The sequence below is a fragment of the Opisthocomus hoazin genome, chromosome 11, assembly GCF_030867145.1.
Source record: "Opisthocomus hoazin isolate bOpiHoa1 chromosome 11, bOpiHoa1.hap1, whole genome shotgun sequence".
Lineage (NCBI taxonomy): Eukaryota > Metazoa > Chordata > Aves > Opisthocomiformes > Opisthocomidae > Opisthocomus > Opisthocomus hoazin.
This window is the reverse complement of record NC_134424.1, coordinates 5,811,000-6,058,469: the sequence shown is the minus strand read 5'-3', so window position 1 is coordinate 6,058,469 and position 247,470 is coordinate 5,811,000. Positions and strand designations below refer to the sequence as shown.

At 45.2% G+C, this 247,470-nt stretch overlaps 3 protein-coding genes across 7 annotated transcripts; 2 read left to right on the top strand and 1 right to left on the bottom strand.

Annotated features, from left to right (window-relative positions):
• The first annotated feature begins 41,247 nt into the window (after window positions 1–41,247).
• Window positions 41,248–152,933, top strand: MITF (melanocyte inducing transcription factor). 5 transcript variants are annotated; one of them, XM_075432652.1, is made up of 10 exons: window positions 41,248–41,497; window positions 101,463–101,709; window positions 130,191–130,418; window positions 131,561–131,644; window positions 132,962–133,057; window positions 138,801–138,918; window positions 142,452–142,526; window positions 143,330–143,405; window positions 145,259–145,406; window positions 148,807–152,933. In XM_075432652.1, the coding sequence occupies exons 1-10, from the start codon at window positions 41,394–41,396 to the stop codon at window positions 149,206–149,208; spliced, it is 1,578 nt and encodes a 525-aa protein (XP_075288767.1). In that variant the 5' UTR covers window positions 41,248–41,393; the 3' UTR covers window positions 149,209–152,933. The 5 variants fall into 5 exon arrangements, with proteins under 5 accessions (XP_075288767.1, XP_075288768.1, XP_075288769.1 ...); XM_075432653.1 differs by having other exon boundaries at window positions 41,250–41,497; window positions 142,470–142,526; XM_075432657.1 differs by lacking the exon at window positions 41,248–41,497 and adding an exon at window positions 49,230–49,311.
• Window positions 152,934–159,692: 6,759 nt separating this feature from the next.
• Window positions 159,693–165,806, bottom strand: LOC104331381 (2-epi-5-epi-valiolone synthase). Its single transcript, XM_075432447.1, has 5 exons — window positions 165,556–165,806; window positions 163,055–163,688; window positions 161,359–161,592; window positions 160,438–160,690; window positions 159,693–159,793 (listed from the first exon to the last, which is right to left on the bottom strand). The coding sequence occupies exons 1-5, from the start codon at window positions 165,723–165,725 to the stop codon at window positions 159,693–159,695; spliced, it is 1,392 nt and encodes a 463-aa protein (XP_075288562.1). The 5' UTR covers window positions 165,726–165,806.
• Window positions 165,724–203,797, top strand: LOC104331382 (uncharacterized). The gene is made up of 11 exons (XM_075432446.1): window positions 165,724–165,736; window positions 173,452–173,611; window positions 175,280–175,359; window positions 176,381–176,613; window positions 184,222–184,458; window positions 185,841–185,918; window positions 187,141–187,357; window positions 191,960–192,168; window positions 192,697–192,769; window positions 197,312–197,429; window positions 203,602–203,797. The coding sequence occupies exons 1-11, from the start codon at window positions 165,724–165,726 to the stop codon at window positions 203,795–203,797; spliced, it is 1,614 nt and encodes a 537-aa protein (XP_075288561.1).
• Window positions 203,798–247,470: the final 43,673 nt, after the last annotated feature.

Below are 247,470 nucleotides of genomic sequence, written 5' to 3'. Positions count from 1 at the left end.
GCCCTGAAGCCCTGGTTTGCTGGAGGGTCACCACTCACAGCTGGGCAGGGCAAGCCCCAAGGACAGCCACTGCACACATACCCAGAACTAGTGGCTGTAACTGCAGCACTGCTGGGTCGCAGAGGAGAAAGGCTGCTTGCAAGACTCCGTGTAAGCTTCCATCCTACCATAAAATAAATGCTCTTGGACTTCACCTATTAGTTTCTCTTTCTACAGAACGTTTTATAGTGAGCCCAAGCCTGTTCTCCACCACTTTATTGTCCTGTGATTTTGTTTGCTCACTAAGGAAGGGCTGTCAAAGTTTCTGATGCATCAATAAAAGGACTACTTTACACTTATTATAGCTCTCCTGTATCACGGACAGACCTTGAGGCTACTTTGCTTCTATCTCCAGGCACATTTGACAGCCATAAACCAGAAGCACAGCCATTCTGCTAGCTGTCAGGCATATCTTGATGGCTACATGTAAGTTTGATGTGAGGGCTTTTTGTTTTGCCATTCCACCAGCCAGTCTGGGAAGGCACATGAAGATAGAAAATAGCATAACACTAGCGGCATTTAATCAGCTAAAAATACTACAAGAGGGTCAAAGGACACAATTCCAACAAACAGAATCCTGCTTGTTGGATCCTGTTTATTTGATCATAAGAGCTGAACCTGCTCCAAAGGGTTTTGTTATGCTAGTGTCAAGGAGAAATTATGACATTCAGCCCATGAGACTTACTCTGTCTCTTCAGTAATGCAACATAGATCAGTCTCTGACCCTGAAGCATCTGAAATGAACTTGTTGACCTTCCATTAGTGCTCTCAGCATCCAGAGTGCTCTTCATGGGTACACTGAAACATCTTCTGGTGAATGAGTCAACTGTGCAATTACACTCATGGAGAGTCTTGGCCTCCCCGTATATCAATGGACAGAGCCTACAAGCATGTCCATGAAACCTATCTGTAACTCAAAGGAGAATGTCATATAGCTCCATAAAGATAAAGCCATACATCAAATGTTCCGCCCCCCCAAAAAATCTAGTAAAAACAACCATGGCAAAGCTCATCATCTAAGCCCCGCTTTTGCAGCATGCTTACCTTACAATTCCAATCCTTCAAATATAATCCACACAACCTCAATGAAAAAACGCATTCATACAAATCTCACCACTGCCACAATACCTCCACATATTGCATCAGCAACACACACTCAAAAACCTCACTTCTGCAGTACAGTAGTAGTGAAAATGCTTCATAGCATTTAAAGAACAGGTTAGGAAAGCATTTTCTGCATAAGATTTTGGTATAGTTGAGCCTACCTCTTGCAAAGAGACCATCAGGGAGCAGAGAGCAACAGCAGATCCTTAAAGGACATGGAGCAGCGCAGCAGAGTAGGGACCTTACCAGCCAGGGCTGGGCAAGGCAGGCACAGACCTGGGGACCAGCTTCAGGTATAGTCCAGATCACACAACAAACTCACAAAGGAGGCAGATCCATGGCCAAGCATGAAATTCAGTCTCTGTGGCAGGGTCTGCTGCCAAGCATGGTTGAGCTAGGGACCAGCACTCCTCCTGCATGACTCAGAAAATGGAGAGGATGTCCCCAGCTGAGTTTAAATAGGCTCCTGGGCCTGTGGGAGGGGGTGGAGGCACCAGGTGAGGCTGGTCAGGGCCATTAAGGCTAATTAGTATCCTCAGGGCCCTGCTGGAGACCCTTTCAAATGAGTTCTGGACAATTTCATATAGGGATTTTAAAGCTTATTCCACAATCAGAATACTCTCTGCACTTTCTGCAAATATTCTTTTCCATTACACGATAGTGTAGGCATTTCACTTCCAGAAGGTTTAAAGAAGAGGTCAGAAAAAGATTCTGGCAGCGAGGATTTAGAGAATACAGAATGTGTCTGTGTATGAGAAAGGTGGGGGGCACTAGGCTGCATCAGGAAAAAACCTTAAAGCCAACCTTAAAGCCCGCTGAGATTTTTAACATCTGACTTCAGAATGGTGTAACTGCTTCACAGAGATGGGAAGCACTGCAGTGAGACTCCTTGGACTAGAGTATGCCTTGTTTTCTTCTCTTATTGCAATGGAGAATAGAGTTTAGAAACCAGAAGAAGCGTTCTGGGTTTGTTCAGGCCTGTGCAGGTTAGCAGGGAAGGCTGGATTCCATAGATTTTTATGTCTAGAAGAGGAGCAGCATTTACACCTGTTTATACTGTATAAACAAACAAACAAAATCTCTGATTAGAACACAATAAGAGAAGGCTTCCAGAAATTATCCAGAAGCATCTGTCTCATTAAAACTGAAGTTGCCTGGGCTCTTACACGTGCTTTTGAAAATCCCACCCTGCTCATTTAGAAAAGACTATTCACTACCAGGATAAAAATTAGTCCGGGAAGGCACTGAAAGTATAGAGCATCTCACAGCAGCAAGCCTTTAATTACCACATGGTAATCATCGCAGCGATTAAATTGTCATCAGGTCCTTGCTAGTTTCTCTCAAACCTCCTTTATCTGTACCAAACTAGCAGGGAACCGAGGTCAAAAGAATAAAAGTGAGGTAGCAACTCACTGCCCTTCATTTCAGGGGTACAGCTGTCTAAAAGGGTATTAAACCAGATTTATTTCTTAGGTGTACTTAATATGTTACAGCTTAGAAGATGACGATTTCATGGCAGAGGATTAGAACAGTTTGGGTCATGTTTAGTGAATGCCATCTTAGATCTACATTTTCTGCTTTCTTAGACCGTAAAAGGCTCCCAATTCCAGCGTTCTTCAAATTGCTGATTATATCTTGCTACCTGCATGCCATTTTACTACTTTTTTCCATTAATAATCGGACACTTTCCAGAGATGGAAATTGTTGTATCTTAATCTTAACTGCAAGTTGATTTGCATTCACTGAAGCACGTAGATAATCCACAAGAGCCTATGCTTAAAAACTGCTCCTAAAGCCAGTGTAGCCGATGCAGATGGCTGCACATCAAGGGTAACCTCTGTGTGGGCTTCATCCATTGCTGCAACAGCCCAGCTACAGAGCGTCTGCTCCCACAGGAACCCACAGGCCACAGGAGGCGAAAAGAGGCATAAAGAAATAAATAAACAAACACAACAAACTGGATACCCAGCCTGATGGCAGATTAAGTCAAGGAGGAGTATTAAGTTGTTTGGGTTCCCATTTAAAAATAAATAAATCAAATCTCCCAACCAATCTGCTTAATGTCCGATTGACATTAAGTAGATAAGTAGTGATTTAACCTTATGGCGTAGATTTCTTCCTATGATGCAGAGGTCATGTCATACTTGGAAGATGACAAATGAAGTTTTTAATTTCCTGTTCTGCCATAGGCCAGCGATCTTTTGCCAGAAGGTGAGGGTGCTCCTTCTTTTGCTATTTTGGATGCTCCTGGGGCATTCTGGTAGGGGCCAGCAGTGTAAAGACAACGCTGTCAACAGGCACAACGGTGCTGTAAATAATTCCATGCAGGCAAAATGTCACCTCATTTAAGGGAGTATGAAAAGCTTTAATGTGGGACATTCAGCCATTTCCTTTCCTGGGAGCCGTTCTTCACCGATCCTTGATTTGCACAGCCTCTCCAGCTCCACGAGTGCCAGCAGAACCCAACGCGCAAAACGATCAAGCGTCACAACAGCCACCCAGGGTTGCTGCATCGTATTTTATTGTGCTGATTTATCTCTCCATTTCTTCCAGGCTTATTGAGCTTAAATTGCCTTGCACAGCCGAGCTTCCCCGGCCGCTTACCAGATTCTGCAAGAGGTGATTTTTCACTTTGCGTTCAGATGTCGGCGCGCGGCCCCTGCACCTGCGCCCGCCTGGCCTTAACCCCTGGGGTCCCGGGGGATGCCCACTCCTGATTCCTTCGGGGACCAAGCATCTCTTCCGCCAGCCGCTTGCCCCACCATGCAGGATTAACACATGCAGGACCCTTTCCTCATTAGTTTTCCCCTCTCTCCTCTCCCCTCCCTCCTGAAATGAAGAAGTACTAAGCCCAAAGTGGAATGTTTGAAATTGTTATTATGGCCTTCGAGCATTTTGTTTCCTGGGGCACCATTTTCTAATTTTCTCATGGAATAGTTTTTTTCATTGCTGTTGACAGCTCCACAAAATCAAACCACCTCAAATATATCGTTCAGTAGCATTTTCCTTTGTTGACAGCTGATGGTCCACAACGATGATATAAAGAGATCAACACAACTCAGTCCAATCCATTAACTTATTTAAATCATCTTTGATACTGATGCTAGTTTGGCCAGGCACCCTCAAGACCTGCCAAGACAACTGCCAGGACAGCTGGGCCATCCAGACTGTCTTCTCAGCTGTGCTAAGATTTTTTTGGCAACTAATCACACTCTAGCTGGTTAGTATTTCCATACTTTCCACAATTTGACCCAAACTAGTCAGACCAAAGCCACTGATGTTCCTGCCTGTGGTGGGAACCCGCTGTCACTGAGCTACAGCATCTTCCATCCCCACCATCCTGCACCGGCTTTGCCACCGGCCGGGTGGCAGCGGAATGGATCTAATGGCACAGCTCCACTAAAGACATGGGAGTTGTGCTACCTCAGAGCAGAGGAGCGTCTTCCTTTTTCTCCCACATCTCCTTGGAAAGCATCCCTGCAGGAATCCCAGGTAGGGCCACAGTTGTGCTGCCATCTTTCCTCTCCTCCATGCAGCAGTTTCTCCAGCTGATTTAGGAGCCCTCCTGCCTTCACCTTCTCTCAAGCTTTGTTAAGATCATCTACACGCCCTTCGCTTCCCTGGCTCAACCACCACTTTCCATCTTAAAGCCTTTTAATTCCAGTGTTATTCCCTCACTTTCTCCTTCTGTAATTCATTTAGTGTAAAGCTGCAGTGAGATGGCTCCCTGCTCTCCCTTCTCACTTTGCTCTGCAGATAGTAAAGATGTTTTTACGACCTCACGTTTATTACCAGGGAGCATCTCCGCTTCATTGCCAAGTTACCTCCTGCAGCCTCCCTGGTCGCTCCGCTGCAGGCGTGCTTAGGCTGCTTGTGAACCGGCCGCAGAGGGGCCACAGCTCACAACACAGTGCTTCGGGGTAAGTCAGCAGCATTTGAGTCATCTCAAAAGTGGTGATTTAGGAGCTGATGAGAAGCACTTCTGTGCCCTGCACCGCACAGAGAAGCGGGATACTGGGGTGCGCTCTCATTTCTCATCCCAGGGAGCCCTGAAAATCCTACCTGTGCCATTTCCCTCAGAGCAGGGATTGCCCCTGCAGTTCCCAGCACTCCAAACATCCCAACAGCGTTGGCATCGCTGAGTTCCTAAACCTCGCGCAGCCTGTAAGTGACACCTGAACACTCCAGCCCACGCACGTGAGGATGCGGACACGTCAAATGACACAGCTCATGGTGCTGCGGGCTGCGGGGAGCCCTCGCAACAGAAACTCTGCTTAGCTGCTTTGCTTTAGGAAGCAGGGAAGGGAATCCTGGGGAAAGCCAAGGAAAAGCTGTTGTAAAAGGAGACATTTTAAGCCCAACAGAAACAGAAGTCTGACTTCTAAAAGAAAGACCCATTTAGGATCAGAACTGGCTAATCTGGGGAAGGGCAGGAGTGTAATTACGGCATCACACCGGTTTCTTACTGAAGACCTCCAAGCAGAGCTACCTCCATGGCATTTGTCAGGGCTTTTTCAGCAAGGACAATATTAGCCATCAAATCTTGGATGCTTTTGCTCAAAACATTTACTTTAAACCCTTAAAAATCTTTTGCATATCTCATCTCAGTTTTTGCTCTCTGAAACGCAATGGCCCAACTCCGCCAAGCTGGAGGGTGCGACGGGCAGCAGAGGCGTGGGAGCCGCGGTGGCAGCTGTGGGCGATGCCTGTCCTCTCCAGCCACCGGCACCAGCCAGTCCACCACACGCAAGCATCAGAGCATCTGCTGGTGGTCGAGGCAGTGAGTGCTTAAACAGCCCCAACCCCCACCTCCTGGTGGCATTTCTCTATCAATGACAGAAGGAGAGGGGGCCGAGCAATGCAAAATAATCCCATCTCCATGAATATTCATGCGAATTTTTAAGCATGCTTGGTGATGGTGTTTGCATATCCTTTGTGTTCGCTTCTGGTTGAACGCACCAGCGAATGAGTTTCTGATGGACACTGGAGAAAGAGTACCCTCTGACAGGAACTTCGGGTGTGTTGTTATTATTTATTGCGTGTGTGACCGTTGCACCTAGGACTAACAACCATGAGCCAAATGAGCTAGGTGCTACAGATAGAACCTCTGCCCTGAGGAGTTTGCGTGCTAACGGGAGAGAGGAGAAGCCACTGAGGCAGCCCAGGGGAGAGGAGACTCTGCGCTGGCAGTGGTGGTCAGAGGGACCACCATGCTCACACCACACTGACGGTTCGGTCCTTCTGAGCTTTGGCAGGCCAGGAGCGACTGGGCAGATGACCATGCAGCTCAGGAGGAAGCCCAAAGACGCAGGCTGGAGAAACAAAGCAGGCGATGATGGCTGCCCTCAGAGCCGACGGAACCTGCATTGGCTTTGGGATGCTCAATGAGCGGCGGTGGCTGGGGCTGTGTCGGCAGACCACTCGCGACAGAGATCGGGGGTGTGTGCAGCGCAGCACAGGTCTGCTCCTGCAACCTGTGCATCCCCTCAGAAGGGCTCAAAATTTGAATTTCAGATGTCAAATGTCTGCGGTGACTCGGTCACCAGAAAATTATGAAGCAAGAAACATTTGTGAAAATCATTTGGTAACATTTTTACAATCACTGTAACATTTGGGTAAGAAATCAACCTGTTCTCAGGCAATTTGCAGGTGGAAAGGGATGAATAAATAATTTCCTGTGAATTTTTTTTCCCAGGCTACTTCACAGCTGTTTAGCTGAAATTCCAAACCGCTTATTTTTGTTTAACACCCTGACAAATGAAATACGATTCAGACTTAATGCAGCTAGGAAACGTGTCCTGTGATGAACCTCTTTTACTGAAAATTATGTGATGTGTCTTCAGTTATGGAGTCTTTGGTGAATGAACAACTTTTGTTTCCCTGTAACTGCAAATGTCAGGAGGATAATTTTTCCTGGATGTTGCATTTCTTAGCAAACCAGGGATTAATTTCTTCTTCTGCAACAAAAACCCCCTTCTTTCTATAAAAATTCAATTACTTACAGTGTCTTGAAGGCAGTAAAGCAATAACAAAGAGCAGTGGACACCAACTGAGGCAAGTGTGGAAATTTCCACCACAGAGGCAGTTTCCCCCGGACGGCCGAGGACATGATTTGTGGCCGGCTGAGAAAAATACACTGAGAGGCATCACGAAAGCTCTTGACATGCATGCCTGAGGAGCTGAAATTGCTCCTTTCTCCCCCCTTTTCTCCCCACCCTCCCTCTCCACTGTACTTCATACGTGTTTAATTTCAAAGGTCCTCTGGGGTTTGGCCTCTGGCACCGTGACTAAAATGAAATGTTCTGGCTGGGAGCTGAGGAGGGGGAGACGGGAGGGACGGGGAACAAAGCCCGTGGCTGGGAGGAGAGGCTCCCAGGCAGTCAGCGCTCCGGCATGACCGACTGCAGACAGCTAATTAACAGTAGACGCAAATAATTAACATCTGTGAAGCCAGACAGCTTTGCCTGGGGACCTCTAAGAAGCAAACCCGCAGCCGAGCGAGCGGCGGGGGCCGTGGGTGCGTGAGAAATGCTCATCGCAAACGATCGAACTGACTTAGCGGGCAGAGCTGTTCCTACCAAGGCACTCGTGGTGGGCACCACCGGCAAATGCCAGTGAGATTTTTTTATCACTGATTTGTAGACAGCAGAGCCGTTATAAATGGCACAAACCAGTGCTATGCTCTTCACTTCTTTCTATTAGGTCACCTTACAGGTTTAGGAGGCAGAAATTCCCTCCAAACAGAGAGTGGGTTTTGCTCATGGCAAAGAGTAAGCGGAGGGGAAACCTGTGATTGCTCCCCAAAACCAGGCATGGGTTGTCAGTGGCCACCTCAGCGTCTTGGTGACCTCTCCCTTCCGCACACCCGACTGCCTCGGCAGATGGGCCCGCCAGCGCTTGCGGCTTTTATGGCGCAATGCTTCAGCGAGAAATTTAAATAAATTACAGCCTTGTAACACAGAGAATGTTTAGTTTCGATGTTAGATAATGTGAAGTTACATCCTTAAAGCTTTATTTATCAGAACGGGTACACACCCTGTCACGGGGAGGGCACCCAGCAGACAGGAAAGGTCAGAGATGTGGATTCAGCACTCCATTAAACTGTTCAGCCTCAAATCTGAGCATGAGGGGATGTTTTTCCCCTCCCTCGCCGGAAAGCAGAACAGGACCTCAGTGAAGCTGAATCCGCTGTCTGATCACCCCTGGTAGGACTAACAGCGACGTATCGTTGGAGCCCAACAAGCTTGTAGCAAGGACCTGTCCTCGGCTGGCAGAGCGGCCGCTGGGAAGCACGGCCAGGCACGGGCGTCTGTTCAGCACGGAGCCTCCTCGAGGAGTCACATCTGCAGCTCCACACCTTTGCCTTGCAAACTTGCACTTGCTCAGAAACAGAGACGGCTTCTCAGCGGAGACGTTTCAGCTATGGAAGGGAATGCTACCTTTAAAATTCCCTCAGGATCGACCGAAAACGCACAGTCTTCCTCCAGAAGTGTTTTACCTTCATATATTGACTTCTCTAACAGCCAGGGACAGCCACAGCTTGGGATGTGCAAACTGCAAAACGCGCAGCCTGGGCTGCTGAGCCTCGTCAGCGCCAGCGGGGCTGACAGATGAGGCTCCTAAATCATAACCACGCAGTAACACTGTCGAAGTACAAATTGCTCTTTGCACGCTCCGTGATCATATAATGCAGAAAAGTTCATTTTCATTAGTTTGCAAATAGCTTGTAAGACTAGACAAATAGATCTCTGCTTTTCTCTTGCATACTGAATTCTTGGAATGTTTGCATATTTAGGTAACGAGAATATTTCTTTATGCTGTAGCTTTGCTTGTGGTCATAAATCCATAATGCACTTCAGGGCTTTATTGTCCCCGAAAATGTGACGTGCTTCAGTTTTTCCAGGTTATGAGGATGCATCTGCAATTCATTAAGCAACCTGACCAACACATTTTCCACTTCATAGTCACTGTCTTTGTCTGACCATTTTGGTCTGATGACTCAAACATATTTAATAAATTATTAACGAGAATGACGTTGTTGAGAGAGGAGCTGTGTAATTAGTTGAAAGAGTGCTCAGAACTGGGGTTGTAGGGATCTGCCGAAGTCGGAGAGGGGAAGTTGTCAGGAAAACTCCATAGGAGGAAGGGAAAGAGCACAGAAAATTTAAACCCAGTATATTTTGAGATGAAAAATGAGTCTCAAATGGTTGCAGTTCATAAATATGTGGATTTTAGCTGTCAGATGCTTTAAGGACACAAACCTCCATCTCTCTCTGGCCCTGTGTGGGAAATACAAGTTCTGAGAGAGAACTGGGTCTTCCCTGGCCACTGAATTGCAGCTGGGAGCATGGCCAGCAACAGGCAGAGCGGACCTGTATTTTAAATTGTGATGGTTACCATATTCCTCCATTCTGACTAATTAGTTCATGGTTTTCTAGCGATGTCTAGAGGGCAGTCGCGGGCTCTTGACTCTCAGCTGGGCACTATGAAGATGCTCTGTAAACATGGGTGCGAAAGCTGGGGTATGGCAGACGGACTAGCCAGTGGGGCTGAAGGACACGTATCCCAGTTTGGGATTAACTGGTCCAGAAAGGACCTGCTGCCTCTGCACTGGCATCTTCAGTTTCAGAGTTATCTCAGTAGCACTGATTTTTCTCTACTGCATTTTTCATATGCTTTGCCTCATCCAGCTTTAAATGCCTGAGAGTAAATGGGTTTGCTCGGCCCATGCAGCTTTAATTTTGTCTAAAGCTAACCAGCAAGCTGTAAGTCTTAAAGTAATAAACATTATTAGTGTTCTGATAAATTATATCAGCATAGCAGAAAAAGCCGTCCATTCTAATTCATAGAAGGTCTCAGCTTCAATCATATCGTATTACTTTCAGAGTATTCCATCTTCATCTCAGATCATTCAGTGGCAGTTTAATCAATATATCAAAATTGTGCACAATTCCTTCTGCTTACCGAATAGCTTGCATCAGAAGTGGTTTCTGGGTTGTATTCTGGAATTGGGCAAATAATTAAATCAAAGACCTAGTGATAGAAATAATCCTGAAAGAACCTTATTATTTTGTTTATGATTTATCTACATTTCCTGGCCTCAGTTTGTACATGACACTGAACTTCATATAATCTTTCAAATCCTTCCCAGGCATTAATTCTGAGAGCACCACCGAGGTCCCGGTGAGCGTTACAGCTATTACCCAGAGCAGGTAACCAGAGCAGGGACAGGGCTTAGCATTGATCAGCTTGGTCGCTATTTTTAAGTTTCACTGTATTGAGACTGCGGAATCACATCAGAAAATTCAGATCTTAGCTCTTTTCTTGTGCAATATCTTAAATCAATGGCCTATTCTGAAAAAAAAAAATGGCCTTAAAAGCTTGTCTAAGTCCCAGCTCTAAGGTGCAAATGGCCCTGGACTCCAGAAGCATTTTTCCTTTTGTATTAAAGCAATATAATGCTGCCTTTTCTCCCAGCACTATTCAGGAATGTTTTCTCAAATCCTAATTTCTTGACATCAGAGACAAAACTCAAAAAATGAGTTCCTCTTGCTTCTTCACCTTTTCTCTCATCTATCTCTTTATTTTTATCTCCTGCTGCCACACTGCAGATTAGGAACCCTATTACATAAGCATCAAAATGAATGTAGTCAATCATGGGAAATAGTTATCTGTGATGAAGGGCTTTGCTTCATTTGTTCCTCCTCCAAATACAAACAGGGTATTGTCCTGGTACGATCTCCTTGTAGCTGTTTTGAGAAGTCATCATGGGCAGACTTCACCCAGTAATGAAGAAGACCCAGTTACAGGCTGCACTGAATGGTTTTCAGACGGCAGGTGCCTTCATGCGGTATCACCCAAAGGCTGTTACCACACATCTTCCCTCCAGATAAAAATGTGATGAGATACACGTGCAATCGCAGTCACTGGGAGCACTGAACCTCGTATGTATTGGATGTGTGGTAAAATAAGCCTGGTCCAATTTTCTTGGTGATTTTAAAAGCATTGCTCAGCACTGGATGCACCGAGCTTCCACGAGCACTCCGTCAGGCAGCCAGCAGAAAGGTCCATTCGCTTCCCAGAGCAACCCTCGCTGTGATAATGGCTCATTTAGACTATATATGCCTGTAAGAGCCATATTCTGATAGCGATTTAAGAGTGAAAAAAAGGCAAAGTAGCAGCTCATCAAGGAGGTGATATGTCACTATGAGTTATGCGGCACCTCCGTACCCGTCTCAGGAACACATCCTTCGTCAGGCTGTGAACCGCTTACAGAACTGTGATCCATCCTATGGTTTAAACCAGGGGTGAGCAAGCAACGCATATTAGTCTTTCACTAGGACTTCATGAAACTGTCACTGACTTAATGAAATTGTCATCTCTCCATTGACTTCAAAGAGAGCTGGGCTGGGGCCAGCTGTCAAGTTACCATCAAATGACAATAATCCCATTCTTCTTCTTATCAGATTTCCTCCTGTGTTTTTAAAGGTGATGCAGAACACAAGCACCTGAATTCTTCTGAGATCAGGTCACTCACTAGAAGTAATTTTCTTCTGCACTTTGCGCATTTTTCATTTCATCTTCAAGGAAGAGGCCAACAGAGACCAGGCTTTCTTTCTTTTTTTGTGATATGTTACATTTTTTACATATCAGATTATGCATCATAAGAAAGCTTAGCAATTACCCTAGCATGTGTTATACAGGTTGACCTCCAGCTGTGATGGCATGTGCTGTATTGTAATTGCTTTCTCCTCTGACACATTACATATAGCAAGATGTTAACCGTCTCAGATGGCACTGACATTGCTATAATGTGCATAAATTGTTGTATGAGAACGACAAGGCTCCTGGGGTGGGCGGGAGGGGGTGTGTCTGTTCATATATTTGGTGCTCTGCAAAAGGCATGTATTAGCCCATTGCCTTGGGTTCCTTCACCACTGACGATCCTCTCCCAGGAGGCATCGGTTGGTGCAGATGCGGCAGTGCTGGCGATGGGAGCCTGCGGCAGCTGCGTGGTTCAGAAGCTGGAGCTATGCTGGTGAAAGTGTTCTGTCAAAACTGGATGTTTACCAAAGACAAAAGAACTTCTCCCTTTGGCAGAAAATTAAGGCCTTTTAAAAAAAACCCCAGTCCCTCCTCCCCAATATTTACACCAAAAATCAAAGTATTTGATTCCAAAACACGGTGACGTAGCCTGATGCCGCCTGAGCACCTCGTGGCTGTGAACTGGGTTTGCTCACCAGGCTTCCTGCATCTGGATTTTCACATCAGCTCCATGTTTTAGATAAAACTGCTCTCACTTCTTGTTTCAAAATACCATTTCCCACTGACCTCTCCTGTCTCCAAGCAAAGCCTGTGGATTCCTTCCCCATGCTTACTCTTTCCTGACAGTGGGATCCCATTAATCCAGATATCCAAACGTTACATCCCACATCCTTAGGCCTCAAAAGGATGCTCTTAGCAGCATATTTTGCTCTGTGGTTTATGAAGTCTATTCTGGGGTCAGATTGCGAGCTGCTTGTGCGTGGCAGAGTGTGTTGGATGCAAGATCAAACCTGTCACAGGGGCTTGAGAAAGAAAGCGGCAGCAGCAGAGGCAGATGACCTGGCCGAGCATCTCACGGCTTTCAGTGGGACCGGGGTTGTCAGCATGTTGCATTTTTCTTGAGAAGCAGACTAAATGCATCCACACACGCGGCAAACCTCACCACGTAGCGCTCGCTGAGAGCGGAGGAGTTACCGATGGGAAGAAAATGCCATTTGGGGGTTACAAGATTATTTTTAACCTTGTCAGATGAAACCAAGAAAATAGAAAGGATTGTAAAGAACAGCTGTAAAGCTGAGATTCATAACCCAACAGATTACGTATGACCAATCCATTTTGGCTATGTATTATTCATCACTACGATACTATTCCAGCTTTCTGGCTTTTGGGCAAATCCTACACGTAAAATGCTAGCATAGAAGAGTATTTTTTTTTCCTGGGCTTTGCTGTGGGCTGACAAAACAGTATCATTTGGTGGGATCCTGCATAATAAGATAGCACAGATGAAAAATGAGCAAGCTTGTCATGGTGGAGTCAGTGCATTGCTTTTTATGTGAAAACCAATTGAGTAGTTAATTTTAAAGTAAATTGCCCTTGTTTCTCACGGTAAGACATTTTGACATTTGTGTTGACAATTTCCCAATTAAATGTGTATATTTTGGTGGCATTTGAGGGTAAACCAAGCCAGGTGTTTCAAGGGCCGTATAGATCTAATTTCTATTAAGGCGGATGGTCCATTCCCCTCCGGGCATCAGAGTGGATAAAATCCATTATTTTTTTTGTAGAGTAAGCCTCCATTACAAGCAGCAGCTCCTGATGTTGCCAGAGGCGATATGTAATGTACATCACAGGTACCATGTGAAAAGGTTATCTGCTTCGACTGTAATCTTCTTATTGCAGAAAAGCAGATCCTTGAGCATTTTGTGGGGATTTTTAAGCCTCTCCCTTGGCCGGAGGGAGGGAGGGAGCACACCGAGGAGCACAGGGATCTGGCTCCTCTCTGCTTTTAGGCAGCACAAGGGGTAATAATAAGTTTGAGGGAGGTGAATTGATTGATAATTCCCCAAACTGATAATCCTCAGAAAGGTGCAGTCTAAAGAGAACTGGCCATTTGCAAGCTGCAGAAATGCTCAGGTCTGCTTTGTTTCCACATGGGTCTCCAGCACAGACGGGTACTCCAGCAACTGCATAGCAAAGGCATAGGTGTAAGCTCTGTTATCTCTAATGCAGCGGTCCAAAAATCTCGTCTTGTGAAGCTGCCTAGCTTTATGAGCCCCTTTTAGTGGAAATGACCTCGCTTTTTTGTTTCATAAAATCAACTGAAATATGAAGTCCATTCACTCTAGCAGCCAGGAAATATCTGTCCAAGTTTTTATTCCTACTTAAGCCAACAGGATTTCTAGCAAATGCAGCACAAACACATACCAGCAACAATTTTGACTCATGTGGGACCTCTGGTTTATCCACTTTTCTGGGCTTCTGCATCCTATGTGGGAGTGAGAAAGGAAACTAAACACTGTTTCTCTTTTGGGGATGGGAAACTGAGGCACAAAGGTATCAAGCCCACGATCTTCTCTGTCTCCAGCCAAGCTAAGGCTTGAGCCCTTCAGAGTGCAAAGTTTGAACCCCGTGCACAGTCAGCCTCCCGCTCTCTCTGCCTCTCACAGAATAATTCAGAAAGTTGAAATAATCGGACACCAGAGTGTTTGTTACCGTTGCTAGCGGCCAGTTGCTATAGCAGATTTCAGCACTCTTCTGCTCTGCCAGGGGGGATCTTTTCGTGTGCCTGAGGGACGCATAAAGGATTTGACTTTCCAGACACAGTTTTGTGCTTAAAATATCTCCTTACACAGATTAAAGCACTTATTTCTGATTTAGCAAAGACCCCTTGAAATGCTGGACAGAACGCAACATGGTTTTCATTCAGCTTCGTCTGCCAAGTTTAATGAGGGAACAACTAGAGGTTCCCCTGATGGGAAATTGTGATAACCTAAAGCTTCAGTTTCCCTCTTGCACGGGCGGCTGGTGGATGTTCAGAGCCCGTCCTGGTCAGGTAGGCTATACACATGAAACCCATGACGATACTGGAGGAGAAAATTCTACAGGTGTAGAATTAGATGTTTCTTTTTTTGCTACATGAGGGGCAGCGGCTCCACTCATTAGGGCTCAACTTTCTCACTCCCTGTGTAACCTGGGAATAGAGGGTTCACGTGAAAGCCATGCGTGTGAGCCAGAGCAGCTCAGCCTGCCTGGAGCCATGCGGGCCGGCCCAGGGCTGGCCATGCTGCTGAGCACACAGCTTGGGGAAAGTAAATATACATTAATATAGCATATATATACAAAAATATGTATAAATGTGTAGAAGGATGACTATTTTTTACTTAAAATCCCTTTGAAAAATACTTCTGTAATCAAAAGACATTCCCAGCTGGCCTTTATGCCCTTACATCAATGCAGTCACACCCTGAACTCTGCCGGGAGCTCTTCCAGCTTCATTTCAGAGTATTGAAAACCACCCTCAAAAATTCACGTGAGGGAGGAATAAACGATTCATGGCTTTTTTTCAAGCTCAGCTTTTTCTTGCTCCTGTGAAATCTGACAGCCCTTTTTAAGGACTTTATCAACACTCCAGATTCCATTAGACTTTTTCGTGCAAAATATAAAGCCCCAGATCTTGCAATACTTAAAATGACTGGGCATGTTTTATACCCTGCGAAAGAAATGTAAAGAATATAAAACTTTAGGTTTAAGTAAGTAATTTAGTTGTCCACCCGGAATTTCTAGGTGCTTCTGGAATAAGGATGCTCGTTCTCTCTTGTGTGGCCTCTTTATTGACAGGATCCTGTTCTGGGAAAACGCAGAAAGAAATGGTGCTGAGGAAAACGCGTACACACCTTCAACGCTAACGTCAAGGAAGCCCTCACCGCGGTTCAAAGAAGGGTTGCTGCAATATGAAAGATACAGATCTTACCTTACCTTACCTTGTGCTACTGTAAAGTGGCATAAACCAGCCTGAGAAATTTATTTATCCACTGGGAAATTTTAAATGAGCTTTATTTATTTATTTATTATTATATTTATTAATTTATTTTTTAAATGAGCTTATTACTTAGAGAATAAGAGAAAGGAAAGACAGAAGGAGAAAAAAAGAGATGAGAATAAGTTATAGAAAAAAAGAATGGAGCACAGAAACATGTGTTGCTCTTTATAGGTGATTTTGTAGCTTTAAATGGTAGTTTCATTTTATAAAACTCCTGTTTGATTTATTTCACTGGGTCAAAACTTTTTTTTTTTTCCCAAGCAACCCCGTTCTATCAATAGTGCGTGAGGTAATACGAATTATTCTGTTAGGAGTATAAAGTGATGAAATAGCAAACATTGCATTACTAACCCCAATAATGCAGGCAAAACATCTTTCTATTGTGCAAGCAGACAGCCATATAACACTGAAATTCCCCTCAGGAATAGATCGCGCTCTTAGAACAAAAGCGTGGTGCAAGTCTTTGTTCTGATCCTAGAGGATTTTAGCAGTTGTCACACAATCTATGTAGATCAGCCGTTTGTCCTGATAAGCAGACTTTGCATTTCCGCGAAAGCTGCCTGATGTCTGAATAGCGTAATTAAAAAAAAATTAAAAAATTAAGCAGTGTTTTTGATCATTTTGAGAAATATAAATTTTGTTTCTCTCTTTTTGAGGGGAGAAGCAAGAAGAGATCTGAAGTGTCTTCACAATGCCCAGGATGCCCAGCCGAATACTGTGAATGTCTTTGACTGACTTCATCTAGACCTAGAGGAGCTGTAATACTCTGGGAAGCCTCTAAATATCTATACAGGTTTTGAAAGTGGGTTCTGTATCCCAAAGTCATGCTGCCTTTTCTGGAGTCAATACATGGACTCCTAATGCCCCAATCACCTTTTATTGAGATACATATCAGCATTCCCTATATTTGGAAGATTTAGCTGTGGTAACACTTGGCATATTTAATGATCACCATCTGGTTAAGACATTTTCTATGTTTCCAGGTAAAGAACAGTAGGGATGTTCTGATAATGGCAGTAATTGTTTTAGAGCATTAAGTGTGTATATAACGCTTATTCCATGCAAGCAGCCTACGTGTGACCACTGCCAGAATTACTTGAGCTCAGGACCCACCATGGTGATGCAAAATATTTTGAGTGGTTCTTCCCAAAGGTGTTTTTATAAAACTCAACAGACAGGATCCTGATACACACAACACTGAGCAAGCAGCATCACGACATTGTAATAATTCAAAGCCACGGCTTGCTGTGTATTTGAGAAGTGATCTGTGGTCATATTTCGTCAAATAAACTCCGATTTCCTTCAGTGGATTTCTTGTCACAAATGGGCTGTTCCCTGCAATGGTTGAATACAATAAATTCACTTAAATATATTTTAGTCCAGTCAGCAGCCCACCATTTGGGGTGAAGTAGCAGGAGCTAAAAGAGGAACTAAACCCGCAAGATTTGTACTTTGATTACATCTGTATCAGCTGCTCCTTGCCATCAGGTTGGGGACCTTGCCTTTTGTGCAAGTGCAGGGCTGGGGATTGCCATTGCTGCTGCCTTCCCCGCACGTCATTAGCATTCTCCTCCCTCGGCAGCACCAGAGGGGAGCTGTAATTAAAATTCAATGTGACAGAGCATGTCAAATGCAAAGGGTCCCTCTCACACAAAATCTTTGCTAAACTCCTGTTCATTTTGTGGTTGTATCAGTTACGTGTGCTGCTTTCTACAAACAAATGAACAGGAGCAGGTTGAGCTTTCCTGAATCCTATGGCAATTTTGTTTAGATTATTTTCTTGACCGTTAAACATCATAGGTTTGTTGGTTGCCTCTTGCTTATAAGAGCAAAGTGATAATCCATTCATTATTTCTCTGCAGAGCCTGGATGTACTCAGAGTAACAGAATATTGCCCCTGGAGTGAGGGTGGCTCCCAAGGCCAGCCCTTCGCAGCCACTGCTCCTTGGGAACGGGCAGGGAAGACAACCTGGAGGGACGGGCAAAGGAAACCGCTCCAGAGCAGAGCTTCCCAGGGTGGAAAATCTCTCCCAGTTTCACCCAGATGATCTAAGATACAAGAAGTATAGTGTAGTGCTTCAGCAAGGAGGCCTTGAGATGAATTCTGTGTTACGAGAAGGGCTTGCCAAAGCGGTCTGGGGAAGTTGATGGATGGGGAGCTTGGCTGAACAACAGAAAGCTGAGGACTAGTGGTGGTCCTGCACCACCACCTCAGAGTCAGGAGATGGCCCAGAGGAGACAGTGGAGGTCTGAGACTTGCCTTCTCCCACAGCACACCCTGGCAGGGCAGCGAGATGGGGACAGCCAGGGCGTGAGGAGCGGAGGAGGAGGAGGAGGATGGAGCAAGTGCCAATGGGGGTCTTCCCTGAGCAAAAGTGCAGGCTCAGGCTTTGTGTCTCATTAGGGAATTCTTTATATTAATATTGCAAGTCATTAACATGTGGTAGAGATCCTCATTGCATCCCAGGTCTCACAGTCTGCTTTGAAGCTATCGCTGATGAGACTGCTGATTGCTCTGACCGCAGTACAGAGGTCGTGGCAAAATCAGGGGGTACCCCTGCGGGCACATTGCCTTTAGGTGAAGGAAGCTTTAAAAACTCGAGTAAATGTCCACAAAATTGTGGGGCAGCAATAAAACTTCAACACCAGTAACAAATCTCGTGAGAGCAAAACCCCTAGTGGGGTGAGAAGGATGTTGGGGTGTAGCAGATCCACCCCCATCATCAGAGGGGTTCTCCATAGGCTTGTCATAGCAGAATAATACTGCTTGGGCAGGTGTGATAATCAAGGCCATGGCATCTCTGGAAAGCTGGAGACTAATGGAGTGATTATATACTTAATGAGGACAAGCTGTGCCTTCTTGTTGGCCAGTGATGAGGGCAGGCTATTTTAGCAGGCAGGAGGAGGACAGAGCCCTCACCAGGCTGCTTGGCAGTGTGGCTCTGGAAGTGCTTGGGAGAGGTGCTCTGCAGAGCAGAAGTTTCCCATAGCACAGACAGCACTAGACATCTCTGCATCCTGCTTTGTCTCAGGGAGAAGAGAAAAGATCCAGCTGGGATCCCCACCTCTAGTTCTAAGGAGACCCTGACCTGCAAGCTAAGCCCTGTGGCAGCTGTGTTGCTGCATGAGGAGTATTGGCATAACTGTAAAAAGGAGATTATGGATGAAGTGGGTATACTGCCAGGTTTTCAGCTTTTGAACTGAGTCATTGTATGAGCCTAAGAAGTTTCTCAGCAAGCAGAAGGTTTGTATCATACACGCATGAAGACAAATATAACACCTCTTCCTTCTGAGGTATGTGAACTCTTTGGTAGCTTGCACTGTTGAGCGCAGGGTTAATCCCGTGGGGTATTTCTTGACACTCTCCCCACTTGGGTCTGGATCTCACTGAAATCTGTGAGGATGAGTCCAGTGATTTAAATGGGCTTCAATTTATCTTTGGGCTGCTGCACTCTCTGAGCAGGAACTCTGCTTCTGTGCTATTTAGATAGTGCTCTCCTGCCTGGGGCATGAGAGGAAACATCAGCAGCCTCTGCAGCAGATGTCTGTTCTGTGTTTTTCTTCACGAGGCTCTTCCCCAGCATTCCTGTGGCACTTCCAAAGAGTGACCACATACTTTGTGTGCCACAACTGTTATCACCCACTTCATTTCATCTTCATGCCCCAAGATAATCGCTGGTGTCTCTGCACTGTGACTTATCCTATCCCTGTCAGGACTGGAATACTTACTTAATACCATCCCAAATTAATGGCAGGGAGGTTAAGGGTTTAGAAGTCTTGGCCTTGTTTTAATTACAGCTCCCATATTAGCACTTGGGTTTTGAGTGCACATGACATGCAGCTGCTGGAGAAAGTTCCATGCAGCCACTGCTGGAGCTCATCTTGTCTTAGAGCAAGTCTCCTTACTCCATGCAGTCATCAGCCTTGACCATTTCTTCTTGACCGGTCAGCAATAACCATTTCTTCTTTGCCATTCAGCTACTTATTTTTACCATGTTTGCGTATACGATGCATGGAAAAATGCCTGAGAAGCAGGTAGGGTTGCATGTTGGATGTTTGTTTCTCTAGTGATGAGCAGATAATATCCTCTAATATCCTTCTCTTTTGCATTTTACCAGAAGGCTGTAGAGCAGGGGAGAGCTTACATCTCGCCTTCCTTGATTCCAGGTGGCTGGGCTCAAAGCCTCCCCCTCCCTGCTGCTGACAGTGATCCAAGGAGCTGTCAGAGTGAGCAAGGTACGTGCACTGCCCTCTTGAAGGCTTCTTTGTCAAACAGAAGAAATCATGTTAACTCTCTCCCTACTGCTTTTCAGAATATGATCAAGCATTGTTCTACAGGCAATAAAACTTGGTGTCAAGCAGCACCAAAGTAATTTATTTTACACACCCAGGCTCACAAATAAGTCCATACACACCCTCATACTTGGAACAGAATAATATATACCAGCTGTATTTTAAAATCTAGCTGGCTTTAGACATTATTAAGATATAAGCCAAATTCAGGAAATTACCTTGCTAACAGTTCATTGGAGATTTCCATATATGGTGCTTATTACTGTTACTACAAATGAATTCATGGGAAATTTAATTAAGGTCTCAAAAAGAAACAAATGGGTTTCTATCTATTAAGTACACTGGCCAAGTTTACTTTCGGCATATTTCCTTGTCCCATAAAGGTTTTCAGTACATTACTTTTCTCTGAGTAATCTTGTTACTAAATTAAGCCTTAGGGTCAATGTCAGCTTGCTGTGTACCATATAAAATGTTGATAACTTCAGTGTGCTGCACCTGCAGCCAGGGACGCTTTAAACATTAAAGTCGCCGCTCTCACAGAATCACAGAATGTTCAGGGTTGGAAGGGACCTCTGTGGGTCACCCAGTCCAACCCCCTGCCGAAGCAGGGTCACCCAGAGCAGGCTGCACAGGACCTTGTCCAGGCGGGTCTTGAGTATCTCCAGAGAAGGAGACTCCACAACCTCCCTGGGCAGCCTGGGCCAGGGCTCTGTCACCCTCAGAGGGAAGAAGTTCTTCCTCATGTTCAGATGGAACTTCCTCTGCTTCAGTTTGTGCCCGTTGCCCCTTGTCCTGTCGCTGGGCACCACTGGAAAGAGTCTGGCCCCATCCTCCTGACACCCACCCTTCAGATATTTGTAAGCATATATTAGGTCCCCTCTCAGCCTTCTCTTCTTCAGGCTGAACAAGCCCAGCTCCCTCAGCCTCTCCTCGTAGGAGAGATGTTCCAGTCCCCTCACCATCCTTGTAGCCCTCCGCTGGACTCTCTCCAGCAGCTCCTCATCTTTCTTGAACTGGGGAGCCCAGAACTGGACAGAGTATCCAGATGGGGCCTCACTAGGGCAGTGTAGAGGGGAAGGAGAACCTCCCTCAACCTACTGGCCACACTCCTCTGAATGCACCCCAGGATCCCACTGGCTTTCTTGGTGGTCAGGGCACACGGCTGGCTCATGGTCAACCTGTCATCCACCAGGACACCCAGGTCCCTCTCCATAGAGCTGCTCTCCAGCAGGTCCGCCCCAAGCCTGTACTGATGTATGGGGTTGTTCCTCCTCAGGTGCAGGACCCTGCACTTGTCCTTGTTGAACCTCATCAGGTTCCTCCCAACTTTCCAGCCTGTCCAGGCCACGCTGAATGGCAGCACAAACTCAAATAACACTTGCATGGAGATCACATTTATTTTCCCTGTGTGTGGCTCTTTTATTTTGGAATGGATATGTCCAAAGGCATCCAGCCAGCATCTTTGCTGGCAGATTCAAAGACCTTCCCCACTGTGCTGGGCTGTCCCTGGCAGAGCTGATGCCCCTATTGCTGGAGCTGGTTTTGTCTCCCCAGACCCCAAAAACCAACAACCTGGTTAACACCTGGAGCTCAGTCCCTGCAGCCACACCTCCCTCTCTTTACCACCACCTGCCTGCTCCCAGAATAAGGACTGTGCTAATATGGAGTGAGCAATGACACGTATCAGTGGGAGACGGGGCGAATCATCTACCCTCAACCTGCTCAGCCACAAGGAATTATGCAGGACAGTGCGGGCGTATTTTGATGAAGTAGCAAATCCTCTCAGTTGCTTGTTTAGGAAAGGAGAGGGCATGGCTGTAAATCTGGAGTCACCATTTATCTGCAAAAGGAATGTTACAAGCCTGAGCAAAAGTGCCACATCTTCTGCTTTGTGCTCCCCGGTATTGTTCCGGGATTTGTAATCTGATCAGAGAGGGTGAGAGGTGAATTTGATTTAGTAACATAGACCAGAATAATACTAGGCATGGAAAATATTCTTTCTAAATCCTGTTACAGGCCAGCAACTACCTGTTCATCAATCAATGCTGACTGAATCCCCTGTGCTGAAAGGTGCTTTGCACAGGCAAAAAGGCTTGCTGGGCTTCAGCGAGGCCCTGCTTCGGTGCACGGATCAGATCACAGGTGGGTTTGCTGAACTGGAAGGGAATTCCGCAAATCTTCACCCCAAAAGAGAATTTTCATGCTCTGAGGATTTCTGTCATTGTTCTGCAAGTGCAGACTGGTCTGTTTTAGAGTCCGTGCTAGGGAGAGGGGCTTACAACAGACTGAACACCATTGACACTGCACCTGGCAGCTTTAAAGCCATCCAGAAAGCGATGCGGAAATCATCTGCTTGGTAAACTGTAACCTGCAACTGGCATATTTAATCACTGCTCTGTGGTGTGCTTTTGTTCCCTGGGAGCTTCAAACTGCATGCTAAATGCCTTGCCTACCTCTTAGAAAACTAGGTGACTTAGAAAGCTTATCCCTAAAATCCTGCTTCTCTCTTTGGGCTGTATTACTGCAAACATGGTGGATAGAATGGGCAGTGATGGCGAGAACCCTGTGCCTTGTCTGGCTGCTACAGGTTTGGCCAGACCTGCAGGGCTTCTCCCCAGCCTGCCAGAAGAAGTCGAAGGCAAAATAATCCAGCAGACCCGAGCTGCTGCCTTGGGAGCGGGGGACTTTGCCATTGCCTAAAGCTGCCCATAAGCCAGTCCCCTCCTCCTGGGGACTGGAAGATGCATGGAGTGGCAGCAACACCTCTGCCAGACTGTGTTACATCACCACTTGATGTCATACATGACAGTGGGTATATACCATCATGGTCAGACAGGGACTTGTCCAAATTAACTTCAAGCTGGGTAGTCTGGTAAATGGGACCAGCCTATGGTGGGACTTGGTTGCTGGAGTACTGAAGCTGGCTAATTTAGATGAACATCTATCAAACGGTCACTGCAGGTCCCTCTGATGATTGGAGACAGCCGTGCTGGGTTTGGAGTTATGCTGCAGAAACATGGGATTTGCTGATTGATCTTAAGGTAAGGCTTTTCATGAATTCAGCGACAGCCGGTAATTTGAAGTAGATGTTGTAATGCTTCGTCTCTTTGGTCTTTCTAAACAAGCTGTACATTTCTACCTCATTTATTATTTAGAGCTGAAATGTTGCTTTGCGTGGTGAGGAATTTATGCTCTCAGATATTGACTTGGTCAAAATCATAGGGTCATTCGGACTATTTTCACCTGAGCTTGCAAAAATAAGCCATTGTCAGCTGCATGGAGGCTGCAGCTGCCCCAGGACATGGTCCCAGCTGAGAGCAATGGAGCAGTCCAAGGGGCAGGGAGTCAGCCCAGGTGGTGTCATAAAGAAAATGAACCTCTCTTCTAGCATTTCTGAAAAAAACAAATCCCTGCTTTCACTGGGGGAAAAGGTGGTACTCTGCATTAGAAATGAGCACATAGCAGCATTTCTGATTGGAAATTGCAAAATGTCAGGCCAAAAGCAATTGGATTTTTTTTAGGATGGGTTCCTGAAAAATCCCCTCACTTCCTAAGTGTTTTTACATCTATATAAGAAAACCCTTTTTTTCACTCCCGAAACTGATCCTACACCTATTAGCAAATAAATGGTCTGCACACGTTTTCTTTCACTCATCCTAAAATCTTCCTGCGCCCAGCCAGGTCTCTAGCAGGAGGCTCGCAGGGATGTAGCTAGTGCCGGGGGGCCCTTGGACAGGTGACAAGTACAAAGATGGGTGGGAGGCATCGTGCTCTGGGCCCTTTTCCTTTCATAACTGGCCTGGGGTGATCTCCAGGCAGGGTGGGAAGCGCGGCAGGCGAGCAGGCAGCACCATCTGCTGCAGACGGTGCCGAACGGCAGCCGGAATATCGCCGTCCCGGCTGGGAGACGAGGAGATTGGACTCCCACACGCTCCCCAGGTCGTTATGGATTGGGCACGTGTGTCCACAGCTAACAACGGGGGAGCTGAGAAATGATTTTCACCTCTCATTTGGAAAGGAAGTATTGTTAATGCTTAGATGTGAATTATTTTCTTGCGACTCAAGGCAGCAAAAAATTGCATTGAAAGGCTCCATCTCGGCTCCTGCTGGGATTTGGAGTTAAACACGGACATCAGGGCTTGGACACTGACTACAGACCGAGCTACAAATCACACAAACATTAAGACAAGTTGCTGGGTGGAACAGCTCGTGTGCTCCTTAGCAAACAGCAATGGACTAAGCTGGTGCTCCGAGTGAAATACAAACTTGAAGATTAATCTGTCTTGCTAAAATAGGAAATGTCAAGTTTCCACAGAGCCTTTGTGGCATTTCAAGTGGAAAGTTGTAAAAGGAAATACATCTGCCCTAATTATAGAAGTTGGTCAAAAACTCTGATTTGATCTTCTAAGAGGAGGAAGTTCAGATGTGACCTCTGCATCGGAAAGCTATAGGACAGACCAGGCAGTTTTTGGATGGTGGCTGTAATGGCACTTAGTGAGGTCGTTAAATGAGAGGACTGACACTGCTGCGCTGAGCTGAGAGCCATTCCGAAACCTCCCTGCTGCTCTTTTCCACCCTGTAACTGGTAAACTGTTTTCCTGCAAAAGAATGGAAAATTGAGCAATGTGTTGAAGGCTTGATCCAAAGCATATTGGTTTCAAAGCCCATCCCAAAACTTCAGCATCAGAGGAATTTGGAGTATACTCATCCCAATAATGGCCACTTTGAACAACAGAAAATAAATTAATTTCTCAGTAAACATACAGGAGGTGCCAGACAGATACACCAATCACCTGAAAATTTGGGTACTGCGTCTTGGACTAATCTCAGCAACTGAAAATGCTGTGGCAATGGTGTTCTTGGTAGGACAGGGGCATTTTACCTCGGTGAGATCTGTAAACAAAAACAACCCAAAAATTGCTAGTAAGTGTATGCATTATCTCCTTAAAAATCTTTCCTCTGGGAAGAGTGGAGGTGTTTAACACCCAGGTCCCTCGGCAGCTGGACGAGCAGACGAAGTATTTTTGGTGAGCTCCCCTGGGCATGCAGAGATGGGCTGTCTCCAAGGCTGCCGATGCTCAGAGGGCCTTGGCCCCGCTCCATCTTGCACAATGCCCGAGACCAAAGCGCAGACGAGTGTAAGGAGACAGCCAAAGCAGCTGGCTTGTCGCAACTGTTTGTCGACAAGGCTTGCTCCGCACCCAGCAAGGGCAGCCCAGGGCTGTTTGGCCTTTCCAGGAACGTGTGCTTCCAGTAAGCTCCTCTCATGAGAGGAAGGCATGTTTAGAAAACCCAGAGCAATTTTATTTCCTCATTTCCACACATCCAAAAAAACCCCAAAAAACTTTGTCAGAAACTCTCAGCAGGATAAAGTACCTAGTGAGTAGAGCATATTGGGGAGGAGGGGCTTTGAGACAGCCCGTGTCATAAGGGCAAGGGCTTGCTGGACCGACGAAGCCCCAAAGCACCCCAAATCATAGAATCAGAGAATGGTTTGGGTTGGAAGGGACCTTATAGACCACCTAGTTCCAACCCTTGCCAATGCCCGGAGAGTGTTCAGGTGCATGCTGCAATATCCTGCCGCTAGCTGAGCCACAGAGTGCAGCAAACCTGCCGGGGGTTTGGAAAGCAGTCTCCAAAGCTGTCGAGATGAAAAGTTCCTAGATTGTTGTGAGCTGAAGGAGATGCATCATACATAAGTTGCTGTTGCAAGAGTAATTTTAAAAGCAAAATTCTGCCTTAACCCTGTATTTTACAAAGCCCTAGTGATGGTAAGTAGAGATTTCACTTAATTTAAGTCTCAGTCCTGCATGTTGCACTCCAGAGGCCTGGTGGCCCTGCTGGAAGTGGGACTCTGCCTTATCCTCCAAGTGGAAATTACGCAGGGCTTTTTGAGAAAACCCTGAGCTCATCCTCTACATATTTACTCTGGGGACAGGCTAAGTAAGGAGCTAAGATCCTGACCTACAGTTACATCAGCTTATTCAGCTTCAGCAGCCAGAGCACGTGGCTATTAGTAATCTAGTGAAAAATGTAACAACACTTGCTTAAAAATAAACAGCCCACTCAAAAAAGGAAGTTACAATAAATAAATTGCATGAGAGGTAGCAGTAAAAACTTTATGGCTGGAGTCATAATTGGCTGTAGATATGAAAGTCTCTAAAGCAGGAGGTATTGAATACTTTTCTCCCTAGATCTTGCCATTGAAATTTCCCCAACTGGAAGAAAGCAAGTGCTCCCTAGCCTGCATGCTGGGGAAGGAGACATCACTGTATTTAGCGTCACCCCGGTGCTTCTGCCCACACAACTTCCTTTCTTGAAGTCATGCAGTAGAGAGAAAATGTTTTCCTTCCACTTGCTCAGCAGCGCGTGGTGAGCTCATAAGCAGGAGACTTCAACTTTCAAATGTTGAACTCGACCGAGGTCCAATTTCCCTCTTTATTCATGTTTACTTCAGCAGCTTCCATGAACCAAGGTACACTCTGTTAAACTAATCTTCACCGGCTTTCACTCCTCCTTGTCTGGAAAAGTTGCTGCGAGCGGCTCTGGTCGGCCTGTGAGTAATTCCCCAGAATTACTACAATCCCAGATAATCGGGACTCGCCAGATGAGACCGAGACAGCCGAAAGGGGGGTGGGAGATGTTGCCGCTTACATTTTCTCTTTGGTAATTTTGCGCAACTAATTGCTTAGACTAATGGCTTAAAAAGTGCTCTAAAATAGAGTGGTAAAAGCAGACAAACTCTCACCCAGCTTTACATCACCAAAACCCCAGTCGAAGGAGAGGACCCAAACAAAACTGTCCATTGCCAGGGAAGAGAACGGCCCAGACTCCAGTACAACCACAGCAAGTGCCGGTCTACGGAAGCTCTGACCTGACAGAGCTCAGAGCAAATCCCGAGAGTTGCTCTTAACTGCAACATCCCACCCCATCTCGCAGAGATATTGCCCTCCCACACGTGTTGATATTGTTCTCCAGAAGGCGTGAGTTTTTTTATTGTGCTGGTGGAGTTAGATGAAGCTAATGAGTCAATGGTCTCACATTTATAAACAGATGGTTGAGATATCACTTTTGATTTCAGTCAGCTGCTGTGCTTCAGTGCATCTGTGTTTTGGACTAAATGCTTGGGCGTACACCTGTAGGGAAAAGAGGTTTTAAAATGGCTGCGGATGCAGACTGGGGAGTAATGGTGCCTTGCTGCAGGAAGCCTTCCACTGGCTTTAATGAGCTGGTGTTTTGGTAAGAGACAGCTTTCTACACGAGGTCCTTCAAGGAGGGTGGTGGAAGGGAGGTGTCTGGCAATGGGACAAGGGACTTCTTGAAAAAGAATAAAATTGTATCCTATCTGGCCCCACACCCAGACAGAGAGCTGCTGACACAGTGATGTCAATCAGACGAGCATTGGAGAGACATTTTGGAGAGAGACTTGTGTTTGGTCTCATTGCACATCTTCACCCTCTCTCAAGCTGCAGTGTTCTTACTCATGTTGAGTAGTCCTCTCTGAGGAAACAGTCCCACTGGTTACAGTAGAACTACTCATGGCAGACACTAATACTCAACATGAGTAAACAGCTATACGTGTGTGATGGGACGTACGAGGTTGTTCAGAGTCCTGTGGTTTGCAAGTCCAGGGATGCATGTATACTAGTGCAAAATTCCAGATAAATGTCCTCAAGGTTGTGTTGACATTTCTGCAGAGCTAAACACAAAGACATTTCAGTAATTCTAGTTGGAAAGCTTTCTTTTCCTCTGTTCTAAATTAATTTCCTTCCTGTTGTTGTCTGCGTTGTATTGGCTGAGCATAGAGAGTTAGGAGTAGAAGCAACATGTGCAAAAAAATAGTTTTTCTAGATTTCATGGTACCCAAATTCATGCTAGGGAGTACCCATCCTCGCAGCTCTGAGCACGGCAAGCAGCACCTTTGTAGTGCGGAGTTAGCTTCTTGCTGATCTGATGTCACGCATCTGATGTAAACTACACAACGATGCTTCGATGACATACAGCAAAGTTCATCTAATCATAGCCACTCTGCAAGCTAGGTGTTGAGTTAAAATGGGCCCTGAAGGTTCCTTGTGTAGTTGGTGAGAGGTTGGTGGCATCGCTGGTGGAAACTTCCATGACAGCACTGGGGAGCTAATCCTGGGATGGCCAAAGGTAAGGTCCTGTTGATAACGACAGTTGCACAGATACCTTGAAAGTAGCAGGAAAAATAAAATGCAGGGGCAAATCAGAGCAAGACTGTTTAGATAATCTAAAAAGACAACAAATATTAGGTGGGAGAAACAAAAGCCAAAGTAGCACTGAGCAAAAGAGATTCACCTGCAGTGCAGGAGGACTGGAAAAATTGTCAAGCATATTGGTATAATTAGTTTTGCCGCTTTGGGGATGATTCTTGCAAGTATATTTGTGGCTTCCTGTGTTGACTGTGTAGTCAAAGCCATCGCGAAATTGCTGTTTGACTTCCTGGGTCCATTCAGTAGAAAGTTCTTGTACTCCAGTGGGCTCCAGGGCAGACATGTTGGGCAGCCAAGCATGGCAACTCTCAACTGCAGTCATACCCCTACACTGCAGATTTTGGAATTCTCCAGCACCCAGTTCACAGGTATTTCAATAAATCTCACTCTGAGGTGTTCCAGAGAAGCTGGGAACAGCTGCAAGGAGAAACCTTTTTAAAAGAATGGAAAAGTCCCATTGCCTGTGCCTTCTCCAGAGGACTCCAGAGGCGGGAGGGTGCCTTGAGTGGCATTCGTAGACGCTGCCAGTCCCACGTAATTCATGTAGGAAGTCTTCTCACCGTTACAGTCTGCAGGGACGTTTCTTCCCCTTTAGTGACCTAATTTTGGTGAGTGAGTAACCATTTGGAAGGCCTTTCCTGCCTGACTTTCTGACTGTAGCTCGGAGCCAGAAGGAACAGGAGCCCAGGTTCAGAGCTGGCCCCACGACTCCCATCTCGGAGCCCCGTTGCTGCTGGTGTGCATAGACAAGGTGACACTTAATGGACAGAGAATGACAGTGTTGCTAAAAGAAATGGGTGCTTAGGACATAAAGCAGCCAAATGCAAGCTTCAGATCCCACTGTGAGTAACCGGATGTGGCTTCCTGGATTTTAGTAGAGTTTTGCCAAAAGAAAGCAACTTTTTTAAACAAGGCACATGATTTTCCTTTGAAAGAATGTTTACAGAATAGAGCTCATTGCCTCATCAGTCAGTGTATCCTTGATATTTTCATTTATGCGGTTTCTTATTCAACACGTGTTTGAGTCATGAGACTTCTACCCCTTTATCTGAATTTATCTACTGGGAGCATTTTGAAGAGTGAAATGTCAGTCAGGTGCATGCCAGACATGCAATAAACACAGTTTTTTTCTCTGCTCCCCAGCTCAGTTCTCTGGAATTTCCCTCTGCTGCTTTCTCATTTTTCATGTTCCGTTTCCAGCAGAGGACAACAGGTCCAGAGTTTTCTCTGACCAAGGAAACATACTCTGTGAGGTCCTAGGACCAGCTTCTTGCTTAGCGTCTTTGATCCATTCACAGCACACCAGGATGTCCTTTTGTCTCTCTGATGAGAGTCTTTGAAGACTCCTCATATTTCTACAGCTGGTCTGTTCTGGTTTGGTACTGGAGGGCTCTCCTCAAAGCCTTTGATGGGTCTAAAACCTGGCAGCAGCTGGCAGCGCTGCTGGACTGGGTGTTTTTCAGGTGGGTTTTTCCTTTGACTTTACTGAAATAGCAAAGGAAGGGAAAATGAAATAGGTCAGGACCACTGCTAGGGCTGCAAGCTGTGGGTGGGCAGAGAGCACGGCACCCCTGTCAAACCTCGTGCGTGGCGAGGTCTCTGCAGGTGCCCTCCCATACCTTGCAGCAAGCGCTCCCTGCCCTCCTCGGCTCTGGATGTCTCTTGCTTCTGATTTCTTGTGCTTCAACTGCCCAGAGATCTGAGGAAGTGGGCAGCACTGGAATGGGAACAGAATGTCATTATTTGCGGTGAATTATTTCTTAATGCCGAGTGTAGGAGAGACCGTAAATATAAGCACTGGCACAGTTTTAACATACTTCTCTCTTCACCACAATAATGCAATTTTCTAGAAAATCTTATAGAAATAAAGGCCAGAATTCGGATAAAAAGTAGCTGTTTGTTTTTCCCACGCTTATTTCTTCACTTCAAATAATATATCTAAGTATCATCAATAGCATGATGAGTGTGCAAGAACGATGACACAGAATAAGCATGAGAGTGACGTGATGCTGAGCAGGGGCAGCTTGATGTTTGGTGGCTTAAGGAAGACATGCGGCTTGAGATGTTTAGAAATCCCATCAAAATACCGTATCTGAAATACATGATCTCGCATGTATGCCCCAGTCAGCTACCCGTGGAACTTTTTCCTGGCATTGACATCATGGGCAAGCGTAGCTGCTGGCATTGATGCCTGTGTCACACGGACTGTATGAAAGCAGGGCAACATCTGGCAGTGAGCACTGCAGGCCCCCGATCAGAAAATTGACTGTAAAGAGGAAATGTGGTGGTTCTGTTGTCTCCTGAGTGCTTTAAAAAGTAAGACTGAGACTCAAGAACAAAACTATTTCTTAATGAGACCTACACGATCTTTCCAGTATTAACGCTCTGCAATGAGCTCAGACAGCATCTCCCCAGGGTGCTGGTGTGGGGTTTCAGATGTGTCCGCAGTCAGCAAAAGCATCAGCTTCCTGCTGAAACCCCCGGCAAGGCCCTCTCTGCTCGCAGCGGGAGCCGGTGGCCGTGGCAGCTCCAGTCCGTGCTCAGCCACACAACCGAAGCCGAGAGGGTACAGCAGACCCGGGAAGTTCAGCACGGGGTTGAGTCTTTTGATTTGCATTTGGGTCTGCTGCTAAATTTTACTGATAGTGCCTGAGCCAAACAGCAATCCTGTTCATTCACCGCTGGTGGAAAAGCGTCTCCAGTGCCAACTGGGGCTGCAACTTCACATTAATTACAAGGTGCTGTGATTGCATATTTACATTTGCTGATGATGCCGATGTCTTTCAGAAGAAGGTATAGAGATTTTTACATGACTTTCAGCTGGAGCACGATGTCACTAACACTCCCCCTCCCAGGCTGGTGGAGCAATTCTGATTGCTTGCAACGCTTTATTAATAGACTTGCTAACACCAAGGAAAGCTTTACGAACACTTGGGATACGGGGAAGTGCCAGTGACTGCACCTTGTGCTGCTTCTGCTAATAATATGTAGAAATTATAAATAATGTATTTTTATTTTCTATCTGAGACAACTCAGGGCCACCAACAGACCCTCTCCCTCGGCCTTTCAAAGCATCAAGCAGCAGTCCTGACACCTCTGATGCATGCGCTGGAGCAGGGACAGTGTGCTTCTTGCTTACCAGTTTGGCAGGAATCAAACCCAGTGCCCTGAGGGAGGAAGGGGTGGAAAAGGGGTGCACGGCCTTTGGCTGGTTTGCAGGCAGCGGCAAAAACTGCAAGTGTGCACCAGAACGGCCGTGGCAGCAGAGATCCAAGGGGCTTTCACGCCGCGAGTGGAAACAATTGCCCTTGTCCCTGAGGTGCTAACTGACCTTGTGTGCATTGCTCTGCAAGGGGTTATGAGACTCAGCCTCAACCACGTATCTCATTATATCTCAGGACATCATGGCAGCTTGAGGTACTCCCTTTCGCGCCTGCAGTGGATGAGGAACATGGCATCTGGTTAGTATCCCTTCTTCATGGGGAGGAGGATGATTTTCCATGAAGGGATAATCAGGCATTAAGATGTCTTCTGATCGTTTGTCATGAATGGGGCAGTATCAAGCTCTTTATAAGAGGCAAGACTTAGCTTCCTTGGCTTGGAGAGCATCTTCTTCAGGCCCTCCACACATCTTGAGCTCTGATCCTACAATACTTGTAGCCCCCAGTGCATCCCTGGTTCCAGTAAATCCAGCCACTGTTAGGGACAATACAGTGAGACAGGCTTTATCAGCTCCTGACAGATCAACCAACTTCAGAAATAGCTCTCGCCTGATAAGGATCAGGGATAACTGATGCAGGACCTCCTGCTGGTATGTATCTGAATGTCTCTGTGAGTTATAAGATGTAGCCTCCTGTTTGTCTTTATTGAAAATTTCAAAGACTTATGGAGGTTCTAGCATTGATCAGGGCTAATTAGCTAGATGCAGTCACGGGTGTGAGGCAAGTACTGGGTTCTTTGATACTCGTTTATCGTTTTGGACCAAAGAAGTGGTGGCTACTCTACGCTGCTTGGACATCCATATGCAAACAGAGGTCTGTAGCTTGACAGAAATGTTCTCCATACCTGTCAAGGACAGCCCAGGAGCATTGGGCAGGTAACTTAGGCAGCTCTAGACTAACACCTACCAAACAGACTTAGCTTGCTGCTGAGCAAGGCCTTCGTGTTGCAAATAACTTTGGGTTAAGGCCTGCTGTGCAATGACTTTTCATGGAAATCACTAGAGGGTATTTTCTCCATTCTCCCACAACAGTACAGAGTGTACTTTTTACTTCATTTTGCCACAGTAATGGCATTAACTTCTGGGAAAGCAGACAACATGAGCTCCAGGTCTGGCTTTCTTATTGACTAGCTCCTTGGAGAGAAGACAACTCACTTTAGCCGTATCCATGAAAGCTGCTGTGTCCAATAATTGAGGCCATCTGAAGCGGTTTGAATACCCTGTTCTCATGCACTACATCATCTAGCAGGGCGTAGAAGATTAAGCCATGTGTCTGTTCATGTATTCAAGTCACTTAGCTGTGTGCAATTTGGTTCAGCCTGTGCTTTTCTTTATCAAGTCTCCTAACGCAGACAGCAGTGTTGGTATGGGTGCTTCCCAACAGGCTGCCAAAATGAACCCTCCGAAACAAGCAGCAGCAGTTCAAGCTATGTTGTTGGGGTCCTTGGACTGTGCACGGCTGACCCATGGGCCAAGGCTGTGTGTTTTGTGTACATTGACGTTCCCCCAAGGTTTCAAAGCTAATGCTAGTAATCAGCCTTGTGGTCTTGCAGTCAAAGGGACTTTTGCCAAAGGAGCACCTTGGGAGATTGAGCAGTTACACCCTGCTCCCACATTCGGGTGTCCTGGGGTTAGCTGGGTGACCAGAGAACATCCAAGCGAGAGCCGATGTCAGCATTGTGCCCTGCCTCTCCACAGGCCAAAACTGATAGGAACAAGTTCTGGATGAACACAGAACAAACAGAAGCGTTGGGTAAGAGCTGATGGAAGGATGCAAAGAGAGGGGCAAAAATACAGAGGCATATTACTGGGCAAGTTGCCTCATTTTCTGCTTCTTATATGCACGTATGTGAAGTAAACATTCAAACTCATCCCTGGATTTACGCTGAGGGAAGGGATGTCCTTTCTTCATGGCTGATGAATTGGACACCTTTCTTCACAAGTAGGCAATGGGTCCAACACATCCACTTTAACCATGTTGGGCTGAGTTACCAGGCCTTTAATTTCCTTTTTTTAACAAAGCCTCCTGCCTTTAAGAAAAAAAAAATTCTCTGGCAAATGATCCTTTCAAGGTAGATGGAGGCAATGACACGGAATTGCATTGCCTGTTCAGATCAAATGGCAGCCTGCTGAAGGACAAGGGGGGGGGGGGGGGAAGTATTAAATCCCTGTGGGGTTTCTGAAGCAGACTCACATTATGAGTAAAGCATTTAATGATCACTCCAGAAGAGTTTGGGAAATCCTTTTTTTTTGTATGGGCAGTTTTGATCTCAACTATACATAGCTTTGGCCCTTGATGCTATCCATTATCTCTGTATAATACGGATTTAAAATACTTGCCACACTGTTTTGGTAGCTGAGGGCATCCTTTTTGCACATCCAAAAGTGTGAACAGTAACATAAAAATTCAGCAAATTGGCCCTTATCTTTTAATTCCTCTGCTTTAAAAAACCCACAAGTCTCAGCAGGCTTTATGTACTAAAGACTTTTTTTTTTCTTTGGATTTCTGATTCTCTCAATGCTTATTTTTTGTTTGAAGATAAACTCTTTAGGTGGTGACATAGAAATGAATTGTGGTAGAAATACTGCGGATGAGAAAAACCAAAGGGATTCTGACTTCAGGTGGGGAATATTTTAATATTTAATAGAATAATATTTAATATTTTATTCTGATTTCAGGGAGGTGATTATTTTAGGACATTTGGGGAGGGTTTATGTTTCACGCGGCATGTGTAAAGGCCTGCTGTAAAGCAGAAATAAGAGGGTTTTGGTATTTGAGCTCCTTGTGACTACTAATTACAAACGTTCATATTTCTAAGGTTAAGAAAAGCACCGTGTTCTCTTCAGATAGCACTTGGAATGAAATCTCTCTCAAAAGATAGAGGAAGCACAGGAAGCATTCATGGGACTGTATCAAAATAGAAAACTTGAGAAAGTTTTCACTGAAAAAAACTGTGATTTTCCATTCAAAACTGTTATTGGACAGTGGGAAAGAAAACAACTGCCTTCCCCCTAAATCGATGAGATTACGCACACTTTGAAAAATGGGCTGTGATTTTGGTCTCACCTGTTATAATAGGATTTTCAGGAAACAAATTTAGACCTAAGTGTTGTTGACGTGAAGACGACACAGTTTCTCAGGAAAGCTGAGAATAAGGTGCCCGAGACCAGCGCTGCTGGGCCAAGTCCTCTTCTCTCACTGCACTTTGCTCCTCGTTAAAAGCCGTTTTTCACACGTCTCTACAGGTTGTTCTGGTTTAAACAGAACAGGGGAAAATTGGCAGAGGTGTACAGTTCGCTTTTGATTTTAAAGCAGTCTAGTTCAACCAATGCCAGTACTTAGGGCAAACGTATTTAAACCAGTTAACTCTCTAATCAGTTTAACTAGCACTGATACTGTCCAAAATTACATGAAGTCAGCACAAGTGAGATTTTAACCTGGTTTATCTACATCTGCTTTGGCTTTTGTACAAGTTTAATTAACCGAATTCTCAATGCCGTGCGAGCCAAATGAGGTTGCCCTCACAAACTTTATCCCATGGACATTTACCAAGTTCCAAGCAGTTGTTCCCAGGCAGTCTATGGCTGTGTCCAAGTGCCAGTTGGTGATACCTGCTGGGGTCCAAACCTGGCTGCTTCTGCCGCTGTCTTATCCTCTCCCAGAGAGCCTGCAGAAGCCCAGCAGATGAGCTGCACGCCTTCCCACAGTGCTTTTTGAGAAGCAAGATCCAAACTATTTCCCACTGGGAGAACAACCCTCTGGTCCTCGGGAGGTGCTGATCACACATAGCCTGCTGCTGGCTCTTCTGACCTCGTTCTTGGCCTTGAATTTTTCTTTCTCAGGGTGGTAGTTCTTAGAGTTGTATTCGCTCAGGAGAACCTCAGCTTTCACTTAAAGAAAGGGCCAACTTCCTACCTCTTAGCTTGCAAGCGCACCACCATATTCAAGGGTGACTGGTCAAGAGCCTGGTTTAGAGCCTGTCAGACCCTCCTCTCCAGGCCACAGAGCGCAGGTGAGAGTCCTCAGGCATCTCTTCTCCATCCGGGAAATGCCTTCCCTGAATACCTCCTCAGACCAGGGAAGGTCGGCAATTTGTCGGCAGAGGCAGTTGTGACCCCCTGACGCCCTCCATTTGGACCTAGGACCAACTGCCTTGAGCACCAAGCTCAGTCTCTAACGTGGAAATCATGAAGGCTGTTCCTTTGATGGAGAACTGGAGGGAATGACTTAATCCCCGGTCTGGGCCTTTTTTTTTTCCTAAAGCCAAGTCAGAATGACATTGCTCTTGCAGCTTCTGTTTGCGCCACCGCTGCTGTTGCTAGCCAGTGTCATGAGTTAGTGTCTGGAAAGAGGAACATGTGAAAATCCAAACAACGACATTAAACAACAGAGATTGTCCAGTTCCCCCCTGAATTCTTCCGTTACCGATCCAAATACGGCAGAGATGAAGAAAGGGAGGACTAGGAATTAGTAATGATTCATTAGAGTAACACGATTTATTCAGGAGCCCCAGCTGCAGAATTAATCACCTTCAGTTCTGCTGATAAAACCACCCTGGGACTGCCAGGGTTTCAGACTTTCTTCCAAACTGATGACACAGTCTTAGAAACTATATTTTAAAATATGAATTCTGCTTATCTCTCCTGGGGTATTCATGTAACGAGGGGGCCATTTTCAAGCTGAGAACTCGAAACTTTTTCTAAGGGAAGCGGATGCAAAACTTGCTGTGAAATTATTAGATCTGGCAACGGCATCTCGTGTGGGGCAGGCTGTGGAGAGCAAGGCTGTCCTGCCGAGACGTGGGGTGCCTGCCCTCTTGTTCTCCCCCAGAAAATATTGTTTGGATTTGCTCTCAAAACATCTGGTCGCCGCTGGCTGTCTAGCAAAGCCCTGCACGCGAACTGGCCAAGCTCGGAGGTATTATCTCGCTGTATGTGGCTGCTGGGCTTCATGTGTGTCAGAGATACGCCATGTGCTGCTCTTGTGACAACCAGGCTAAACAATAATTCTTTGAAAAACCATAACTGGTATGTGCACAGAAGAGCAGCAGTTAAATTTCCATGGGTTTCATCCCTCTCGGATGTTTTCCATCCTAAATGGGAGCAGGGTTTCCCCGCCGTTACACTTCTGAGCTGCTGTGTGTAGAGACCTTATGCTGAGACATGCTTGTCTGGTTGATTTTCCCGAGTGCAGGGAGTGGGGAGAAGGAAACCCCTTGATCTGACAGAAGAAATGATGAAAACTGCAGCTTATGGAAGACAAAGCTCAGACAGCACTCGGGGTAGGCAGAAACTGTGATTAAATGCTGAGTAACTGTGTAAGGGTATCACCGGGAAGTGGAGGGAGATGAGGTCTGAAACAGGGGGAACGTGTCTTCCATGAGCAAAGAGAGGGGCTGGCGGCTGGGGAGGGAAGGAGAATGCCTGACAGATTCGGGGTCTGGAAAGAAAAGGTGCAACTGCATAAAAAGAAACTGGGACAAGGAATGAAGCGACATGGCAAAGAGCGTGGGCAGAGAGGGGCTCGCGGCGACTTCTGACCTGGGAGAGTGAAACAATTTTGATGAGACATTGGGGATGGGAGATTTTAACTGGCAATACGTGCAGCTGGTGGAGCAGAGAAACGGGACAGGGATGTTCCTGTAAGACTCTACATCATCTCTCCATGGGTACTGGAAGGTCTCACTTCAATGCCACTTTTCTTCCTGTATTCGATGCTGAAAGCTTTTAAACAAGTTTTCTGCCTTGTAGGGAGAGAAAGAGCGATAGTAACTTCTTGTCTTTTAGTCTGCAGGGGTAAATTGTGAACTTTCTTCAAAATTAAGTCACATGTCTGTTTATTTTTTTGAATAGCAGCATTGACTTCTTCCTTTCCCTTTCAAATGAATGTGCAAATAGTTGGTATGTGGGAATTGTTCCAAACTTGGAACTCCGCTGAGTCTGGTGCCAATTTTTTGCCTGCTTATAGAAATATCAATCTATGTTGCTGCTCCCTGCGGTCAGCTAGAGATCCCCAGACTGTGGTTTGAGCGACATTATTGATGGGAGAACCATTTTAAACAGTACTTGTAGGCCAGAAGAAGAAAAACATAAATTATGAAAATTATAAGTGAAGATACCACAATTGAGGGAATTGCAAAGAGTAATCATGGGGTGGGGGGGGAATAGCAGCTCTGCCCAATGTGCTTGCTGCACGTTAAATTGTGCACCTCCCAGTATCTTGAAAATCATTGCTGAAATCACAGGAAATGTTGGTTCAGAATGAGGAAGAGCTGTGTCTCCTGATAAACCCCTCTCCTCGGGAGCTGCACAGCCAAACAAAGTCCTTCAGTCTCCTAGACCTCTCTGCTTCTTTCTCAGATTTGTTGAGAATCCAGTCTGAAAAGGAGAATTCGTCTAATTAGCTGAACACATACTTTAACAGCTTGAGCAAGATCCGACCCATCAGGTGGGAAATAACTGAGTGATGCCGACCAGAGAGAGGATGTCTGCCCAAAGGAGCTCACGGCTTTTGGAGGGGGTTGTGTTAGTTTGGGTGAAGAAAAAAGGAGAAGTGTCATGTAGGCATTGTTGGTATCGCTAGAATCTGCGACTCTAGGAAGGAGTCAACAAGGCCTGAAAATTTCATTCCGTTTGAAAAAAGGGAGAACAATAAAAACCCAAATGTGGGCAAATGGAATATTATCTTCAAGAGAGCAAACGAACACTTAGGTGTCAATAGAGATGCAGTTGTTTGTTTTATTCTGGCTATAATTCGTACCTAACGATTCTCGAAAGCAAAGCCAATTTCAGGCAACAGAAAACCAAGCTGCGAATTTCTGGAGATCCCTGAATCTGGTTATGTGGCTGTACCTCCAGCAAAACCTGACATTACTTCCTAGGGAGCGTTTGGGAGTTGCTCATAGGTCATCACCCTCAGCGGAGTGACAACGCCACAAAAATCCTACCTGGTGAGAGCCTTGGTAGGGTTATGCCCACAACGCAAACACTGGATTAAAGTTCACGTTCTGCCACCAATTTGATGTTTGACAAATGACGTTTCTGTGTTTTGTTTTTCACTTTGCTAAATGGGACAATCGTTCTTGCTCTCCTCCCTAAAGCAGTTTGACACCTGTGACCGGAAAACATGAAACAGAGACATCCAGAAACGTAGCTATATAGAATAACTACACAGAAATCTAAACCCTATCTCAATGCAACAGTCACTTCATCTTTAATTTTACCTAATATGTATTTTGGGTTTAGTTTCTTTTTCTTTATGGCAATCTAACTGCAATTTTGGAATAATAGGATTCACCTTCAAGCATCGTGTTTGTTTTGGGGCATGCTTACGTATCAGCATCCTGCTTAGGCACAGTGGAAGTATTGTTCCTTCACCCTGAAAGACAAACTCTAAAAAAACATTATAAACACAAATGACGTGTATTATGAACAGAATAAAGCTTTGTATGACTTGGCAAAACAGTGTGACGGTCCCGACTGGCCCAGGTGAAATGAGAAATTGCCCCCCTCCGCACACCAAATACAAACTTTGCATTGCACAGAGGAGGGGTGAAAGACAGAAATCAAAGCTTCGTGGTCTGATGAAAAGTTGACCAGCTTGCTCTCTCCCTGCGAGCCATACACGCCAGCCCTGCCGAAGCTGCGGCACCTCAAGTGAAGCACCATTGCCTAGGACATCAATTTACCTAGTAGATCGTGGCTCTTTAGAACTAGCACTATAATTAAAACAGAGCTGAAAGCTCAGAAGCGGTACATTTCGAACAGCAGAAGACAACAACATCTCACTTTTACACCTGGAAAAATAGATCCATAGTCATTACAAAGAGACGAGTCCTGCTGCTTACTCCCTCGCATGGAATCGTGCAGCGTTTCCTTCACCCGTGCGAGCGCGGCTCATCAGAAACCCCCCCTAACCCGCAGCGGCTCGGGCTGTAGAAGTAGCTTAGCAGTGGGTTTCTTCTCAGTTGTTTTTCATTGTTTGTTTGTTGGTTGCTTTTTTTGCCCAAGGCACTGTTAGCAAGCCTACTCCTCTGCCGAGCTCTCCCAGCCATCTGCCAATGTGGGCTCAAAAGAACATTCTTCAGGGCCTTATCCAACTTGCTGTATCTGAATCATTGAAGTATTTACTCTTGCTATTAAGTCATTGCTTGGAGATTGGGAGCTGCACAATCACCTGGGACCTAAATTTCTAAACCGAGCTAAAATTCTTGCTTTTTTTTTTTTAATCAAATCTCTCGTTGCCTGAAACGAGCGGGGGTCCTGGTGGTCCGGCGGCTCGCAGTCGCCGGTGCAGCACCGAGCAGCTTCTGCAGCGGTGACTGAGGAGAAGGACGTGTGGAACGGTGTGATTTTAGCTGCGAGTGATATGATGGCACCAGGATTGTTAGGCATCAGTTATCAACAGCATCCTCAAACGTCCTGGGCCTTTGAGTTGTGCTGTGACTTCATTTAGTGAGGTCAAAGCTCTGGGGAAATGCCGTGAATGAAGACTCCTATGGCATTTCTGAAGTGGAAGGTCCCTGTCACTCCAGTGTCACAGCACGTAAGGAGACAGCACGGAGCTGAGGAAGGTTTCTCGCCCTCCGGACTGTGACAGGGAACATTCTGGTGGTCACAGCCCCTTGGGAGCAGGGGAACAGAGCCCCACTCCCAAAATCCAGCTCCCCGCCCCACCGAAAACCCAAACTGAAGGAAACAAGAAAGGGCAAACGGGATCATTTCACAAGTCCCGAACAGGACCTTCCACCTCAAGGGTCTTTGAACTCAAGCAGGGACCAGCCTGACATCACAGAATGGTAGGGGTTGGAAGGGACCTCTGTGGGTCATCCAGTCCAACCCCCCCTGCCGAAGCAGGGTCACCTACAGCAGGCTGCACAGGACCTTGTCCAGGCGGGTCTTGAATGTCTCCAGAGAAGGAGACTCCACAGCCTCTCTGGGCAGCCTGTTCCAGTGCTCCGTCACCCTCAGAGGGAAGAAGTTCTTCCTCATGTTCAGATGGAGCTTCCTCTGCTTCAGTTTGTGCCCATTGCCCCTTGTCCTGTCGCTGGGCACCACTGAAAAGAGCTTAGCCCCATCCTCCTGACACCCACCCTTGAGATATTTAGAGGCATTTATAAGGTGCCCTCTCAGCCTTCTCTTCTTCAGGCTGAACAAGCCCAGCTCCCTCAGCCTCTCCTCGTAGGAGAGATGCTCCAGTCCCCTCACCATCCTCGTAGCCCTCCGCTGGACTCTCTCCAGTAGCTCCTCATCTTTCTTGAACTGGGGAGCCCAGAACTGAACACAGCACTGCAGATGGGGCCTCACCAGGGCAGTGCAGAGGGGGAGGAGAACCTCCCTCGCCCTGCTGGCCACACTCCTCTGAAGGCACCCCAGGATCCCACTGGCCTTCTTGGCAGCCAGGCCACGCTGCCGCCTGCCCGCCGCGACGCGTGACATCAGCACCGCTGTCACGCACAGCCGCCCGCCGGTCCCCGCGGTGGGCAGGGGCCGGCCGAGGGAGCCCCGCAGCCGTCGGCTCCCGCTGAGCGCGGCGGCCGGGACGACGCCAACCTCCGCCGGCCGCGCGGCTGAGGGCACGCGTGACGTCACGCGCGGCCCGGCGGGCGGCCGGCTGTCGTCAGAGCCGCGTGACGTCAGCGCCGAGGGGCGGGGCGGCGGCCGAGGGCAGGGAGGGGGCGGCAGGTGGCGGGCACGGCTCGGCGCTCCCGGCTGACGGCGCCCGGCCCTGCCCTGCGCGGCCCGGCGGGAGTTGTAGTGCGCAGCGGGGCGGAGGCGGCCGGGCCGGCCCCGGGGCGGACTACAAGTCCCAGGCGGGGCGGGCGGCGGCGCTGCGCGGTGCGGGAGCGGGCGGCTCGGCTGGGCTCGGCGCGGCTCCGCTCGGTAACCTCCCGTCTCTCCCTCTCGGCAGCGGGCGACGATGCAGGCGGAGTCGGGGATCGTGCCGGACTTCGAGGTGGGCGAGGAGTTCCACGAGGAGCCCAAGACCTACTACGAGCTGAAGAGCCAGCCCCTCAAGAGCAGGTGGGGCCGAGCGCCGGGCGGCGGGGGGAGGACGCGGTGCCCCCGGGCCGGTCGGAGCCGCCGAGGTGCTCCCCCCCCCCCTCCGCCATCCCGGCGCTGCTGGCGAAGGGCGGGGGGGGCATCCCGCACGGCGGGGCGGCCATTGAGCGCTCCCTGCCGTAACAGCGGCGGGAGGGGCCGGGCCGGCGTTATGTAAAGGGCATTGCTGGCCGTGCGGGGCATGGCCACCGCGCCGGGGGAGCCCACGCCGCCGGGGGGGGGGGGGCGCCGGCGGGCACCGCCGCCCCTCACGGCCGTTCCCTCCCCCCCCCCTCGTCCCCCCAGGTGCGGCGGGCGGGGCAGCGCCAGGCTGCAAAGTTGCTGCAAGGTCTTGCGGCGGGTGGGGTTGTGTGGGGCCGGGTCGTTTGTTTTTTGACTTTGGGAGCGGGTTTGTTGCTTGGGGGCTGGAAACTTTCGCTTCGGTACGTCACTTTCTCCCTGGAGTGTTTTATTTTTCCCCGAGATACACCCCGTACTCTTATCTGGAGCGGCTGCGTCGCGGCGATACGGGCTGTCGGGGACGCGAGCGGGTGCGTTGCTCTCCCGTGCCGGGGTTGGGTACCCGCCGTCCGTCCCAACGCTGGGAGAAGGAGGTGAACGCTCCCCTGCACCGTGGGCATCTCCCCTGCCCGCGATGGCGGGTTGCTCCCTCCTCCGCCTCTTCATGCGAGGTGGTCCGGCGGTGACGAGCCCTCCATTTCGCTGCTCCTCTCCCCGAAGCGCTGCTCCGTCGAGCGTAGGGTTGTTCCCGCCAGTGTGTCGTGGCTGTCACCAAGCCTGTCGTTGGCCTCAGCGTCGTGGCTTTTAGTTTTGAGCAGTGCTCTTCGCACATCTGTGCGTGCACTTGAAATGTAAATGAGGAGGTAAACATTTTTAAAAAACTTGTGCCGGAATAAGCATAGGTTAAACTGCCTGTCAGAGAGACTTCAAAGTAAACAAATGATTTCTTGATTGTGCTCTGAGTGTCTAAGAAACATTGAAGCTCTTGTAGTAAAAGATGCTAAAAATGCTGTCCCTGCTGCAAGGACGGGCAGAGCTGGGGCCGCCTCCTGCAGCTTGTCTTCACGGCGGCCTGGTGTCACACCACACCTTTGGTATTAAGGAGAAATGGTGCGCGGAGTGGTGGTGATGTCAGGCTGTGAAAGTCTGCATGGGCCAGCCGACCTAGCCAAAGCTGCCAGAACTTCTCTGCCCTCCGACGCTGTGCAGGGAGGCTGCCATTATCCAGGTATTTAGCTGGGAGCCAGGCTAATGTGCGGGAAGAGGGCAGCGCAGAGAAAGTGGGTTCACCAGCAGTGGTGGGTTCCCACTGCGATGGAGGCAGCTGGGAGACCCACAGGGCTTCAGGTTCAGTGCCTGCGTCGCAAATGGAGCGCAGCAGTCGTGAGGAAGATCGTGACAGCAGCACCATCATCAAATCCTCCTGTTTGCACCAGCCGCGGGTCTGAACTGGTGTGCAGGAGTGGTCCTGGTGTGGTTGTCCGCTTTGTAGTCGGCAGTTTGTCTATGCCTGCAGACGGTGTGGGTATGGAGCTTAGGTAGCAGGTCTGCATCGGAGCTCAGGTAGCAGGCCTGCATTTGACCTTGCACAAATGTTTTATCTGCTTTAATTCCTGTGGTTTGGTGCTTTGGGACCCAAATGCATCCCTGAGTTGTTCACTTCTCGCAGGGGAAAGTGAATAAAGATACTCTGTAACAAAGCACTGGAGTCATTGGCCATCTTCTAGATGTTGTTACATCAAACTTCCCTAGACTGAATTGTCATGGTATGTCCTTACCTGATACTCCTGCAGAGCCAGCACTGCCCGCGCTGTGGGCTTAAAGGGGGACCCCCGTGTTGGCCATCCTGACATCCCAGCGGTGCCTCAGGCCAACATCTGTTCTGGTGTTTCTAGGAGGGCTTGTGGGGTAGGAGAAGTGACCAGCATGCCCCAGTCTGCCTCATGTCCCTCCACATGTACGCACGCGTCCAAGAAGATGGATGTTACTCCCCGAGGGTGGAACAACAACCCATGGGTTTTCTGGCAGGTAGTGAATGGACATGTTAACCTCAGCGTGGAGCCTGCCGAGCTCACCTACAGCTCTTACCTCGAGATAGGGTCTCGGCTGGCTTCCCAGTCTTGTGGGAGACGAAGAAGCAAAGGAGCCAGGGGCCCCTACCAGGTCCATGTAAACCTGTCCCTGGAGCCAGGCTGATAAAACTTGATGATAACAGGAGGCAAAAGTTGCTCACAAACCTGTTTGCTTCACGATGTGCAGATTGTAATCTAAGAGGACTTCTGTAGTCCTTCAGCTGTGCTCAGGCCTGAAACCAGACTGGCTGATGATTATCAAGGGTATCTGACATCACCCTGCTGCTTTCTCCTGTGGGTGTAAATGAGGAGTAATTGCACAGCAGTCAGTGGAATAGCACCGGGTCAGCATGGTGTGGCGATGGGACTGTGGCCATGGGAATTGCTTTCTTACCGTCTTGTCCGCAGCCTTGCTCTGGAAAGGTACCTGGGGAGCTGGCAAAGCAGAGGCAATGACTGATGTTAGGGGATGAGTCTAAATAGCAATCTATTCTCTTCCCTGGTGAGAACTGCTGATTTCCTAGCAACGTTCAGGACTTTCTCTGATCTTTTCTAACCAGAAGAGGTGAGAAGCGTCCTTGGCTTACTTGTAGCAGCTGAAATTGTGAGTACCTAGCAAAAGCCATCCAGCTCAGAAATACGTAAGAATGTCGGTGCTCTGAACCAAGAAGAAACTTCTTTTGTTGCCCAGTTTAACTCAGCCCTGCCGATACTGTTGTCTTTCACTCAGTAAAACTCTCCTGTTCGCTTCCTCCCAGATTGCTTGTTTTCCAGTATGTGACATCCAGTGAAAGATTTCTCCTCTTCAGTGTGCCCTCGCAGTTACTCCATATTTCATAATTCAAGTCTGCAATCCAAAGCCGCAAGGGGTCCAATAATAAAAGCTTTTTGCAGTAAATACTGTACTAACATAGGCCAAGCCACAATTGAATGCTAGAGGCCAAGGAAAAATGTGAGCCCAGCAGAAAGCTTTAATCACAGGAGCTGGAGAGAATACGTGGGGCTGAGACACATCAGTTCCAACCATATTTGCTAAATCCCTCGGACTTATGAGAAGTTAGCTCCTTGTGCTAAGTGCTAGATACTTTTAAGGGTTCTCTGGAATTCGCTGTGGTTGAATGTCTTTGAAAACTGAGAAGATGTTGCAGTCGCTTTGGTTTCTCCAGAGTCACTTTTCACTGTGGGAGGAAACTGAAGTGTATGACTAGCCAGTAAGACAGTGAGATTTATTTTTTTGTTTTCCTCACATTCATCCTTTTTTCCTCTCCTGCCGGATTCCTGAAGGACAGTAGTTTAAATTTACAAGTACATACACTTAAGTATGTATGTGTTTGTGTAATGAACAAGTAAATAAGGTTTCTTTTCTGGTAGGAGCAGTGCACAAAGAAATTGATGAAGTCTTATTTTCAGGCAACCACTTGAAGAAAATAGTTATTACCAAAAGTAAACATAGATCCTGACATGTCTGCATGTGGCTGTGAGGACACTGTAGGCTTAAGTTACATCTATCATACTACTAATGTGGATTCTGTAAATCACTTGACTTATTAAAACGATGTGTTTGATATCAAACTGGTATCTGGAAGTAAAGCCTTTACAGTCTGCCTGCGCAGGGTGATCTCAACTAACCCAGGTGCGCCAAATGCATAAAAAAATAAAAAATTTCTGTTTTCAGTTGCTTTTCTCTGGTTTTTGGTTCTCTGTAATGTGTGTCCATTTGAGCGGCATGCGTGACCTAGGAAGCGCCAGCAAATTATTGTCTTGTTGTAATTTACTGCCTTGCTCTTAATGAAGCCATGTACTTACAGGTAAATTACTGCTATTTGTGGTATTTTCTGTTGCCCTTTCCCAGCTTGCTTATTTTCAGACTGGTCAAAAAGCGCCCGAATGATCCAGTTACTGAAGTATTTTTAGTGGAAAAAATTATTAGGAAATGCTTTTAAGTTGCATGGCAGTTTTTTAGGAAGGTTATTCTTACTTTATGAGCAATAACATTGAGATGTAGAGTTTGTCATTACTGAAGCAGTGCTGTTTTTATAAAATTCTTATCATTCCTGGTGTCCAAATGCTTATTTTTTTTTTTAATGTAAACCTCCAATATTTTACTTATATCAGCTAGTACCTCATCTCTATCCAGTTAGCATCGTCTCTATAAAGCACTCCCACCCCCCAACACTCCCCCCGGTGCTGTGCTAGCGTTGAAGTCTTGATTTAGTGAAAACTTCCCTTTTAATACACAGTGTCGGTTGAGGAAATATTAATTTCACCAAAGAGGCACATGTTTTTGAAATGTTTACTTACTCTGGAGCCAAAGAGGACTTTTCTCTGGAGCTAAAGAGGACTTTTTCTAAAGTGGCTTAGTCTGCAGATGATCAAATTTAATTTTGTAAATGAACTTTGCAGCGTGATTAAATTTGAACTTGATTACATTAGGCTTCTCAACATTGAGTTTGTGCCTTATTGGAGGTAGTCTTTTCATATTACTGCTATTTATGGATCTTATTCAAGTGTTTTATATTCTGGTTGGGTTCTGCAATGCAGTTTGTTCAAGCTACTGCTTATATCTGTTCCAGTTGTGCAAGAAGTGGAAAATATCCTTTATTTAGAACAGGTCACATGGGCCTGCATCCAGGAACCGTGTCTCAATGTGTTTAAAAAAAAAAAAAAAAGTATCTTGGAGGAACAGATTTAAAAAGTTCCTGAAATACTTTTCCGTCTGTTACGGAGGAACATTACATATTTTAAACGAAAAGGTAATAATAGCTGAGTTTAAAGTGATACGTAGGCTAGCACTGACTGAAGTCAATGGTGAAAGTCTTAACTGACGTCAGTGGGAGCAGAGCTAAAAGTACGTCTCTGAAATCTCTCCAGTAACGTTCTTGTGAGTGAGTTGATCCCATGTTTATTCTGCACCTCAAATCCTTTTCACTGGGAAGGAAACCCTCGCCACATCTTTTTGTCCGTTTTTATTTTTGAGAACAGTCTTAAAAGGAAAGGCTGCAGTTGGAGTCTCCATTGTATAAACATGTGGAGACAATAAGCGGTATTTCTTTGTATTGCTTTGTGCTGGGAGCCGGTGCTGCTCCCTGTCTGTCGCAGAGCATTTTCCGTGGTGAGAGATCCTGGTTGACCTTTCCTCTTCGGCAAAATTCCCGCTCTGTTATTTGCAGTAGGCCTTTGCTATTTAGCGAGGAAACAGAAATAGCCTGTGAAATTCAGTTCAGCATTTGCTTTGATAGGAACTATCGAACGTCACCTTTCTGCTTCCCTCGCCTGCTTTCCTCGGGAGGGTTTTGTTTAGCTGCTGGCTTATCAGAGAGCGCGCAGATATTGGGGCTGCGCTGCCTGCTCTGACTGTGCACCTTTTAGCATGCATGTGTGTTTTCTCTTTATTTATCGGACTGCTGGCTGTGTTAGTGGTGTGTAAGTACATATGCACTCTGCACGAGATGAATCTGTACCTTTCTGGTGAGCTTCCCTAGCTGGCGACTATCGATTTGCAGAATCCAGGTGATAATTCGAATCGATATATTCTTCTGCCTTTTAAATGACTGAAGATAAAACGCAGCAGCCCTGCTGATGGTTCGCTGGGGTGCCCCTGGTACTGCTCATAGTGGAGGTAATTTCACAAGCCTCTGGACCAGAATTTTTGGGGCTGCTGTGAGCCTGCCAGTTGTCAGTAACAAGTCATTGCAGAGCGTATTCTGTGCTGTGTATGTTTTTGTTTGGCACTTAGGGTGATGCATTGGGGGCCCCTTCCAGTAGGGTGGTGGGCAGCGTAACTAATTCTGGCTGTACGGTTTGGTCACGATCTTGAACACTGGGAAACAAGAGCAGAAGAGACTTGAAGATGTGTTATTTTATAAACAAATTCAGCCTCTCACCATGTTCTCTGATTAGAAGTTCAATGGGAAGATATCTGTACAGCTGCTTGAAAATGAGGGTACAGGAGAAACCTGTTCTGACACTTACTATGCTGTCCTCCTGTTTCTAGGCCTGCTGTCTAAATCAACATGCTTTAAGACTTTGAAAATGAAATGGAAGAAGTAACTTTCTGTTTACTTTTCTGCTAAAAATTGAAATTGTGTGTTGGCTGTTAATAGTCTTCCGAGAATGATCTGCCGTTTCGGTGTTGGGAGCAAAATGAGAGTCCAACTTCCATTAAGCTGGTCAGGCTCTCGGCCATTATTGTCTGTCTTGTTCTATTTTGGATTCAAAAAGTTTTTGAAACACATTTGTTGTAACATTTTTGTTTGGTAAAATTCACTGTCTTCTAATACTGCGTTTTGCTGGAACAAAGACAACATGATTAAGCAGCATGGCACGGCAGATTTTGCTGGACAGTTAACTATTGCATCGCTATCATATTATACTAGAACTGTGATTATTTTATTTGTTTTTTTAATAATCCCAGCAGCTAAGCAGTAACAGGGCAACTGTTGGCTTGCATGTAGTTTTGCACTTCATTTCATGCAGGGGAAAAACAGCACAGGAAAAGGAATATTGTTGCGTATTCATAATATAACAATGCTACTGCTTTATCTCCAACAGCTGTAAAAAAAAGCTGATGCTGCTTTGAGTGTCAAGATTGAAATATTTAGGTTCCCTGGAATCAAAGACTGTAACATAGTCTGAAACAGATCAGCCCATCTCCGAGGTAGAAGTTAACATGCATTTTTCAGCATTAGACATGCCAAGGGTCTGCTTGCTGTGGATGGGCACGAGCAATTTTGGGGTGCCTTTTGAAAGGGCTCCGTCCCAGTATCTTTAACCAGATTTTCAGCTTGCGACTTGCATAAGCCCTCGTCGTCGTTGATATCTGTGGGCTTCACCTGAAAATAAGCATTTCAAAGAGAATGTAGGAGTGTCTGAGTGAAAGAGGATGGTGTGCGTATCGCTGGTCCAAGTACAAAAATTGTGAAAATCAGTAAGGAAGGCTTGCAATACAACTGCCTGCTTTAACCACTAGTAGTGCCTCTGGATCGAGCTCATTTTTTCTGGTAACATCTCTGCTGCAAGGGCTGCTGTAATGCTTGTGTTAGCAGCTTTTTGCCAAGCATGCAAGCCAGGGTCTGGTGGTTTATAGCTTTTTTTTTTTTTTTTCTCTCTTTGGTGGTAAGTGATTATGTAGAAACCCTCTATAGGCTCCCCCCACCCTGACCTGCTGCTCACAGCTGCTGCGTGGACTGGACTGGCAGGTTGATGGGAAAAAATGTGTTGATGTGGTATATAATTACTTCTTCCAGCATGAGACAACAGAGGTGCTTGCTGTGATGATTGTTACCTATACTGCTATGTAAAACAGAATGTAAGTTTAATGTAGGGTTTGGGCTAGTATTTTAATGTTGTAATTAACAGCCTCTAACAGTAAACAAGTTTTTTTGAAATCATTTCCCATGAAGATTATTCCTTTACGATGTAGGCAGGTGTACATTTGCAGATGTTGAGTTTATGCATTCCGTGTTACTTGGAGAAATGACCATCAAGAACAAACAAATACCTCTTTTTCAGACCCTTTTACTCTAGAAGACCACAGGTACGGTGTCAGGCAGCTGGAGATCAGTCCTGCAGTCGGTATTTCATAGGGACATTTCGGCTTTGGAAACAGTCGCATTGGAGACGATGCGGCAGTTCCCATCTCTTGGAAGAACTGGATTCATCCTTCTTAAATGCTCGCCAAAAACTGGTGATCTAGTTTCACAGGTACGTTGTGCCTCCGTTTGTGCTGCTCTTTTGATACAAAATGGTCATAAACCCACCTGAATCGGCTACTTAGGTTGGAGTGGCTGGGTGGAGGGTGCTGGGGGGGTCTGGTCTTCTTTGGGCATCTTGTGAGACTGCCTGTGAAGGGACCACTGACATTGCAGGGAGTAGGATGGAGGTTTGTGTCTTTTCCAACCTACAAAGGCAAACTTTGTTTGTCTGTGTGCAAGGATTACGTGCCTGGTTTAGCCTCCTGTTAAGTCAAATGATGTATTTATGATGAATTCTGCGAGAAAAGGAGTTTACATGGTGCAAATCAGTAGTTTGGGTATCTGGAAAGACGTCGATCGGCTTGGAGATACTTAGGTGCTGGAAGCTTGCCCAGTTTCATATGTTTAAAGAATCACACCAGTGACAGATACTGTGTTTTTAAAGCTTGCCTGTAACTCTGGGATGCTGAGACACCGCTTCTTGTTTTCGTGGTGTGTGACAGCACAAACTGCCGTATGAATGGTAGAAACTTTGTAGGACAGGGGTGTTGGGATCTGGAGACCAGAGAGAAGTAACAAGTGGGAACAACTGGAATGTCCCGAACGAAGGATGCTTCAGAGAATGGAGGCAGGAATGATGAATAATCATTACTAATCTTACTGCCAGCCATCCTGTCATAACATGTAAACACATACAGAAAATGGGAATTAGTGTGGTTCTTTCTGGAGGAGAAGCAGCCAGCTGCAAAACTTGGGATGGGGCTAAATCAGCTGGGAACTGTTTCAGGGGAGCAGACTTTGGAAGCTGTCAGATGGCAAGAGGTGGGGAATATGGGCAAGGAGAGGGTTGTGGTACCGGAACTTCATACTGGGAAATCGGAATAGTACGGTAGAGATGGAAAAGGATCGTTGAGATATCCGAGTGGGAGAGCCTGGCTGAGCATGTTTTGTGCACATTTACGGTTTCCTTTCAGGATTCTTTGGGTTTTATGTAAATAAAGGAGAGGGTTTGTATAAAATATGACTGACTTTGGAAGTGTCCCTGCATGATAATATGCAGCTGTAAAGCCTAACCAGGCATGCAGAGGTAGAGGGAACACACCAAACCCTTTTTATAATGTTTGTGGACTTCAGCCTGAATAAAGAACAGTTGCAACCTGAGCGAATGAAATCAGAATGATACTGAGATGTGTGCACATGCAGGAGAGGATGATCTTACAGAAAAGCAAAGAGGAAAAAACTGTTTCGGGCTGTTCGTTGGAGCTGGAAGGAGTTCAGGGGGTGTGGGGCCCTTGCCGTGTGTCCCCAGGGATGCCATTAACTGCTGTGTTTGGGTTTCTGCTCTGCCTAGTAAGTTTTATTTTGTTTGTAGCAAATATTTACAATTCTGCCCAAGCTCAGCCATACTAAAGGCACATCCCAGATGTCAGTCTGTCTAGTGGCATAGTTCAGAAGAGTTGCTGGGATCATTTATTTATTTATTGCTGTTGTAACACGAAGGTTGCTATCTGATAAACAATTATTCCACCCTTCGAGAAGGCACATTGTAAATCTGCTAAGCTGCTCCTTTGTTTGTTAGGCTTGTGCATAATGAGTTTGGAATTTAAGATTAGTAGTGTGCTGTGCAACTGCTCATTTTGTGACCTCCTCCTCCTCCTTGGCTCGCCTGCCCGCCCGCCTGTCACATCCTGTTGGGCACCTAGGGCTATATTCGCACGGGGAACTTCAGTTTAGCGTTGCATCATCTCGTTTTTATGTGTGCTGCTGCCTAGTGGAATTAAAAAAACCCCATAAGGTAGGTGTCTAGGCTCCGTACAGAACGCATGGGGGGAAGGTGGCTTCAAAGGTGGCTTGTGAAAACTGACGTGGAGGGTTGCTCGAGTCAGCCAGTGAAGGGTGTAAGAGGCCAGTGTTGGTGTCGAATGGTGTCTCTTGAGGGTCTGGTTGCTGGTCTAGGAAAGCTGTTGCTAAACCTTTCTCAGAGTGATGTGCCACAAACAGGTCTGCTCTTACAGAGATGAGGAAGAGTGGGTAGTACCACATCCCCCTACCCCAGCTTTATCCACTCAGGACACAAAAATTTTGAGTTCCATACCTGTCTGACTCAAAACATGAGATTGAACATGTCTACCACTGTCTGGAGTGCCCAAGCCAATAAACCATGGGCTTTTTGAGGTGTCTCTTTTGCAGAAACTGGTCTGTTTTGCCTCGTATAGTATTCATTGAACTGGTAGAGGCAGGAGTGGCTTGGTGTAACGCAAGGGAGCAAGTGTTTGCCTGGGGTGGTTCGCACCCTGCTCCAGAAAATAGTTAGTTGTACAAAGTGGAACAGCTCTGCCAGGAAGCAAGGAAGACGTGCTCAGAAATTAGATGGTTTTCAGCTCCATCTGTTTCTAAAAGGCAATTGTCCAAATCTCTGTAATTGGGGTCACAGCGTGAAATATGGGGACCTGCTTGAAATACGAGTGGTGATACTTGGGGCACAGGTAGCTGGATGAAGGGAAAACGTCTTTAGGGTTTTGGGACCCAGAGGTTCCTGAATTGCTGCAGGAGGACAAAGAAGTTGAAGGGTGGTATGAACTCGCTGATGGTACCGACGGCCAAAGAGCCTCTCTGAGCGGTGTATATTGGTGAGGAAGCTGTTGGGTAAAGGTGGATGTTAACAGTGGAGACCAATATACATCAGTTCTTGAGAGTGCTGAACTTTTTAGGAATGTGAAATTATTCATGGTGCAGCAAGAGAAGCTTGGATCTGTTTAGAAGTGGGTTACTTCAGAGGAGTAAAGTGAGTAAGGCAGGAGATGAAATAAGATTATGTCTCTGTCATGAACTTGTTTTTTTGATTTAGCTTGTTGCGCAATTTACAGTTTCAATCTAATTGCAAAACTGTTCTGCAAGTGATAATTTGGTTCCCAGCTAATACAGCTTTTGATACTTACTGTACAGAGCTGTGCTGCAGGAGCTGCTCGCCCTGAAGATGCTGTGGGCCAGCAAGGTCTTTCTGTTTTCCAAAGGGTTGCGTAGTGTAGAAAAGCATGGAGCAGATCTGCCTGTTGCGAGCCTCTTGGAGGTGCTGGAGCTGCCCCTGCAAAGAAAACAGGGCTGGCTGGAAGAGGCCTGCTGCCGCTATGTGTTTGCAGCGCTGGGGAGGGTCTTTCTTGCAGCCTTTTTGGTATTTCCCGAAGGAATCGGCCACCCTGCCTTCACAGCAGCCTCCTGCTTTCTGGGAGAGATCCCTCCGAGCAGGCAGTAATTACTGTCATTCCAAAGGAGTCCTCTTCTGTGGAGAAGACTGTTAATTATCCCTCACTTAGGCTTTCTAATGAAGGTGCTTGTAAGAGTTGTGCTGGGGTACCACCATCTCCATAGCACCCAATTTCCCTCCTGTGGGTCTGCAGTGTGTGCGGTGATCTCTCACACTGATCCGAGGGGGGTTTGTGTCCTGGGGTCTCGGGTGGGATCTTCAGGGACTTGCTCTCTGAAATGGTTGACCATTTGGCCTTTTGCCTTGCAGCACCACTTGAGACTATAAATAAGGCTGCAGAGGATCGGGTCCAATGATCTCATGTTCCTGAATCCCGTTCTGTCGCGCCAAGTGTTGCGCTGTGTCCCAGCCGGATGGAAGGAGGCTGGGGAGAAAAGGTGGCTCTTGCGGTGAGCTGCGGCCCGGAGCAGCTCTGACGGTGGCTGCAGTCTCGGCTGGTAATCCCACTGTTCTCACACCCAGAGCTGCTCCTGGGCAGCCTGGGCATTGCAGCTGTCTTAGGTAGGCACAGAGACAGAGGCGTATGGAAGATGACAGGTCCCGCTCTCCCAGAGGACTGCGAGAGCTTCCATGCGCTGTCGATATGGTGCAGTGTTCAGCAGATCGCAGTGATGCTCTTGTCTGTGCTGTCCTGGCTGGCTGATGTGGAAAACCAGCAGTACTGCAGGACAAAACATAATAATGATCTAAAGAAGAAATGCTGTAGTGATATTTTACAGCTCCTTCTAGTTGAAGTGTTGGGTTTGCTCCCTAGCCTGTTTTTTCATCTTGTTTTTGAGGTGTGCTATGAGCTGGAACATAGTACTGGTTTGTATGGTTACCAGTCTCATCCCCTGCTATCTGATAACTCCTGCCCCGTTGCTATGAAACGTTTTAGTGAGATGCCATGTAAAAGGGATGAATATCCATCTGTAACTGCAGAGAGATTTTTTTCGTGGCTCATCTCTTGCTGATCTTTCTGATCAGTTTTCTGATTGTACTGTTGGTGGATTTATTTGAATGGTTGCTGGTGTTGTCATGCAACTATCTGATGCATGTTTCCCATCTGTAATTTAATACCTTTACACTGAGGTTTATTAAGTAACACAGTCCAGAAAATTGCAGTATCTGTCCTTGTTGTCTGTTTTCAGTGGGTTTATTTTTTGTGGCGAGGACTTTCACAGTTCTTGGCGTTCCAATTCTGTAATCACTATTCAGTCTAAGACAGTTTTCCCTGTATTTAAGAGCTACAGAATCAGGCTGTGCTTTGGAGAAATGCTAGATTTGTCTGCTTGCGGAGTCATCCGAAGTACATAGGTTGTTTGGTAGGTGCTGTTTGGCTTCTTGTAGTGCTGTAGGGAGTGCCTGGCTTTGGGGGCTCTGTGGTGGAAACACAGTTCCTCCTTTCTGCATGTAGCATTGGAAAAACTGAGTGGTTGAATGAGGAACTGTGTGCACTTGAGTTAGTGGCACTTACAGTTGCAGAGCAGCCTTGGCGGCAGGAAGACAGGTGCTGTGGAACGCCAAGGTTGTATTGATTGTGTTGCATTTCTGCTGGAAAAATAATACAACGGGCTCAGTATTTGTACTTTCCACTTGTGTATTGTTTTCTTTTTATTTTGTGTATTTAGAAAACACCGTGGTCTGCAAACTGCTGGTTGAGTATTTTCTGTGGAATGAAAACCATCTGGATAATTTAACTGAATTTTATCAAAGTTTTTGTAACAGGCTCTTTTCCTGGCATCTTGTTAGACGAAGATGAGAATTCGAGTTAAAATTCAGGGAGGTAATTATGTGCTGGCTTATGATCTGGAATTTTAGAAACAACTTGGGCTTGTTTGAAGTTGTAAAAGTAATCGAAATATTAAAATGATATACAGTCTCTCCCAAAAACATTCTCCCTGAGCAAATGCCTGCCATTGGTGCTTTTTTATTCCCCCCTGACGTACTTGAATCCTTGGGATAACGGGAGCTGCAAGATGAAGAAAGCATCCAGCGTTTGTGCCGAGGCTTCTTTGAAAGAGACCGGGCTTAAACAACGCTTCCATGTGTTTATACTAAATAATTCCGTTGGTTTTATACTCGTAAGTTTAAACTTGTTGCAGCCCTAGGGCTGTAACAAACATGGGAGTGCTGTACCCAGATCCAGCAAACCTTAAGCATGTGAGCTGTGCTGCTCAAGACTTGAGTGCTTGAGTTTGAGCTCATGGTTTGGATATGTTGCTGGGTTGGGAGAAGCATTCAGCATATGGCAAGCTGTTAAATCTGAAGTACTTTTGAGCCTAACACTGTGGTTTTAATATATTCCACTTTTGTTGAAATACTACTTAGAAAAGTAAAAAAATCTCAGTAGAAAAGAAGTGCATAATCTTTTCAACGAGATGCAGAATTAACTAAATTTCAGTATAGTCTGCTTGACACAGCAAGAGCACCATCAGGCAGGTTTTTCTTCTTTTTTTTTTTTTTTTTTCCCTTCCTCCTAAGAAGACTTAACTGCCCATTTGGTTTCTGATGTCCTGATGACAGCGTTGGCTTATGGGTTTGGCTTTATGGGTTGGTTGTTTTTTTGTTTTTGTGTTTTTTAAGTGGGGTGAAAGGAGTGCTCACGTTCTCGGCATTGGAAAGTTTTAGGCATTTGAGAGGTTGAGTATTTAAATTTGTACATGTTTAAATCATGAAAAACAGTTCCTTGAGCACTTGGACACACGTGCATGTGCCTGCTGTGATCGTGCTTGTGTGGCTCCTCTGAAGAAGGAGCTGTATATGACTGCAACTTTCTGAATCCAAACTAGGTCGTTCTCAAAGCCAACCGCAGTGTTGTTAGTCTAATATTGGGTGCCATGTGGACAAGTTCTGAAAGTTTAGAATTTCCAACAGTCTTAAGTTTTTCCCAGTGGCTATATAGAATCATAGAATCATTGAGGTGACAGCTCTGGAGATCATCTTGTCCAGCTCCATTGCTCATCATGTTGAGTAGGTTGCTCAAAGCCATGTCTCATTGGGTTTCGAGTATCTCTAAAGACAGAGACCACAACTTCTCTGGGTGACCCATTGCAGTATTGATGACCCTTACAGTAAAAAAGTGTGTTGGTTTTGTTTGGGGTTTTTGTTTTTTGAGTTATACATAACTCATACATAAACTATTTTTCAACTTGTGTGTTGTAGTGTGCACAAGACGACGTGTGCAGGAGGTTGCACTCCTTCAGCTTTGCTTTTCTAAGTAAGGCAAGGGGATGTATTTCTTAAGTAAACTGCTGCATTTTGTCCCAAAGTGAATTTATTGTACAGGCATAGTGAAAGACCTGGTGGGCAAAACTTCTGCGTCCTGTTCAGACTTGGCTCAAAGGCCGCCAGGTTTTCTTCCTTGTCTTGATTCAATCTTGTTTGACACAAACTGTTTTCTAGCTCTGTCATTCCCCATTGCGGCTGGATGCAAAGCACCCTATAACGTAACGTTACACTTAATAAGTGCTTCAGTGCAGAGGTTGTGTCCAGTGCTGCAGAACTCTACCTTGGTGGTGTTTGTGCAAAGCATTTGACAGGTGCTCATCGCTTGCGATGTTATCTGGACTGTTTAACGTGTATAATAATTCCACGAGGCTGTTGACTAAAATATTGCAGGTCTTTGATGCACCAGCACCAACTTGTCTGCTGTGAATTCATACACTAAAGTCAAAATTGCTTCTAAAATAGTAAACATGAACTTTGGCCATTTCATGCTCTGGGATAATTCTAGAATGGGTTCCTTGGTGTGCTGTGCACAAAGTGCCTTTTTGTAACCTGCAACTGTGTCTGCTCATCGGGACAGTGTGCAATATGCTTCTGACAAGCTATATTAAATAAATAATACGTGGAATTGAGTATCTAAGCTTCAGTCAGGACTGATCCTGCCTTGACTGTCCTGCATCACGCAGTGATCTAGGACTACACTGCAGTTTTCTGCAGATTGCTTTTGGCAGCTTCAGGGGCCAACAAACTGAAGATCTTGCAAAATACATTCTTTAGCATAAAAAAAGTGTACTGGAATTACTGGAAGAGTTTACTTCAGAGGCACCTTCTAGGGTAAAATGAAGTGTAGTGATTAAATAGCAATCTTGAATGACGCTGTCACTGGCAAGTAAGAGTCCAGTGCTATGGCATGCCATAGCAGTCTTACTTGATTCGCTCGGTGTCACACAGCAATGAACGTGTGCTGACTATCGAGTCTCCAGCTTGTATTTTCTGAGCCTGCATTCGTTTCTCTGTACTGTCAAGCTCTGACATGTTTGGGTAAGTGGAGTTGACTGGCAATAGCAAAACATCAAGTATTGAAAATAAACCATGTTTACTGCTCCAGACTTTGTTCCTTCTGCATTTCCAATAACTATTGAGAAATAAGCAGAAAGTGAAGGGTGCTTTCCCAGAATAGCGCTTTTTGGGGAAGAGACTTGAGATTGCTCATTGTTCGGAGCTTCTAGATGGCAAACCTGAGACCCAGTAGGCTCAATGGTCCTTCTTACTTTAAGCTTACAGATGAGGCCGATGATGTGTTTATGCAGTCCTTTCGAGCCTCTCATATAAATGAGAGTGACTTTGGGTGGTAAATGGTGTGCAGCAATATCTGCGCTCCCAGGGTGCTGTAAGGCTTAGTTAGCCGTTAGGTGCCTCGGTGACAAAATCAATACCGGTTAAATGCTGGGTGTTGCCAGATCTTGACGATAGTTTTTGCCTTCACCCGTGCCTGGAGTGAGAGTTCTTTTACCCCATCGCTTCTGTTTGTCTCCCCCCGTTTATTCGAAGGCTCAGTGGTGTGCACAAGGCAGGTGGGGGCAGAGCTCTGGGCACCTGCTGCCAAGGCCATCTCAAAACCCCGCTTGAGTATTGCACTGCACATGCAGGGTTCGGGAGCAGGAGGAGTCCTGTCCTCCGTCATCTGGGTAAAACGTGGGATCCTGGGAGGTCTCGCTGCGTGAGCTGCTGCTTGAATAAAGCTGTTGGGGCAGTTTAACTCTGCAATGCTTAACTTCAATTAAGTTGTCAAGTTTAGCATTGCTTTAGGCGTTAATAGAGTTTTACTCTCACTTAAAAATCTGGTTTAGTAATTAACCTCCATTTTATTCTGGAGTTCAGAAGGTGCTCGTTTAGTGCAGCAAATTTAATGTCATGTGAATTAAAACATGAAAGATATTCAGTAATGAGAAAGTGGAACAGGGTAGTGCAGAAATTGGATTATATGCAGTTTACAGAGAGCTGTGCTAGATGCTGAGATCTTAATGACAAGCATTTTGAAGGCACTGCCTTACCTCTCTGCATTTCCATGGTTAAGGCATGTTCTGAATTAAATGGGGACTTAGTAATGGAGCTGGGATTTCTGTTGTTGCACACTGACTTTTTATTGCACTTCGGTTTATTGTACAGCCCTTTCTGAAATCTGGACATTGGATGGCTATGACAGTACAACTGCCAGAAGGTGTGAGGCATTCACGGAGGCTGGGAGAAAAGGTGGAGGGACCCCTAGTTCAACTGGGTGCGATGGACCGATGGTTGAGATCCCCTTCTCTGTTGTAACTAAAGACTGAACCCAAGCTCCAGCATATTCTGATGAATTTATTGTTGGAGGGAGGCTACATGGAAGGAGAATTATACCTGCAGGCAGCACAGTCGCTTCACAGAAATTGCCCTGGCCTTTGTGATTTATCCGGTAGCGTTCTTCCTACTGCTGTGCCTGTATTTTACATCCTACCACAGCCGTTACTGCTACAAAGAAGAAGTGGTCCCCAGTTTTCCTGGCAAGAGGACTGTTTAACTGCTCCCAGCATTGGAGTATAGCTGCGTACTGCTGCTCCCCTCTGCAAGAGCAGAGCTGCTATGCAAAGGGAAAGAGGCTGAGTTTTCCTAGAATTGTCAGGTTTGTGGCGTGTACGTGTGGAGTGTGTGCCAGCTGGGAAGTCCCATGCTTTTCAGGACTGGGCTGCTGGCATCACATCAGTTGATATGGGCTGACTTGCCTTTGGATATCGGGTGTGGGCCTTCAGACCGCCTCAGACTGCGCCAGTTTTGCTGCCCAGAGTTTTTGGGTGACTGCAGGGAGAAGAGGCAGCTTTTCTCATTTCTAGAGAACATGGCATGCGCAAAATGTGGTTTTGTGCATCTTTTTTTGATCTGGTTATCAGGGACTGTGTCAGAGGGCCAGTTTGGACCAGGAACACAAAGTATTGCTCTGCGGATGCCTGCCTACCAAGCTTTCGCTCTGTGATGTGCGTTCTCACATTAAAGCGCACTTCTGGCAGCTCTTTGGTGTTGTCTACTCCAGCAGATTCCAGAGGCAGATGCAGGAGGCTCAGTGTTCCCACAGCCATCTCCTCTATAGCTGAGATACATGAAATCAGACGCTTTGTCTTTTCTGTCATTTGAGTGATTTAAGGGAAAAAATAACCTCTTATCACTTGCTTAACTACTTTATTTCCAAGGCAGGAATGTGGGGTGAAAGTTCACCTTGTGAAGGCCGCAGAAGGACTATGCACTGCGCGGGGCGTGGTTTTGTGCTGGGCCTGATCTCCTCTGGCTTCAGCTGCTGCTGGAGGATACGGCTGTGCCCATCCGTGCCTTCAGCCTGCACCCCGTGATGGAGCTGGCTGCTGAATGGCTGCAGGGAGAGTTGGTTTCGCTCACTGATTCAATGGGAAAGGACTGCACATGCTCAAAAAAAAGAAAAAAAAAAAAGAAAAGTTTTCCCTCTGCTTAGAGCTGGCTTGTGCTACGGCCACACAGCTGCAAGACCCAACCAAGGGGAGGGTTGGGAACCAGGGCTGTGGGAAGGCAGGACTCCTCCTTCCGTAGCAGCTTGCGGTTATGTTGGGTTAGTTGGAACATAAAGTCTTACTGCTGACCTTAGAAAAACATGGTAAAAGTGATGTGTGAGTTGTATGGTTGCTGGTCTGTGGTTGGTTTTCTGTATGCGGCTGAATTTTGCTGTATCAAAAACAGCATTCCAGTAGAAAGTGTGACAAGTACCATGCTTACAGTCAGTGACATCTTTACCAATGAGTCCAGTCTGATGACTTTATATGACTGATTCTTAACGTACTGAATCTATGGAATGGATGAGCAGTAGTGGCAGTGGTCTGGTAACCTGCCAGGACTCTCTTCTTCAGCTTTATGCTTACTCCATAGGAACCACATCCCAAACATACTTGCTCGCTGAGCTAATCGCCTTATGGCTCAAGCACAGTTTAGTTAATTCTGTGTAATAATTTACTGATGTCAGCTATACTGCAGTAGTTATCTGTGTGCAAAGTCCTGGTTCATAGCAAATATGATGTAATGCAGTTAATGCTAACCTCTTTGACCGTAGACTGAGCTAAGCTGTCTTAGTACATGTTGGCTGTGGCCTAATAGCACATGTGGCTGCTCTTACTATTCAGCTGCTGGATGGTAACTTGTTAAGCCAAGGTATTCTGATGGGCTGCTGGAGTCCTCCTGCCACCAGTGAGACCTGGAATCACTTGTGCTGACTGCAGCTGTAACATCCAAGTCGTCCTGTGTTAATGTGTTTTCCATGGGAGACAGAAAAGGCTGATAATGGATGAAAGAGCATTAAATTCTTCCAGTGTGTAGCTGCTGCTGGTGACTGTGGACTAGTTTGATGGGGTTCACATCTGTGTTAACTTTTAGAAGACAACATGAAGCTATTATGCAGTTACTACCCACTCCAGGATCTGCACATCAATTAGGAGAGGCTGCTTACTCATGCTCCTCAAAAGTTGTGCCAAAATAGCTATTACATTATGTCAGAGCCCATATTTTCATCCTGAGCAATTAATCAGAATATAAACCTTGTTTCTCCTCGGCAGCATTGTATATGGACCTAGGACTTTGGTACAGGGTACTTTAGAGCTGTACTGGTTCAAGAGGGCTCCTCTGTCGTTGGCACATGTCAGGGAAGTTATTGTGAAACATGACATTAGTTTTCCAGCAGTATATCTGGGGAGCTCCAACAACAAAGTCCTCTGTAAACAGCTTTTGTTCTTCATGTTAGGACTTGTTCTACTATAACACTTAGGATCCCTGCTCGGGACCCAGCATCCCGTGCTGCTGGTAGGTGCTATGTGAGCATGAAGGAAGGTGGTGGGATGCTTCACAGCAGATCTGCAATCTGAGAATAAGACACGAGAAGCAGATGGCTACAGGGGGAAACAATGAGGCAGAGCTGTCAGCGTGATGGGAAGGAGTCCTAGGACACCCACTGCCTCACTGCTGTCAAAACCCTGGTCGGCGTCCTGCCTGGGATCGAGCTCTTGAGACAGACGTGATGGAGGCTGGCAGGGCAAGTACACTTGGAGGTACCTCTGAGGACCTTTCTTTGTAAATGGGAGAAGGTGCTGAGCAGACGTTGTTGGAGAAATGTGGCGTTGTTGGTGAGCCGCTTGCAGCTTTTCTTCTCGAGCATCAGGAACCTGTGGTTCTGGATCCCAGCCCTGTCTGCTTGGGGTAACTGGTGGTGGTTCGCTATGGCCCGGAGATTCATGGCAGCAGAGCCTTGGATGGCTGTAGGGTCCCGGTTAAGATGTGACATGCCAAGGAAGCAGGGTCTGTGGAGAAGTGGCAAAACTTGTAAGGAAAATGGAGAAATGTTGGCTTTACTGACCAGTAGTCTCCTGACTTTCCAGGCTGTTCTCATGTAAGAACTGCCTGATAGTGCTATACAGGAGCTTCTTTTTCCAAAGCAGAGAAAAGGCTCAAATATAATTGCGTGAAGTATTCGTACTGTGCAACACACAACTTGAATGAGGATTCTGTGGAGAAAATGTACCGTCACACCGATGGGAAGGCTAAGGTCTGTTCTGTAATTCCTGATCCTAATTCACGATTTTCTGTCTGTTTTGCCAAATACCTTGTAATGCAGGGAAAACGATAACTCAGAAAAGATGTTGTGTAATAAAAATAGAAGCGCTTTCTCCAATTTCTCCATATGTTAATGGCTGGATTTTCAGGCAAGAGATTCCAGTAAGGTGTGCCAGCAGTCTGAATACCTGCTTGTGCTGCGGCCCTCTTTCCATGAAAAAGCTGTTTGGGTTAGAGACAAGGATGAAGTCATTGGGAGTGTCTGGTATCTCTGTGAATTGGATCCAGTTCTGTGTGATTTTATAAGAAGAAATGAAGTATTGTAATTCCTGAGGTACTAGCAAGGTTCTTGCTTTAGAAATCCGGTCTCGCTTCCATTTATTTCTTCCCTATTGGAAAATTCATGTCGAGTGAGTAAATTCATCGCGTTGGAGGCCATCTGGAAATAGCTAGAGCAGGCTAAATTATACATTAGATTTGATAAAAACTTTTCAAAGACACTTTCTCTGGGGAAGGGTAGGATGGAAGTCTGAAAAAGGTTTGATAGGAAAAGCAGACAAAGAGGTTAGGGTTCAATGAACAGGAAATTATGGTAATGTTTTAATTCAAAAAAAGAACATAAACAGAGAAGTTAGATGAAGATTGAATACGAATGCTGAACCATCAAAGTGGTACCTAGCTGATGGCTGTTCTCTTGGCTTCTCTCTTCTACCAGTTAATGTGTATGACTTCAAGATGCAGACCACTTTTCCATCATTTGACAAGATAACTACCTGTGTTAAAATAAAAGTAAATACACAAAAAGCAGTAATATAGGTTTGTAGAAAAAGAAGAAAGTTTAAGCAGGTAGTTAACTTATGGATTTGATTGCTGCAGGAGGCTGTGGAGGTGGATGGTACTGGTAGGTTCAAAAAGAGATGAGGCAGTTTAGTGGAGAAACCAGACACTTAAAAGAAACTGGACTGGGGTTGCTCTATCCATTAGTTAATGACTATGGATGCTGGAGGGTTACAGAGGGAGCAGAGCGTAGGTAGGTGCTGGGCTCGTGTGCTTTCCCATTGCAGACAGGGTGCTGAGCTGGATGGACCATGAGGCTGCTTATTCCCTGCATTTGCCCAGCACCTGGAATTTGGGTACCAATGAGCTGAGTTCTGACAGGTTGGATGTCTACTTCCTTCTTTAGTTATTCCAAACCCAGGAACAACTCGTCAAAGTCTGGGCTAGTGAATCATTGCAAATGCTTAATGTGTTGGCAGCTACGTGCCACCCAGCTTCACACTCTGTTCTCCTGCCATAATTTTAAGAAACCATTGGAACAGTGCCTTCTCCCCCCCAAAAAAGTATATCCAAGGATCTGGGAACTAATGTATGCAATCCTCCCCCAGTTTATTTGTACCAAGCTGTTTGGGTAGGCCTTGGTATTGGTTCTAGCTGCAGAGCAGGTTTTAGTCAAGAAATCAAAAGCTTGGATATCATTTACTCAGAGATAACTGAGCCAGTTAACGCAGAATTGATGAAAAAAGTTCATCGGAGTGGGGAGAACTCAGTCAAAGACATCAAAATCTCCCAAGTCTGTAAGAAAGAGCTATATGGTGCTTTGCATTAAATGGGGTATTAGTCATTATCCAGTCAGTCATGTTTGTTAGTTTGATTTGGTGTTTGTTTAGAGGTCTCTCGTGCCAAACTGTGTTCTTTGCATGTACAGGAGCCTGGTTCGTTCTCCTAATGTATTAGTTCAGTTGTTAGATTAACTGATAGCTGTACTTCCATCAACTACTTGTCATATTTCATTTGACTTGCAAAGTCCATGTCATGATGTACTTCAATGTCCATGCTTAAACAACTTAGTCCAGTGCTTCTAAAAGGCTGCCTGTCTTTGGGGGAGCCTTGTGAGGGTGATGTGCTCCCCTCAGTTTGGCTGAGGGGTTGGGAGGTGATGTTTGTGCTTTCAGCAGAGAAGAAATGGGGAGTTATGAAAGTGAGTGGTCCTCTCCTGATCGGGTACTTGATGGACCTTTGATTTTTCACCCCCCATCCCTGCAACAGCTTGACCCTTTGCTTTCTGAAGCAGACCCCAAGTCACATCACAGGTGAGCCTGGCCAGAGGAAGAGTTTCCATTTTACGGAGGGGTGAAGTCAGGGACAGTGGTTTAGCTGGAAGTTGTGAATCAGACCAGATCCAGAGGAACAGTCCGCTTCTCCAAGAACCTCAAACCTTTTCCAGTATTTGAAAAGTTGCCTGCTTGCCTGTGCTAGCGCTCCTGCCTTTTTCTCCATTTCTGCAGTGTCAGGAAGAGAAAATAAATCTGTAATCTAAGTAATATTCTAAATATAGAAGTGCTGGTGTACAAATGAGAAATCTTTCTGATGGATTCAAAATGGGTTTTGTAATAAAAGGAAATGTATTTGACACTGCCAGAATTTACAGTCCCACCAGAGGCTTGTGAAATAACTGCTATACCAAACATCCTGGGCTGTAATGGAGCTTGTTGACACGTACGGGTTACTGGAGGGTATTTCTGGCTGTTGCCATGAAGATGGGTTAGCAGGAAAAAATACATCCACTGCGACTGCTGTAGGGCCCTGTCTGTACCATCAGCTTCTAAAAAGAGCGTTTTAATAAAAGGTGGTTAAAGAGGGGAGGCTGTCTTTCAAAACAGGTACCAGAATATGGCCCCTGAGAGCCAGGAGGAAGAGGCTATGAGTAAGTCTGTTGTAAGTTGTACAGACTAATACTGCTTTTGGCAGTTTAACCGACTAGAAAATTGTTTTGCTGGAGTCCCTGCAGCTTGCAGGGTTGGCTTTTTATTCCCCCCCCCCCCCCCCCCGCCTGTTTCTCCAAAATCCTCTCAGGCTTTGACCTCTCTACACTTACTTTGCCAGTAAAAGTCCCAATTATTCCCAGCTGGGATAACAGCTTTTTCATGTGGTGACTTATAAAATAAGTGTTGTAGGAAGGCATCGTGGCGGTCTTCAGGTGATGTCAAACACGGAGACTACTCTCAGCCATTTGGTGAGGTGAAGTTTCAGCTATGAACTTGAGGTAACTATGAGGTAAAGTTTTCCCTGCTTGCTATTTCAGTTTTTCGGTAGGACTCAGCCCGGTGCTGTGTGAATGGTCTCATTGCCTTTGACAGTGCTTCATTTGTAGCAAATATTTATAGATGCATCTAGGGGTCCAGTTCTGTTTGGTACATAGAGGCATAACCATAAAGAAGTTACATTAGAAAGAATGTACTTTGCCATTAATTCTGCTTGGTCTGACTTGAATCACTGAAGATGTATCAGGGAGAGAGGGAGCTTCTGCCCAGCTGCTTAGAGTGTCCAAGAAGAAAATGCTATGGGAGGACTTGAAAAACAAAAACAAACATAAAAAGGCTGATGCTAGAAAGAAAAAAGTGTCTGTAATGAACTTTTCCCCTACTGAAAATTAGTTTTCAGATTGAAATAAGACAGTTAAAAGAAGTACTGAAGTTTGATCAGTAAAATTATCTATTAAAATGGGAAACTGAGGCTCTTGTGCTTCATTCTGTCTTCAGACCAAGCTTCCTATCTCATTCACTGCTACACACATGAGGCTTGCACTGATTATTTTCATCTGCAGGTCTCTGAAGGGTTTTACTGCTTGTCTGTGAGTCTTGCGTTGCCTGCATGAGGGGATCAGGAAGCTGAACTCCATGGTACACTGAACATTAAGGATTCGCTTAAATGTTTTGCTGAAGATGAGTTCCCTGTGCTGGCTGACAGTGGTTTAGCCAGCAAAAACCTGGTTTTAAAGCCATGGTTTTCAGCCACGTTTAGGCCTGTGATTCTGTGTAACCTGTTTCTGTGGGAGATGGGGCTTTGCTCTGGCTTTTGCTGTGCTTTTAACTTGTAGGCTTCTGGTGCCCACACACCCCTGACGAGTCCTGCGCTGGGGACCACTGCTCCAGGCTCCGCTCCTTCTCTGTACACGATGCAAACATCTCCACGAGCTCTCAGAGATGTTTCAGGTTACATAAAACAGAATTTAAAATAGTGTCTTTTTCACAACATTCGGAGCACGTGTTTGTGAATATAAATTTTCAGCGCAGTGCCAGCAGAGTTAGCTTAACAGATGCAGAACTCTGTTACTAAGAATAGTTTCTGCAGTTATCTCCCCACACAAATTTTCTCCTTGGGCATTTGCAATGTGCTTATCAACACTGCAGAAGATCATATGCATGTTCGGTTTTTGCAGAAAATAGTCTGCAAGCTTTCTGCTTTCAGAAGCTATTGAAAGCATGCTCTTCTGAAGCCACGCTGAGTTTCAACTGATGAATCAGAATTCTGCATGGAAGGATTTGGGTACAAACAGAATAAAGACATTTAGCAATATCTTTTTTTATCCTTTTTTTCGTTCTTGCGTTGCCTTGGTAAACAGCAACACTTGCTGGCAAGAATGGGAATAACAGATCAATCTGCTTATTTTCGGTCACTGGATTCATGTTTGTTAGTCATCCGTCTCTTTTGTGGCTGTTACCCAGTGGAGAGTATACCTGGTGGGGAGGAAGATACGATGTCTTGGCACAAGATGCAGACTCCTTGCTAACGACATTAAGACCATAAGAGCACCTGAAGTCAAATCAGGAGTTCATTTGTTTGAATGAAAGCTGAATTTTCAGAGTTTTCCTACTAAAAGAAACAAAGTGCTCTCATGAGTTAGACAAACAGCATTTGGCCTCCAGTTAGTGCACAAAATTCTGTTTAAACAAGAAAGAAAGAGTTAATTGAGGGTTGCCTGTTCCTCATTTGCTAAGCAGCAGAACTTTTATGGGGTGTGAAACTGTGGTTATTAACCATAGGTAATGGGGATTGTCTCATTCATAACCCACAGTTACTCTTAACAGTGTATGGTAATGCTCTGTGCCAGCAATGCTGCCTTTGCCAGTGTTGTCAGGAGATTTGCTTCATTTAAAAAACCACAAAGAGCTGGGCTTGGCCTATTAGTAGTCACTGAAGGTAAATGTAAAGGGAATACAATAGGAACAACATACTGAAAAGAAACACATTTTTTAAGGTAGTTGAGTGCTTAACTTGTTTGATAACAAAAGGAATGAAGTTTTACTGTAAAACTAGGGCCTGAAGAAAAGAAAGAATGAAAACTAGCAAAAAGACTTTGGGTCTGCAAGAGTAGAGCCAGAACGGGGAAAAAATGGGGGGGGGGAGAAGAAACAAATACAAACTAACTGATTTCAGTGGAGGTTAGGGGAGCTATCTGGATTTGCCCCGATGTCCTTTCTGGGTCCCATCACATCTGGCAGGTGGCAATAGAATGTGGAGGTTCTGCATCAGGTGTGAACGCTGCAGAATTATTTGTCTTCTGCCTGCTTTGATGTCCAGTAACTTATCAATGGATAGAGTTTTAAGTAAATATTGGTGTTGTGGTTTTGTGTCTTTGTTAGTTTGTGCATATTTTAGGTTACATTGTTAGACTGCATTTTTTTCTTGTGCATGGGACAACACAATCCTAAATCTTTGGCTGATTTTTTTTTTTTTTAAAGTGGTAGTTTCTGTAAAAGTATATGGAATAATGTCTGTTACTTTGCTCAGGAGAAAGAACCTTTTGCATGTGGCGTAATTCTCCTGTAAATGTCACTGCTGCTGCATTGATGCTATGGGATTGGCAGAGCTGGATGAGGTTGGAGAACTCTGAGGCAAGAGAGCATCTGCTAGAGTGAATGCAGCTCTCCGTGCTTCGGGAATAGCAGGGAATAAGCTTCCCTACTAACTGGCTGCTGTAATGCCTTTTAAGGTACTTGATAACAGCTGTTGGGAGGGATGGTGGCATGGACGGTGTGGTCTGTAGTGGCAGTTCTCGTCTTCCTAATCCAGGGTTCGGCTTGTTGGCATCGCCATCCATGGTGTGTCCAGCCTCCGGGGTCTCATCACCTCTCCGCCCCAGTGCTTTCACTGACGTCTGGGCTTTTCAGCAGCTTGAAGCTTTTAGCAAAGGTGGCATTTCTGTTACTCGGCTTTTACAGTTTGCAACAACATTTGTGGTGCAAACAGCGTTTCTTAAAAAAGATGCGTGTGGGGGAAATCTGTGCTGGAGTATTTAGGAGATTCCCTAAACTTGGAGCTACCGCTCCCAAGTCTGGCTCCAAGTATTACGGCCTCTTTCCTCACCTAACGACGACCGATGTGCAAATCCACCTCTCCAGCCTCGATTTGTCCCCTAAAGTCATTTTAGAAACTGGTGTTGGGAGAAGACAATGTAGCCGGGCCAAGGAGCCTGGAGCCTGCTGTCGCATACTTTGCTTGTCCGTAGCTGGGAGCAAAACAGATCCCTGAAGTTCTGTAGGACTTTCCTCTTGAAACAGGGAGTAGGAATACAGGAAGGCAAAGGAAAGCTTGGGATTTTCCATATTCTTGTGCTTAATTTAAAACAGTGATTCAGGCAGCCAAGGGAGACGGTTTATCTGTTCAGCTATGGCATAGGTGTTGCCTCTGCTTCTGCCAGATGCCTTTGAGGATGGGAAGAGTCAACATGGACCGTCTCAAAACCTGGGAAGAGTTTTGGTGGCTAAAAAGAAATAAAATAAAAATTTTCTGGATTTTGAGTCTACTGAGCCTGTGCTGTCATTTGGACCTAGTAGAAGAAATTAGGGATTATAATCGAGGGGGGGAAAAAGACCTTTAATCAATGACTATGTTATAGTTTAAGGATAGCTTTTCTGTTATTTCTGACTGATCTGGGTAGTTTGGTGCTTTCTGTCTCCTGGAGCAGGCTACTGTGCATGGTTTTGTCCTGCCGGCTGCGGTAGCCTGTGATGATAGAGCTGTGTGCTGTAGGTCTGAGATAAGTGCTGGAAATCTGCGTGTTTATTTCTCAAACACGATACAAATGTAATAACTTCTGGCAATCAGCTATAGATTAGCAAATACTTGGTGAGTCATACCTTCCCCTCGCTGCTTTTTTTCTTTAGCATGTCATAAGCATTTTGGGAAGCTCATTCATCCCAGATAGGTGTGAAACCGATCTTTGATGCATAGGGCTGTGACTCAGGGAGTGGAAACAAAAAGGCCACTTGGTGTAATGTCTGCTGCTGGGCTCTTGCCAAACGCCTTGAGCAGAGGGGGAGATCTCCTCTGCTGTAGTTTGTTTGGAAGATGCTTTGAAGATTATGGATCTCTTCCATATAGCGTACACCAATTAAACGTGATTAGGAGTGTTGTAGGTAATAGCTCTGCTATGAGGATGAAAAGAAGATGAGAAAGATGAATAGCACAGGATATGAAGGTATTGGCTGGATATGCGAGGGAAGGCAATGGGATATTTGGAGTCTCGTTCCGAGAGGAACCGGGCGGCAGGGCAGTGTGGGACAGTCCGGCCCGGCAGGAGCTGCGTCCAGAGGGTTTCTGGGGCAGGCGTCAGCAGCTGGCTGCGAGCTGACACCGAGGTGAGTTTCAGCTTCATCTCCGTGTGCTGTCTTGGGTCCCTGTCTTTGTTGTATGTGTGCCTTTGGCCTTTTGTGTAGTCAGTGGGACTGCATCTCTAGAAGACTGTTCAGTCTGTTATGTAGCAGAAAGGGGAACTCGGAGCCCTGGGGCTCCGTCTCTTGCCTGCTCTTTCTTGCTTGAAATTAAGTATGTGGAATACATCCTTAGCCATGAGAACTTGCCTTATCCTTTCACATCCATCTTCCTTCCCCCAGAACCTATCAGTTCCACCAGGCTCCCCAGCCCTTGCTTCCCATACTTGCTCTTCCATCCTGGCCAGGTTTCTGTGTGGTAAAGTTAACTGGCTGCCATAATATTGTACGTGTCCTTCACCTTCTCCCCTTCCCACCCTGGAGGCCACTGTTGTAGACTTGTCTTGTGTTACAGCACTTCTGCTGCTCCTTGGTGAAGCTTTTGCTGTGTGCTCCTCCACCTTGTCCAACAGGGCTGTTTCACGACCCTCCTCCTCGTGAGCTTTTTAAAATGTTCTTATTAATGAACTGCGCTCTAAGTTGAGAGACTGGCAGGGAGTTGGCGGCGTGTTTTTGGGGCTGTCTCGGTGGCACACAGGAACCTCTGCGGTGTTCCCAGTGGATGCCACCTACTCCGGAGCTTGTTGTCGCAGGGACAGGTTATGAGCAGCCCCTGGCACCCTGGCAGGGTAAGGCTATGGAGCAGTGTTCAGGGCACTCCTGCGTGCTGTGTGTGTTTGAGCGGTGCTGATGTTCCTGTAATTTGCACTGGGTGGACAAACAGGCTGCTTATTGCTCCTGTGATTGCCCAGGAAATGTCCCATCAGCTCCACCCTTTTTTCCTGATGGGCAGCTCTTCCCGCTGGTCCAGTGTCAGCTAAGCTGGAGAGGGGACCAGAGAACTGGGTGAGTCATCTCGAACAGCTTTTGCAGCAGGTGTCTTGCTGCGGCTGCTCACCTTCTTGCCTTTCTCTTGCAGTCTTTTTCTGCCCCATCACTTCAGTTTCTTTGGGTTGCTCTTTGATGAGGTGCTCTTAATGGAAACAAGCCTTGTTAGCTTGTTTTTTCCATCTGTCTTCCATTCTTTTCCCTCGAGATCTTCGTCTTGCGACACAGGGGTTAAATTGGCAGGTAAAGATGATCTCGAGATGCTTTCTGCTGCAACACTTCCTACGGCAGCATTACATAAAATCAACTATGCTCATAGGAAAGGAAGGGGAAGGTTCGGCAGAGCAGCGCCTGGGGAGGAAGGAGAGGGAAGGCTACCAGCTACGCTGCTGTTTACGAGTAAAAGCTGTGTTGGCCTTGTCACATCAAAATGAGTTGACCATTAACTTTAGTATGGAAAAAAATATTCCTCCTTCCTGACTATTTCTCCTTCCTTCAAAGGGAAGAAGGGATGCGTGGCAGGAATTTGGTGTTTTTTTATTATCCTTATTTAAACAATGACAAACAAACCCCTTTAGCCACTATTGTAAGGACTGCTGCTGTCTCCTGGCACGCTTTTGTCTCCCCTCACTTTACTTATGTTTCTGTCTTCTATAACAAGTTCTTCAGGACACAAGTGGTCATGTTCGCTATTTGTGTAGGGCTGTTTGTACGAGATGCTGATGGGCATTGACTGCTCCTGTCTGCTGTGGCAGTGCAAACAAATAATTAAGTAGCTTGTGTGTGGCAGAGAGAGACTTGGTGTATATATGAGTGAATGTCCACAAAACCTATGATAGGTAGTACGTGGGGAGGAGGGAGATGTATAAAAAGCTTAAGTTTTGTGACTTTGGCAAATAAGCTGTGTTCAGGTAGGGGGACAGAGCAATCCCACCCGCGGTGGGTAAAATACCCAATATGCTCAAGGGAATATAGCAAAATAGAAGCCTTTGAGTATGGGTTACTGTCTGTCAGAACTGTGGAAGCAAGTCATTCAGCAGCTGGTTTGTTTAATACTTTCAAATGTAATTGTAACTTTTAATGCAGATGGACAAAACCTTTACCTACTTAATTTCATTCAAATGTGTATAGTAGAGTAAATGAATGCTTTTGATTGTCGTTAATTTTTTACCTAGTCTGAAAGAAGAAAGCTGTAAGAAGAGAGGTCTCCAGTAAGTCCATTTTGACTTGGGCCACTCTTCAGCTCCTCCATCACTGGGAGAAATGTTGTATGGTTTCTTTTTACAACATAAATATTTAAGGAGAACATAACTTCTTGGTGGAAACTGTCGAATTAAAAGTAATAAGAGCTGTGTTTATTTATAACATGTATGAATAATTATTACTCAAAGTCTGAGTATTATTTTCTTGGGAAGTCCCTCATTAGAAACTCTGCATCATCAAGGGTGAACCGTACTGTTACTTAACTAGTTTCGGTTCGCATCTGGGCAGGCGTAAGGAAGAACTGCAGGGGCAAATGCAACGCGCCGTGAATAAGAAAACAAATCTTCCAGTGTCCTGGATACTTCTCATAATTATTTTTCCTTGTTGTCTGGAACTTAAGCACAGCCGATGCTCAGCTGCTTGCACAGTGAAACGTTACGTACATGGAGTGTTGTTCTGGGAGGGAGAGTGAAGTTGGGGAAGGGTGTGTGTGCTTCCTCCCCACCTAATGCTGGTGCTGCTGGGCATCTCCAGGCCTACCATGGACCTTCTACCAGACCACATTCCCTCAGCGTAGCTCTGCTCGGGTTAGACATCCAAGTATTTGGCCTCTCTCCATTTTCTTTAGAACAGGGACCATTGTTTGTGCCTGGACAACAGTGGCTGTGTTTTCCAGTTCAAAAAACGCCTTGTAGAAGAGGCCTTTATCATCATTCCTGCTCTGCAAATGGGGGCATAGAAGCAGAAAAGGGAGCATCTTCCCCTCAGGTGCTGTAGATGAGCGGCAGTCAGGAACAGAGCCCTTGTCCTTGCCAAGTCCTGTAGTTATTTCATCTGATGTTAGTATCACCAAGCAAAACTCTCCTGTGAGCTTCTGAAAGTAAGAGTTCATTACAAAATACTGCCGAACATAAACAACCCTTCCCTCTGTGCAGCCAGAGCTAGTGTAGTTGCAGTTGCTGATAGTCATGGCCTGAAGCTCCTGGCAGTGACGTTCTTTGACAGGTAGGAATAGCTCAGCAGTCAGTGCTGGTGCTGTGGGGTTGGACAGCCGTGGCAGACAATAAGAAGACGGAGCAGGCTGCTTGTCACCCCGTGGGTTCCTGGTGAAGGAAGTTCCCGCGCTGTCGACTCAGGACTGGGAAGTGCTCTCCTGCGTGGCCCCATGAGCGGAGCGTGAACTCTGACCAGCTCGCTTCTTGAAGCTGTCCTTCAGTTTTGGTTACGCAACACTTGTAGCTTTGACCTTTACTTAAACAGAGCAAAGCCAACAGCCTTTGGGGTTTCTTGTTCTTATTTCTCAACTCTTCAATAGTCTTTTTTTTTTTTTCCTTTTCTAAGAGCTGATGCTGTTCTTCTTGAACCTGTAATTATGCATCTCTTGCCCCATTTGTCTTTCTCCTTGTACACCCTGACTCCATCCTTACTACGATGATACTCAGTCGCTCTCTCCACACTTCTCTGGCCCTGTCTTTCGTGTTGCTTACCTCACCCTGGCTCCTACCTTCGTGCTGTGGTCTGTGCCTGTGCCACATCCCTCAGGGCTGTTCCTGGCACGCCGACTGTTGTCCTGGCAGCTTCTCCCCTGCATCGCTGTTTTTTCTTGCATTTTCCTGTGTCCCTTTTTCCTCAAGGAGAAGACCTCTTGTACTGCATCCTTTCTTTTGATGTGAAGTCTTCCACTTTATTCTCACCTCTGTCCTCTCCCTGTACTGTTGAAGACTAAATCAATTTTCTGTAGCTGCATGCCTAATAGCCAGATCTTGTTTCTTTGTGTTTTCACAGTGGAAGGGAATCCCAGCCTATACCTCTCTACGTCAGAGTGTTTTGCATGGCACAAACCTAAGGATGATCCCCAGAACTGTTGTTTTGTGAATTTATTTAATCTGGGGTGCAAAGGGTAGGAAAGTAACTACGACAGAAACAAAGAATGGTGGTAATAGTTACAAATTGAGCCTGCAGGACAAGGAGAGGCTACTTTCTGTATCAGAGAGCTTTTTTCTTAACATCACAAGTGGAAGAAACTGTCAGGACTTTGCTAACTGGCCATTTCTGAGACCAGGCTAGGACGGGAGAGCATGCGTTTGTGGCAGGACATTAGTTTGGTTTGCATTTGGGAGGGGATGAGGAGTGATTCTGACCTCTCTGCCACTTTTTTCTTTTATCCTCTGTTTCACTATCCTATAATCCTTATGTCCACGACCCAAACTAGCCATAATGGGTGCGCTGTAGCTTACATCTTGCTGTGATTTATTTTTGCCTGTTTACTCGGAGTTCTTTGCTTTTGTGGCTCGTAGTGGGCTAACTAGGATTCAGCGTGAAGGCTGTCCTGCGTGGCGTTGGTGATGTTAAAGCCTCGCTATGCCCCTGCCATGGAAGGGGAGGAATTCAGCTGTGGTGACTTGCTTTAGCATGTTCTCATCATACAGTAAAGGAAAGCTTGATAATTGAGTCGCAGGTGATGGCTTGATTGCGTTAGGATTTTTCTTTTCTGTTCATAAATGATTAATTATTTCCTGTCTCCCCACTCCCCTCCTCCCCAAAACTAATCAAATTTAAGCGGAGTTGGCTTTGCATCTAAGAACTGGGCTTCTACAAAATGTAGCGAAAAAGCATCAGTTAACGTTTTTATGGTTAAATTCATAAGAAATCTCAGTTGTTCCACAATAGCAGCATTTTTCTTGGTTTATGCAACCAATGGCACGTGAAAATTCTCTGTGTTGCTAATGATGATCCATCTGTTGACATGCTAGTGGAACAGCAGTGCACTTCATGGTATTTTAGATTTGGTCAACCATTAAGCAAGTGTTTTCTTATAGTTTGGTAGTTCTCTTTAATTGTGTGAGAAAGTAGATACTGGAACTGGTAAAACTGGAATATAACTGTGCTGACCTCACAGGGGAGAAGTGGCTTTGTCCAGTGGTCTGTCATTCTTCTTGCCCTGCTTCTGTCTTGTGTGAGAAATACCAAAACAAAATGGTGTATTTTGGAGCTTGGTGGTGGTCTGACCGGTGCTAGGTGTGAGCACCTGGAAGCCTTATGAAGAATCTGTCTACTGTTTCTTTTGACTTAATGAGGTATTCTTCTTATCAACTCTTGAATTGCTCGTATCCTGTGATCATCATGGCTGCAAGAACATAACTTTTTGTTACTACAAGAATATAACTTTTGGCGTTCCAGGCAAATGGATTTGTTCATCAGCCACAAGTACTTTGCAGATGCATCCTGCAGTCATCTGTCCTGGTTTCTTTTATATTTAGGGAAGGTAAAGGAGCTATACTGAAGACTGTTAGGACAGAGAGTCTCTGAGTTCTGGCCCAAGACCTTTATACAAAGGCGCTTCTGTGTGGACGCCTGAGTCCAGCTCATGTTATCTGCGTCCTGTCATCCTAAGCTGGGGATGAGGGCTAAGAAAGACGAAGCTGGAAGAAGAAAATGGAAGAAGAGAGGAGGACAGGCAACTTCCCGTCTTGAAACTTGTAGCCTGATGTAGGGAGATAGTGAGGGAAGTGGGGGCTTCTATCCGATTTTCGGAAACCGGTCACACTGACCCTTCCGAGGAGGGAGGTGGTGACTAAGATCTGCTTACTGAACCCATCAATGTAGCTAGCCTGGTGTCCTTGTGTGTTGGGGGTGGCTTTCCCTGAAGGCCTCCAGAAACACAAAGTGTTTGCGGCATCTCGGTGGAGCACCAAAAGGGAGTGCTGGCCCTGGCAGGGCTGAATCGTGGTCCCACATCGTGCATGACGTGTCTCATGAGAAGCTGAAAGAAAGCATCTCCTACAGACCAGGTGCTCAGCCTTACATTTGAGGATAGGGTGGACACAGAAACAGAAAGGGGTGGTTTCTGCATCTCTGGCATATTTGAAAACTAATGCAGTGGGACCTCTCCTGCAGCAATTTCAGGTGGCTCCTGCCGGGGGCAGACGTCTTCTTTTGGATCTCCCAGATATAATATTATTTCACCAAATGTGAAGCTGGGTTTTTTTGTTTTGTGGGTTGTTTTTTTTTTTTTTTTGTGTGTGTGTGTGTGTGTGTGAAATGTCCCAAACTGTTAGCTAGGCTCCTTCTCGGAATACTTTGAATTTGGTAATTTTGGCCCTGTGGCCTTGTGATGGGCTTATTTTTTCCTGGTAAGGTTTAGAAATAAAACAAATTATTTGCATGGGTATTATTTCTTTACCACTTTTTGGTCTATTTGAAATGACTTTAAACAAGCCTTGGTAACACGATACTTTTATTTGTTAGAAAATAATAAGCAGATTTACTCCAGGTCTGACTTCGCCTGCCTGAGGTAATGTTGCCCTGAAATGGATGAGCCCCTCTCTGAGTGCAAGCACCATACTTTAATTGTCCATAAAGCTAGACTGCTGCTACTGGAAGGTGTTACTTGTTGCAGGAATAGCCATCCTTTGGGAGCATTCTCTTCTGTCTTCATCAGAAGTTCAACTTGTGTTTCCACCTGAAATTTGAACCCTTGGTAATAACGTGGTGAACGTCCTTTTGTTTTGGAGTGTGTGTTGGCTGCAAGAAGAATGCTGCAAGTGAAGTATTTTGTGTGACAGTGCACCATAAGTAGAGATCAAGCAGCTAAACTGAAGTCATCCATTCTTTATTTTCCAACATATGGGCACTATTTATTATTTCTGTCCTAAGTCTTGCTGTCTTGTCTCTGTTTTTTAACTAGAAATTAATACTTGGATTCTCAGCAGCAGCAATGCAGCTGAAATGGGAGGCAAGTGCTGGGGCCCTGGTGTCTCCCCTGTCCCCACCGTCACTCTGTGCAGTGTGTTCAGCAGTAACCAGAGAGGTGGTGAATGATTTCTTCGGAGGTTTGGGAAAGCCTGGTCGGGATGTATGTGTTGCAGTGCCCGATGGCTCGAATGACACGGCCAGATGGACGGTGTGCTCGAGTGGCTCTGACCGCTGGCTGGGTCACCGCATGTCTAAAGGCTTAGTCACCTACTAGAGGAACTTTTGGAAATAATTCTTTCATTTAGTTTACCAAACAAGGCTCACTAAATTCTTCTAAAACCTATTGAACGTTGTTTGTTCTTAGTCCAATAGAAACAGTTACTTCAAAAATGTTTGTAAAAGTATTCCTCAATGTATGCTTTGCTCTTTCTGTTGACCTGCAGTTGCTTATGAACGTGGTGATCCACCAAGGCTGCTCTCTGGAGTAGATAATCTAATACACCCTCTGCTACTCTGCTCAGTCAGTGCCTGTGTTTCCTTTAAAATGCTACAAGAAGCACAAATATAGCTGGAACACCTAGTCTGGAGTCAGGGACAAAAATAAACATGACATTAGTATATTAGACTTGAACACAGTTCTAACTGGTGGTGTGCTTTGATAATTTTGACATCTCATATTTTTAAGCAGACTTGAAGATTCATAGGATTTTCTAGCTTGGCGGCTAAGCCTTTCTCAGTCCAGTTTTTTTCTGTGAGGTTCCTGGTTTGGTGTTTGTGTGCTTCTCGGAAGTCTGCTATTACAGAAAGCCACGGTTGTGCTTTTCCCTGGCCATACGAAAGCTGCAGTTAGACACGATGCCCCAGCTGCCAACTGCAAATGCTTTCTGGCTTTTTGTACCGCAAGGTCAAAATCGCACAGATTTGCAGTCAGCTCGCTCTCTAACCGTTACCGTACTGAAGCACTTCTGTAGCTCTCTTACCTCCCTTCATGCACTGAAACTCCTAAATTTAGTAATGCTGAAGCCGGAGGGTTAGAACTGTGCCGTGAATTTGCCACAACTCATTTTGTTTGCATTATGCCCATTCAAACAGTGAAACGGCTGTTCCCTTTCTTCTCCTTGGGTTTTAGGGAGCCGCCAGCAGCTTGCCAGAAGAGCTTGGCCGCGGGGCTGCTCTGGGTCTGTGTCACTGCTATTACTCCCACCGCTATACCGATAGCTGTATTTATATCTGCAGTATCACCAGCTACAGGCCTTTCTATTTTAAGTACCGCCGGCATGCTGCAGCCTTTCCAGAACATGATTTGCACTTAGGGAAAATGAAAGGTGCATCCAACAGAAAGCAGCAAGCTTGCAGAAGTTTGGATGTACATCAAGTTTCCTTGAGGCGTACCTTAAGAGAAATGACGGCTGGTTATGAATTATGACTGCTAGAAGGTTTCTATCACTTGTAAAAGCACGAACAAGGAGAGATTCTGATTCTGCTTAATTTTTTCCAATGCATGTACTTGGTAAAGTACTTCTGTTTTCAATGCTGAATAGCCATTAACTCAAAGCTTTAAATGCAGCGTGTCAATAATGTGGAGTTGTCACTGACAGTAGCATTTGGTGAAGATGCTCTGCCATGCTCCTCCAACCTATCATCTTTTCCTAAACTCACTGAAGGTTAGTAAAGCTGACCTTGGGCACTGGCACTATTGCAGAATAGCAGTGTGCTAAACAACCTCTGTGTGTTCACGCGTTGGATTTGAGCAGGGAAAATGCTGAGGGCTGACTCGCCAGCGTGTTGTTGTGGGGCAAGGAGGGGGCTTCAGCTGCTCACCGTTCCCTTAGTCAGTTTAGATCCATCCATGTGTTACGAAGGTAGATAGGGACATTTGGTGTCTCCACGTGGCGCTCTGTACTTGGCATGCTTGATGGGGAGATGAGAACGTGTAAGGGTTCAATGGTTTCTTGGTTCAGCTAACAATTTTAGTAGTTGTCAACATTGTTAAAGGCTTACATGAAATCTCTAATTCTATTAAAACGGTTTGGCTGATAGGAACATTCCAGCTCTAAATGTCTGAAAACTACAGTAGTTCGACAAACTTACTTCTATGGATTAATAAAGAATGTAACAACAAAGGCCCTGTGAGTAAATGGCTTGTGTGGAGCAATACCTGCACAGAGCAGTTGTTGAAGAGTTGCAGTTGCAGCAAGACCTTTGCAAATGTTCTTGTGTATCTTTCCAAGCGGTGACGCAGGCTTGGGCTACATGATTCTTGATACCATCTGCCATAGATGAAACCTTTCTAACTTCTGTTTTTCCATGCTTTTAAGTATACGATCAGTAATTTAAAAGACAAAGACTAAACTTCAGTGTTTCTGGACCAAAGATAATTTGGGTTGGAAGGGATCCATGGTCCAACTCCATGGCTCAGTGTTCAAGTTTGAAGCTGGACAAGGCTCTGAGCAGCCTTGTCTAGTCAAGCATTGCTTACCTCCCAAGGATCACGAATGAAAATGTTTAACAATGCTGATACCACTATTGATTACCCACCCCCCCAGGTCTGCTGCTGCTGTTAACCACCCTCCCGATGTGGGCTGACCTGCTGGCCACTGCCAGTAGAGCCAGGCAGTCTGTCCAGAGTTCCTCACACCTTGTCAGCTAAAGAGCAGTCGCCACTCTGCGGTTTGGTCCACTGAGCAAGCCATCTCGCCGCAGAAGGCAGTCAGTTTGGTGAGGCACCGTTTGCCTGGCACGGGAGCCGTGCCATCACCTGCCCCCGATCCTAGGGTAGATTAGACCAGTGTCTGACCCGTTTGCTTTGCCCTCTTACTAATAGCCTGAGACCTAAATGATCTTTGCAGCTAGCAGCCAGTCAAGTACCAAGGTAGAGCAGAGGACCATTGATTTCTGATGTATTTTCTGTTTATCAGAGAGCTTAGCAATGCTTACGTTTGCAGAATGACCTTAAAGACCAGGGCTGCGTGGCCATTGGCATTCCTTCCAGCTGCCAGTGCCGAGCGCTTCCCAATGGGTTTCACTGCCTGGATCCTCCCAGTTTCAGAACAACCTCAGCTGTACCGACAGGTACATTGAGGGTGGGAAGAGTTTATTTCCTTTTGAAGAAATTAATTGCTGGTAACTTTCCACATTCTTCCTTCTCGGTTTTGTCACTGAATATTTTCCAGGACCTGTTTTTTTTTCCTGTAACAGTTTTGGCTGGAAAAACTATAGGCTGGTTTTCGGTGCAGTTCAGTCAGGAGCAGCTAATATTAAGAGGAAAAACTCCATTTGCACTTTCAGAACTTGTGGATGATTAAGTTTTCAGTAACAGAGATTATTTTTTGTCTCTAAGTGCTAACAAAATATGTGTATGTACAAAAGCTGTGTTTGAGTGCACAGAGATTAAGCCAGCTATAAATAGCATCTTCCATGACCCTGCTGGAATTTTCTTTAAGCTTGGAAACACTGAAGTGTGTGTTTTGTCAGATTTGAATCATGAACCCTGAAGAAGAGCTAATGAGTTCTTATTTCTCACCCCTAATCTCCAACTAGAGTGTTCTTTATATGAACAGCAGATCAGTCTGAAACTGTAGCTCAGGCTTCAGTTGCCTTATTTAACTTTTTATTTGCTTTGTTCATTGTGAGATTTTTTCCTGCTCCAGTTAGTGTGTTTATGAAAATTAATTTCAACCCATATTATCAAACCCATGCAAGCTGTGCAATTGTTGCTGTGGCTGTTTACAAAATCTACTTTATTTCCTGTTGCACTGAAACCCAAGATTCTCCTCTTGTTGTAACGCTTACCCTCATGAAATGCGTGGCTTTCCCTGTTATTCTGTCTGGTTTTCCTGGCAGCTGAATGAAGAAGCTGGGACTACAGGACCCACTCTTGCGACAAAAGCCGTGTTCTCTGCTACCTGTCCTGGTGGGTCTGGCTGTGGGCAATCAGTGGCAAAGCACTCGTTTGCTTTCGGGGCTGAGATTTGGTTCTGGTCGTTGAAAGCATTCCCTGGCTGTGCTGCACCCAAACTGGCTGGGCTGCAATTAACACAACTGTTAATTGTGTTTTGCCAGCAAAACAATAAAAAGTGATTGAAACCCCCCAGTTTGGTTGAAATTGAAATGTTTTGTTGGAATGCATCAACTTCGACATTTTTGGTAGGAAATGATCAGAATGCTTTTCATGTGCTTTTTGGATGCAGAATTTCTCTCAGCATGTATTAGTATTTAAGCTTTAATAGATGTTTTGGTAATTGCTTGAATCCCTGCTTCATAAACCTTTTGTTTAAATTTGTCTTCTGTTTCTGTATAGAACAGAATTGTAAAACATAAATTCCAGTGCTTGACTAGCTGTTGTTTGGCATGAAGTCCTAGAGCACTTAAAATTCCTCGTACAAGAGCTTTAACTGCTTGCTAATCTTGCCTAAAGATTGGCTGAGCATGTCAGCTCCGTTCTCCTGTTGCTGATTTTCAGTAGCATAGACTGCAGGTGCTTGGAGAAAAGGTACTGGCAGTATTTACTGTAGAATGTGGGTAAAGGGGGATGGAAACTCTTGCCTAGAGGTCAAACTGTTGACATTTAGCTTGTTGGCTATTGATCTGTGTCACTAGTCTGGCAGATGTATAGCTTTTGTAGAATGAGTTAATAATTTCTTGGTGTAATGCAAAACCATCAGCCAGTTGACCCGAGGAAGGAGATGGTGTGCGATGCTGGTCCCAGCGCTGCCGCTCCGCTCCATGGAGCCTTCCTTGCCGAACGGCTCTTTTGGGCAAAGACAGACCGATAGCCGTGCCTTCCTCTTTCCTTTCTACGTTGTGTTGAGCTTTGATGAAGGCGTTGGTACTCATGCTGTTGGCTGTTCCCGTTTTTTAGAAACAAATCTTACCCGCAGTAACTCTGTGTCCAGGGTGAGTAACGGAGGAATCATTGCTCGTTAATGATTCACTTACAGGTTCCCGTATTGCTGTTGTTCAGTCGCTTGTGTTGCTGTTATCTACAGAAGTGTTGCTCAGACGAGCACTTAGACCTGATTTTCATAGTTTCAGTAGGATTACTGTAATGACAGGATGGCGGGTGTCTGCCTTGGGTTACTGAGCATCTGGCCCAAAGGATGTCACTCCAGAGCTGGTCCCAGCGATGCTCTCAGCAGGCTTGTGGGAATCTCTGCCTTTGAACTTTGCAACCAAAATAATGTTGGTGCTACTTAAAGACCACTTTTAACAGTTATGTTTTGTTGGTTTGCAAAAGCTATGCTTAAAGACTAACTCACGATTTACCTGTCCTGCTGTGTATACTTCTTGTACACTAAAAAAGATTAAATGCAAAGCTTTGCTTTTCCATTTTGAAACTTATTTTCAGGTAAGGTTCTCATCCCAGCCTCTCCCAAGTGTTTGCTTTCTGCATGCACGCTTGGTGATCCGCTTTCTTGGGAAGCGCGTGGCTGCCACGGTGATAGGAACAGCGCATCTCGTCAGCGAGCAAAAGCAAACTGCAGCTCGGGAGCAACTCAGCTGCAGAAACCGAGTCCCCAGAGAGATGCCGGGGGTCACCGAGTGCCACCCTTTGTCTTCGTCCTGCCTGTCACATCCTCCCCAGGCTGATTGTGTTACGCAGATGGAGCTTGCCTAATAATTCAGCTTCCTATTTTGTAACAGCCATTATTGTAAACTGTTTCATGGTGCCATTGTTCAAATAAACTGGAAAAAAAACAAGGGCTCGCACAAGAACAAGGGGATGCTTGCGCTGCTTCTGGCTTGCTTACTTCCTCTGCAAAAACCCTCGCCACGCGATGCTCGAGGTTACTCAGCAACAGTCGACTCAAGAATAGAAGTTAATAAGTTGAAAAGCACTGGAAGCTTCAGGATGTTAACAAGAGGAAAACGCTGTGGCCTGACTTTTAGACATTCAAAAATATATATTTTTTTTTTTTTTTATTTCCCCCCCTCCCCCCCTTGATGTCTGCTCGCCTTCCAAGCACGGGTGGCCAGAGCCCAGCGGCTCGGAGCCGTTTCTGAGGAACGTCGTGCTGGCTAACGGCATCCCTGGGCTTGGCGATGCCGTGGTCTGATCCGAGGTCGGCGTGAGACCCTGTGTGCCAGAGCGGGGAAGCCAAGAGGCACAGCCTCCGCTCGGGCGTGAGGCTGTGGCAGGTCCTGGGCCAAGGGGGATGTGCCGCGTAGCTCTGGGTCAGGCAGGAGCGCGGCAGAATATCTGATAAAAAGGGGTGGTTTGCAAGCCAGTTATGTTTGTTGCTTTTAGGAGTTCCTGTAATTGATTAAGTTCTGAGGAGAAAAATCTGATTTTTTTTTTAACAAAAGTATTTTTGTGGTGGTTTTTCTGCCCCCCCTTTTTTTTTTTTCCCCCTCTCCGTATCAGTGGTGAAGCAGGTCAGGGTTTCTGCGAGGGAAGGCTTTCTTCTCCTCATCCTCCCGCTGTCACTTTGCAGCCGTGGCTTCGTACCGTCTCCATTTTCTTCCTCTCGCGTCGCCCTTCTCTGCTTTCTCTCCCCGCACGCTGCCCTTGCCCTGCCGTCCCACCTCGCTGCTCCGGGAGCGGCGGCGTGCCGGTGTGCCGGCGGGGAGCCGGGAGCTCGGCCGGCCGAAGCACCTCGGCCTTGCTGAGTCCATGAGCTCCGCAGCGCCGCGTAACAGAGAGCGCAGGTCTGCGCTGGAGTTGAAGTTTGTGCAAAAAGTGGGAATGTCTCTCTTCAGGTTGGATTTTTTGTTTTTAATTTCAACTGAACTCTTCATATCTAAAGTGAAGGAGCACAAAACTTGATTATTTTAATTTTTTTGTGAGGGATGTCCCTTCAAAAAGCCGGAGATTGCTCTGCGTCGTGTTGATCCACATAAATTGTTCGAGAGACCTGGGCCTAAGCTCGTCCGGGAAACGGCGCCGGATCAATGAAAGAAACCACTCAGCAACGTGCATTTTATACAAGCATTGAAACTTTTTTTTTTTTTTGGTTTTGTTTAGTAATAAAAGGAACAAAGCTATTATTAGTGACCATGGGCTTGGGAGTTTGCTAAAGCAGCAATAGTTACTCATCTGTTTTCATTTGCAGAAGTATTCTAACAAAGGCAGCCGCAAATGCAGCGGCGGGGTTAGGAGGTGGATGGTAGGAGTGGAAGTGCAGTTTCTGGAAGCCGGGGCTTACCAAGACCTTTCTGTCTAGTCTTGGGTTTGCGGCCATCAGCAGCACAGTTCCTAGGGAGCTCTTGCCTTGCTGGATTGAAACGTGAAAGCATGAATTCCCCGGGTAAGTTCTGGGTCCTTTTTCTTCTCGGAGCCGCAGGAGTCGTGCAGAGCGATGGGCGCTTGTGGTGCCAGCGTTTGCACGTCGGCTCCGGCAGCTGCCTTGCAGGAGCTGGAGAACAAGTAGTGTGGTAGGATTTTTTCCCCCCCCCCCCCCCCCCTGCCCCCTCCCCTCCTGGCCAAGGTAGGAATAAAATGAAGAAATTACCTGACTTACAACAACAAAAAAATCCAAACCCACACAGGGTGGGAAATATTTCCTTGCTCGTTTCTTTTTCTTCTGCGAACCAGCCTGACAGGCAGGCGCAGGAGCTCTGTGGGCGCTTTGATGTTCAGCCAGCTGGTTCATGGGTCGCTCGGCTGCGAGCGCCGTGGCCTGCAGAGCCGACGCTGCCTTGCGATTGCCGTTTCGGGGCAGTTTCTGCAGGTGCAGTAAGGGCAGGTGAGTTTTTGTCTGAAAAATGCTGTAGTCAAATACCACCTGCGCCAAAAGTCCATGGGAAGTGAGAATGAAATAGTCCTATTGATTTCCTCAGGTTTGGGGCCATGTCCCAGCGGAATGTGGTTACGAAGCACTGAATTTATGCTTGAATTTAATGTTGTAATTAAATGCTTAGTGAAAGTTTGCTGTCTAATAATCTCATTAAAGTCAGCCTCTCTTTCTCCCCAGTCCTGCAGCAGCTAAGAGTCTGACCTTGCACTTTGAGTTTAAATCCTAAGGCTTCTAGGAAAAATATCACCAGAAATATCTTGAATAAGTAACATAAACTTTCTGAAGTCATTTTCAGAAATTGCTGTTTGCTGAGATGTCTGTGTGCTGAAGCTGGGGACCTAGAACCATGGAAATGCAGAAAGCCTGAATGGAAGACAAGGGTGGAGGAGGAGAACTTTTGTTTGCGCCTAGAGATCCGTTGGGGAGACTGAGCCACGGTGTAGAAAGTTCCAAGTATTTTTCTAGTGTCTGAAATGATATTGTCTGTGGTTTTTAGATAACAGATAAGGAAGGGAGGAGTAATGGGGCTGCTTTATCAGGCTGCTTACAGAAACTTGAGATTTAGCATGATAGTTGAATAAAAGTTCTTATCTGTATTTATGATTGTTAATGGTCAGAAACTGCCATTTAAGAGTATAGATTAAATAATTTGTGTTTTACTTTTATTAAAATTGTAAACACATCTTTTTCCTGGATTTCATACAAACGTTTTTTCAAAAAACATGCCATCTCTCTGAGCTACGTGAAATAATATTTTGCTTTCAGATGCCAGCCTTTTGGGAGTAGGCTGATAGAGCAGAAAGAATGTTGCACTTAGAGTTACACAGGTCAGTTAGCGGGGTTTTTAGTATTTTTAGGAGTGGGGTTTTTAAATTTTTAATCTTCCAGTTTTTTGTCTGGTGTTTTTTTTTTCCCCAAAGGTTTTGCAAGCACAATAAAATGTGTAGACAGAAAAGTTTGAAATGACCTGGCACTGAGGGAAACAAACCTTCACGCTCTCGATTCTGCGCATAGAACTTCAGTTTGCTTGGTTTTCCTCCATGGCAAACAGATTTCTGAAGTTTACTTTGGCAGTAATTCATACCGCCATGATGTTAGAGGAGCGGAAGGATGTTTCCAAGCAGCATGTTGTTTTATTGCTATGCAGAAATGCAGTTTAAAATCTATTTTCTGTAGGTACTTTGATTTGGGTGGTGTGTTTTGTTTTTTTTCCTGGCTTTCTTTGCATGCATCTATGGATTCCCAGACCCATTGGAAATAGTTATATTCACCTTTGTCATTGAAATGAAGAAAGTATATGATTTGGCCACTCTGGCTTGAAACTCATTGTTTAAATTTTTATGCATGTGAAATGTTAAATAATATAAAAATGCGTGCAGGGTGGGTCCACAATATTTGATTTATTGGTTCCAAAGAGTTATATGGCATTTAATCTCAAATGAAAAATTAAGATGGACTTTGGTACAGAAAACTTTAGCCATTTTCTGTCAATATAAATTTTTTTTTCTGCTCTAGTTATGCTGAAAAACATTATTACAGAAAAGCTGTTGGATATTGCTTCTTGGAGGGTAGTACTTGGACAGTTGATAAAATGATGCTGCTGTTGAATAATGCAGTGAGAAAATTAAAAATCGCTTAGAAACTGGGGTTTTAAGCTGCTGCAGCTAAATTTAAAACATACCGGCCAATTTGAAACAAACCTGACTTCTTTGAGGTTTTCCGGAGCACGGTCTCTGTGTACCTGTTACCCCAAGACTGGGGGGTGCCCCTTTTTCTGCCAGGCGAGAGTTATCAGCGCAGGAGAATGATGTTGGAAAATGGGTCTTATCCGTGAGTTACCCCTGTAGTCATATGTCCTTACATTAATACATTAGGAGTTGCCATGGTTCAGCGCATGGTTTGGGGATTTTTGTGGCTGAGTTGTGTTTTGAGGGCACTGCTGTCAGCTTCTTTCCGTTGGGCTGTGTTGGAAGGGCCCTGGGCTTCTCCTGGGGTGACTCAGACCGCTCCTACTGACCTCAGTCTGTTCCTCGCACATGCACGGGGAGGGCTTGTCCCCCTCTCCAGCTACGATCTGCTGCGTTCCCTGCAATCACAGGGGTCTTTTATTGCCCTTTTTTATGGCAGTATATCGAGGTTTTCCTTAAATAAGGAAAGATACAACTTACCTGAAGTAATAACTGTAAGGCTGGCTTATTGCTTGTAAGACCGTTGGTATCGGAGTCTCGAGTGCCTCCCTTGCTGGAGCTTGCTAGCGCTTCTTTTCCAGTCCTTTTCCAGGCCACTACAGTACCAAGATGTTTGACCTGTTCAGAAACAACCCCCTCTGGCCTGGGAGGGGCCATTATTCTGGCTGATTTTGCAATCCCCAGTTTACCTGGTGCTGGTTGTGTAGAGGTGTGTGGTGGGTTGGGTGGTGACCATTGATTATTATTTTTTTTTTCCCCTTTCTTTTTCCCCTCAGAGCTTTTTCTGCATATGTTTCAGTGAATTTTTGAATCTCAGTCTGGATAGATTTAACGTGCTGGCTTTTTAGTGGTACTAAACACTTGTTTGATTTTTAAAAAGTCATACATAGGCATTCAAATAATACATTTACGTTTCAAACAACTTGTGTATGAACTTAATTATTAGAACATGTTACCTAATGCATTTGATCTGCCTTCCCCCCACCCCTCCAATGGAACATTTTCAGCTTAACATTGTTGTGTGTTTTGTAGGTTGTCTCTGCTTTCCCCCAATTATAAAAAAAAAAAAAAATTAGCAGCATGAACTAATAGAAGTGTCTTAAAGTGCTTGCTGTGCTAGACAGGAGGGTGTTTTTCAGGTTGTGTACTTTGGTTTTGTGTATTTAATTACTACTTTTTTCAGAATAAATTAGACTGTATTAAAAGAGCACCGTTCCCAGGCTGGAAGTAAGATGGCCAGGGAAGGTGTTTTCATCCCGCTCTGCTTTTGAACTTGAGTGGAAATTTTGAACGGCAAGTCCAGGATGTTGAACTGTAACGGGATGCTGAGGGTTTGGGTTTTTACGGTTTTCTAACAGACTGAAAGGGTGGTTCTCTGCTAAACTTGAAAGTAGGTGTTGCAAGAGCCTGGCACGTTCACCTTCAGTTACGTCTTGTGTTGCTTGTCAGTGTCGGGTAGGATGAATCAAGACGCATGACTGTTGGCTGCAGGCGATGGATGATACTGGGATTTAGAGGTGTGGTTTCAAGTCCTGTCTTCACTGCCCAGGCTGTGTGTCCCCAAGTAAGTCCTCTAAGAGGCTCTGCTGAAAATCCTGGTGTTGAAAGTCACTACGGGTGATGCATGGCTGTGAAACCCTTCAGCTGCTGTCACATCTCTGAAAGGTGTCCCTCTTAAATCTGATCCGGATTAAATGTCTTTCTCTGCATGCCTTCTGTCTATTTGTTGTTTTTATGTTTGTGTTGGGGAGCACCCTTAATCTTTGGATTATCAGATTTTGATTGGGAGAGGAAGGGCAGGTGAGCTTCTCTAGATTAGCCTGTGTGGCCTGGTAGCTTAAACCGTGTGAGCTCCAGCTTTCCAGGATGGCAGAAGTTGGTGGGCAAATGAAGGTGTGGTGTTAAGGCTCCTGAAGGTAAACTGGCTTAGTTCTCCTTGCAGAGCAAACTCCCTGGAAGGGGATGCAAGTTTTCTTCCTCTATCAAAGTCTGCTGTGAGTTATATTCGTGTTATGAACATGTTGACCTGAAAAAATAATTAATTTGACCGACCAGTTTTGGCTGTCCAGGCTGGACTGGTAGAGGTACCCCCAGGCTGGTCAGAAAGCCTGGAAACCAGGGGAGGCTGCCTAGGAGAAGACAATATGGCAAGTGTGCCTTTTATTTGTTTATTTGTTTCCTTATTTGTTTCCTTATTTTGTTTCTCAACTGAAGAAAGAAGCAAATATTTTTGCCCAAAACTGGTGACATACTTGAACGTTTGATTTGGGCAAAACTTCTTGACGTTAACTCTGTGGGCCAGTTAAACTGAATAACGTGGTGTGGTCAACAGAAAGAAAATAGGGACCGAGGCAGATTGTTCTGATGTGAACAGATAACAGCTTCTCCTTTTCATCACCTGCTCCCACAGTTTTCTAACTCTAGCTTGCTTTCTGCGCTATTATGTCAGTTATTTGTACTGCTTGATGGGAGTGTTTGCCTGTTTGAGAAATACTGACTTGGAGGAACTTTTGCATGATAAACATGTCCTTTTTCTGGAGCCTATTTTCAGGCTTTTTCCTAATGTTAGTACTTGAAATTAGTCTTATCCATTGTCTTACTCCGTTTGAATGTGTGACTGCCCCAAATGAAGGAAGCACTGGACCCCTCTGGACTCTGCGTGGTTCAGTGCGGAAATCTGGGGGGTAGCATAGCACCCAGACACGAAAGGTGGGCTCAGCTGAACTGAAGGCACTTGCTAAGTGGGGACATAGGCAGTCCAGTTATTTCTAAATTAGTTAGAAAGGAGGGGGTCGCATTTTTGAGGTGTTATTTACTGATTGAGTTCAACACTCCTGAACTCTGGCTCACTCAGCTCGGCTAACGTAGGAGAGGATGTGGGCAATGGCATCCTCAGGAGGTGGGGATGAAGGGGAGAGAGGACTGCCAAGAAGCTGCAGCACGATGACTGCTGATGCTCGCTTTCTAGCTGACCCAGCACGCCGGACGATGAGGAATGTTTTGTTAGGGTCCAGACAGGCGGGTAGCTCTAGAAGAGCATCTTGTTTTGGTAGGACCCGCTGAGAAGTCTGTTCAAGTTGGCATGCTCACCTTCCAGAAGGATTGCATTTGGCCATGCTGATGGATGAGAAGGCAACAGTGTGGTGTTGTTTGCAGTGCTATACTCCAGCACTGCTCCAGGTCTGTATGCTCTGCCAAAGAGTTTGCGGTGTCCTGCATCTGTCCTGATGGAGTTTTTGGCTGGAGGGCATCTTCTGTGGCCCGTAATTCGTTACTGGCTGCTGTGTTCCACAGTGACCTACTTTGATTAGGCAACGAGTCTTTATCTGAAAAGAAGCAAGTTGTTCCTTCGGCAGTCCTCCAGTTGGAAATGGTTTCGGGACTGGACTTCTCAGAATGAGGCTGTTGGTACCAATTTAATCTAGTTCATAGCTGGTTCATATCGCTTGGTGAAATGCCAGCGTTGTTCTCTCCTGGGTGTTTGTTTCTCTGCTGTATTTATAGACAGCAACACTCATCTCCATCAGCCTCCATTTTGTGCGATTGAAATGCCAAACTTTTTCTTAGCTTCCCACTATGAAGTGGGCTCTCATTTCTCTCATCACTTCAATTTCAACTCCTTGCTCTTGAGCAGAGGTGCCCAGGCAGGAGCCCTTGCCCACAAGGTCTTATGCAGATGTCTTCTGCTGCTGACACTGGTGCTTCTCCATCCTGTGGTATTGCCCTGTCTGATACAGCCCGAGGCTGCTGCTTTTTAGGCTTTTGGTGCAGCACTGGCCACCTGTGACATTTGGAGTGACTCATTCCCCTGGATCCTCTCTGTCCCACTGAGTTTAAGTTCATCATAGAAATACCGATGATGGACCATATCCTGTTGTGCTTTGAGGCATCCTACTGGAGATGTGGCAGCTCACCAGAAGGATGAGCCGCGTCTGCTGAACCTGTTCTGAAGCCATACAGACCAAATCCAGCAGATACCAGCCAGGGGAATTGTACTCTAATTGATGAGTTGTTTCCCAGAAGTGTCAGCAGATCCAAGCCTGGAGCCTTAGCAGAGGCATTAGGTACAGATGTTTCAGGTTGTTAGAGAGGAGACTGAAGAGCTTATTTTGAAAGAAAAGAAGTGGGGAATATGAAGAAGGATCCAGGAAAGCCCCTGATCAATTCAGATGTGCCATCTGGTAATAAACCTAAATGCTGTCCCTTTATAAGGGAGAAGCAGCAATGTAATTTTAGTGTGGTGGGAACTCGAGGCAGTGCCTCATGGCCACGGCAAAGGCTGGTAGAAGTTGCAGCGTGGTTTGGGATTTGGAGTTGTTGAAATCTTCGATTCTCTGAAAATGACAGAACAGCACTGGAATGAGGGACTGGTGGGAGTGGGACTGGGGAGGGGGCGGTGGGAGGCCAGATGCTCGCCTGGCACCGTGTCGGGCCGTCCCTGGAGCCGTAGGGTGCACCCTGGTTGTCCGGGGTGAGCTCCATGCTTCACCCTTTGCCTCTTTACCCGTTTTCTCCCCAGCTGAGGCCAGGGCCAGGCAGGGGACAATGCTCCATCTAGTGTAGAAAGGAAGCTGGCTGGGAGCTGGCAGATGAAGAAATCCTACGGGAGATGGCTTTCCCTAGTCCGGGCATGGCATTTAGGGGGGGTTTGGTAACTTGTGAGTAGGATTGCAAGCGTTTCGACTGCGCGAGTGTTAATTGTGTAACATTGGCATCCTGACAGCTGATGCTCATTTTCTGTACCCTGGTGTGTGTAGAGGTTAATACTGGCTTTACTACAGTTTTAAGTAGTCAAATATAGGCAAAACCAAACGTATGTCCTTCTATTAAGATTAGGAATTGTATAGCCAGGTTATAGCTCTGGGAAGAGAAGGGGCACATAAGTAAAATAATATATAAAGTTAACACTTTTAAGGTAGAATATCGTTTGAATCTTCCTGAGTGATTTGTACAATCTTAAACTGCAGTAAGTGGTAGATAGTGCAAGTATAAATGGACAAGACGTTTTATTATCGGCTTTTAAAAACAAATCAAGAATAATAAATTATCTTGTTTGTTCTGGAGGTTGCTAAAACAAAGTGGTTTTTTTGTTTTTTTTCTATTCCGCCCCACCCCGAGTACTTGGAAAACCAATTGCAGTTCCTGAATGTGGCTTTGCAGCAGCCTCTCTAAAAGGATGGGAAAATACTTTGTGTATTGGGCACATATTGGCCACTCAATATCAGGCAACTACTAAATTTATGAATTTAGGAAATGGTTGTATGGCAAAACCAGGCTACTACGATTTAATCCAGATTTATTTTCTGTGGATAGTGAAGGAAATGTTTGTTTTTTTTTAATTTTCCTTAATGCACTTGTGATGTCCCATTCTTATCCAAAAATACACAGCTTGTCCTTGTACCTGTAGTACCTCTTCTGCAGTTCAGTGCCAAAGACCACTTGGCAGAATCTGTCCCCGCCTGAAGTGGTAGCTCTTTGCAATCTGTGGGAAGTTGGGATCAAGCACCTGCCTGGGTTTTTGTTGTGATTTTGGGGCTTTTCATAGTTTCCAGCATATTGGGAGTGTTGGGGATTCTTCCTGCTGGAGGAGGATCAGGAGGAATGGAAGAAGGTGAGTGAAGAGAAGGTAAAGTTTCCATCCAAAGCAATAGGTCGAGGTGAGGGGATGGCTTCTAGTGCTGACCTTTCTCAACCACGAAGCTAAAGAAACGGGAGGGTCATTTTGCTCCCAGCAGCGTATTTGCCAAGCATTTCTGAAAAAGAAATGTGCAGCTGCTACCAAGTCCAGCTGAGAGCTGTTATAATACAGTTTTTTTTAAGTACAGCAATACTGTTGGCTGCTGGGCTTCAGCAAGTTTGGAACTGTACATCAGATCCAGGTGACTTTGGTGCAAGTTTATAAACCTGGTTGACTAATGTAGCGCTGTGTAGTCGGCTGCTGTAGCCTAAAATAACAGGAGGTGTGAATTGCTGCTCCCTATATTGGTGGGTGCTCTTGCAGGTACTTTGCCAAGGTCATGAATGCTAAATAAACCAGATTAAACAAAACCCTGTTGCGAGAATTCATGATTAACTGTAGTCTTTGCAGGATTTACTGGTTATAAACTAAAGCGCTTGCCTTTATTTTTTTTTTTTTGTCCTTGTAACTAAGGCAGATGTGAACTTCAAGTCCAGTGAAACATTTTTTGGCTCTTGCCTCTGTTTACATGATTCAGGAGTTTGCAGTAGTTCCACAACAAATATAGCTTTGAACAGAAATAGCCATTCAAGTGCTATGCTTCTGGCAGTGCAGAAGAGTTTAAGAAGGTCTAACAAAAAGGCTTGTAAATAGTTTTGAGTTGGCTGCTTTTTTTCAAAAATAAACCAATAGCTGTAATGTATTTTGAAAAGTAAGAAGTCATGTTCCTGCTGCAAGTTACACAGACGGCACGTCTCAGTTGTCATTAAACGGGGCAAAACATGGATCATGCTGGGCAGTTTTGCTTTAAAATAGTCTCTTTCTAGAACTGCAGTGGCTGTATTAATTTTTCAGATTTTATTTGGTTGCATAAAGTCATTGCTGAGGATTTTTCCCAATGTCTCCTCTTTGAGAAGATGCTTTTTAGATGCAGAATAAGAAAGATGCAGAACAAAAGGGTGATGGCAGAATGGAATGAAGGCTGTGCATTAGCAGGGCTGTATTTGAGATGTTAAGGAAAGACTTGTGCATAGATTAAGGAGGATCTTTCTGTATGTATTTTGACACTCTGAAATCAGAAAGTACAAATGTTGCTTGCATATTTTGATTTTGAATGAGACTTCATCCTGTGTCACATTTTTGATTTGGTATTTCTTTCATGTAAGCGCGACCCCAAGTTTAAGTAATTATTTCCCTCTTTCCCTGTTTCTGGCTAGAAACAAGGTGCAAAATTTTTTTTAACAGGGGTGGACGGGGAATTACCAGAACAGTCCCTGGAAATGCCAGTTCCCTGGTACTCCAGGCTTTAAGTCAAGACTACGTATTTCTGTGGAAGACTGCAGTTCACGTAAATGTCAGAACTTAAAATAGAATTTACGGCTGTTGGGTGATGGGTGAAGAGATCCTTGAATCGACACTGACCTGGCCCAGCCGTGCAGAGCAGCCCCCGAGGTGTTCTGACATGGCCCACAGCGTACACCTAAAGGTTGCAAGCATGCAGAAACCGTCCCCATCTAGGGAAATCCCTGCACTGGGAGTGGTTGGGATTTGGGATAGGCACCTGGGGACAGTGGGATCTTACTGCTGGATGTGGCTGTACTGAGGATGCTGCTGGATCCCATGGTAGCATGGCTACCCGATGGATGGCTGGGGTTTGCTTGCTCCAGAAGCCTTGGTGTGGGTTTGTTGTAGGTCACGCTGAATGGCCTAAGCAAGGGAGTTGAAGGCCATCTCTTCTGTGGTCGTTTGTAGTTGGGCAATTCCGCCAGTGATCCACTGTCATTTTGCTTGGCCTCGATTAGCAAGCTTGTAAACGTTGCTAACGCTTTCTTACATGGACAGCTGGAGCTTATCCCACCTTCCTGTCTGTGCTGTGAATACCCAAGGCAGCAAGGCTGGTACATCTGTCCTGCAGTCGCAAAGTGCAGTTGTGGAGTAAATATCCAAGTAGTTCGTAAAGTAACTTGTTGCTGAATAAAGGCTTTTTCCTCCCCCCCAGTCATGCAGCCTGCACAGTAAAACAATCCTCCTTGCCCCAATAACTCTTCCACAAATAGCCAAAAATGTAGAACTATGAGCAATGCTGAAGGACTCTAAAATAGAAATTTGTTTACAATGTGTGGATGCCGAGGAATTGGTTTGTGCAGTCTGGAGAGTTGCTTTGTTATAAAGAAAAGTTGCTGAAGATCCCTGATCTGATCAGTTCCCGCAGTGAACATCTAGCGCTGTGGCTAGAGGCTGAAGTGAGGGTTTGCGTAAGATCTGTCCCAGATTATTTTAATGTTAGAGTTGTTGCAGTAAAGTGTGAGGGGATGATTTTTTTTTCCCCTTGCCCGTACTGTTCACTGTAACGAGCAAGTCTTACACGCTGATAACACAGACCCATCGCATACCAAGCCCCAAATTCACTTTGTGGTTTTCGTTAGGACTGTTTGGGCTTCGTAATCACTTAAAGCAAATCTTCCGTAAACACTTTCCCTTTTGCTTCTGAAGATCCTGTTTGCTCAACATACCAGAGCGAGGATGTCATCGGCGCGAGATGAGGCTTCGAGCTGCCTCGCCGTCTTTGGAGCGCGTCTAACAGCAGAGTCAATAAGCAGAAAACCTCAGGAGCGGAAGGGTTTAGGCTGGGAGTTGCTGGGTCACTGTAAGCCTCGAGCAGCGCGCTGGCTTTTTGGCTGCGAGGGACTCTGAGCATGTGAAGGATGGGTACAAGCTGTGAACACAACACGGCCGAGTCCTGTTTTCTGCAGGGCTGTCTGTGAATAAACTTGTGAGCCAACTGTGTGAACTGATAGATCCTTTCTAAACCAAAATATGGTGGAGAGGTGATGTGGAGTCAGACCTGGGCGCTATGTAGTTGTGAAGTATCAAGAAGTGTCGTCGTCCTACGTCATCTTCCCTCTCGGCGACGGTGTTATCTGCTCTGTTTACCCAGATAAAGGAAGGTGAATTCTATATTACAAAATCAAGAACTACAGAGCTTGTTAGAGGAGTGTTATCTTCTCGCTTTTTCTTTTATCACCTCTTAGTTGTTTTAGCTATCTGGCTTTTTGTTTTGCAAATGTACGTAGAGCTCTTGAGAGAGGGAAGTACTCATAGATGTGGTGTCTGAAAAATGGTTCAAAAAGCCTTTGACAAGGTGACTGGTCAGGCTTTCAAGTGACAGACAAATCCACCTCACGCTTATTTGCCTTTTTGTTTCCCTTTTTTTTTTTTTTTTTTAAATATCCTCTCTAAGTTTGTGATGGCTTGCTTTGAGGAAGAGCACCAAATCAATATTGGCTAATGCAGTCGGCTACATTTTAAATTCCTTTAGCCCCTCATGGAACATTTTTGGGAGCTTGAGGTATTTCTGTGTGTGGGTGTCTTCACCTGTCCGAGGGATTCAGCCTGTCTGAGCAGAGGTGGGGCTAGGGAAACTGTGTACGCCGTCCCATCGAGTCTCCGTACCGTTACAGATGCATACGTAGCTCTTGTGAGATGCACCTCCCGTGGTTCCTGCATGGAGATTCACCCAGGTGACCCTCTAATGTGAAGGAGTTATGTCCCAGAACACCAATTTGTCTTGCACCCACCCTTTCCCGGTGTCTTTTTGGCGATAAAGATCGTGAGAAAACTGTGCCGCTACAGACAGCCCTTATCCGCTCCTCTGATGGCATTAATGGCCTGATCACACCCCTTTTAATTAATGAATGGGCGCAGCGCTTTCGGATCCGCATCAGGGTGTCCGTCCTCAGGCGTGCAGCGCCGGGCATCGATCTGGGCCGTCTCCATCAGGAGTTCGTGCGATGCTCTCGTGCAGGTGAGGCGAGATGCTGGCTCTGAACCTCTGGGGTCTTTCGGAGTCCTTCCGTGACACCCGAAGACCTTGTGCATGGTGGCTTCACCCCTCTTCTCACCTCCTGGGTAGGTGCTGGGTTGCGTTGGTCAGCAGATCTGTGGGGATCGGGGTTGCCGGATCCTTATCATGAGCCATCCCTAGCGACGCGGCCAGCTGGGACGCTGCTGGGCTTGCACCCAAGCGTGCTCAGCAAAAGCCTCGGGACACAAGGGTGGGGGAAAGATGGAAGCTGTTAGAGTTCAGATGTTTGTGCTCTGCTCCTTTGACAGCTTCCGTCTGTAAGTGGTGCTTCCCTGGAGCAACGGCACCGCGAGCAGGTTGCGACCGATGTGTTGTGACGGAGATTCTGTTCTGGGAGTTAAAAATACCGTGCTTGGGAGCTGGCCCCTGCCTTCTGTGGAGCCACAGGAGCTGTGGCTGACCACCTGAGATAATGATGGTGGCTTTCAGAAGAGGAAGGCTTATAAAATACTCAATGTTTAAAAAAAAAAATTCTAAGTATATGTACACATATGTATCTCCTTCTGAAACTTCATGTCAGACACACATTTGGGCTAACAGAGGTTCAGTTTAGGCGTGAGAAGATTCAGTGCGTTATGGTGATGATTATATGGAAGTCTTTGAGGATACTCTAGGTTTGCACTTATTCATCTCCCTTTTAGCAGCAATGGTAGTAAAGGATTGTAAAATGTGACCTTTGCAGCTTCTGGATTGAATCTCTTTAGTTTTACCTTGTTCCTTAATCTGCTGGTGATCAGGCGTTCCAAGCTACACTGCAAGCTGTGTCCCCAAGTAAATGGGCATTCAAGCAGATCAACTTACGGCATTTTATTAAGTCAACACTCATGCAAAAGCCACCTCTAGAGCTTAATAATTATTTACTGAGTGCTCCTGGGTCATGAGAGAGGTTTTCATTAAGTTCAGAAAGCATTATGTTCAGCAGCTTGTGAAGGTGTGTTTTAAAGACAGGAAGAAAAATGGAAAACTACTAAATGGTGTACAGCTACCTCAAAAAAAATCTTAGCTAAGGATTAAATATTTTGTTTGTGTGGTTGGCTTTTGTTGGTGTGTGGGGTTTTTTTTTTGGTTTTTTTGGTCCCCCCCCTCAGAAGACAAGTGTATCCACGGAATTCATTCAATTTGTAATTCAGCCCTTAGCTCCTGGTAGCAGATCTGCATCATGGATGTTTGAGGGTTTTCTCTTCCTTCCTCTGCTGACCGGGTGCACTTAGGTGGATGGATGGGTGGGTGGGTGGATGCCCGTCGGGCTCTGAGTCGCTCTGCGGGTGCAGCCCGGGGTGTAGGGTGAGCGGCGCTGCTGCCGGAGAGCTGCTCTGAGCTGCTTCGTTCGGGGTAAGAAAGCACTGGAGGGACAGAAAAGCGTTCACCTTGATGATGGAGCTGATGGACCAGCAGACAGCGTGTCTTGTTAAACACGTAACCTTCAAACGTGGAAACAGTCTTTCGTAGAGAGGCCTGAAACATAGTCTTTGCTTTATGATAAAGGTCTCCACACCGTTTATGTAATTGCTGTGTCCTTGGCAAGTAAGGACGTGTGAAGGTGCCAACTGTTGGGTTGGTTTTTTTGGTGTGGTGTTTGTTTTTTGTTTTTTGGGTTTTTTTTCTTTTTTTTTTTTTTTTAATTGATCCTTTAAGCAATGCCAGGGAGTTGGTGTGGTAGCGGGGCGTCACTGTAACCCACAATCAATTATTAAATTTTAGGAATGAAGTATAAAGTGTTCCAGGGAAAATGCCCTAATAGTTTTCTTGTACTTAAAACCCCTCGCCTTGGCTGAAGATAGGGGAGAAGAGATTGTGTGGGGTTTTTTGTTGCTTGTGTTGTTTTTTTTTTGTTTTGTTTTGGTGGGTTTTTTAAAATTAGTATTTATATGGTAATCTTGTGCTCTCTTTTGCCTGCTCTTTTTGTATCGTTCCCTCTCCTGTTACCCCTCTCTGGCAAGCAATGATGCTGGCCGGCAGGTTCGATGCGGCTGCAAGTGTTGCTTCAGCCACATACGTAGTACTGGCCACAGAAAGTTTCTTGAGGTTTCACTGAATGGTAGAGAGACTGAAAACAGAATCTGCACACACAAGCTCAGTTTTGAGGAGGAGCCAGTGGTCATTGAACAGGAGGGGTGTTGGAAGGGGAGCTCTCTGCTGGTGATGCCTTCTGGAGGTCAAGCTGAGTGTTTGAGGTGTAACATTGGCAACTTCTCACCCGCTTGCTTTAAAGATCCAGATACTTCTATGCTAATATCAGATACTTGAATGTGGATGCCTTTCTTTTCTGTATCAATAACTATGAATGGGATGAGGGTAAGGCATGAAACACAAGCGTTTAAATCCTGTGTTATTTCTTACCTCTGACCTCTGAGATCTGGTGCAGCTCAGTGGATTTCTTGAGGTGCTAAATCTGTTTTTCTTGGCTGGTTTCTCTGTGGACTAACCCGTTAACAGACAGTTGGCGTGAACCGAGGAGGGCACCAGCCATCCGCTTGTGTGCCATTTCTCTGCTGATCGCAGGGCAGTCAATCCTGGAAAGCTCTTTTTTTAAATTTTTGTTTGTTTGTTTTGGTTTTTTTTGATGCATTTTATTTGATTCTTGCTCATCTCTGAGGAAACTTTGGGTTTCAGGAGTTGGTCTGTGTTTTTAGTTATTGTAGTAATTTGTCTAAGCAACTTTACATTGGAGGCTTTTATTTTTTCTTTAAAATAATATAAACATTCTAAAACAGTGATTAAAAAGCAAAGCCGAGTTAAATAGTATTTTCCAGTTCAAAATCTCCAGAGAAGTTTCTTAATGAATACATAGTTAGTGCAAAATAGTGTTTGTAAACCAGACAACGCACATAAATAATGCATGGGAACCAGAGAAATGGTTTGATCAGTTTATGAGAATCTGGAAACAAAACTGACCAACAAAAGACTGGTTTGTCTTTTGCCCAAGGAGACAGAGATAAAATAATCAGTACCTATCTGGGAAGGTAGATTAGGCCTTGAAAGGTATGGTCTCTGTAATCTCTTGAGTTGGTGGCAACAAAATCAAACTTGGTTTCAGTCCGATCAGTTGCTTGCTATTATGCAACAGCCATCTGCATTAGGACTTATGTGGGCAGTAACTAACACTTCCCAGGCGTCTGCGCAAAGGATATGTAATTTAAGCTTATTTAATAAAACGTTATCACTTCGTGATTAATTGGATTGGCACATGGCACTCGTAACTAATAACTCTCAGTCTGTATTACACTATGCTTATTAAACCTGTTAGCCATTAGCAGTCTAATCATCTGTCAATTAAAAGGATGAGTCGGTTTCATTTGTTGCGATTAAATGGTACCCATCAGCCGTGTTTGCAGGAAGCACCTGAATCGTCTCGTGTATCAGTTGTGTGTGTGGGTGCTGCTACCGGCTCTGCCTAATCCCGGGGTGAATCAGTTCACGTCCCAGAGGCTGGGTCCCACGTGTCCGGGTCTGGCTCGTACTGCGGCACGCGGGAGTAGAGGGCGTGAGGGATGAGGGAGATCCTCATCCATGGGAGAGGATCTGCCCGTGCGGCGGCACGGCAAGGTCACAAAGCTTTAAAAATAGGAGCTTTTCAAAACTCTCTGAAGCCTTTGACATGAAAAGTTTTCAATTGCTTTTTTGATTGGAAAACTGAGTTTCTGACGAACGTTCTGTTTGCTCTCACGAGGGTACGTGGTGATGAAACCCAAACCATCTTCATTCCACCTCGGAGCTTTGTGGGGAGCGTCCTGCGGTTGGGAGGAGGAGCGGACATGGTGGGGCAGGGCAGCCGGGCGGGAGGACGGTCCGTGTGGCACATGGGACGAGATACCAAAGTTTCAAACAGTTTTCCACACTGGATGGGTGCTGCTGGTGGTGAGTGGAAGGAATGCTGGTGTGGCGAGGCCACCCTGCCCACAGGAGGAGAAATAACGGGAGATCTGCGTGGCAGGAGCTGGCTTGGGTCTGTCCAGGTCCCTTTGCCGTGCTCGTGGCGGGAGCATCGGGTCAGGCAGGTGTTGTGCAGCAGCTTTTATCCCAGCTAAAAGCATCATGTGAACTGCGACGCGTCGACGGCAGTGGCTGCGGTCTGGCAGCGCCCTGCTGCCTGCGTTCCGGGCTTGTGCGTCTCTGTGCTGCGTAAAATTATAACGTGCACGAGTAAGAGAAGGATGTGTCTGCTGAGCTTGTGGCTCTGGTGCAGCTGTGCTGGTTTCTGGTTTCTCCTTTGGATTAAGGATGAGCAGGACGTTCAGTAATCGCCTCTCAAGCTTTTTCTTCCCGCTTTTCTGGCCGCTGAAATCTGGTGGTCTGGGTGTGAATGAGATCGGACTCTTCTTCCCCTTGCCGGTGTCTGTTCTTCTTGTGGTGTTTGTTTAAAAAGCACATTTCCCAACCTTGCCCTGCCTACCTAATTACATCTAAGCCATTTTTTCCGGTGAGTAATTAAAATATTGAGCAGAATTGCAAATGGAATAAAACCTGGAGGAGTCTCTGCCCTTTGGAGAAGAATTTGGCAGAACAGCATTTTCTGGGACTATTGTTTCTTTTAAAGATACAGTGCTTGAAACTTTTGATGACAATTTTCAATCAGTAGTAGACCCCTGAATCGCCTGCAGGCAGCTGTAAGGACAGTCGCTGGGTTGTTGGTGTGAGTAGCTGCAGGAATTGCGTGAGCAAGGTGAGGTTCCTGGCAGGGGCTGTTGGAAATGCCGTGGAAATCAATGCTCCTTCCTTCTCCCTCATGTTCCCTGAAATTTGAGTATATGGGAAGGTTCTTCTGAGATGGTTTTCAGCACGCTTGGCTTTGGTAGGCGGAGAAACAGTTCAAAATGAAAGAAGGTGGGAGGAACTGCTGGCTTACCGATTTTGCAGCGTTAAATATCTATTAAAAAATGACAGCAGCACACAAATGAGAATCCTTCCTTAAAAGCAGCATTTGTGTGCCTTTTTTTGCTCATCTATTACAGCGGTCTCCAAAGTGGGGTGCGCAATATTGCTGGTGGATGGGAAGAAAATATTAGAGCTTCAGTAATACATGTATATAATTCATAAATAAATAAATATACATATATTGGGAGTGCATGCTCAAACACTTTTTTTTTTTTTTCCTAGCAGGGGTGCATGATCAAAAAAATTGGGAGACCACTAATCTATAACTCTCCCGGTCATGGAAATAAAGCATCTCCTCGATTTGGACATGCGCAAGTGGTTCAGAGGTGCAGCCAGGAAACAGGCTTCTGGGTTCAGATGTGAGAATGCTTCACCCTTAATTGAAAGGGTGGTGGTTTTTTTACAAGTATCACAGTCAATGACTTGTCTTGAGCGGCTAATTAGTGCGATTATTCCACAGCTGCATTAGTTTCACCACAAAGGTTTTCTCTTGTTTTATCAAAAGGATCAGTGTCTCTGTGAATGTCTCAACCTGACAGGTCTTAAATAGCAAGATGGTCCCCAGCCTCCCTGCCCCCAGAATGTGTGCTCTGGAAAAGCGGAGTTTGATCTCTGGGGGGAGTAAGTGTTCTCCATTTCTACTCTGAACTGTTTTCAGCATTGGTCTCAAACAAAGCCAGAAAACTTCTGGCAGCGCTGGCTCCAGAAGCACGAGTAGCTCTCGGTGCCCGCTGCCTCCGGGTGCGACCTGGAAGGGATGCTGGCTCCCGGGCTCATGTGCGAGCTGTCCTCTCGACATCCTGCGCAGGAGCAGGAGGTGGGACTCCCAAAAGCAGTCTCCTCCTAGAGCCAGAGGGTTACTGCTGCCTTCCCCAGGCATGGCCCGGCATGCTTATAGACTAAAGAGACCTTTACTTCCATGGGCTGGTGGCAATCGGCTGCAGCAGTCAGGATCAGACCCAAATATCCCAAATTGTACACGCTGTAGCTCTTTCTCATATGGGTATATGGAGTCACGTGTTCCTACCTGCTTCCAACGTCCTTCCCTCGAAGGATGCGCGGGTTGGTATTTACCTGCCCTAATTGTTCTGCGTTATTGATGCTAGAGAAATGTCTTAAAAACGGACTCTTACTTCTGAGAGCTGACCAAATGATGGGCTGCTGCCGAAGGTGTCCCTGCAGCCCAGGGCCAAGTCCTCGGTGCATGTGCTGCTGTCTGGTGGGAAGCTCGGCTTGCTGATGGCTTAGAATTAGCTCGTAGCTGGTGAAGCAGTGTGGTGTGACTGAAAATACAGCCGTTATTGCTCTTTATTCTGCCTGTTCTCATGCCTTACTGTACTTGGAAGATGCTGGTAGGCCTGAAGTGGGAGTTGGGTTGTTTTGAGTCTGGTTTCTAGCTAGGAAGAATGTTGCCACCAGCAAATCCAACCCCGAGGTAGTATTTTGCAGAAAATAACTGAACTTTGTTATGTTCTACTTTGATGGGAGAGGTAGATTAATTTTATTTATTTGTTTATTTTTAAGCTAGATTTATTTTTAAGCTCTTGCAACGAGCCTCCATAATCCTTTTTTGCTTGAAGGACTTGTTTGCTATTAGTAGCGTTGGATTCCTTGTCCTACTGGAAACTGTAGGAGCTTGTTAAAAATCCCTCTGTCTTGGACTATTATCTATATCTATCATTAGACTTGATACAGCCCTTGATTACTTTTTAAAGAAAAGGATATGAGTCCCTGCTGCTATCTGTAAAAGCATTTGTTTTTTCTCATGGATGGTTGCTGTAAAAATTGAAACAGCAAATAATTCTTTACAGCTGGATATTGGCATTCGGAAACGGTTAGCTGCAGTCAGGTTAAGGCAGCCTAATGTGGCTGCTAAATACCTGAAGTAGGTGGGCTCCGGATTCCCCCTCTCGTGGTGCAGCGTATCCTCACCCATCCCGCCCCACGTTCCGCTGTAATTCTGCAAGCTCCAATCTCTGAAGCTGCGATCCCGCTTGTGGAAGCTGAGCTGTCTTTCTTTTGGTCTTCCCACAGCAATTCCGAGCATCCTGGCGCTTCCAAGCCTCCCTTAAGCTCCTCCAGCATGACCTCACGGATCCTGCTACGCCAGCAGCTCATGCGTGAGCAGATGCAGGAGCAGGAGCGTCGGGAGCAGCAGCAGAAGCAGCAAGCAGCCCAGTTCATGCAGCAGCGCGTGCCCGTCAGCCAGACACCGGCCATCAACGTCAGCGTCCCCACCAGCCTGCCCCCTGCCACCCAGGTACCCATGGAGGTCCTCAAGGTACGCCCGACTCGCTGCCCTCCGTTCAGGGGCTCTCGCTCACCTAAACGTACTTTATTTAACAGGGACGTGGTTATAGGGATTTTCGGCAATGAAGTTTTGCAAGTAAGCCGTGCTCTGGCTTGATTTGCAGCTTGGTTTTGGCGTCCTGGTAGCGAAGAACGGAAAACCTTTTTTCAAAAGTTTGTGCGACTTTTGTTTTCTTTAAACTTTGAGATCTCAGGAGGGAGGTTTTGTTGCAAAACTAGTGTTCTGTCGTTTTCCCTTTGGAAAACACTTCTCTCTTTTTGGGGTAGTTATTTATTAAGAGATATTCAAATCAATATTTTGGTTTTTCAAAGAAAACAAGGAAATATTTTTTGTCAAATGGAGTCAAAACTTATTACAAAAGAGCTCCTCAGAAAGCCTTAATCTGAAATACGGGTGAGTTTCCAGCCTCTTGCAACGAGCCTCCGTAATCCTTTTTTGCTTAAATGACTTGTTTGCTATTAGTAGCTTTGGATTCCTTGTCCTACTGGAAACTGTAGGGGCTTGTTAGAATCCCTCTGTCAAAGGGGTTGTAGCTTGCTAATTACTTGGGGGGGGAAAACGTGAACAGCTGTAAGAAAAGAGATAATTTCATGCACTGGGTAAGTCCAAGTAGAGCAAAGCAACGTGAAATGTGTGAGTAAAAGAATGCAGAAAGTCTTGGAGACATTTGCAGACATATTTAATGAAAATTTAATTTTCATTAGTTTTGAAGAGTTCCCTATTTGCTCTATGTTATTGCTAAATCTTTTTATTACAGTCTGATGTTTAGTAACCGCGTTCAGTCGGTAAGCGTATTCTTACCAGTTAAGTTGGTTACAGTACGCTGGTAGTTTGCTCATGGCTGTGACGTATCAACTATATGTATTCAAAGATTTAGTTTTAAAATAGACTTGCAGGCTCAGGATTTCGAGGCAGTCTGTGTGACAGCTTTATGGAGGAAACGTAGGGTGCTTTTATTTATTGAGCCTGCATTACGGTATCCTGTTGACAGTGCAAAACTAATACTTAATTGGGGCATGAGAGTCGTACTCAAGTATGGCCTACAAAATAGGAGTGAAAAGGAGGCAGTTGAATTTTGGATTTTATATATGTATCTCCATTAAAAATTAAATATGATATACTTTGAGCGTGTGTGCATGTGCATATAGTAAGGAGTCCAAAATTGGCTGGGAAGAGCTATTTTGTCTAATGTGTGTGCGTTACGCACAGTGTTTGTGTGTAACAGTTTGTTAAATTTGCTTCCAGGTTATGACACCATAGTTGTAACTCAGATCTAGCAGGTGTGTAGGTGCTATGAAATAGGTCTTTTTGTTTGTAATGCACATAGTTAAATAAACACGTTAGATTTTTACATCCTTTCATCCCAATATGTTATGATGTGAATTTTAGTTTTTTTTTTTTTTTAAACCTCTCTGAAAACTTGTAGGAAAATGTTTATTTTTCTGATGATGTTTTACCGTTAAGGAAGGACTATAACATCTTGAAGAGGCATTAGCAGTTGTCTATATTGTTCATTTTACAATTGCCTCTTTGTGTGGGAGAGGAGGGGAGGCAGCCCTTTGTTCCTGAGGGACAAACTACGGAAGGTGCTGCAGCCGGAAGGTGATGCTCGGTTATTCCAAACGCGGTTACTGGGAGCTGGCTTGTAGGATTTGCATGTGGATCTGGAACATGCTGGAGCGTTGCTACGGAACTTCACGCAAAGGACTTGAACCTGAATCCTCATCCTTCAGGACTGCAAATGACGTGTCTGTCCTCGATTGCCTCCTGATGGAGGAGGGTCTCCTGGAAAGTGGGAGGACACCTCCCCTGCGCTCACCTTCAGCCCAAATGGCAACGTGCGTGACCCTGTAGAGCAAAAAAACGAAGCGAATGCATCCTTAACTGGCTTGTAAACTAAGAGTAATACTTGGCAACAAATGCCACAGAGAATTGTGCATTGAGGGTGATGGTTGTGGAAACGTGAGCTACCTGCTGGAACAGAACGATGCCTGTTTTCCCGTCACCCGCGTTTACAGATGTACCAGTCCAAAGCAGCAAAACCAACTCCTCCTGGTCTCTCTGCACGTGAGAGGAGAGAGACTGCATTGCATTGTTTTGCTGCTTGCGGTTTTGGGGGAGGGGGAAGCAGCTAAAGATTCATCCTTTTATCCTTACTGATAAAAGTGGACCATTTCTACACAAAAGAAAAAATAGTACAAAATACCAGGCGTGAAGTCAAGATCTTGCTGAAAATTTACCACTAATGCTTTAGCAGGAGTAGGAGTTCACTGGAAGTCTGCATAATTTTGTTTTGTTTTGTTTTTTTAAATAGGCTGTTTGGCTCGAAAGATGAGATCAATGATAAATCAGCATCTTCCTGGTGCCGGGGTGCTGACAGCTGGCCCTGCCTGCAGTGACGATGCCTGAGTGACATCATGTCCCTGCAGCTGCTTTTTATACTTCTGTTGGTTTTTAGCTGCAGACAAATTATCCATATGAGCTGTACAGAAGTTTTAATTAGATAAATAGGGAACTAAGTTGGTAACTTCATTATCCAGATGGTCTGGATGCAGTGACCTTAAAGAAGGAGACAGACAATAAGGGGATTTCTACACTTTGAAAAATGTAAATCTGCAAGGCAACCTTCTTTATAAGTGATCTCTCTGAATATTACTTCACAAACAAATAAGACCAAATGTAGTAGCTGTTTTTGTTGTTGGTTTTGTTTGTTTTGGAGCTTAGCAGCAAAAAACCCCACTCCAAGCCTGATGAATTTGTCAGTGTATTGTGTTTTTAGTTACGTTGTGTGAGTTGCCCTTTCTTCCAGATCTCTCAGTGTGAGAAGAAGAATAATACATGTCTGAGGATGGGAGTTTGGAGTAACTAGTTTAAAAAGAAACCAAAGTTGTTAATGAGCTTGGAGTTTGTATTTGTTTTCAAGTTAAGATGTTCATTTAGAAACAATACAGACAGAAAGAGAAATACATAAAAATCCATGTCACATTGCATAGGAATCTCCAAATTATGTCATGTGATATGCTCTAGGCCATATGAACAAATAGAATTTCATTTTCTTGAGTAATGACTCCTTATTGCATCACTTCTCTGCCAAGTAATGTCGCTTGGCAAGGTAGGGAATGACCTGTTGGAATTCAAATGTTGTGTTGCTTTGAGCAGCCTAATTAAGAGGTGGACTAGGAGTAGGTCTAATGCATTTGAAACAGTATCTCTTTAAAAAGAAGATTTGTTACAGCTTTCAATTACCCTTCTGCAGAGCTGATGTTAGCTTTGCAGGTGTACAGGCTGGTTTATCCTTAAGCACCTTCTCATCCGTCTCGTGCTGGTAGTTGAGGGTTAATGGTGCAGAGAGATGTCACAAGAGTTTCTTTGCTTCTGCTGCTGTTCAGCGTCTTGCTCTGCCTTGGGAACAGGAGCATATAACTTAAAATGTTGATCGTTGCAGTAGTTCCTATCAATGTTGGATCAAGATCCATTCCTGAGGTACAGAGTAAGTTTATATTTTTTTATTTAAAAAAGTTAACTTCTTTGCCAAGAGTTCATCTTAAGACGCCTTCAGTGGGTTGTTTTATGGAGCAGCTTCTTCCATACGGGTGTAGTTTAGTTTTGTATACTTAATTGGTATTAAGAAGCTGGTTTTTGTTGTTGTGGTTGATTGCAGTTATTCTCTTGTCTGGCAGGAGGCCTTATCAGTTGGGAGCTGAAGCCCCACTGCAGATCTCAGCTTCAGTATTCCAGAGCTGATCTCGGGGAACTGGTTGCTGTGCTTCTGTAAGCGGGGTTAGCCCAGGCTTTGAGGAGGTCATGCATCAGGTCCCTCTCTGGTCACCGAGAGCTGATGATAGGTTACTCCTTTTGCTCCTCAGTCATGTGTTTGCAAAACAATACTGCTGTAAATCCCATACCTTGTGGAGTTAAATCTGTTACAGGTGGTGAAATCCTTGGCTATTAGAAAGCGAGAGAATACGCTCTTGGTTTGTAGTGAACCTGGTCTGTTAATCAGCTTCCCCATAGCTGTCTTGGACTACGTCTCATGCTGTCTTCCCGCTTGATACCACGGAATTAGCTTTTCTCCAGCAGTCCTAGCAGCTGTCTGCTGACAGTTATTTAGGGAGCATCTCCTGTTGCTGTGATATAGTTGCTGGGTTCTGTTTTTTATGTCTTTTGTGCCCCTCCTCGCCCTCTCCTAGCAGGTAGCTTCCTTTCCTACCAAGCACCTTGCAGGATTCTTGTGAAGTGAGTGAGTACAGTGAGTAACTGCTGAGTTACCGGCAGCAGTAGGACAAGTCCTGGCCTTTCTGACGGGCAGTGGTACCCTAGCCTCGTTCATAGGATAGTTTTCAGTCTTCTGTGTCAGTATAGGCAGCTGGGTTTAGGATTTTTTTGTTCAGGAGGCAGAAACGCTGACTTGTATGACCAGAGTTTTACATAATGTCCCTCTGGCATCTTCACCAAAGTTGCACTGTAGCAGCGTGGGTGTGGGGCTCACCACCTTTTACATGTTTTTAAGAGACAGAAGGAAAAGGTTCTCCTTCTTGTAAAACACATAAAACATCCAGGGGAAAAAACCTGAAGAATGACTCTAAAAGCTGGAATTGCTAGCCATTGTGCCTTATTCCCACCAGCAAGGCTTGCGAGATCCTCTACTTGTTTTTTGGATTAGTCTTTGAGAAGCTCTGCTGATAGGAGTAGTCTGTCTGCTGAGATGTTGATTAACGCTTGCCTTTGAAGATTGCTCTTTTTTTTTTTTTTTTTTTTTTAATGCACTTGTCTCAAAGTAGTCTTTTTTTACAGAATTTGCAGTGGTCCAGAAAGTAAACTTAGTGCAGAAATTCAGAGGAGTGGGGTGGGGGAGGAGTGGGGACTCACCTATTTGCTCATTGACACATGAGGAAGGTTGAATTGTAGCTGTGCTGTACGGGTTGTATTGTCTTGCCTGATTTCTGGATAGAGTTTACTGTTCAGAACAGGTCTTGAGTACTTTGGACCTGCCTGCCCAGAGCACAGTGTGGCATTGCCGAGACTCCACCTAGCGTGAGCAGGCTTGTGTCCTCAATGGGAGGAGAAGCACTGGAGCATCCTCAGGAGTCAGGAGAGGAGGCTCAGGGCCAGAACTGACCCACAGAATTGCAAATTGGTTCCTTTGAAAACAGTACCAGTTCTTGCAGGACTGAAAACATGACCGGTGGGCAGCTGACATCCAGCCCTCTGCATGTCTCACTAGGCAGATGGAGGGTGGAAAACTGAGGATGAAGATTTCTTCCCTCTGCCCCCGCCATGTTAACTTGTTGGCCTTCCTCAGTTGGCGCATTTTTAATGCGATGCACTAACCCACCGCACAAGGGTTGATGGAAGCCTGAACTGGATGGGTTGTGGTGAAATGGTGTGGTTCTTGTCCCAGTTTGTCGCCACTGCTGCGTGCCAGCGCTCCCGAGGATGCAGCTGGTTTACCTCCCCTTCCTCCTGAGCGTTGTCACACCAAGCGAACAGCGCGATAAGAAATCTGCTGGGCTTCTCATGTCTCTTCCTCCCTCTTTGTCTGCCATTGGGGATTTACGAATGTGACTTCTCCTTGGCACCGGCGCTGAGGTGGGAGATGCTTGCCTGGGAGTGCCACGCTGGGTGCTGCTGCGGCGTACGGCCTCGAGGGCTGGGGTGGGAACCCGCAGCGGGGGTTTGCTGCGTGAGCTGGCGTGTTCCCGCAGTGGTGCTGGTGTCTTCCAGACACTGCCGAAATGCTTTGCGGGTAAAAACGTAGAAGCAGGTCTCCCGACCAGCAGATGCTATAACCCTTTCACGATGCTAATGTCCCCTTCATCCTCATGTCTGGAGGGTGACCAAGCAGTTCCCTTGCTCCAGGGGATCTGGACGAGCAGGTCCTGCTTTGGTGACTGCAGTTTGAGAGCTCTCCTCTCTGGCCATAGAATCTGCGCTCCCGCAGAGCGCCTGCCCTTGCGAACGGGGCGTTTCACCCCAAAATGCAACATGTATATAGAAACATAGGCTACAAAAAAAAATTGAGTGTTAGTTGTTAACAGATTATTAATAGTATATTTGCATACAATAATGATTGTAATATGCTGGATATTTAAAAATTTGTCTGCCGCTAAGGACCCTGCTCAGGATTTCCCCTGCTGCACTGCCATGGTAGATGCTAACTGCTCTTTTGGTGCTAGAATTCCAGCTCTCTATGGCTATGTCTTGTTGCTTTCATCTTTCACCTGGGCTCCTAAACAAGCCAAAACCTCTTCTCAAAGCCTAGAACCAGGTGCTGTTTACCGGGTTTCCTCCCTCCTTGCTTTATTATTGCAAGAGCCGTTGCCCATCTCGTGTTGTGGGCTGGTCATTGCTGATACCAGAGCGGTTCTGTTCGTCTGTGCCTTCACGCCATGCCAGCCCCTGCCGTGGCTCACGCTCATCTTTCCCCTCGGAGCAGCCTTTTCCATGTTGACAGGAGTGCAGCGCGCTGCTCGGGATGATGCAGGCGACCAGGCTGGCCTCTTGCCTTCACCCTCGCGTCGTTGTTCATTCAGACTTTAAATGTGCCACCGCAATAAGCTCTTTGCATCAGATACCCTGTATTTCTTCGTTTTTGAAATGCCAAGCGTGCCTTCTGAGTGATGTTAATGACTATGGACACATATCAGAAAAATATCTCTTCCTTGTCCTTTTCCAGTGTGCTTATTACAGAGTGTGACCTGCGGTGGTAACGCAGCCCTGCTGAGAAGGGGAGGCTGTGCAGTTAGCAGTAGTGTTCTTGGTGTAATAATTACCATAAAACTTCATTGTATGGGGGACTTATCTCACGGTTCTGAAGAACAGGAACAATGGGATGTCAAGATAAATGTGTGGTAGCATCTGCTGCAGCAAATGTGTGTTTGTGGACACATTTATCTGATTAAAAGTTAATTTAATCTAACCTGACAATGGTATATAGTAATGTGTGCCGGAGTGTTGAGTAAGCGTGGCATGTGTTTGCAATTGAGGACTTAGACAAGTGATTTGCCAGACCGAGTCGTGGTGAGCTACAGAGAGAACATTCAAACTAAGGTTGCTTACGCTCGGTGACTCTGGTGTACGTAACTTCAGCCTACAGAAGATTCTTCAACTTGCATTGAACTACGGAACAACTAAAACCTGCCTTGTCTGCTAAGTCTTCATGTAAGTAAAAGTATCTCTTAGGCCCTAAGTCTTTTGCTTGCTTAGTGGGTTGAAAGCTATTCCAAAACAAGCACTAGTGCTAGATATTTGTGGTTGGTAATAGAGCTAAAATGTAAACTCTTGCTCAACACCTAGGTTATTAGACATTAAAAATGCATGGAATTCCAGGGGGCAACATGCTTCGGCGTACAAGTATCTGACTGCTTGACCAATAGTGCAAACCACTGCTTTCACCTTTTGTCCCAAATGTCCTTTTCCTAGGGATGCAAATAAGTGCATAGCCTAGCTCTTGAGAGAAACGCCGGTGCTGATGAAGATGTCTCATCTTTCCATCTTGGCTCTTCAGCCGTGGTCACTGTGGCACAAAACACAGTGCCCAAAGGTGTTAGACAAACCATGCTGCTGCTGGATTGTGCTGCTGGGGGCGAGGGTGGTTGCTGGGCAAGTGGTGCTGTGAGCTGAGCGGGAAGGTGGTGGAAGAACTGCTCCTCCTCGTAGTGCTCTTGCCCTGCAAATAGACAGTAGGTGTCTCGTAGTTCAAAGTAACGTTTTTGACAAAGAGGAATAAGGATATAATTGCACAAAATGGTATGGGAGGTCGGAGCTCTGATTGCCGTTTAGAAGGTTTGTGCAGCCAGGGTTTTTGGTGGTTTGTAATGTAGCTGGTGGTCTTGAGGACTCGCTGTCTTCCTGCTGGCGTGGTAACATCCACAAAGTTAAGGAGAGCTTGCAAAGTTTGTTCTGTTACAGCTTCAAAGCACTTTTTTATGTTGTGTGTGGTTTTTTTTTTTGTTTTTTTTTTTCTCTTGGTCTAGCCATATTATCTGATGGCTGAGTTACCAGACCTTGGGAAAATGGTGGTTCACCACGTGTCTGTCCGTGGCTGTTTCGGAGCTGCAGAAGATGAGTTCATCTTCCCAAAGATTTGTAGGCGCCCATAGTTGTGGGTATTAAAAGCACTGATGAGGCTCCGCAGCCCACCAGGTAACACGTTTTAACAGTATTAAGTCCTTTTTCAGTCAACATTAATTTAAAAAACACCTTATTGTGCTTTCGTGGTTGAGCCAGGGACGTGTGAAGAGGGTGAGTGCTGGGCACTGCAGTTGTGTTTGTCGAGTCCACGGCTTCGTTTGGCAGAAAGCAGCGCCCGGAGCCCGGCGTGGTGCTGGAGAGCCGGGGGTCGGGAGGAGGGCTGGGGGGCCTCTCCTCCCACCTCTGATAGGCGTTCAGTTTTCAATGTGAAAATTTAGATCTGCTTAAAGTAATCTTTTGGCATTATGTGCACTCGCAAATATTTCAGTTCTTCGGCTAGTTTGGCAGCATTATTCTTCGAGACGCTGAACCTGTGTAGTGAATGAATGCAAAGTGACAAGCTGGAGACATTCCTGCCATTCAAGAGAGGCTTAAGGAATTTCTTATTGGCTAAATTACAAATATGTAGCATTTTGCCCAGCACTGCGTGGCAATTTCAACCTGCCTGACCGTGACAAGATTAGCACTTTTCCTCCCCCTCCACAGCAGTAATTTTTATTTTTTTTTTTAAATTAGATTAAGAAGTACCAGGCAGAGATGCAAAAGCTTGAAAGAGTAAAAACCAGCCTTACCTTGAATGATTCTGTCTGTCATTGGATTGGTTCCTTAATTAGCCCCATGTCCTTTAACCTCTTGAGAAATAAGTAAGGGATAAATTTGGGGATAAAGACAAAGACGCCCAGAGATTTACCACACACCGCTAGGTAATTCATCAAGGAATGTTGGTAATTAGCCCTGCCTCTTTCCTTTCTGGCTCATTTAATAAAACTGGTAGATTTAAAATAATGCCTGCTGGTTCATTATCAACTACTTTAAGAGCCAAGTTACGAACTTGAAACAAAAAACAGTATTGTGTTGTCTGTAAAGGATCTCGCAAATGTGTTTTATTTTGAAAAAAATAAATTATTCAGCCCTGTCGTCGATCTCCCCAACTTGATAGTTAAATATTACTTTGTTTGGATTACATTTGGCTTTTGGGGTGTATTTATTTCTGGTGTCTACTACTGAGAGGCAGAGAGGAGGAAAAAAATCCAGGATCTTGAAGAGGTACATGTCGGATTGTGTTAAGAAAGCATGGCCTGATGGAATTCAACTGAGTATGGACTTTACAATAGTAGTAGTCATCCAGCTGAGGCAATGGGTAACTGCTTTAACCCTTTATCTCTCGGAAATGAGTGCTAACTTCATGTCTTGTTCTTTGAGCAAAATGATTCATTTTAGGTATGCATCTCTTTAGTGCTTATAGTGGAAATTGTCCCTGAGTTGAAGACAGAACTCATCTGGTTTGTATTTGCTTAGGAAAATATTCATGCCACATTCTTTGTTTTTCTTGATAGGTATGAATAGCATTACTCAGAAATTAAATGGGAGGATCGGGCTAGAACTGGATCAATACGCTGCTGCCTTTGCACTTTTCTGGGAGAATGTCTCTGTATGGCAGCATCCAGTTTGAATTTGTTACCTCAGTGGTTGCTGGCCGGTGGATCTGGTTAGGTCAGTCTGTCTGACCATTCTTTAAATTATGATTAGTGTAAATCTGCCTTTAATAATTATCGTCAGACTTGGATTGCAACACTTCTGAAAGTGTAGTGGGCTAGAGGAAAAGCAGGCTGCACTAGCTTTCTGCTTATGGTAGGCTCGCCAGGTCTTGAATCTTTTGGAAGACTTTTTCTGAACCTCTTCTAACTCATCAGTATCATCTGGGGCAGAATTGGATATAGTGTTTCAGCGCAAATAAGAAAAAACATCCTCCTCACTCATCTTCCATACATCCCCTGGGACAGCGCATGTTCTGGCGGAGCTTGTGTTTATTCCTTGCTGCTGTGACCCAGGAAAGCTGCATGTCTGCTTTTCTAGAAATGCTTGGCAGGTTGGTATATTTAAAAAAAAAACAAAAAACAAAACCATACACAAAGTGATGGCCTTTGTGGAAGTATTACTCCGCCAATCTTTATTTCTCAGCAATTTTTTTGTTGCCAACCGCCAAAATGTCTTGCTGCCTCCAAACACTCGCAGAGAGTGCGCCGGGATATTGGGGTGACAGCTCAACCCTGCAGGCTGGCACTAGAAAGACTTCCACTGGATGCCACTTACCCACTTCTTTATTATTTTGAGAATTGTTAATAAACTTTTATAGTTTAGATTGACTTAGATCTTAGGTACATTTTTTCCAGCTTGTAATGATGTGGAGCAGAAAATTGAATATATTTCTTTATAAAAACAAAAAAAAACCCCAAACAAACCCCAAAAAAACCCACCCCAAAAAATGCACCAACCAAACAAAAAACCAACAAACATAACTCTATTTAATAGCAGTATTCTTGCAAAGTTAGAGTGTACACGCCAAATTAATAGTTTGGGGTTGCCACATCATATTCCTATCTCTCTAACATACTGGAACAATATTTTGTTACGGATCTCTGTGACTTAGTGTCCTCGACTGACTCAATATCAGTAGTTGAGGTTCCAGCTAGTTCTTTGAAAATTCTTGGGTAATTTATACAATTCAAATAGATTTTGGTGTGGTTTTTTTTTCGCTTTTTGAACTTGATCACAAGCAGCGTGCATTTGAACATCAATATTCCAGTAATTAAGCCAGCACACGAGATGCTGGGGAGCCCCGAGCACTCGTTCAGGGATGTCCCTCATTGCGCTGCACTTTCGTAAGCTCTCAGCAGATGGCATTCGGGCTTACAGGAGCGTGTGTGCCGCTTGCGAAAGCGCTCAGCTGCTGGCGAAGTTGGCTTTCCAAACTGTTCCTTTCTCTGATGAGGGCTAATACTCAGGTGTTAAAAACTGTTTGGACCCGTTATTCGAATTGTGTTGTTTGCTTGTGTTGTTGTATTTTATTTTCACCAGCTCGTGTCCCAGAGGGACCCTGAAGCCATTAACCAGTGAAATGCTTTATGTAATAGTTATTACATGCAAAAAGGAATCCCTGCTAGAAAGTCTGTGAAAGGCAGGCTGCCTCTTTTAAATAAACCTGGTACTGGTGTCCAGTAGAATTAATAAACCTGTTCAGCAAGGAAGACCAGAGAGCTAAAAAAGCTGAAGCGATGAAAATGGAGCACGTTTTCCGTTGAACTTTCCTGATCCTCAAAGCTAAATGAGACACAGCTGTAGTGTGTTAAATGCTGTCCCCCTTCCTGCTTTGTGTTACAGATCCTGGTTTTTGGAGGCAGTGTGAGCTAGTGAAAGAAAAATAATTTTAAGTATTTGATGGCTTTCTGGAAAATAGTAGTAAATATTACTGTATTTCTGAAGGAATGTGGCTTACACAACCCAGAAGCCATGAGCTGTTTTCAGACAGCCCACCTGCCTGAAGCCCTGGCTTCTGAAAACGGTGGTTTTGTAACTGACTTGGCTGGAATCTCTGTCTTGTCTCCAAATGAACACACCAGCATCAGCAGGAACGTGTCTTGTATGTTTAAAGAAACCACTGTGTTCAAAGAGCTGTTTTTCTGTCTCGGAGCAATGTACTCCTTGTATCTAGCTACAGAAAGCGTCACAGGCCGTGAGTGCTGCGGCTGCTGGGTGTACGGCAGTGCTGGGAGCCGTCGCCGGAGCTGAGCGTGGAGTCTCGGCGGCAGTCAAGCACCTAAGCACATCGAAAAGGTCTAAGGGTTCATTGCTGCAAGCTCCAGAAAACCTGAAGAGTGAGCTTCAGAGTCTCTTTCCCTCCTTATCCAACGCCGGTGTTTCTTTTTCTTTCCTGGTTACAGTGAACAGCCTTGCCAGTGAACTGCTGTATTAAAGTATTCTGGGAGTGGTAGCGAACCAGAGGTTATTCTGACCTGGAAGCAAAAATAATTTTCAGATTTGAGAGGCAGTTTGTATGTCAAGGGAGGTGAATCAGAGCTTGGATTTCAGGCTTGCTTCCTAAAAATCACCAGGAAATTCCTGGTTGAAACCATCAAAATTCAGTTTATGGACTTAATGGCTGGCTGTGAGTTAAAACTTTCTGTTGTTTTCATAGGAAAATACAATCAGGCAACTAATAGAAATTCTCTTTTTAAAAAAAATGCTCCCTTCCTTGAAATGAACCCATTTCAAGACTGTGGTGTAGCAAACTGCCTGTCTGCCTCTCACAGGGCTTTACAGAGGTCCTGCCAAGGACCTGTAGGCAGCCAGCTAAACCTTGTCTTTGAGAAGATTTCTCCTAGCGGTCCAAGGCTCTGATTTCTCGCTGCTTGTGTTTTTTATTTAGTCATGTGGGGTTTTTGTTTCTTCTGGGTTTTGGGAGCCCTTGTCTGAGGGGGGGATGATGTTCTCAGGAAAGACTTATTCCAGTTTACCAGTGTCGGTGATCCAGAGAGCCGTTGCCCTTAACCAGCATCGCTGTCCTGGTAGCAGCTGCCTGATAAACCTGCTTTTGGCGAGACAGCTTGCCTTTGCTGGGGGCACAGAGCTGCCTTCGTGCTGCTCCGGCCTCTTGCCAAGTAGGGCTGTTCTGCTGAAGTAATGTAGTGCTGGGCTCGCTTTTCGGGAACTGCTTTAAAGTTAATTCCTGCCTTGTTAAACAATGCTTGAAAGTCAGTTCTTGTTAATGAGAAAATTCTGGGAAGTGAGACAGTGTTTTTAAAAAAATAGGCAATCATCTCTATGATCATAACTTACTAATTGAAAAGTCTTCCTTTGAGCAGTCTAATGCTATTTTACTACACTATTGACTTGGCGATTTTGAAATTCTGCTTCCTGACTCCCACCGAAACTATACTCTGCTGAAATACCACGATAGCCTGGGCCTCAAAGAAACAGTTTGTTCAGGGAAGGAGTAAAATGGCCTTGAATGAGTCAGCACTGGTGTGTAGCAATCGTAAGCTTTCTATCCTCTTTGCTTTCTAAAAGGAAACGAATCCTGGACCACAGGCACCATTCATTGCACGGCAGTTAATGGGCTCCATTCACAGGAAAGTTCATATATTCCTTAAGGGTGCAGCCCTGTATGGTTTGCTGTGTAAAAGGGAAAATAGTATTTAATCATGCTACTGTGGCTTTTCAAAAGAGTTTATCCTTTTCTAATGTACATTGGCTTTTTGAGGGAAGAAAAGTGGTGCCTTCTGCTTGGTAAGTGGCTGCTCCGTGCGAAGTGCCGCTTCCTACGTGGGTCGTGGTTCAGAGCTGCCTCCCGCCCTTGCCTGTGATCTTTAATGTAAGTAACGAGGAGAAAGCTTCCAGCCACAGCTTCTGCCTGTTCCCAGGACTTATCCTTACCAAATCTTTTTCTCTGAGCTTGCACTTTTCCCAAGAAAATTTATTAATTCTATTTATCTGCGTTGGTTAAAGGCTGTGAGGCCTGAGTCAGTTCTTGATGGCTCTGTGTGATGCGGGCACACGGTGTTCAGAGGCTCCGCTTTGGATGCGGAGCGCAGAGTGTGCCGACTGCTGCAGGACCCAGGGAATAATGGCAGATAACTATTAAAGGAACCCAGTTAATCCAACTTTACATCTTCTTCTCTAGTAGCTGCAATTCCAGATAACGTGCCTAAATAACTGTTGCTGTCAGCTGTAGATAAGCAATAGGCCACCAGATGGGGTAAGGCGGAAGCATCTTTGGCTGTTGCTCAGTCAATTCCTCATTTGTGCCCATTTTTATTTTTTGGGTACAGTTCTATGCTACGTTGACCATGGCAGCAAAGGTGGCTGATGATGTCTTCTGCAGCCCTGATAGCTGCTGCCCCATAGTTGTGCCAATATGTGCATTTGTGGGGCCGTGCTAAAAATTACGTGGGACTACTGAGGCAGTTCGAGACTTAAAAAAAGGCCTGGTTTTGGAAAGATGACTTTTTTTTTAATTACCTTAGTGGTTTTGCTTGCCTGGGTCAGTGTAGCCCTGCAAACAGCTCTACCTGCATAACCGAGGGGTAAGAGCAGCGAGCTGACGTGGCAGGGCGAGAACAAGCAGCTGGACATCGGCACCCACACCTTCTCGGGCCAGCTCTGCCTGTGGCGTAGAGCAGCAGTGCGATTTTTGAAGTAAATTCCCAATGGTCTCCACTTAATTACGACGTGTTATCTCATTTTTACCCAGTCCTGTTGATGAGTACTAATTAGATTCTTGGCAGAGGGAATTAAACACGAAGACCGTGTGTTCTCCAGCCACTACTCGGTCTGTGGGAGCAGACTGGAGCCGGTCTGACCTCAACGCCTTGAAGTGCAAATCGTGTCCGGAGCCGTTCCCCTGAGGGCACTCAGCTTGCTGTGGTGTCCTTGGGACCCGCCACAGCTGCATCTGCGACTGTCAAACCCAACTGGGTGCTGTCGTGGATGTACTGGCATCTCCTCTGGCTCCTAGCAAATGTTAAAAAACTCTGAACTTTTACTTTTCCTCTGTTCAAACTTTATTTCCTTTAAAACGAACTACATCGGTGTGAACTTATTTTCATTTTTGAAGCACTGAGATCTCTAAAAATATTTATTCTATCGTGTTAAGTGGTGATATGCTGAAATGGGATTATACTTGCGGTGTAAAAAAGGGTCAGGAAGGTGGGGAGGGCTGACTTCAGATCTAGCCAATCCACATCTAATCTCTGATTACATCCCTCTAACTCTGGCACCTGCTTGCCTTGAATTGGGTGATGTTCCCTTGCTGTTTCTTGGGTAGCTAAAACTTTGTGTATGTTCCCGATCAGTGATGAGAGGTGTGTTCTCAAATACATGTCATGTTGTTTGGTTTTTTTTCAGTGTTAAGAGGAGGTGCGTGATTTTTTACATAAATAAATATGACTTTACTGGAAGATACGATGCCTGTTTCCCCTTGTGAACGCACGTCTGTTCTCTAATAGCGTTTGAAGGGTTACATTAGTGTGGGTCAAGTGCGGTTTAAAATAGGATTCTTCTGAGACCAAGCCTGGAGGCCCAAAATTTCTTTCTCAAAAGATGTTTTGATCTTCTGGAAATTCTATCACTTCTGATTTTCTTGGTGATTCTTATTTGCAACTAACCTTTGGAGAGCTGGAGTGATCACACGCACTCTTTGTGTTTTGTGAATGTGCCTCTCCTGGTGAGTTGTTGGCTTGTGCTTTTTTGAAGTTCAGATGAAACCATTGAAAAGTTGTTTTTTTTTCTCTAAGGCATTTGGGAAGGTGGAATGTGTCTGGTGTCAGGTAATAAAATGTGATTCCAGTCCTGCAGAAAGAGCCCTGACCTTGAGCTTGGTAGGTTTCTGCGCAGTAGTGGACCAAGAGCTTGCAGTCCCTCGCAGGCTGGAGGTCTTGGATGTGCCCACACACTGCAAGGGCTGCTGTGCTGGGGTGTGTGCATGTGCGAGGAGAGCATCGTGGCAGGGGTGCTGACCAGCTTTTTACACAACCTAGTTTTCACAGTAAGGAACATGCTCATGCAATATCTGTTCAAGTAATGATCCTGACCGCTGTTTTCTTGTTGTGACTGCAATATCAGCAGGGCTACTGACAGCGAACTCATCTTTTGTCGAAAGATGTCGCTGGTTCAGGTGGTGGTGCTGCAAGTGCCCCATCCTCTGGCCTGGTCAAGGGTCACTTACATGGACAAGGAGCCTCTCGTTTCACAGCATAACTAATTATTTGCCTGCCATATGTGAAATAACATGAGGAGAAGGGTTTTCAACAGCTCGTCTCTGGAAGACATGGAGGGGCAGGTGTGGGGAAGGTTACCAAAATGGCCGAGTGGCTGGACGTTGTTTTTGTGAGCGTAAAATAGATCATGATGCTACGTCTCTATGTATGTAAGGCCCGAGATCTTAAAAGGGCTGAATTGCTGGCATCCTTGTTTAATAAAGGAACCGATGGTAGTCTTGTTTTTTCTCGGAGCCAGACGATAGCTACTGTCTGACTCTTGTGGGAATAAGAACGTGGGGTGTAGGGGTGAGGTCATGCAGCCTAATGGCTATTTGCCTTAAATATGTCTTTGTGTTACAGAAGTATTATGGCAGCATTCCTTTAGCTAAGAAATAACTAAAACACTGAGTTTCATTGTGGTTTCTGGGTTTAAAATTAGAGTGGAATAAGCATACTTAATTTCTCACCGTTGTTACCTGTAATCTCTTGTGGCTGCTGTGATGTCTGCTGTAGCACCTACTTTGCGAGTGAGATGTCAGGAAATAAAAGATGTAATGTTGCTTAATGGAAGTGTGGGACATCAGCACTCTAGTCCTGAGGAAGAGCCAGCACCGTTCAAAAGTAACCCTGACAGTGCTGGCTTTCGGTTTTGATGCTCCGTGGCATCGATTTGGCCGCCTGGGTTAATTCTCCTCCGGAGCGGTGGCTTGCCACCCTGTGCGAGGAGCGTACCCACCTTTGTGGCCTGCCAAAGGCCCCCCCCCAAATCCCAATTCTGGTATTTAGCAGAATGCTTCACATTGTAGCCAGTTGAGTTTGCATGAAGGTGACTTGGATTATCTTACATTAGAGAACATGATGATCAAGCACTCTGGGGTACTGAAACTGTTTTATTACAACTCAGTAGGTTTTAATACAGTCATAAATAACATCACAGCTCGTTGAGCAGAAGGATAAAAATCAAGCAGTTCGGTGGTAAGCCAGCTTGCATTTCCTTCACTTAAATGAAGTCAGCGATTTATTATTATTTTAGGCTGTGTCTAATGATCATATTAGTAGTGTGAATAAAATGGATGTATCCAGACTGCTTTATTCTTCTGCTTATTCAAGCCTTCCATATTGAGACTGACATGAGACATCATCAGCTGTAGGCAAAGGGGTGCAGAACCCAGCTAAATCTGTCTAATTCTTTATTAACTGTGACGTGTGGAAGCTTAGGGCATGTTAACAGCGTAAAAACGTTTTGAATTAACAGAATCTTCATTCTCTTGCTAACTTCTTCTCATGGTGCTGGGTGTTTGTCGTGAAGCAGAGAGCCTCGAAACAGGCGTGGGCGAGAACAAGTGCCCTTTGTGCTGCGTGGACGGTGCGTTGCCAAGCGGTTTGTTAAAATAAACGGTCCTTTCGACAGTGTTTTCGCTCTTGTTTTTGGACGCTGCTTTAAAAGTTTCACTAGGAGAAAAGTTTCGGCAGATGCACAGGCCAAGCTGTCGCAGCACGCGCTGCCTGGCACCGTTTGGGTTTGGTGTGTGTGTTTTCTGTTGTCGCAGCTGGGCGGTGACCGGTGGCACGTTCTCGATTTGTGCTTTGTAGGTGACCTTGAGAGCCCGCTGCCAACCTTGCCGTCCCCGTGGCGTTGTCTGAGCAGTCGGCGGAGCAGTCTTTCACCTCAATCCTGTTTAGACCAGCATGCAACAAGTGTAGATGTCCTTCTGATGGGCTGTGTGCCTCCAAAGTGGGGTGTTTTTTGAATGTAATAATCCAACAGCTGCACTGGAGTTTATGAATAGCTTTTATTTTAGAAAGAGGAGGATACAACTGTTTCTGTTTGTGGCTTTTGGGTGGTGGATATGTATCAATCTGGTGCCATCTTTAGATCTCTCTATCTTATGTTTCAGTGCTGAATGTTGAAATTTTGTGGATAAATACTTCAGTAGCCCACAGGCAATACTCTGAACACCAGCTCTTTCTCACAAGCTAGCGCTGTGGGTTTGAAGGACTTTTAAATCAAACTCGCTTCTTGCTCAGCCCCATAGTGCTGAAGATTGTATTCCTCAGCATTTGAAGTTATCTTGGCTCAGAACTGTGTCTTGCATGCTATAAAACTGATCAACTTTTCACAAACCTCATAATGACAAATGAGACCAATGTTGAGGGTATGCATTTTTAAAATTTATGAAGGTGACGGGTAGGGGTTTTTTTACTTTCATAGGCTATTTTGCCCAAACTGTAAATAAAAAGTATTTTTTAGCTAAAATTTCACCTCTGAGAATTCAGTGTTGCATGACACACATTCAGACAAGTCCATGCAAGGGCAAAGTAGGTTTACTGCATTAAATCTGCTTTTGGCATGGAGACTTGAAGCTTTTTGTATTTTATTTATTAAAGTCTGGACAAGCAAACATCCTGTCCCGTTCTGTGTGTGGGTACCTCCATGTCTCTAGGAAGCTGGTGATAAGGATTTTTATTTTAAAATCAGCGTGTGCTGTCTCGGTTTAAGCTTAGCTCTGGTAACATCTTACTCAACAGCTTGTATAAAACTCAGTTCTTTTTTCTCCTTTGTTCATCTTCCATGAAAGATGCCATCACTTTTACCCAGTCCCACTTGCATTCTTCATGTTTGACCAATGAGCAACGATGAGCAGCAACCTGAGCAGAACCGGGTGTGGAGAAGGATGCCTCTTCTCATCTGTGGAAACTGCATCCTCAGGGCATTGCAGGACTGGAGGAGAAACTCATGTTTCTCCTTTTTTTTTGTATAGCAGAGTGCATGCTCTCTTGGGTGTGGGCTCTAGAAGTATACCCAGAATCTCTAAATCCTTTGCACATGCAAAGGTTGATGTGATTTAAGTCGTAGTCTGACCTGTCAAGGCCCCACTGGGGAGAAGGATCAGTATTCTGCACCTCTTCCCTGCCATGGGAGGTGCAGTAAAGTCATCAAAGACACCAGTTTTTCCAGTGGGCTCATGGTGAACCGGAGACCTGGAAGAGAAATACTCTGTCGTGTGGGTCTAGCAGGGGTTACTGAGGGCTGGAACAGTGGCTGGATCAGTAACCCCTGTGAAATGTAACTGATAGTCTTGCTCAGGCTCGAAGTATGTGACCGCAAGTCAAAGCTGGCACTGACTAACCCTGTGCTTGGCAGACCTGGGGGGAAGATAAGGTTGGGCAAATACTTTAACCTCTAATGTGACTCTTTCGGGTCAATAGTGAACTGTGTTGGGGTGGCCTGGTAAATCTCGTGTTGGTGTTGCTTGGGCTGTAGGAAGGGTGGATGGTTGTGCTTGGGCTATGAAAGGCTTTGGAAGGGAAAGCTGGGAGCAGAGATGGCTTCGGACCGTCTGTACCGGCGTTGGGCTCTTGGGCAGCTGCAATACCTGTAGTCCTACGACTCTGCTTCCTCTTGAGTTCACATCTCTACACCAGGTCCTGCAAGAGAGCTTTTTGGAAGCAACTTTATGTGTGTCTTTGACAGTTCATGTAAGAGGAGTCTTCGTGCCCTACTGTGAGCAGTCCCAAACCCTCTAGGGCCGATGAAAGCGCTGCCGAGCTTCCTCGTGAGAGAGGAGGGTGGCAGAAGTGGGTGTAAATATGAAGTGCTTGAATTAAGCTTTTCACCATGGCGGTACCGTAATTCAAAGTTGCCTGTCAGATGCTGTTGTGTGGCTGATATTTTTGCCTTTTAGTCATAAAATATTTACGCTCTGAAGCCCCCAGGGTAGGTGAAATCGTAGCGAAAGATTTGTGTCTGACATTTTATGGAGTCAATTACTTGTCTGTCCTAAAATGTTGCAATGCTTTTTGGTATCCTCTCAGTAACTGTATAAAATAAAAATTTATGGCATGTGTGTTAGGAAGTAAACAGCTGAAATGCTGGGTTCCTGACAAAAAAAAAATGCAAGAGTTCAAAGGACTGAATCTTGTCTGAAAGCCACACTTGTGGAATGGCAGCTAGCACGCCACTAACCTGCATATTACATCAATTCCTGTCGCCTTAAGCAAATTTGGCTAACCTCTCTCCAGTTTCCTTAGATGCTGTTGTCATGTGCTTCTACAACTAAAGTGCAGTTTTTAAATGCTAATCCACAAAAACTTTGTTCTTTTTGTCTGCTTCATGTCTTTCCCTTGAATAAGAAGTCACGTTACACAGAGGAATTTTTGGTGATGGGCAAAACAACCCCTAGTTGTATAAATGATGTTCACTCTGTACAATGTGCCTTTTCTTTTTCATAACTATTTGTGCTGGAAGATGACTGTTGGATCCGGTTAGACAGCAATCATGATGCCAGATCTTAAATAACTTTCTCTTACCTGCCATGGTTTTCAAGTTCAGAGGGTTTTTTGGACGAGTTAAGTAACTAGGGCGTTTTGTTGTGCTAGCGGGTGTCGTTTCCTTGCTTTAGCTATGTCCTGTGGTAAAATGCTGGCATCAGCTCATCCTGCCTGGCATTGCCTGGTCAATGCAAGCAGCTCAACATTTTTCCTGTTTTTGGGCTTTCTGGTCAGTGTTCTTCTGGCCACTCTTCCTGGGTTATGGATTAAAAGAAAGTGGAGGAAATATCATCCGGAAAAGATGGAGGGAAGGGGAGAATGGCAGTCAGTCAAGTTATTGATTAGATTTATATATTACTAATTTCACAGTGGCCCTAGGGGGAATGATCTCTCGCAACCCAATCAACTTAATTTTGATTACACTTCAGATGAGGTAGCTGCTCCATCTTGGAGGACTAGACAGGCTTCAGAAAGCAAGAGGACTGAACTTCTCATGCAAAGCCACGTCAGGCCACTGTTGTCCTTAGGGGGAAAAATGTGACGCCGTTGCTTGATGTTTGAATGCTGCATGTGGGAAAATGTCTTTGAGAAAGAGTCAAACCGCTGTCCGGCTGGCTGTTTGGATCGCTCCGAGTTGGGTGGTAGAAGGGCTCTTCCTGGCATTGCAGTGAAACCTGTGATCAATGTTTTAATGAAATAAGTGAAGGTTTTGTTGGGTTTTTTTTATGGTCTTTAGGATTTTCAGGCTTAGTTGGTCAAGCTGTGGTGGATATGGCTTGCAGAATCTTAAACCTGGATTAGAAAACTTAAGGAGAATAAACCACTCTTAATGCAAGAGGCACTCATTATCTTTCTCATATGTCATTCTCCTCAGATTTTTTTTTTTTCCCCCTCCCCTAGCCTGAAAGGGTAGGCACCTGTTCATACAGCTTTCTGGTTTTATTCGAAGTCCTATAAAACAATTTGTTGCTGCTGCTGCTGTTGGGTTTTTTGTCCTTGAAACTGATGGTTTGAAGCAGCTCTACAAAGCAGCTTTGAAGCCCTGGGCTGGTGTGTTGAACAGGCTTTCCAGTGTAGTGGACCCAGCTGAAGCCTGTAGCCCTTGCAAAACACTGCAGTGGATGTGGTTTTGTATCGTTTTTCTTTGGGTACCATTAATTGTTAAATGACACAGAATTTTAACCTTTCTTAAAAATCCCATGACATTTAGCTATCTGAGCAACAAAAAGTTCTATTGAACCAAGAAAACTGACCGAAAAAGTATTTTATTTGTAATTATAAACTGTAAGTCCTAAGGCAACTTACTTGAAACAAATGGTCTTTTTAATTAAAAAAAAAAAAAAAAAAAAAAACGAACAGTGGGGGTGGGGGCAAAAGTTTTCCTCCCCCCCCCCTTGTTTATCTGTCCTCTGAATCTGTGGCAGGTCCCTGTGCCCAAACTTATCTCGGCTGAAGTGAAGCATGAAGTATTATGGCTTTACTTTCACAGGAAGGTTCGGTGATGTTCTTCGTGAGATGGCTCTCCTGCCGTGTGGTTTGGGGAATGGGAACGTGCTCCGTCCCAGCTCGGGGGCCGGAGCGGCGAGGCAGCCCAGCGCAGCGGGCATCGCCATGGCCTCTCGTCGCTTGTGTTGCACCAACAGAGGATCTGGGGCATCTTCAGCCTGGTGTGCGCAGGCGTGAGGTCACCACTGCTGAACTCCGTGTCCTGGTTCTTAGCAATTTGCTTTTTGCTAGGAAACGGGTGCTGTGTCCTGTAAGCTCAATCAGGAGGAGGAAGGCAGCCGGGGAAGCTGTTCTGGCACCACAAATGGCTCCCACCTGAGCGTGGCAGAGGCCGAGCACGACCCACGGCGAGTCCCTGGCAGAGATGGCCAGGGCTCTGAAGTCGCGGTGGCCTTTGCCAGAGGGGCTGAGCGAGATGGGGCTGCAATATCTGCCGTGAGAAGAGGGGGAGATCAAGAGGCAGCAGAGGAGGCCTGGGGTCAGGAGCCGGGACGCGATCGCTGTCCTCGGGATGGACAAGTCCTGCTCCAACATCTGCGCTTCAAGTGTGGCTAGTTCAGAACTGGCTTTGTTCTCCTCAAATTCATTTATGGTTTGTTCCTGATAGTGCTCGGCCTGGTTGCCTTTTCTTCATGTCATGCGAATGTCGTGGGAACGTGAGTAAACCGGTAGTAGTATGGATAGATGCAGAAGTTTTGGTGATGACATTGCATGTGAAATTTTTCAGTAGTTACAGGAAGGATCACAAGTGAGTAAAACAACTATTAGTGCTTCATAGTTGTATAACTTCAGTATTATTATTTTTCTTTCCATAATGCCACACCTAAGGCAGTTCGTACAAAACTCTTCTGTGATCACACTGAAACAGATAATTTTTTTTCTTATTTCTCACTAGATGGTAAATGAAGTTTGAAAGCAGTGGTACTTGGAGATGTGACAAGTAAGACAATGGGATTTTAAGTAGTAATTGAGATGGCAAAGTCAATAAACAGCATTCCACCTCGAGGAAATACTCTCAATGCAAGATATACTGGGTTTGTGCTTGCTTCCTGCAGTTACCCAGTTCACACAAGTCAAACCCTTGCATGGACAAAGCCATGAGTGTATAAGTAACACAGGCCAGCTGACTTGGACTAGTTACCTTCATCCAGAAGTAACAGTGGGTTGCAGCTTGATCCTGCAGCAGTTAATGAACTTGGAGTTTTCCTAGAGGATGATTGGTAGTAAAATCACAGCTAATTACTGATTTTTATATTATTATTATTGTTATTATTCTGGTATAAGTTCCCCATTATTTTACTCATCAGCCATTAACTTTCTGGGTTACACTCTGCAAAACGCATTGGCCAAGCGGACAGGCTTCCTTGCCCTGTGCCTGCCCAAGAGGGAACTCTCCTGTGTTCCTCTACAAAAGGGGTTTGGTCCTTGCGTGTCCACGGGGAGTGGGAGTGCATTGCTCTGTTGCCACGTAGGACTGCTCCAAGTTCTTGCTGTCATTAGCAAGTTATTCAATCCGAGAGATTCCCAGCAAGACTTGACAGGAGGAGCAAGTATCAGAAGTATTGTTTCAGTGGCTGGTGTTGGCTTCATACAGAGGAACTATTTGAGCCGTATGCTTTGTGTTTAAGCATGGGGCAATGCTTTGTATTTAAATTCCTGTGCCCCTGATCACCTTAACGGGAAATATTTTTAGTTTTTCAAGTTGAAGGAGGTATGTGGGTCTACTCAGGAGTCCTGTCTCTGGTGTGTAAGATAATACAAGGATTTTGAAGAATGTAGTCTGAAGTATACGTAGAATGCCCACTGATATGGTGTGCATGCTTAAAGCTAGTGAAAACCATTGATAAAATGTTTGCTTGATTGAAGCAAACAGCAGGCTGGGAAAAATCTGCTCTGTCTATGTTCTTTGATGTGGAAGAAAATAGGCACTTTCTCAGGAACTGTTTTTCCCCAGCTCGGATAACTTGAACTGGACGTATGCACTGGAATTAGCAGTCAGATGTTGAGATCAGTGAAGGTGTGAGAAAGCCTGTCCCCTGCTTGAGATAACATTGTTCTGCAGGATACCCTGAAGAGCGAGCGACAAGTGCGGAGTAATTAATGTGGCCCCATGCAGAACTTATTCAGCCCAGCTCAGCCTAGTAGGGCCTGAGTTGTGTGGTTACACATGGGTACAGTCAAGCTGATTTCTTCATACTGCTTTTCTCAGTCCTTCAGCTCAAGAAAAAACATACTAGCTGAGTGTCAGCGTGGCAGGAATGGATGGAGCTTGACTCACAGACCCATGAGACTCGTAGTGCAGGAGTACCTGGTGCAGTGATAGGGCATGGAGCCAGCCCGTGGAGATGCTGCTGAGCTGGCGCTGGAGGCTGTTCTAGCATGAAACCAGTTCTGGGCCTCTACTTTTAAAGCAGTGTTGTTCTGCTACCCGTGTGAGCAGTACCTTGATAACTGTGCAAGTTGAAAATGGACCTGAATACGCATTGAAAGTACACTCTTCTTCCAGGTGTTTCTGGGCTGAATCCAGGCTGTAGGCTGCCACTTGGCCATCCTCAATCTGTAGTTCCCTGTAGCCAAATTCTACTGTTACTATGGTGTGACAAATTTAGATGATTTTGCCCTCTTGTGTTAAATAACTTCCAAAGATCTGCAGATGATACTTCCATTACTTCTTTCCATTACTTCTTCCTTGCCAGTACCAAAATGTCCAAAAAACAATGTTCTCTTCAGTTTAGGAATGTTACAGCAAAGCTTGGGTTGAGATTCCTGGAGACGGAGGGTTGGAGGTCCCGAGGACAGTTTCAAGTTGTTCCATTTTTCTTGCACGTCCCCATTCAGACGCATTTCTTAAGGAGTGTATCCAAACCAATAAATTGTCATCTTCTTGCACTCTGTGTCTCATGAATTTGGAAGAACAACAAGAACTGTTCTTCACCCTAAAGGCAAGAAGGGGCTGAGGACCAAAATTAGATATCAAATAAGTCAAAGCTTTTATTCATGGTTTCAAACTGGGGGTAGTGGAATTTAGTTTTACGGTTTGTTTTGCAGCTCTTTGCTTGTCAGCTATTTTGTTGATAAGTAAGACTGCTTTATGGCTCATCTGTAGGCTGACCATGACTGATACATCTTGGGACATCTGCCCAGTGAGGCACATTTGGGCTGTCTTTGATGTGGAGACTGCAGAAAAGGATACTTTAGGCCAAAGGTTAAGGTGCTCAGCTCCTTCTTGCCTTTAATGAGTCAATCTCAACAAAAGCATTGAGTTCATAAAGGTAGTCCCCACCAGATTTCATCGATGGAGCTCATAAGGCAGCTCAGGAGGGCGGTAAGTGACGGTGGGCAGAGTTAGGTCGCTTTCTTCTCCATTCGGAGGATAATTGTGTGTTCTTGTATTCAAATGTGAAAGTATGCTTGACCAGCTGTGGATTAAAAGCAAACGTTCAGTCCCTGAATCTCTCCTTTGTCTTGTTTTGGAGCGATTTAATGACAGAAAAGGCAGTTCTGTGTTCTTCGGTTCACTACCGGACTTGTGTGAGAAGGTGACACGTCCTTGGAGAACTGTGCATGTCTAGTGTATAATGACTATCGTTCTTCTCATAGATTTTTTCTGCAAAGGCAATAGAGCATCTTCTCCGTTGCCGCTGAGTTGAAGCCAGAATACCTGACAGTAAATGAATTTCCGCAGAGTCACTTGTTGCCCATGTGTGGCAAGAGTTGACTCTACATGAAAACGTGGTCTACTGGATAGCTCTGTTCAGAATGCTTCCCGAAGGATACACCTCTCTCTGTGAGCCAAAGTGACCGTGTGGTGTGTCAGGAATTAAACTGGCTACGTTGCAATTTGCCTTTGCAGGTTATGCTGCACACAAATAGGCGGTTGCATTCACTGTAAGGGTGGGCAGAGAAAGAAAGATTCCCCTCCCCCTGGCAAAAAAAGAAAGAAAAGAAAAAAGCAGACAGTAGCTTCTGAACTGCAGCTGGAATCTGTTGCCCTGTACCAAAGACGATGCTCTTCTCGGCAAGATTAAAATTCTCAGAGAATATTTACACTGCTGTAGTAAGTAGAAATCTCCAACTTAAGTGTGAGAAGGAGTGCAGCTCCATTGTATAAGGTTCACAACTTTTTTTCTTTAGCCTTCGCTGGCATACCAAGGGTAGCACAGCCCATTTAAAAAAAAAAAAAAAAATTATGGAGTAACAAAATAGCAGAAACTATTCTAAAGTAGGATAATACAACAGAATCTTAGGGAAAGTGTGTTCTTGTGCAAGAAGTATGTGTTTTGCCAACAAGAATCCTGTGTCAAGTAGGCAGTGTTTGTTGCAAAAGTTGGCATGTAGTAGTCAGTTCAGTGTATTGGTAGATATTAAAAAGAATATAATATTTGGTGATGCACAGTTGAGATGTGGATCTTGGAATTTTGCTGGTCCCTCTCCTGGGAGCGTGGAGGGTGGGCAGGAGGTGGGTGCGGAGAGGAGAGGCTTCGCTCCGTCCCGTCGGTCCCATCGCCCTGGCAGGGTCGAGGGAGAGCAGCCGTGGTATCCGATGCCTGTGGAGGAAAAGGAATGTGCAAATTCTGTCAGACAAGCCGGGCTTGTTTTTAAAATGACATATTCAAGGATAAGTGTTAGGAAAATAAATCATTTACTGATAACTTTATCTACTGAAGATGAAAATTTAAGTGAAAAATAGACTTCGCTGGGTAGCATAACTCTTACCACTGGTGATAAGAAAATTGTTAACACAGTTTGGGACTGGCAAAGCAAGTGTTGAACTTATCACAGCAGACTTCTGCGTTGTGTTGTCTTCAGTTCAGTGCAACAAATCAGATTAAACTCTCTAGAAATGCTGTCTTAAGCGTGCTGCCCTGTGCGGCAGAGGCTGTGGAAAATCATGCAAGCTGAGCAGCATTTGATGCCTGTGCTTGAGTACAAGCTGTTGCAAAGGAGTTGGTTAGAAGGAAGGCAGTAAGTTCTGGCAGGTGTAGGGACTGTGCGCAGTACCGTGCCTGTGTACAAGTGCAGAGGAGAGCGTTTGGGACGTGCCTTAGCCCGCTGTCAACCGTTCCCGAATGGGAAAACTTCTTCCAGCTGTAGACCGAGACAGAACTAATGGGCTCTACAGCACCAGGGAGGCTGAGGACGTGGTGGAGCTTTTTCAAATCCCTTGTGCTTGGCTGCAGGTCCTGGGTGGACGGGCGGCTGCGTGGAGCAGGGCGGTGGTCTGCTGCGGTGGGAGCCGAGGAGGGGACGCGGAGTCCCGCAGGGTTTTTCCGGTGCACCCCGCTGCTGGGGGACAGGCGTGAGGCTCGCAGGGCGTTTGCCGACTTATTTCTTACTCTGTACTTAAAAACTTTTAACCTTACTGCTGAAGAAAAATACCATTGTCCATTAGTACGACTGGAATGAAAGATGAATAGCGAATTAGCCTTGAGCGAACTGTCAATATGACTTTGATAGCCCATCACTTGAAAGGTCCTTTCATGTTTATGAAAAAGCATGACGTCAAAGCCAGGGGAAAAAAAATAATACCAATACCGAGGGCTAAACTTGTATAGCTCGCAAGAAGAGCCCCTGTGTGAACTGTTGGTTTCTCTACATGCATGGCTAATTAGCGTAGGTTACTTTAAGTCTGAGCAGTGGCACTCGAGTTTCTTCTGCTGTTTTGGGGGGAGCTCGTTTATGGTGCTTCCATGTGCGAGTCCCTCCAACCGGAGTAGCGGAGAGCAGAGGACGTTGCAGTCGCTTCTCTTGCAACCTAGAAGTAGTATGCTGGAAATGCTTGAGTATAATCATTATCAGGTGAGTGGTTATTGCAGACTTATTTAAAAACCTGTTGCTAAGAAAGCTTACAGTATGCAGAAAATTCTTTTGCGCTGGTAGCTAGTACGCCTTATTTAATTTCTTCCACAAAAATAAGCAGGGGACATACTTGGTGACTTAAAACACTTCCTTTAAAGTGACTTTAGCTGTTACGAAATAAAAAAAACTTCTGAGAGTATTATTACATTTCTGTTTGTTTTCTACCTTCTGATGAAAACAATAATGATCAAAGAAAGGTGACAAAGAGTTTCCAGGATATGGTGAAAATTTTGCGTGGAAGAAAATTGCCTGCCTTCTCTTGCTTATCGAGGGAGCGCGAGAATAGTTCAGTATGAGGTTTTTCGTATTCAGTATGTTAAAAAATTCTAAGTACTGAAAAGCTTATCATAAATACAAAAATAGCTGTTGCTGGGGACAGTGATTGATCTGAACGGAAACACTTCTTTTCTTGCATCTTATTTGCATAATGTGTTTATAAACAAGCTGTCTTATTTGTATATGGTTTAGGCCATAGATCTGAGATACAAATAACTTGTAGGCAAAAAAAAAATGCTGTATTCCTCTTTTTTTTTTTTTTTTTTTTTTTTTAACCAGTGTGTTACTTTTTTAAAAAATCCAAAAACCCCAAAACAAACCTTTTTGATCTCTCTGGTACCTGACATCTGATAAAGGATAGCAATCCATGCTGTTTGGTTTTAATTGGGAGCTGCTAACCAGCAAAAGAAGTCCCACAGGGCGACTTGTTTCTCCATATTTTAGTGAAAATCAATGTCGCATAGCTGAAGGTCTGAACAGAGAACCATCTGCTTTGAAGTATCTGTATATACAAACTGGAAAACCAGAGCATTGGTCTTAAGTGAGAAATCCCGTGCTGCAGAAAAATAAGTGGAACTTCTTGGTTTACCGTTAATAAGTCAGTTATTGAAACACTAGGTCGTAAACTGATTTCTTGCCACTATGTGTGAAGTAGTGAAGCGCTCTTGACTTCCCTGGAGCTGCACAGGTTTGTACCTTGAATCAAATGCTTAGCTGGTATATGTATCACAAATGTACAGCTCAAATCGGTAGCACGTGTAATGATGTTGTAAAACAATAAAGCACTTCTTCAATTGTGTCCCACAGGTGCAGACTCACCTTGAGAACCCGACCAAGTACCATATTCAGCAAGCCCAGCGGCAGCAGGTAAAGCAGTACCTCTCTACCACTCTAGCAAATAAACATGCCAACCAAGCCCTGAGCTTGCCGTGTCCAAACCAGCCCGGTGATCATGTCATGCCGCCTGGAACTGGGAGCAGCGCGCCCAACAGCCCAATGGCTATGCTTACCCTCAACTCCAACTGTGAAAAAGAGGTAGGTACGCTCTCGCTGTGCGTGTTCTTCAGCAGAACGGAACTGCGGTCTGCTCGCTTTCTGCTTTAAACCGTGTTTGCTCGTTGTGAAGATGTTACGTTTATCTCCTTTTCTGAACTGTTCACTCTGAAAATGCAACTTACTACTTCTGTGTCTGCCCGATGAATATGTGTTTGCATAGAACATTTTGGCGAAAAAAGCAGTGTTCCTCTGACTTCCTCTTTTTGAACTATTTTAGCTAGTTTACGCTTATTAAAACTACGTTGTGTTTTTTTGTTTTCCTGCCCTTGCTTCATGCACGCAGTGAATAATTGACCTTTGGAGAGTACAAAGCAGTTTTGTAAGCTGTAGCTTTCTGGAATAATGTTATTTATGGCTCATTCAGTGTAGAAAGAGCAAAGAGCATAGCAAAAACAACTGAAAAACACAAAGCTTTTTGAGATATTTAGATATTTTTACAGTAGAATTTGAATAAGTTTCTTGCTTAGCTGGAAGGCCAGATTATCCCAGCTAATATACCCTAAAATGTTACTTATTGCTGTTTCATGATGAGCTCACTGCTGCAGATACAAAACTTCACTAGCCTGTGCCTAGAGGTCCTTTGCAACCTTGTCTTAATCTTTGCTGGCAAGAACTTGGTTGGATGGTACGTGTGTGCTCAGGTGCCGAAGGAAGGTGATTTGAAAGATGTTAACAAGCGTGAGGGTCACGTCCGTAATTTTGTAACTTGACAAATGGGAGACAATCGTAGAGCTCCCTGTGTCCCACCCATCCTCCCCCCTCAAGCCTTTGTCAGTTTTTTAATACAGATGCACTCTGTGAGGAAAGCATTATGCAAGTTTGAGAAATGGTTATTGCAGAACATGTTTTGCGCATGCAAGAGAAATTACTTGTGCTCCATAGCTTCAAAAGAAATCAAAATCAAATGGTCCCATCCTATCATCCCAGCTGTACCCCAATCTTTTTTTCCCTGCAAGATATTTACAGCTTCACTTTGCTGTGTCATCAGGCACATGTGTGCATGACACTGTTTCATTCATGCTTTTTTTGGGACTGAGACTGTGCCATGAACTCAGATCCATGCTTTGCTTTTTCTTTTTTTTTTTTTTTTTTCTTTCTTTTTTTCCTTTTTATTTCTGCAGGGGTTTTATAAATTTGAAGAGCAAAGCAGGGTTGAGAGTGAGTGCCCGGCTCTGAATACACACTCACGAGCGTCATGCATGCAGGTACTGGATGACACAGGAGCTGGAGCACAGGTCCCCTTTCTAATGAGCATGTTTCTCTGAAGTTATGTTGAAGAATAAACTTGCCCCATAGTGTCTTTAAGAAACTGAATGTAAGATGTATTTAAGGAACAAAACAACAACGTTGTTAAATTGCACTGATGCCCACAGTGCATTAAGACAGCTGAAGAGGGTTAGTGCTCTTCTAGCACTGTAACGCTGTAGCAGAAGAACATGTTAGCCATGCTTGAAGGTCTCGTTTCAGGAAACCTTTTCTGATCCAGTTTTCCCAAGAATGCATGTATGTGTTCTTGTCCTGATGGTTTCTAAGACCAAGTTTCTATGCAGGTCACACTTGCATTTAAAAAAAATTGTGGGAGAAGGCTTTAATCTATCCATGGTAATTCATCCTCAGTAGTCATCTTTTTTTTTTTTTTTTCTTTTTTTTTTTTAAACTGAGGGGTTTTTATTTCTAGTAACAAGACTTCAGATATGGGCTGTAATTGCTGGTTCCTTTCTTGCCCTCACTTTCAGTGTAATTCATTCTGATCACACTTTCTTGAGCTGATACACAAATCGCATGCACTGCCATTTCTGCCACCAACTTTATGCATTGGTTTTGTAGGTGGCTTTCATTTAAGCTCCTTTTTTAGAGTGAGCAAAAAGAAAATAGTCAATCCTGCAGGACGGTGCGGAGTGCCTGTGCGGGTGCTTTGGAGGGCTCTGTTTCTCCCCACCGTGCAGGAGCTTACAGAGGCACCTTCCAGCCCAGCCCCAGGAAGAAGATGGCTACCACCCAAGGTGGTGCCTCCTGGGAGGGTGCACGAGGACTGAGAACCCAGCAGGTTCTGTTGTTGAGGGTGGACAGCCTGTCACCCAGCAGCGAGCCTTTGTTCCCAGCTGTCTGGCGCTCGGGCGTTGCTGCCTGTACGCAGGTTTTGACCCCACGACTCGAGGAGGGACGTGGCGGGGAGGCAGGCAGTGCTGCATGGGGTAGAGGGACGCGCGTCGTTAGCGTAGCTTGTTCTGCGGGGAGCTCTCTCCACGATTCCTAGGAGGAGCGGTGTCTCCATGGGCAGGTCGTGCAGGGTGGCTGCTGGTGGGAGGAGTGGGCTACATCGTGCAACTTCGGCTTCGTCATGGCCTGGCTGAAAAGCGGGAGTCACGGCTGAGGTATTGGGTTTGGAGCATGACAAAACCACCCAGACACCTTGGCTTGGGCCCGTGCTGCGGAGAGCCCGTGTGTGGCTGAAGTGCTTTGTCAGGCCTCTGGACCGTGGTAAATGTTTTGTTTTTCTTTGTCTACTTTTTCTGCTGCAGATGGATGATGTGATCGATGACATAATTAGTCTGGAGTCAAGTTACAACGAAGAAATCCTTGGCTTGATGGACCCAGCCCTGCAAATGGCAAATACGGTACAGCGGTCCTTTCCATTTGGTTTCCCTGTGAAGTCTAATTGTCCTTCCTCGAGAGAATGCGAAACTGTAGCATGACTTCTTCTCCGAGCAATTAAGCAGTTACTGTATTGTCCCAGAGAGGACATTTAGGTTTTCTTTGAAGAGTTTAAGGTATACAGCTGCAATGAAAAATGTGCATTTAAAAATCACAGGCTGGAGTCAGATCGAGGGAATATAAAAGACAATTTTACTTATTTCAAAAGTCAAGTTAGTCAGTGGGAGGATTGTAACAGGGGAGTGAACTGAACTAACAGGAGTGAGCTCATACCCATTGATATTAAAGATCACCATGGACATTATACTTGACTTCAGAAAGCCTAGAAGGAACCTCTGGCACCCCAGGTTCCTCTGTCTTGTAACATTCAAGTAAGACATTGTATGCCACACATAAACGTGTGTTAGCATTCCTGCCCAAAGCTGCTCTAGCTTAACTGGTAGCTCTAACACCATACCTTTAGCTTAACTGATTGCAAGTGGAGAGAAGTCCCCAGCTAGACGACAACAAACATGGTACAAAATCTAAAAATCAAAACAATCCCTCAAAAGAAACAAAAGATGAAGGTATAAAGAAGCTTAAAAGCTGACCATGAGGAAGGGGACATAGGCAGCCTGTGACAAAAGACAAGAACACCGAGATGCGAAAGCTGGTGAGTGAGGGAAGGCACAGGTTACCTCCAAGTTGCTGTTTCTGTTTGCTGGTTCACATTGCTGTGAGCATTAATATAATCGTACTTCTGGCATAATCTTATTTTGATCTTTTGTGGAGGGTAGCTCCAGTGAATTTTTTGCCTTAGGCTTAAGCGCTGTTAGATCTGGCCAAGTAGATGTCTGCCAGTGCTGGCATCTGTTTCTTTTTTATCTAGTGCCAAAATTTACAACTTACTGCGTAGCATCGATTCTGTAGCATAGGTTTACATTTGCTGACAATATTCATCTGATGTCGTGTTAACCCAGTCCCACGCTCCCACAGATTCCCACAGCCCTCCCGGAGATGCGGTGCACGCCGCAGGAAGCGGCCCGCCAGCATCCCTCGCTAAATAGTGCCCTTGGAGTAGACAGAGAAAGAACTGCAGAGCCCTGCCGGAAAGAAGGAACTTTCCTTTAATCTGAGATGGCTTGAAAAATCCGTTTGTCTGGAGTTTGAGAGGAAAACTTAGAAACCCGTGAAAAGATAGTTTTCAAGATAGTGACTCTTTTTTTTTTTTTTTTTTTTTTTTCTTCTTTCTTTCTCTCTTATTGAGGGTTCAGGTTCTTCTGGAGTCCCTCCTCTGAATTTCTGTTGGATTGGGACACATTAAATAAGAGGGGACTTGGATTTCTTTGTGCTTTTCTCCCTCTTCCGTTTCACAGGGACCCCAGCAGTGGCTCTTTGCTTCCAGTCAAGCACATAGTGTTACCCTGGGCTATTTTGGTGCAAGGATTCCATGTAATCGATCTTTAGGGTAGTCTGCATCCTTTCTGCTTGCTGCATGAGAGCAGACCTTGTAAGGACTGCCTGATCCACGTTTGCTGTGAAATTTCAGAAATTACCCACTGTATGTGGTGAAGTCTGTAAAACAAGGATATGAAATCGTACCATTCAGACAACTTTATTAATACAGTTAAATTGCTGGAGGCAGAAAGCATATTTCAGTCTCTGAATTAACTTGATACTGGTCCTGAAGAGGTGGAAATTGAACCATGTTTCCAAACAATTCATTTGGAAAAAAAAATGAACCTAATGTAACAGACACTTTTCTTTTGGAACAAGACTTAGCTCCTAAAACACACAACATTTTTCTAATAAGGAATTAATGCCTGTAGACTGAGCTGAGTAGCAGTGGAAGAACTCAAGAGAGGAAATGGTCCCTAAAGAGACACAACCTATAAATAGCCATGCTGAGACAACGACGACAAAGGCTGCCATTGTTCCATAACCAACAAAGAACAACAGGACCAGTCTGTTACTTTTGGTAACAGTACTTAGTTGATAAGCAAAGTCAGAGATTTCTGCGTAGGGCGGGCTAACGGACGTTTCCAAGTACCCCTTAATTGAAAAGGGCTCATTGCAATCAACCACTTGTGGAAGTGTTTGTAAACTGCGTTGGGTCACAAGTTAACTGGCTTTGCTTCGGTGGTGAAAGGTGTCACAAAACGGTCCCTGGTTTACCGAGAGGGTTTTGTGCGTAGGTGTGACCTAGTGATTGAATTTGTAGGTACTGTGTAAACTCCCCTTGCATGCCAAGTTGAGATGACAGCTAACTCCTCCAAGTAATCGACTTCTAGCAAGACTCTGACATGGAAAGCCATGTGGGTACATGCAGCTCCGCTTCTAAACGTGACTTTCCTGTGGAAGTTAAACTCCAGAAGCAGAGAGGAGTCTTATTTCAGGGACTGTTGCCGAGTGTGTGCTTGTAGGTAAGGGAACAACATAGTATGTTGTAGGCTGCGTGAGCCGGGGAACAGAATCCATTCCAGGGTGTGCCGATACCTCCGCAACAGCCGTGTTGATCACGCAGCTGATGTATACAGAGCCCAAATGACCTGAATGTGGGTGCTTGTTTTGTTGGAGTAGTGGAGGAGAAAGGAAAGCCTCAGACTCCCCTGAAAGTACACTATGATGAGTCTGCAGTAAGAATTAACGTATTTTAAACCTGTGTTATATAAAAGCAGTAATTTATTTGTGCACCTTGTGAAGCTGAGGCCTAGAAATATGAAATCTCACACATGAAGGCTCTTTAGACCGTGCTGTTCCAATGAAGGTAACAAGCTAAGCCTGGCATAAGCCATGCTTCCTTCGTTTACTTTTTGGGAGAGTAAAGGTAGATGATCTGAATGATGCTGTGTTTAAATTTCTTAGCCAGAGGTAGCTAGCAGAGCCTTAAGGGAAATATATTTAAGTTGGAAAGATGCTAGAGTTTGGTGAAGGCAGGAAAGGAGCCTTTGCAGCACCAGAAATAGAACATGAAATTCCATGTCTTTCTCAATTCTGAGACTTGCATCTTCCCAGTGAAATGGCTGTGGGAGTTTTGAACGTTTTCCCATTGCTTTGAACTTGGGGAAAGGGATGAAAAGCTCGACTGTCTTCATAGGTTAGAGCTGAAACGTTCTCAAACAATGTTTAATTTTTTCCAGTTTCTTCCAGTAGGAAGGCTGTGAAATAAATGCCTTGGTGTTGCTGCATTGTGCACATTGTAAGCCTCTTCTGGGTGGTTTTTTTCCCCATTTTAGCCTCGTGGCTGTGTTTATCTGCTCACAGCACTACCGTCTTTCCCATCTCAAACCAGTGCCCTCAACGTAGGGGTCCTCTCCCCTTTCCGGTTCCCTGAGCTCTCCACTAACAGTTATTGGGTCTTACCTTACAAGTCAACCAATTTTATTTCTCTGGGACCTGGAATAAAATTGTGAGCAGAGGGTGTGCCTCAATTTTAACATAATCTTTAACTGCAGGTATTTTAGTCATGTGAGAAGAGCTGAAGTGTTGTGTGCTCTTTATATTTTTCACTTGAAAGGGATTATACAAAGATTTGACTTGCAGCTGTCCTGGAGAAGAGGCCTCTGGGACTCGTACTGAGTGTGGACCATACATGTGGTCACATTCATAGTGGGAAGTTAAAACTGAAGCTGTGACCTGTGGGGTTCAGCTCGCTGAGAAAAGTAGTCAAAGAAAGAAGCTGATCAGTCTCTTTGTTTATGGATCGTTGATTGATTTAAACTGGGCTTGTTGGCATTTACATTTAACGTGAATTTCCCACTTAAGCATTCATGTGTACATACAAACCTGCAGCTTTTATCAGCTGTGCAAATTTTGCCCTTCATCTTGCTTTATTTAGCTAACGCTGCGTCAGCAGTGCTGGTGCTTTGGTTGTTGCACAGCTCTTGGTTGGGCTCTTCTGGTGCTTACAACTTCTGCAGGACTTCAGTGTGCACATTCAGCAGCCGCTGCCTGTGTCACTGTCGCCTTTTGTGGTGATTCTTACACAGGTCCTGTTTATTTGCATGGAAATCTGGCACCTTTGGGGAAAAAAAAAATAACAAAAATCACAAACTTGTTGTAACAAGCAGGGTCCATCTTGCAGTAAAGAAGCAGCTTGGTGACTTTAACTGTTCTCGATGTTTCGTTATAACCTGGCTGCTTTACCCAGGCTTTGAGATGCTAGTTTCTAGATATAAATTTTTTAATTCCCTGAAATTACTAATTAGATTTCACATGTCTGGTTTTGAACTTCAAGTCCCTGGGCTACAAACAAAGTCTTTGTGCTCTCCCCATGCTTAGGAGCATGAATAGAAAAAGCGCATCCAAGTCAGAAGGGTGCGTGACTGTTGCTGTGCCTGTGTCATGGATGCGTTTGAGGGGCCAAAAGGTGCAAGGGTCAGCCTTGTAGAGCAGTGAGAGAGAGTGGTCACTGTGACATTAATGTGGATACATCACAACTTGGACCATAGTCTGTGATGGACAGATGTGACCTTGGATTTATTATAGATGTTTTTGTTTGTTTGTTTGTGTTTTTTTGCATTCAAGAGCTAAGAGGAAGATGAGGAATTGTAAGGCTTAATCTTGGTGAGAATTCAGACACATTTTTCCTCTGTCACTTAAAGATTGCGTCATGGGGCTTCATTTTTGTTGTTGGCCACAGTCTGTTCAAGACACATCTCGGCATGGCTTCTAGCTGGTGGCACTTCAATGGGTAGTTGCCTACTTTGTTTCTTTTGGCAGCTCCAGAGGGCAGAGAAGTCTCCTTAGGTCTTAGTCTGGCAAGGACCATCAGTAGGAGTTTAATACTCCAGGCCATGAATCACTCCATTGTATTCAACGGTATTATTTACATGGGTGTAAAGTTGATAGTTACTCTAATCTCGGCAGGATCAGTGTCTTGGAGGGATTGGTTTTCCTTGCAGCAATGATGATAAGAAGTATTGCTACTCAGATAAGATACCGAAGTGTTTTATACCTGTCTTGTCAAAACCTAGTTTGAAAACAAAAAAAGAGATGGGTAAAATAATCCACTCAGGATAAACTTCTTCAAATACCTTTCAATTCAAAGGGATAGCATTGATCAGTCTTGTTGGGATACTGTGCTATTTCTGTATAAATCTCCTTGCTTAAACATACCTAAATAAGAATAGCAGAATGAACAAGTAATTGAGAAAACTTAATGTCAAAATAATCTTCCTCCTACTGGTGTGTGTTCTTGTTACGTAAGGCAAAAAAAAGAAGTTAAAATAAACTTAAATTTGTTTTCCGTGTAGGTAGCTTTCACATCACGTGAAAAATGTGATTGATTAATACAGTGTTCTCCCTCAAGCCTGTGACAACTTGCTAAGTACTTGCACTGACGCATTCCCAGCAGAACGGGGGCTTCCTCCAGGAGGGTTCTGTAGGCTCTTTCAGATTTCCTGAGTGAGAGAAGTGATGGGGGTGCAGATGCAATAGTTTCACTGAAAAGTGAGCAGCGTCAATACAGCTAGATTGTCAGCGCGTTACCTCTTCTGCATATCCTCTGCCTGCCTATTCTTGAGGAGAGAGGACAGAGTTTTCCCAATGTAGGTGTTTTGTTTCTTGTGCCTGTGCGTATCTGTGACTTTTGCTGACCTTATTGCAGGCTCTGTTTGCACATGGAAAAGAGCGCAGATTCTTTAGCAGATCCTAACTCTGTTCTTCTGTACAAAGCCTGCCATAAGGGCAAACCAAATGATCCTTCTCCTTGTTTATCTTTTCCAGTTGCCTGTGTCTGGCAATTTGATTGACCTTTATGGCAACCAAAGCATGCCTCCTCCAGGACTAAACATCAGCAACTCGTGTCCAGCTAATCTTCCTAATATAAAAAGGGAGCTCACAGGTAAATATGTCTAAAATACCGCCTTGGAGCAGTAATACAATTGTTTTGAGTTCAGGTGATATTGGACATAATTTCTGTTATGAGAAAGAATATATGGATGAATAGTTATTTTTTGCTTTGTGGACTATTTTCTAGCTGGCGTATTAGCCCGCAGTGCAGTTGTGTTCATGTGTGGGCATGTGTGCGTTCACGGTGACAAGGTAAAGTCCCTAGCTGTTATAGTCAAATCTGCACATTGAAAACATTGTGACACAGGAGGCTTCCGTGCATCTCTTGCAGAGCTGTTTTCTAGTTTGGGCTGATCATTTGCTCTATCAACGCTGAACTTCAGTAACTCATCTGGAGTCTCTGTGGGAGTCATGTCGTGGAGTGCTACATATTGAGGCTTTACTCTAGTAGGGGAGGGCATTAATGAACAAATAAACTGTTATAATATGGAATCTGGACACCTAGATCCTATAGAATGTAAAACTAGGCACTCTAGAGAGAATACGCATCTCTTAAGATGAAAATGAAGTATCTGGTAAATTCTGTGTCGTGTTGGTTCCTCCAGCAGTGCTCTGAATAAGCCGTGGGAGGCAGGGGAGGGAAGGGGGACGTTAAAAGCCGCTTTCTCAAGCACACGTGTACAGAAGCTAAATAATTTGAAGGAGGAAATAAGAAGTTTCATATTCTCAAGCATGTTTTATTTTTGCTGTTCTACTTCACTTGAAAGGATATAACCATATGTAGGGTATGGTATACGAGGCAAGCTTCTCCACAGGATGAGATCCATTCTAGAACTGCTGACAATATCTCCTTATTACCCAGAAATGGCAGTTCTTAAGCCCAACAGGGAGCCATACTGTATGTGGTGTGGTAGAGGCATAGTTTCTTTCTCATCTGTCATCTTTCTGGGTTTCTGTTGTGAAAACTCCCAGGCTGACTCAGTTGCAAAGCAGGTTCTGGGCAGGAATTAGTTTAAGTAGAGCAGTTTTAATAGCGCAGGAGTCAGCTCCTGAGGAGGAAATGCCACGGCTCTGAGCAGGAGGGTATTTGCATTTGTAGGACTGCACAAAATTGGAGTTCAGCAGCAAATGAAGATGCACAAACTGCACAATGGTTTGTGGCTGCTAGAAACAGCAAAGCTTGTACAGCAATGGAACTGTGTTAAGAGAGGGGTGGAAGGGGATGAGAATTACTCAAAGTCCTGCATTACAGTTTCATTGCCCCGATTATAGAAAGTTAAAGGTGGCTGTAGGCTGCAAACTAAACATCCAACTTGTTGGGTGTCCATATTGGAGGATTCACTGTAGGTGGTTGTGTAAGACTTCAGGCAAAGAAGGCAGAAAGAGAGGGGAAAGCAGTGAATGAAGTGGCCTTAAGGAAGTCCTCAGTACAACAAAATAGACCTGTAGTAAGTTAAATGCCTATATGCTACATTCAGCTGTACGCAGACACAATGTGAGTGCTTTTTCTGTCCAAAACACATGCTAGCAGATTGCATTTAATTTAGGAGAGGTTTAGGAATTAAACTCAAATTTAACAGCAGTCACTTGGACGTTGATGTGGCCAGGGACTGTTGATGGTGTTTTCTGACAGCCAGTGATTTTAAAATCAGCGTGGTATTGCGGGCAGGAGTCCTGGTTCTCCATTTCCTGACTTTGCTTTTGGAGCTAGGCTGGAGAGAGCTTGTGATATTTAAATCTAGCATTTGTCAGAAACTTTGTCAGAAACTTTTCTTCATCCTACTGTGTAAACATCAAAATGATGAAGAATCCCCCCAAAAAATCTCTAATCTGTTCTCCCTGCATCTGGTGTTGATGATGGTTGTGAGTTCTCGGCTGTAGTTACTGAAGCATTAAATGGGAATCCTGCTCACCCAGGAGTGCAATTTCTACCAATTTTGCCTTCCAAACCTCATATCTGTTTCATAAGGCAATGTCAGATTAAGCCCGAATTTCATTAAGACACACAACGACCTTTGGAACTTTTTTGGGAATCCCTTGGGAGCCTAGCACAGAGAAGGATATGTCTTGTTGTACTGCGTATGATACTGGGGTAGCTCCGTATTCTAAGCAATGAAGTAGTAAGCTTCCAGTACTCCAAGGGAAACCCGTATCACCTGTTACTTTGGATTGGGTGGGACATAATCCATATTCCTTAAAACAAACAAACAAACAAAAAACCCCCCAAAAAACCCAACAACAAAAAAACAGGAAAGAAACTTGTTGAGGAATCAGTGAGGGGGGTTTTGTTTCTGTAATGGAATGTGATAATAGTTGCTACACTCATTCCTCCTCACTGACTTGCTGGGAAACTAAGCAATGCTTGCTGGTTTTGAGATTCAAATGCAACAGGGCAAGGAGTGATGACCTCACCTCTTTCAAAAATTAAAAGGGGTAGAGCAAACATGAAAATACTTAAAATTGCTTGAGAAAATGTAAGATCCAATGAGAACTGAAAATAACAAATTTGGTTTTTTAGTTAGCAAAAAATGCTTTTGCCTGAGCAATTGCGTGCTGAAGTCCGATCATAAAGGTGTGGAGCAAGGTTAAGAGCAGGTCTGAGCTGAGGAGACAACTGATGGAAGGAGTTTGTAGTGAGGCAGGTTTTGGTCTCTTCTGCCAACTAACTAGCGATCGGACGAGAGGCAATGGTCTCAAGTGCTGTCAGGGGAGGTTTAGATTAGATATTACGAAAAATTTCTTTACTGAAAGAGTGGTCAGGCCTTGGGACAGGCTACCCAGGGAGGTGGTTGAGTCCCCATCCCTGGAGGTGTTCAAAAAATGTGTAGATGTGGCACTTCAGGACATAGTTTAGTAGGCATGGTGGTGTTGAGTGGGTGGTTGGACGCAATGATCTTAGGTCTTTTCCAACCTATGATTCCATGTGCAGCATGGTTGTAATTATTTTATTTTTTGCTTTTCCTGAAGCAAGGACCGTTGTTTTCTAACACTGCTAATAAAGGTGTTGAATTTTTAATCTTATTTTCATATAATGAGAACAGTTAGCGTAGCTGGAACATACAGTATTTTTAATAGGTCGCCTAAGTTATACTTTGAGTGTTGTGGTGCTGTGCCTGCACGTGCCACGGAAGGATGGAGCCTTCATTCCGATGAGTGGAGTCTCTGACTCCTGGCTGCTTCACATCCTGCGCGGGTAGCAATGCGCGAAGCATGCTGTTCCTCTGGTTCGGCTTCTGCGCGGCGCGTAAGCGTGCCGGCTGCCTGTAAACATAGGAGAAGGTATGTTGGATTTCAGCAGTTTGTTGTCCTCAAATACCTTGCTGACTCAGGGCCTCCGTGGGAAATGTTCTCATCAAGAAAAGTCAGTGTGGGAAGTGTGGGAAGAGGTGCTCCACAGGGCTGAAGTTCCCCACCAGCGCTGTGTTTTGGCAGTCACAGCTCACTGCACGGGCCCTTCTCACTCCTTGGAATGGGTATAGTAGTTGGTTTGACAAATATCAATCAGGCTTCCTGCGCAGATGTTTCACAGACTGAAACGTTGTGTTTGAATTACTTTAATTCTAATTACTTCATTCACATGCACAGCATGTATTTTTCCTACAGAGTCAGAAGCGAGAGCGTTGGCTAAGGAGAGGCAAAAGAAAGATAATCACAATCTGAGTAAGTTTTGGTTCTCCACATTTTGCACCAACTCTAGTAATCACTGCAGCTGTTAAGTGTTCGAATCCTGGTGTTTTAAATTTGAATGAGACACTGCATGTAGTATGTAGTAGCAGTTCATTGTGTTATGCCCATAGATCAAATATCTTGAATTCTTGTGAAATGTGTGCTTGAATCTACTACTGAATTTTAAACTCTTTTCTATTTCTTTTCAATAAGCCAAGTGAAAAGGTGGTTGTTATCAATGGAATTGCTGGGAACAACATATGATCCAGTTGCTTCTAACAAATCCACCTTGCACAATTTCACCTCTTTTTTTTTTTTTTTTTTTTTTTAAATTAATCTGAAATCTTAGATATGTGGTCAATTTGTGACTTTAAAAATTAGTGCATGTCCTCGGAGTGGCAATTTTATAAATTCAGTTTTTGAAGGGAATGCGTATTTCCAAGGTGGAAAAAACACTTAAAAATAATGAGCATCTTATGACTTAAAGGATCCTTAAATTGTCTTTTTACACTTTGTATTGCTAGAAAAAAAGGAACAGTTTCATGCCTTGAGCTATTCAGAGGCCTTTTCCATAGCATGAAAAGCTAATGCAGGGGAAAAAAAAAAAAGCTAATGCAGGAAACTTCTGTCTTGGTGTGTCCCTGTGTAGGAGAGCAAAATAAATTACCCTGTCGCTAGATTTTAAGCTTCAGGAGAACATTTCAAAGGCGCTGAAAGAAATCTTTGATGAAACACTTTAGATGTTTCAATTAAGTGTGAATATGACCTGTAACATTTGTGCTGTTTTTTTCTTAAAGTTGAACGAAGAAGAAGATTTAATATTAATGATCGTATAAAAGAACTAGGCACTTTGATACCCAAGTCGAATGACCCGTAAGTACAATGTGCCCGAGGAGACCATGGGAGGGAAGTGTTAAAAGAAAAAAAAAAAAAAAAAATTAGAGGAAGGAAATAATTTACAAAAAAAAATCCTGGGTGTTCTTACATGATTTTGGCACTCCCCAGCCATAGAAATGCTTGAAGATGCCATTATAATTTTTTGAAGATTGTTATGGCTTTTTTTTTTTTTTTTTGAACTTGCTAAGTTTATATAAATTTGATGATCTTTGTCACAAAACAGTCACCGTACCGTTGTGCAGCAGCTCCGCATCGGGCAGGACCCGGTGCTTTGGCAGGGCTGGGGTTGGTGCTGGGAATGACTGCCTGGCCAGAGGCAGAGTTGTCGGGAAGTGAAACCTTAGTCTAGTCTCGCTGCTTAGCTCCCTGTCTGGCTGCTTGTCTTGCTAAAAGATTCTTTGAATTTATTAGATGTCATAGTTCAGCAAGACAGAACCAATCCCTCTGTCTTGAAAATGGAGGGCAGTTCCTCTGGGAAGCCATCATAGTCCCCTTCCCTCCAAGAAAAAAGAAAAATACAGAGTGTAGCTATGTGTCTCTTCACTGATTATTTGTCAGTGTTTGTGGTAGCTTCCCAGTAGATCTTTTAGGTAATTTTACTGTTACTAACTTGTCTTAACTTTACCCAATGCTGATTCAATAGCAAGGAACACCCCTTGCTCTGGAGCTTGAAAGTCTCACTTAAATGTGAATCAAAGCCCCATGATGCTTTTGGGGAGAGTTTCCATTATTTTAAGGCGGTTGCTGATGGAGCGACTCACAGCTACTCTTCTGAGAGAAGCTTGAGCTTCTGCTAAGGCTGGCAAGGCAATATTGCACGGCAATATTGCACGGTGTCAACCCACAGCACAGGTGGATCTTTGGTCTGATAGTCTGTAGTAAACTTTTGTTTTTTTAATTTAAACAAAGTAAGATGATGTGAGGGAGAAGACGATGCAGGCAGCCACTCGCTGAAGCGAGTGTGGGAGGAATCATGTGGGAGAGTCAATACGGGAGCCACATACCCCTGGCTGGAGGACCATCACCCTTAGGCTGCAGTGTAGCATTTGTATTTTGGATTATATATTATAGTATATATAAATATATATATTATAGATAAATATATGTATGTTATATATAACTATATATTATATTATTATATAATGTATGTTATATATATTTACTTTAGATATATAATTATAAAAATATATATTATATCTAATATATAATGATATATTATATTATTATATAAATACATCTAATAATTTGTATGTTTAGTTTATATATAAAGTTTAAAGCACCTGGATATGCTACTGTATTGGGCCCTTCTCTTCGTGCCATAACACAGCTGTGACGCAGTGCCACCGGGACTATTGCTTGCTGCTTCTTGGGAGCTGAAGGGCCTTGCGTCTTTCTCCCACAGAAGCACCAGGTCCTATATGGTCCTTTAATTCCCCAGCTGAAATCGGGCATCACCCAGAGACAGCAGCCCTACCATGTATGAGAAGTGGATTGTGGGTATGGTGGTGGTGGTGTCTTGCAGCCTTGCCACAAGGCAACGAAAGGAGCCCCCGGTCTTCAGCTGCCCTGCACAGTGCCGGTGCCGAGCGGTGCAGAAGGCAGGGGCTTGGCCCTGGGGCAGCGCCTGGGCTCGGTGCCCTTCGCCCAGGTTGGGGCTGGCTGCTGCCTGCCACCCAACAGCTGGGCTCTGCCCCCTCTTCTGCAGCTCAGATGCCTTCTGCAGCCATAAACTCGGAATAAATATTAGCCAGGTGTTACATATATATGAGATGCAATCATAGCTGCCGATGTGGAGAGCCCTAACTCTTCCTTTTTTATTGATTTCCAAGGGATATGCGCTGGAATAAGGGAACTATTCTAAAAGCGTCAGTGGACTACATCCGTAAGCTGCAAAGAGAACAGCAACGCACGAAAGAGCTGGAGAACAGACAGAAGAAATTGGAACATGCCAACAGGCACCTGCTGCTCAGAATACAGGTTTGCTGATAAATAAGCTGGAAATGCTCGTGACATCGCAGTGCGTGACTGCAAATAACGGTAACGGAAGCTTGGTTGTAGGAGTGTGCATTAGAAGGAACCACCATTTTAATTAATGGTGACCAATGCTGAGATATCTGCAGAGATTTTTCCAGGAAAAAAACCCAGGATACATTAGTTTAAAACAAACAAACAAACAAACAACACCTCTAGTAAAGCACTTAGGGCTGGTCTATTTTTGTTCTACTATGGCCAACATAAGTTGCGAACTGTACTAAAAGATTTATATGGTAGTTTTTTTGAGGGGGTGCCAGACCTAAGGATTTGGGGCTTCATATATGATTTATTTATTAATAGTGATCAAATTCAGTTCAACTATTTGGGAGGATGTTCACTTTAGTTGTCTTGTTTGTGGAGTTTTTCTGACCTGTAGCTTCAGTGCTTGTTTTCTTTTCTTCTGAAGTAGTTTCGAATGAATGGCAATAAATGAAATCTTTTTGTCTTGCTTGTGGGTGTTCTAAATTGTGTGTGGACCAGTCTAGGCCCTGTCTGTCAGAGAAGCTCTGCAGATTGCAGTCTTCTACATCTGATCTCTTCTTCTCCCTGATGCTCTGCAGGAATCTGTCCTCCGCTTTCTGGTAGAGGGCAAACACTGCTCGCAGGGGACAGTGGGCAGGGAGGGCAGAGTTGGTGACAGACACTGCAGCACCGTATCTTGAGTTCCCTGTAGGTGTCTTGAGGACCAGCAGCTCTCTTTAATGTTCAGGCTGCCCTGACTTCTCTGAGAGCAGTTGCAGAGAAGCAAATATGAGGGCTTCAAGAGTTTTTGCAGTGAGACAGCCAAGAGCTATGGATGCTGAGCTGCTTTCTTTGAGGAGCTATAGTTGGTTGTTGTCTTCATTCCTCGAGGTCTGTGGGACTGTAAGACAGTTCTTTTCGGTACTGGGAAGCAGTAGGTGGCACAAATATGTTTTCTCCATGGGTTGTTGCCTTGTTAGATGCACCCAGGTTCCCAATAGCCTGTATTACACAGGGATTTAGGGGTGAGAACTCCATTTCTCTACTTCCTTTGCCTTAAGCTCAAGCTGGATAGGAAACCTTAGACTTGCAGCCTCCACAGCTTTTGTTGTCAACTGTCTTCTCCAGCTGGGCAAAGATAGCTGGATATCCACCGCTCTCCATAGAAGGGTAATTAAAGAAGTATATCTAGAACTGGGTGTAAGAACAGCGAACACGGAGACAGCGAAGGAGCACTCCAACACGCCTGTCTGTGCATCCCAGATATTTTCGTGTTGCTGCTCACCTGCGGTGCCAGCAGCTGAACTCCGCGTGCAGGCTGCAGTGTGCCAGGCTGGCTGCTGCGTCGGGAGAATCAGAATCGTAGGTTGGAAAAGACCTCTAAGATCATCGAGTCCAACCATTCACCCAACACCACCATTCCTACTAAACCATATCCTGAAGTGCCACATCTACACGTTTTTTACACCATCCAGGAATGGTGATTCCACCACCTCATTGGGCAGCCTGTTCCAATGCCTGACCGCTCTTCTGTGAAGAAATTTTTCTTAATATATAATGTAAATCTCCCCTGATGCAACTTGAGGCCATTGCCTCTTGTCCGATTGCTAGTTAGATGGCAGAAGAGACCAACACCCACCTCACTACACCCACCTTTCAGGTAGCTGTAGAGAGCAATAAGGTCCCCCCTCAGCGTCCTCTTCTCCAGACTGAACAGCCCCTGTTCCCTCAGCTGCTCCTCATCAGACTTCTTCTCCAGACCCCTCACCAGCCTCACTGCCCTTCTCTGGACACGCTCCAGCCCCTCAATGTCCTTCTTGGAGTGAGGGGCCCAAAGCTGAACACAGCACTCAAGGTGCGGCCTCACCAGTGCCGAGTACAGGGGCACGGTCACCTCCCTGCTCCTGTGGCCACACCATTCCTGGTACAAGCCAGGATGCCACTGGCCGCCTTGGCCACCTGGGCACGCTGCTGGCTCATGGTCAGCTGGATGTCGACCAGCACCCCCAGGCCTGTTTTCTGCCAGGCAAAGCCCCAAACCACAGCACAGCTAATCCACAAAGTTAGATAATGAAGCTAGAAATACCAGAGAGTCCAGTGTGGCAGTAAACGGCTTTAAAATAGAGCAGGCTGGGGTGAGCTTCACCGCAGTTTTTGTACTTTGTTGAGCAATCTGTTTGCGAGAGTGAGATGATAAAGGCGTGTGACCCTTCTGCAGAGCAGCATCAAGCAGTGGTACAGCAAAGCTAAGTCAGATCACTTTCTAAGCATCTCTCATCTTCCTTTGCATTATCCATCTGTTCTGGCTCCTTCAATCAAAACAACATAAAAACTAGACCCTTGAATAATGGGCAATACATCTGGCAGCAAATAACCTGAAGTCTGTAATTTTCCCTTTTTATGTTGATTCTGATTAAGCGCAGAATAAGGAACTCCTGATTTTGGCACGTTAGCTGATGGAAGAAGTGCTGCCTTGTTCCACCTTTTCTGTTGATCTTGCCGTGTACCATTACAAGCTTGTTGTCTTAGTTTGAAAACGGAAAAAATGCTGTTAATCAGCCTCACTGACAGGAATATCCAGAAACAGTACAATTGCAGCAGTGATTGTGATTGCCTAATAAAATGCAGAAATAGAAGCAAAACATCTCTCTTACTGCTGCATGTGAGAAAGGACACTAAAGTGATTTCTGTTATGTGTCTTCAGTCAAGTGCGTCTATATGATTGAATGTGAAGGTGGAATTTAAACTTTTCGTGAAGATTCGAAGAATCCTGGCTGTGTCTGAAGTCTAAAGCCTTCCTATGACTTGCCTATGACTTTTCAGTGCAGGAACAGTGTTGCTCAGCGTTGGCTGACCTCTTTACTTCAGCTGTACCAGACTTGTAGGATGAGAAGTGTCCCTTCCAGTGTCTCAGCAGGAAATGACAGGCATCTCATAGATATGCTATGCCTTCACATATGACTTTTTAAAAAATTCTAAGCACATGCTTCTGCTATTTTTCTTTTTTTTTTTTCCAACTTTTAAATGCTTTCCTCACCTGACGTGATGCCAAACTTGCCTACTGTGGCACTGGTTTGAGAACGAGCCCAGGGGGAAACATGTCTGTTCTTCAGGGCACTGGGTTTTGGCTCTGGAATAGGTTCTGAGGAGAAGCGTGAAGGACCTGTGTGTGGTGGTGTTCACACCCCTCTTGAAGACAATAGTGTTCAGGTAAAGATCTGCAGGGCAGAAGTGTACGAGGTGCAAGCACTTGTCGCTGTTGCGAAGGGAGGAGATGGTTTGTGACCAACAGAAGGAGGCTGCAAGTCGCAGTACACAGGCTCATAAGATGACAGATTTTGCTTTCAGATATTTTCAATTTGTCTCTTATCCTGCTTTTCAGGAACTTGAGATGCAAGCCCGGGCACACGGACTGTCCCTCGTTCCGTCTACAGGCCTTTGCTCCCCTGATATGGTCAACAGGGTCATCAAACAAGAACCTGTGCTGGACAACTGCAACCAAGACATCATGCCGCACCACACAGACCTGTCTTGCACCACCACCCTCGATCTCACTGACGGTACCATCACCTTCAGTGACAACCTCGGAAATGTGACTGAACCGACCGGCACTTACAGCGTTCCTGCAAAAATGGGATCCAAACTGGAAGATATCTTGATGGACGATACCCTCTCCCCTGTGGGAGTGACTGACCCGCTACTTTCCTCTGTGTCCCCTGGAGCATCGAAGACGAGTAGCAGGCGGAGCAGCGTGAGCATGGAGGACACCGATCATGCTTGTTAGCATACGCTCGGCACACCTTTCATAAACTGCTTTGGTTCTTGATCAGTAGATGAAATAATTTACCTTTTGTAGAATTTTTTGATTTCTTCTTTTTTTTTTTCCCTTGTGCTTCATCAGTAGCCCGGTGTGTGTGCGTGAGTGTATATATTATATATATAGGATTTTTTTTAGAATTTTTGTGAAGAAACTTGTATATTCTATTTTAAAACTACCAATGCCTCCAAAATATTGTACAGTAGATGTACAGTATCTGTGAACTGGATTCGCCAAGAACTTTGAACTGGTCAAATCTACTCAAAGCAATAGAATTACAAATGAAGAGTCTGTTTCTACTGGGGGGGAGGAGGGGGATCATAGAATTGTAAATGCAACCTATTTACTTGGAAACACAATGTAAAGTTAAAGAATGTAAAGAAACCAAAAAAAAAAGTCCAATTTGTAATTGTATTAATCGAATAGTGCTGCCTTAAAGATACAGTGTCCCTCAAACGTTGGTTTTTACATGACAAGTGTTTCGGGGAGAATACCCACCCCGCTCCACTCGGAATACAAACGGGGGAGAAAAAAACAGGCGTTGAGACATCGTGATTGTGCTGACTGTGATATAAAATGCTGTTGCTGAAAATGGCAGGGAGATGCGAGTCTCTTTCTCAGAGTGCCGTTTAATTTTACTCTGAGCTGATTTGGGGTTTCCTTTTTGATCATGGTTCAAGTTTTTCTCTTAGGTTTTTATTTTGTCGTGTGTCACGCGTTGATGGCTGGCCAGCAGTACACCGAGCAGGAGCACTGTGAGTTGGTATAGGCTCTTTGGACAAAACAAAAATTGATACGTTTTATCAGCTGGGCACGTTACGTTGTACATATCTAATTGGCTTTTTTTAAATTGCATTGTACAGTTTATTTTGATTTGCATGGATTCCTTAGTTACCCTCAACTTTTTGTTTTACATATATTTGTATTTCATTTGTAAGATTTTTTGCCTCTTAATATTGCAACAATTTTTTGACATTTTTAAAACTCATTGGAAGTTTTCTGCGTTCTTTGTAAACACTTGAAAGGAAGCTTTTATGCAGGGTTCTGTGTTTTAAGAGAGATTTTGAGAATATTTTGTATATTACAGTCTCACTTTGAAAATGTTTTTAAACACATCTAAGGTAGAGTACAAATTTAGATTAGGTAATAAAACAACTCTGTAGAGAAACTGAACTTACATATTTATTTTTAGTGATACAGAAAGAAGTAGTAATATGCTTGGAAACATAACTATGTAGTTAATATGCCCGTTATAGTAATTTGTGTTTTATTTCAGCACTGGGGCTGACATAAGGAAAAAAAAAACAAAAACAAACAAAAAAAACAAACAAAAAAAAGAGTAAATTACTGTATCTGCAAATAACTGTTACTTGATAACAATGTTATTAATTTTTAACATGCAACAATGTTGTAAAAGTAGTTGGGTGCATTATCTACTCAAGTGTAGTCCTATGCAATAACGGTAGTCATACTCGTGTTCTATCAAGCCTAGGTGTTTTCCAGAGGTGGCGTGGCGTTACCAGCTAGACGGGTGGAACGGATTTCTCCATCGCAGCCCACAGCTGACTCGCGGGCGGCCGGCGAGCGCATCCCGTTCGGAATGAAGTGCCTTAAACTCTAGTTGTAGTCTTCCTCGACTAGCACTGACTGAAGTGTGGCGTAGGAGAGAGCTTTAGGGCGGCGGCTCGTAGGGCGTTGAAGTGCAGCGTGGTGCCTACGTACAGTGAACCAGAGCCTCCCGTTCTCCTTTGCGCTACACTGGAAATTACGCAGGGCAAGTGAAGCGGTTGGTGACTGGAGCGCCGGTTTGGCGGGCTTGGTGAGGACACTTCGGTCGCAGCAGTTAGTGTTCAGACGTCAAATGTGAACCGGGCGGCGATGGGACAGCCGAGGACGACGTCGGGAGCTCCTGCGGCGCGGCCCGCTGAGCGTTCACCCAAACGTTTCCCCACGGAAGGGTTGGTGAAGGGTTCCCTGCCTGGCACCGCTGCTCCCGGCGCTGACGGCGAGGGGCGCGGGGCTCGGTGGGGACACCGCTTGCCGTCGCGCTGCTCCGGGGTCTGCGTTCACGTCGCTCTTTCTGTGGCTGTTGCTGGCCATGTCCGGCCGTCTCCCTTTCTGCTTGAGCAGCGAGCTAGGTGTTGGCATCGATGCAACCACTGGGTTGTGGCGCTATTTTTTTATTTTTAATTTTTTTAATGTTTTTTTTTTTGAAGGAGGAGCTGGAGCTAGATTATAATGATGCCTCTCCCCCCCACCCCAGACAGCTTTTAGGAATGTGTCTTTCCTAGGGTAGCGAAGCCCTGGCCCAGGGCAGAACCCGGGAGCCTGCGGGATGCGCTGCAGCCGTCGTGGTCCTCGGGCAGGGAAGCGCTCCCGGTCTCCCGTTCCCCGCAGGGCAGCTGTGCCGGCGTTCGCTCCAAGTCGGGCGTGCGGGCGCAGGCTGCTGGTGCTGCTGTTCGATAACGGTGACAGGTAAGGAAAATCAGGGCTGTGAAATGCTCGTGGCTGTAACGCAGGGCTGTGTTAGGCTTCCCCATTGAAATGGGACAGCTCTGCAGCTTCGTACTACAGAATCAGGGCGTGCACGCTGGAGTGTAGTAACAGAAACCACTGAATATATCGAATCAGGCTTTTGGTTTGATGCCCATGCTGGGCATTCAGAAATTGAAGTCTAGACTGTGGTGTATAAGTATTTTTCAAGCTTACGTGAAACCACTGGTACTCGCCAACAGCCATGACTGCCGACTTTTGGCTGCGTGCTGTGTGGAGATGAGTTAGGATTCAACGAAAGCCGTGGTATCAAGAGCTGGATTTCTTGATACAAGTCTCTGTGGGCCCAGCGGCTGTGCTGTGTGTTCCCCGTACGTTGTGTTGCTCTGGGGTAACATACGGCTCGGCTGTGCCCTGCTTGCTCTTCACCCCGTGTTCCCTTGGGCTGCGGCCCTCCGCCGAGCTTGCCCACCCGTTGAACCGAAGCGTGTGGATGCTGTGGTGGGGATGTCTCGAGGAGACTGGGACCTCCAGGCGGGTGCGCACTGGAGATGTCTTTGCCTGTTTGCGCATCGTGGAACGTCCGGCTGTGACGTTTTACAGGGGATCAGTGGCAGAGGACAGAGACTGCAGTTAGAGGCAGGGTGTGGCGTGAACTAGGTGGAGTGAGATGGACAGAAGTTGTTGCCCAGTCTGATGATGGTGTCTTGTGTGGCACTGGGCCGGCGGTGACTTCCCTGAGCGCGTGGACAGGATACCTACCCAATCTCACTTTGCCAAAGCCATGCAACAAGCAGGAACGTGCAGAGTACCATGTATTTCTTCCTTAACTGCTTTTGGCCTATAAAGCAATATTTAACTCCTACAACCTGTAAAAGCAAAAAGAAGGTACGTAAGGAAAGCACAAAGCACAAAATAATGCACTTACATTTATGTTGTTTGACATAAAATGCACTGGGGGGGAAGCTGATGTTGATAATAGTATAAATACCTATATTTCTTGAAAAAGTGACATTAATTACTGCCTCTTGCTATGATGCTTGGTACTGTAATGTTGATATTCATCTGCTGTTGACTGCAGCAATAATTTGTGTATGGTCCATAGCACTGTAAATTATGGATCAATATTAATGTATCCAATGAAATAATTTGAACTGTTGTTCTTGACAGATGGATTAAAGCATTTGGTTTTTCACATACGTCCGTGTAAGCCACTCGTTTTCCATGTAAGTGAATCTCGTTTTTCTGTGCGTTTGAAGTCCCGGCAGTGCTCCCGTGTTTGTGACTTGGCGGAGGATGTGGCCGTGTGCCTGCCCTGGTGTCAGTCAGCAGCGCTGGCTGTACCGGAGCTGCCGGCAGTGTTGTACTGCAGCAGCACGCTGGGGACGGAGTCGCGGGTCAGGCCCCACCTGGGCTTTGCAGCGACACACCGAAGCAGATGGAGCCAAAGCTTCACGGTCCAGCACAACGAACAAAACAGGTGGACATGGAAAAATGTCGTCGTGTCCCCTCCGGGGGGCTTTTGCCGTTCGCCTCCCTCCCTTCTCAAAGGGGCATCTGCCAAAACCAAGATTACCAAGATCAAGAACTGGCCCATTCTATCCTCAGTATTGTTCAGTGTGGGAAAAGATGTTTCCTTGGCAGTTCTTTGTTCTTTCAGATTTACGTGGCATTCCTTTTTTCTTCTGCTAGTTGACTGGCACACGATTTCCCACTTTCTATCACTAGTTGTTACAAATTTATCATTTAGCCCCCTTTATTCGTGAAGTCATCTAGAGTCCTACTTTTCCCAGCGTCCTCTCAATTTTTTTCCACAGGACAGTTCTGATTATTGCCTTTCATGAAATTATTAGTATTTGTAAGTTCAACATACCAACTTACGATCCAGTACCGTTTGACGATGGTTGGACTGGATGACCCACAGAGGTCCCTTCCAACCCCTACCATTCTGTGATTGAAAACCACAGGGCGCTGCCCTGTGCCCGGCAGGGGCTCGGCGAGGCCCCGGGGTCCCTACACCTCCTTGCTGTGCTGGCGCTCCGGCGAGGTCACCTACCCACGCAGGGGCACCTGGCCACCTGCTCCAGCTGACCCGGGCGCGGGGAGGTGGCAGTCCTCTCTCTGCTCACCCTGAGTCGCTCCCCCAGACCCTCTGCTCACCCAGAACACAGACGTCCGCTCCTGGGTTGTGCCGAGCGCTGCAGGTAGCGCCGGGCAGGAGCCAGCCGGGGTCTTGTTCTGTCTTCCCACCTCCTGCGTTTCTCCCTGTCTCCCTGTTGCGTTCATCCCTTCTGGCCTTGTGACTCTCCCGGCGGGGAGTCCTCGCCGTCTCTGTGGATGTTGCTGCAGCAGCAGTGGTGGTTGATGTGTGGTATCTCATGGGGTTTGAAGCCCAGAATACAAACAACAGAAGCTTTGAATTTGGCCTGGCTTGAAAATCTGATGCCTATGAGGAGCAGAAAATACTTAATTCTGTTGCAGTTAAAAAGAAGTGCCTGTCCTGCATCACCCAGTTTAAAAACCAACCAAACAAAAAATGCTGGGCAAAGCCACCTGACTCTGCTGAGAACAGAGTAGAAAAGCCCTGCGCCCTCTTCGTAGAAGGTGTGAGAGCTGAAGCTTGTCAGAGTTTCCAGCAGGCTTTGTAATGCTGTTTCTTTAGAAATCCAGCACAGTGTTAGCACGTGGCACTGTAGTACAGCAGTAGGAAATGTATCGGCAGACTAGGAGATAATTTCTAATTGAAGTTTGGGTTTTCAGATGTATTTTCACCTTCCTTTGATGGTCTGTTTTGCCAGTGCTGTGTTTTGGGGGTGAATTTCTCGCTGTCGGTGGAAGCGGCTCCGGGTTTCGGCTGTGTATCCAAACCCAGGAGGAGCAGGATGAAAACCCGTCATGGGGGTAATGGCTGTAAGCAGTGGCTCAGTGTTTGTCACCAAAGAGGTGGCAGCAGGTCTGCCGAGAAGCCTTTTAGTTCCTTCAGAGAAGCCTGAAAATGCTCTGTGCAGGGTGGGAAAGTGGGCGTTAAAAACCAGGCTGCTGATGCCAGGTGGGGTCTGGTTTGCCGGACAGCCCCGTGGCCAGGCTGCGGGGTGCTGCGGGGGGCGGTAGCACGGGGGGACCCTGCCACCGCGTCGGGAGGAGACCCACCGGGGAGCTCGGCAGCTCCCGATGCCAGGAAGCAAGGAGACGGTGGTTGCGCTGCCTCGGCGGGGTCGGCCGCTGCCGCTCCTTTTGCTGCCGCAGCTGGGGGTGGTCCCGGCGCTGAAGGGTGGGCAGACTCCCTGTTCCTCCAGCTCCTTTGGAATGCCATACTTGCTTCAAATTGCAGGGGAATGGCTGGAAGAAGTGTCCCTGGCTTACTGATGTCGGTAAGGCTTCATAGGATGCTGGCTTGCAGGTCAAGGGCACGTGCACTGACCACCGCCGTTGTCTTTGCCTGTGACCCGCAGTGCACCCTGACTTGAAACCGCTCCATTTTTAATGAAGTTTTTGCGAGCAACTCTCTTAACGGGCGTGTGTGGAGGCTCGTGGCTGCACCAAGGACTGAAGCTGCGCTTTCTTCCTTTTTTACGATTTTCTCACCTCGGATGTAATGGAACAAGAAGGCTTCTGTCGAACCCCAGCAGTGCTGACTACAGACGGATGCTCTCTCGTTTGCGATTCCCCGGAGAGAAGGTAGCTCCCAGCCCCTCACGCTGCCACGCGCTGCGCTTCGCGGGGCTGAGGCACCGTTGTCCTCTATGGTCCTAGCGGGAAACGATGGTTCCTGTGACAGACCTCTATGCTAAATGCTGTCCAAGAGCTCTGCGAGGCAACGAGAAGGTTGCTGCAGTCAGTAGGACGAGCCTGGGCATGCAAAACAGCTAAATATTGATTGCTCTTTTAATCTGTTTATAAAAATCACTGTGGGGTTGATGTACACGGTTACACGTTGTGGATGCTGTCTCAAAGGAGCAATGGGAGAAATTCCGAATGCCCCGGTGCATGGTCTGCGGAGAGGGGAGGCCAGGGGAGCTGCAGGATGCCGGCAGAGGCTCTGCCCGTGGCCGCCTCGCTGGAGCCATCGGTGGGGCAGCCGCCGTTGTTCGGGAGGAGGGCCAGCGCCCGGCTCCAGCGCCAGGCACGGCATCCGAGCATGGTGCTCGTCCCCGGGGCTGGCCGGGGTGCGCCGGGCCCTGGGGTGTGATTGAGGTTCGGTGGATGGGGCACACAGCTCCGGGGGCTCTGGTCTTGCCTGAGTGCTTTGCCCTCTTTCTTGCCCTTCAGCATTGCCCCTCCAGAGCTCCCCGCTGCCGCTGGCTTCCCTCTCTTCCACCTTTGATGGCAGCAGGAGTTAGACATGAATTAAAAAAGCGGGGAACAGCACACTCCTGCGGGGCTGCGTCTTTTCCAGCCGCCTGCGAAGCTTCGATGGTAGCAGGTTTCCCGCGGTGGGCACAGACCCCGTCGCGGTGACCATTTCGGCCGCGTCCCGGCGCTCCAGCCCGGCACAGGCCAGCGAACGCGCCTTGCTCTGAGGCGAGCTGTGGTTCCGTACCATCTTTACTCTGAACATTGCGTGGAATTTGTGCCATGGGTAGCGGCTCCAGACAGACCCGCACAGGATGGTCGAGCACGCGTTGCGTTGCACCAGGAGCAGGGCGGCTGCTGTGATGTTCAGAGCTGTTTGTTTAGCCACTTCAAATATGTTTAGTCAAAGATCTTTTAGTGTCTTCAAGACCTGTGGCCTGATTCTCATTTTATGTTGGGTACGTTGAATGCTGTTGTTAACTGAACATAGGGAAGAACTGCTTAGATACTCCGTTATTAAAAAATATCAGAGCTCATAATCTTTCTTTTTTTTCCTCCTGCTGAGAAGCAGTTTCTAGAGCAGGTCATTGCAAAAGAAATTATTTCAGAACATGTAAATAAAAAAATCATTTCTTATTCTCTGACTACTAAAGTAATTTTGTTCAAACCAACCCATGAAGAACTTGCGCTGCAGGGAACCCAGCTGGGTCCCGTACAGCTTTCCACTTTTCTCTTTGGAGTAACACGTCATTGAAGGTAATACGGAAATAAGCAACGATTTTGGGTCTAATGATAATAGTTCCATTTAAAAAAGCAGGAATTAAATCAAAGCTGAATAAATGGAAAAGAATTAAATTCATGCTAGACATTAAACAAAAATGCACTGCAAACAATGAGGTGTATTTTAAAAAGTCATCTTTTTATTAATAATACTTTCCACCTCCTTCCCTTGATCTTTCGATGACAAGCCTGGCAGAGGCACTCTATCAGACACTGAGGCAGTTTAGCTGCTGTCATGTGCCTTTCTTGATATACACGTATTAGTCATGCAGCAGTTTTATGCTCTTTAGCATATTTTAGTATATAATTAAAAATGTGGCTGTCTGCTACTAAGCAACCAAGCATGCCAGGGGTTGATTGTATTCTGTCACCCACAGCAGAAGGGAGGGTAAAAAATAATAATCATGTGTTCACTTTTCAGTCTTAATTGCGCTCCAGTTCCTTTGATAAGTTGCTACACACACACCCCGGCTCTTGAAGATGGAGGCAAAGCCAACGTGTGGGAACGGCTGGCAGGTGACCCTCAGTCAGGTCACTGTCACCAACAGCACGTCAGCCCTACGTGGTGGGGTTCTGGTAGGCGCGTGTGGTTTTGTGGCTCTTCTGGGTTCTGTTTGGCTGGACCCTGCTAAGCTGCTGTTTGGCTTTGCATGGGACTGGAGTGCTAAATGCCTTTGGGCTCCTGAGGGTCTTTCTCTGGATGTTTAAAATAAGAAACTCAAATTGGTTTTTGTCTTCTACATCCTCCATGTAGGCAGACAGGAGTAGGACTGCTGCGCTGAAGGACATTGACTGTTGGGCAGCCGATAATCCTGCGCTTCACTCATTTCTAGATTATCTGATGCGAACAGTGGCCCATCCAGCTCCTCGAGAGGAGGAAAACCACTCGCAAGCGTACCCAGGTGATCACCCTGAAGTGTGGGAGAGGAGCACCAGAGCTGCAGGCCTCCGGTCGCAGATCATCTGCGAGACATGACCAGCACCAGATGGGGCAGAGACAGCACACCCCCTCCTGCCTGGAGGCTCTCGGCACGGCGTCCCTCCGCACTGCTGTCCCTGGGGCTCTTGCGTGCTCCTGAAAAGCACGGATCCTCATCTGGTCTCGTGCTGCCCTGTCCCGTTCTGTTCTAGCAAAAGGCTGATGGTGCGGGTGGCTTCCCCACGAGGAGGAGCGATGCTTTCCCTGCTCGGTGGCTGCTGTCGGGAACCGGCTGAATGAGCCTGTATTTGATGGTCTGAAAAAGGACAAAATTTCATTGACACCCCCAGCAACAGGCTTATTTAGCTCAAGGCATCAGGGGATTATTTCTATGGGAAGATGTGGCTCTGAGGATGTCCTCTTCTGCTGTTTGCTGCAGCAGGTCTGCCTGGTAAGGTGGCACCGTCTGTGTGAAAGCCCGTCCTGAAGCGAGAGAAATGCGCGGCTCTGGAGAGGGGCTGGGGAAGGCTCTCGGGTACCTCCAGGCACACGTTCTCTGGGCTCAGGAGGAAAAGGGATTTATTATGTCAGCACAGTTCCTCACTCCTCCAGTGTCTTTCTTGAGCAGGTACAAATGTACACAGGGGTGCACTGTGTGCAGTGATGGAATCATTATTTTAAAAGTTTTCTGGTTTTCATAACTTTTATTAGTTCAGCAAAACAGAAGCCAGCACATCAGCACAAACTGGTATGACATAAGGAAAAAACCAACCAAAGCAAGCTGTAAATAATTCAAAGGCTGTCTGTTGATGGTGATTCCTTTGATTCAGCCACCAGGGAGAAGGATGACATTGCCTTTACGTTTTTCACTGTCAGCATCTGATATATAATCTCCTCTGAGTCTGCTGCGATCCTGAGCCACGACGCTGAGGCTGCTTGAAGATGAGAAACTCACTTGGAGTCCCCCGATTTCTCCCGGCCTTCCCCAGCTGACCTTACCTACGCAGAAAGCGCCGCGATGGGGAGGGAGCCCCGGCCAGCCAGGTACGAGGAGACCCATGGCAGACGCTCCGTGGGGATGTCCGGGGGGTTCTGCAGTGTGGCCTGGGGCTCAGCTTGGTTCGTAGGCAGCAGTGGTGCAGATCGTAGCGTATTTGTCACACCGGTGGCTCGTAGGGGTTGCACAGTAAACCCACAGCTCTACGTTTTGGCAGCAAGATGAGTCTTGCCAGCATGTCCTCAGCACCTGGGAGTCCCAAGACACAGGGTTGCCGTGCTGCCAAGATAGAGCTCCCGTCGTGCCTCACAGCGGCGATGTCTGCTGATCTGCGGCTACGTGATGGTGCCTGAAATCGGAGTGTGTCGTTCCCTGACACTGGGAGCAAAGGCTGGCAGCTAAGTTTCTTTTTTTTGCTAGTTTGAAAGAGCTGAGAAAATGAGAACAACTCAGAATGCCAAAACCAGTGAAGGAGATATCCCACTTCAAAGATCTCATAGAGCATGGAGGTTTCATGTGGTGCTGTCAAGATGCCCCACTTCTTTCACGTGGTCTATGAGCCAGATGCACCTACTGACATCAGAGGTCCAGCGACAAGCAATGGTGGGACAGCGCTGGGCAAGGCTGTGGCAGCCCCCAGACTGGATTAACCAAATGGAGCAATAAATGCTTTCCCCCACAGGAGACAGCCTGCTGTGAGCTACACTATGGGCACTTGGTGCTTTCACTTCGGAGCAGTCGCTTTTGGAGCACTACATGGGTCTAATGAATTCCCTTTCAAACAGGGCAGTTGAAAGAGGTAAACTGAGTCAAATGCTGATATTCTTCTTGTTCCGTGCAGCTCTGGCGTGTACCTGGTTTCACAGGCGCTTCTTGATTTATCCTGTTTAAAATTCAGCCCTGCCCACTAACTTACGATGTCGAACAACTCCACGCGTGGGGCAGGACCATCGGCCCGGGCTCCAGCCCTCAGAGAGCAGCTGGCTCTTCTTCCAGCACCGTCTTGCAGTCCCTGACCCACAGCTTGTACGCTCGTTCCAGGGTCTCTTCACTGGTGTCATTGAATATCTCTGTAAAAGAAGACTTGCGGTTAATGGGACATCCAGAGAAGGTTCTGCTGCTTGCGTACACGAACTCACTAGAGGGGAGAGTAGCTCCTCCAAGGAGTTTGAGAGTCTGTTTTCTTCTGAGTGTGTAGAGACTGAGCTGGATGGAAAGAGTCTGGATGGATGCTGATACAAGCGATCACAACCTGGTCTCCTGTGTTGCTTCTGTGTTAGGGTTTGGCGTTTTTTTTAGTCTTGTAAGGAAGAATGTTTCACCCTAGATATCGAATAGATGCTGTTTAGTTTTCAAGTGTTAGTTCTAGGCACAGTAATACCTTAAACTCCTTTAGCTGAGGATATTTAACAAGTATTTTCAGGTAGAACGGAGGAGTTGTTTTTCCCTTGTGACCTAGCTGGCTTGTCTGGCAGAGCTCTGCGTTCAGACTGTTGGTGCAAACAAGTCTGCAAAGCAAATTGGTGTATCATAATGCAACTAATCAGACCTCAGTCCTCAACGGAGTTCTGGGGGCTACACAGGAGAGAAGGTTCTTGTCTCTTGGTGGGTTTATGGAGACGTTAAGAAAAGCACAAGTAAAACCAGAAGCATAGAACTGCAGGGGCTGTTTTCCAGCACGTCAGCGTGCCAGGCTGCCCGCCGCCCCCCGTACCTGCTACGCCGAGACCGGTGGGGAGAGGCATCCGGGGCTGTCCCCCGCTGTGTTTCAGGCGCTCCATCAGGGCTCTCTTGATGAGGGGCCAGCTGCAGCCGCCGTGCCAGACCGGCAGCTCCAGGCCCCTCATGCACTGGATGATCTGCTCCTTCTCCTCGGTGGTGATGAGCCCCCGCGCGTGGGCGACGTACGTCATGAAGGCCATGTCGATGTTCACAGCTTCTCCGTGCATCAGCGATGGCAAAACCCTCTGAAATGGAGCAAAGGCAGGTGGGAGAAAAGATTTGAGTTGACAAATGGTAAACAAGTAGGTTTTTTCCTAAAAGTACTCCTGAAAATTGATGTTTGATTCACAGCAGTAGAAGTACTGAGTTGCTGGGTGTTAGCATCTTGTGATTTATGGGTTGCAGGGGATGATCTGTTTTACACATGATTAATTGCACGTAAAATCTCCCATAGGGATCAGGATCTAATTCTCCTCCCATTCAAAATGGGATGGAGGGAAGAGCTCTGAATCGTGCATAAGCTCTAGTCCTCCCTTCTCATTCCTCAGTAGCGATTTCTGCCCAGTAATACCAGTAATGGTTCCCATGCCTTTGAAGTGTTATAGCTCATGTTGGCGATTTCTAGTGGCATCACTGAAATCTGGTCATCCTTGTGCTGTGGTAAATGCCTGGTAAGAAGCAGTAACTTCCCTGCGGTCTGAGCAGGGAACATGGGTGGAAGTGGGGGGGAAACGGGGCTGGGAAAGGGGTCTCTGTGCAACAGGACCAGGCTGGGTGTGCTGGGCGATATGAGGTAACATGCAAATCTGGAGTTTATCTCAGCTTCTTTTGCACAAAGTTTTCATTCTGCTGATTGAAAACTGTTTCTTTTTTTTTTTTAAATGGACGTTGCAATGTAAAGTTTGTCACTCACCATTTCCAGCTCTGGGCTTATAAGGTGACCAAAATCAACCAGTCTGTCCAGATCATCCTCCCAGAGGTTGGGAGCCAGCTCTTCCAACATGGTTTCAATGGCTATCCTGGTAGTCTGCAGTGCAGCGTCCCCGTGGTTGGCGGAGCCGCTGTAGGACTGGAACTTGGTGTCCAGCAGGTACTTCCCGTGGCTCTTGAGCAGGTCAAACAGGCCTTTGTGTTTCATGAGTGCCATCTAGGACAAAGAACAGAAGAGGTAAGATAGTTATGGGATCCTTGTATGTGCTGTTGAAGACCTGAGTATTTCAATAGACTGGACTATAATATCATATTATACTCTCTGAAAGAAATATCTGCACACTTGCCAAATGGCAGAGATGATGGGAGCACTGGTGGGCAAGTTCCCTTGCTACTGGGCAGCTCTGCTACATGCTCCAGTAGCCCAGCAGACAGTTTGTAACAAACTTTGGCTGTTTGTGTGCCTGGCAGGAAACTCAAGACCGTCTCAGCTGAATAGCAGCCATCCCTGTGAGAGGGACTGGAGAGCGGACATCCCCAGGAGAACTCTCATCTAATCTTTGAGATTGCTCTTTGGGCAAGGGAAGGTGGGAAAGCACTGCAGTGTGGGGAATATGAAGGTTTGGAAGCAGTTTTGTTGTTACAAGTAAATGCTTTTTTATCCTCTGATATGGGCATTAGTCCACTTCTGCAGTAGGGACCGGTGACCTGCGGGCTTCCCTGTGCCTGCCAGAAACCTCCAGATCTCCTGGGGATGCCCCATTGTGCAAGCACTGAAAAATGCTGCTGATTAACTCCCCACTCATAAACTTTAATAGCCTGAACTCTGCTTTATCAAAAGTTTTCAGAGCTCTTCAGGCATAAAACCATTTACTGTGCACTTCCCAGGTAATTTTAGAGGTAGAATTTGTCTCTCAGGAGATTGATTGACCGCACTCGACATACTCCGTGAGGTAGGAGGGAATGATCTTGCAGATTATTAATCCCCAGTAAAATGAGCCTCAAATTCTCTGGCAGCAGTTCATTTTAGAGTGTTATGGATCAGCGTCAATGGGAAGATGCTTTCTTCCCTGGTTTTGCCATGTCTGTGTCTGGCCTTCAGTTTTGGAGTTTACTCCGCAGGGTTAGCACTGGGCACTGCGCGTAAGGGATATTCTAACAAGTTGAGCAGCTCTAAAAATACATATATCTTCAATGAGAGTTAAAAGTCCCCATGCAGCCTTGGTGGCCCACCCTTGTTTCTATAAGGCAGTTTATATGATGCCATGGATGCCAATGGACATCTTACCAGTATTGCAGCCTTTTCTGTATTAAAGGGGACTGGTAAGAAAGATGGAGATACACGTTTTAGCAGGGCCTGTTGTGATAGGACAAGGGGCAATGATTTTAAGCTAAGAGAGGATAGATTCAGACTAGGTACAAGGAAGAAATTTTTTATACTGAGGGTGGTGAAAGCCTGGCACAGGTTGCCCGGAGAGGTGGTACACACCCCATCCCTGGAAATATTCAAGGTCAGGTTGGACGGGGCTCTGAGCAGCCTGATCTGGTTGAAGATGTCCCTGCTCATTGCAGGGGGCTTGGGCTAGACGGCCTTTAGAGGTCCCTTCCAACCCAGACTACTACAAAAACTATGATTCTATGACTTCAGTTTTGAAAACTGCAGTTGCAAAAGTTCATACCTTCAAAATTTCACCAAGGCCGTTGGAGATGTGCCGCCGAGGAATGCTCTGAATGAAGGATCTATCCAGGAAACTGGCTACCGGGGGGGTGTAGCCCCCGAGCTTGTTCTTACACTGTAGGAAATTCACCCCGTTCTTCGCTCCCACGCTGGCATCAACGTAAGAGAGGAGGGTTGTTGGAACCCGAATGTAAGGGGTACGTCTTCTATAAAGCGATGCAGCGAGTCCCACGATGTCCAGGCAGACGCCTCCTCCGATGGCGATGATGGGCTCAGTTCGCCGGTCGATGCTGAACTTCTGTACTTCTTGCAAGATGTTCAAGACCAGGTCCATGGATTTCGTTTCTTCAGTGGTAGGCAGAGCGAGGATTTTGTGCTGAACGTTATTCTCTTCAAAGTATTCTCTGACTTTGGAGCCGTAAAGTTCATCAACAACTTCATCTATGACAATAAAGCGCCTCAGCTTCCTTTTGCCGCTAGTGGCTAGCTCTAGTTGCTGGGGGTCAGTAATGTGACCCCAGAGCAGAGTAGTGTTGGAAGGATCCAGAATATTGTATGTTTCTACCACTTTGTAGCAAAAATAGATGGGAGCTTCAATTGTCCAGGAAATCCCACCTTCGGAGACACATTCACCTCTGGCAAGGATCAGAAAACATGTTTTGAAATCATTATATTCCTCTTTTGTACTTTTCATGTCTGAACTAGTTTAAGGACATAGCTGGGGGGTGGGGAATGTGGAGTCTCCTGCCCGTGCACTGCAAAAGTGTGGGGCTGCAAGGCTGGGATGGCTCTCCTGGGTGTCAGGGCTCAATTGCTTTGGCACAAGAGAAACCCTCCCATATCTTGAAGAGTCAAATGGCTCAACTTCTACTTGGTAATGATAAAAAAAAAAAAAGAGTAAGGAGGTTTGGAGCATGTTATTCATGCTGGAAGTTGAAAACCTCATCAGAAACCCCCAGACCAATCATTTCAGCTTCCTAGAAGGGAATGAGGAAGACATTGTCACAATTTTCCGAAGTATTCATGGAGGAAACGTTCTCTGCCCACTATGTCTGGGTGATAAGAGTTGATTTATTCCTGTTTATCTACACACAGCCACACACCCTCATAAAAAATAACATCTCTACAATGCTCCAGTTGAAACAGTGGATCTCTTTAGCTCAAAACAGGTATGATAGAAATAGAAACTGCTCCCAGGTAGTAAAAGAAAATGATCTGAGAGTTGGGAAAGATTTCCATATTGGAGTTTCAAAGGATAAATAAAATCCTACAAAGCCGGCATGTAGTACCCACCTGAACCAGTGAAGAACACAGCCCAGCAACCCAGTTATTACTTCTGTGGGGCAGGGGGAGCCAGGGGAAAAGTAAGCGGCTTTTATTGTTGGGAATCAAGAAAGAAAAGGGGCGAAAAAAAAAACACCATGAAACGGCAAAATGTGTTTTATATAAGACCTCTTCTTGAGCTGCTGTTGGGTAACAACTGAAAGTTTCCATGAATCTCTGTTTTGCTTATTCAGTGGGCAGATGGCTCATTGGATAATCAGATTTCCATACATGCCCAATTTCTTTCCACGTGCCTGAATTCTTCTTATAGGTCTAAACAGATGCTTCTCTGCTTTCTTTACCAAATTGCCTCTAATATTTGCCCTAACATTTTTAAGCGTTAAAGAAAAACAGTGAACATTTAAACCTTCCAGGAAATTTCTCTGGGCTTTTAAAATGTAGTATTAAAAAAAACCCTAAACCATCATTGTGTATATTTTAATGCATCAAATATATACCTTATAGCTGTACCTTAACTGTGCATCCATCGCTGGCATGTGACCCTTCTAAGAGACAGGGTGGTTGTGAATGGTGGTTGGTGGAATCGGCCTTCGGTGCCGTATGGCACTGCTAGCACCCACTGCAACCCCTCTGCTGTCTGACAACAGTAGTGAATTTGAGCCTGACCATACCCTTGTTGCAGCATATGTCAGCTGAGGATTTTTTGGGTGTGCTCTGAGCCCTCGGTTCATCCTGCTGTTGACTGAGGTCCAGCAGACCGCCTTTGGGTCTGCTAGAGTCCTGTTCTCCCTGCTGCAGCCCTGTCTGAGCAAGCCAGCGCTGGCAAAGAGCCCCCTGAGCTGACTGAGAGCAGACTCGTGACATTAAAACCTGAGCATCACAAACACTAGAAAACTTCCGACATGCAAAATGCAGCTGTATTAAGGAAGACTTGCACCACAAACCTCCCATCTACAAAAATTCAGGCTGTTGACAAAATTCCCTCTATAACTTAGCCAAGTCATGCCAAGGAGACCAGCAAATACCTGTGCTGCCACATTGCACGTGTTTTGAAGCCCACTTTTGTAGAGATGTACGCATGATGGTGGATTTAAGCTGCAAGGGCACACGAGATGGTTTTTCCATCTGACATGCATCCCAGCAGGGAGACCCCACAGTTTGGCTAGCCAGAGCCATCCAGCGCAGTCACCAGTGAGCAAGGTAGGCTCCTGTACTTACATTTTTGCTTCAGAGAGAGTTATCTTGTCCTCGTAGTTGGAAAGGGCTTCTCCTTTCTTGATCCGGTACCATGTGCTCTTGACTCTCACCAGCTGGAAGTCTGTCTGCTGGGGCTCCTGGGGCATGGTGGCTAGGGCTGCCGGAGCAAAGGTCTCTTCCGACACGGGCATGGTTCCAGAAGGTAAAATCTCCCTGTTAAGAGATCTCCCCTACCTGGGTGCCTTTGGGGTGCTTTTTAAAGGCTTCAGGTGGCCAGGTGTTGGAAGGGGAGGTCTTGTCTCCGCAGGGGAGACCGATTACAAAACTAAGATTATCTAATCTGGGATGCACGTTAGGGGTGGTTAGGAGCATTTGAAGACACGTGTGAGTACCAGGATGGGGTTGTATAAGCTGCTAGTTTTATAATGCGTAAGAAATACAATAGGAGTGAGCACATTAACATCCAGCATGATGCCCTACAGCAAATTTTAAGTTATGAAAGGCAATTTGTGTGATTCTCCATGATGTTCACAAACCTCCTTTGCTGTGTGGAGCCTCTGATCTGGCTGTGGCTCTAACCTGCTCTTACAAGGCCACATAGGAGCACGAGCACGGGGACAGGATCGACACAGGCTGTTTAAACCTCTTTTGAACTCACATTCCCGGATTCTTTTGCATTGAGAAAGGGACTGATTTTTTTTTTTTTTGTGGTTGGTTTTTAGCTTTTATGGTGGGTTTAAAAAAAAAATAATCAGAGAAGGTTCGTCCCCTGAAGGGCTGGCTTGTGGCTGAGCTGAGTTCTGATTCATTTTGCCAGCTGCCTGTGGGACTCTGAGATGCTGAGGTTCCGCTGCAGTGGAGTCTCTTCAGATCAGCAGTGTGGTCCAGGCAATGGGATCCCAGCCCCTCCCTTCCCTTTGGATCCTGCAATTGTCACCTATTTGTCATTTTCAGACTATGCCAGATCCAGCCCCAAGTACCGGGAGACCCCCATCTCCCTGACCTGAAGGCATGTTGATTCTGTGGGATGGGCTCAGCCGGAAGGATGGATTCTCCTTCTCTAGGAAGCGATGGCATGATGGGGGCCGGCGGCCGGGACCCTGCTCCCCACATGACCGAAGGATGCACAATTCAGCTTTCCATCTGACCTTCCTGTTGGGGCTTTCGGAGGGCCCTGAGCTCAGCTTGCCACACCAAGCACTGCCTTGGCATGCAGCTCTGTGTCCTGAGCACAGGCGAAGAGCTTCCTTTGATTTCACCAGCAGTGCCTGAAGGTATGAACCCATCTTTGACTTCTCCTTGGCCATGTTTCTGAAAGCTGTCGTTGTTCAGGAACAAAGATCAAGAAAACCAAAAACCATAAAAGGAGAGGCTGGAAAAAATTGTTCTTCAAGAGTCCATTGGACAAGAGCGAGCTCTCATTGCATTGAAGCCTTAATTGCAGCCAAACCCACTTAAGAACCTACATTTGTCTCAAAGCTGTGAAAAAGCTGTAAGAATAAACTCCAAAGCCATGTAGCCCTGCTCCAGGAAGGGTAGTAATAAGCTCCTAACACCTAGCTCTCACTGCTGGCTTCATCTCCAGATAGCAAAGCGCTTTGCAAAGAGGACAGACTGTTATCCCCATTTGACAGAAATGGAAAATAGAGTGACCAGACGAGGAGCAATTTGCCCAAAGTCACCTCCAAAGCTGTCGGGGGGTGGATTAGATGGCATACTAAAGCTCTTAGCCTGTTTACCAAATACTCATCTGAAATTTTAACTCATAATTCAAACGCTGTTTGGATTGCTCTCCACAGGGCCTGCAGATCTAATGCAGCTTGTTATTTGCCGAATCCTAAAATGGAATAATCTTAGGTATGCAAGGAGGTCTGTCCTCTTCAACTTGTTTATTTGTTTTGATTAATATAAATCCACTGAGCACTGGGACTTATTTTATGTGCTTTTCTTTTACTCTTTTGTTCTGTGTGTTTACTTATTTTCCATTTATACTTCCCTGTTCTATTCTGGGGGCATTGATGTGCCTTCTGTTTCATTTTAGAAGTTTACAAATTGAGTTTCCAACCTCTGTCTGTTTGCCATAGCCAATGACTGCCATGTACTCGTACCGTCCGTCCTGCAGAGGGGCTGCCAAGAGTGTTGCAGGGAAGATCTGCTCCCCCCAGCCTCTTCATCCTCTCTGCCCAGCCCCGGGCTCTCTGGGCACGCTTTGCAGGTGGGTTGAGTCGGTCCTGGACTGAACTAGCCCAGGGTGATACAACTCAGATGTGAAAGATGCTGTTCTGGTTGTGGGGTTGTCCACATTTCCTCATTAACTTCAGTTTGTGTTTCATCTGCACGAAGAGGAGACGGCCAGCTGACCTCAGCTCCGTCACATGCTCTTTAATTACTTTGCTTTAATTCCTCACCAGCCTTTTCTGCTCCAGCTCTGATGTGGGCCAGCTTAGGCTTTCGGATGCCTTGGATGTTCCCAGTGGTTTCTCCTGACGCGTCTGCCAGCCAGTGCATTGCTGGGACCCTTTCTGGGTGTGCATCACCACTGGTACCGCTGTGACGCAACCTCCTCCAGCCCATGCAGAGACCTGGCCTCTGAGCTGGACCCAAGAGCAGCAGGTGCTCCGATGTTGGGCTGCATGGGGCAACAGGTGACCTCGTAGCTATGGACTACTAGTAGATAATCTGAGGTTCAAAGTCCTGGGACTTTTTTGGCCTCATACCTGCTGGTTGAGCTGGGACGCATGTCTGTGCTATGTAACCAGAAGGTTATGAAATTGCCAATTATCTCCTTGAGAGGCAGCTGCTTCCCAAGGTCAGGATGAGAACATTGCTCTTACATAAAGCCAAGGCATTGAAAGTCAGCTTTTTTTTTTTTTTTCTTTTTTGGTGTCCAATGCTGTTGGATCTCACCCGTTGCCTGTGTGCTGGGTGGGGGCAGGTGGGTGAGCTGGAGCGGGTGCAGCCTCAGCCCGGGGCCATCCTCGCTGCGCAGCCTCTGCCCAGGTGATCGTGAGTGGAGAAGCCGCGTCCCCTCGACGGACGCCTGAGCACCGACGTGCTGCTCTGCAGAGGCAACAAACCCAAAGCAGCATCCTCTGAGGCTGGGGGACAAGAAGAAACATGCATAGTCCTGCAGGTAAACTCCGTGTGGTGTGGGGAGCTCCAGGAGAGATGTTGTGACAGGAAGGGACACCGTGTGATGTCCCAGTCCTGGGTCCCCCGGTGCCCCACAGAGATGTGACCTATGGTCTCTGTGGCTTGGCAGAAAGGAGCAGAGGAAGGGTTTATTGGGGACAGGAGTTCGAGGCTGAGCAGGGGAGGTGGGTCTGCAGGAACCAGAAGTGGAGCGGGGAGGAGAACGCTCCCAGGAGAAAGGGATGGGTGGGGAGGTGGACACTCGTAATGCCAAGAGAGCTTTAGCTGTGACTAATTTCTGATGGATTGAGGTGTTTGTTTTATAAATATTTTTTTCTGCAGCTTTAACCTTGCTTTGGTGCTTTCTGTGGTAGCCATGTACATCTGACGTGGCACACACAGTGAGGTGTTTGCTGCATTTTTTTGGCCATTTTCTAAAATCATCAGCTGATTGTGGGAATGCAGGCTGCTCTGAACGGAGAGACTTTGCTCTCTCACAGCCTGGTCCAAAGCCCGTTGAAGCTGTCAAGAGATTCCTCTCGACTGCTGTAGGTTTTGGATCCCGCTGTCAGTAAGTCCGCTTACCCTTGCCACACCCAGTGTCTTTATTATGTATGAAAATAAATGTATACTTTGCATACTCTCTGCCAGTGACTCCAGAGCCTCCCTAGTGCAAGCAGAGGAGCACTGGGGAGCATACAGTTTTCCTATTTCTTTTCCAGCCGTAGAGCCCGTAGAAAACGTGTCAGCCGGCATATGTTTTCCTTGCCTTCACCTGAAGTTCAGGCAGAGTTTAGTACCCTGGTTCCTGCCGTGAACTGGCTTCTTCCTCCCCCTCTTCCTCCTCATGCTCCCACTCCACCCCTAAGCCACTGTCTCTGCCTGTGCCATCACTGCTGACTTGGCTTCAGGCTCTGGTACTACTGATGCTGAGGTGAAGCATCAGCTAAGCTCTGCTCAGGGTCCCCAGCAACGTTTAATGGCCAGGCTGTTAGGTTGGGCCCATGCTGCCAGCCCGCTCTTGGCTCCATGTGGGCTCCGCATGCCTGTGCCCCAGCTCATGGCCCTGCCCGGGCTCATGGGTGGTGGGTTTGGAGCCACCGAGCAGCCCTGCAAGTGCCACAGCTGTACTCCTGCTCCCCTCTGCTGCAGCTCCATCCATACATGTGGGCATACATCACAGCTGGGTTTAACGTATTTGGGTCAAGAAGTAGCACAGGGTCTCCTAAGAGGCCACAGTTTTGTGTGCAGTGTTCTGGTGGGGTAAAGAAATAGCTCAAGCATTGCATTTTGTTCCCCATAAACAAGATTGCCTGGTAAAATGCAATGGCTGAGGCGTATTTGCGTGCTAAAATGAAGTGGTGAGCGTTGTGATAAGCTGTTGATGCCTGAGGTGCCTTGGTGGGTGAATACATGGCTGGAACTGTTTGGGATGGTTTTATCAGACTGGATTCCCAAGCGTTTAGCACGGAGCAGCTCCTGCCAAAGCACTTGGCACCCAAGCGCCGAGCCATCTGGCAGCACGGTGTTGGGGTGGATCAGGTTCAATGCTCTGCCCTGGCTGGGCAGGAGAGCTCTTCTGGAAGTCGTTGCTGGGGCTAAAAAATAGATCTGGAGGCTGGAAGATGAGATGAGGATAGCCCAAAAACTGGAACCAAAGGTCTGGTCCCGCTTCTTTGGATGTGGCATCTTTGGATGTGGCATCTTTGGATGTGGCATCTTTGGATGTGGCATCTTTGGATGTGGCATATTTGCTTCGGTTTTGCCAAATCCAGACTGCCTTGATGTGTGCTGGTCCCCGTGCCTTCTCCTGGGCAGCCCCCCGCAAACAGCACAGTGTCCTCCTCTCTCCTGGCTGAGCTCCCCCCACCCAAAAAGTCCCATCTAAGCCCAAGCTACAGAGTTTGATTTCGCTTCTGGGGCAACGTGTCCCTCCGTGGTGACGCACTGCCTGCCTGCTCAGGGAACACTCACATCCCCATATACAACCTCCGCCCCGCCTGCAATCCTGGCTTTAGGACGAACCAAAAGTGCCTGATTTCAGAAAAAGTAGAAATCTGCAGTCTACCGCAGAGATCTGTAGTCTATTATTCAGCTTAGCTGTAAAACAGGCTGCCTGCGCTCTCAGCATCTACTGAGGAAGGTGTTGGGAACCATCCTGGTGGCAACTGTGGTCCGTGCTACCAACTGTCGCCTTATCTTTTTTATGAAGCTGCTGGAGGCTTAAAGCAGCCCTTTCCTGCTCTTGCGTGGTAGGGCTTGAACTCCTCTGCTTTGCACCTGGCAGCATTTTCCTTCTCTGAGTGAGGTTTTTCTTTTTCCGCTGCTATGTATGAAGATAATGCACAACTAGATGGGAAAGGGATGTCTGTGTGTAGATAGAGCTGTGGGGAGGCAACCAGGCAATCAAGTTTAGTGCTTAATATAGTCCAGCAGCCTTGCCTTTTCCAGGAGTAATGTTAAAAGCAAAAAGTACTTCCATAAATTTTCACTCACCTTAGTGCCGAGAGCCTTAAGTGCAGCCGGGCCGGGCAGCCAGCCCTGAGCTCTGCTCTGACTTTTGGGTGCTTGCATAAACGAAGGCAATTCTGTCCTCTGCTGTTGGCCCAGAGCATCATCAGGCTGTGAAAAATCACAGCGCTCTCTGAAAAGCTTGTGTATTCTCAGCTACGGAGTTGGCCTGGGCACGCACTGCCTGCTCCCCTCCTCGGCAGCCCTGCTCGGCGCTTGCGGTGGGTGTTACAACACAGGGTGCGAAGCACCCGGAGGTGAAGATGGTTTTCCCCCCTCCTTGAGTGACGGGGGATCCTTGTCTGTTACTCTTCCATTAGTGTAACATGATGATTACTAAAACCTGACATGGATTTTAAACGTGGTTTTCACCCCTATATTAACAAAGGGCTCAGAGTGCTTGGCAGGGAGGATGAGCCGACCCCGACCTCCAGCGTCCTGCAGCCGTACGGCGGGAGCCCCGAGATGCTCACCTTTTAACACTACATTGGTGTTACGAGGTTTTATTCCCTGATTTTCGGTGACAATGCAGTGGTGAAAATGCTGCACAGACAATGTGTCTTCACGATACGTGTAGCTGGGCTGAGGGATTTGCTGAAGTCAACAAGCTAACATGGTCTGGCAAGGGAGTTTCCCAGTACTTCTGCACTTGCAGTGAGTTATAAACGTGCCGAAAGAGCTAAAAGCTACCCCTATGGCGAGAGATCGGCATGAGGTGTAAATCAGGAGCTGCTACAGTCAGCCTAAATCTACCTTCCTTGTACGTCACGTTGGGCTACTGCCCTGAGCATGATCCTCCAAGTCTGGTCCAGGCTGGCCATTCCCATGTAAAATGCACATATATTTTATGTTCCTTGTCTGCTTTAATATTTTTTTGTAATTTGGTTACTGAAAATCAGTGAAGTTGTCTCAAAAAACAACAGAGTTATCATGTTAGTAGCTACAGAATGCTGAGAAACGCTGCTCTGAGAAGCAGCCCTTCGGGGAGGTTGGGGCCTTTCCCCATTCCCAGAGACAGGAGGTGATTCCTGTGGTGCCCCTTGGTACCAGGGGAAGGAGCGTACAAGCTTTCTCAGCAGTGGGCTACACGAGGTGATGCTCTGATGGTCTCAGTAGCTTCAAGCCAAAGCTGTGCTGGCCGCCTGTGGGGCGGCTGGATGCCTTCTGCGGTGTCCAAGACCCTGCCAGAAACCTGTCCTGGGGTGGGGACGTGGTGCCTGCAGCAACAGCAGTTCCACGTGGCCAGGACACTGCTCTACAGCTGCTGGGCTGGTCTGGGCCAGTCCCCCAGAGGAAGCATGTCCTCTCTTCACCCGCTTCACTTACCTGCAGCTTTTTTATCGTAGGGAATAAAACCCTGCCGGGGGCAATCTGCCCCACCCCACTCCTACTCCCAGCCTGCTTGCCCCGTGCCTCTGAAATCCGGTCTCACTGGCGCTTTCGTAACCAGGCACGTGCTCTTACACTTGAGAGGTGGGGCAGTTTTTCTGAACCATGTCTCGCTCTGTGGGGCCACAGCTCGCAAGGGCCTGCTGCTGCATAGCTGCCATGTGAAGATACAGGTTTTCTGGGGTCTCAGGGCGAGTTTGGTGCCACAGGCAACATTGCTTTTGCCTCCAGGACAGGCTGTCTTGATCCTAGAGGTGTTCTTGGAGAGTTTGAAATGGTGGCATGTTGTTGAGTTTGCGCATAACTGTTTCTCTCTTCACCTGAATAGTCAGCTTTTGGTAGGGTCTGGCTTGTGAGAAGATGCTGGGAAATTTGCCACATGGTGCTGATGCGTTCAAGCGTGGTTTTTGTGACCTGAGAAACAGAGGGTTCAGGACGGCGTGTAACCACTGCTAGCTGTTGTGGCGGGTTGGAGGCAGCGAGGAAGGGTTAGGAGATTGCGTTCCTTCCAGGGTGATTGCTACATCTCCTGCTTAAAACCATCAGTTGAAGAGTGTCTCTGATTTTATGCCGTCATGGATTTGGCACAACAGTTTTTGACTGGAGTGTTTGTCAGTTTGGCTGCATTAGGACAGGTGCAACTGGCTTCTGGACGGGAGCCTCCTGGGTTGCTCTGCAGACTGCGCACAGCAGAGAATGCAGGAGGGAAAAATGTATTAGAAGTATAATATTTTTTTCAATTTGAAAAAGTTTCAAAATTCCTTCAAAAACCTGTATTTCATATGGAAAAAAAAGTGCACTTGTTTTTTTTTTGGTCTAAATTCCTTTTCTGCTGAGCTAAGCAGTTACAAAATCATTCTTTTTCCTTTCATTTTTCCATTTCAGAAACCCCAGCTGGACTCATTGCTGAGAACCTCCTCAAAGCCAAAGAAATAGCCCTCAATGACTCTCGTGTTCCTGAACAGCTCAAGAATTACTTACAAAAAGCTCTTGATGTTGCTCTTGGACTAGACCCTTACCTGGATGCAATGGCAACTTCAGAGAGGTATGAATCCTCCTTTGTGACCTTGTGCTTTATTCCTGTGATTGTATGAATATGTTCTTATATCTTCTGTTTAGCATATGCTATAAACATTGGGGGCAGTGGAAAGCGGAAGAATGAGCGTTAGCTGCCTCCAAATACAGAGCAAAGTGTGCACAGACTTGTGTGCCTCTGTACACCCATGGCCTTGAGGGGAGGAGGTGAGAACAAAAAGTCTTCACTCTGAATTTTGGAAGATATGCTGCCAATGGACTGTTGGCTATGGCCATGTCTGTGCTGGACCGTATCCTGTGAGAAATCAGCAAGCCAGCCTCCGCGCAGTGCCCGCCGACAGGCTCAGAGAATGAGCCCCTGGCTCCGATAGGTGCTGGGATAAGTAAAGAATGAAGAAAACCTGCACCTCTGGATCCGCCCTGTAATAACAGCCTTTATATGCAGCTTTTATCTCCAAGCACTCAACAAACATTAATTAATCTGCTAACTAAATTACTCTAGTAACTAGACTAATTAATTAAACTAATTTAAGGTATCATTAATTCAGAAGTCCAACTGATACCCTCATTATTCTTTTTTGAGCTACAGTATATTACCCAGCCATGTGGGGTCTGCTAAACAATTCCCATTTATCAGTGTACGCTTTGATATGTGGAAAAACCCCGTTCTTTCTAAAATTGACAATGTGTAAACTGTTCCAGGCTGTGGATTACGGGAACGCTGAGCTTTCGTTCTGTTGCTGAAATAATAGCTGATAGTTGTTTGACTTACGCTTGCTGTACGATAATAGCTATACATTATCTTATTAAAGTTGTTAAAGCATTTGTGAGGGGCAGAAAAGAGGTTATATGAAATGTTCTACTCTTCAAGTCTTGGATTATCTGAGTGTGGCTGACACGGGTTATGAATTCTTTCTCATTTTACCGAGGAGTAGTGGGGGGAGCTGGGGGAAAAAAAAAGAGCTGAAAAGGCTCTAAATTCTGGCCCACAGAAGCATCACCAGCCATTTCTGGTGGTTACTTTCTTCAGATAGGGTAATCTAATCTGTCTGGAGGCTATGGACTTCTTCCAGTCATCTATTCTCTTCTCTTTGTAATAGGTAGCATCTCACTTCATCCAGAGATGTTGTCACAGTCCTGGCTTCTGTGAAATAGCATCCGGAGATACCCTACTTTACTCAGCATTTTGGAAAGAAAACCATTTTATTCCTGTCTTGCAAAAAATTGCAGGTTTTACATCTTTTCCCCTATTCTGAGATGAAACTTTTTTTTTTTTTTTTCCCTGAAAAAAAGACCACCCTAGAGCTGAACAAAACCTGGCCAGGGTAGCTGGAGCCATTTACTCCCAACAAGCAGACAGACAGACACCTGTCTGGGACCAGTTGGAAATGGGAAAGATTTGGGTTTGAACAGTGGGGAATGCTTTCCTTTTGTCCCACAACCGCTTCTTCCCAAGCCCCTGTGGCTGGAGCAGCTGCCAGCACCGAGACAGGCCTGTTGCCAAGCCAGCTCCTCTTCGGAATGTAATTTAGGGATATTCGTGATGCTTTTGGGTGGATTTTTCATGCTCATGCACAAATGGACCTTTTCCAGGAGCTGTCTCCTGGTTGCTGCTTTTTATGCAGGATGCTCAGATTTTGGTTGTTACCATAACATTGAAATTTCTTTCTTTTTCCAGAAATATTTCACCTGACCACGGCCCAGGGGACACTGGAGGAGTCAGGCTGCAGGAAGAACATGCCCCTGGCTCTTTGAATGGCAAGTTGGTCAACCAAGAAGATTAAATTGCACTAGACTGGTGTAAAGCTTATCACTGAAGTTCATCGTCCTCTACTCCGTCTTGAGTGGGGAAAGGATGACTACCATAGAAATGCTCAGAAAATGTGGAAAATGACTTAAAAAGAAAGATATGGACTTCCTGTAGGCTTCGATCTTCCTTTTGCATGAATTTTCCCTGTCCCCCATCTCCCATGCCCTTGTGCGCACCCACATGTGCCCATGCACACGCTTGTGAGTGCTTTAATTCTCACGGCCACCCCATCCCTTAATGAGCAGCAGAGAGAGCATCATCCTCACTGGAAGGAGAAGGACAGGAAAAATCCTGTTGGTTTGGGCTTGGGAGTGTCTGATAGAGGTTTTCGTGCTTTTGCGGTGGAGGTGGCCTGTGGCCAAGCACTGTACCTTTTCAGGTAGCAATGCCCAGGCTTGTACCCCCATACAAAGCCTATTACACTAAATCTATTCCCAGATTCATTCTTCCCAGATGTTCCCATCTTTTGAGTAATAGATCATCGCAGTGAAGTACTCTTATAATGTATTACACTAATACATTGTTCGAAGGACACCACTGATGATAAATTTCTTAAATGATGGTGCTGTCTAGGGATAATGACTCTAAGAGCAAATGCAAGGTAATGTAGTGATTTTTTTTTTTTAACCGGGTTCCAGAAAGAATATGGAGACATCTTAAAGCCATTTTCATATGGGTGGAATGTTAAAATATGCAATATTTCAAGCACTATTTAACAAGCACTTGAACAATAGCAGCATTGATGATAAAGGTTCTGCATTTAAAACCAGTCCCTTTATTCTGTTGTCTTTTAGCTGCATTTTAGATGAAATTTTGTCAGATTCTGTTGTTAAACCCTTATTTGAAAGTGGTTTAAGATTAGATTTTTTTTAATGATCACTTAAAATGTACATCTAATTTTCATTGTGAACAGGGTACAGTTTTTTCCTATGGTTTTATTTTTAAATTTTCATTCTTGTCTTTCAACAGGCCCAGTTTTTAGGATGTTTGTTCATATGATCAGAGCCAGAAAGATTTTATTAATTGGCAAGCTTAAAGGTTACAGTATCCTTGCTATCGCAGAAGAATTGCCAGATGATGGCAAAATCTTTGCATGTGCAGAAGCGCCGTATCTCGGAGTGAACAGCCAAGAAGCATTTGATTATTCTTCAGACGGTAAAAAGATAAGCATGCGAGTGGGCCCAATGGCAGACACTTTGGAGGTAAAGTCGGTCGGAAGGGGAGTTTGGGAGCTCTTGTGCAGAGCAGATGAAAGAGTTTTGGGCAGGTCCGATTTCCTGCCCACAAAATGGTGGACGGCGACCCTAGTTTGCTTGCAAATATGTGAATACACTCTTGCACTGGAGTTATTCCTTGATCATGACAGTGTATGGTGGGACAACTCTGTCACACAAGATAGGGTTTTTTTTTTGCCTGTTTAACTGAAATACTGCAGCTTTTTGATCAGAGGAATCACAAGCTTTAAATGTAGGTCAATAGGCTTCAATGGCAGAGTTTTACTTGACATGGCTAGGCTTTGTTTCAGAGTCTCTAATTCCAAATATAACAAGCTGGAAGACTGTATCTGTGTCTTGCTGAGCCAGCTCTTGAGAAGGCCAACTTACCCCAATATTCACAAGAATTAGGGAAGTCCTGAAGAAGTTTGTAATTCAGCCACAACCTCTGACTATTTTCCCCCACTGAAAACACTGCGGACAATTAGACCACCAGTCTCTCACTTCCAGAGCAACGCGATAAGCTTCAGACAAGCAAATGTCTTAGCTATATTTGTTTCATTCTAATAACTTTGTCCCAAGAAAAAGAAGAGCTTATGATTGCCAGCAGGAGGTTTGCTAGGAGTCTCGTGTTTAATTCCCGTTTATGGATCTGCAGGACATTGCTGGAGGTCCAGCACGGTAACAGGTGATGGCCATGCCAGGTTCATTAAATACATAGCCTTTCTACAATTAGTGCAGACCAATTTGATCTGATTCCATTTTCAATCTGGATGTGTCAGTGTGAGCTTGATTGTAGATTTATTTGCATTAACAGGTACCATATTTGTTTCTAAAATGAAATGGCCAGTATCCTTCTGACCTCTGGCTTTCATGACCTCCAAGTTTGATAAGAAAGAAACGAAGAGCTTTGCCAAGTATATGAATAAACGAAATGTTATAGATCACCTGCAATGTGCAGCATTTAAAATCCCAGCTCCCCGCAGTGAGTGTGAAATTAATTGAATTGCTGTTGCTCTCTAGTGCCCATTCTGTGCAACTGACTTACTGTGACTGAATTAAAATACCTAGAGGCAGGCAGAGTACATGCTGTGTAGACATTAAAGAAGGGAGTAAAGACATGAAAATTAAATCCTTAAAACAGAATGTTGCAATTGATTTTTATATCCTCCGACTGCAACATGATGGCACGTCCTGACCCCAGTTCTGCAGGTACTCAGGGCTTCAAACAGATCCTGGAGCTGATGGGAGTGGAGATTCTCATGTTTGGCAGGAGAGATCCCCGCACTGGGGACACCTCTCTACACAGGATTTCTGCACTGGGCTCTGAACTTTTCTTGCTGGCAGATATTTTGTCATTGGTATCAGGACAATCAGGATTGTCCTACAGATCTTAATCCACAATGGCTGTAAACGATGAAGCAACGCATTTGGTGGCCTCTCTGGTGCCTTTGTATTTTGGGCTTATTGAGGTTTGCCCAGCTGGAGTGGGGCAGCTGAGTGGGAACACACTGGGAGGCGTGGAAGAGGCTCAGGCTGTGAACAGCGCGCTGCCTTTTACCTCCTAGAGAAGACCAGTTTAGGTTGGAGGTCAAGCAGGCTTCCTCCACTGCCACATGAGCACGATGAAAGGCAGGAGGACGAGGCAGTCACAGGCAGGAGATGGGTTGGGGATGGCACAGCCAAGCCCTCACAGCTCAGCTTCGTGGAGGAGGTGGAGAACAACAGTGTTTCTGTCCCTCTTCGTCTGCAGGGAGGCTGGTCTAGAGCAGAGCTGGCCAACAGTTGTTGAAAAGCATGGTGAGATTCAGGAGAGCTGGAACAAACTCTAGCAAGGGTTGTCTTTGTTGTCTTTGGTGTCTGCAGCCCTAGGTTTCATTCTTGTCCCTCTAGAGAAATTAGATAGCAGAGATCACTGCCATTAGATGGTCACTCACCACTTGCTCTTTGGAGGTGCCTGCTTGTTGTGGTAACTATGGACGAATTTTACTTCCAAACTGCGTGCAATAGGGCAGGATTTCTGCTTATCTGCTGCTCCTCCAATTCTGCAGCAGTGCAGGCTCCTGGGAGCAGAGGATTTGCCTCGCTGCACTGTCTCTTTCAAAGCACGGAAATGTCATATGGTATCTAAATAACACTACCTGGCAGGGAAGTCCTTTTCTGATGCATGATGCTATGATTCAGAAAGTCCAAACTGCCAGAAGGTGTATGATGTACTCTCACTTCTGGCGTAAAACTAGTCCACCCGGGAGTTACATCCTAGCCTCTGCTAGAAGGTGCCATCCAAATGCTGCAAGAGGTGTCCAGCACTGCATCCACATCTGCTGTTGATGCCCTTTACGAGGAAAGCTGCCAGATGTTGCAGCAGTAGCCATGAGGATGCGACACATCTGTGCCTGTGCACCTCAGACAACAGGGCCTTTGTGGGACCCAGGTGGCTCTGGCTCTTCCACCTACAACCGTGGCTCAGCAGGGCTGTGAGCGGGTGGAGAGCAGTGCAAAGGCAGTACGTGGGTCTGTAGCAGCACCTTGACCAGGGTTTCCAAAGTCTCCTACCACTCCTTTGCATTAGCACACAGAGTTGGTGGGGATGGCCAGGTTCCCTGTCTCTTCTCTTCATGCGTGAGGGACAGGCTGCCAAGCTAGGTTAGGTCCCCACCAGAGCATGCAGCTCACATACACCATGGCACAAGCCTCCGTGCCCAATGACCTCAGTAATTTTTACATAATATTTTGAAATGTGGACTGAGGGGAAGCCTTTCCCTGGGTTCAGTCTTTGGTACAGGTGCTGTCAGTGGGAATTAGCTGCCTTTTCAACGTGTGCTGGGCCAGGGTTTAAAAACCTTTCCCAACAAGCTCCTTCAGCCTCACGTCGGTCGTGCTGAGCCTGAATAACCTGCCTTGCCACGCGTCAGCTGTGAGCAGGAGGCCTGATCCTGCACAAAGAGCTTCCTTGAATTCCCAGTGGACTTCTGGTTGAACAATGGATGCAGGATTGAGTCCGGAGGGAATGCAAACTACCAGGAAATTATTCCCATCCGTGATTTTGATACTTCCATTTTAAAACTGAAAGCACAACACGAAAAATACCGCCGTGTTTGCAGCAGATTCTGCTGATGGCGAGGCATTGTATAAGCATGTCGGGGTTTTCTTTTTTCTTTTTTCCCTCCTTTTACTAGACAGAGTAGGTGAAGAGGTTGAGCTGCAGATCTCATTTCTCCTGTTTTGCTGCTTGTGAAGTCTGCCAACAGAATCCACCTTGACAAAGTCAAGGACTCTGCGTTTAATGTTGAACTGAGTGAATAAATTATGCATGAAATTGTGTCGGAGTCTCTAGTGTGCGGAATTGCTCCTTTTGATATGAAAGGTTAATTCAGAAAGGAGTCCAAAATAGCTGGAAATTGTGGGGATAAGTGGATAGTATTCACTGTTGTGAGCTGTTATTACTAGAAATTGCATTCCCTCTCTAGCTTCCCTAGAGATTTAGCTTTGCCGGTGAATATAAACTGTACTCAATAGAATAGCATTTAGGAGTAACAAGAGTGTATGTCCACATACAGTAAAATATTCTAATGGTGTTTTAAAAGGAAGCTGTACTTTTTCATGTATTCTATGTACCCTCAGGATGGATAGCTATTACTTTTAGGTCAAGAACAAGGCAGATGGAAGGTAATAAGTTTTGTGTACATCTTTATTACAAATATGCTGACTGCATGATCCATATCAAAGGAACTGGACAGTCATTTTCTTCTGATTGAGTTTGTATGTGCCTTATGAGACAGTGTTGTCTCTGATCAGGACTCCAACCAGGTTTTGTCTCAGCTTTGGCAGAAGATTCATTCGTGTTTTTATTTGGATGTCCTCTCCCTGATCTTTTGCCGTATTCGTCAACAGTGCCGCTGTGCCCTTTCTTGTGCTCGCTTTTGGTGCATCTTCTCTATGTGAAGCAGTGCTATAAGTTGGTTTCTTCTTTTTCTTTTTTAATCCCAAAGGAAGTTAATGACTCACTGTAAGCAAAAGCATTAATTTTAGCCAAGTTTGCTCTGAATTAAGACACTTCTTGTTGCCATCTGTTACCATCTATGATGCCTCTGTAGCAAGAAGCTGGGATTGCACTGTAAACATTCAGGAAATTAGTTTCAGCGGGATATTTTGCAGGCAGATTATTTCCTTCTGGATCTCAGCTTTCCTCACAGTTGGAGACGTTTGGGCTCTGCCTCTCCCCTAGCAAAGGACAAAGACATCTCCAGCGTGCTGTGAGGTCCCAGGCAGGTCCTGGCCCAGTCTACTCTGGGAGGAGAAGGGTAGTCAATCCCTCCTCTTCAACCCCTCATCCATTTTGAAAGGGAAAGCAGCAAGCACTCATCTCCATCATTTCACCAACATTTCCGGTCATTAGCTCCACAGTCAGAGCTGCCGGTAGGGCAGCTTTTTCTTTTTGGCTCTCTTCGTTCAGCAGCAGGTGCTGGCAGTCAGGAAGCCCTCTCCAGTGTGGTACCCTGGCCACAGTGACCACCTGTCCAGTGCTTGATAGCCACGGAGCTCCAGAAAACAGAGCACTTTTCCCATTCCTGTGGCTGTTCTCCTTTTGTGTAGAGGCTGCTCCAGAGGCAAAGCTGGTTCAAGGAATTTCATGGATTCCTCTTACAGGCTTGGAGATGTTTCCAACTAAACATGGAAAACCCAACAGCAGTCTTGGACCTGTGGAACCAAGAAGCTCAAATGATGGCAAAGTTGCAGTATAAACTCCAAGGCAGTGATTCAGGAATTTCCATATAGGTGTCTAGTACTAGGTATCCAGAAAAATGAAGGGTGCCCAACTGACCTTCATGCTTGGCCATTCAGGACTTGATGAACTGGCAGAAGAGAAATGCTTTCCAAATGGTGGCCTTGTACACCCAGGCAGTGCAAGGACAAAGTGCAAGGACAAAACAGGCATGTGCTGGATACTCATACAACACAGGCACCCTCCTGGGATGAAAGCTGTGAAGTTAAAAGGTGGTTTATGTGTATCAGAAGACAGATAAGGAGATAAGCTGTCAGCAGGCAGACAGTACAGAAAGAGGGCTGAAATGAGAAGTCCAGCTAATGTCCAAAGAGCTACACAACTCCATATGGACCTAATGAAGTCAATGCATAAAAGTTAGATTCTTTTTCATTAGGGAGCCATACCAAGAAGCAGTAGCAACATATGTTCAGAGATGGCCACATCTGCTTCTGAATGTCTGTCCCCCACCTCCTCCACCCGGGAAAGTTACAAGATAGAAAGTAGCAATAAGTCATGATAATTTCTTGAATTTGGCTTTGGCTCTTCTCTCCAGGGAATGAGACCTATAACCTCTCTTCTCGATAGAGTCCTCCTTCCAGTTTTCATCTTTTGACCCTTCCTGAGGTATCTACATTGGATGGACTGGCTGGGTTGCAACCCGATATAAGATGATGCGTTGGGGCTGGCTGAGAAGTAGTCAGTTTTCCCCATAACAGCCCTCATATTGCTGTGCTTTGTATTGGTAGCTAGAAAGGTGTTCCTAACACACCAGTGTTTCGGCTCCTGCTGAGCAGTGCTCGCACAGTATTGAGGCTGCTTCTCCGACATTCCCCTTCACCAATAGGCTGGGGGTGGGCAAGACCTTGGGAGCGAAGATAGCCAGGACAGCTGACCCAAACTGACCAAAGGGATAGCCCATGTGACATGTGCTCAGCAATAAAAGCTGAGAGAAAGGCAGGTGGGGCATTTGTCATTATGACATTTGTCTTATGGAGCAACTGCCAAGTGTACTGAAACCCTACTTCCTGGGAAGTGGCTGGACATCGCCTGCTGATGGGAAGTAAGCAGATATCTTTCATTTTCCTTTGCTTCCATGCACAGCCTTTTCTTTTGCTTTATTGGACTACCTTTATGTTGACCCACAAGTTTTTTCCATCTTTTTTTCTCCCCTCCCTGTCCTGCTGAGCAGGGGATTGATGGAGCGGCTTGATGGGCACCTGGCATCCAGCCAAGGTCAACCCGCCACAGATACTCTTCCACAGTAGCAAAAATGTTCTTGATGCGTCCCCCAGTACAGCTCAAGAAGTAACCAGGGAAAAAAATTCTTACTGGTCATGAAATTAAAAGATGAATGCCAGGAAACCAGATGTCCCATTTTCTGCTACGTTTATCATAAACAAGCATATATTTGGTCTTAAGGTCTTCTTTCATTATAGTGTAGTACCTGAATGTGGATTCACGAATGCTTTTGGCAGAGCTGCTGTGCTATCAAGAATCTGCAGTTAAGTGTGACTATCCAGGCTCTCAAGCAGGCTTAATTTCTTAACCACTTAACAACCTCACAATGACACCAGTTTGCACAATAGAGTAATTCAGAGCTTGAATGTTCCAGTGCCTGCTATTTCCTCATCTGAGTGACGGGCTCTCTGCTTCAGAAAGGCTCCTGAAATCTCTGTTTGGGAGCCATCAACCTCACTCCCGAAAACAAATTAGTTTTTCACGTTCTCTTGCCATTTGTTATTGATGCTTTCTCTCGTATATCTCAGGGGATCGCTCATCACTCATTGTGCACAATGTCTCCAAACACAAAAGGGAAATCTGGACGCAAGAAGTGCTGTTAAAAGTTGTGGTAGAAACAGTGAGTTCTGGAAAACATAATTGTTTCTCTTTTCACTTGAAATGCCAAGACTTGAAAGCATTTCTGCTTGCCGAGATAGGTGGATGAGCCGTTGTTTCATTCAACTGCACACAGATGCAGTTAAATACTCCCAGATGGAATCTGAAATATTCCATAGCAGCCTCTTGGGCAGCGAGTGCATTAACTGCCACAGGAGAAGGCTGTAAAGGCTCCCATCTGGTCATCCATCAACACTTTTATACATTATCATCAGCAGCCTGCTTGGAGGGAAGGTGTGCCACATTTCTGAAAATCCAATTAGATGAGAGCAGCCAGTTCTCTTTTATCCTCTCTGTTGCTGAGCCATCCAAAGCATTTTTTTAGATTAAAGAAACATCATTTTCCTTCATAGGAGCTGTGCTGCTTTATCTCTATCATGACCTGTTCTTTTATGTTCTTTATAATTCTATTATTAATTGGGATTTCAACCATTTGCCTGCTACTGAAGTGGGACTCACTAGTTTGCAATTCCCAGGATCAGCCTTCTGCCTCTTTTTTTCCCAAAGATTGATATAATTGCCACTCTTCAGTTTGCTGATAGTTACTCTTTTGAGAAGAGATAACTTATTGCAGCACCTCAGCCGCAGGGTTTGATGCCAGTCCTCTCCGTTACCCTGATGGATCCATTCCCTTTGACTCTAGATATGCAGATGTTACTGCTGTGAGTCTCAACACCACAAGCTGGGATGAGCCATCTTCTTTTATGCCCTGATTTTCTTTGAGGCGTTCGGAGTTTTGGGCACCAGTGTTGCTGAAGAATTATTTGCAAAGCATGGAAACCTCCCAAGATCTCCAGAACTAGTTCTTGCAACGTCACTTTAGAAGAACAGGGTTTCCTCTGGTTTGGGGTTTGTATGAAGGACAATTTAGTGGCAAGACTTTAAGTTTGCAGGTAAATAATTAGTGTTTTCTCCAACATATTTTTTTCCAGGCATTGCATGCTGAGGACGAGCACTTTGATGTAGTCTTTATTGATGCTGATCAAAGAAATGCTGTTAACTACTACAGCTTTGTGATGGATAACCACTTGCTGAGAATGGATGGAGTGATCTGTGTAGAGAATACACTCATGAAAGGACAAGTCTACCTGGAGAACATATCTGATGAAAATGTACTAGCTGTCAGAAAATTGAATACAGTGATTAATTCAGATCCTCGTGTTCAGCAGGTTTGTGCAATGCAATTGTTTAAGGTGCCCGTGGTATGGTATCTATGGAATTTGCAAAGTACTCTTTAAAATGTTTCTTTTGTTGGTGCCATTATCCAGGGGACCTAAAATGAACTCAAATTTTATTATAATTCACCTCACTTGAGCTCTGTGTATGACTTTCTATATTCAGAAATGGTCCCTACTCTCTGTCTACATCATGCACAGTGTTAAAGGAAAGATAAAAGTGGAGCACTTAAGAGTGAATAATCAGCTCTACAGCACAACCAAGGAACTGCCGCTCTGCTTTAAAGGCTTCGGAGGCCGTAGAGCATCACCAGCCCAACAGCAGTCAACAAAGTCCTACTCCAGCAGGAGGAAAAAAAATTGTAATAGGATGCATAAACTATATGCTGTGGTTTTAGAGGCACAATTAGACAAATATCCTCCACGGCTTTAAAAGCAGGTGTGAATGGCTCTTCCCCGGGGCAGCAGCCACCAGCTTGTGAAGCTCGTTCTCATGCCAGGGCTGCGCTGGGGTGGCAGAGGGACTGCTGTGGCTGGGAGAGCCACCGAGGATGGCCGGACCTCCGCCTGCCCTCTTGCATCACCAGGCCAGTGCTGTGGTGGGACAGGCGAGGTCTGCTACCTCCCTGCCATAGCTCCTGCCCAGGAGGTTTTGGTATGTGCCACAGAGGCTTAAGGTCCTTGTCTATCTGCAGCTCAGATGGCCTCTCAAGGTGCCTCCTGTGACTCTGTATTTATTCTGTCATCAACGTATCAGTAGCAACAGCTTTTCTTTGTAGAAGAGGATAAATTAATGACAATTTTCCATGTCCTGAATCTTCCTGTTAGCTATTCAGTGCAAGTAAACAGCATGTTATTTCCACATCTAATGTTCTAATGTTTTGATATTGGTGTTGAATCTCCAACAGCTTTCACTAAAGTGTGATAATGGTATCAGAGAAGGTAGGTGGCAAAACCCCCTGACGTTCAGCCATGGGTGCAGGACAGATGTTCTATCAAATGCTGAAGAACACCGAAGTGTTGCTATTACAGTTTGCTGAGCTCCAAGAAGAAGACAGGAATAGCCTCATGACAGCATTAGCCAGGCAATGGAAACCCAGGAACCTCAGCAGCTGGCATTGATTTAGAAAGAGACAAAATTGCATTTTTTCCTGGCATTTGTGGAAGCCGTGAGTTTGGAAGAGGCATGTGAACAAATACAAATGCCTGACATATTTGTGTTGGAAGGAATTTCAGCGAAAAAATAGGAGTAGGAGAAAAACTGCCATGGACGAAGGAAGGAAGGACGGACTGTCCTTCAGATCAGTGGAACCTGGGTGATGGAAAGCCAGGGACAAAGCAGTTGAGAAGGATGTGTGTATGTGTTCCGTTTGCAGATAATTTTACCTGTGCACAGTGGACTGAGCATCATTCGAAGGAACCCTGCACCTCCAGACGCAGTGATTGAATCCAAGGTGTGTATTTTCTCTCTGTGAGCAATTCTGGGAAAATTTTGTCTGTACTGAGCACAGTGACAAAATTATTTCCAGGGGTTTGGTGGCGAGAGCCCAAACTCTCATTCTGTCATGCCATGATGCTGTGCAGCATGGATTTACCAGCTTAGGGCTAGGCACGTATTAGCCTCACTAGTCCACGGCTACACTAAAGCTGTTCAATGCTGACTCCTTGCAAAGCCTTTTGCATCAGCCATGCTGGTGCTGTGATAAATTCCCGGAGCGGCTGGTGTGCTGCTCGCCGGGTATCTGCCTGCGCAGCGGAGCTGGGGCCCAGCTGTAATGAACCACAGTATTTCTGAAGTAGCTCTATTTTTGCCCAAAGGCAGCACGTGATGCCCTCCTGTGCTCTCTGAGTTGAATATTTTCATGGCCCTAGATTTCACTGGTCCTGCAGAAAAGATGGTGCTTTTATTTTTCTCCATTTTATGTGGTGGGCATCATCCAGCTGTAATGAAATTCCCATCTGGAATCATAATTGCCGAACTCGGTAAATCCAGACCCAAACACCTTGATTGTTTTGCAGTTTCTGAGTGCTCCCGAAGCTATACCCACTGGCAATTCCTGGCATTTCAAACCAAATATTTTAAACATCTTGTATTTTCCACTTTGATTCCAGTCAGGGGGAAGTGATGTATGGCAGCTGATCAGATGACAGCTTGGTTTAAGTTATTGGCTGATATCTTTATTTGTGCACCAGCCTTGTGAAGATATTTTGATTGCACTCCACTCGAGCCAAATCCTTCCTTTGGAAACTTGCTTTCAGCCTCTGTGCCTTCCTGGAGCCGGTCGAGCCTGAAGGCAGGATTGGGCCCTGGGGGTGAAATAACTGGAAGACTTAATCAGTCATCATCTAAGACATTGTACTAGACCCATCTCTTCTGGGAAGCAGGGTCAGGAAATACCATACCCTGCTCGTATGTGAGTGGAGTGGCCAGTGCATCTCCCCAAACCACAGCCCTTCTTCTCTGTTGCCTTGCACCTTAGTGCTTCTATTGAGACTGATATCTGTGGGAATCAGGGTGCTTTTTGGCTTGAATTAGTCATAGCTTTTGTATTAAATAATAGGCCAAGATGACACGGATCTCACGTTCACCTCATGCTTACAGACAGAGTCCTTCATAGCTATCACGTTACTGAGCTTCGCACCTTATTGTGTAATGTGTATATGTGTTTGTTTTAGAAGGAAGTGGTGAGGGATGACGTCTTCTGGGGTCACAACAGGCGCCGCATCCTTGACCGGCTGTGTTTGGATGGCAAGGTGGCCTATGTCACAGGCGGAGGGCAGGGAATTGGAAGAGCCTTTGCTCATGCGCTGGGGGAAGCCGGTGCTAAAGTAGCCGTTGTGGATCTGGTCCTTGGAAAGGCAGAAGCAGTGGTGTGTGAGCTCAGCCTCAAAGGTAAGCACGGGATTGACCTGCAGGTCCTGCTGTACAAGACATGGTGATGAGTGCTCTAAAGGGCTGCTTTCCTTGTTCAAACCTGACCCTTTCTCTGCAGTACAATTCTCTTTCATCCAGCCCTGATGTTCCTCAGACTAGATTGTGCAGCAGCCAAGGCACCTCAGGCTTTACTAAGGTTTGATGACAGACATGGCCTACAAACTCGTTAGCGCATACTGCCTCCCTGGCACCTCTTCCATACCTAACGTCTGGACCAGGAGCCGGAACACCAAAACAGGGTGGAGGTATTGTCCACCTAAATCTCTCATTGTGCCCTCAAACTGAAGCAAAGTCATTTTTGAAACCCTCAGCTATAGTTCTTTCAAACATGCAAGATCAGATATAGGAACAAAATACTAATAGGCATAATCACTAAAATCCCAAATAAGAGGTAAAATCCTCTACAAGCCACTTCTATTTTAGCAGTAAAAACAGAAAAGGTAACATAAAATTGAATTTCCCCCTAGAGTCATTCTAAACTGCAATTGTAAAGGGGAAAAAGAAAACTGGAAATATAATTTTAATGAGAAAAGAAAGGAAGTGTTACTCACTTTATAATTCTTTTTGTGAGATTACAGAAGAGCCTTCTTCAAAGTTCAGTACTTCATTGCCCCTAAAGACAGAGCTTTACCCAGGAAATTTTCCCATTCCCATTTGGATAAAGTCACCAGTATTTGTTTCCACTCTGACTTCAGAAAGGGCCATTGGAAACCATATTCTCCAGCACAACCAGCCCCTGCAGATCTATTTCTATCGCCCAGTCTCAATCAACTTCCTGAGGAAGGGGCAAGGAATGGTTCAGTGTTGGTTTTAAGACCATCCTGAGCCTCCACAGAGAAGAGCTTAAACAAAAAGTCTCAGTCTGTACCATCCCAGCTCTAGTAAGCAAGACACAAGTTGCACTGCGTGTCAGTGTAATGGTTGAAGTTTGATTGCTGGTCTGATCCCAGGTAACATGCAGTTCCTATTACAAATTCTTGAGTCATCCAGTCCCTCCTTCCCTGAAGCTTTTCATTCTCTTATGCACTGAAGCCATATGGTCTTGGCATAAAGTAGCTGTGCCCTGCAAGTTGACTGCCTTTTGGACATTGTTTTCACAGTGAGATCCTGCATATCAAGTAGAGCTATTCAGACAGAAATGGGGTACTTGATAGAGCCAGGAGACTTTGGATGCCAACAGCCTATTTGAAAGCTAACTTAACTTATCTCCAGGGCATTTTCAGTAGGAGTTTGATCATCCATCCTTCAATGGCTGCCCTACATCTCTGCTCCTTTACCAGTGGGCTGCAAGCCCGGAGGAGGTGGGAAAGTGTTACAAAATGCAGTAGAAGAGGTCATGAGGCATAGCAAATATTATTGCAGGCTACAGTAAAGAAAATCTCGCTTGTCAGTCTTTACACATCTATATCCTTTGAGGTCAAGTGTTCTCTATCAACTTGACCAGTGCAGCTGGTCAGGGCACATCTATTCCACCTCATGGTGGTTTTTGAGCTTTCAAATTTATTGTCATTCCTTGTTGGAACAAACCCCAAACTTTGTAATGCTTTTATGAAAGGGAGTTATATCCAAATGCCTGTTTTTGGAAAGGATCTGCAAAGGTCAGGTTTTCAATCTCTTTCTCTCCAGAGGTAACCAGAGAGTCTAGCCTGGACCTCAGAAGCTTTCCCTTGAAAACTTTTGTTGAAATCAATATGTTTCTATGAAACATTTTGGCTTCAAAGAAGTAACATACTCTGTTGGAAATAAATTTTGACAAAAAGGTTCAGCTAGCTTTACTCTCAAAATGTTCACATGAGTAAATTGAAGCAATCGTAGTATTACTAGATATTTTTCCTGCTATAATAAGCACAAAGAAGATGTGGGTTTTTTTTTTCTCCTCTTTGCCTGTGGATCTCTAACCGAAAGATGGAAACGCAGTGCCCAAAGTCATTCCCATAATGATACTTTTTCAAAACGTCTTACTTCTCTTTCTTAAACCTACTTTGCTTCTTATACCAAGGAGCCCTTTACTGTCTTTTGGGATGGTGCCATCATTTCATGATGAGTTTTAAACATCAGAACCTCTGTGATCTCAGTTTCAGCATTGTTAGACAGCTCTGGTTTATCTCCCTTGGCTACAGGAGTCTTTGTTTTTAGATCCTGCATGAATACCTTTTTCAACAGTTGCTAATGGAGCCTGACAGAACAACCAAAACTGATGAAACGTAACCAAAAAATCCTAAGGGTTACCTTCCGCTACATACCCCTCTGTCTTCAGGGGGAATTACTGCCTGTACCTTAAGGCAAGAATTAGTCTGATGGGATTTTTAAAATGTGCATTTTCACCATAAACTATGCAAATGTCTTCCCCACAATGTCACTTCTGATCTGCTTGTCTATATGCAATGTATTACTTCCACTTATACTGAGAGACCAGAGACGAAGCCCGTGGCAGGGGGGCAGTGTGCATGTCCGCTGTAGAAGGGCACCTTGGGCAGATTCGGCACATTGATGTCTCTCCAGCATGGAGCCACTGGGCTCCTCTCCTGCCACCCTCACCACAAAACTCCCTCCATGAGCACCACATCACTAAACTGAGGACTGTAGAGATGCGCTGGCACCGTCATGCATGTAGCAGTGTGGACATGTGTTGGGTGTCTTACCTGTGGTTGGGACTACAGATTTCAAGCTATTTTTCCATAGTTTATTTTAATTTTTATTTTAATTTTTATTTATTTTTTAACAGACGGTTTGGGGGAACAGTAGAGAGGGAGAAAGTGGTTTTTCTTCCCTTTCTCAGAGTGCATGGTTATCAGCTGAATTGATTAAGGTGAAGTATGGGACTCTGGTTTGAAGTAAGCATGCCTTCACTGCTTCTTCGCTAGACACTCACACGTGGCACCTTTTGTCTTGTTTTTATGAACTATTGTAGAAGATGAAGCCATAATTGAGGTGAGAGGTGGCGGGCAGGTGAAGAGCTTCACTCTGTTACCATTAGTAACATGCTTGCACCCATTTTGTCTGTAAATTGAATAAAAAAGATTGCAGCCACTCCCTGTGCGTTACACATCTTGATAACAATTAGGAGGAGCAACTGGGGCTGTCTGGCTATTTGTATTCTTTCAGCATATTTAGCATAAAACCTGCAATAAAATAAGAGGTCCTGTTTTGTGGCAGAATGTGCATTGATTTTTGTAGTTGGATGGGTTATGGGTCTGCCCTTTTCTCTGCCGTGGAAAGCAAGGGGACCGTGGCATAGCAGAAGGCCAGAGGGGACATCCTCATGACCTGGCACTCCAGACCAGCATCACCTCAGGGAGTGTTCTCTTGCAGGTTCCTCGAAGCACTGGAGATCAAGAGGAGCCTTTCTATTCAAAAGCCTCTTTCCTGTCATTTTCTGCAGGCATCACTGGGCAGTTGTTATTTTGCCTTGCTTTCCTAAAAGTCTCCATCTCAAAGCTTCATTTTGGGAGAGTCTTCTCCTAGGATAGGTTTGAGGCTTCTTTTAAATCTTTTATTAGAATGATCTGGAAGAGGGAATGGGGGGTATTTTTTCCGTTTAAATAGAAGTAAAAAAATCATGCTTTAACAGCTGTAGCTTCCTGCCTGCACCCTGTTTGCTTGCAGACTGCTGATCTATGGTCCAACCCCAGTGGCTGCCCCCTCATCGGGAGTTAAGACCCATTTCACCACAGCCTCACTGGGTCCCCTTGTTTGACTTTCAGGATGTGTAGAATCCCATTGGCATCAGGTGCCTCGGTAGGTTCATTTTGTTTAATAATAAGGGTATTTAAAGCTGATTTTGATAGTAAATTAAATGAAGCTATTTACAGATCAGCACTGGTGCAAAAGTCAATGCCTGGATTCTTCTAGGAAAAAAAGTAACTTTTGCACGATTTGAATCCAGTAAACCTCTCTGAAAGTTTTTGTTGTTCTGGCAGTGTGATTTGCAATAAATAAGGCCAGGCACCGTGACTACCATACCTGGGAACCTGCAGACATTCCCAGTTAGCTCCCACCTAAAAGCGGTTTGGTTTTGTCTGAGGCTCCCAGCTGTCGGGATGCTGTAGTTCATTTAGAAAGCACTTTTTGACACATCCTTGGTTTGATTTCTGCGGCGTCTTGGGGGGGACTGGCATAAAAACCAAGTACATCTGAGAAAATGAAAGAGTCTTCTGCTTTCTCGTCTTCCTGAGCTGTAGCCATCCACCCACGAGCCACGCTCCCCGTGGAGCGGCTCCCGGGCGGGGAAGCTGCAGTTGAGGGTTCGGACAGAAGATGGTGCAGTGTTCAAAGCTTCGTCCTGGTGGAGTGGCAAACTCCGCTCTCCTACCTCAGCTTCACGTTTGCCTCCAACAAGCAAACCCCGCACCAGTTAGCAACTTTAATAGCGGTATTACAATAGCAAACACACATTTTGCTATAATTTGTGGAGCACTGAATTAAGGTGGCACATACATATATGCATAAAATACATATATATATGACCTAATAAATAATCATAAGATAGATTTTTTTTTTTTTTCTTCTCCTTTCTCTGGATATACCTGTTCTGACTTTATCACTCTCCTTTTACCGCAGGGATTAAAAGCATCGCCCTGGCAGCAGACGTAAGCAACCCTGAGGATGTGCAAAGGATGGTGGATACAATCGTGGCGCGCTGGGGCACGGTTCATATCGCGTGCAACAATGTGGGGATCAACATGAACTCTGCAAGTGAAGATACTTCCCTAGAAGAATGGGACAAAACTTTCAATGTTAATTTGCGAGGATTATTTTTGTGCTGCCAAGTAAGCGTCAAATGCCGTGCTGATTTGTTTGGCAAATGGGTGATAATTTTCTAAGCATTTCCTTTACCAAGATTTAATAACACTTTATTACTAATTATCACAAGAAAATTGGTCCTAGTTTTGATGGAATGAAGAAGAGGTTTGCGTTATATCAGTTACCGATTTTGGTCAATATTTTCAAAAGCAGCTGGTACTTACTGGCTGCCCAAGCCCAGGCATTGAAGAACGGCCAGATTTTGGGGAGGGTAGCTACACGACAATTCCTGAAAACCAGCAAGCTTTGGGGGGGCCATTCCCAACACCAGTGATTATTTTGAAAAAGTATTGCCAACAATGAAGAGGGTGTGAAATGGCAATGGGATTTTTCCTGCATCAGCCATTTTTATACCAAGTTTTTATATCAAGTGCTTAAAAAAAAATTTCTTCGCACATAAACTCTTCTGAAAAGTGAAGACTAATTTATTATCATGTCATTATTAGCACAATCACAAAAAGGGTCACTGGTCTTTCCTTTAATTTCTGTCACAGGCTGCAGGCCGCATTATGCTGAATCAAGGATATGGGAAGATAATTAACACAGCATCTATGGCAAGTTTAATAGGTGAGTGATGAGAGCTAACAGTTGTGCCTCAGAATCCATATTTTAATTACTACTGATGCTATTTGAATCAATTAAACCTGTATTGGGAAGGAGTAAATCACTGACATTTTGTATTAGAGGAAATGTACTACAAAATTTTTATTGATATCATTTTTCAACATTTATCTGTCCTCTATGTTTTAGAGCACTTATTACTTTTTATAGAAGAGGCGGAGTCACCTTCTCTGACTCTGCTGCACTGATGGCATGGGAGAGGTGCTGGTGTACTCCCCGTTCATCTCGGGCAAACACGTTGGAGTGCAGGAGCCTGTGCCCCTGTGATGTTTACAAGCCACCCGAAAGCTTTTGTGCCGGTCCTTGCCCCGGTATCCGTGGTTTTATTTCGTTATCGTTGCCAACAGGTGTCTCCACCAGCGCTGCTGAATCAGCAGTGTCGTCAAAAGCGCCAATAAACCATTGTAACATATGGAATGAAATCCCTACTGCTGAGCTAATCTGGAAGGCAGTTACATGCTGGTGAACTGAGGCCCATGTAACAAAAATTGATCAATTACACAAATTAAGCATAGCCCTTTAGGAATTTATTTTATTGGTCTGGACATCTGTTGCAGTATTGTCCAAATCCAAAACTCAAATGGTGCCTTGGGTTGCCAAGTTAGGCAAGAAAATCTAGTAGCTATAAAAGTACAACTGAAAACCCCTGTATTAATATCATGTCCATCTGCTGAATGTTACATAAATATGCAGTCTTTTTATTTTCCTTGGGAATAACATTTATTTTTACTGTGCCCAGTTTGACATTCTATGACATTCTGCTCAGTTTATTGCACAGTAACTTTAAATGTTTCTTCAAAAATGCATTTATAATGTTGTTGTTAATCTTTTTTTCAAGTGTCTTTACCAGCTGTTTTACTTCTGCTTAAACACAGGCACTGTTCCTCTGCCCCAGCTTTGTAGAGTTACAAAATCTCCCAAAGAAAAGTAGTTTTGAAAAGAATGTAGAGCTTTAGATTTCAAATGCCCCAGACTTTCATGCTCTCCTCTGCACAGTGGGGCTCTGATCTGAGCTGGGGTTGTCACCATCCACATCATCGTCGCAAAGCAAAATTTATTGGGACGTATTCCACCCTAGAGAAAGTTATGAAGCTCTGGAAATTTGCACCAGCTGGGGGTCTGCTGGTTTGGCACCTCACTTTTGCAGCCCTGAAGTGCTCTCTGCTGCTTAAGGAGAGGCATTTCCCGGCCCCACCGGGCTCTGGCACAGCTCTGCTAAGCTGGGAGGTGATGCCATTCCACCACAGCATCCATCCCAACCCCAGCTGGGGCTACACCTCCTCGGCTGGCACGCCAAGTCCACTGAGACCCACACAGGGATCATGTTTGAGGGCGGTATCCGTCCAGGAGCAGGAATAAATGTTGGGAAGCAACTCTGAGAGCACCCTGGAAGGGTCATCACAAGATGTGTGTAAATGTCATTGAAAGTTAATGCATGCTAGGCCAGAAGTTAAGAGATGAAGAGATGTGTTTACCTTCTGAACCTGTTTCAATCTTGGCATTGAAAAAATCTAGTAGTTATAAAACTACGACTGAAAACCACGATGTTCATATCATGTCCATCTGCTGAATGTTAAATAAATATGTTGGTTGGTTGGTTATTTAAGTATGTTGGCCAACTGGCATAGTATGAAATGTTTCTAGAAATAGTTAGGGGATATTTTTTTGTTGTTGTTGTAGGTTGAGTCCTGCCTCAGAGATACAGGGAAATGAGGAGACACTTAGTAGGATAGGGAGGTTTTTGTTTGTGATTTTTCCAGATACACTGCTCAGAATCAGTTTTAATTAATTGAAGATAAGCTGCATACATTTTGCATATGTGCATTTTGATTCTGGTATTTCACTGGAATTATTCCAGACGTATGCTTCAGCAGCGGAGACCAGGCTGCTGCGGCTCTGCGATTCGCACAGGTGTAACTCAGATCTAATTTTTACAGTCAGTATCTTCAGCGGTAAGTGGTCTGGTCTTTATCTGGGTGCTCCTCTCATTAACATCACCTGGCTACTTCAAGGTCAGGCCAGAAGCCTTATGCACTGAGCAAGGTTGCAAAAACATAGTGGCAGGTGTTTAAGGTGTTTAAAATATAACGCAGCTGATGGTGGCAGCATTTTTATCTGCTTTCCTCCCATCTTCTCCACCTGGAACCGGAGCGAGTATCCTCGCTTCCCAGAAGCCTTACAAATTCAGATTTTTTCGGTGATGCTGCTGAAGGCATAGCTTTATTCACAAGGTCTAGCCTCGGTTTGTTGGAGTTTGGAGGGTTGAAAATTTGCTCTTCAGTCTATAAGAAACTACCTTAGGTAAGGGAAGAGGAGGCGGTGTGGGGTGCTCAGCTGCAGAAAGCCCCCCCAGCGCCAGAGCTTCACAAGGCCCGTTGGCTTCTTCTCGAGCTCTTCCACTTGAGAGGGGGCAAGTGTCTTGGGAGAGAGAAATTCCATCTTCCGTGTTACCTTCCTTAGATATTCTTATGAAGACCAAATCATTTACACAGAAGGACTCTTGAAAACTCTGTTTGAGTACCCACCCCAAATCAGAAAGCTGGTTCTGATAGCTTGCAGCAACTTGCTATTCTCACCCATGTGCGTTAGAGACAGAGCCGGTGCCAAAACTCTTATCCTCTTAGCAAACGCCGAATGATTTATCACAAACAGACATGTTTGGAAAGTTTAGCAAAGAACTGCTTTTGGGAGGTTACAAGGTTAACTACCGAAGTTGTATGTAACTTGGAGCTGATGCATGGCAATTAATCAAGAAATTACGTTCCACATCTTTTAGAGAGCCCACACGGTGCGCTGCATCTCGGGGGCAGCAGGCACACGCGGAGGGCAAAGAAGTTCTGCTGGTCGAAATGCGAGTTATTTCATATTGAACAAAAAATGAGGCAGAATAAGTGCTGGCAGAGGGGTGGACCATGGTGTGAACTGCTCTTTGTAGCAAGCAAAATGCCTCCGAAATCTGAACAAACCTTCAGCACACGAAGAAAAAAAGAAACATTCATTGTTGCTCCCATCAAGTGTGTGCTTTAAATCCATACACAGACGTCTATTTTCAAGGCAAAGGTCTGTATTCACATGCTCAGTAATTTGGAGAAGGTCTTTTGGCTCTTTTAGAGTTTGGATAACTGGATTTGTTACTGTCTTTTCACCCTTTAAATTAACATACTCAAACCCAATAATTTTAGTCCGTAAAAGCAATTGTGGAAATGTTTGGATACCATGGATGGTAGCGATCTAGAACTGATGCACCAGCTGAACTTCATGATTAAGGCCAGTTTCATCCCAACTGCCACTTCCCCTTATGTGCTTTTGTCACAATGCTGTGGTGTTTGCCTGCTGTGCCGTACATGAACGCAGCAATTCATGTGCTTCCAGGGTTCAGCCTTACCTATTGCTCGCCTTTGTGATTGCTGGTATTAGCATTGATTTTCCCCACTCACCCACCCTGAAAGAGTTGGCATCTCAGTGACAGTACCAACCCAGTGCTAATTATGGATCAGTGCTTTGCACTGGATTTATTTAATGAGGTCGTGATAGCGGCTGAAAAATTCCAAGGAGAGACACTTTGCAGGTGTAAATCCCAACAGCTGGACCGCCTTGGTTTGACTCCCGTGGGTTTAAAGCACTTTCCACCCACTGGGGATTTGTCCTTAAGTAGCTTCCCTGGGAATACTGCGAGTGTGAGAGCAGGCGGAGGGGCAGAGCCACGCGAGCACACAGCACTAACAAGCCTGAACATTGTAATTAGCAAGCCGATCATTTTCCCTCTCTGACTGACATGTGACATCTTTGAAACATTTTCAAAAGCTGCAGATTTTGAAAGTGGTGGGTGTTCTGAATCTTTGGGATGCACCTGTGCTCACATCCATACAAACACTAGATAATGCGGTGCGTTTGCTTCAGACTATGGGTAATTTAAAAATTAGGGAGAATAATTTGTTCCAAGAAGCTACAGATAATATAATATGTTATATAAAATATATTATGCACTTATACTATATGGTATTATAGTATCATATTACATTATATAATATTTGGTCATATCGTATTATGTTATATCGTATCCTTATACTTCACTATATTAGTATTACAGCATACAAGTATTTTGTATATAAACATGCATATGTGTATAATATATGAACGTGCATGTGTGTATATGACTATTTATTTTTCTAGGGAGTAGTTAAATATTGCATATGTATGCTTAATACATTGGTTTTGGCTTTGTCCAAATACAGAACCTTTTAAATTTCTTTAATTCTTCTTTCTTTTTTCCTCTATTTTTTTACAGTAACCCAGCTGCTGAGGCGAATATGTTAGATGGCAAAATATACATTTAGAGTTTGGTCTTGTGGGTGGATAAATTCTCATTTCTCCTTGCGTAGTAGCAGGGAAAATGGTTCATCTCAATGCAGGGAGTTGTCCATGTAGTGCCTAAGCCGTCTTCATTTGTGGAGAATAAATAATTTTCTACTTCTGAATCCCTTCTAGTCCCGCACCCGCAGAAGCAGTTGGCGTACAACGCCTCAAAAGCCGGGGTCGTAAAATTAACACAGACATTAGGAACCGAGTGGATTGACAGAGGTGTAAAAGTCAACTGCATTTCCCCGTAAGTAAAATGTAGTCTCATTTTGAAAGTACAAAGAGAATGAAATGTTCTAAAAAGCTCAAATGAACAGTATCTCGGCAAATAAAGTTTCTAATTAGCAGGTGGATTGCATCCCTTTTTATGTTGTCTTTTCCTTAACAAAGGTTTAAATACTTAGAACCAAGCCTGCTCTGTTGCTGTGTATACTCAGGGATTTAAGCAGAGGTTTTAGCATTTGATAATAGGTTTTCCAATAACGTGAAGGGTAGTTTTTAGCATTTCTCTTCCAGATGAAATATTTCCTTAGTCTGTCCAAGCCTTCCGTGGTTAAAGAAAAGGCTTTTGACACTTAATAGACAATACTTCTTTCCCCTTTTTACTTGAGACAAATATATAGGTACTCTAAAAGCCACATTGTACTGCTGTAATTGAGATACTGTTCAGCTCTGACAATCACAGGAGGTCAGGTGTAATTTTGTAAATATATATATGTATTTATTACAAATTACATTTTCCTTATTTTTAGAGTCTTAAAGCTGTATGCTTTATTTTACGGTATTTATTCACACAAAAAAAGTTTTCTGGCCATGTATACTTTTTCTGTCCCTGTTCCTCACACACATGCCCAACACAGTCATTTAATTAAACAATTAACAGTGCTTGATAGTACTCAGCAGAAACCCAAGTGGATAGGGTTAAATGGAAGTGGTCAGATTCCACAGAGCATTGTAATCAGTCAGAGTAAGAAAGAAGGGCAGGATTTTAACCCAGGGGTTAAATTGTAATAATGAAGATATAATGTACATCAAATTAGGAAAAACAAATTCCATATTTAATCCACAAAGTGGAATTAAAAAAAAAAGTATCACAGAGCTCAAAGGCAAGGGCCTCTGTTTTTACTGTTGGTCTGCTCTCCACTTCCTTGTTCTAGCTGTCTTCCTTATGATTATTTATTGCTAATTATACCAATGACTTCAGCCATCGCTCTATGTGATCCACAGATTCTTTAAACAGCATCTTACTTTCTAATCGGATTTTCCTCACGCCAATGCTAGCAGCACTGCAACAGTGCTCTCACAACTAGTGCTAGTGAATTTACACTGGCTTTCGGGAGCCGGGGGAAATGAAGGGAATTAGGGAAGCTCAGCAGGACCTGGCAGGAATTGTGTCTGAAAACAGGCGGGTAATCTGTACCAACAGGGGTGGGATAGCAGTGCCGCATCCACAGCAATCACGGATGAGGAGGCTCTTAGATGAGGAATTGCCCTTTTCTAGGGAGGTTACAAAAATTTTAAAAATATCCACTGAATGACCAAAACTCATTGTTTTGTATGAGTTGGAAGCACACAATTGTATTTGAAGAAGTTATGTTTCTGAAGGCAGTTGTCAGAGCATGGAGAAAAAACAGTCACGCTTCCCTTTTTCTACTTTTCAAGCCAAACTGGGGTTTTATTTTTATCATCTGTACCTGTCTTAAACTCTAGCTCTGAGCTCAAAATCCTGTAACAGGTAGGGGGATTTTTCTTTTTGGAGGAACAGCCAGAAAGAGTCCACAGAGGACAAAAGTTTTTGCTGTCTTGAAGGTGCCCCATTCCAGACAGAGCAGTTCCCCCACCGCAGCTGGGGACCTGGGCTGAGCTTTGCCCCGGGCAGTTCAAAGCTTTGGCCAAGACCCTCACACCGGGGCTGCCCAGGGAGCTCTGGGATGGTGGTTCAGAGGAAGGAGCCTGCAGCCATTTGTCTAGCTCATATCCCTCCTCACCAGAAGCAAAAGCCACCTATGCTTGAGTGAACAAATCTTCACGTTTACCCTTCTGTCTGTATGAGATGCGAACCTGCGTTTCAGTGCAGATTTGGACTCGTAATTAGGACTGTGGACCCCACTGGTCTTGTCTTGTCTCTTGAAGTCATCTTCAGCCCACTTGGGCTTGGGACCCAATGCCTGGCAGCACCCTCAGTGCAGCAAAGCATCTGTTGATGCCATCAGAGTACTTTGCAGGGTTGAAAAATGTCCTGTATGCGCAAGTCTTTCTGAGCGTGGATGTCCAACCTAGCATGTAGCCATCTCATAACAGGAGGGAGTTTTGAGGAGTGTGAGGAGCACAGAGACAGATATTGGGCACGATGGTACCCAAGATAATCTCTGGATAGGTAAAATATTTAAGAGGGTCCATAAGTCCTTTGCTCTTCCCACTCACGGTTGCATTAATGCTTTAAGGCACTCTCAGCGTGCCTCTGGCTGAAGCTCCAAACACTCCAGCCTGGCCTTAAACATTATTTCACCATGCAAACCTTTCGGCCTTTTTTCCTTCTTCCTATCTGGTCACTTTTTATCAACTTAATTTCTTAATGAGTGCATAAAACTTGTGCAGAGCAATGCATAAAAGTTATCAATGCATAAAATGTTATGGCAGAGTCCTTAGGATTATTTATTGCACTTATAAAATTGAAGATTGAGGTTTCTCTTGCTGGCCAGGCAAACCTCATGCCCACGGGGAGAAGGTGGCCGAGACTCCCTGGATGCTTTGGCTGACTTTGCCTGTTGCTCCATGCAGCAGGTAAGCGTCTCTGTGTATGGTGGAAACTGTACTCAGCCCTTCTGCCACCATCCAGCACGACTGCCTTGCAGCCTGTTGCGCACCTGAAGCCGTGCAAAATGAAGAAAGTGCTGGAGTCTTCCCAAGAAGGAGGTGGGGGCCGGGCTGCAGAGGAGACCTGGGCGTGAATAGGGACCTTACCGAGCACTGGCTGGCGGCCAGAGCCTGGCTGCCCATGGTGTGCTCCAGTCCCTTTCCTGTTCCCCGCACGTGCGACGTGTGTTGGGTGTGATGGAGCAGGGGATTTTTTGAGGGACTCTGGTTTTTGGCGCATGCAGTATTGGAATGCTTCATTTTTTGCAGTCATTGCACTGAGTCACTGTCCATTTTTGAGGCTAATTGTGTCTCCCTGCTTGATTTGCAAGGCATAAAATGTCATAACATGATGACCTTTGGGATGGGCAGCTGGAAGCTGATCTTCAGCTCAACCCACAGCTGCAGGCAGGCCAGATTGTTGGGGACCCCATGAAACTTCGCAGTCCCAGGGGAGGAAACGTGTTCCCCACTGCTGGACTTCAGGGATTTGGGTTTGGGCCGAGATGGGCAAAGGGTCTTAACCCCTTCATGCCTGCCCTGCTCCCCTGGGACAGTATGGAGACAGCCATACGGTGCAGTCCCAGGCTTTTACCCGGCGGGTACAAGGAGCTGGAAAGCAGGCAGGGCAGGATCAGTGCAGCTTTTGGGTGTACCCCATCTCAGGGTAAGGAGAGGCAGAGAAGGAGCACCTCAGCATCACCTGAAGGCATCCCAATTAAGCAGCATTACTATCCCTGTTAAACAGCAGTCGTTGCTGGTGAGTATCTTTGGACTTAAATCTAATTCCTTGGGAGATGTCCCAATTAAGTGGATCTCTTGATTAAACACTTCCTGATTAAGTGGAGTGTACTTAACTCATTCAAATTAATAACTCATCTGAAAGAAATCAAGTTACACACAGATGGAATCTTTTTTTTTGCTCTCATTTGGGGATTGAGTGCACGTAACAATTCCAGTTAAGTATCTGGTAAGTGATATTTTTCCTAACGTGTCTCTTGAAGTGGAAATGTTTTAGGCAATTGTTTTCTGTTTTTTGTTGGTTTTTTTTTCCTATAATCTCAAATTGTCCTGTGTATCAATAATGAAATATTGATGCTCATGTCTAACGTTAAGGAACCAGCAGTTTGATATTACATTGACATGCAACAGAAAGTACTGATAGGCTCAGCACTGCATACGAGATGAGGTAGGGAATTAATGCATTGGCAGTTGTCTTTGCTGGAACTGGTTAGAAGCCAACTAAAATCTGCCTAAAAGGGTTCGACAACATTAAATTGCCCAACTTGGCACCAGAGCTTTCCCAGAAGATGTGTAGTATCAATGACATGCCTAATATTTATAGTGCCATCAGTATGTGTGTTTGCAACTTTTAAGTTTTGCGCTACATTTTTTTCTCATTTCTATAACAAAAATTTATAATGGAGTTTTGTTACACATCTAAATTTTTGCTACTTGAAGTGAACCTAAAGAAAGGTCCAGCGAGAGGCGCAGCGCCGTGATTTACAGGTTGCCGTGATCAGACCAAAGATCGTTTTTGCGAACAGCTTGAAAAATGTCCTCTTTTTAGCAAAATCTGTTGTGCTGGAGGACTGTGCGTCCCTAATCTGCATTCACTTGGGGTTAAAACATACACATAAATTGAAAAAAGTATAAAATCATACAGATCTTATTCTGATCTCCGATGGTGTAAAGCCAGAATGATTATGGTGATGGTTTTGTGAGCATGGTGAGAGGCACGTAAGGGACAGGAGCCCAACACATTTCACATCTGCTGCTCAAAGCACTTTCCTCTCCGGAGAAAGCCAGTTCTCAAGGAGTTTGGGAGAGTGAGTGGGGAGAGCAGGGGGCTGTGCTTGGGGGGAAAGAAGTAAACCGTCTGCAGTCCTATACTGGAATGAGTTTGATTTTATTACGTTGCCAGAGCTGAAGCGAGCTACATCGCTCGCTGTTTCAGAACCGCTCTGGTGTTTATTGACAATTACAATAAAAAATAAGGCCGATGTTTAAATCCTGCCCGATTAGGTAAAACAGAAATGTTTGGGGGAAAGTCTGAATTAGTTCCACTTCATAACAGAGTAAACAGCAGATTTCAGCCTTAGTTTAAAACAAAAGGTGAATCTCATACCCAGAATCCAGTGTGTCTCAAAAAATGATTTCCTTGGAAGTATAAATTGGGATGCCGATGAAGTTTCAGAACAAAACGGGTATTTTTATACTTTGTTCATTTCATATTTATCACTAGCTTGTTTGCTAATTTTCATTTGCAAGAGGCAATTCTTCCAGCTAACTGGCTGCCTCAATGGGCCACTGATTTCTTTGAAGTGACAGTCTGTAAATATGCATAAAAAAGAGATGCAATTAGCGTGTGTGTGGTTCAGTGCAGCCTGATTTCATTGGCAAGTTTACCCACAGTGTTGATAAGCTACATTATCTAGAAAATTGGCCGCTGAAAAACAGCACCTCTGATTGCCAGCAAAGGTTCCAGATAACAGGGTGCTGAAGAGAAATATAATTGAGGTTGAATATGTTAACCAAGGTGTCACATGCTCCTTAGAAGCGCTAATTTATCAGCATGTTGGAATTTTTATTAACATTTGGAATGCATTTCTACCACACTAATGAAGTGGAATTGGCAGTTCAGGTTTTAGTTATTGTCATTTCTGAGAAGTTAAATGTAATTTCTCGTTAGACACAGTTATGTAAATATATTTGTTCAGGGGCTGAAAAAATTATACATTTCGCAAAATACAAATATGTTGTTAAGGAGGAGTATGACAAATCAGTCGCAGTTAAAATCATAAAAGCCAGCCAAACGTTCTCCCTGCATTGTGCTTCCCAGAGCATCACTCATTTTTAGGGTGCCTGAAGAAAATGAACTTAGCAGAGTTTTAATAAATGGTGTAGCCACTGATTAATGTAAAAGAGGAGAGACAGGTACACGCAGTGTGGTTTGCTGGAGTATTGGCTTAAGGGGAATTGCACTGGGCGTGCTGTGCTTATCTGTGCCTCTCCTGTTCTGTGTGGAAGGATCTGGTGCCCAGCAGGGCACTGCCTTTTGTTTCCCCCGTGTTTTGACACAGGGAAAGTCGGGCCGTGCTCCGTTTCTGGGCTGTACACAAACACGCTGTGTGACGCTACGCTGCGAGGTGATGAGAAGAGAACTCAGTAGAAGGACAGTAGCTCCCAAGAGCCACGACAGACCCGGCTCCACGCGCTTTCTTTTCCAATGCCATGCTTGTTTTCTGTAAAAAAAATTAAACGAGTGATTACACCGAGTAACCTAAAAGTGAGAGGGTACTGCTACTAGCGAAGGAGTCTGTGCGTACTCACTTTAAAGCAAACCTCTAAGCCTGCCTGTCAGCAGTGAAAGGCAATAGGAAGGAAGCGCTGTTGAAGTTCGTATCATGACTGAGCAGAGGCAGAGCAGATCTGACTCGAGCATCTCCTTTGTGTTACTCCACGGTTTTCCTTCCAAATTAACATCTTGAACACCTGTAAGTGCTGCCTTTCCTACCAGGGAAAACCCTGTCCTAATCTCTGTGTGCGTGTGCTCGTTGCAGGGGCATCGTCGACACGCCGCTCATCCGCTCCAAGGACCTGCGGCCGCTGGTGCGGCGCTGGCTGGCCGACATCCCCGCTGGCAGGCTGGCTCGGGCGACCGACCTGCAGGCTGCCGTCGTCTACCTGGCCTCCGAAGCCTCGGACTACATGACGGGCCATAATCTGGTCATCGAGGGTGGCCAGAGCCTGTGGTGAGGGGTGTCCTCTGGCCTCCCCGCTCAGGGGCACAGTGCGCCATGGACAGTGCCTGCTGGAGTTTAGCTTAGTCCCAGCTTTGGGCTGTGCAGCTCAGTGGCCAGCTAATAAGAAATCATTGTTTTCTTCTTTTGGGTGTTGCTTTGGAGACTCGTATGATGCAAAAAAAAAAAAAAAAAGTAATCCTTCATTTTCAATGTTTTTATGCTTTTCACTATGCATTCAGATTTCTGTTAAATTAGTATTTAATGATATAAAGGCCCATTTACTGCAGTGAGATTTGGCTATTATTTGGTTTAACGGGGGGCATTTTTAAAGCAATCAATATTAGCTGGTCTGTGTAGTATATTGTTCTTAGGCAATTTTTTTATACTCCAGTTGTTCCAGTGGCATCTGTGAGTGGTGAAAAACAGTTGGATGTAATGTTAAAAAAAAATAAATTAGTTCCTTGCATTTGAACCTGAATGTTGCCATTTTATATTACTGGTGTTCTGAGTTTTTGACAGTGTTTTTATACAAACACCCACATAAATGCCCCTGATAGAAAAGTACTGCACTTAATAGAGAATCGTCGTTGGTAATTACAACGGCTCTGATCCAAAGCCCATTGAGGTAAGTCGGGACTGCTCATATACTTGAAGTTAAATGCATGTATATGTGTTGATACAACTGGGTCTTTCTTTTCCTTGACAGGCAGATGTAAGCAAATGTCTTCTTCCAAATTTTTCTTTCCCTCCTGTAAAATTCTGAAGACAACTCTCGGGTGTAAATCAGGGCCAGCTCAAGTGATACCAATACAGTTCTGTTGGCTGAGGAGGTCATTTCAGCAATAGTTCTGGGTGCATGACCTATAGGCAGTAAAATGTGGCACAATAACTCTGCCACTTTGGTAATGCTTTGAGTTTGCACAGACTTCCATCCTGAGGGCCTTTATGCACAAGCTAAGGAGAATTTCCGGGAAGGAATTCGCTTGCAGATCCTCATGTCATTTGTTTTGCATTTGGCAGCTCTTTGTTACCATAACGTAAATAATTGTGGATGAATGTCGTTGCTCTGATTAAGTGCTACAAGCCCATACATTGGCTAGCCATTATTGTGGTGAATTGCTGTAATGGCTTCAGACTTGACATTCACCGCCACATCGTAAGGTATGCATCTCGCTGACGTACTAGCATCGTTATCGTGGGTGAAGTGCAAGAAGATACTTGTCTTCATTAAATTTTCTATTAGACCATTGATAATTAATACATATCTCATGTTTCATCTCGAGCCGTTTTTCTGGGGAGCGTTGCCGTTAAGCGACTCAGGGCTAGAGCTTTTTGGCTTGACATCCCTGCCTTGTGTGCATGATCTAATTTATTGACAATACTCTGCAAACTCACAGGCTTAAGGAGAGCTCAGTTTTGGATAAATCTTCAAGAAAAACAATTAAGGATTTAAACGTTTTATTATTTTTCTGGGCTCGCAAAACCTTGTCTCTCCTAGCTCCCACACTTGCATCATTTTCTGTCATGCTCTGGAGGGCTCGACGGAGTTCTCACATCCCTCTGGCTGGCTTTTCACCCAGAGGTTAATGTTCAAACATTGGTGAACTCATCAGGAGCTCTTCCAAGGCATCCTAGAGGGGCTTGTATACTATCGCTTGAACTGCTGGTGAACGGTCTGTTGCAGCTCCTACCTAAAGTGTAAAAAAACAAACTTCAGCTGATTTGAAACACGAACTGCGGTTGGCACTGGAACTGTGACCAGCGTTCTCACTTTCTCAGCAGAAAGACAGTAGGCTGACCAGGTTGCTGAGGCTGGAGATGGTTGCAGGTTAGCCCCAAAAGGTGCTGGCAGGGTCTTGCGGGAAGCTGAGGTTCATCGCCTTGGTGCAGGGTGTTTCTGGGAAGAAGGTTTTCAGCCAGCAAGGGTCGTGCTGTGACTTTCACAAGCTCCAAATCAGCTTTAAAAACAAAACCCAGACAGAAAAAAAACCCCAGACTTTAAAAAGAAAAAAAAAAAATCAAAATGATCTCTCAGCTAAGCAGCCTCCAGTGTTTGGACTAGAGCTTGTCTCGCTCCGACCTGTTTGCCCCCAGGCTCTGCCTTTGAAGGGCTGAGCGGGCAGAGCAGAGAGGAGCGAGTCTACCTGCACAGGCTGATGTGGAGCTTGGACCTTGTTTGGAGACACTGCCATGCGCCTACATGGCTCTGCCCCTCGTCGGCCCAGAGAGGCTGGTGGAAGAGGCCACCTCTCACTCCATGGTACAGGAGAGGCTCAAGACTAAGCAGCCCGAGCGAGTACGGCACTCAGTGCCAAGCTCCTTGGAGACGGGCAAACAACCATGTTTGGTTTGTGTGGCATCCTCACTTTGGCCAAAGAAATGAATCCTGGAGGAGAGCAGGTATCAGGAGGGAAATGCCTTTCCCCACGCGTGTGTGAGCTGGTCTGTCTCCTCAGGACAGGCTTTCATCTCTCTCCTCCACACGCCTGTACCCAGGGCTTCATCTGTTCAGGGGCTCCAGTAACATCATTGCGGCTTTTCATGGTCTCTCCTGTAATTTCACAGAATCACAGAATGTTCGGGGTTGGAAGGGACCTCTGCGGGTCATCCAGTCCAAACCCCTGCCGAAGCAGGGTCACCCAGAGCAGGCTGCACAGGACCTTGTCCAGGCGGGTCTTGAATATCTCCAGAGCAGGAATTTCCTGCGGGAAAAGGCTGGTTTCCAGTCAAAGGCAGGGCTAACCGTGCGGTGGTGCTTCAGGTCTGACAGGACCAAACCTCGCGTTTGGGTTGGGGTCTGTGCCTTGCTGCACGGCGGCTGCTCCCCGGGCAGTGGGCTCCCGGCCAGGCGCAGGGTCGCACCCTGCCTCGTGCAGAGCGGGGGACTCGCTGTGACTGGCGTGGGGTCACTTCTGGCAACGCAGCCCTAAGGTAAGTGGAAGCAGCGATTTCCCCTTGAGAGGGAAAAGCAGAAGCTCAAGAGGAAAAAGGAATAAAAGCTTTTTTCCACTCTTAGCACAGAAGACCTGAGAAAAAAAAAAGGAAAAAAATGAAAATATTTTGAAAAAGAGCACCTTTCTGTGGGGATAAAAAGCACTTTTCCGGGGGATGCGGGTGAAGCTGCGAAATGGCAGCACCTGCGTTGGGTGAGGGGGTTCCGCGCAGCGCCGGGCGCCCAGCCCCGCGGTGCGGAGCGGTGCGGTGCGGTGCGGGCCGAGGCGCCGTTCCCGGCGGTACCTCTAGGAGGAAACCTCAACCTGCGCTGTGCCTGCGGGAGCCGGGGCTTCCCGGCGCTGCTGTTCAACTTTCATATTGTAGCGAAGTTGGTACTTTTGATATTTCTAAGTTTTTTTTAAACATTTATGTAGAACACCACGTAATTGCAGAAAAGATAATAGTCACATACCCTAGGGCTTGGTGTACATTTATGTTAAAAGTACAGCTTTTATTGGCAACTAAAGTAATAACCTTTCCATGTCAAATTGCTTTAAATTAAACTTAAAAAAAAAAAAAAATGCTGGCTGATACCCACACTTAGTAATTGTTAAACATTAGCATAATGTGGAATACTAAAGCTGCCTAAATCTTAGGTTTAAAAATAATTATTTACTTAGGTAAATTCTCTATTCAAAAGCATAATATTAGATTTTTTTTTTTTTAACGCAGTCTCCTCAATGCGCATGTTAAAATGCAGGCTTAAGCTTGACATGGCAGTGGGCTGGATGCTATTGTGGCCTCTGAGAGAAAAAGGGGGATTTTACACCTTTAGTTCATCCATCTGTCATCGGTTGCCCCGCAAGAAATGTGTTGACACCTCCAAAGGCATAGGTGCTGCGGGTGACGTCTGGTGACCCGAGACCAGTGACCTGGACTACCTGCTGGTTGCAGCCCACGCTGCAGCCCTGAACTGCACACGTAACATTGCTCATGCTGGAGGACATCTGGGAGACGGGTGTCTCGGGTACGTGGGGATGCAAAGCCAAGGGCAGCAGGTCAGCAAAGTGTCTCATACAGGTGCACTTCACTGCTCTGTTTCAGCACATAACTGGGTGAAAAGTGGTACAGGCCATGCAACTTTCTGATGCAGAGCAGGAGAGGAAACTGTGCATGGTGAAACGTGGGTCTCAGGGCTGTGTGCTGCACACGGAGGGAAATGGACCTACCAGGGGCCATAAGGACACAAGTCCTTGCGGTTTTCTGCTTTTTGGGAGGCCCAGGCTCTGAAGTGCCTTGCCGAGGACGTCCATCCCTCTGCTAGGGCTTCCCTATGGAGTCCACCAAGGCACTGTGAGTCCACCAGTTCATTCTCAGAAACATGCCAATGTTTTGTTGGAAGTCCAGCAAAACTGGTTTTGGAACATTTTCTTAAAAAAATCAGCAGTTCCTTTAGGGCAAAAGGTGTTCTGTCAAATTCCTGCACCTTTGGTTAGCAAGGTAGAAAGGGATTGCCTTTCCCACCCCTTTATCGAGCAAGAAGCTCTGGGAGGCTCTTGCTGTCGTTCTGGCCAGCTGATGAAGGAGCAAAAGGGAGCGGCAGCACCTGGAAATAAGAGGTTTTTGATCTTCAAGACAGAGAGTTAAACAGTTGTTGGGAGGGGAAATGCAAGGAGCTGAGGACTGAAAATTGGATACCTTTCCCAGCCTTGTCTAATACCATATGTGTTTTACACTGTGAATATAAATCTGATTATATATTAATATCCACGCTGTTTTAATTCTTTAAAGCAGGGAAGGAAAATATATGCTCTTTCTTGGAGAACCCCAATGCCGTCTTGCAGCATATGCCTTCTCACCAGAACAGGTTGAAATTCTTCAAAACTCTCAAATCACAGTGAGTGTTTGCTGCTAGATTTTCACCTACCCCATGTCTTTTCTCTGTTCAGTACCTCTTTCCTCTTCCCCTGGAGTTATCCCTTCCCCATCCACCCTATCTGACCTCTTTCCCCTGCTCTGCTGCCAGTGCTGCCGCTGTCACCCCATCGCACAAAGGTAAATAGAGAAGAATGCAGATGGACCAAGCAGAATATGTTGACAGTACACATGCGTTACCCAGAAATACCTCTCAGTACCACGGACTGGATTTAGCCTTCATTTACTTGCACCCCACATGGCTCCATCGCAATCCATGAAGCTTCTGGTCCCAGGACTTTCTTGGCGGTAACAAACGTAGGAAGACTCTTGTTCATGGGTGAGTACCAGTAACTCCCACCTCAATCCCTTCCCATCTGATGACATGAATATATTCTTGTATCCAGGAGTGGCCAGAAAATGTATCCAGGCATAAGGGAAGGCTGTAGATCCTATTCCCAATTTTGTTAAAGTCCTTTCCCAAACTGGGGCTCGATGAGGACTAATTCAGCCCTTGCTGGCTTGGGCATGGGGACAATATGCCCTCCCCTGGAAGAAGTCCTTCGGGACACAACCTCACATTGCAGCTGCAACTGCTTTCTGCCATACTCTATTTGCTCCCCTTTCACCAGCATAGCATGTTGTGTACAGACGCAGTTTGTGTCTTTAGGAAGCCTCATTAATTCACAAGATACATATTTTCTCTCTTGACAGTTTGTAGCAGCTTCTTAAATGTGTAAACTAGCATTTTCAGATTTGTATTAAAATATCAGCAAATAGATTCATGTTTCCGCAGGCTACTTCCTAAGTCTGGACAGACTACTGACACTACCTTACATATACAGTTGTTGCATAAATGATATGTTAACGCAAGAGAGAAGCCATTCTTTTGAAACTGTTCAGAATGATTAAGGGCTTTAATTACAGCCCTGATTAAAACAAGGCTTTTGGTAAACAGCAAAATGGCAAATACTATGCTATTCCATTACAAACCTCTCTTGACGTGACTGTGTGGTTTGTCTCCGTTGCTTCTCCTATTGTCATATCACACATCCAATTCTGATGTTCAAATCCCACCTAAGAAATGGTAACAGCTTTACTTTGATGCTTACCTGTGAATAAGGTGTTGGCACAGCGTTGATTTAGTTTTGGTACGCTGCACAGTGCCTATGCTGTAATAGATGAACTAGTTGTGGGACTAGCTTCACTACCGTATATTACTTTTTCCAGGTCTCAGGTAGATGTACTCACCATCTTGCACGAAACTGTGTTAATGCTCTTCAGCAGGATTTCTCAGGGCAGGGAGATCAGTTTGCTTCCCTTTTCAGGAGGCTGTTGCCTCTGGTGGCACAAATGTTGGTTATATTTAGAGCCTCCAAGCAGCACCACACTGAACACAAGCTTCAATGAACTTCTTCATCTTTCTGTCCAAGCATTTCACATGATTCTTAATCTTCTGCATAAGGTTTTTTTCTTTATTTCTAATTTTAAGCAGATCTTTCACTGCAGAAATGTTGGGAAGTCTCTTCTGAGTGATAGAAATGGCTTGAGTGGGTCGCAAGTGCTAGGAAGTTGTCCTCCCTCCTTCTCTTCTCCGGCACTTTCTGGAGTTAGTCTAGTGGTCCTGAACGAAGAAGCAAATCTTATCTCTGCCGAAGCTCCTCATAAATGTGCTTCCAGTTAATACGAGTCCTTTTATATTCTCTCCTTTCAAATTCTTTGGATTAAAACAAATACCGTCTGGTTCTTTTAGCTCTTTTGATTATATATTCAGAACTATTGTGTATCCTGGAAAATGAGTTCTTTTCAGTTTTCACTTTTCTTGACAACAAGCTGAAAAATTTCCCCAAATGAAAATTTTCTGCAAAAGTCTTGGTTTGTTCCAAGACCCATTTTTCAAATAAGTAACGTTTTGATGAAAAAATGCCAACCTGTTCTACTTAACAACTGTTCGTAGAACTGACGAGAGAAAAACAAGGAATTGGAGAAAAAAAATTACCGAGTCTTTTATGTAGAGTTAATCTTTGAATATTCCTGTTGTTTCAGTAACTGACAAGATGTTGGTACGAGCAGATGAATATTTAAACATTAGCATTGACACTGACTTATCTTCTCGATAACGTATTGATCGCGTTCTTTCTGTAGAGATTATTATGGACTTCCCATAGAGTCAGTGAGCATCTTAATGAAGTCACAGGCTGGGTGTTTATATGGGTATTTCCTTCGAGCTTGATTATACAGATGATCTCTGCACTGAATAAGCCCCCACAAAGGCACCTCAAGTGTAAAACCAGTCCACGTTTCTGCCTTTTTATCACTGCTAGCTTGTGTGATTAGGTAGAAAGGTTGGTGTTGTGATGCAGTCTTAGCTTGGTATTTGTTATCCATTGCATTTAAAATGACCAAGAGCTTTTCTCTTTACCAAAGCATCTGGAAGCTGATTTAGGCTGTTCTTCCTATGGAAATAGGTGTTTTTTCAAGTATCAAAATTATGCCTGACAAGTGAGAAAACTCCACAGCCCTTCCCATGGATACTTGGAAATCTGTGTCCACGCCCTTGGGAAGTATCTGAAGGGTGCTGTGCTCACAAGGGTGTCCCAGCACGCCCGAGGGACTGCAGCCCGGGAGCTGGCTGCTGCCCCTGACACCAGGTGAGAGGGGGACAGCCAGGCGGCTGTCACTGCTATGAAATTTGACGGCGATAGAAGTATGCCGCTTGGATTAATACAGGATCTGTGTTATGTTAGTGGCACCAAATGAATTTTGCAGTGGATGGAGATGTATGGAAAGAGAGGTTTTAAAATGAAAAACATATTTAGTGCAGTAGAATATATGCCAGTGTCTTTCAAGAGAACTTTCTTTAAAAAAATGAACAGTACTAGGAAGGAAAAACATAAGTGCGTAATAAATTATGACTCAGAGCAAAACTCTCATCGACTTTAAGAGGAAGGCAGGATTTAATTTTCACTGTAGTTATTAACAAATGCCTCTCACTGACAGAAGATGAGAGGCGTAAGACACTGATCTGTGGGACAGTGAGCAGACGTTAATTCCATCAATATTTAAACTGGACAGTATGTTTGGAGTTATTCTTATAAATAGCTGCTTTTTGCAAGTCTTGCAAAGTCATACAAGTGCTCCAAGATCCTAAAAATCTTCAAAGAATAATTTGTCAGCCTCACGGTTCTCAGCCTATGATTCCCTCTGTACACCTGGATGAAGAAGAGTGTCATACAGGCAAGAGGACTTATCCCAAAAGCTGTTCAGGACAGCAGCAGTTTTGGGCTGTTGAAACTATTTTTGTGTGGAAGGTGCCCCCCTCTAGGTTGGAGGTGTTGACTCTTGGTGGGGTGGGTGTTGCTTTATCTTCATCAGTGTTCTGGGGAACAAGCAGGTGGGTTTTCTGAAGCTAGGTAGTGTGGTCTTCCTTGGCATGCAGAAATGTCTTCTTGCTGATATCCCATGCTGAACACCATCACAAAGTGATATTGGAAACCACCTACTCCCCAGGGCATTTGTGTGCTTCTCTGAGCGTCAGCTTCGGGCAATAGGAGAGACTTTATGTCATGGGATTGCTCTAAATATAGTTAGCCAAATTGTCTAGCTTGGCCGGGTTCCATATAGACGTTTTTAGGTTTCAATCCATGGAGGTTTACCCCTAATTTGAGCTCCAGCCTTGAATGAACCCTACATTTGGAGTCAAACTGGAAAGGTATGATACAATTTTTGATAATACAAGGACCTGAAATTTGGACAGTGCCAGAATAAATGCATATATTGATCCAGGGTTGTTTTAAATTAAACTGGGTTCGCTTAAAATATTCATGAACTGGAAAGGGTCAGTTAAAAGCTTCAAGCTGTAAGATTTATAACAGGCTTATCAAAACAGATGCGTTTTGCATCATTTCTAACTTTTAACTAGTGAGAAGTTTAGATTTTCTTATAAATACATATACATTTTCTCTAGCAAATGTGTGTGTATATTTATACATATATAATTTTTTTTCAAATACATCCCCATATGCACCTCACTCTCAGAACATTTTGCTTTTACCCTCCCTGCGTTTCAGTAACTTGCCTCAGCTGTGCGCCGTGTTGCTTTCCAAATGAAATGCATCATAAATTCGTGATGGTTTGCCAAGCAAAAGAGGGCATTGAGCTTCTTTATGAAGCGGATATTTTTGCAAACAGGACCTCATCGATATCCCAGTGGAATTTTCTGATGCTTCCTTATTACTCCCGTACAAAACTTTTAGGGAGGTATAGATCAGACATCAAAAACAGTAATGAAAGTCCAAATTACTCTTCTTCAATATCTGTCTATGCTTTTCATTAGGGAGCAGAGACATACCTTTCCTCTCCTATAACAGTCAGATCCAACCAGTCAGTTTAATGACCAACCGTCAGTGCTTCTGCTTCTCCGATTTCCAGAGCTGCTTTGTTGGAGGATAATTGCTGATACTGTTGTGTGTTCCATTAGGTGTATGTCATGTAGGTCCCATATACATAGCTGGGTGTTCAAAAATATTTGCACATATACAACTAAGTACAAAAAGCAGTTACTAGGTGAACAGTTTGAGCTTGTGCTTGGAGCCTAGATGCCAGCAGTGGACGTGGGTGTTGCAACTGTGCTGGTACCCATTTACCAAGAGTAGTCACAAGGGACTGGGAAATTCTGAAATGTCTAAAGTAAGCCCTGTCTCTTTCAGGGATGTAATTTTTTATTCAAGCATATTTGGAAAGGTCACAGAGTGAAACAAACCTAAAGGGGCCTGTACGTAGCACTGAGAATCAAGCCCAGTTTTATGCTGGAGGTCTTGGCATTGCTGCAGTTGGCATCGCTGTTCATACCAGCTGTGCTGTGCCACTGTATACACTCCAAACACGTGTCTTGCTCCTACATAGTCTGCTCTTCTCTGCTTATACCACCCCAGGTCACCACCTGATAACCTAATGACAACAACAAGCAGGAGAATGCAGAACAATTCTCCTGGCAAACACATCTCCTTTTTTTTTTTGGGTGCAGGCAGAACCTCACTTCAATTACTGTAACCAGGCACCCAGATGCTTCATCTGGTTTTGAATCTCAAGAAGTTTCTGAGATGCCTGGAGAGAGGAGAAACCTGCCCAAATGGTGGACCTTGTTCCTAGTACTGCTTCAGTGCCTTACAGGAGAAAATCCAGTATGGAAAGGCAATGCAGGTTTGGTAGACCTGACCTCACACATAGGAAGGGATTAGCTGAGTAAGGATCTCACTGACATCTAAAAGCCACTTTTAGCTTCGAGAATGGGACAGGGAAGACCCGATGCAATGCATCACCACAGTGTTATTGGCATTGTTCTCAGAAGAAGGCATGTGATGCTCTGTGGAGACCCTGTGTTTCCCTGCTTCAGGAACCAAGTGAGCCTTTGTCACTGGCAGATGAGAGCTCATACAGCTTACAGCCGAGGAGTTATCATTAGTCAGTGGCCTCTGCTTTAATGACCTCTGATTTAATGTCCTCAAGAGCACAGAAGCTCCTGGATCTCTTGCTGGGATGATGGGCCTTTGGAAAGATCTTGCTCTTCACTGCTATTCAAGCCTTAAAGGGGTAATTATGCTACAACTGACTCACAAGCAAGAGAAAGCTCGTAGGCTTTCAGCTGTCTTTAATTTTACATTAGACAAAAAGCGATAAAGAACTTGTTTTCTGTAATCTATGGATTTAACTTTGAATAGCAGGTGGTAAATGTTCCAACAAATATGTATATATATATCAAATCTGTGAGTGCCCAAATATTTACATCTTCAGCCAAACAAAGGCTGGAGACTCACGTTGCCTGAGGGGAAGATTGTTTTAGCGAAACAGGTTGAAAGGAAATCAAGAACGGGAATTACAAATTTTCTTTCAGAGATGAGTGGTTGTGGTAGGGAGGAATCGTGTTCCTGATAGATCGCTGGCTTTGAGAGATAAGCCGGCTTGCAAAAAGGGGTGTCCTGTTGTCTTTCGAGACATGGTCTTGTTTCTTTGAGTACTGTGCACATTTGAATTGAAGCCTGTACAAGGAGCACGCCAACAGTAGTCAAAGTTTGCACCAGCTTTCCCAGCATGGGGTGTCAATCTGGTTATATGGCAAGGGTGTATGATCTGTAGCTGATGTATGGATCTGTGTTAGATGACAACTCTAGTAAGTCTATCAGTTCTCCATCGCTAGGGTGGGAATCAGCAGGAACAACAGTGGATTTACGGTGTTCCATGAGCCCCAAACTCTGAGAACTCTAACATTTTTAATGTAAAATCCAGCAATAGGAAGATATGAGCTTTTTCTTTCCACACTGGTCTGCCAGTTCAAAATCTAAGAATGGCTAAAATCATGATGTGTCGTGTTTACCAGATGGCTGTTAAGCAGAGCTAGAACTTCTCTGGATAATGAAATTTGTACAAATGTCCAGTCCCTTGAGTCTTGCAAGTTTGTGAACTTCAAGGACTTTCTGTTGTACTTGAGCAAATTGGGAAAATGTGAGTAACTATCATATTTGATTTCCTATCTTTTAATGTTCCCCTTCTGTTTCGAGTCAGGGAGGCCAGAAGGTCCTAGTCAATCTCTATCACCCACTTCTCTTGTATGCCTTTTTCTTTAAGGTGAACAATCCCAGGTAATTTCCAGCTCTTCACGTAAGGATTTGTATCACTCCATCTGTCACCTATGAATCACTTCTGAGTAATACTGGTGTACTAGCCCATAACACACTGGTTCTGGTCTATACACTGGAGCTATAATTCACCAAATTCTGTGGTTTCTTCTCCCATAGATTGCACCAATTACAGGTGCAGAACTTCAGTTGGACTGACGGACCTCAGCGGTGTAAGTCAGCGGTGTATTTTCCCACTGGGAAACTCCCTGTTTTTTCAGCTAGTGTTGCATGTCTCTGTTGCTAGATCACTGCTAGCAGAGGACAAAAAGTTGTGTGTCTGTGCACTAGTAGGAAGTCTTAATCTTCAGGAAGGTTTTCTAGAATGTCAAGAAAAATACCTTTAGTACATAAGGCACAAGGGATGAAGACTACTTTTGACCTTTGCTTGTGGGCTATTTACAACAAGCTGGAACCAGACTTGCACTGCACTGCCTAAGAAGTGCCAAAAAGAAGCCAAGTGTACGAGAAATGCCAGGACAAACAGGTATACCTTGCTATGCTTTTGATGTGTTCAGTGACAGATGCAGAAGCTTGGGGTTTTGCATGGCTATGTGTCAGCTGTCATGAGCTGCAGATAGATCCAGGCCTTTTATAAAGGATTAGGGACATGCAGGCAGGTGCGGTACTCTAAGGCAGAAGGAGGAAAACAGTGAAGAGCCTCGTCCCTACTCTCACCGCGGCTGACGCAGCCTTTCCTGTGCATCAACACATGCTAAATCTCTCTCCTCCAGACTTCCATCATCTTTTATCTCCTTTGCTTTTTACTTCTTTTAGTCTCGTTCACAAGCTGCTGATTTTCCTATTTGAGGCACTTCTTGATCTATCTTGATAAACATGTTCATCGGTGAAATTTCACCATCCTCTCTCCAGTAGGTAGAGGTGGGGCTTTTTTTTGCCGGCTTAGTACAATGCTATAGAGGCTTCCTTGCACGTTCATTGAACGCTCTGTAACAATGTTCAAACCTCATTTGCTTCCTTCAGCTCCTTCTCTTTCTTCCATGCTTGCAAAAATACTTATGGCTGGAATTAGGTGTTACCCACCTATTTCCAAACGAGGATAACTGACACAACACTTACAGTACTGATACCTGGTGCTTCTTGACCAGTATGGTTGAGGTAACAAGGAATGTATTAGTGATCCAGACATAAAAGTAGGAGGTTGTGTCGTATAAAAAAGAAACCTAGGACATAATTTACTGGCCATGTCACATGGGCAGGATTCTGAATAGCTTGGTAGAAGAGAAAAAGTGGATGGAAAAATGAAATGATTAATTGTTGTATGTATCTAAAGTACAGCAAGTAGAATATAACTGTGGAGCTAAAGGGACATTTAATTTTTTTTTTGAATTAGATTCCAATGTATCTGTAACTTCATGAAATGAAAGATAAAAACATTCTGGAATTCAGCTTTTCAGTTTGCTGTATTTTACCATATGATTGAGTTTAAATGTATTGGTGTATTGAATATGTTTTTCCATTTAAAAAGCTCTTGTAAATGAACTATTTATTTACATGAAAGAAAAGGATTCCCAGTGCAGCCCACGATACTTCTCCCTCCAAGCCTGCCTTGAAAGAAGGTTGCTGTTTCATATTTGGCTCTAGCTTTCAATGTTCTCAAAATTAAAAAAAAAAAAAAAGTATTCTTAAAACTAAATAAAACATATATATCAGTATTTCTGGCTGACTGAATGAGCACTTCCCCTGAATAGGCTATTTGAGTGGCTACCCAATGTTCTGTTAGAAAAGTATATTAAAAAGTTGAAACAGCCTGCTGAATGAAGGTGAGGGACAGAAACAAAATATAAAATGTGTCATGTGAAAAAAGAGCCCCTTATCCAAGAAGATCTTGGTAAAACTTTAAATGGAAAAGTGACACTCTTCAAACGATTTCTATATCATCTGCACTGAATAATTTACTTTTGGGTGAGATTCACTAACATCATTGCAGAGGAAGTGTAATTGAAAATTATGAAAGCTATATCTTTATTGTGTATTACAGCACATGCCTTTGATATGGCGTTATGTCTGCCACAGCGAGAAGTGTTTTTCAGAAAATGTAAAATCTCTGGGACAGATTCTCAGTGGTGTAAAGCAGTGTTACTCCACTGAGTGCATCCTATGTGAGCAAGCTGCTGCCTGTACGCCCGGAGTCCCATATCTCTGTAATTACCAGGACAAATTACTGATTAATTTCAGGGAAACTTTGCATGGGTAGAGCTAAGGAAAAGCTCTGCTACTTTGTTTATAATGGACAGATCCAATAGGATTTTAAAATTTCAAGGTCTTCTGCTCAAAGTTTATATAAATATATGTTTTCTCCAAGTGCAGTTAGTCTTGTTAATGATCGCTATACAGTGTCACAGGTCCCCGTGGCACTGCGTACATCCTTCATTTAAGCAGTCTGGTATCTGAGGTCTTGACCATGCTCTGGCTTTGATAGCACAGACCCTTCAGCTTCAAACAGTGCTTCAGAAGTAGGACTCTGAGTAGGAGTCGGTCTGAATACAGAACTGGTGTCTAAATCGATGAAGATATGTTGGCTGAGAACTTGCTAAATGTCTTTTACAGTATAAATGACAAGTCTAATTTACTTTTTTATGCCTCCAAGAGTATCCGAATGGTTAAGGCCCCGTCCCCAGGTGATTTATAGAAATCCACGCCTTGCCAAGAGCTGGCAAAAAGGGGCAATGCTGGTTTAAGGCACTGAAATAATGGTTGAGCAAAGGATTTTAGCCTGGCTGTGTGTGCTGGGGTGAGCTCTGGCTGGGCAGAGCCCCAGTGCTCCAGGAGAACGGCCACCAGCTCTTCCAAGCTCAGCCGTTTCCCAGATGACTTGTGCTGGTGGAGAAAGCCTGCCCAAAGTAGAACACCATGAGTGACATTAGCATTCGGAGAGCATCTGTTCAGCCATCCCCAGTTATCGTATGACTGTCAAACTGAGACACACATCTATTCCCAATCCAACTCCTTAACCCCTGCTTTGCCTAACCCACTGCCACATCTCCCAGGGCCGTTTCTCAAGGGAGAGGCAGGCCAGTGCTGTGCTCGTTGGTAGGCACATGAATTAATTATGAAGGCCCGACTACCTTACTAGCAAACATCTTGTTTGCCAGTGCAAAGACAGTATGCATGAACCCCCTATGGACAGTTCTTTGATGTACCATATATATGCCTTTCTTGGCCATATGCCCTATCCTGTTCAGGGACGTGGTTTTAGTCAACTGGAAGGAGAAGTGGAAATTTTGGCAGCCTTGGTAGCTAGGAGTTATTAACCTTCATGAGTGAAAATGTGTGTGTGGTGTAAAGAGCTGGACCTGATGAGGTGCAGATTTCTTCAGGCGACCCATGGCTAAAGAAAGGCCAACAACCACTCTTGTAGCCATGTGAAACAGTGCCGCAATGGCCTAGGACACAGAATAGCACACCAGCATTTCCAAGATTTACTGGTACTTGTCCACAAAGGGCAATGGCACAAAGCATTTCTTTATGTGGGTTCCCACGTCTCCTTAGTGTAACTTCCATTTTCATAGCTGACAGAAAGCCTAATCTGTCATCCCCTCCCAAAATATATATGTATGTGTGAATAGATAAGTAAAATTTGAATGTTAATCAACACTTGCATAGTACTTCAGAGCTCCCTGTGCAGCAATTGCCTCTTTGGAAGAAATCACAGTATTTTTGTTACTTTTAAAGAGAGGTTGATGGAGAAGAACTTGTCTTGTTGGCTCTGTCGGAGATCTCTTGAGAGTATTCATCATTAAACTGTCGACATTTGCCAAGAGATACTGCATGGTAACCACAGGTTTTGCTGTGCTAACCACCAGGGAATGCTGGTTCCCCCAAGTAGCTCAGTGAAAGACCAGGACCTGTGACATTAATCTAGAGAAGCTTTTGGCTTTTAATATCCTTTCAATGGCAATCATTGCCAGTCCTGTGAGATATGTATCACCCTAGTTCACATCATCACATCACGTGCTTCATCCCTAGGCCAACAAGGATGTTCAATTAGCAGTTGGCCTTGAGGTAGAGTGTGGGATTGAAACCCTCAGGGCTGCAGATTCGCCTAACCAAAGGCCTGCCAGTGTGACCCTGGGCAAATACCTTAATCCCTGTGCTTGTGTGGCCATCTGCAACCTACCCAGATATTTGGGGAGGTTCTGCAACACTTGTGCCTTGATCTTGTTTTGATCTCCTGTGGTGCAACTGTAACATGAATGCCAGTACTTCTAAGGATGCATCACATGCTTTGCTTCTCTTTTAAAGGTAAGAGATTTTGAACTTTCTGTGAGTTCATTTATTTATTAGAACAGAATAGATTTTAATCAAGTGTGCTACTTAAAACTTTGCAAGCAATTAAGTGGGTTTGCTCAACGATGACAAATTACTGTTTTCCAAGACTTGTGAAAAATGCCAGTGTGCTTATATTCCAGCCCCCGAACTGTTAAAAACCCCATTTTCATAGGTGTTTCAAATCTAATGCATTTTCAGATACCATTTATAAATGTCCAGTGGATAGAATTTTATTATTTTTTTTAATTTCCTTCATCTGATCTAGGTCTTTGATAAATACTACAGACAAACTGAGTGCTGTAGGATCAATCTTGACAGTTCTTCAATAAAAGGCTGTGTGGTTCTTCGTCAGTGTCTTCCTTTCAGTGACAGCTGCTTTGTTCTTTTTCAGTCAGATTTTCTAGTTAACACATCAAAAGTGTATCTGTGTACACGCAGTACTGAGAAAACAGTTCAAAGAGGCAGGAGATTCACTTTTAACTCTTCACTGCATCTCCCTGCACTTGTCACAGAAGATAGCTTATACAGAAAGCTTCAGAACAAGGTGAGGAGTTCACCAAGGAGCACTGTGAAGTACAGCACATGTGGATTAGTCGTAAAACACAAATTGGTCAGTCAATCCACTTACTATCCCAAATTAGCTTTCTTTTGAGCAAAGCCATTAAGCGATAAGAAGTTTTCAGGTTTAGGCAGCAAAAGCCTCGCGTCGGACACAGATAAAACCATAGGTTTGATCAAGCACTGAAGTTTTGTCTGATGGCTCTTGCTGTGGTGTCAATACCTTAAAACTAATTAAACTGAGTTCAGTGTTCAGTTTCAACTAATTTCTTTGGAGGGTTGCCATCAGCTTCTAAACCAAGGTAAATAATAAGGACAAGCAACTGCTTTGCATATCACTTCTCTTATCTATTGTGGCTGAAAACTTATTTCTGACTATGTTTTTAATTGCCCATGCTTCACCCACCAGCTCAGCAACGTAGCACACAACTTGGAATGCTTTCTGCTACGTTACGGCTATTGAGCATTGCTCAGGTAAGGAGCCAGATCAGCAGAGTAAAGTGCTAACTCAGGAGCGTATATTCCAAGCATCTTATCCTAGTCCGAGCAAGGTTTCAAACCTGTGCTAAAATCCAGTAATGTTAAATCTTACCAGTTTGTGAGTGCCTGTCCTCCTGAACTGTCTCCTGAACAAGACCAGGGAAAATAGCTGCGATTAGCAGCGATGTAAGCTTTCTGCAGGATATCTGTCAGCCTTATGGCGCTACAACAGTCACGGTTGCAAACTGTTGCTTGTACCCTCAGGTAGCCTTGGCTAACTGGAGAGCCTGTTTGGATGTTGGACTTTGACCCTCAGGCATCAGTGGATGCAGCAGGTTATTTCCAGCAAGCACTTGCGCCTGTCAGGGAGAATCATTCGTCCATCACGATGACCCACTTCAAGCCCCATGGATGGGCTCGATGTGGTCTCCATTTTGGAGGCAGGTGGGGAAGGCAGTGACACCCCGTAACGTGGGCACAACAAAGGAACCCACTTCACAGCTTCATCGTCAATAGCCGTGGAACAAGCACATACCCTGCCAGCTCATGCTTCTCCTTTCTCTTTGTATTGTGCCTTTCATTTCTCCTATTTCTCTGCTTCATTCTTGTTTTAATTGTGCAGCAGTTCAGAGCATCCACGTGCCACCGTAACCAAAAGATATGCTTCATATCTCAAGCAACGTGTCACACGTTGATGGGAAGCAAGAGGAGGTCTCATTGACCCAGCAGTGCCAGGACGCAGGAGGTGAACAGTGACCCCATCCTCCCCTTCCTCCATTCTTCACCCGGTGCTGCTCCACTCCCGTGTGTGGTCTGTGTCTGCAGGTAGGGGCTACAGCATCTGGCAGGGATATTTCCTGTGTTATCCAGACCTTGCCTGTGAAGTGTAAGTTGTTAAATGCGCACAGGAGCTGTATTTGTTCAGATGCGGCTGTGTTCGCCTTAGCTCAGCACTACCCATCAGCTTGCACTGACACGTCCTCTGTTTGACTCCTGCAGATAATAGAGACCAGAAACACGCGTCTTCCTGGAAGGATCTCCACCAGACAAGCTCTCCTCAGGCTGCCCTTGTTGTACCCTCCTGCGGTACGTACATCCTCAGACACGAGGCGACAGAGTGTGTGGGAAGGCAACATCAAAGCCAGCGCTTGTTGCAGACCCTTCCTTGGACCCTGTCATCTCAGGCGTGGGCTGGATATCCCGGTGGCAAAATCACTACATTTCCACAGAACGGGATTTATACAATCTGGGGATTTTGTGTAGCAATTCTGGTAGAAGCCATCAAAGGAAGGACAGCTGGTTACAGGAACTGATAAGGAGGTATGTACCACAGAATAAGGAGTCTTCCAGGAAAACGAGGGGGAGCTGGTGATTTATGTGCGGTGGAAATTAGTCATCATTAAAACAGATGAGTTGGAGGAATGAGAAGGGGAGTTCAATCCTAGGCTGGACTCCTGGGAGGTGGAGAGTAAGTCCACCAGGCACTTGCTCTAGGAGAAGCACAAAACTGTGCTAAGCTCCTCTTGGTTACAAAGCAGGCAGAAAGAGCGCAGGACAGCACTTCTGGACTTTGCCACCTGAGAACATCCAATTGCTCTGCAACCACCAGTGAACGAAGTACCATTGCCTGGCAAGAGTCTTTATCCCAGTTTCCGATGGGACATAGAGTGCAAATAAGGAGGTTGCAGTTGTAGTGGTGAAAATACAGACATCCACGTCTGAAATTTTGTGTGGAAATGTTTTGGTCAGAGAGGAAAAGTAACACAGTGAAAATGGGTACAATTAAAGATAAAAGGTAAAGAAAACACAAATGAATGGGAGCCTCTGGTACATAAGACTTGTTTTCCATTAAAGAGATAATTTCTGACGTTGTTTCTGGAATACCTTCTAGTAGGTGACCAGTAATCATTATTTCTGGAAAAATAAGCTTCTCCCTCTCATCTGTACTGTATCTTCAAATGTTACCTGAAATTTACCTAAACCCAACAAAATAAAAAGTACTGCAAGAATGATTTAGGGTGGAAAATTAGGTACTGAACATTTTAATATTTAAAGATGCTCAATAGAATACTCTCCTGGGGTAGCTGAATATGTGCTTATGTATACTTGTTTTGCAGAAAGATGACTTTGCTGCTAGCTGGTGAAGGAGATATGGTTCAGGGCAGCTCCTTTCCAGAGAAGGTATGTGGGTGCAAGAAAGAGGTGCTGGAGCAAACAGGTCTATCACTTTGTCCTCCCCTGGTCACACTGTGTGCTCACATTTCCAAAAAGCTGGGCATTGTCCAGCAAGTTTGCATCTCCTTGGTTCTTGCATCTCCATCCCCATCTTGCCTCCCTCACACCGCACTGGCTGAGATACAAAATCTTCAGCACTGGCCCCATTTTAGCCAAATTCCTGAATTCTTTTTCCACACTGGAAAACATCAGCAGAATAGTCCCTTTAACTTCAGTGGTCCTCTGCCATGAACTGGCATTAGCAATAGTGAGTGAGGGATCCAGAAAAATGTTTTTTATATAGTCAGCCAGGTAGAGAGGTGGCAAAAGGAGCGCATTAAAAAATCTGCATTTATTTGTCAATATCAGAGTGTGCACTGTCAGTAACCTCTGGCTTACATTGTTTTATCATGTCAATATTTCATAGCATCATAATGCTATTATACGGCTGACTAATGGGAATGGCTATTAGCAGTGTTGATGTAGTTTGAAAATAGCAATCCATATTTTATGGACCAGAAAGAGACCAAGCCTTTACCTTAGACCTTAGCAAGCGTAAAAAGGGAGATAATGTAAATGAAATTTACCTTCTCATTTCCATCTTCCCCCAATTAGTTCATAATTCACATACTGTCCATCTGCTTTCATGCTTTGAATGCACTTACACAAATTAAAATATCCTGAGGAGGTCTGTTGAAAACTCATCTTTTTCTAGCTTGAAGTAACACAGACAGCTCTGCTTTGCCCAGCCCAAGAGCCTTACTAAATCACAGCTGTCCTTTATATTATGGGCTAGGCAGTATTTTGAATGATTTACCAAAGTTAGCAACTCAGTATATGGACCATTGCTGCGGGGTCTCTTGGCAGGGAAGAACAGGCGACTGTGACTCCCCAAGGTCTCAGCTGCCAACCGTAATATCTATGACCACAGTCAGGCTTGGTGCAGATGGAATAGTTTAATTGTGAATGCACACGACCCAGACCTTACTGAGAGGGACTACATGCTGATGGTCTGCTCCACAATGCGCTTGGCTTGAACCTACACCCACCTGGTCTGAAATCCCGGGCTGCAAGCACGGACTCTTCCCCTGGTGCTCCCTGCAGCTCTGGACCTGCCTGTGCTGCTCCAGCCCCTCTGCTCGGTGTCTGGGTGGCAGATGAACTGCGCCCGTCCCAGAGCACGAGCAGAAGCTTGCACACAGCTGTCTTCTCGGTCAGGAGGAAGCATGGTGTCTTGACCTGGTGGGATGCAGAGCTGGAGTTGTGCATGTCATGGACAAGTATGCCCTTGGCCATGACCCGAACAGGAACTGAGGTAGGAATACAAGAGAGATGGAATACATTGTGCATTGCATTGGAAGCAAAATCCTCCCACAGTGGATGGGACTCTGTTATTTCCATGCGCACAAGGTTTAAGACACTGGCCCTGTTTACCTGCCTCGGTATCCACATGTGTTAAACTCTTTGGTGCCTAGCAGAGAACCATGTAGCTCTACCTGAAATCCCAATTCCTCTTACCTAAAATGCAGCTTCCCCTTACCTTGGAGGCCAGGAGGAGACAGACACATTGCTGCTCTGAATCCGTGCAGGTTTCTAATACAAGCTGTGGAGGGGCCAAGAAAAAAACCTATTAGGCTGTAATCGTCCATCTTCTGCACTAACCTGCTCTAGACTTTCATGAAGTTCAGTCTATGACATTAAAGAGAGAAGAGAAATGAAAATTGCAAATGGCCTGTGAATAGCCTGACTCTGAAAAGCCGCCATAATGCGGTTTTACACAGGCCAACTAAATATACTTTAATAGTAACCTAATGGAGGAGGTAGAAATTAAATAGATCGTGTATTAATTAGGTTTTGGTTAACGCTATTATTTCACTTCATTATTCCATATTCCACCCCTGAAAACCGGAACCCCCCTTTGTGCTGGGAGGCTGAAGTTCTCCCAGGCAGTGCAGACCTGAAGAAGACCCTATACATGTGTCACTTAAGCCCCACTGAAGCTTTAGGACTGTGACATAAGCCCATTTACTCAGTAAGAACAACTGGAATAACATATCTGAACTTTGCTACTTCAACAATTAGCAGCATATTATTAATACATTATGAGATTGTGAGAAAAAAAAATAATCTCCCCAAGCTAGATCATTAGTAAAGTATTTAGAGAAGGTGATGGGAAGCTTTTGTCGAGACATCCCATTAAAATGTTTTACATTTTTTGCCTTGGCCTTTATTGTCCTCATTACACAGTATGCATTATTTATTAAAAATACTGTCCAGACAGTAGTGGGCAGCAAACTGCCCTTTAAGCTAAGTATTCATAAACAAGTGTAAAAACTTCCTGAGAAGGGGAGGATTTGGAAACCCAGTGGTCAGCCTGCTGCGTCCCAGAGAGCCAGATGTGTTGTTAAAGTTCATTTTACAGTTATGGACATGATGTCAACACTCCATGTGTATCCAGTGGGTTGTCAGTGCTGAGGTAAGCTTGCTGGAAAGAGTGGTAAAGTAGCTTAAATTAGTGAAAACTGAATTTATCTCAGGGCTTCTTAAAACTTTTTTATCATTTATGTTTCCCTTTGGATCAAGGTGCTAACTGTACATAGCATTTTCTTTTGGTACAATCATTGATGGTCCAGTAATGGGCAAGAGTTATACTGCAGTGTCACAACAGTCAATTGTAAAATGAAAAGGAGAGGAATTTAAAAGATAACTAGGTTTTTCCAGGAAAAAAAAAAAAAGTCTTATGTATCTGAATTAGCATTATAGGTGCTCAAAATTGAGATAATCTTCTAGTGGGATTTTGCAAAAAATCCGTATTTTCTTTTTGTCCTCTGAAATCAGATATTTTTATTGTACTGGTACTGGTTAGGAACAAAACTTGTTTCTTTCTTTCTTTTTTTTCTTTTTTTCTTGGTAGTCATGTCATGTTTAAAAGCCTACACTTTCAAAAACAATTGACATGCCTTCACCTGTCCCTTGGGATGTTTTATTAGCTCCTGATTCACAGCGAGCCCAAGCCTTTGCTCTCTGGCAGTCAATTCTCTTGGGCAGCCACCCAAAAAGAGCAACTAAAACCAGCAATCGTTTTCTGAAATTCAGAGTGATGTGCAGTTCGTACCGTCAGCTATGCTAGGGTGGATTTTAGCATTCCTCTAATGCCTGCGTGGAGGTGCTGGCTCCCCCCATAAGATAAGACAGGGGTCCAGCACGAGGGGACGGGGCTCCACAGGTACAGTGACATGATTTTTCACCCCTCTGGGATCGCACCCAGCCTGAACAGTTGCAGAAGTAGATTTGCAGGATGGGAAGACCAGATTATTTTCCTCCTTGACTGTTTTACTATTAGCCCCACTGAAGCATTTTGTTCCATGGCATCTATGTGACTGGAGTCTACATTCTTCCTAAACTTTACCAAAACGTTTTGCATACTTTAAACTTTTAGTACCATGACACTTGCTAAATTAATTTTCAGTCTTTTCTTTGTTACTTCTGGTTTACCATTTCCCAGCTCCTGCCCTAACACAGCTATAAAGCCTCTGATGCAAAGTCTGCACCATCAGAGACCAACAGCAGCTTATCCAAGCAAGAAGGGAAGAACCTGGTCTTTGGTAATTGATGTAGGAACCATCAGATTATCTGAAACCCCAGGCTATGGAGGCCTGACTTTGTAGGTAAAAATGACCCGTAAGAGCTGCCCTGGAGCGAAATGCAGTAATCTTTACGGTAGGTCAAAATGAAAGAGCAATCCAAACAAAAAGCCTCCTCCTTGCTCCTGTTTTTACAGGCTGGCACATGTCTTATATTTTAAGACATTTCAAGCCCTTTCTGCTCTAATTATGTACAATAGTGTCTTCCTTCCACCCCCTTTTTTAAAAATTTGCTAAAATCCTTCTTTCAGGGATGTCTTCTGGCAATGGGCTTTGTCAACTGCCTACCGTGCAGCGTTTCTGTTAAATCTGTTCCAAACTAGCACTGTTTCATTAGCGCAACGCTATTGCTTTTCATCCCCCTCAACTAGCTGGGTTGGAGTGCTACAGGAAAAGTGTCTTGGTCATTGAGTGAGGTTTAAAAGCATATGATTTAATCCAGGATATTTGAATGGAAGTAGTTTAGAGCAATGTTTTGACTTTTCTGGTAGTTAAAAGGAAATGGGAAATGTTAGCTTGGAGAACAGAGTGCAAATCGAGCATTTGTACAACCTAGACAAATTATTATCACCCCAGTTCAGTGAAACAGAAATCATAATGTTTTTTTTTAAAGGAAATTGTAAATATGAATTTGTAATCCAATATTTATTGGCCTTGGTTTCTTCAAAATATATAGTTTCAAAATCTGAATTTAAATATTTATGCAGTAGCACATATTCCTGTTATAGCTAATATAAGTAATATATTTATCTTTCAAGGCAGCAATATTTTTTCACTCAACCTTGACTTCTAAGTTTAAATATGCAGCTAGGAAGTGGTGCTATCTAGAAGCTGTTGTCACTTATTTCTATGTACAAATCAAGATAATTCAGACCGCTCTTTTAAGAGGTAGCATTTTTTATTTCTGTGCTACAGCTGTTCAAGCAGATTATGATGGTTTATTGCAATTTTTCATTTTTCTTCCTTGATTTAGACAGCTTTCTGTACGTACCTTCCAAAATGAGGAGGTGAATTTCCACAGCCAATGGAACTTCTGGGAAGAACTTTAATGATGAATTATGCTTTTCCCTGTAAAAATCCAGGATAAGATTTTCATACACGTGAAGTCTGTCTTGCATCGTTCTCACACTTTAAAGGGCAAGTCATGTGTATATCTTTAGAGGAGCATGAGAGGGAGTTAGGGTAACTGAGAATCTTGTCCATATCTCTGAGTAGGTGGAAACATCTGTTTCTGTAGGACATCTTTGATAGATCCCTGACATATTCTTGTCTGCTGTTAAATCCAGTGCAGTTACAGCCATTTACTCCTGCCAAGGAAGTGATCCTGAGACCCTTCGAGTTCTTGCTCATTGTGTTTCCAGTCCTCATTTTTTCTTTGGTACAGAATTTTCTTTTTATCGGACAGGATCCCTAGATATAGTAAGTTTTATGTTATTGTCCTAGTGCATGAGGGATAATTTTTCCCATAGAGAGGCCTTTCCTCCACCAGTTTTTCTTCCTTCTCTTTGTCTTTTGCCCTGAAGTACAGCAAAAGCAGATGGCAATGGAGTATTTTTTTCCCCTCTGGAACACGGCACTTTTGCCTGCACTGGTATCTTAATCAAAGAGCCCCTGCCAGGGGCCATGAACTCACTGCCTGGGGAAGGGACGGGTCTGTGCTACAGCAGACGACTTGCTGTGTATGTGGGGAGGAAACACACCAAATGGCACCCTTGTCCTGGAAAGCAGTTTTGTCCTCTTTCAGGACATGGCAAAGTTGGATTTCTCCTGTCCTGCTGAGGAGGTTTGAGCCAGCTCTGGGAAACACCAGTCAACTCTGTAAGAAGTGTGGCCTTAGAAATGATTCTTCTCCTTATCGTCCCAATAGCAGAATACATACAAAATCTCATTTTCAGAGGCACTGATTTGTAGAAGGACCTCTCACTGGTTTCCACTGAATTTTTGAGTGCCCAACCCATTAATAATTTGGAAAAGAATTCTGTGGGCTGGAGATTCTGTGGCTGCATCTCATTCACTGCATCTGGAGCTCTCCATCCAGGAGGACAGCAGTGGAAGAGTTCTCCCTTCCCCCTTCCCAAAAAGCTAAGTCTCTCACAACCAGCATTGCAACAGAAGTATTATTCTGTCAATACAATGGCCCTTGGGATGTCAGTGGAAGAAGTTAAAAAACCTAAAGTCAAGAGAAAAGCCTAATACAGTTGCACTGACTTTGCATACACTTTGAATGAGCCATCACAGTGTCAATCAAGTGTCTAAGGCTGAGCAATCTCACAATGTCAATGCAAGCTCTGTGCTAAAATCAATGGCAGAGTTCCTATTAATATCTGGAATTTCTATTTTGTTAGACTCTTAAAGCTATTTTCATATCTTTTGAATATTCAGTAATGCATGTGAGAAATGTTGCTGCTCTTCAGCAGTCTTCTTATCCTCTGCATTAGAAGTTGTGTGACAGTAAAGGGTTTTTTATGAACCCACCTGCTGTCTCCTTTTTGTACCAGGATGCCTTGAAAAGATCTCTGATCAGCTCTGTGCGCATATACTAAAAGAACAAAATGTTCCTTATGTGGTGAAACTCCCTGTGGTTTCTAAACCTGTCATCCCTGCCCCTTGCTTGCTCAGGCCTAGTGGAAGAGTCCAAGCAACCTCAGAGCAGATTTATTTTGTAAAGGCTTAAGTGTTGGTACAGGCAGACTTCTTTCTGCTCCTGTGCAGATGACAGCTCTGACCTAAACGCCTGCGAGAACTTACTGCACAAACCCAACCACCTGGAATTATCTGATTTCTCTCATAATTTTGTAAACTATAGGGGGACTTATCAATGGCTTTAAAATCATTATCCAAAGCCCAATTAAGTCTCCCTGCAGCTGAGTTATAAGATGGGAAATGAGAGACGGCAAGCAGTGAATGTCATCCCTCGGCATGGTATAGCCACCTACCGTACCAAGAGAGTAGAAGGCCAAGCAACACCAGGTTTCTGGAGATAATGTCGGCACATCAGCATTAGGCAATAATGGAGAATGTATTCCTCATTCTTCTTCTCCCCTAGACAGCTAGAGGTGATATATCTTTTGGCACTGTCAGCCTAATCTAGGTCAGTCCTATTGTCAGGCTCCTCAAATAGTACCTGTCCACAGTTAAAATTTATGTTGGAAAAGCATTAATGCAAGCTTTTAATAAGATGAAGAATTTAACAGTATGCTGTTATCTGGAGATGATATATTTTATATACAGGAGACATATTTAATTAGCTTTGCAATAGTCAAAGTGGCTCATGCAGAGGCAGGCATAGCTGCACCTCTACTCCTTCCCTCCTGTAATTAGAGAATGCAAATGCAAAGCACATATTGACTTCTCTGGAGGCTGAGCTGCCTTGTGTAGACCTCCATACACACTGCTGCTCAAATATAAATTAGCCCTGGCAAAGCACGCTTGATGGATAAATAAAAAGGAGGAGAAAGACTCCTTGAAGTTTTGCTGTTAGGTACCCATAGCAAGGGAGAAGCCCAGGAGGCAGATGACCTGCGAAAGGCTCAGCTCCTGCATGTAGGAGAATGACCCTTAGTGGTGGGTGTGATTCTTCATGTTAGAGGCCATCCCTGCACTTGGGGCCATCTCTAAGAGCTGAACCTTTCTCAGAGGTAACTCGAAGCAATGGGCCCAGCAGGAATGCAGGGAGATGGGTTGTCCCCGTCCTTGGGACACCCTCCATTTCCTCCTGCTCAGCCTGCTTCAAGGTAATGATATTCAGGCACCCGTCAGAAGTGAGCGTGTCACATCCCTCCCGCCTGGGAGATGCTCTGGAGTCAACAGCATGGGAGAAGTCAATGACACAGTTGACTGGAGCTGTGGCTGATGATCCTGTGGAGGTCATTAGGAACAACACTTCAACTGCTCCCATTTCTCTCTCAGCCCACATCTCTTCCTCTCCATATGTGCCAGAGCCTGTCAGGAAAACACACATTTCACTGCCGTGAGCCTCTGGAGGCCCCATGCAGACCAGCGGCCAAGGACGTCCTTGAAACCCTGCGAGCATTTGTGCTCTTCAAGTACAGCATGTGCAAAGGCTTTGCTCTGGATTATGGCCCACCATGCACCAAGATGCAAGGCCACAGGAGTAAGAAGTTTGCAGGGCTGAGTGTGTTGCTGAATGACGCTACGCTTGGCTTCTCCTCTCTCGTCTTTGCCTGCCCAGGAGATGGTAGAATCTCTTCACTAACAAGATGACGCTTCTTTGAGCCACATTCAGCCCATTCACCCCACATGCATAGCCCGGGCATCGGGGTGCTCTGTGCCGTCACGGATGGGGTCACGTCTGGTGGCTGAGAGACTGTTTAATTGGGAGCTCACAGCAGTGTGACAGCCAAGGTAAGCACAGCTCTGCCGCGACCTTGGTCTTTGGGACAGCTTCCTGAAATACTCCATGGGGTGAACTTGTTTGTTTTTTAATGCCAAAACCGTTTTTAAGGATTGGTGATAAACAGCAAGTCTGTGTCAGAGGAGTCACATTTATTAATGCATAGCAACGAAATACCTGTGAAAAGAAAAGTCGGGAAACATGCTTTAGTTCTCTCATAATGATGATACATCTGAGGTTAAATAGACAAACATGTTTTATAAACACAGTCTTCCAGGCTATTGAGGCTTTTCTCCAGGCTGAAAAGATACAAGAAATCACCATAAACTAACTAAATTTAAATGGCTTCTGTTAGAAAAAAAGCAGTTCACTATTAATAAGTTGTTGAATAACAGGCATTTAAAGAAAGACATAACTATGATATTAAATAGATAAATGTAAAATTCTCTGTGTGCATTTAAATGTGAAGATCACATTAGGAGTAGAAAATTACAAAAATTTAAATACTGTAGGAGGTTGTTATGTAGGTAGTCTATAAAAAACAGGCAATTTGGAATTCCTCTAAAGAACATAAACCCTAGACAGAGCTGCTAGTTCCTTTGATAAAGACAGGTCTCAAGCTGAAGGTTTGATGTTTAAAACCCCCAAAAGATGTCTGAGCTATCTTTTTCTAAGGGATTATATAAGATAAAAGCTTGCACTGTAAGTCCCTATTTTAAGAAACAGAGTTGCTAGGAAGTTGCTAATACGAAAGGCTAATTGTGCATGCAGTATAAGTATCATTCCATTCACAAAATAAAGTGCTAACATTTCAGTAAGGGTTGAAAACTGTCTGCTCAGGAGCTGCCGCGGGGTGTATGTTGCTCAGGGGCTGCTACCTTGTCCCCCCAGCACCTAGCCCAGTTTCAGCACCGGGATGTCCCATGGACATCGTGGAAGCTCTGTTGTCACTTACAGAAATATTGAAGGAATAAGATGGTGATGTAGCTCAGTTTTGTACAGTACAGTCTTCTCAAAGTGTTCACGTCTCAATTACCTACTTCTTTTATTCAGTATATCATGTTTTCTTCCCCTTCCAACCTCCAGTTTCTTCCCCAGAAACTGCCATTTGCCTGCATCTGTTAGCTTGTTTGCCCCGGGATATTTTCTCTTTCAGATGTTGGGACCCAGGCATCCAAGATACAACGCAGTGTTCAACGCTCCATTCGCTGTCAGTGAAATGAGGTTTGCACCCCTCATTTAAGATCTGTTTCTTATTTTAAAGAGGCTGCATCCCCCTCTGGTTGTGTCTATCTCTTTCTGTGGATTAGGAATGGAGACCTGGACGGCTGATTTAAGCATTGTAGTTAGTTGAATTTCTACAGTTTGCTGAGCTTAATCTAGGCTTCAGGGGCCGAATCCAAAGCTGGTGTGAAATGCATTCCTCCATTGATTATGCTGCCTAAGCTAAATCCAGGAAGACACATATGTTTTAATGTGGGATGAAGAAAAAAAAGCTGAGCACGGCTGGGGCAGTGGGGACCGTACGCCCAGCACCACCGCGTGGCCTCACGGCACAGGGCAGATCCCCCTCCTTTCCTCTCCTCTTCCTGAGCTGATGACTGCATCTGGTTCAGACCACGCAGTCACATGTTCCCACCCATGACACATCAAGGGCTCATTGTAACCATCGAGGTCTTGCACTCCTGGCGATGCAGCAAGTTATCTCAGTGTACAAGAACTTGCCTCAGAATTAGGAACCAGATCCTCAGCTGGTGTAAACCGGCGTCAGTGCACTAATGTGGCTACCCCAGTGCTATCAGTATAGCTGGGTTGATTTACAACAGCTGAAAATTAGGCCCCAGAGCTTCCTTTTATTAAAACATTCTTAATCTGTAAAATAAAGTAGCAAATAAGATGATGGTGACAGAAGGGGATAGCCTGCTTTGTAGTACCTTGTTCACTAACATTATAAATGATATGGAAATTCAGTTGATGTTTTGCCTTTAAAATATTAGTTAAATCATTCTGTCAACACATATTTTTTAATACATATCCTCCCTGTCACATTTTACACTTAATCTTGGAGTCTGTAGACAGCTCAAGAGCATCGCTTTCTGCAGCGACTCCTGCATCAAGGTCTCCTTTTCTGTTATATTCAGCTTGCATCTGTTTAAACACAAGATATGAGATAAATGATAGTGCCAAGCTTAAACATACATCATCAGGACTCTGATGTGAGGCTCTGGAAATGGCAGGCCAGATGGTGTAACGCAAAACTCAGACATCACAGTTTGTCATGCCGTGCTCCAGTCCACCGTGCTAAAAATGGACTTCCCTGCGCACTTAGTCAATCATCTCTCTGGTGACCAGAAAGCAGGGGTCAAAACAAGAGATGTCATGAAACAAAGGTTGTGGTCCTGCTCGGCAGCTGTTCAGCCCTCTAAATCTGGACATTGTCCTTGCTAGCTACAGAGATGAAATTAATAGAGGAAAGAGATTATTCCAGATGATATTACTGGGTCTAAACAATCACTGCAACTTTTTTTTCATTAACCTAAAAGAAAATACGCTTACTAATTTTGTAGAACAGAGTCAAGAATATAAGAACCCATCTGGAATAATGTAGTATTAAAGAACTTTTTTCTGGAGGACACCGTAGAGATCAATACATAAATAAGTTCCTGTGATGTTTGTTGTAGAGAAACTATGTAAATGCCATCCAGAGAAAAAAATTAGCAACTACCTCACTGTATTTATGGGAGAAGAGTCAATCAGAAAGAAGGGAGGAGTGGCAGAACCAAAAGACACTAATTTGAATGAAAGTTTTTGGCATTAATTGTGATTTATGATATATAAACCCATTTGAAATGTGGCCACACTTTAAATTTTTTACTTGCTGACCTCAAAGTTATATTTAGAAATTAGTCTTGCTGCTGAATAAGTGTCTAGATTGTATAGATGAAACTGCTCTAAGAGTAATTGTATTTCATATATATTAACAATCAAAATACTTGTATTAGGTGGATAATTCGTCTTCATGTTACTTCAGTGTTTGATGTGTGCAATTTCAGTGAAACCAGACAGTTCAATTCTTCTGAAATCCTTTGAAAACAGCCAGCAGTAAGGATCCTTTGCTCCAGTTGTGTAGCAGTGTAAATGCTGGAAAAACGTGGTAGTGAGCTGAGCTTTCTGGTACTAAGGGCAAGCAAGGAAAGGAAAAGAACCGCAGCTTGCATCAGCAGATCAAACACCTTGCAAACCCACTGAATGTGAAATGTTGCTCCGAGTTATCAGAGGAATGTTTGTTATATTACGCAGGGCAAGAGTGTTTGCTAAACTCTGTCAGCTGGGGAAAAACATTGTATGCTGAATTTGTTTTGATTTAGCAAGGCAAGTCACTCCTTGCACTGTTACACTCAACTTTGCAGTAGAAAAGAACGTTTCTTAGTTCATAAAATGCCCATCTCTCTGAGATTTTGTTTTATCAAGCAGCAACTTCAGCATGTGTGTGAGGAGTGGAAAAGATTCAAATAAAACACACTGGGTTTTGCTTCAATTTACTATTCTTTCTATATTTTCAAACTGCCCTGAGCATAGACTGTGCTGAGCAAGCGGCCAATGTACCTCAGAGCTCGTTTACCAACATAGATCTATGCACTATGAACTCCAGTTTCACCTGAAATAGGACCACAAGAAACTTCAGTGCTTGACCCAGACTCCTGCTATCTCCACGCAGAGGTTACACTTGCTCAGCTGGGCATGTCCTCTGAGCAAGGTAAAGGATGCACCGGCACAGGAAAAGACTGTTCTGTTTGAAAAAAAAAAAGATTCAGAGTTGTCCCCTGAATACAAGTAAGTGGAATTTTTTTATTCTTTACTTTACAAGGAATAAATCAGTATTTATTGCCTAAAAAGAAATTTTTGGAAGTACACGTTGCTGATACAGTTACCTTGGTGGAACAGGCCAGCAAATGTAGAGTCAGCCTGTTTTGGAAGTGTAGAGTTAAGCTGAATTGTATTTATGGGAGCAAAACACCAAGAGCCCATTGGTATTTTATAGAGCTTTGATTTGATAGGTTATTGATTTTGGCTTCAGGGGATACAGCCCCTGTTGAGAAAGTACCAAACTCACACTGAATAAAATTGTCAAAAGCCTTAAAACCAGTAGTGAGGGACTGGCTAGCTCTCACTGCAGCGCTTCAAATGGAGTGGGGAAGATATGCCTTATTGCCTTCAGACCTCTGGAAGCAGTTATGTGTATTAAATACTGGAATAACTTGATATTTTAAAAGCTTATACGCTCATCCAAGTAAAATGGGTTTAGAAGGCTGCTGGGAGTTTCATTATTTTATGACTAAATCAATACCCAGATTTATGCCTTTTGGACATAGAAACTTGAATTTAATTGAGAAAATGGATCTAATGAGGACAGACATTTTTTATGCAGGTGCCCTTGTTTAAAAACACACATGCACACAATTCTGCACCATATGAAAAAGAAAGAGCAACTTCATTTTAAGGGTCGAATATACCCAACAAAAAGGTTGACTCACCCAAAATGCTGGGGAACGGGCAGCGGCAAAGAAGTGGTAGTACTTGTGAACACCTGAGAAACCAAAGGATTGTTTTTTTGCTCCTGAATACTAAATTAATTAATTAACATAGACAAGCATATTATTTTTCAACCCACCAGCAAAATTCATGGCCAGATGGCAATAACCTGGCCATCAAAATCAGCACTACTACTGACTGAAGTGCAGCATCAGTATTTCCTATGTGTCCATTCTCTGGCAAATGTGTGATATTTATGGTACACTTTTCCTAATACAAGCTATTATCTATAGTGATGAAAATCAGAAGGCAACTGTATTTAATATATTTAGCTAAATCCTGCTCCCTGCATGGAATCAATTTAAAAAAAGCGCCCCATACGAGTATGTATGCATGTGCTTAATTTTATTCCCGTCTTCAAGACCAACTTTAGACCACATGCTTTGCCAAATTGAAATAAAAATGCAGAGTAACCCCGTTGACTTCAGTGAAATAACTTGTGATTCAGTCCCATATATTTGTCTCAATATGTGTTTCATTGGCTATAATAGGCAGAAACTATTTATGACAAATTTCCTGGACTTTTACAGGCACAATTAGCACTCTGAAGGGCAGAAGAAAACTAGTAGGAAAAGCTAACAAGTATAGAAAAGTAGAAGGATAAGTCATTAACGTTTCATTTCTTCTATACATGTACTCACACACGCACAAATGACTGTCCACTGGGAATGTACACATCTTGAAAATCTACATGACACACTGAGAATAGGTTTGTGTTGCAATGTACTGCAAGAAATTTTCAAGTTTATAGTTGGCAAGAAATTAGCATTTACTATGTAGAGAGACAACATGATAGAGTATATTTTGCTCTTTAAGCTAAACTTCCATTGATTGCCATGGGAATATTCTATGTGTGGAAAGGCGGTGGGAGCTCTGCCTTTAACAGTAAACAACAATGATAGTCAGTGATGTTTCTGTCTGCACTGAAATAAAGTGCTAATAAAAAAAATCTGCGTTCTTATTGTTTAAAAGCCACAGTCGATAGATTTTTATTTTCCCTACTGACTTGAACAGTAAATTTCTGTAAACAAAACCTGACGTGCCTATCGTATTAAATGTAGTTTAAATGAGCACTCTGAAAAAACCCAAAGATGCCTTCAGTGAAAAGACGCAAGGAATGGGACTTGGAAAGTCTCCGGCGGCACTAATTTTCCCATGTAATTTTGGGCATGGTCCCTGAGTTTCCTGTTCCTTCAGAAATATTGTGGAGCCACTTTCACAGGAGGTGCTTGGGACAGTGTGAGGGCAAGTTGAGTCGGGGTTCAGCATCGTGCCCACCGGCGCTGCCGTGCTTGCGGGTCCCATGCTTCGGTGAGCTGTACCCAAACCAGGTGCGACCCACAGAAACATCCCTCCCTGGCAGACCGGGTGCCTAAGCAGGAGCTGCACAATTCCCCGGTGCCTCCTCCCTCCCCCTGAACTCCCCTGCATAGCAATCAATGTCTATTTTCCTTTCTACACCAGACGGGAAATTTAATGACCGTTAATGGGATTTATGCGTAGGCTTCAAGGGTGGTGCAGACCCTGCCATGGCACACGGTGCGTACTCCACCCACCCAGCCGACCAGACCAGACATCACTTTTATCTGGCAGCCAAATTTGTCCCTGAAGTTCATGGCAGATTCGGGCACAGGTATAAGCCGAGGCATAACACGCGGAGCACTGGCTGCAGCAGACGGGGAGAGGAACCAGCGTTGCCTCCGCTGCGCTCGGGCTCACGCCTGGGGAAACGCTCTGCGGTCCGGGCTGGCCCGAGCATCGCAAATGTGCAGCTGCAGATACTTCTGTAAATAGCTCCCAATAAAAATAAATCTCCAGAATGAATAACTGCAGGCTGTACGCTCTGTATCTATTACTGCTCACCGTGCTGATAGAAATTCCCCGGCAAGTCTTTCTTGTTTTATTCAGGCGAGCAGATTCCTGTTGGAGTTAATGGCATGACTGTCATGTACAGTGAGCTGGATTTGTGCATCGTTTTGCCCCAAGTAATTTTACAGGCAAGTGAATCCCGTGACGAGCCGATCAGCTGTCCTGCACAATGCAAACTCTATAACTTTGTCCCGTGACTCCTGTTTGAAGCCTGACTGTTGCTAACTAATTCTGCAAGTGTGGCGTGCTGAAGAGGGATTAGCTGCTTTTTAAAAATAGATTACTTCCCGTCACATTCCAGTATTTTTACTGACTGTTTTTTGCACTAATTTTCTGTGTCTCACTGATACTAACATTTCTGAAGATTTTTTTTTTTTTAATAAACAACATACGATTTAAAAAAAAAAAAACCCTGGAAGAAAATCTGTAAGGATAGTGCCAAGGAACTGTGGAGTACTGGAAGAATGAACGTTTTTCTGCATTGATGCGAGTTCAAAATGGATCTCATTTTCCTGAAATATTTGCATGAAGTAGGAACATAGGGGAATGAAATTGCTGTAATGGCTATGAAAATCCTTTGGGTAGGTTGTGCCCGTAAGATTTGCCCCAATGACTGGTTCAGCATATGCATGTCAGGGATGATGCCGGGTCAGAGGCACCCATGGTGCCCGGTGGGGCTGTGCAGCATCACCCAGCGAGGGCTTATGAGCGATGGCAGGTCTCTGCTCAGGGCATACAAGACCAACCCAAAGCCATAACATCAGGTCATAGCAAACCCTTCTGCCATAACATGACCTTAATGAACCCACTCACACCCTCTCTTACAGTTGCAATAGGGTGTAAAATATACATTGGAAAATAAAAGGTACACTTTTGCCTGTTAGTAGCAGTTTATAATGGGCTATTCAGAATGACTCTGATGGTCCCAGCCCCTGTCCCCTACAAAGAACATCCAGGCGAGGGCTATTCACTTGGCCTCTCCACAGAGGAGAAGGCGGCTTTCAGCTTCGTGATTAAATCTATCTCAACTGCTCAAAAAGGAGTCTGAGCTTTCATGCTAGAGCAATTTGCATTAGGTTTTTGCCAAGTAATTTTTTTTTTCAGGCATTTTTTTTGCTTTATTCTGTACATGAATAGAGTCCAGTTAAAATATTTTTAATTCATTTCAGGCTGGATTAGTTATTGGAAAAAAAGAGGGTTTTTTTTTCCTTGTTGTTACTTGATTTAATTAGTGTTCTGTTTTTAAAGTGGCAAGCCAAGCTTTGCCAAGTCTGACTCTCTGACTCATGCTAACAGGGTTTTATAGCCCCACCTGCATCTAAGAGAAGGAAAAAAGCCCCAAAGCTTTATTTTTAACTCCACGTACATACCTCGTCCATTCCATTAAAACACACACAAGTCCCAGCGCCCACAGGCTGCCCAGTGCTGGTCTGTGGGGGGCTGAGCCAGAGCCCACCGAAACCCACGGCACTGGTGGTCTGTGGGATCTGCGGGAGACCGCTGCCGCAGGCAGGGACGGCGGCAGGCAAGGAAGGTCACTGATGCACCTTGTTTGCTAGAATCTGCGAGTAAGTGAGCTTGAGGGAGAGAGAGCTTTTAGTTTTGTGTTATTAATATTCTTATCTTCTAGGAATTGGTGCCTTTGCACCCTCCAGCAGTTGGGCACCGTGCGGGTGGATCCAGGTGACCCAAAACCTCACTCACTTACCCAGCCTCCACATGAGGTTTGGGAAAGACAAAAGATGCAACTTCAATTCCTTCTTTTTTCCCCTTTCTTCTCCCTTTCTCAAACCAGAAGCCCAAGTTTGTAGCTGTTCTCTGTGCTCCTGGACCCTGCGCAGATGCTGACGGAGGCTGCGGGGATGAGCGTGCTGATATGTACGTGTGTGGGCAGACGGTCTCGACCCCGGCTCTGCGTTCCCCTTCCCACCTCTCTGACCCCAAGGCAGGTCTCCCTCCTTGGACTCACCAGGAATCTGGGCACAAACCTTTAATCTCATTGGAAAAATGTCATACTTACCATTGCTGAGGCTTTTTGCAGGATGGGGCCCTGTGTGGTGAACCTCTTCAGTTTGAAAGGTTTTGGGGAAAGAAGATTTTTTAAATTATGAAAACTATCCATTAAAAAATTGACATTAAAAAATTTTCCTTTTTGCTTTGAAATTTTCATTACTTTATTCTTTAGGCTAAAAACAATACGAATTTGTAAGGTAAAAAATTGAAGAAAAGATCTCAAAATGATCAAATGGAGTGATTTGCTTTAACTCTGCTTTTTTCCCAATGGTCAGCTCTGCAATTATTTTGTGTTTAAACCCCTTCTTTCTTTATCTTGAACAGGAGCAGAAAAAAACCACCGAGACACCAAAACCTCTGACAAGGTGGGAGAACCCCATATTCCCAGGCTCTGCCCGGAACATCCCTCCCGTGAAGGCGTCGGTGTCGTCCCCCCCCCTCCCTCTCTCTTTCCATGAATCCCAAACCCCTGTGCTGGAAGATGGGGGATGCAGAAGGATGCTCCCAAAGGTGTCTGATTTCCTCTTCCCGCATCTCCCAGGGCCAGGATAATGTGGCACGGGACTTGCTTGTCCTTTCTCCCACCACCTTTCCTTATTCCATCGCCCACGAGGGCCCTGATCCTGCTCTTCCCAATGCCGCTGGCAACCTCCCCGCTGGCTTTGGCAGGAATGGGTCTTTCGCTGTTGATTTTTTCCCTGTCAATCAGTTACTTTGACATCTAAATGTCAAATGACACCACATGGCTTTTTTTTTTTTTTTTTTTCCCTTTGCTTGTAATTTAATTGCAAGCACAAAATGGTGGGTGCAGCGCGAGGGGTTTCGAGAGAATGTATCATTAGCAAATTCAATTAGCTGGCACTTGCGCTTGCTGGCATGGAGGGCTCTGATGGTGCCAGCGAGGCTGCTGCCGCGGCAGCTCTCCCAGGCTTGCTGGCTCACCTCTTCTTCCCAGCCTTCGGGAGCAGGAGAGCTGTCCCTCCCAAACAGCCCGGGATACGAGGCTGTGCAGTCAGATTCTCTCTCTGCAATGATAATAATACGAGGGTCTGTCCTGCTTCCAGGAATTGTCTCACTGTACCAGCAAATCAGCATTTTTTCAATTGTAACATCATTCCTGGAAATAGTGTTACATGACATGCCCTCGCTGCCTGTCTCGGTGTGAATGAGCACCCAGCAAAGCTCATGTTTTCCGTTGTTGAAATACTAGCATAAATCTTTCACTAATGCACTGCTGTCTTTTATTCTAACAGTCACTGCAGCATAGAAAAGTACGTCAAATCTCTCCTTGTTGGTACAGTCAGTTGTTGGCATCGCCCTGACATGTTGTTTCTTTCCTTAAAATGGCTTTGTAAAGGGACTAAAATGAGTTGCTCAGCCTCTGGCAGCACCTTTGCGTGTTTTGACAAATCCGAGGCTTCAATGTTGTACGTAAGAAGGTTCTAAACAGTGGGGAAACAGAGTCCTGATGATAGGTTTTGACAAAAGTCAGCCCCGTGTCAGAAGTGACGGTTCCAGATCTCATTATCGGGGCAGACCCTGCATGGGTGCCTGCACGAGAGGGAGGCGAGGTGGAGGACAAGGACAGGCACCCCGGGGAGGGATCTCCCTGCCGTCGCGGGGTGGCCGGGAGCATCCATCCCGCGCCATCGGGATGCTGGCGTGTCCTTGGCAACACCCGTGGGTGCGGAGGACCGGGTTGTCCCCTGGCAGCCGTTAGCAGGGGCCCTCGCTTCAGCAGGCGGACTCCAGCTTGCAGCCAAGGATGAGGCACAGCGGTGTTTAGGTCAAAGCCAGCTGTCCTTTGTGAAGGACAGATTTAGGTTGACTTGCGAGGACAGGCTTTCTGAGGGAGAAGGTTGCTCTGAGCTCTGTCTTCCCCCTGCAGAACTGACTCTTTCTGTGGTGTTGGAAGGGGAGATAACAAGTTGGCTGGTTGTATAGAGAAATAATAAAACCCCGCTGAAGTGAGGAATAAATGACTGGCTGCCTGAGCCCCAGAGCATCCTCTGTCCCTCTGTGTCTTCTCCTATCCTTTCTCCTGTGGTGTTGTTGCCTTGCTATGTTGTAAGCTCCTCAAACAGGCTTACATCTTCTCTGTGTGGCTTTTGAATGCTCCCCCAACAGAAGAATTACTCTTTCGTGACGAAAGGCTTCACCACAGCTTCCAGCAGCACCGGGAGCTGGGGCTGTCCTGCTGCCAGGGGAAAGGCTGCTGAGGCAAAAGCACACGGTGCTTCACCCTGGGCCACCAGGACCAACCAGCAGAGAACGACCACTGACAAAGGAAACAAAATGCGGAGGGGGAAAGTTAGTTGAGGTAAAGTCTATTTGTCTGCAAAATGTTTATCTTTACCACTTTTCTGTTCACCAGTGCTTGGCTGGTGCCTTGCTGTCTCTCTCGCTCCATGTGCAGTGCAGGTTTCTCCAGATCACCCATCCCAGCCAGGACACTGCCTTCTCTCTACTGCTTAAAAATTGCTGTGCTTAACACTACCTCTTGTCTCTCTGCAACAGGTGGATGCAGCTCTTCTCAGCTCCTTTTAAAGCAGCAAAAGGCACAGCCTGTCAGCTCTCCGCTTGGTTCACTTTCTCTCCAAGCTTTGTTCCTTCTGGCCAAGAAGGAACTTCTTCTTACCAGTGACACTCTCCTCCTATATCCCAGACTGAGAAAGGCTGCTTCTCCTGCAGCCAAAGGTTCTTGTCAGGTGTGGAGAAGAGCTTGTCTCCTAGGTTCCTACGGGACAGCGTGGGCAGCAATGCCAAACTGCTGCAGACCCTCAAGTCCTCTTCAAAAGAAGGATCGCTCATGTCGTGTATTGTCCTGTTTTTCTGCTTCTCGCCTTCCAAACTATGTGATTCAGAAGTGGACGTCCCTTCAGGGCCCAAGGCAGCTGTGTAAAGGGCATACTAACGTATTTTTCCAGATGGGGAAACTGAGGCAGAACTCATGTGTGAGTCAGCAAGGCCGCAAATGGATTCTGTGGCAGGACCAGAATTAAATTGTGCCTCAGAAGAAAGTTTGCTCCCCAAAAGCATCAGACAGCTTAATCTCTATGCAGACATCGCAAAACTACTGCAGTTCCTTGAGAGCACGAGCTCTGCCCCAGCCCTTCTCCGAGGGTCCTGGCAGATGGGACGTCCCTGCTTCCCAGGGCTGCTGCGGGGGAACTTTCTGATGGCCCCTGCGAAAGGCTGCAAAGCATTTGGCATAGGTGCAAATAAGCAGAAAGTGTTTGGCAAAGCTCCCTGGCATTTTTTTTTTTTTTTCTTCCCTCCCCCCACCCTGTGCAAGATGTTTTACAGCCTTTGTGAGCCCGTGTAGATGCTGGCTTCTGGCATGTGGTGTGCTGGAGACTGCAAGCTGTTGCTGAAGCCTCAGGAGTGCAGCTGGCCTTTAAACCCGGCTTTGTAGGAAGGAAACTCTCTGGTCCCGCTGGAGGGAGGTATGATCTTGTGACACTTAGTGGAAATAGAGCGGGTTTAGTTTGGTCAGAGGGAGAGCATTTCCAAGGAAACATGAGCTTTTTAGGAGTGTTCCACAGCCAAGGCAAGTCCAAAAATTTTCAGTCCGGTTGTCTTGCTTTCCCAGGCTAATTTTATGAGGAGGCCCTAAGATGTGAATGAGGAGTGATTTTGTTCAGCCTGAAAAATAAAATTAACACCAGTATGAAAAGGACTGAGGCCCAGAGAACCACGTCTTATTTTTTTTAACTGAAGTATGCAAAGGCTCAGCTAAAGATGTAACTGAGGTCCATCTGGAATAATGTATTTCATTCTTGCCTATGAGAAGGAAGTAAAGTAAGATCCCCTTGGATGGACGCTAGCCCTGTTTTAGTGCAATCAAGGAGAATAGGGAAGTTCTTTCTCTTCCTTCTCTTATTGGACTTTCTACCCTGTCCTGGGTCCCTAAGACCTGCCATTTCTCTCTCTTTTAGGTAGGCAACTCCATCCCGCACAGATCAGCCTGCCCTTTGTTTTCTTTTGCATTTCAGCGCTAAGCATTATGACAGCTCTCAGACAAAGTTCAACAAAAAATTGTATGCCACTAGCCAGGAGCAAGCCTGGGCTGTGCTGCCTCCCTCCTCAAAAGTAATGGTCGTGTTTCTCTTCCCAGCAGTTCGGATTTCCTTGAGTCTCTGCACCGTGTTTTGTGCCCTATAGGCATTTTGACCCCCTTTCTTTCTCTTTCCCACTCCAGCCCTGCACACCAGCTCACCTTCTCGCTGTGGGCATCACTGGTGCCTCACCTCCGGGGATTCAGAGGGGTTGTTAGAGACCAGTGAATGACAAAACCTGGGTAACCGGGGCTGTGGGGGATGGCTGCGGTGTCAGCCAGCAGCCGCTGCTGTAGGTAAACCAGAGCCCTGGTATCTGTACCGCTTAAGTTGTTTCACTCCCCAGAGTGATCCTCCACGGAGTTGCTTCTCTAGGTGTGACTGTTTAGAGTACAGTCCTCCATATAAGTTAGATATTCTGCAACAAAACAGACTTCAGCAACTTCCATGCTAAGTATAAAGTTTTCCCTCAAACCTTTTCCGAACTAAGTCTTGTCTCCTCCCTGGGAAGCATCTGCTTCCCATTGCCAAATTCTTCTACTTTCCTGTCCCTTTGGTCGTGTTTTCTCTGAATCCTTAAAAAAATGTGCATTTTGGCTGCGCGGTCATGCCAAGGAGTGTGAGAGTTTGCACATTTCGAATAGGGATTGGCCCGTCTCGAATTGGTGCATCCAGAGAACCTGTCACAAGTTCCTTGAAGCACTTCTGCCTTCTGTTGTGCTGGCACCGGCTGCCGGGCGCTCATTTTGCATGTCTCGGCTCCGCGCTTGGCTGGTGAGGATATTTGCAAGGCTGGATATTTCTGGTTTTACTCCACAGAAGCCTTAAATGGAGCATTTGCTGTGCCCTGCCTTACAAAAAGGAGCTTAGTAATAAAACTTTGAAGGCTCCTGTTCAAAACCCTTATGTCAGACCTGCTTGGGTGGTGGTATGTCTCTCTCCCTGTTTGTTGAAGGAGTTTCTGAATTTTTTGGCTGTCACCACACTCCCTCAGCTCCCCTGCAGCTCTCCTTGCCTTGCCTTACCATGGGTTTCATAGGGCTTATTAAGAAGATTTCTTCTTATATCATTCAAGCCATTTTCACACATGGATTCAAATATTTGGAAGTGGCTTGCAAGGCAGTTCAGACTATTTGCCGTTGTGCAGAACTGCACTGATGCTGTTCCTTACACCTTGAACCACCCCATAGGGCTGACAGCAGAAAGTGCTGGTGGACTGAAAGCCCAGAGAGGCCCTTTTCCATGAAATTATGTCTTTGGAGCCTTTAAAGCTACATTTCTGCTTAGCTCCTTAGGACTTTTGCATCAGGTGGTGGCAGAAAGAGCCTGTGCTGACCGATTAGCAAAACACCAGCAGCTGTAGATCACTATCGCTCAGCATGAGCCACATCCCTTGAGGTTACCAAGCTGGAAGCAATAGCATATGGATGCAGGTCTTTCACTTGTCTCGTCTGTCAGTGGTGACTTCATTATCTGGCACCTGGAATCCTCTTACTGCCCAAACAGAAGTAAGAGGAGGAATGACTGATTTAAAGCCTCCATTCTCCAAGTAGATGCTGATCTTGTGTTGCCAGATAATTTTAATGGTGCCTTCTGACCTTGAGAGGGATGAATCTAAGCTAAATATCAGGCTTTTGGATCTTGGCAAAGCTCAGATTTCCAAAATGAAGAAATACAAATAGTTAGAAAGGCAATGCTGTGCCTTCTCTTGATGGCTGAACAAGTGCCATTAGCGCTTGAGTGTCTTCCCAACTAGATATAAAAGGAATCGGGAGTGTTAAGGAAAAACAGAGTAAAGTGAATGCCTATTACAGCTGTCGCAATAGGAAAGTTGCAACATTTGCTTGTAGGAAAAGATGCAGAAGCACACAGAGTACCTGTTAGTGCGAGCGAAGCCAGACTTGGGCAGGATTTCAAGTGTTACAGACACAATCCTGAAGGCTATATGCAGAGCAGCGTGACTTTTCCATGATGCTGGTGAAGAAGACGTGCCATTGCAGATTTTTTTTTTTTTAAGGCTGCTGAAGTTTTCTTGGGCCTTTATAGAGTAGACGCAGCTTAGGAGTGTTGAGTGCGCCGGGGGACTGAACCGAGGGAACAGCGTCCTTGGCTGTATTATAAACACGGCTAGTCCCTTGGCCCCCCTCACTGCAGATCAGATTTCTAGCCGAGAAATAAAGTTCTCGGAGGAAAAAATGCACCCTTGATGCCTTTGTTCTGTTTTCCTGTTTGCGGACTGTACAGTCATATACTTCTCCCTCTCTTGTCTTTAAAATTAGGAGCGCTCTGGGTCAGACATCGTCTCCTCCCATGCCTATAAAACACTGGTCGTAACACAGCCATTACAGGCAAAGACAGGGGTTTTTATTCCACCAGGGACTCTGGAGTTTGGGGAAAAATACCAGTTCAGATAGATGTTAGAAAATGAAAGAGCTCGTGTAGAAGGATTATCAAAGACAATTCATTCTGGAAAAAAAAGGAAGGTTTCTGTTCTAGTTCTTGTTTTATATTTTAATGAAATGAAACAGATGGTTGACCTGAACCTCAAGGACTTCTCCGGCTCCCAGGAAAGCTAAAGGGGTAAACTAAGGGACGGTAGATTTAGACTGGATATAAGGAAGAAATTTTTTACAGTGAGGGTGGTGAAACCCTGGCACAGGTTTCCCAGAGAGATGGTCAATGCCCCATCCCTGGAAACATTCAAGGTCAGGTTTGACAGGGCTCTGAGCAACCTGATCCAGTTGAAGATGTCCCTGTTCACTGCAGGTGCGGTCAAATTAGATGGTCTTTAAAGGCCCCTTCCAACCCAAACCATTCTGTGAGTCTACAATTCTGTGAAAGCACCTGGGTTGTTCTTCTTTCTGTGATCTGCCAAAGCCCCATGGAGCCCTCCAGAGAAACAAGCAGCTCCCAACACTGCCTTGCCCATGAGGCTTCAAGGTCTGCTTTAGCACATGATCACTCTGTCATGAGCAACCATTTTACTGGAAAATTTCGGCTCAGCCTTAGCTCTGATAATTATACATCATCTAAAGGCAGTAACAAATAATGTTGATTCTGGCTTTCTCTTAAGAAGGTTTCTATCACAATTAATCTTTGCCCACTCTCCGTCTTTCCTTGCTTCTTGGAACATAGAGGCATTGCTATAAATATCTGTGAGTATAAATATAGGATTCTACATACACATATACACTGAAGTGCACAAATTGATATTTTATCATATCATACCATACTGTGTGATATAACAATATAATGCTGCTCATCTGCAATGAGAAGACACATTTTTCTGGCCTGGTTAGTCAAAGTGAAACATCAAAGGTTAATTTCTTTCTGTCTTAAATTTGCACAAAGTAACTTAGATCTGACTTTACTGTGCCATGATAAACCTTGTGTAGTATATCTTGTATAAAGGTAAAATACATTTTCCATGACTTAAACCTTTGTGGATTGGTGCTACGCTAAGGGCAATTAGATTTAACATCCCTGGAAGCTCCAAAGGTATTTTAAAGGACTCGATCTTTTGTTCCAACTCTCGCACTCAGAGAGACTGAGACATTTTTGGAATGGGTTTTGATGGACTTAGATGAAAATTTATATGACTAAGAATTGGATTTGTTCCTCTGGAATATTATGGATTATTTTTATGTTGGAATTACATAAGTGTGCAGAGCTGCATGTAGTTGGCTTAATGTAGCTAAAAATATATCTTCTGATTTCCATTTGGAAAGGTAGTTGGATTTTTCCAGCTTCCCCTCTCAGTGATGGCTTTATGGTGTGTACGGGTTATAGATTATAGGAAAAATTGAAATGCATAGTAAAATCAAGGGGTTTAAAATTGATTAATATTTGATTATATCTTTGAGAAGATGAATATTGATGCATGTCCTTCTCCAGTCTTGATTTTGAACTGCATTGAAATCCCTTGCAAATTAAACTTATTTCAGAGAAATCATCTGGATGTAAACGAGGACAGGAGTGGGCAGCGCATGAGGAAGCAGAAATCTCCAGGAGCTGGGGCAAGAGCTTGCTGGTGCTTGTCCCGCTTTCACACCATGGCCCATTTGCCTCTGGTGCAGAAGATATGGCAA

Excerpts from the sequence above, each read along its gene's own strand:
- MITF (XM_075432652.1), top strand. The coding sequence starts at position 41,394 with ATGCAGGCGGAGTCGGGGATCGTGCCGGACTTCGAGGTGGGCGAGGAG. Across the intron at positions 133,058-138,800 it reads CCCTGCAAATGGCAAATACG|TTGCCTGTGTCTGGCAATTT; the intron begins GTACAGCGGTCC and ends TATCTTTTCCAG. Across the intron at positions 145,407-148,806 it reads ACCTGCTGCTCAGAATACAG|GAACTTGAGATGCAAGCCCG; the intron begins GTTTGCTGATAA and ends CCTGCTTTTCAG.
- LOC104331382 (XM_075432446.1), top strand. Across the intron at positions 176,614-184,221 it reads CAATGGCAGACACTTTGGAG|GCATTGCATGCTGAGGACGA; the intron begins GTAAAGTCGGTC and ends ATTTTTTTCCAG. Across the intron at positions 192,169-192,696 it reads GATTATTTTTGTGCTGCCAA|GCTGCAGGCCGCATTATGCT; the intron begins GTAAGCGTCAAA and ends TTTCTGTCACAG.
- LOC104331381 (XM_075432447.1), bottom strand. The coding sequence starts at position 165,725 with ATGCCCGTGTCGGAAGAGACCTTTGCTCCGGCAGCCCTAGCCACCATG. Across the intron at positions 161,593-163,054 it reads GCCTTGGTGAAATTTTGAAG|ATGGCACTCATGAAACACAA; the intron begins GTATGAACTTTT and ends TCTTTGTCCTAG. Across the intron at positions 160,691-161,358 it reads TAAGCCCAGAGCTGGAAATG|AGGGTTTTGCCATCGCTGAT; the intron begins GTGAGTGACAAA and ends GCTCCATTTCAG.